Raw genomic sequence first — 288,358 nt, 5'->3', positions numbered from 1 at the left:
AAAAGAGGGGGTTCGCTCTGGCCTGCCCAGCACAGGTGGACCCTCATCCGTGGGAAACCGATCGGGAATTCAGAGCTGCCCAACAAGAAGATCCAGTGTTGCAGGATGCTTGGGGTCGGGCCCTCCCCGATGAAGACCCCTTACACGTAGGTCCCTACTTCTTCATACGGAATGGACTCTTGTATCGCAAAGGAGGAGCCCACGCCAATACTCAACTGGTTATCCCGGGGTTGTTCCGTGAGAAAGTTCTGTTTCTGGCGCACAGTCATCTGTTGGGGGGGCATTTCAGTGATGAAAAGACAGGAGAAGCGATCCTAGAGAAGTTCTACTGGCCCGGTGTGTACGCGCAGATTAAACGCTATTGTCGGGAATGCCCGGTGTGCCAGAAAACCAGCCGGTACCGACCACCGAGAGCTCCCCTACACCCCCTCCCTCTGATAGATATCCCCTTCACTAGGGTGGGGATGGACATTATAGGCCCCCTGTTACCCTCCAAAAGCGGCTGTAGGTATGCCTTAGTTGTAGTGGACTACGCCACCCGATTCCCTGAAGCAGTGCCTCTCCGTCAACCAACCACCCAGAACATAGCCAAAGCGCTTATTGCCTTATTCTCCAGGGTGGGGTTTCCCCGCGAGATTCTAACCGATCAAGGCACCCCCTTTGTCTCCTCCCTCATGCGCCAAGTCTGTTCCAAACTGGGGATCAAACAGATAAGAACATCAGCATACCACCCCCAGACGGACGGCTTGGTGGAACGCTACAACGCCACGCTAAAGACCACCTTGAAAAAACTTTTGGGTCTCGAGAGCAAAAGATGGGAGGAAATGTTACCTTTGGCCCTTTTTGCCATCCGGTGCAAGGCACAAAGTAGCACGGGCTATTCGCCCTACGAACTGCTCTATGGTCGCGCCCCCCGAACTCTTTTGGACATGGCTCGTGAGGCCTGGGAAGCCGAACCCGATCGGACCCGTCCTCTCCCCGAATACGTCAACAACCTGAAGACCCATTTAGGAGAGATCCGAGAGATTGTGAGACAGAATCTACTGGCCGCTCAAACGTCTCAAAAACAACAATACAACAAAGGAACCAAACTCCGGTCCTTTGTTCCCGGGGAGTTGGTCCTGTTGCTCCTTCCCTCCTCGGACCATAAGTTGCTAGGACAATGGCAGGGTCCATTCACCGTCACCAGACAAGTGACTCCCGTGACATACGAAGTCCAAATAGACGTCACCAGGGGGTCCACCCAGATATACCATGTCAACCTCCTAAAGAAGTGGGAGGGTCCTCGACCCGTCTTGACTGGTGTTAGCCCCCTCCCCTTTGAATGCTGCTTTGATACAGAGCTATCTGAGAGCAAGAAACGAGACCTCTGCCAGACCCTGTCCTCCGTGCAAACCGTGTTTTCCTCCCTCCCAGGACACACTACAGTAGTGGAGCATGCCATCCATACCGAACCGGGAAAAATAGTCAGGCAGCGTCCGTATCGCGTCCCAGAAGCTCGAAGAGCAGTCATACAAGAGGAAACCAATCAAATGTTAAAGATGGGCATCATTGAACCCTCCCGTAGCGACTGGAATTCTCCCATAGTCCTAGTACCAAAGCCCGATGGTTCTACCAGGTTTTGTATCGATTTTAGGGAGGTAAACAAAATCTCAGCCTTCGATTCCTACCCCCTACCTCGGGTAGACGAGATGGTAGAGCGCATCGGAAGGGCCCAGTATATAAGCACCCTCGACCTCTGCAAAGGATACTGGCAGATTCCCTTGAGAGCCGAGGATAAACACAAAACAGCATTTTCCACCCCAGAGGGACTGTTCCAGTTTAGAGTTATGCCCTTTGGCCTTCATGGAGCCCCAGCAACATTTCAACGGGCCATGAATCAGGTTCTACAGCCCCACTCCCACTACTCGGGTGCGTACCTAGACGACATAGTCATCTACAGTCACACCTGGGAGCAACATCTGTCTCATGTACGAGCAATCGTAAACTCCCTAGGTGCCTCTGGCTTCACCATAAATCCCTCCAAGACCACGTTAGCCGCCCAAAGCGTAAAGTACCTGGGATACCTGCTGGGGGAGGGACATATTCGGCCACAAGACAGCAAGGTCAGGACCATCCAGGACATTCCCTTTCCCCAAACTCGTAAAGATCTCCGAGCGTTCCTGGGTATGCTGGGATATTACAGGAGATTTATACCTAACTTCTCCCATACGGCAGCCCCCTTGACGGATCTCCTAAAGAAAGCAACGAAAACGGAGGAGATCCTCAAACAACCAACCCCCTTGTTGTTACAGGCCTTTCATCTCCTCAAACATTCCCTGACCTCAGAACCCGTGCTGATGAGTCCTGACTATTCCAAGCCCTTTATATTGCAGACCGATGCGTCAGATCAAGGGTTGGGGGCAGTGTTGTCTCAAAAGGACGAATCAGGGGCGGAAAAACCCGTTCTATACCTAAGCAGGAAGTTATTTCCCCGTGAGACCAATTATTCAGTGGTAGAAAAAGAAGCCCTCGCCATTAAGTGGGCAATCGAAAGCCTCCGGTATTACTTGGAGGGGCGGGAATTCATTCTATACACAGATCATGCCCCTCTTGAATGGATGGCGCGTAACCGGGGTAACAATGATAGAGTACTCAGGTGGTTCCTCTCTCTCCAACCTTTTCGCTTCCGAACCTTACATCGGAAAGGGCAAGAACAGGGTAACGCGGACTATCTCTCCCGGTACCCACCAAACCTAACCCCTACAAGAAACAATCCTAGGGAAAGGGGATGTGAAGGGGCAGAGCCTACCTCCAGGTCGCAGCGATCCCATACGAACGCCCATAGGGGCGACAACACTAACCTGCCGCCCAAACCGGCTACACCTCTCTCTGTCTCCCTGCAGGTACCGACAGCATCGCCGGCGCCCAGCGGACCGGAAACGACCTGGAATGACCCCGGAAGTGCAACGGCCACTAAAGGACCGGAAGTGACCCTGCATGACCCCGGAAGCCTTTCCTCAGCGACCTGAGGGGATCGTATAAAGACCAGCAACACAGAGGTGGATGGATCCCCAGCGGTGGACTCGTGGCAGGAGTTGGCGAGACGCGAAGGACCAGCGACGGAGGCTGTAGGAGAGCGGACGCGAGGAGAGAGCGAAGAAGAGGAAGAACTGTGGTGCGAGGATTGGTGGCATCCTCAGGAGGTGGCTGGAAAGCGGCCGTAACTCGGATGAGAGTTGCGGCGGGGCACGTGAGTAATCTGTTATCATTCTCCGTGTTTTCCCCACCTTGTGTAATTAGTGTAAATAGTGTAAATCTTGTACAGATATCACGCGCACCCGCACTGTGTAATATAGTCACCCCCGCACTGTATGATACCTACCACCCCCACCCCTCCCTTCACGACAACCACTCTATTCCGACACCTCCCTTTTCTTTCCCGTCTTACCCTACCCTGTCCTCCTCCCTCACCGTCTATTTCCGTCCCTACACTCCCGGTGCCGGTGACAGTCATCTAAGTTCCGTGTGCTTTGGAACTAACTGCCCTGTGTCTTTCTCACTTACCTCCGAGGGACACCCCAACGCCCGCCAGCAGGAAGGAGATCCCCAGCCCGGCGGAGGAAGACCTACCTGTGTTCCCCTCTTCGGACCCCCTCTCGAGGACCCGGAACAGGACCAGCAAGCAGTATACCCGGACACCGTGCCCAAGGCTTTGACTTCCTCTGTATCTAATAAAATCCTTGCTAACCATAGCACACTACATTCGGCCTCCACGCCTGTTATTCCGGCCCGCACACCCCCACACCCCACAGTGCTCCAATGTCCTCATGATACACATGCTAAATACGTATGTGAGGGCTTAAGATCTGATGTTACTTCTTGTGATGCCACTTCCTGTGTTATCACGCGCCGTGATGTCACGTGGCATGATGTCATGTGCTGTCATGCCACTTGCTTACTGATTAATTAGGTTAGTCCCCCCACTTCTGTTTTTAGGACTTGTGCCCTGCCCGTAAATGTACATTTACAGTGACAGGCCAGCATGCCTGAGCAGGGAGAGCTACATTGGTAAAACTAAATGATTGGCTAAGGCACAAGTCCTAAGCGAGAAAAGTGACGGTCCAGAAGTGAAAGCCTGAAACTCGTAGACGCTCTAACTCAAAAAAAGAGCAGCAAGAAAGGAGAATTGCTGGGGGTGGCTAAATAGTTAGACACAAAGGACAAAAGAAGCAACACTGGAAGGGCCCACGCAGCAAAGGGGGACGGGGTCGGGGTTGGGGGTTGTGCAAGCAGATCAGGAAATCCTCTAACTTTGAAGTCAGAGAAAGAAAATAAGGGTTGGCAAACAGCATCTGACATGTATCTTGCTCTGTGAATGCACAGCATATGTGACTAGATGATAAGATTTACATACCTGTTTACAAAAACAGAGCAAGCTGGTCAAAACAGGACCAATCCTGTGAATTGCTTTTCGAGAAAGAAGAAAGGAGTTCCTGAACAGATGTTAAAATGGTGACCTGTGTGTTTATATTGTACCTAGTCCCTGCTCTCAGGGATGGCTGAACACAGAAGAGGCATGACTAATGCATGCCATGGACAAATGGGGAGAAAGAATATGAGAGCGACAAGGGAGCCAGCAAATGGGAAGCCAATGGGCGGGCTGTATGTACTAAAGTATATGAGAAGTGTATACTAAAGTATGTACAAGAGGTCTCGAATGCTCCGAACTAAAAACAAAACAGCGACTAAAAAAATCTAAATTAATGTGGAGTTATGAGGCTACCCCTCGGTATCCAAAACACACCGCTGTCACAAGAAATATCCAGGGACGAAGACGTACGCATGATGGACACACAAAAACACGAAAATGGGGATTGTATTGAGGTTCTTTGATTTTTTACTTCGTTCCGTATTCAGCCGCCATTTTGTGCCCGTCGCCATTTTGTATTGCCTTCACTCAGGCAGCACGGCGAACTGAGTGTTTTTGCCGTTTCCAGCTACTACGTGTCTTTTCTGTTAAAAAGTAACCTCCTGCCCTTGTTTACGAAGCCGATGTCAGGGTCTGGCCGAGTTTACTAATCCATGTCTGGGCTGATTGATCCCTGTCTCGACTGACTGTTTGCCTTTCTCTATTTTTCCTTACTCTGTCTTATCCGACTGGCCTTCGCTATTCTTTTCTTGTATTCTCTTGTTACACAACTATCCTTTGAGGCACACAAATATGTCCTGCCACCTGCAAATTAAATTGCAAGCACTAGTACTGATTAACTGGTGGGAAGGATTGACACACAGGGTCTGAATGAAGGGCGTATTTGGGACACTTGATAGCTTGTTTTCCAACTTTTCCTATTGGCTAGCCTTGTATGTATTGGGAGTATTCGTCGTAAATATGTGTGCTATAAAAGATTGTGCGCCACGGAATAAAGGTGGCAGTCTCCTAAGAACCTACTTTGTACTTATAGGACAACTGTGCTTAGCTGCAGCTAATAAACCTGATTTTCTACGCCTAACAGAGTGTCTTGTGTCTCTGTCCGACAAGGCAGGTGAACTCGGAGATTTAAGGCGTGCCCTGCACCGCCAGGCCCATAAGGCCCGGTTCTTCAACTGGCGCCCAACGTGGGGTGGGATCAGCGGTAGCGATTCAGCCCGAGGGTCGTGAGGAGCCTCGCAAGAAAATTCTGGAGGATTCGCGAACCACGTCAAGCGACCCCTGTATGTCGAAGTGGACCGAAGGTCTTTTGCAGCGCGGCTACTCCTTTCCGACGGCTGCTGATGACTGCTGCCCTGACTTCCGCCTTGCCTTGGTCCCTTTGGTGATGACTAGTATTGCGAGACGTTAGACGGACCTCTGTTGGCATGAGAAAAACATCTAGTTAAGTATTCGTGGGTAGCGCCCACTTCTTTGTTTTTGTTTTTCTTTGGGTTTGTTATTCGACTATTGCAATAGCCGAAGCCAAGGGGTAAGTACGTTTGTGCTGTGTGATTTGCTCTAAACCCCTTGAAGTTTGTGAATAGACCAGTGATTTAAAAATGCCTGGTCTTAGCAAGTTTAGGAAGTTTTGCTGTTTTGGTTGTAATAGGGATTCCCGGCTGGAGGATTCTTGTCCAATTCCTCCGGTTGGAACTCCCACTTATGAGCTCTATTTGAAACATGGTGTTGGCCCCATTGTCTTTACCGACGTATTGATCCGATACACGAAGAAAGATGGTGTTCTGCAGTGGCCGCGAAATGGTAGCTTTGAGTCTGATATACTAGATAATCTGGAAGTAATTTTGTTCAAAAGAAAAGCCCGGCCAGCAATGTTTGATTCTTTCCGCCTCTGGCGTAAGGAAGCCAAACAGAGAGAAATTAAGCAGGCAAAAAGAAATAGGAAAGAGAAAGGTATGACGATTATACAGGCTGCCCAACAGTTTAAAGATAATGAGCTTGACCAGAGGATTGAAGTCTCTGACAGACAGCATTGTATGGCAATTGATAAATGTTACCCTGTGTTGCCTTCTTCCCCTCAGAGTAGGGATCTTGACGAAGATCCCTTAATGTCCCATTTGTTGAGATTGCCTCCGCCCTATGTACAATGTGCTAATGCACCCCTATTGTTACCACCTGTCCAGTCACCTGTTGTTCCACCATTTATCCCGGCTCTTCCACAATTGCCACCCCCGTCTCCTTTGCCACCGACTCCAGTTCCTCTGACTCCTATTCCTCAGTCTCCTTTACACCTGGTTCCTCTTGTAACCGTCACCCCTTCTAATGCTTTGCCTCCCGTTCTACTGTCTGATTCTCCCACAACTCGTAAACAATTGGTCAATACTGTTTCTGGCCTTTTCTCACCCCTCTTCGGGTCTTTTAACCTGACTCCTGCTCTTTCTCGAAGGCAAACCCGTAGTCAACTTCCAGGTCCCGACGAGCGAATTGTGTTGAAAAATCTTGCTCAAAAATGGATCATGAGTTGTCCACAGTATAGTGTGCAAGATATCATGAGCACCTTTCACCAGTGGGATGCGCCCAGACAGAGATATGTTTTTAATGTCATGTGTGACACTCTTGCCAAAGGATGGTAGAATTTGGGTTTGGGTTTGGCTCCCCAGGATTTGTTAGATGTACAGGTTAAATTTGATAAAGGACTTATGGTGGGTTCTGATGTTGAAAACGCCGTAAGGACACTTGTCACTTTCAGGTATTTATTTTCTTCTCAGACTTTTCTTGAACCTGACCCTGCAGTTAGACAGAAAATGAAACACTACCCCATGCGAGAAGTTCCTCCAATATGGAGAGATGCGGTTCCACAGGCAGGGAATATTCCAGGTGTCCCTGCTCATTTCCAGCGTATATGGGTACATGTCCCTTGGAAACGATCTGAAGTTTTGGCGCTTAAACAGTCTTTACCGGACCCTCATAAAAATCCTGCTGGGTATTATAAAGAGCTGTCCCAGACTGTTGATGCGTGCGTCATGAATTTGGCCGATATTGATATGTTGATGGGAAAGGTAGTCCCACAAGCATTATGGGCTCGGATCCGTAGGGAAGACCACAACCAAGCTTTGGGTGGTGACTGGGCTGCTATAGCTGCCGCGGATGCAGCACAAATAGGTGGTGCTAAACCCGCTGCTTTGATTACAGAATTGCCCGGTAGGATAATCACTTTGATGAAAACAATGGTGCCTGCCTTACGTGTCAATTGGGATAAGTTGGCTGCATGTAAACAGAAGAAAGATGAGAGTGTTTCCGATTTCTTTACCCGTTTCGAGGAAACGTTCATCGACCACAGTGGTCAAGATATGAGTACTGAGGGTGGACAGCGTTTATTCGTGGATAAATTTGTATTTAACTTACTTCCAGAATTGTCGCATAAATTGAAAGATTCTGAAAGTTTGTGGGCTGTTTCTTCATCTGCTCAGATATTAGCCACTACTCACTATTACGAGAATAGGAATAAGGAGGAAAAGGATAAACTTGAGAAAAAGACTAAAGAATTGAAAACGAAGGTTCTTTTGCAACAGGCTTATCCCCCTCGTTCTGCTCAGCGCCAATTTCAACAGCCTCCCCAGTTTCAGAGGTTATTACAGAAACCTGAACCTTTTGTTCCGCGACCTTTGCTCGGTCCTAATCAATGTGCCTATTGTAAAGAGGAAGGTCATTTTAAGAATAGCTGTCCGGTTTTATTGCAGCGTAATAATGGGTTTCCAGGGCCGCGAGGCCGTGGTGGTTTCCAGTCAGCACCCAGGGGTAGGGGGCGAGGTGCGTTGTCTCAAGGACAGTGTTCTTTTCCCCCTTCGAATTCTACGAATTATTTTGACCAGCAAAATATTCGGTCTGCACAATATTACAATGACGATTATTGCATTGAAGATGGGAATCAGGATTTTCACTCTAGCTAGGACAGCCATGGACAAAGCAAGGGAGTCGTATCAGTTCCAGTCAATCAGAGTGGGCCTTATGTTGAAGTTGTTGCATTGGGTGTTTCAGAGTCATTTCTTTTGGATACTGGTGCAATGAGAAGTTCTATTATTCACTCCAAACTCCCTGGGGCACCTTTGTCTGGCTTAACAAATGTTTCTGTAGGAATCTCTGGCGCCCCAGTTCGTAACCCGGTTTCTTGCCCTTTGCCTATCTCAATTGGTCCTTAGGATTTGGAGGCCCCGCTCATTTTAACGACTGGTTGCGGTGAGAATTTGCTGGGTTTGGACTTATTAAAGCGTCTTCATGCAACACTGTACTGTTCTCCCTCTGGTGTAAATCTTACTTTAGGTGAGAAATTGGTTTCTCCTATGTATTTGTCTAAGGACCAATTCCCACCTGAATTGCATTCCCTTCCTGTTACGCTTTGGGCTACAGGTCCGAATGATGTTGGTTTGCTTCAAATTCCACCTTACGTGGGTACTGTCAAGCCTAATGTTAAATTACCACGCATTCCTCAGTATAAAATTTCTAGTGTCGGAGAAAGAGCTCTGTTGGCCATCATTTATGATTTGGTTCAGAAGGGTGTGGTTGAAGAAACAAGAGGAAATGTTTGCAATAGTCCTGTTCTACCTGTTCTTAAATGAACTGATTCTTCTCAACCTCCTGTCTATCGATTTGTAATCGATCTTCGGGAGGTTAACAAGATTGTTGTGCCCCAGTTTCCTGTCGTCCCAGATATCAGTGCCTTGCTCGCAATGATACCTGCTTCGGCTGCCTGGTTTTCGGTTATTGATCTCAAGAACGCTTTCTTCAGTATTCCTATTGCTGAGGAGAGTAGAGATCTTTTTGGCTTCTCTCTTGGGGGTCGAAGTTTTTGATTTAAACGTGCACCCCAAGGCTATTGTGAGAGTCCCTCCATTTATAGTCAGGCTTTGAAATCTCAGCTTGATGCTTTCACTTTGCCCCCAGGTGCCACTCTTATTCAATATGTGGATGATTTGTTGATCACTGCTGATGCAGAGGATGTTTGTAAGGATGTGACTGTTTCGTTATTGCGTTATTTGTCTGATCTACATCACAAAGTGTCACCCTCTAAACTACAATATTGTCGCCAAGAGGTTACCTATTTAGGTCATCTCTTGTCGAAGGAGGGAAGGCGGTTGACCCCAGAACGTATTCAAACAATCGCACAAATGTCTGTACCATCCACACAAAGGGAGGTGCGTGCCTTTTTGGGTATTACCTCTTATTGTAGACAGTGGATTCCAAAGTTTTCTTTGTTGGCTAAACCTCTGCTGGCACTTACTTTGAAAGACACACCGCAACCTCTTCCCTGGACTGACGAATGTCAGAAGAGCTTCTCTGAACTACGTACTGCCTTGTGTTATGCCCCTGTGTTAGGTACTCCGGATTACAGTAAGCCTTTCACACTCTATGTCCATGAAGGAGAGGGTTGTGCGTTGTCAGTTTTAACACAACAATTTGGAGACAAACAGCGGCCATGTCCCTATTTTTCGGCTACATTGGATCCAGTAGCCAAGGCATTGCCTAGTTGTCTTAGAGCTACAGCAGCAGCAGCAATCTCCATTCATCAATCTGCTGGATTAATACTGGTTAACACCCTCGTTGTTATGGTACCACATGCAGTGGATACTCTTTTGAACAGAACGAAAACACAGCATCTTACGAGTGCTCGCTTGTCTGGGTATGAGCTGATGCTTTTGGCTAGTCATATACACATCAAGCGATGTAATACTTTGAAACCAGCGACATTGTTACCCATTTCAGAAGAGAAAGACACCCAAGAACAACATGATTGTTTTCTCCGTACAGAGGAGGTAACGAAAGGCAGAATAGATTTGAAAGACACACCACTCGTGGACCCGGATGGGATCCTATGGGTGGATGTGTCTTGTTTTAAGCTCCCTAATGGTGAAACGACTGCAGCCTATGCTGTTACCACTTTGCATACAGTTGTAGAGACAGCACGTATTAGGCAGATTTCAGCCCAAGAAGCTGAATTGACAGCTTTGACTAGAGCTTGTGTATTGGCTGAAGGGAAGAGAGTGAATGTGTTCACCGACAGCCAATATGCATTTGGATTGGCCCATAGTTTTGGCAGCCTTTGGTAAGAAAGAGTATTCTTTACTTCACATGGTACCAAAATACAGCATGGTCAGTTAGTAAATGATCTTTTAGAATCACTTGTTTTGCTGACCCAGATAGCAATTGTGAAGTGTAGTGCACATAAAAGGATCACTGATGATGTGGGTCGCGGGAATACTTTTGCAGACGAGGTAGCGAAGGAAACAGCGAGAGACGCTACAAGTCGTATGTATGTTGCAGGCTCTGCAAGATGGGTCAGGGAAGGAAGAATGTGTGAGGACACAATAGAAAGTGTAAGAATGATTCAAGAAGAGGCTACAGAGAAGGAATTGAGTAAGTGGAGAGAAAGTACAGGAATGTTGGACGCGTCAGGATGTTGGACAGAATTGTCAGAATATCAGCGTTGGCTGTTACCAGACGCCTATGTATAGCCTGTAGTTACTATGGCGCATGGTCCAGCCCACATCAGTGCGAAAGGGATATGCAAACTTCTGGCTCCAGTATGGCAGAATGAGGGAATCCCTAAATGTGCGGAAAATGTGGTGAAACATTGTATCGTTTGTTTGATGCATAATCCAGGAAAGGGAACCCGAACTCCGGCAGGTCATTTTGCTCCCCCTATGTATCCTTTTGAAGTATTACAAATTGATTACATTCATATGGAACGTTGCAAACACTTAACGTATGTTCTGGTGGTGGTGTGTGCCTTTTCCAGATGGCCTACCCCCTGAAGGATAATACTGCTTTGTCTACTACTAAAGTCCTCTTGAAGAAATTCTAACTAAGGTTTGGTTTGCCGCGAATTGTCTGGAGTGACAATGGAAGTGAATTTGTAGGCCAAATTATGCAGAAGGTGTGTGCAGGCCTTGGTATTAGGCAGAAATTCCATGCGGCAAACCACCCTCAATCAGCAGGCTTGGTAGAATGCTATAATGGCAATCTAAAGCTCAAATTGGCAAAGATTCAGGCCAGCACGGGTCTTGCTTGGCCTGATGCTTTACCTTTGGCACTCCTATCTACGAGAACAACTGTACACTCTCGTTTGGGACTCAGGCCATACGAGGTTGTTTTTGGGTGCCCAGCTAACGTTTGGGGAGTCCCACGACCTAAAAAGTACTCTGATATTCCGTATCCTATGTTGATTGACTACTTACATGACCTTACCATTAAATTGCGTGTTCTTCATCAGCAGGTTCAAAACGCTTTGCCAGAGGCCTCCGCAGACCCAGGTCACTCCATCCAACCCGGAGACTGGGTCTGTGTGAAAAATTTTCAGCGAAAGAAGAATCTGGAACCTCGCTGGGGACCTCCTCGACAAGTTCTTCTAGTGACACGTACAGCGGTGAAAGTCATTGGAAAGAAGAACTGGATCCATGGCGTGCACTGCAAAAGGGTACCCTTGCCTTTGCCGTTTGACCAATGGGTCCGCAAGGGTATAGGTGATAGTGAGGGTGAAAAGGTCCCTCGGTTGGTACCTTTGAGTAGTGCACGTCTGGATTGGACAAATTCTGAGAAAGAAGACGACGACGTGTTGCAAGAAGCTGTACCATCACATTTGCGATTAAACACAACGAACCCAGAGACTTTGTTTCGGGAGCAAATGGTACCTGACAAGACTCGGTACAACCTAAGACCTAGACTGGTTAAAAAGAACAATTGAACTTTTTCTTTTTCTTTGGTTACACTTTTAAGAAGACATTCTTTTTTACCATCCATCAAGTTGCAGGGTCACGGTAGGAGCCTTAGGCTGTGACCTGAGTAGTGACAGTAGGTCTGCAGGACTTGCAGTGTCATAGGACGGCTAATAACCACAACTAAGTGATCTAGGAAGATTACCGTGAGCAACGCCTTAGAGAATAGATATTGAATTTGAAAAGAATGATAAAAAGCAAAAAATGAATAGTAAATACAGGAAATTGTTGTCTAGTCCATGTGGCATAATCTTGTGCATTTTAATATGTTCAGGTATTTTATTGGCTTGTGTGGGTTGGGTTGTTCACACTATGCAGCAAGCACCTGTTCCTACTTCTGTTTCCTTGCCTTTGTCCACTACTGTTTTTCCGCACCAGTTTTATACACTCCCAGAACACGAACAAATTAGGAGAACAGAATACTTTAATAATTCATTTATCGAGCTGTTGCATCAGCATCAACTGGTAGTCAATACTACTTACTGTTGGGTTTGTGGACTCATGCCTCATAACACAGAGAAAGGGATGCCATATTTAGTCCTTCCGTTCTCTTATGAAGGTTCCGCTTGGGCTTATCTGGCTATATTTCCTAATGCATACCAGAATCAACTTCGACATCCTCTTGGTGGTCCATATGGTGGAAAAGCAGATTTTAGTCATAGCTCTGTAATAAAGGGAATAGTGGCTATGGCTAGAGATGCCGAAAGTGGTAAGATCCCCGTTGATGAGAAACGAGCGTATGATGGTTGGAACGTGACTTGTTACGTTGCTAGCCTCACAGATAAGACTAGACTAAGGAGATCACCACCAATTTGGACCATACCTCATCGAGGAAATTTGTGTTTACAGATAAATGATCAAAATACTAAAAACCAACAGGAAAAGAGTGTTTGTTCTCGAACATACATGTATTCATCTCAGATTTCCTCACCATTAGTACCATCTCAGGGCACATACTTTGTATGCCATGATAGAGCCTATACATGGCTCCCCACCAACTTTTCAGGAACATGTTATGTGGCTTTTCTTATCTCTCCGACATACACTGCTCCTTCAGGTCATCATAGAAATAGATATGGCAGAGGGGTTATTGAAACTAAAGACACAGCAGGTCAAGAGGGAGGGGTCTTCCTCAAAGGGTTCCTTCCCTTCTGGGGCCCAATGGCCAATAGCAGAAACATTAGACAGTTAGTTCGTGTTGTTGAGGCTACCACAGGGCTCGAGTCGGTGTACCAAGTGGGTGGACGGCGTCCCCCCACTTATTTTACCGGGGGGGGGGCTGTCCCCACTGCCAAACAGCTGGACTTCCCTTTTTGGCCTCTCTGGGACGAGATACTTGGCACCTTTCGTGACGTCACTTCCGGTCGTGACGTCACTTCCGGCGACAGCGTCCCCCCACTTTTTTTTTTACGACTTGTGCCCTGGGTTACCATAAACGTGACTTCTGGAGCCTTGAGTAATCTAACAGCCGAACTTCAGGTGGATCGCCTTATGACATTGCAGAACAGGATGGTTCTAGATATTGTTCTTGCAGATCGCGAAGGAGTCTGTAAATTGATCGGGTCTAGTTGCTGCATTTATATTCCTGATAATGCCCCTACAGTATACCAAGCCATCTCTAAATTGCACGTAATTTCCGAGTCGATTCACCAGGATGCAGGAGATTGGTCTGTGATGGGATGGTTTTGGGGACTACTGTCCACCTGGGGATGGAAGGTATTAACCTTCCTCGGAATGGTTTTGGCCATCATTTTTTCTTGTTGTCTTTGTGTACAGTGTCGCCCTGCCATCTGCGGCCTTTGTACCACTATGTGTGTCCCAAGACCTGTGTCACAGAGAACAGAGCACATTAAAATGATGGTGCAGCAACAGCTCGACGACCTCATGGCCATTGACATCGATTCAGACTAACTTGTGACATTTGCGTTTTGCCTGAGTAATGGCAAAAGGAGGGTCTGAGGTTCTTTGATTTTCGACTTTGTTCCGTATTCAGCCGCCATTTTGTGCCCTGTTGCCATTTTGTATTGCCTTCACTAAGGCAGCATGGCGAACGGAGTGTTTTTGGCGTTTCCAGCTGCTACGTGTCTTTTCTGTTCAAAAGTAACCTCCTGCCCTTGTTTACGAAGCCGATGTCAGGGTCTGGCCGAGTTTACTAATCCATGTCTGGGCTGATTGATCCCTGTCTCGACTGACTGTTTGCCTTTCTCTATTCTTTCCTTACTCTGTCTTATCCGACTGGCCTTCGCTATTCTTTTCTTGTATTCTCTTGTTACACAACTATACTTTGAGGCACACAAATATGTCCTACCACCTGCAAATTAAATTACAAGCACTAGTACTGATTAACTGGTGGGAAGGATTGACACACAGGGTCTGAAAGAAGCGCGTATTTGGGACACTTGATAGCTTGTTTTCCAACTTTTCCTATTGGCTAGCCTTGTATGTATTGGGAGTATACGTCGTAAATATGTGTGCTATAAAAGATTGTGCGCCACGGAATAAAGGTGGCAGTCTCCTAAGAACCTACTTTGTACTTCTAGGACAACTGTGCTTAGCCGCAGCAAATATACCTGATTTTCTATGCCTAACAGAGTGTCTCGTATCCCTGTCCGACAAGGCAGGTGAACTATGAGATTTACGGCGTGCCCTGCGCCGCCAGGCCCATAAGGCCCGGTTCTTCAGTATCTTGGAGGATTGCGGCGACTGAGTTACTGCCCGTGCATCGGCGACACCAGCCTGAGGCGAGCCGAGGTGAGAGGATCACAGCGCCAGGAGGCTAGGGAGATCACTGCGGCGGGCCGGGGTACCGGCCAAGCACCCACTGCAGGGTGAAGAGCGCCCCAACTCTAGGGTGACCAGATGTCCCGGATTTGCCCGGACAGTCCCGGTTGTTCACCAGCTGTCCCGGCAGATTTTGGCAATTTTGGCTCATGTCCTGGTTTTTGGAGGGGTTGACTGAAAACAGTAAGAGGCACTTTTTTGGGCGTTCTAAAGCTTTGTTAGTTAGCAGCTGTGATAATTAAGCAATTTAATTAATTGTATGATTTTGGTTGTAGAAATCACATTTTATTTACTTTCTTAATGCATCTTCGGAGAAGATTCTTCTGTGATCCTATGTTGAGGACAACGGTCATTCTGTGACATTCGGGGATGAAAAATTGTAGTCCCTTTTCTATTTTCCCCAAATGTCCCGTTTTTTAGGTTTCGCCTGGGGCCGGAGCTCCTAGCTCCGCCCAGGAGAAATCTTATGTTATAACAGAGTGGGCTTGGGATTACACCCTCTGTTCCATTGGCTAGCTCCATAAATGGAGGCTAGCCATTGGAACAGAGATCTGTCCGTCATGGCCGGACCAGATTCGTGGGCGTTCCCGAGATTTTTTCCCTCTCCACCCTTTTCTGATCGTCATCGCGGCGGTGGGCGTGTTTATTTTTTTTTTCTTTCTTCGGCATCCTTCCTCACACCAGCCGGACGGCTCTCCCTGTGAGGACGCAGACCTGCTCCCTACTCCGAGCCGACTCCCGGAGGTAAGTTTTTGTATTTTCCTACACGTACTTGTAAATGCTTGTGTCAACATGTCAACATTTCTCACGCTCACAGTCCAGCTTCTTTGGCTAGTGCCAAGTTGGGAAGGAGGGGGCGCGTGAAGGCGATGCAATGCATGGCCGCATATTACACGGGAAGACTTCTGCCTCGACTGTGTGCAAAATATAATTGCAGAATAAAAGCATTTCCGGTTCACTTTATTTCACGTGCACTTTGGCAGAGGAAGTGGCGGGGAATAAAAGCATTTCTGGTTCACTTTATTTCCCGTGCACTTTGGCAGAGGAAGTGGCGGGGGAGATTACCTCAGAAATATCAGATTTTCTTAATCCTACTGCACTCTGCCCCCGAGTTTTCTCTTAATGCGTGCCCAGTACGCATGACTTAAACGGCTTATTTAGCATTTTAGCCGTAAAAAGGGAGTTGTGTTTCTTGCTTTCCCTCTTGCATGCGTACACCTCTTGGTGTTTATAACATCACGCTGCCATTTTTATATGTTTTTCACATTACGTGTATGGTCTCAAGATGACGATCTAAACGCGCTGTGCATTCTTGAGAACTCGCAACAATCTGCTATGGCAGTTTGAGCTGAATGGCTCTCGCTTACACCAGTCAATAGATTCTCTCGCACGAGATGTAAATTATGTGATTTATACGGTATATTCAACCACATTACCCTAAACCACCCCAACGAAAACATGAATGGAAACAATATCAGTTTGAAGATGCTTGAGAGTTTGATGAATGTCTGTGTTGGCCCATTAGAAAAGTATCTGTGGGAATAAACCACGTTCCTGCCCTCACCCCTCCCCCCCTCGTTGCTTGTGTGCGTGAGCTCCTCCCCCCCTCGTTGCTTGTGTGCGTGAGTTCATCCCCCCCCCTGTTGCTTGTTTATTTGTGGCACCTCTGTGGTCAGTGTAGGGAATGATGATCTGTTATGTGAAATGTGTCAGATTTAAAGAATGTTGGGCTTAATGAACAAGGGCAGAGGTCTGTACGCTGTCAGTTTAGAGTCAATTCGTACTTATTCCAGGTGCATTGGTGTGGTGGGCTTATGGTGGAAGAATTGCTGTTGGGAGCCTTGAAAGCTAGTCTATTTCATAGATGATCTTTGTTAGATGTTTTGTTAAGTTGTATGTTAGTGGATGTTGTGTTTTGGCCAGTAGTACCGTTATGAGCTCCTGGCTACCTAACTATTTTGAGTATCCGAACTTTGTGGGATGTGCGTGATGGCGTCATGGATCAAATGTTGCATTCTGCCTTGTCCGATTCCCCTGGATTTTTGCAGAATTAACGTCATTGGAAAGGTTCACACTTAATTAATATTCAAAAATAGTTTGTGATGTTTCTGAGCTTTCTTGTTTCTTCTTCTTGGAAACCAGGAGTAGATGATTTTTATCTTGGATGTGTCATTGCCATTCTGAAAGTTGTTGCGTAGTTTCTGTAAGAATAACAGCTGTATGTCTAAGAAGTGGAACTGCGACTCGGACAGCTTCGAGGTCCTTTCCCCTGGCCATCCCATTTGTCACCTCATTCCCAGTTAAGTCATTTGTTATCCTTGACAGCAGGCATGGCTGTAATTTCCTTTTGTACAACAGGAAGAAATGTCTCATCTTGCAGGCTCTTGCGTGTGTGGGGGGGCTCTTGTGTGGTGTGTGTGGGGGGCTCTTGTGTGGTGTGTGTGGGGGGCTCTTGTGTGGTGTGTGTGGGGGGGGCTCTTGTGTGGGTGTGCGTGTGCAAATGCAATACGTCTTGCATTTGCGACAGAGTACGCTATTGGCATTGTAAATGACAATGCCATTTATTTATCTGTTTTCAAAACCAACACATAAATAAAAAGTTTGTCATTTACAATGCCAATAGCTCTAACTTTTCCGAAGGCGAAACCGTTGCATTGTAAATGCTTGTTTCCCTCTGAAGATCTGGTCACCCTCCCCAAGTCCCGCAGAGCAGGTCCCACTGGTGCCAGGGGCCACAGTGGCAATGAGCGCCTTTTGAAATAAAGAACAATTGCTCTCAGCCAGTATTGTCTTTTTCATCCCGGGGAGTGTAGGGGGCGCTTCCAAAAGTTTGGCAGAACCCATGACAAAACAAGCGTTGGCAAAACTAAATGGCTGGAGCCGCCGCCAGACCTACTGGCTTTGGCAGTGCTTGTTTTATCGGCGATCAAAGGCAAAAGCTAGCGTTATTTACGAGCCTAGGACGACAACAGTGTATCCACTGCATCGAGAGGAAACTACAGAACGGAAACTAATCTTGCAAACTTTCATGGGAGCTCGGCTCAGGGCCAATGAGGCGGGGAGCCAGTGTTTGTGTTGGGGGGAGGTCCAGCTTCAGAAGCAGCCAATGGGAGCCCGCGTCGCCAGCCAATCCGAGGCCGCGATGGCAACACCCCAGCTCCCTGCCCCGGGGGCCACCGATGGAAGAGCCTTCGACCCGGGGTTGAAGGGACACGAGGAGTCATGGCGCTGTGCGGTGTGTCCGGCTTCCAGCTGCTCTATGGCCAGGCCTGGGCGCCAGTCCGGGGGCTGCTGCTCGCGAGAGGGGCGCTGCACCGGCGCGTGCAGTCCAGGCGCGTGGCAGGTACACCGTCCAGGGCAGGGGGACCCGCGCACAGAGGTCACGTGGGCTGAGAGCACAAGGGCTCGAAACCCCCAAGCTTTATGAAAACCCCAAACACAAGTGCACTGAGCCACAGCTTGGACCTGTATGCGCAGGGCTATTATCGGTTTTATTAATGCCCGGTCCGAGCACAGGCCCTAATGACTCCAGCAGAGCGTGACAGTGCGCAGCGACTGCCCATTCCTGCGATTAAATAACTTTTTGACAATTTAGGAATACCGCCGGCGTCTTTCACATGTTCAGCATTAATTATTATTATTTTTGCAATATCCTATCGCGGTTTGTGAGGTCGCGGGCAATGTCTCGACCTGAAACACCCTTTCCTTCGAACAAATGCAAAACTGAAGCAAGCATTGGCAAAGCCAAAAGGTCGTCTTGTTGCGAGCTATTGGCTTGGTCAGTGTGTTTTAGTCATGTACAGCAGCAGCACGTGGGTGTAAGTAAAATCGTATTTATTTGTTTTAAAGGTGTGTTAGCTGGATTTGTAAAGCGCCTTACTGCCCGGAGGCGTCTAAGCACCCTTCACTTCCAGCTAAGAGTGTTGTGGGACCGCTAAGTTACCAGGACCTGAGCAACCAGGTCTTTGCAGCATTTCTAAAAGCAAGGAGACTGGGAGCTGTTTTTATGCAGGGAGGTAGTGTGTTCCATGCCAGTGGCGGCTGGTGACATTTGAAAGTGGCGGTCTGTAAAATTTGTTTGAGAGTCTACCGCGGCAAGCGAGCAAGCCTGAACCACCTACGGGGGATATTTTTTAAAGAGAGTTTGGAAACTGAGACATATTAAGGATTTAGGAACCACTTTGAATATATGGTCCAGTTTCAGCTGTTTCATGCCCTCTTTGATTAGCTCACTGACAGTGCACAGCCATTCCTCCAAAAATCTAAATGTGTTTACATCTATAATGTTCATGGCTAGTGATCCATGCTTTGGATGCTTCAAGCACAATGTATTGCCACCCCACCGTACTAGATAAAAGCTTGGTAGTACCGAGCAAAGTTATCTGACAGTGAGATACCATTTACAGCTATGATTCCGAAAATCAGGGCAGAGATCGTTAAGTGCCCTATAGGCACGACGTAGTGCCTTAAAGGTGTTTAATTGTAAGCCAATGAAGGTTTTTTACATCCTGCGACACTGAGCAGAATTTGGGAATCTTTAGCAAAAGTCTAGCTGCAGTCATTTGGAGGACCTGGAGTTTATAAATAATGTACTTATGAGTAGTTAAAAGCAGACTGTTACAGTACTGTATTATAGATCGAATTAAAGAGGTGACAAATGTCTTTTGCAATTTGTCAGGTATAAAAGGCATGATCTTTTTGATTATTCAGAGGGTGTTTAAAGTGGATGAAGTGAGCTTATTTACCAGATCTGTAAAAGTTAATTTTGTTGTCAATGTTCACTCCCAGATTGTGATCCTTGTCCTCTGGGGGAGTGATAGAACCCGTGACAGCTGGCCACGCTGATGGGACCCAAAAAGATGATTGGGTCCCAAAAAGTAGGACTTCTGTGTTTCCTGGTTTCAATTTAAGGGATTTAGAATCCATCCACTCAGACAGCCAGCATGCAATCATGAAATCTGAGCCCTGTGCCTGCCTCATTTTTTAGGTCTCTCCTGGCGAAAGCTTCGCATGTTCTGCTCTTGCCATGGAGAGCACCTTTTGTAATCGATTCTCCCCAATGCTTGCATGAGCACGTCTGCATGGACAAAGATGGCTGCTCTCGTCATCTGTCCAATGCAGACAGCATGCACGTGCCCGTACGGGCTGTGGACAGTCCGACACTATCTTGTTCTAAATGTGCCATTGTCATGGCAACTCTTCACGTATGATGTCCACATGCGCTTGCATAGCGGCTTGCTTTCGCGCGCACTGAGGGACAAAGATGGCATTGGGCTTTCCACACTCCTTCAGCGAAGCAGCTTCCTTTACGGCGGCGCTCTTCTGTCCTGGGCGCACTCTGATCTTCTTTGCGGGCGCCTTGTTGCTAAAAGAAAGTTGTGCACCGCTTCAATGTAGAACAAGCACTTCTTCACGCCGGTGTGTTAGCTGCAGCCAAGGCTTACAGGCTCACTGCATGAGGAAAACTATTGCCATTCCAACACACACAATTGCAAAGCTTTATAAGCAAGAACCTGAATGAAGCCATAGCCTGGATGGCAAGATGCTGTTTTGCACCTTTTTTTGTTTGACTGCGGTTTTCATCTACTTAAGTTTCTTTCAGTTTTCCGGGCAGTGCTTTCAGCGAACAAAGGCTTGAGGCAGGCAGGGGAGATCAAAAATATACCGTGTTATGTAAATGGGGGCACTGGCTTGCCCGTATCCAGTTCTTTGTTTTTGTTCAGCCGAAAAGTTTGGGGGGGGGGGGTGAATGAAGAGAGTGAGCCGGATTCTACTCCGGTCGTTGGTGCTTTTAAGTTCACTCTTTTGAATTTTCTCATATGGGTATCGAACCAGAAACGACGTTCTGTAAAATCATACAGAAGCTTTGAAATCGTCAAGTTAAATCCGGTACTTGTTTTTCTGAAGCATTCGTTTCTCGTGCCATGTTTTCTCGAATGCAAGTTTTAAATACACTGTTTTTGACAAACGTAAAAAAAGTAACGGATTAAGCCAAATCAAAACTCACGAAGTGGTTAGCGTGCCTTCAGAAAAAAAGACATTTCGACCCCAAACCTTCCTTGCTGGTTGTGTGGCGCCAGGCACTACATTTGACAGTCTAGAACGAAGCAGCGCAGAGTGAAATCAAAGTTTCAAACCAACTTCCCTTTTTACCGGCTTTGTTGACGTTCCAGCATGTATCCAATTTTCATCCCATCTGTTTAAATCAGTTGCCATCTTTAGACGTCGGTGAGGTATTCTAGTGAGTTTCATTGTTTATCATTGGCGTGCCTCTGTGGGCAGAGGAACATATACATTAACTTTGCACCTTCAATAACCCTAAAGAAGTTTGTTACACCAAACTACTCTTTAATATTCTAGCTAGACCATATGGTTTCAGATCTCGGTGGACGGACGCTCGGGTTCTTTCTTGGAGTACATGGCAGAATTGTTGGTACACAACAGTGAGTTGTCCGTTTTGTAACTCTGACTGGGCTAAAAAGGATAATGCAGATGTGCATAGTGATGGTGCAATTGTCCAGACATGTAAGAGAGTCTGTATTTGACCAGGCAGGGATAGATACAGTCCATGTACATCTTGCTATATCGGGACAGTTCAGGCTTCCACTGTGGACCCTGTCGCAGCCTGTTAGATTACAGATCCAACAACACAAAGCAGCCTTAATAAACCTTCAGTCCAGAAGTAGGACTTGGCTTTGTGCCAGTTCAGTGCAGATGTATGCACAACTTCTTTCAGATGCTTGACCCCGGGCTTTGTGCATGTCTGTTAAAGTACAGAGAAAGATGTGTTTACAGTGACATAAAAAGTAACATTAATTGGAGGAATGAGTCTGGCACCTGTGCACACGCTGGCGGTACCGATGGTGGGGTTTGAGAAGCTCAGCCTTGTATTGTTGAGGAAAGCCCTACTTGTGTATTTAAATGCCTGCTCCTCTTGGAGAGAACCCTGAAAGCTGGAAGTCACGTCCCCCCTTGGCCCAGATCTTATTTCTGGCAGGGGAAACCGATCATTGTAGGACCAAAGCGAAGTGTGCTTGATGTCATTGTGTTGTTTCTTTGTACTCTTCAGTGCGATCTCTTAATTCACCCTGGATGTTCATCTGGTGAGCTTGGGAGCCTAGCAATGGCTGCCTTGAAGATTTGTATGATAGGTGCATTCTACTGTGCGCTTTTGCATTACATCAGTTGTTGATGACGGTTGGCGTCAATTCTAAACTTTGTGAGGAATACTTTTACTGTGGTGGTTCTGTCTGTCAGCAAAGATGAAAGTTAATTCTTATGCCCCTTCATGCTGCTTAGCCCAAAAATATGTCAATTGTAGAGTCATTTCTTTCAATGCTCATGCAAGTACTGATGCATTTTTAGGAAATTTGAGAACTAAGGTCACAGATTGAGACTCGCACAATGATGTTTTACATACTTATTTTGGAGATGTTTAAGATGAATGAATTTGCATTTCTAAAGCGCATGGCTACCAGAAGGCCTCCCAGCGCTAGAATCAGAGTCATCACAGTACTACAGCCAGGCATCAGGGAAACTGAAAAGTTTTCAGGAGTTTTCGAAAAGACAGATAGATGTCTTCAGGATGGATATAGTTAGGTAGCTGGTTCCAACCTTTCGCCGCAGTATATGAGAACAGGCGTCCACCACTCCGCATGCAGGTTGCTACTGGTAGCAATCCAGGAAGGAATTTCCTAATGTTAATAGAGACTGTAGTCCAGACCTAGGTTGTTTGTTTGATATTGGGGTCTGTTAAATGTTCCCCTTCTCGGAGCAACTTAACATTTAGTTCATGTTATCTGGAATTTGAGGCCGATGTGCCTACAGGTGCTTATGCAACTGTTCGAGACTCTGACCATCCATGACTCCTTTATGGTGGATACAAGAATGCTGCCAGCTATGAATACTGGCCGGCCCCGCTGTGGGCATCACTTAACGCTGCGGCCAAACTAGTATCAGGAACTAAAAGAAATAACCACATCTCTCTGACCTTGAAAGGTCTGAACTGACTGACTTACGAGGCAAGAATACACCTAAAGATCGCTTGCATGACCCATAAAGCCCTGCATAGTAATACCCCAGTTACTTAGCTCTAAAGCGAGAGCGATCGGGAGGATGCAGACAACTGCGAAGTGAGTGTTCACTAATACTGAAACCACAATCCTTCCATAAAAAGAGAACTGGTTGCTGAGCATTCTCAGGGATTGCACTGAAAATTTGGAACTCCCTACCTCCCAGTGGTACGTGGTATCTCTTCCTTTACCTCCTTCAAAAAAGAAGTAAAAATGCTACTAAAGAACAAATTCACACCCTAAGCCTTTAATTCTATTGTGACCTCTAGTCACCTGTGCGATCCATATATTATTGCCTACATCTTTTGTATTGAAGGCTAATACTGAATGTATGTTTACTGCTTCAACCACCTAATATTTAATAACTGTGTATTGTGAAGCGTTCTGATTCCCTCGTGGATCATTCTTTGTTGACTACTAGTCACCTATGCTATCCATATACTACTATCTACCTCTTTTGTACTGAATGGCGAATACCGAATGTATGTTTAGTACCTTAACCATCTAAGGTTTAATAACTGTATATTGTAAAGTGCTCTGATACCCTCATGGGTCATGTTCGCGCTATATAAAACTTTATAAATAAATAGTGACATACAAACTCCTCAGAACTTTACCATTACTTCCTATTTACATGGTGTGTACCTCTTGGGGATTCATATATGGCTACCAAGGTGAAGAACATTGGAATTGTGTTGAACTTTAAACTTTGCCATAAACAGGAAGGTTTTCATATGACTTATCCTGTAATTTATCTCTGAGAGAAATTCCTCTTTATTCTACAAATCTTACCGTAACCTTGCTCGCTGTTCCCTTATACACAATCTTTGCACCCCCACCCCCCAATATATTTTGGACAACAAAAGGATGAAAAGATATGCACACTCCAAATCCAAGGTCTCTAGCAGAGCACTTCAAAGCTTCGGGGGTAGAACATTTGTAGTACAACACTTGTTTTTCGGCATGCTCACCACAGGATTGGAGGAAACAGCAAAAACACCTCCATTTTAGCAACATTTTTTGAACCTTCCAGTTTAATGAAGCTTTTGATGACGTTCTATGATGTTCTATCTTAGGCCCCTAATCTCTCTCTCTCTCTCTCTCTCTCTCTCTCTCTCTTTATGGTACTTAATAACTTATTGGGTGTACTAAAGTCCAGTTTAGTGTCCTGTGAAAGCAGCTTATGCATCATGTACACCAAATGAAAAATTTCCTAGCAACATTTTGATGTGACATGTATGCATCTTATTGTATTGTTTTAAATTGTTTCTTGGTGCCTGTCTTTACCTAATGCACATTATTTTTTTCTCTGACAGTACACGTTAAAGCCCCTAACAAGTGTCTTCTTTAGTGGCAGTTTAATATACAAAGTTGAGTAAATAAAGCAGTTTTGTGGGGCAGTTTTGCATACATTAATTTGAACCCTGACAGTCCAGTATTTTTTGCCACTCTCAAATTACCTGACTGATACATATTCAAATAGGTTCCCCTATCCACAGATTGCCCATACTCAAAGATCCATACTGACATATGCACCTTTAGAAATTCACCCACTTGACCAGAAATCCATCATAAACAGATGCAAAACGAGACCCAGATCAATTTGCCCCAAATAGCTGAATAAAACACTATCTCCTCTATCGCTCCTAGATCCCAAGTCTTATTTAATATTTGTCTAAGAAAAACCACACGCATGGTTAGGAGGAAGCAGATAAGTTGCTATTGAAAATGCAATAGGTCTCGCCTTTAAGTTAAAGCCATTTGCTTTGCTAATGGTATTGTATAGCAAAGCAAATGGCTTTAACTTAATGAAAGGCGAGACCAATTGCATTTTTAATGCTTGTTTCATATCATTAGGGCGAAGCCTACCAGATAGCGCAGCTGTCTGGTTTGCCAACAACACCATGGGGACATTCAGAAAGTTTTGCTAGGAATTAATTCTGCCCATTGCTTACCTTTTAGCTTTTTGGTTTGTAACTCACATTTACTTGCTTTCTGTTTGCCGACTTTATTAGGTCGAGCATGCACTCTTGCATGTGAGACTCTTGTGTCTAATAATGGACTTAGGACCTGCAATGTTGGCATCATTGTCTCTGTTCTTTGCTGCCTTCTCGTTGGTCAGCGCTGGCCATGCGTCATTTCCATTTTTCTTAGTGGTGTATGGAGCAAGTACAGATTCATAACTTTAATGATTTAAAATTTGTAAAGCGTGCAATTGCCAGAGGGCGACTTTTTTTTTTCTTTTTCCCCCCGAAGTTTTATATAGTGCCAACGTGACCAGATATCAGGTATCAGAGCACTTTACATGTGCACCAGTTGCGTTACATGAGGGCACATTTATTTTTGTTAGGCACAGGGAGATTAAGTGGTTTGCCCAGTTAACCGCATGTTGAGCATCATTGCTGAGACTTGAACCCGGTTCCTCAGATTTGAGGTCGACCGCCCTAGCAGTTAGGCCACATCCTCTTGGCGCTAGCGCAATCTAAATCTACCTGGTATCTACAATTGGTGTACTTTCACTGCTTGCACTGTGATTGAAGTACTATTCACTTTTTATTGTTTTTTTTTAATTTATTGAATCTGTGCCATGATGTTGCATTTTCCAATGTAGTCACAGAGCAAAGGCAGTGTGAAGAAAGTAACCAGGGTGCACAGCAACATGGCCCAGCCGTCCACCATAGCGTGTAGGCTCCCCTGTCCGTCAACTCTAAATGTTCGCTGCACCATTCCTACAGTGTGCAAGGCAAGAAGCTGGAGGTGTGTATATAGGAACCATGAAGAAAAGGGGGAGTGAAGAGGGACGATAAGCTGTGGACTTAGCCTCTCCCATATATTGCAAAAAAACATAAAGTCCACCCTTCTATGTGTAGGTGTGACAGTGGAAGGGGGAGAATCTAATGTAGTGAGTTAAAAAAAGACCTGGCTGCGTGAAAACTAAATTTAAATACCCCCTGTAGCTGGTATTAGTAAAAAAAAAACAAGCATTAGGAATGCATTAGGGCTCGGGTTTGTTTGAGTTTCATATAATGGCATTGTAAATGGTAATGTGTTTTAGCCATGTTTTTGGAGTGCACTGACAGCTGTTGATGATTGTGCCAATTGAAAGAGTGGCTGGTGCACTGTCAGCTGTTGGTGTGTGTGTGTTTGGTGAAAGTTGCACTGACATTGTTTGTTGTGTGCGTGGGTGTTTAGCGGCACTGATGCATGGTCGTGTTTGTTTTTGGTGAAAGCGTACATTGATGGTTGTTGGTGTTTGTGCCTGGTGAAAGCATTCATTGACGGCTGGGGGTGTGTTGTTGTGTGTGTTGTTTTCTGTGTAGTTTTCTGCACTCTGAAACTGCACTCTCAAACTGCACTCTCAATCTGCACTCTGCATCTGCACTCTGCATCTGCACTCTGCATCTGCACTCTGCATCTGCACTCTGCATCTGCACTCTGCATCTGCACTCTGCATCTGCACTCTGCATCTGCACTCTGCATCTGCACTCTCAATCTGCACTCTGCATCTGCACTCTGAATCTTGAAGACGTGGTTACAAGAGGGTGGTGCTTCTTTTCTGTTTGTCCCGAGAGTCCCTGCCTATATCTGTGCCTCGGGGTCCCTTTTTCTCTGGCATTGTTTGTTGAATCTTGTTCAGTAATGTGGCACACGGACCCAAACTAGCATACCAGTGCAAACGGGGAACTAACCCCTCGCTGGTAATCTGGGGCCCAGTCCTGCACTTTAGGCGTTTTATCTGTTACAAAAGATGTATTTGCAATAGTGCTAACATTTAACGCAGTGCTGTTGGGTCGTCTTTAAGCTCTGGTGTCGCCAGAAATCACTCTAACATTCCCTGTGCCAATTCCTTGACGGTCTATTATAATAGCGCGGTTATTCACGTCTGTCAATCTATAACGCTAAACTCTGATCCCCACCGTAGCAAAGGCAGCAAAATCATACGTGTGCGCCCCTTGCCCCCACCCACCCCTGCATAAGCTGCACTCCGCTCCGAGACATAACAGCAAATAATTGTTGTGTTCTGCTTACATATTTGGAAAAGGGCTTTCTGACAATAAGGTTCTCCAGTTAAGAGGGGTGAAAAGTCACACCTGCTATCATTAAATGTTGTGCTTTAAAAAGCATGTACACAAATGCGGGCCTACCAAAGGAATGCCGACGCGGTAATCAACACTGCGCAGCTGTTAGAACGAGGGCTTCATTATTCCGCCTAATGAGTAACGCTATCCCCCTGAAAACGGCTCCCAAAAATCCGTTCGTTATGCCCCTCGAAGCCCGCCGGCTCTTCCCAGGCTCCCTCCATCTGAGCCCAGCCCTCGCCTGCCTTCAGTGCGCGATTCTTTACTGCAAACAGTATTTACCTGCTGTGCCACTTCACTTTCAAGGAGCGGTTACAAGGAAAATACTCATCAATTCCCTCTTCGTGGGGCTGTAATTTCAGCATTGCCCCTTCCCTCGGCTCGAGTGCAAATATATTAGTCACACCAGCCCGCTCAACGGTGGGCGCTCAGGGACATTTCATGCCTACGGGTGCTAAAACATTCAGAACTTCAAAGTCTAAAGTTGGGGGCGATTTATTGGAACAGTGATGGTAAAACATTTACCTGCTTACACCCCCTGGACAGTAAGATTTATTCTGCTTTAATTTTATGGGAAACATTAAGACCAACGCTCGTGGCGGTGTGTTCTACGGACTACAGCGCCTCGTTTTTTGCCTCTTAAGCCTGACGTGAACGTAGTCACTGCCCAGCAAAACTAGAAACAGGGGGGAACAAGGCTTTATTGAAGTCTCAGGGTACTTTGCCAGGAGGCGGAGGGCTGCAAACAGCCTTATGCAGTGACTGGCCTTGAAGCTACAGGAAACTTCTCGCTTTTTCACTTTTTTTTTTAAAGGCTTTACACTTTGCTTTGATGCGGATGCTTTCTTACACTGTGGCATGGAGTCATCCTGCTCAGCTCTCGGCCTCGCGCGCGCCTCATTGCAGGCATATGTTTTCAATTATCTCCGCCGTGATGGCGAGATAATTGAAGATATATGGCCTTCTGCTCTTAAGACCATGCCTTTCACGTCTGCCCTACACGGAAAGAAAACACAGGAAAAGCACAAACGCCGCCATTCACAGCAGACTGGTGAACGCGCCCACAACATCTGCATTACATTATCGCGGCACCCTGACAGCTCCTAATTGAAATTAATGGACTGCTGTGCGCGTAACCGCACAGAAAATGCCAAAATGGCGAGCGAAAATTACATATAGCCTATCGTGTCAAGGCTACTAAAAAGACAGCACAGCGAAGACGAATCACTATGCAGATGCCATAAAAAAAGCTCGCGCACTAAGGAATGTTTCTTTCCCGAGCCCTAAAGAAACTTTTTTTTTTCTTTAACAATAGGAGCTCGGAGCTCCGCCCCACTTCGTGGTGACGTAGGCTGAGCCCTAAAAAGGGGGGGGGAAGAAGGAATGTACGCGATGATGAGCAGTTCCCTCCCTGGTCTACATGTTTCGAAGCCTTCCCCTAGGCGGCTTCTTCAGGACCAAAGCAGTTGATCTCTTCTGCCACTCTAGAGAGAACCTTTGTGGTCTGCCTGATCAATGTCAAGGTCTAATGTGCACATTATAAGCATACGTTCATACAGTACCTAATTTGGTACGTTCCTGAGAACAATCTTGAAGGATGCAGTGAAAGGTAATTAATATTGTGATATATACTCCGTAAAGAATAGTGAAAAGTAATTAATATTGCGATATATACTCCGTAAAGAAACCGCATCACCAAGCTTGTGGAAGGTCAAATAGTGACATATTTTCACTTTTGCATGACTACTCTTCGTAAGATTCACGTGGGTGCCGTGCTGCCTCTAACTCTGACAGTACAAGATGTTTAACAAAAAACACACACTCTAGATGAGTTATCATCTCAGGGAAATCGATTCCATATATGATGCTCTTGTGGGAAGATAATTGTTTGATATTGTAAGTCAGAGTGCATAAAACTATACCTCATAATTGGTAAATGCTCATTATCGAGGGGGATCGACTGTGCCGTACTTACATCATCAAAGCTGCTCTCTCACCAAGCAATGCCTACCTGTGGCTCCGATGAACAAGGTTTGTTTGCGGAGAGCCGGCTTAAGTATCCATCGTCTTCAGCCCTCGTGTGCAACTGAATATTGGACCGCTAAGTGCTCAAGATGGCCGCCAGTGGGTGGTAAGACTTGCTCCTAGTGCAGGCACTTCCCTGTGTAGTGCGCATGCGTGCCAGGAAACTAGAACGTATCCTGCTCAATTTGTCCGCCTCGTTGTGGCAATACTACTTGATTGAGTCATTGAAGCTGATGTGAGTTTGAGGTAGCGCTCAGAAGGTTCTGGCGAAAAAGGAGTGGGTAATTAATGATTGAGAAAAAATTAAAGAAAATTGCCAATGAACGTGGTATTGTGGAAAATGCGGTGGTCATCTGGATTGATGTCCCCTATCTCTTTCATTACTGCCTTCTCAAAAGCCAGAAACTCGACTGCAAACATGGTGATGGGGGGTGAAGGTGGATTTCACCCTAAGGCCTGTGTCATCTTCCTCTCTGGTATGTTCTTTTTCATTGAGGAAGGCTCTGAATTTCAATTTCCTCACAAACTCGTTGACTTCTTTGCACAGTTTAAATTTGTTTAGCTTGTCCGTAGCTCAATCCATTTTCCAGAATCTCTTTTGGTGCCTGGGCCAAGATGTAATCGGTAGGATTCACCACTAGGTGTTCTTTCTGCTGGTGGTCGGCTGGTTGCTCAGGGCACCTGTCATACTCCTGGTTGATACCCTATAGCGGTTCTTCTTCAATGGCCCAATGGACTTGACTCCTCCTCCGCTTGCGACCTCTCCTGGGGCCAGGGCGTGATCCTAAAAATGGTTCTGTGGATAATCTTGTATGTCTTGTTGGGGAATGTTCCAGTGATTGTTGGGTATCAGTGGACTGTGTGTCATTGGTGGGCCATAGGGTAAAGGGGGGTATGCAGGAGGTCCTTGATGGGGTCCCCATCCTAGTGTCCCTCGGGCATATATTCTCCTCCCCTGGTTCCTTCTCCCTAGTAACTGGATCCACTATGTCTGCTCGAGCCAGAGCTGTTGGGGCCGGTATCTGAAGTGTCCCCGTCTGTGTTCAAGTCTTGGTGGCTTGATGATGGGACATAATCATCTTGTGTGTAGGGGTATACTCTCTCCTGGCTGAACCTTCCAGTATCTTTCTTCAATTTACTGTATTTGCTTTGTTTTAAGTTGACTTCGAATTCATTCATGGTTTGGTTGAGTTCCTCAAGATGTTTTTTCAGAGTACTGACAGGTTGGTTACTTTTGAGGTGTAATTCAATAGTTTGTAACTCCATCTTCAACTCCTGGGCAATTTGGTGGCGGTTTTGATTATTAGGATAAGCCAATCCCGTGTACAGTGCCAGGATATCAAGGACCAATCCTTCTTAAATGCCTTGTCCTGCTGAAAAATGAATAGTTCGTTCTTCACTATTAAACCTTGGGGGCAGCATTTGCCCTTAAATGTTCAGTCATCATCAGACCGTGTAATGCAGTCTTAATTTGGGACCTCCTAAGTGCTGTCAATTCACCCTAATCGTTATTATCTGTGCTAAGTTCTGGGTTGTTTAGCCCTCAAAGGGGCCAATGGTGGCCAAAATCTTGTCCACCTCCTCGTTGGAGAACGTGAGGCCCATGATTTCTGCCATGATCGAGTGTATGTGCTGACCTCTTAGCCTAGAGATCTGATATAAACAATTATATGGGGAGCTCTACCCCTAGGGAATATGAGAAGACACCCACAGCTGTGCGCTGTCTAAATAGTAACCATAAACAAAAGAGGGAGTGAACAGGTATCGTAAGCTGTGGACTAAGCCTCCTCTATATATTGCAAAAGAAAAAATCAGAAAGTCCACCCTGCATACATGGAAAATACTGACCTTCCAGGGATTATATGTTGCTTTTTTATGGAACTATACTTCATAAACCTGTTAATGTTATTTAATTGTCTAAATAGTGGTCGACCCCTTAAGTAGGTGTCGCAAAGTGCCTGGGGTCTAGCAACGTAGATTAAGAAACACTGCTTTAGGGCATGACTCGCATTGAGACATGTAGTGAATCCTATGGAGATCATTTCACTGCTCATTTGAAGACCATATTTGGTGGGGCAGTTTTATGAGGATGTGAAGTGCTTGGCACACTCATGACCAATATTAAAAAAAAATGTAATGTGATACCAGTTATGCGCTTCTGTTTAAATCCCCGCATGCGCCAGTGCCCGCAGTATCACGCCTCAAGCATGACATTAGGACGCATGAGGAAGCTATTGTGTGGCATTTACTGGGCTTCATGGGCGCTTATTATTACTCTGTTTTAATAAATATACTGAGCTTTATGACATTTGCAAAGACAAAGTTTTTCTTTCTCTGTGTGAAAACGTATGTAGCAGCTTCCTCTCCCCCCACCTGCACAGTATCCTCTTTTAATCTCTATGGGGTCCATTAGTATGGCGGGTGGATTGCCACCGCCCGAATGGTGTTGGCGATCTACCCGCCATACAACACCGCCTGCATGCCAATTACCCCGCCATATCAGTATGGCAGGGGTACCGCGGCGTACTGGAATGCCGCTGACCGCTTTTCCGCATGGTAGATGAGTCGACCGGGCAGAAAATGGTTTAATAAGGGTCTGTGTCGGCTAGACACCGCCATCCATATTATCATGCAGGCAGAGAGCAGCATTTCCATGGCGGCATTGCCATTGCAGGCCCCCAAGAAGTTGTGGTAGTGCACATGGGGGGTACCTATGCTGCCTGCCACTTTGTGCATGCAAAAGCACAACATGCATTTTCTCCATTGCGGTGGGTGCTGCTGAAAGCACTGCCCGCCTCAATGTTGAAAATGCAGGATGCGCCCGCCATTGTGGCGGGTGCATCCTAATCTCCCCTGCGGGACCGCAGCACATATGGCAGGCGGTCCTGTTTTCCGTCAGGATGGCGGGCGGACAAAGTCCACCCGCCATCCTAATGGTGCCCTTAGTGTGGAAATGGTGACCTTTGATACATTTTTAGCAAGTTCAATGCACATTGGACTGTGTATTTCCACAACTCCTGATTGCCAGACAATTATGTGAGAATGACCAGGAGAGGCTCTTTGGCTCCACTTACTTGGCCTTTGGGAGCCAGGAGTGCACGTTTGATGGGGCTTAAGTTGTGTGCTTCCACAAAAGAAGTGCTTGCCCTCCACACAGCGGATATCATTTTGTTTATCTTACTGGCTGAGCTTGATCTTACAGGGGCATATTCATGGCATTGTAAAGCTATGTAAAGTGTCTTAGATAAGTAGATAATTTACCAAATTGTTCTCTGTCAGCAGCACAGATGGGAGGAGGGCAGTTGTTAACCTACATGAATTTTTAGGGCTGCTTGGCAAGGCAGCTGTCACCTGACTTTTTAATCTCCACCAATATTATTTTACAATTCTTTGCTGCCATACAAATACACACCCATTTTACTTGTAAAGCTCCACATTACCATACTACATTACTATAAAGCCAGACCTATTGGCATTGTAAAAGCTTGTGTATATATTTGCATTTTTTTAATGCAATGCTGGGATTCTGTTAGTTCAGCCAACTGTTTTTTTTCTGGGCGTGGCTGAGTTGTGCTTGAATTAATGTAAAGGTTCGCCTGCATTTAACGCTATTGAGTCTCAGATCTATTTGTGAGAGTATGTTCATATTGCAATACATTCAAAAATGCAGATTTTCATGCGAGTAAATGTACTTCAAGGCGCGAGGGAGATTGTTCCATGGAGTTATTTGTTGTCATTCATAAACACTGACTTCTTCCCAGCCTGTAAAGTGTTGAGGAATGTCAACTATGTCAACGTCTGAAGTAACAAGCATTTGCAATGCAATAGGTCTCGCATTAGGAAAGTTTGAGCTATTGGTCTTGTAAATGACATTTTTTTTTATTTATGTGTTGGTTTTGAAAATAGCTAAATTAATAGCTTTTTCATTTACAATGCCAATAGTTATAACTTTCGCAAATGTGACACCTATAGCAATTGTAATGCAACATGTTTTGTATTTACGTGACTTAGATGTATTGATATTACAAATGACAATGGCTTTTAATTTTTTAAAATAATTAATACTTAAACAAAAGTGATTTTAATTTATAATGGCAATAGCTTAAACTTTTGTAAATAACTTTTGTGAAGATTATGTTCAGTGTATTTTATTGTGACGACAAATCCAAGAACAGAAGTGAAATTAACATCTTTTTGTGACATTTGTAATAAAGCTTGAAACATTGAGAGAAAATATTTGAACCAGTTGTTGTTGAATGGTTGCGCAAATTGATGCTGTGGTGGTGCTGAGTGGAGCTGTGGTGATGCTGAGTGGTGCTGCTGAGTGATGTTGGGGTGCTGTTGAGGTGGTGCTGCGGTGGTGCTGTGGTGGTGCTGTGGTGGTGCTGAGTGGTGCTGTGGTGGTGCTGAGTGGTGCTGTGGTGGTGCTGAGTGGTGCTGTGGTGGTGCTGAGTGGTGCTGTGGTGGTGCTGAGTGGTGCTGAGTGGTAATGTGGTGGTGCTGCTGAGTGATGCTGTGGTGGTGGTGCTGCTGAGTGGTGCTGCTGAGTGGTGCTGCTGAGTGGTGCTGCGGTGGTGCCGAGTGGTGCTGATTGATAATGTGGTGGTGCTGAGGGGGTGAGAGGGTGAGTGAGGGTGTGTGGGGGGGTGTGAGGGTGAGGGTAAGGGTGTGTGAGGGTGAGGGTGTGTGAGGGTGAGGGTGTGTGAGGGTGAGGGTGAGGGTATGTGAGGGTGAGGGTATGTGAGGGTGAGGGTATGTGAGGGTGAGGGTATGTGAGGGTGAGGGTATGTGAGGGTGAGGGTATGTGAGGGTGAGGGTATGTGAGGGTGAGGGTATGTGAGGGTGAGGGTATGTGAGGGTGAGGGTATGTGAGGGTGAGGGTATGTGAGGGTGAGGGTATGTGAGGGTGAGGGTATGTGAGGGTGAGGGTATGTGAGGGTGAGGGTATGTGAGGGTGAGGGTATGTGAGGGTGAGGGTATGTGAGGGTGAGGGTATGTGAGGGTGAGGGTATGTGAGGGTATGTGAGGGTGAGGGTATGTGAGGGTATGTGAGGGTGAGGGTATGTGAGGGTATGTGAGGGTGAGGGTATGTGAGGGTATGTGAGGGTGAGGGTATGTGAGGGTATGTGAGGGTGAGGGTATGTGAGGGTGAGGGTATGTGAGGGTGAGGGTATGTGAGGGTGAGGGTATGTGAGGGTGAGGGTATGTGAGGGTGAGGGTATGTGAGGGTGAGGGTATGTGAGGGTGAGGGTATGTGAGGGTGAGGGTATGTGAGGGTGAGGGTGAGGTGGTGAGGGTGAGTGGGGGTGTGATGGTGAGGGTGAGTGGGGGTGTGATGGTGAGGGTGAGTGGGGGTGTGATGGTGAGGGTGAGTGGGGGTGTGATGGTGAGGGTGAGTGGGGGTGTGATGGTGAGGGTGAGTGGGGGTGTGATGGTGAGGGTGAGTGGGGGTGTGATGGTGAGGGTGAGTGGGGGTGTGATGGTGAGTGGGGGTGTGATGGTGAGGGTGAGTGAGTGTGTGTGAGGGTGAGTGGGGGTGTGTGAGGGTGAGAGGGTGCGAGAGGGTGAGAGAGGGTGCGAGAGGGTGCGAGAGGGTGCGAGAGGGTGAGTGAGTGTGTGTGAGGGTGAGTGAGTGTGTGTGAGGGTGAGTGAGTGTGTGTGAGGGTGAGTGAGTGTGTGTGAGGGTGAGAGAGGGTGAGTGAGTGTGTGTGAGGGTGAGTGAGTGTGTGTGAGGGTGAGTGAGTGTGTGTGAGGGTGAGTGAGTGTGTGTGAGTGTGTGTGAGGGTGAGAGAGGGTGCGAGAGGGTGCGTGAGTGTGTGTGAGGGTGAGAGAGGGTGCGAGAGGGTGCGTGAGTGTGTGTGAGGGTGAGAGAGGGTGCGAGAGGGTGCGTGAGTGTGTGTGAGGGTGAGAGAGGGTGCGTGAGTGTGTGTGAGGGTGAGAGAGGGTGCGTGAGTGTGTGTGAGGGTGAGAGAGGGTGAGTGAGTGTGTGTGAGGGTGAGAGAGGGTGCGAGAGGGTGCGTGAGTGTGTGTGAGGGTGAGAGAGGGTGCGTGAGTGTGTGTGAGGGTGAGAGAGGGTGCGTGAGTGTGTGTGAGGGTGAGAGAGGGTGAGTGAGTGTGTGTGAGGGTGAGAGAGGGTGAGTGAGTGTGTGTGAGGGTGAGAGAAGGTGAGTGAGTGGGTGTGTGAGGGTGTGTGAGGGTGTGTGAGGGTGTGATGGTGAGGGTGAGTGGGGGTGTGATGGTGAGGGTGAGTGAGTGAGGGTGCGTGAGTGTGTGTGAGGGTGAGAGGGTGCGTGAGGGTGCGAGAGGGTGAGAGAGGGTGCGAGAGGGTGAGTGAGTGTGTGTGAGGGTGAGAGAGGGTGAGTGAGTGTGTGTGAGGGTGAGAGAGGGTGCGAGAGGGTGCGTGAGTGTGTGTGAGGGTGAGAGAGGGTGCGTGAGTGTGTGTGAGGGTGAGAGAGGGTGAGTGAGTGTGTGTGAGGGTGAGAGAAGGTGAGTGAGTGTGGGTGTGTGAGGGTGCGAGAGGGTGCGTGAGTGTGTGTGAGGGTGAGAGAGGGTGCGTGAGTGGTGTGAGGGTGAGAGAGGGTGCGTGAGTGTGTGTGAGGGTGAGAGAGGGTGAGTGAGTGTGTGTGAGGGTGAGAGAGGGTGAGTGAGTGTGTGTGAGGGTGAGAGAAGGTGAGTGAGTGTGGGTGTGTGAGGGTGTGTGAGGGTGTGTGAGGGTGAGAGAGGGTGAGTGAGTGTGTGTGAGTGTGTGTGTGTGTGAGAGAGAGAGGGTGAGAGAGGGTAAGTGTGAGGGGGTGTGAGGGTCATAGAACAATCTCCACTGCAGCATTGTACATATCAATTAATAATAGTGCCTGCCAATGGTCATCCTACACCCATGATGAAGGAAATGGAGCATCCAGTATGTAGAAGAAAATCGAGCGGACACCAGAGAAAGAAAGTGACTGGCTCTCCTTGGAAAGAATGAACGCGGGAGACGAGGTGAGTATGTTACAATGTTAGAAGACATAAAACCACATCACTGGTTAGGCAGCTGATTCTAGTACAGAGTCTACCATGAATAGGATTATACATTTCGATTTCGGGTACCTGAAGATGCACCAGAGCTGCTGATAACCAGCCATGCCCTACAGGGGGAGCCAGCGAGTGGGAGGGAGGGCCTGTCCTTTTGGAATGTGTAGGTGCTAAGATCGGAGTTGAAGGGATACGATAGCGATGAAGGGGTAAAAAAAGGAGTTGGGAGGGTATAGAGAGAGTTAGCCGGTGCCAGGTTGTAGTTAGAACGAACAGGCAGCTGTTCCTATGCACAGGGCGTCTGGATGCTCATCTTCATAACCACAATGGAGTGAGTCAGCCAGTCCCACCACACCGGAGTAGTGTACAATATAATCATGATAAACTCTGTGTCACAAAATTAAGCACCCGGGTTCTCCTTGTAATGAGCTGCATTCATACTATAGTCAGGTGTTTATTTTAAATTTCTGTAATGAAGGAAAACACAAAACTAATAGTATTTAATTAACTAATCAGGGGGCCTGAAAGTGGCGCTGATTCTGAACAAAGAAATGCAAGCTCAAAGTGAAAGCTGCACCTTTAATAAATAAATAAAGGCACACTGCCATGAACTGTGTTAGTGGCGTTCACCTCTGCTACTCCTTTACATTAGAATTGAAAGCGGCTCCGTGGACTTACATTTTAAGTCAAAGTGTTGCCGTACAAACTCAGGAACTAAGAGGGAATGGTGCGTGGTGTTTCAAGCTGCTTGCTTAGTACTTACTCAAAACTACGGTCTGCAAAATAAACCAGCAGGCAAAGAACAACAAGGGAGGAAGGGTGACGAGACGCATGGGAAGCAGCAGCCTTTGATGTGCCGCCGGCCATGCAGTGAATAATTAGGGGAGGAGAAATGCCGGCCTGAGGCCGGTCTCAAAGCAACAGATGGCTGTGGGGTATGACAAAAGGAGAGAAAGCCTGTGAGCTTGTGAAGCTACAAGCACTACACGATACATAGCACTGCCCATGACTCAACACCAACCCCATTAGCTCTATGGTCTCTACACACCATCTTAATATTATGGCAAAATACTAGTTATGTTGCAGTGCCATTTTATAGCCTATTCCTAATCCATATCACTTCATAGGCATATCCCCAATCTGCTAGCACAAATCGTTCCCCTGTGGTTAAATACATTTCCAAAGTCTGAAAACCGTTTGCGAAGGGGAATTACATAAGCAAATTACTAATATGGGCAGAGAGTGTGTAGAGTTTAAAGATGAACTATAATATAGTATAGTTTGTTGAGTGAGGCGCACATGCTTGCTGCCTGTAGCTGGACCATAAAATACTGCTTTGTAGATGACCAGCTATCTTTCTGCTTAATTTGTATAAATGTGTTGAACAGTTTGCTTTATGGTTGTGTTAAAAAAGTATAATGCGATTAATGGATCGTGGTAAGTATTAATTATAAGAAGCTATTGGGCAGAAGATAGATGTTTGTGCTTTGGAGAAAAACCTTTTGTATTTATGAAGACAAAATAAATAAAAATATGTGGTGTATTTGGGCAGCAATAAACTAGATCGTAAGTCACAAAGAGAAAGCAAACTACAATAAACTCGATAGCAAGTTAAGCACAATAATCCCAAAACGTGGGGAAATCAAACACCATAAACACATTCGAAAGTTACAAAGGCAAACAATACCTTCACAGGTTACAAAACAAAAAGAAAACCAAACAATACCATTACAGCTGAGGCTACCGCAATGTGTTAAACAAGCAGCAATGACAAAACATAGTAAACAAACATGTAAAATCAGACGTCATCACGAAGGAAGGAGAACTACAAGTGCACGGGCACAGCATCAAATCGCCAGTTAGTTAAAGTCTGTTTAAAGCCCTATATATCTCGCTCCCGCTCAATGCGCATGCGCATTGAGATAGGTCGCTCGACCTAAAAAGCTATCCAGGGTAGGAACGAGCAAGGACCATGCCGACATTGGTGGGAGTACTGATGAATGGGTTTATCTATAGGAAAAAAAAATATTGCCAGATATATTCATCTGAAAGCCTTTTCGCATGCACAGTTGTAACATGCGTACAATTATGCATGTGGAAAATCATTTGTTTACACCGAATTCGAAAGAAGTTCGGGGAGTATTCTAGGAAGCTTTTGTGAATTTTGTAAATCTGCAGCAACGCAAGGATGAAGAACGTGTGTGTGTGTGTGTGTGTGTGGGGGTGTGTGTGTGTGTGTGTATGTATGTGTGTGTATATATATATATATATATATATATATGCGGTATATTCTCCTTCCTGGAAAAGAGAGCAGAGACCCAGGGGAAACGTTTGGAAGCTTTATTGCAGGTATAAGGCGGATGCATTTCTGGCTGTTGTAGTGCCGTCTTCAGCGCCTGAAGCTTCCACAGGATAATGTCACTCAGCTGTGGAATCCGCCTCTCTTAAGACCCGGAGTTGCGAGTCTGCACCTCCCCCAATTGCGATGGTAACAGCACACCTGTGCAGCATCCCGCGTGGTGGGAAAGACTACATGTCCCAGAGTCCCTTGTTGGTGGGTTGATGAGATTGGTGTGGTGGGGGTGGAAAAAAAACCGTGGGTTCCCTTGTGCTTGAGTGCGGATGGAAGCAGAGTGAGTCCATGAAACAAAACGAAAATGTGGTGTTTTGTTAGGCAGCTTGTATGTCCACAATGAAGCCTCCTCAGCTCCCCTATGACGCCTCAGCCACCAAATGCGGAAATCCATTAGACAGGGGCGACGAGGACAGTGCCTGAAGCCCAGAGCGAGGCTGGAATAACCCCGCAACTGCCGTTATTCTTTCTGCATCCAGGGGCGGGTGACGGACCATCCAAATATCTTTGGTTCGACGAGAAGCTGAGAACAGCAATGCCTGTGATGTCCTAACCCAAGGTGAGGCGGGGTACTCTGCGGTGGCGTCTCAGGCTGACGCTTGAAATGTGCGGTATATTCTCCTTCCTGGAAAAGAGAGCAGAGACCCAGGGGAAACGTTTGGAAGCTTTATTGCAGGTATAAGGCGGATGCATTTCTGGCTGTTGTAGTGCCGTCTTCAGCGCCTGAAGCTTCCACAGGATAATGTCACTCAGCTGTGGAATCCGCCTCTCTAAAGATATATATAGAGAGAGCGAGAAATATATGTGTATTTTTTTTGTTTTCATTGGCGAAGGTTAGAATGACTATGGGTTATACCTCCGATTGAGAAACAATAAATGATATTGAACATGCATGTTTTCGAACATCACTCCAAATCTTCATCTTTGGAAAAACTCCAGTACGATTTGGTATTCTTGACCTGTTTGCCTTTCAATAGACTACTAACACACGGAGCCAGAGGTGCTTATCTTTGTATGGTCAGTGCTTTCTATACGCACACACCTATGGGGCATGGCTTTTGGTGCACTCATGTTTCTGAAATTCATCTCAAAGGTATGACTTGTATCCTGAGGGAGATGTATGGCACTGATTCTGTCTCCACTTTTGTGCTTGATCCGCTAGGTACCTTCTTCAACTTAGAAAAGAGTTCAGGGGTCGCCTCCACAAAAGTAGATCTGAGGGTGCTCCCAAAGGTCTCACTCACGGATGAAGCCGTCCGAATATTCGTCTCTGGTCTGGCGCCCAATCAGATTGTGACTGTGAGGGCATCACTGGTGGACGAGAAGGGATTCCTGTACAGCTCAAGGGCGTTCTATCAGGGCGATGCTGCTGGAGAGGTGGACCTGGAGAAGGCAGCAGCCAGTGGAGGGGATTACCGCGGTGTGCTGCCCATGGGCCTCCTCTGGGCCTTGAGCTCCGAGAAGCCTTTCCACCGGCTCATGAAGCGAGATGTGATTGGAAGCCCCTTCCGGATCACTGTGGACGTTTTTGATTCTTTCCAGCTTAAACCATCACCTTCCATCAGGCCTTTGGCCAGCCAGACGATTGAGCGGTGGTACGTGGCACCTGGAGTGCGACGGATAGCGATCCGGGAAGGCAGGGTGCGCGGAGCCCTTTTTCTACCTCCAGGTAAGAGTTCTTCTGCAAGAGCTTTCATTCTTTTAGTAGGTGCTCTTCTTTGGTCCTCCCTGTTCACCCAGACTCGGGTAACATTTGAGATAGTTCAGGTAACTACTTTCAAAAGGGGAATCCCTTCTTCATTTCTGTCATTATCTCAATTAGTTTAATTTCTTTTATGTGTTTTTTGCAGCAAACTTCCCAGGCCCCTGGTCTTTTCGTGGACCTCTATGGGGGTCAGTATTGGGGCAGCTCCTACCAATCCAATAATGTGTTCTGAAGAGGCAACTAAAATACATTAATGAACCACTTTCAAGGTTTTGACTATATTCGTCCAGAATTGTCTATGTCTCATGAAAATTACCAACTCTCTATTTTGCCCTTGTTGGATTATCTTGTCCACGCTCACATTTGTGGACTAAGTCATTTCTTAGCACTGTGTGTTCACCGTAAACATTGTCTGCATGCTTTAAATAATGCATTTGCTGGTCTATATGACTATTACTTAAATGTATGCAATTGATAACTTTATGAAATTGCCTGTTTGTTTTGAGTGGGTCATGTCTCTTTAGTGTAACACATTTATTATGTTCACAATACACCTTTTTGGATATTGACTGAGTGCCACCTTTTTTGAGTGATACCTACTTTGGACACTGTTGCTCATACTGACTTGGCCGCACTTACATAGCGGGCACCCCCACCAGGCTGGGTCAGACTCTCCTGGCTGGACTGAACTGATTTCCCACAGAGGCTGGAAGCCCCTTAAAACCGCCTGCATCACTTATAATGCACTACAAATGCCCCACCCCCAACTATGGCCCCGGCCGGCTACTTAGCGCAGCATCTTGTCATCTCAGGAGACAAAACTATGAGGGGATAATCTCTAAAACTCAAAAGTCCCAAAATACAAGAGAAGACCTACCATGAAGTCATCGTTCTGCAGCATTGCCTTTAGGATTTGCAACCCCCTCCTGAGTAATCTGGGCCTGAATCCCTCCTTTACAGTACTCAAAAGTAGCCAAACAGACATCTACTAGCCGAAGCAGTTGGCCGCTGCCATAGTGATCTGGGTGTTCATTGAAAGCTTGTTATCTAACCCGATGCCCAGATTCCTAACAGCCGGCACTGGAGTAGGACCTCTTTAGGCGATTTCGTATATCCCTGTCTAAGGGTGGTAGGTGCTGTCTTTAGGGAAGGTTTTCAATCCAAGGATATAGGGTGGACTATGTTTCAAGGTACTAACTCCTCAGCCAAAAGTCATTTAAGAGAGACAGTATTCACCCAATACGCCAGACTCTTCATTATCATCTTCGTCAATTCCTCCTATTTCCCCTTTCCAGGTTAGTGGGCGTCAAACACCTTATTTTTTTCTCTAGGGACACATAAGAATCATTTGAATCTTCCTTATCAAGCTCATCCTGGTCCTTGTGGGTTAGACATAAAACTCATTTGGGTTCTTTGCAAAGGGCCTCCATTTATGCTAAAAAGGCCTCTTTCATCCTCTCAAATTCACTGGGTTGTGTATGCTGATTTGAATTGGTGTTTGTCTTTGTATAACATCATCTCCGTTGTGAGTTGGAGGTCGAACCACCATCTAAAATGGCACATTTTGCTGTTTCGTCTCCAAAGGAGGCCCAGCAGGGACTTGCGATAGGGCCTGAAAGTGCGAGTTGTTGAAGCTCCCCAATACTGCTTTTTCTACTGTTTCATGCACAGCAGAGTCAGTGCTTGGGCAAAATGTTCTCCTAGCATGAAGGTGACAACAGGCTGTTGATGCATCCCTGCATATCTGAATCAATCAGCGCAATATTCATTTTGTCCTAGCAGAATAGGAGAGGCCTAAGTGAAATCTTAATGGAGGCATACTGTAATAACAATGCTGAATGCGTGTGTGGGCGTAGAATTCGACTGGAAGTGTTCACCTTACCGTTTCTCCCTGCGGCAGTCCCAAAATAAAACTTTACACCCCTTTTGTTACGTCAAAACCTACCGCTAGACATCTTGAGGACATTCAGAAAGCTGACCTAGGAATGCATTCTGCCCGTTGCTTACCAGTGGGTTTGTGGTTTGTAAATGACATTTTTTGGCTTTCTATTTGCTGGATTTTTTTGCTTTAGGCTGTCTAACTTGAGTTCATCCCTCCTTTTGTCCAAACCTTGATTTCTGTATTCTTCCACAAAATCGCCTTCAGTAAATAGGCCTTTAAATCTCATCTTGTTACATTTGCTGTATGTTGGGATCTGCTTCTTTCTTGGATTGGTGGGATATGGAACGTTGTAATGAATTATTGTTCATGCAGTTCGAATGTATATGCTTGAACAGGGTTAGGCAATTTTTGTGAGCCTGGTTCCATGCCACTCCCTACTTAGATGCCCAAGAATAAAAATGAAACAATATCTGAAAGTACTCATTTTGTCAACTTTATATTGGGGACGAGGGACTAGCAGGTTCCCATGTGTGTTCTCGGCATCTTCGCTGGACGCTACTGCAGTGCCACACATTTTCGCTGACATTTGTTGTGCTGCGCAGCTGTCGGTGCGGGCGGAGTGTGAGCATCTGACGAAGAGAAGGCACCGTGGGCTTTGGCGCAAAAGAGGATTTTATTAGCGGGCCAAATTGGTACTTGATACAGCTTTTACGAAGCTGTACATCATGTGCCTGATTTACTGAGCGTCATTGCTGGTACCTCCCCGATTGGCTATGCGCTCCTGCCTGGTGAGTCATGCCTGACCTGATGGGAAGTACCCAATCATTATTCCTCAGCGTGTTACGAATTGGTGACACACACACCACTGGACTGTGTTTTTCTGTTGTTTTTTTAGGACAGCCTAGTGCAACGCGCATGCGCTGCTTGCGAGACTGTTAGTAAGGGGCTTCAGAAAGCTCACCAAGCTCACCACACGCTTGTGCTTTTGTTTTTGTTTTTCTCACAGGCCATGGGGCTTTGCGTGTGTCTTTATAAGAAAGACAAATGCAAAAACAACAATTGATGGACAGAATGCAGAACAATGTCATACAATCACCCCAGTACAGAGATCTGGGCCTAAATCCATCATTTTTTTTGCACTTCACACCACCCCAGGTCAGACATGGCTATATGCAAATCTGCCTTGACCCTGTGCCTCATGGGAACAGTCCAGCCTGAACTGCCAAGCCATGTCTTTCCTGGACCGGAATCAAGCATCCAAGGACCGGTTTCTGGCTATCAGCCTTCATCAGCCTGGATAGCTTGACTCCAGTGGTGTGGAGAGCATGGGACTCACGTCTGAGCATACCCATCCCACTCGGGGTGACAAATGCAAAAACAACAATTGATGGACAGAATGCAGAACAATGTCATACAATCACCCCAGTACAGAGATCTGGGCCTAAATCCATCGGTTTTTTTTGCACTTCACACCACCCCAGGTCAAACATGGCTATATGCAAATCAGCCTTGACCCTGTGCCTCATGGGAACAGTCTAGCCCGAACTGCCAAGCCATGTCTGAACTGGGGTGGCAGAGTGGGCTGAAGAACAGTGATGGATCAAACCCAGATCTTTTGACTGGGTGTGAGTGTTTGATTGGTTCAGATGCTCCGTCCATCACCACCCCCTTTTGTACCGCTTTTGGCCGCCATAAGTGTGGCAGGGTATGCTCAGACGTGAGTCCCTTGCTCACTTTGCCACTGGATTCAAGCAAGCCGGGCTGAAGACGGCTGGAATGCCAGGAACCGGTCCTCGAAAGCTTGTTTCCGGTCCAGGGAAGGCATGGCTTGGCAGTTCAGGCTGGACTGTTCCCATGAGCCACAGGGTCAGACTGATTTGCATATAGCCATGTCTGAACTGGGGTGGCAGAGTGGGCTAAAGAACGGTGATGGATCAAACCCAGATCTTTTGACTGGGTGTGAGTGTTTGATTGGTTCAGATGCTCCGTCCATCACCACCCCCTTTTGTACCGCTTTTGGCCGCCATAAGTGTGGCAGGGTATGCTCAGACGTGAGTCCCTTGCTCACTTTGCCACTGGATTCAAGCAAGCCGGGCTAAAGACGGCTGGAATGCCAGAAACCGGTCCTCGGAAGCTTGTTTCCGGTCCAGGGAAGGCATGGCTTGGCAGTTCAGGCTGGACTGTTCCCATGAGGCACAGGGTCAGACTGATTTGCATATAGCCATGTCTGAACTGGGGTGGCAGAGTGGGCTAAAGAACGGTGATGGATCAAACCCAGATCTTTTGACTGGGTGTGAGTGTTTGATTGGTTCAGATGCTCCGTCCATCACCACCCTCTTTTGTACCGCTTTATAAGAAAGACAGCACGCAATTGGGCAAAGGCGGGTGCATGTCCCGCCTTTGCTCTGCCCACAGCTTATTGCTTGCAGTTACCCGCAGGGGCGACACCTGTTTTGAATTATTGTGCCCAGACACGGGTGCGATAATTGAAAACCGATTTCTCGCTGTGCAGCGCGCGCACCACTCGCATGTTTGTTGTAGTAGTTGTTGCATCTCAGCTCATCCCGTTGTCTGTCTGTCTGGGTTCCTCTCTCTTCAGTGTGTCTCCTCCCTTTATATCAGTGTGCCCTTCTCTCTCCTCCGGCCCGCTTGTTCCCCAGCCCTCTCTCTTCACGTGACTCTCGCAAACCTTTCCTTGGTGCCTCAGCCGGTCTTTCGCGCTCCTGCTTAAGGGCCGGTCCGTTTTCCTATTCTCTGTAATTTTCCTTTCTCCGTCTGTGCACCGACCCCTGGCCCCGACTCTCTCTTGCCCACCTGTGTGCTCTGGATCTCATCTCCCCTTCAGGGACCCCTCGGTGCGCAGCTTCCGCTGCACACACACTCTGCCTTGTCTTACCTTTCACTCCCCGCCCCAACAACTACTATTATTGCCCCGCTCTCTCCGGTGTCTTCTGCCTTCTTCCCATCACACACATTATCTCTCTTTCTCTCCAAACTCCTGTCTCCCCTCATTTCCCCCGCCCCATTCCCCAACCACAGGTGCAGCTCATCTGTCTCGGCGGCTCGCGCTCTGCCCCGTGCCTAGGGCTCTGGCTATTGGCTCCCTCTTCACTTGGCCCATGCCGCCCGCCCTAATAGAGATGGGCTGTTGATGGTAGTTGGGTCCACAAAAAGGTGACCTGCCCTTGTCTTGAAGTCAGGTGTCCTGTGCCGGCCCGTCCTTGATCCCGGTGCTCTGGGCTGCTGGGTCCTGGATGCTGGTGCCCTAAGCTGCGAGGTCCTGGAGGAGGGAGAATGGGTTGGTGCAGAAGGCGGGTTCCTTCCTATGCTTGAGCTCTGCAGGAAGGCTTCCTGCACCGGTCCTGTCCTTCTGCTGAATAGTCTCCCTTTCTCTGTTGCAGCACTGGTGGGCTGCTCCCATCTTGCCTGAGCTCCACGGGTTGCTCTCCTCTGCCTCTGCCCGGTGCAGCCCCTTCCCCCCGATCGGTACTGGCAGGCTGCTCCAGTCCCCCAAATCATACATGCCAACATTTCAGAAGAGCAAAGAGGGAGATTTTTTTTAAAAAATCGGGAGAATGGGGCTTCAAATCGGGTTACTGGCGTGTATGGGCTTTGGAAGTGTGCTGCTGCAGGATTGGACATTTGAAACACAAATGTACGTTTTTTTTCTTACCTTTTACAAGCATGGAGCGCAATGGCAGGCTGAGAGGGTGATGCAAGTGTTGTCCCCCCCCCCCCCCCCGCCCCTGTGTGACACCCCAGCCGAAAACAGCTTCCTGTGCACACACACGCCCCCCCCCCCCTACTTCACAGGTCTTCAAAAGACTATTGCCTTGTTAATGACCCTTTGTTGTTTTTTCACCCCATCGAGAGCCCCTGCATGGCCACTTTGACTATTGCTGGAAAAATTAGCACTTCACACAAACGCCCTGTCAACAAACCCCGAGGAATCGGGTTTTTGCTTGCAGGAATCGGGAGGCGGGAGACTAGCCTTCAAATCGGTAGTCTCACGCCTGAATCGGGAGGGTTGGCATGTATGCCCCAAATCTGTACCCTATTTGGGATTTTTGTGTGTGTGTGTGTGTGTGTGTGTGTGTGTGTGTGTGTGTCATTACATAACTAATGTTATCTAAATCAATTGGTGTATATGAATGTATATGCACATATGAATTATGTATATTTTATGTATGAAGCATAAGCCTGTGTATGTTTGCCATTGCATAATTGATGTAATCTATTTCAACCAGTGTACGTGCACTGTAGATGTGTATACACACAAGCTGCACTTTCAGTGAGTGGTATATATACTGGGTCCCTGACCCCACAAAATCAGACACTACTGGACCTACAACTGAACCTCTGTTACAAAAACTGCTAAGCTGCTCCAGGGACTCAACTGGACTGCATTTCGAGGGACAGGATTCAGGAGCAGAGCAGGCCGCGTTCATCCTAGAGGGGAGGCCACGTCGGAACAGACTAACGCTTTAGTACTGTGGGCAGGCGGGGCCACTAGCAAATTATGGGAAAAAGTGATGGGAGAAATGCTTGAGTTAATCTCAGAGTGGTTCTCTTTGTGGTGCATTCTAGTCCATCTTTTGTGTTTTGCCCACCATGCCTCTGTAGTCTCTTTTGTGCTACATAGATAAACACTTATAAGGTCCCAAAAGTTAGACCTATTGGCTATGCCAATGCTTGTTTTTCATGTGACCCGCACACTGCCAAGCATTCTACATGCTATTCACCTGGTGACACGCACACCAGACTATCTCATTCAGTTACAGTACTGACATTACAAGTTTGATATACTATTGTAGGAGTAGGTCTGTGATATGTACTCCAGTTTGCATGGTTAAGTTTTAGAAAAAAATAATACTATTTAGAGTGTTTTGTAATATAAATCCACTTAAACCTCTGTTTTTTAGCAAATTAAAAAAAAATGGAAATAAATAAAATAAAATGAGCACCACTGTTGTTTATTCCTAGTATAACGATTGCTAGCGTTGACAGGGAGTTATGGAATGAGCGGTTTGAAGCATATATGGTTGCTATTGATGAAGATTTTTCTTATAAGAAGAAATATGCTCTTTTGCATCATTGTTTAGGGTCTGAAGGCAGAAAAATATGAAAACATTTACCACAGCAATGTATATCAGGCGAAGGCGATGTAGAGGATGATTATATGTCTGCGTTGAAACTGTCAGGCACAAGATATAAGCCACACAAAAACTTTATTTTAAAACAATATAAATTTCATAAGCGACCTCAACTTCCAGTAGCACCTACTGAAACTTATGTAGGGGCTTTGAGATTGTTAGCATCCAGGTGTGCTAAAATATGTTCATGTTGCAAAAAAAAGGGCACTTTTTACAAGTATACAGATCTGAAATGAAACCGAAAGTGTGAAAATCTGAAATAGGTTATATGTGGGAACATGACTAGGAGCACAAATTGACTAATTCAAGTGATGACCGTGTGGTGTTATATATTGATGTTATTCAAACTACATTTCAGGATCGGGTTGATGCAAGTGGATGTTAGCACGATTAAAATACCTTATTGTCAAATATTAATCGATAATATTGGGGTTAACTTGATGGCAGATAAATGGAAAAGGTTTGTTATGGTGGAACTTGTGAAATCTTCCATTAGGACTTTAGCATTTGATGGTAAACCCTTTTGAGGTATTGGGAGAATTAAGCCATTCGTTCTTTTAAAGGAAATTCCACTTCTGCCATTATGTGTCGCTAAGCATGGTTCCTCGTTGCTGGGATGGTTGAAACAGCTGAATTTCGGAATCATTCTGAACCCCATCTGCCGAGACCAAACATTTTTAAAGAAAGAATGTTAAGGCATGTGTGAAAATACCACAAGCTTATGAAATATTGTACCGTCAGAATTAGGTGCCATTAGGAAGTTCAATCCAATGCCGAACATAAACTATGAATGGTACATCTTCAATCAAGCCAGAGAGCTAGCTGGAGAAACGATGGATGAGTTTGCTGAAAGACTTGAGAACCTTATCAAGCATTGCAAGTTCAATAAATGTAATGATGAAGAAGCCATCCATCTCCGAGTCATCGATCATTGCCTTTCCGACTCGTTCAGACAACACATGCTGCGCAAGACAGTCTGGAGAAAGTGCTCATGGCTGTGAGTGCAGAAGAACGTGCCGATCAACAAGCTGCTGATATGGAAGCTGGATTAGCCCCAGAGTGTTTCAGCATTGAACATGAATGTGGATTATCCTGTCCGATCGAAGGTAAATGTCCTGCCATTGGAGACGCATGCAATGGCTGCGGGAAAGAAAAGCATTTTGTAACGGTTTGCAAAAAAAAGAGAAAGTAACTGCGTTGCATTGAGAAGACAAAATGGATGGCAGGAAGTTCCAGAAACCCTCTAGCCATGCCCGCAAGCTCAAGTGGCGACAGCAGTTGAGACAACAAATGGAAACTAAACTAGATCGATCGTCATCAAATCCATTTTCCAAAGGTTCTTCAATGTCCATGTCGAGCGACAGTGAAGAAGATGGCTATTGCAATGATAATGTCGACTGGTTGTCTCGTCTTGATCTGATCATCAACTCAAACTGGAGCGTACATTACCACCTTTTTGACCCATGTTGGTTTGTTCAGTTATAAAAGACTAAGGGCCTGATTTAGATCTCTACAGGCGGGTTACTCCGCCACACCGGTCACGGATATCCCACCTGCTGAAATATAACTCTCATTATAGCCCATGGGATTTATATTTTGGTGGTCAGGATCTCTGTTCACCATGATCTAAATCAGACCCTTAGTTTTGGGGTGTCATCCGCTTCAGAACTTTTTCATGATGTCATTCGCCATATAATAAAGCCTGTCACCCATACTTTTAACTATAGTGATGATATGCTGATATCTGGGGCCTCAAAAGGAAACATGACCAAGCCCTTGCACAAGTATGCTGCGTGCTGGCTGACGCTGTTCTCACTTTGAACACAGAAAAGTTTGGACTTCACAAAGCTCAAACTCTTCATGCACATTTTCTTTAAACGGGCATGACACCAGATCCGCCTAAAGTACAAGCCTTATCGTCCACTAATCCACCACAAGATGTAACCATGCTGCAATCCTTCCTTGCCATGGTCAGTAACTGTTCTAGGTATATTTGTGCTTTTACCACAGTCTGTGCCCCATTGAGGTACTTAAGGAAAAAGAACGCTGAGTTTCGATGGTCCCCCGAATGCAATAGGAGCTTTAAGAAAATCAAACATGCAATTAAGAATGCAACTTGTTAGACCAGACAACCTTCGGTGGTCTCCCCAGCCCTCTTCCCCCCCAAATTTTTGCTTGCCTCCCTCCCTCCCTCCATTTTTCTGTACTTGCTTTTGCTGGATTTAGGACTTTGCACACTTTACCACAGCTAGTCAATGATAAAGTGCATGTGCTCTTTCCCTAAAACCTAGTAGCATTGGCTCATACCGAATTGTCCTATTTAGTTTACTTAGGAGTCCCTAGTAAAGTGCACTTCAACAGATCGGGCCTGTAAATTAAATGCTATTATCAGGCCTACAGCACTGCTTGTGCCAGCCACCTAAGTAGCCCTCTTACCATGGCTCAGGCCATCCACTGCAGGGCTTTTGTGTGAAGTTTACTGCAAATTCACCTTGGCGTTTAAAATCCCTTCTCTAGCCTTAAACCCCCTTTTTATTACACATAAGTCACCTTTAAGGTAGGCCAATTGTAGTCCTAAGGGCAGGGTGCTGTGTAACTAAAATATAGGAAATTTACTTTCATGTTTTACATGTCCTGTTAGTGACAAACTGCTACATTTGTTTTTTTTTACTGCTGAGAGCCTAGTCCTGTCATAGGATAACATTGGAAATTCCCTAAAATACCTTTATGTTGTAATTCCTGATTAGAAAGGAGAAGGTGCATCATGGTTCATATCTTTGGAATGGTAATGATTAATCATCTTTACTGGCAAAGCTGGATTTAACATTACTATTTTAGAAATGCCACTGTAAGGTGGGCATTTATCTGCTCTAAATGCTCTGTGTGTCTTACAGCCCATCTCCAGTACACATCTGGGCTGGGTGATGGTTACACTTTGTGCGTTTCTTCCCGACCGCCACAAACACAGGAAGGCCAGGTGTGGCTGAGTATCCATCTACATACATCTTCCTTCTGATGACCCTTCCTGGGCAGGAAGAGAAGAAGGGGCTAACACACTTCAGTAGGTAGTGGCCCGACCCCACACAGAGGACTGATTTTGCCCCCTCACCCCCACAGATAGCCTAGCAGATAGGGCTGGGTTTAAAGAGCTAATGGTGATCGTCAGAGCCACCAAATTTCCCACACTTCAAAGGCACATTTGGGTATATATACTGGGTCTCTGACCCCACAAAATCAGACACTACTGGACCTACAACTGAAACTCTGTTACAAAAACTGCTATGCTGCTCCGGGGACTCAACTGGACTGCTGATCTAGAAGGCCTGCTTTTCTGTTTGTTGCCCTGCTGCTCTCTGACTCAGTTGAAGGTTTTCTGGACTCTGCCTTCTACCAAGCTATCCCCAAGGGCTTCTTGGCTTGCCTCCTGTTGCTTGAGACTCCAGGATATCCAAGTCGCTACACCTGCTCCTAGCATACTGGAAGTGGCCCTGATACTTGCAACACAGATTTTGATGCAATTCCTGTCTGTGTGTAGCAGGACCGGTGCATCAACGCAGTTGCAGGAGTAAAATCGGTGCATCAACTCAGAACCAGCACTTTCCTTCCATCGGACATCGTATTGCTGCAGCTTGGTGAGATCAACGCATCTCCTCGACTATGTGGCAGAATCCAGTGATTCATTCAAAGCCTCTCGACTCTGACACATCCCCTTCACTGCGTGGAGAAGATTGACCCATCCCGCTCCTGCGGGTCTCAACATTGACGCATCTCACTATTTGTAACCAGGAAAGGTACTTTGTTCACTGGGGCATGCGTGGGTCCTGTAGCCAGCTGGCGCTCCATCATGGTCGACACGCACTTTGACTTTGCCCTGGTCCAGCGTGACTTAAAGTAACTTTTTTAGCACAACTTACTTCTAAGTGTTTTACTGTATTCATTTATTTATTTAAATTTAAAATCTCAACTTCTATGCATTGGAATCTTGTTATTTTTGTCTTGTCTTATTTATAAAGAAATGCTTTATTTGAATAAACTGTTGTGGAGTCTTTTTGTTGTGTTTTCGCAGTGTTACTGTATGGGTTATTGCACACCTACTTTACACATTGCCTTCTAAGTTAAGCCTGCCTGTTCTGTACCAAGCAACCTGGGAGTGAGCACAGGCAAATTTAGGTTATGTTGTGATTTACCCTGACTAGGATTGTGGTCCCTACTCAAACAAGGTGCATACCTCTGCCAACTAGAGATGGGTTAAGTAACCTAAAACATTGTGATGTGTAAGAATAGCAGCAAGGTCTTGAGCATTAACAGTTTTTGACAAGAATGGTTTCTTGAACCGCTGCACTTGTGCTTAGGGAGCTCTTCTACCAGGTTGACGTAACATTTTCTCTGTGCTGTCCCAGCAAAGAAACTGCACCCGGAAGTGGCATGTCCAAGAACCCACCAGAGGAGAACACCAACTGGCAGCCTCTGTTAGATCATGTATCTGTGTAAATAGCAATTATCAATAGATGAAAATACATCGATCCCTTACCTTAGCTAAAGAAAATCATTAATTTCTAAGCTTTCGGCACTTGAATGTGTGTGAATGGGTCTATTGTGATTTTATCTTAAACGCTCATCCAGAAAATTTGCTTTAGGCTTTGCAGGCCCTGGACCGAAGACCTAACTTATGCATTTCCATAATACCTTATCCTGGAACTCTTGCTCGAACTCCCAAATCCTCTACCATTGTTCCCTGGTTCTAGTTAAATACCTTTGAAACTGCTACATAAGACCAAGCTGGTGGTATAAACCGTATATAAAAATGTCCACCAACCTTTTCGGTTTTCTAAATTCACTGCACACTGTATATTCTCTATATTCCTTTCATCTCCTGGGATGTCACAGTTTTGTTGTCTTTCCTGCCACAGGAGATGGACCATTTCCTGGAGTCATCGACATGTTTGGAGGCGTTGGAGGTCTCACGGAGTTCCGCAGCGGTCTTCTTGCCAGCCGGGGCTTTGCCACGCTCGCTTTGGCCTATTTTGCCTACGATGACCTGCCAGGTTCACTGACCGAGGTGGATCTTGAATACTTTGAAGAAGCTGCAGATCTCCTCTTGAAGCACCCCAAGGTATGTCCTCTCTGACTCCTCCTTGTCAAGCAAAGGGTAATACCGACTTTATGTCCACCATTTAGAAGTTCACTACCTCTACACCCTAATTCTGTTAAAGGATTTCCCTACATGAGGTTTACTCTCCAATTAACAATGCCTCAAACTTGTTTTTCTTCCTCGTCCCAGGCCTTTACTTATGAGGAGTTCCTTGGCAGGTACTTGCAAATAACTTAATGTATACATTTTGTAGGCTCTCCCTTACCCACAGCCTCCCTCCTCTCCGTTAGGACCCATAAAAGGAGACCATACTCCCAATTCCTCTAGGGTATACATACTCAGTCCTGCAGCCCAGCAGGAGGGAGGGCAGGAATAGGGCCTAGAATAAGGAAGAAGCACTCGGGGCAATGGGTTTACCAATAACACGGAGGCTGCAATGCTGCCTGCACATTCCTTCATCCAACTCAGATTTAGAGATATGCACTATGCCTCAAAATTTTACACCATGTGACTGTGGAAAATATATTACCGCATGAGGGCGATAATCCTAGATTCATGCGTTTTTGACAGGAAAAGTTGAAGTCTTCATAACGGAAACTCTCCAGCTCAAGGTAAGAGTTAAAAAGAATTAGCAAATGTAATCAGACAACGTTAGAGCCTTGTAAAGTAAACATTCCTCATAAAAGTCGGAGGGATGTGTTATTCAGCAATAAGGATTGTAACCACGAACCCTGTTCCATTCATCGCTCGCTCACACTCCTCAGAGCACCCTCTGAGTAGACACCTGTACATGTGCCAGACAGCAGAATATGAGGACTAAGTGTTGTTTTAATGATTTACAGAACAGTGTTACCCTTTTCCCCCAACTATCCGATTTCAGACTTGGAGAAATGTTGATGACTGTGAACATTCTGCAGCTGTAGCGCTACCCGGCGGCCATGTTCTGCTGTGAAGTAAAATAGGCATTCTTATCTCGCCACAGGCTTTGAACTGTGGGGCTGAACGCTAGACGTGATTACCGCAATGTCTCAGAGCCAGATGAACCAGTGTTTGCCGAAGAGTAAAGGCAGTGCTTGGCAGAATGACCACAATTGCCCTCGGTGAAAGGTAAACTAGCTACTGATGAGCTGTTGGATTGGCCATTAGGAGGCGCATTGACTCCTTCACACTGTCAAACAAGCATTTTCAATGCAATAGGACTCGTATTTATGCAAGACCTATTGCATTGGAAACGGGAGTGCAGGCGGGGGCAGGGGGTTGAGAACACACGAACAATGGGAGTGCGGGGGGGGGCAAGAAGGCACGGACAACTGGCGGGAGGAGAAGGAAAATAGTGCTCAGAATCTAACGAACACATACCGTGCAACAGTCTAAGTAAAGGGGCCAGTAGCCATGGGAGGATACAAATGACGAAATGGACGTCATAAGGAGGGACTAACAAACCTATAAACCAATGGGAAGGCAGCATTTAGGAAGGATAAGACACAAGCCAATGAAAAAGATGGGAGGGGGAGTAGGCGTGGTTTCTCTACCCTACTCAACTACCCCAGATCAACCCCAGAGCAACGCTTGCTCGCTGGCTCAGGGTTCGACCTAAAAAACTGCAAGAACCAGTCCACCCAGCCCTAGCCATGAGGTATTATTATTATTGGTATTATTTTTTGACATTTGTAGAGTGCACTGTAACCCTGTGGGCATCCTGGCGCTGAGAGATAGGTCGGAAGAGACAGTCAGCTGTGAGAGCAAGAGGAAGGCATACCAACAAGAATCTCTTACTATTGCACCTGGGGATTATACCCTAGGAAAGAGCCAGGTCTTGATTTTCTTGCAAAACAGCAGCAGTCCTTGTGTTTTCCTGATTTCGAGAGGGAGACTATTCCAAAGGGAGGCTGCTGCCATGCTAAAATCTCTTCCGCCCAGGGTCACTTTCTTTACCCTGGGTATTCTAACAAGGTTGGTGGAGGAGAAGCGGAGGGTCCGGGTGGGCTCGTACCACAGAAACTTGCCCTGGAGCGGCTTAGGACCCTGACCATGCAGTGCTCTGAACACGTTGCATAGGGACTTAAACAGGATCCTTTGAGGTACTGGGAGCCAGTGTAAATCTGCCAGTGCTTGTGTTGTTGAAGATCGGCAAGTTCGGGAGAGTGCTAACTTCGCTGCGGCCTCCTGGATACTCTGTAACCTGGCAATCCGATATCCCGGTGATTCCAGTAGCAGGGCATTGCAGTAGTCCAGGCGGCTAAGGATAATACTCCTGACTACCGTTGTTCTTGCCTGTACAGGTAGCAAAGGCAATAGCTTCCGTAGACCTCGTATTAGAGTGGAGCAACTTCCCACCAGTTTGTTAACGTGGGTCTCCAGGTTTAGATTTCCATTGAAGCTGACCCCCAGATTATGCACCATATTCACTGGTGTCAGTGTGCCATCTGATGTTAGAGGCCAGAAGTCTGCTGGCAGGCTTCCGGTGAAACCCCCCACCTTGCACTGTAGGATCTCCCTTTTCCCACTGTTAAACTGGAGCACGTTTTCCTTCAACCATTTTGCCATTTTGTGCATACAGGCATGGAAGCTATCTAGTGAGTCCGCCTGAGCACCCTCCAGGGATATCAAAAGCTGTGTATCGTTAGCGTAGTTAATCACGCTGATGTTATAAGCTTTAATGATTCCCAACAGGGGTTGCATACAAGCATTGAACAAAATGGGACTGATGGATGATCCCTGCGGAACCCCATGTGAGACTTTGACAAAATTCAGGTTGGTACGGAGGGAGTGCCACCGCCTGCCATCTGTGAGACAGATAGGATCGTAGCCAGTTAAGCGCCACCCCTTTCACCCCAAAGATCTCCAGCCTTGACAGCAGAATGTCATGGTTCACCGTATCGAAAGCAGCGGACAGGTCTAGCAAGATTAGAATTGCCGACTCACCCCTGTCCGCCCGCATTTGAAGGCTGTCATTACCATCACTAGAGCTGATTCTGTTCCATGACCCGGTCTAAAACCAAACTGTTCCTCCCCCAGTATGTTATTTGTGTCCAGGAAGAGGGACAGGCGTCCGCGATCTTAGTTCTTATGGCAACAGGGGTCAAGGGTGGGTTTTTTCAAGAGTGGTGTAATAACAGCCTGCTTCCATTTAGAAGGCACAGTGCCAGTGCTAAAGGATTGACCACATAGCTGTCGAAGAATGGAAAAGAATTCTGACCTGAATTCCTTCATAATCTTGTGGGGCAGATGATCCAATGGTGAACCAGAGGAGATTCCAAGGGCCACTTGAGTAAACTGCTTCTCCGAGGGAGTTGGAAAGTTGTCCAGGGAGACCCCGGGAGAGGCTGACTCGGCAGTTCCTTCTTCATTTTTACTTTTTGTCCCTATGTTCTGATGTGGCGGGGTGAGAGGTGGTGGATCTTCCATACTCTCCAATATTTTATTTAAATTGTCTTGGAAGAAGAGTGCCAGTCCATCACACAACTCCTAGGAGGGTTTAATGTTGCTGTTAGTGCATTCAGGGTGAGTCCTTTCTTTCACTATTCTAAAAATGTCCCTTGATTTGTTGGAGCTTTTTAGTATGATGGCTGCAAAATGTTCTGCTTTAGCAGTAGCTATTTCTTTTTTATATTTTATTATTGCAGTTTGTTCTATCTTTTTCCATGTATTCCCTCCTCCACTGTCTTTCAGCCATTTTGCACGAGAGCTTGAGGTTCCTCAAGCCCTCAGTGTACCATGGTGCAGACGGGCTGCCTCGTTTTCTAATGACTTTCAATGGTGCTATCTGTTCAAGTTTCTCAGTTAAGTATTCACAGAAGGTGCTGTAATTCTCTGTAACCTGCCTCTCCGAGTTAAATAAGGTTTCTGTATGAAACTGGGGCTCCCCTGCTTTTGCCTTTCTCACATGTGGTTTCCAGTCTCGGCTGGGAAAGGTCCTGACTTGTCTAGCTGCAGGCCTTATATTCTTCAAGGTGTGAACACTAAAAGTGATTAAATGATGATCCCTCCATCCCACCGGTAGGATTTTCCCCATGGCAATAAGATCTTCCTCTGCCAAGATCAGATCTAGGATATGGCCTTCTCTGTGTGTCGGTTCGGTCACCAATTGTTTCAGGCTCAAATTAGCGCAGGACTGCGTGATGTTATAGAAGGCTGCATCCAATCTTCCGTTGGTACCCAGATTAAAATCCCCCAGGATATAAGTCTGGTGTGTGTAAGTGCCATGTTGTTAATTACATCAATCAGTTCCTGCTGTTGCAGTGCTTTGATAACCCCCGGCGGTCTATAGCAGATCATGCCTGATAAGGAATGTCCTGACTCCTCTTTAATTGAGAACCCTAGAAACTCTGCACAGGATGTTTCATCTATGTCCAGCATAATGATGTTCAGCTCTTCCATAAAGATAATTCCTGTTCCACCCGCTGGGCTGAATCTTATATCCCACTGGGCAGGCTGGTTCCAGCTTTAGCTACATCCCGGCCACCGTCCATGTTTCTGTCAAACAGGACATCCAAGTTGTTAGACTCAATCAATAACTGTTTCTCGGTTGAATGCCTGGGAAAAGATCTGACATTTAGCAAGTCACAGCTTAGACCGTCCTTTCTCCATAAATCGGGTGCTGACTCAGATGTATTGTCAGGCAGGATGTGGTTTCGGAGATCTCCCCTGTGTGTCAGCCCTGTCGTGCTGTCTGGCGGCATATGATTCAACAGGCCATCTGATTACAGTGATTTACTATAGAGAGGGTTGATATGAGGCTAAGGGGACAGGCATTTTGAGCAAGGCCCTTCATCCACCATAGATTGAGTATTTGGTGGAACTCGAGGGCAGGTTGCGTTTCCCTTCAGTGGGTCAAGACTCATAAGGGTATCTCCAGAATAACTTATGACCAGTTTATCTGGGACAAACGGACCGGGGGGGTGGCCCTGAGCCCGGTCCGAGCGTGGACTGGCGCACGCGCCCACTGCGCGTCCGGCATGTCATCTTGCTTTAATGTGAAAGCCCCCGGAAGTGATGCTGGCAAAAGGGGAGGAGCTATGTCCCTCCTCCACTCAAACGGCCCACAAAGACCGCGGTGGACCGGTGACCTTCTAAGCCCTGGGATGGAGTGAAAAGTGCGTGCGTGCAAGTGATAGCAGGTATGATTTAAAAAGAGAATTCCTCAATAGGTATGTGCCCCCAGTTTAAAAACAGCAGCTTTCCTTTCTCAAAGCGCGAGCAGCTCTCTCGATGCGCCCAGAGCGTAGTCCAGTTTTTATTTAGATGCCCCCGGAAGTGAAGCTGGCAAAAGGGGAGGAGCTATGTCCCTCCACTCAAACTGCCCACAAAGACCACGGTGGACCGGGGACCTTCTAAGCCCTGGGATGGAGTAAAAAGTGCGTGTGTGCGTGCAAGTGATAGCAGGTACGATTTAAAAAGAGAATTTCTCAATAGGTATGAGCCCCCAGTTTAAAAACAGCAGCTTTCTTTTCTCAAAGCGCGAGCAGCTCTCTCAAGGGTGTCAGGTTTGGACTTATTGTCTCTTACTTACGGAACCTTAATAAAATGTTTGCTAAGGTTTGAGGTAATCTTTCATCAGAAGTGAGATGTACGCCCAATACAAGAGCCCAATGAATGTGAGTATTTAGTCTAAAGGATGGTAAGGGGACCGGCCATGTTAAGTGCTAAACAGTCTTAGTTGAAGATTGACTACCAAGTCTGTGGGCGTAGAATGTTACTGTCTATTACTCTTTGGAAGCCGTTAGCAATGCAAAGTGAGGTTTCTTATGCACCTACATGTTACAGATTGTAAGATCTATTATGCACCAGTGTAATCTGCTCAAAGACAGCCATTCTACTCTGTTTCATTCCTTACCCCTGGAGAGGAGAATCCAGGACATTTGGGCTTTGATCCGATATTTCATCTTCTGTCCTGGATCTCAGTGAGAACGACTCTCAGGCTGCTGGAGCTTCTGGCCTCCTGCATCCTGCTGGAGCTGAATGCCAGTGACCTATGCAGGTTGTGCAGTGGGACCTGAAATCCCAGTGCACACAGCATCAGGGGGATCTCTGTGACTATTTAAAGTTTTTACAGGAGATATAAAAAAGACAGTCCGCAGTGGTTGTTGGATCGCGACTGGGTCAGTGGCAGACCAGTCTCTCTTCCCCAACCAGGGCTTACAGTGGTGACCAATGCATTGCTTCTGGGTTCGGGTGGTCATATGGGATAAGTGGAGTTTGGAGTCACCTGGTCTCTGGTGGAGGACCGCTCCACATCAGTCTTGGAGTTGTGGTCCATTCGCTTGGCATTAAATGTCTTTCAGCCATCCATAATAGGGAGGCTGGTGCAAGTGCTCACGGACAGAACCACTGCCATATGGTTCTGTAACAAATAGAATGGTGTGATTCGGTGGATCCTGTGCCAGGAGGCACTATGTCTATCAAAGTTTCTGGTTCACAAGGGGATTTTCCTAGTGGCAGGCCAGACAAACTGAGCCACCAGCGCCTAGTGGATCATGAATTGCAACTACACCCAGAGGTGGCACAGGTTCACTTTCGCAAATGGGGAGAATCTTGGCTCAGTCTTTTTGCCACAGATGAGAATGCACAATGTCTGCATGTTTTCACATTAGAGTTCACAAGACTGTGTGAGAGATGCATTACTCCTAGAGTGGCGCTCAGGACTATTGTATGCCTTTCTGCCACCATCTCTCCTGCCCAGAGATTTGAAGAAGATTAGGATCGACTAGTCCCAAGGCATACCACCGGCATCAGTTTTGAGCGAAGAGAGTGTGGTATCCAGTACTCTTGGGCTTCAGCATTGGTCTGCTGATCAGGCTGCAGCTTCAGGAGGATTTTCTGTCGCAGCAGCCAGGCAGGGTCCTACAACCGTGCCCAACGCAATCTTCATTTTCATGCATGGAGATTGAGTGGAGGACTTAATTCAACCTTGCTCCCAAAGTCGATGATGTAATTCTGGCAGCCAAGCAAGAACTTGCTTTGGGCACAGTTAAGGGTTATTTGTTTGCTCTTTGAATTTTCTGCAGTTGCTGGACCCACCCTCTTTATTTAAATCACCTCTTGTGATGCATTTTTTTAAAAGCCTTACTGCATGTCTTTCTGTCGACTACCTTACATCATACCTCAGTTGTACCTGAACCTAGTTCCAACTTTCCCACTGTGTTCTCCCCTTGATCTGCTGCACAGCAGTCCATTGTGGCTCCTTACTGTCAAGAGAGTTTTCCATACCACTTAAACATTGGTGTGGCATGAGATTTAGCTACAACCCCTCTCTGTCAACCCAACATATGACAATTTTTCCAGACAACCTAGTGTTAAGGACCCGAGCAGCCTTTCTTTCTAAAGTGGGTAGTCCTTTTTATGTCAGACAAAACACCCTCCCAGCCTTCTTCATTCCACCTCACCCATCTAAGGAGGAGGAGAGACTTGATCAGCTGGATTCCAAAAGAGCTCTCAGGTTTTATAATGATCGTCAGGGAAGACTGTGTGGATGATCAGCTCTTTGTTGGATTTGCTAGAGCGAAAAGGGCAGAGCAGCACACAAGTATAATTTCTCACCTAATTGCTCTCTTCATTGACATCTGCTACTTACAGACGAAGAAGCAGCCCCAAGAAAGCTTATTAGTCCATTGCACCAAAACCATGGCTGCTATCTCTGCATTGGCATGTGGAATGCCTGTCGTGGACATTTGCTGGGCTGCTACGTGAGTGTTACTTTATAAGTTCAAAAAGCACTACTGTGCGTACAGCCAGTTCCAAATGGAAGGGCACTTTGCCTGCTTGATCCTGCATGACTTTTTGGTCTGAGCGAGTTCACAGACCTACCACTTGGGAGGTACTGCTTTAGTATCTTTTCAAAAAGTGAGGAATATGGGGCTAGAAGTATCCACCAGAAGACCAAATTACTTACCGTTTATAATCTTTCTTTTTTATATTCTTTCTAACTACACCGACCGTCCCAGCTCCCCATTCTATGAAATGGATTCTTTTGTTATGTTGTGTATTTTTATAGCGCACTATCACCCATGAGGGTATCCTGGAGCTTTGCAGTTGTGTGAAGCTTCCATCGAGGATACTTACTGGAAGAGCCAGATATTCAGATTTTTGCTGAATTCAAAAAGAGAATAGGAGTATCTAATGTGATGTGGGATGTTGTTTTCTGCTTTAGCAGTGATGTAAGAGAAGATACAATCTGCTGCTGTGCTTTTGTGTATACATGGGACGTGTTCTGGTGTATTTCCGCCTGGTCGAAGGTGTCTGGAGGGTTGCACATAACTGTTCAGGTAGACTGGACATTTGTTGTGTAGTGCTTTGTTTGTGTGAGTGAGAAGCTTGAACTGTGCATGCTTATGTATTGGGAGCCTGTGAAGATTCCTCAGGTGTGGTGTTCCTTGGGACCGGTGTACGAGATTGTGAACGAGTCTGGCTACTATTTTCTGGATGGTCTGTAGTTGTGTTGAGTTGGTTGGTGATCCCTGCTTAGAAGGTGGTTCTATAGTGCAGCTTGGTTGATGTTCTTCCTTGTGTTGTTTGGTATGTTGTACATATTTGTAGAGTGCTCTATCACCCAGTAGGCTATCCTGGTGCTGAGCAGGTGTACTTTTAGCCAAACCTATGGTCTCATAAGACTCCTTGAACAGCCAGGTCTTCAGCTCCTTGCAGAATTCAGGAAGTGAGTCGGAGGCTCTTATGTGTAGCTGCAGATTGTGTGAGGAGTTTAAATTGTGCATGTTTGTGTATGTGGAGCAGTGGAGCAAATTTAAGCATGGCGTGATGGGAGTGCAGCATGGGAGGTTAAGAGTGATGCTGGCTGCTGAGTTCTGAATGGTTTTGGCCTTCGGGTGAGTGTCTTGTTGACCACAACATAAAGGGTGTTCCTGTGGTCCAACTTGCTTGTGATGAGGGGGTAGGTGATGTTTTTCTAGGTCCCCATTGTGAGTCATTTGCAAATCTTCCTCAACATATTCGGGGTATGGAAGCATGAGGCGGTGATGGCGTTGGCTTGTGCCGTCATGTTGATTTTGATGACGATTCGAGGTTCTGGGCATGGGAGATTGAAGTGGGTGTCGCTTCTAGCTCTGTTGGCCACCAGGTTGAGTACCATGACAAGTGCTGTTCTCTACGATTAAGATTTTAGTCTTGTCAGTGTTCAGCTCCAGATGGTTGGTCCTCATCCAGTGGGCAATTTTGGCAGGCACAGTACTGGGTGTCTAGTCCATGACAGAAAGAATGAGCTGTGTCGTTGGCATTGAAAAGGACATTAATGTCTTTAGAGCGGATGATGCTGGCTACAGGGAGAAATCATATATCTATCTCGATATGTAAATCTATATATATCGTATGTCTCCGAGAACTCTAGGTAGTCCCCAAGTTGAGGTGGAGAGCAGCTTCTATATAGAGCACCCTACAACACCAGCAACACTCTGAATTTGCTCACCTCAAATGTCAGTTTTTCTAGCAAAGTTTTAACCGCATGCGTGCGGGCGGAATTCCGCCCGTACGCGGCGATTTGCGAAAGCGCATATTACGTGACGAGCTGGGCTCGTCATCAGCGTAGCAGGAGGCTACCTCATGACGAGCCCAGCTCGTCATCAGCGTGGAAGGGGTTAAAGCATAGGATTAGCACAGTGCCATCCATGCTGAGATAGAAAGGGACAACATATTTTGCCAATGCAATTAATCTTCTAGTAACAGGTGGTTCATTTTACCATGAACTTATCATTAAGATGAATTGTTGTTAACGAGTTGATAGGTGAGCCACAGGTAGGTTGTCTGCCAAGCACAGGCCACTTGATGGCTGATACATTATGAAGATATTCATACAGTGGCCAGACCTTTCATACTTGTGTTTCTGACGTTGAAATACACCGTAGGGCTTTCGTATCTGAGGTGTTCTTGCTGGTGGCAGCGGGGTTTTTGATCCTTTGTAGTTTTCTCAGTGAGTTTCCAGGAATCACTGGTAGGCGATATAAGAATGCAAGTGCAGCATACCACTGCAAGGAACAGAGCCACCTCGTACAAAAATAAGCGACTATGATGGTACTGGTGCTCTCTCTTGGCTGATATGCTTACTTGGGGTAGGAAATTCCGATTGATATTGAATATCACAATACAGAAGACAAGATTTGGTGCATTTGGCAGGCGTCGTGAGAGGATTATAGTAAGACTATATGAAATGTAGGACGGCAGGGTAGGCATGGCTCAATATCCAGATCTCAGTTTTGAGGTGCAGAAGCAAAGTTTGTTCTTGCCCATCTGTGACTTGACACAAGACTGTTGCTCCCACACTGAAGCTAATCTTCCCAGTTCCCACTTAAATTTATAGAAGGAACTTGTCATTGACATAGAATTCAAGGCAATGCTTGTAAGCAGCGTGTTTCAGTGGTTCCACATCATTTTGGAACATATTCAGTGACAGGAGAAACTTTTCGCATTTTGCATGAAATTTTGATTAAGCACTACAGCTCTTCCTCTCGGCTCGACTGATGGACGGGAACAGCGTTAATTCCTTATGGATTTTCGTGCTCCCCCCGCTGAACCAGTGTCTCCACTAAAGACTTACTAGGTAACCATTTAGATTTAACACTAAGAACCTATTTGGTCCTACATGAATATGACAGAGAAGTCTTCAACCTTAAAAGATTTATTTTAAGAACTTTGTGATACAGAAGCCATTTGGAATAGTCCAGATCGATTAATCAAAAAATCAGAGTGCAAAGCACAGTTAAAGTACTGAAATCAATCAAAGAACTTAATACGGTTGAGGTCCATGAATTTCAAGTTATAAAATGGGAAAGATCCAGCATGGGTTCGCCTCCAAGGGTCAGTAAGGAAAAGGTTCTCTCTATACTTGCAAAAAGAATACACATTTGTAGGGTTTTGAACAAAGGATTTAAATCAGAATTTAGAGCAAATTAATACATTTAGAAAATCCTTCAGAATTCTACAGCATGGAGCTTTTCACGAACACCAGAACAAATATTGTTACATCACGTGCGATTCTGCTAAGAAAGCTAGGTGCAACCTTGATTTAATGCACATTTCACTTGGAACAGCTTGTGGAGGTTGCTGTCCTTGCTCCTAGAACACATTTAAACTGTATTTAACTGAGACATTACAGTAAGAGCTAATCCTCATGGTGCATTGAAGCGCAAAAAACAAAATGGCGTCGGAGTCCTGGAGTCTCTGTGAATTGAAGTTCTATTTTTTGTTAGTGCAAAGCAGTGGATTTTAGAAAAACGTCTTTACAATTCATGAGACCGTAATGAGGAAAGTTGTACCTGCTGGGTGCAGCAGACTAGGCATAACCAAGACCACTTAATGGGTGTACCATTTGTACTTTATGCACACAGATTTAACTAGCTCCATAATTGAAGGAACTCAGAGAGGTCGAGCAGTGACAGACCCCTCCACTTTGGCTAGCTGACCCCTATTCATCACGCACCAGAATTATCATAGTGTTGCATTGCACTTACTTTACGCAAGATAACGCAAGGGCAACACCACACTAAAGTCACTTTTACCGAGCTACGTAAGGCTGCCTTGCGTGGTCTTGCAGTGCTTGGTGAACCTAGAGTAATGCAAGTCAATGCAAGTTGTGGCCTTGTGTTACTGTCCCTCAGGGAGACTTTCCATGGGTTGAGCACAGATTTTACCACATGTCCGCCCATGGATTTTTGGCGCGTTCTGAGATTTGTCCTTAGTGGTAGATCTGGTAAATGAGACTCCTTACCAGGGGGGACGTAACAAGGAGAAATATCTTTATTTGTCTGTTTTTTCCTCTTTCTACGTGTGCTACACTCTGCTGCACAAGCAGACAGAGGTAAAACCCTCTGAGGATTGTTTTTGTGCAGGAATGTACCCCTTCCTGTACAAAAACATTCCTGCCTGCAAAGCAGGCAACCATGCACCAGGGTGCCTGTGTTAGCGGAAGGCAGTACATTGTGCGCCAGTGCAAGGAAAGGACAGGAATGTGCCATATGATAAGTATGCTGCATTACTGCCCACTCCCTTTCACACAGCGCAGCAAGGTGTCTTGCTGCATTCTGTTGCATGAAAGTTTGAGGACTCTGGCCCCCAGTATGTTAGTTTCTGTCCTTCAGTGGACATGTAGGTTGGATTAGAAGAGACGGAGGAATAAGTGTTTCCTGTTGTGCACACTGCTATCGTGGACTAAGGTCTACACTGTCGTCCTGATACATCTGAATTCTGAGATAGAATGATAGTATGAAAATGCTAGAGGCTCAACTCTTGTGTCTTCGCGAATAGAATGATTGCACACTTGAGTTTCACTTGTACTTCCCTGGTGGAGCGAGAGGTGTGATAAGTAGGGCAGAGTTGGGATTCCCGGGTAACAGACCTTAGCATATCAGATATATGTTGAAGATGGAGTCTGTGCAGTTGAAAAAGGCAGAAAATTAATGATAAACCCTTCCCAAGTTTGTAAATGTATTCTTTCTGTAATGAATGCTGCACTGAATTGAATCACTTTTCATGCATCCCTGGAGAGAAAGAACAGCCGGGTGTTCCATTACCTGGTAAGTGCTGGGTAATTTGTATATGGAGGTTTTCAACAACGCCGAACAAGATCTGCTCTAGAGGTTTTCTTGCTTACCCTCTTCATAGTAGTTGGACTCGAAGATGGAAGAAAGGTAGGAAGGGGTCTCCAGTGATGGATGAAGGTATGGCCATGTTTGGGATTGAAGCACCCTATGATATCTGGTCAAGTTTTACAGCGATCCGAGTAAAATCAATTCTTTGAGTGGTCACATAACCACTTGCCTTTAAACCTAAGAATTAGAAATTAGTGGTTAGATTGTTAAACGCCAAAAGATCAATGTGTTTAGCCAGATGTTGAAATTGTCAAGAAGCCTGGGGTGAATTAGGGTTGCATATTGAGCCTCGGAAACAAATAGGTGTCCTACTAACGGTGGCACTGGATACTGTGATACTTTGGGATAGGAGATGCAGGAGTGCTGTGTGGTTCACCCTTCGGTAGATCTTACATATCATTGCTCCTCTCTCCACTCCTGTCACATGTATGATGCTTTTGGAGTTCATGTTAATAGTATATGTGCACCATGTTCTTCACTAGCCTTCTGAAAAAAACAGTTTCCATTAAATAGAAAATATTCTTATCTTCATTGCTCAGTACATTGTAAATTTTCAATAAACGCTACACAAATGGTTTGGCCGCTTAATATATATCAGACTGCATTAGTTTCTCGTTGAGTCTGAGCTTGATGCACGCTGGTGAATTACTTTAAGTCTGCAGTGCTTTGGAGGTACAAGGCTGACATCCTATACATGGTTATAAACTGTCTAGAGACAGATAAATATACAGTGTGTTCTACACAAGTGACCATCCACCCTCTATTCCTAAAGGGGATAACATTCCAGATCTTATTCAGTCTCGGCCTGTCCGCTTTGGCTTGAAATGTGTATTGCCATAATCTGGAAACAGTTTTGGGATAGTGCCTCGCACTTTGGGCAACAAAATAAAAAAACAATATCACAGTATGTTGCCATAAATATCCTCATTGCCGCTATGTGTTTGTTTTTTCTAGGTCTTGGGTCCCACTGTTGGCGTGGTGGCTGTTTGCAAAGGAGCGGAGATTGCCTTGGCAATGGCAACATTTCTAAAGCAGGTGGCGGCTACAGTCTGCATTAACGGTACTAACAGCATCAATGGCATGACACTACACTACCGGGACCTCTGCATCAATGGATCCCCGTATAAGCCAGAATTTATCCGCACCACCAATTATGGTGCAATGGAAATATATGATGTGTTTGTGGATCCCCGTGCACCAGAGCATCAGAACTGTCTCCTCCCTGTGGAAAGAGCTTTGGGTTCCCTAATGTTTGTCGTGGGTGGTGATGATAGGAACTACAACAGCAAACTCTATGCGGATGAGGTGCTCGCGCGGCTCAAGAGGAACGGGAAGACGAATGGTCGCCTCCTCTTCTACCCGGGCGCTGGCCACCTAATAGAGCCCCCGGGCTCGCCTCTCTGCCGCATTGCAATTGCCCCCATTTTCCCACTGCCGCTTCTGTGGGGAGGAGAGTTGACAGCCCACTGCAAAGCACAGGAACATTCCTGGAGGGAAATTCAAAATTTTCTTCTGAGCCACCTAAAAGGCCCAGTGGTCAGCCAACTTTAATCTTATGACCAAATTTAAAAATGTAAAAACACTCTTTGTGAGCTGGTCGTAAGAACTTATGGTACAAACAATGTTGTAAAACCTAGTGGTTTTAAAGCAGCCAACATTTATTTTGACCCTTTGCACAAGTGTCAAATCAATATTGTTTTTTCTAACTTTAAAATGTTGAGATTTTAAACGCTGGTCAATATTTTATTTTCATATCGGGTATTTCATGCATGCCTCCCTTGACTTTTTAGTGGAAGGTAATGAATGAATGAATGAATATGAATTCCAAATACCTATCTCCATATTGTAACAGACTGACAAAGATGTATTTTCTTTTCTCCGTTCAATCACATAAAGCTATTAATGGACCTAAGAAAAAAAAAATAATATTGTAATAATCAAATATTTGTGTATTTTTTTTTATTTCCATTCCTTAATTTATCTCTATAATCTATTTATCATATGATCTGGGTCTATCCTGTACACATCCTGTAGGTATTTTGCCTCCTATTGGTGGAACTAGAATGTGTTTCCCTTGCCAATTCGTGCGGATTGCAATTGGCTTCTTTCGCTCTCTGCAGTGTCTTATAGCAGGGGTCAGGCCTCTCGTTTTCTCTAAAATTCTTTTTATTTGCTTCCTTTTTTTCTCTTAGAACTCCTTTTGGTTCAGAAAGCTTGTTTCACAGAGCTTAGGGGTTCAAGCCTTGCATCAGGAACAGCCTTCCAGTGCCTGCCTCTGCTTTTTGTGCTTGAAGAAGTATCTGAGATACTCCTGGGCGAAGTACTACGCTACACTCACGCAGTTTACGCTACTTCGCACTATGCGAATTGTACGTAACACAGTGCAAACAAGCATAGCGTAGCGGTAATTTTTTGCTTGCTCGAATGTCCTCAACGAGAAGTTGGCGACTGCGAGCGAGCAAAATGACATCCCCGTGAAACTTTTTCCTTGTTCGCGATCAGCACCATCATGTTGCCAATCGCGAGCGTGGAAAATAAACCTCCCGGTGAGATTCTCAACGCGGGGAGGTCAGGTTTCTCATTGCAAGTGGTCGACTATGCTCTCGATCACTCGCGATGAGAAACTACCAGTCTGCGTTGAGAAAACCGCACTGTGCAAGATGCGGTTTGCACTGATTGCACAGTGCGGAAAAGCATCCGGCACTGTGCAATCAGTGCGAACAGCAATTTGCACAGTGCACTACTACGCCCACTCTTGTTTGCTGGCTTGTGTGGCTGTAGATAGACATGCTCTGCATACTCCTGGTATGTAGTGTTGGGTCCGGAGTTGTGCAAATTGTTTTTCTTCAAAGAAGTCTTTAACCCCTTGCGCGCTGCGATAATTCTCCGACTGTGCTGGAGAATTAATGAGCGGGTGGGGTTTGGACGGCCCCTGGCCGTCCTCCACACACTCCCACTGTGACGTATTACGGCCGGGGGCTGTCCCAGGAATTGAAGGGGATAAAGTCACAAGACTGAGTGACTTCGCCTCATGGTGATACTGACCATGAGCATCTACTCCTTTGTTAGATTGTTTTCTCGCCACCATTAGATTTGGACATGATTGCCTCTGCTCCATGTTTTGATTGTGCATTTCACTTCTGGGCTGCTCTCAAATTTCATTGCTTCGGGATCCAACCTATCGCTCTTTGGGGCGCTTGTCTAGGGCAAATGTCTTCAAACTTTTGTAGGTTGAGCCCCCCCCACCTGAATTTTTTTTTAAATGTGCTCCCACTCAGTATTGAAATACACTCAAAATAGTCAGGAGCCTCACACCTAGATGCAAATGAAGCAGTGGGGAAACAAAGGATAGCACTTCAAACATTCTTATGAAAGGCAGCTTTTCACTTTTTAGGAGATATGCATGCACTGTAAGAATGTCTGATGTGTTGGTCTTTCCCAGTATTTACACAAAGCAAATTGCATTTATATAGAGTTTACTACACCTGAGGAGGGAGGTGTTGAAATAATTTAAGTACCAGTATTTTTTCCTGTATCGCCCTACTCATCCCAATGCAGGTTGTCATAGTGCTTTACATATACATGCGCATATTACATGTACAATGTGTTAGATAAAACTGGGGGATTGGATTGCAAGGTGTAGAAGTCACATATCATCTTCCATTGTCCACTGTGCTATCATCCTTGCAATGCACTCAAATGTACACATGATAGACTTGCTAAACATATATGTGAGGGTTTTAGATCTGATGTCACTTCTTGTGATGCACTTCCTGTAAAGTCGTGGCTTGTGATGCCACTTTCTATAATGCCAATTCCTGTGATACCATGTGTAATGTTGTGTGCTGTGATGTCACTTGCATACTGCCTAACTTGGTTAGTCCCCCCACTTCTTTTGTTAGGACTTGTATCCTGAGCAGGTGTGTTCAATCTGTTATTTGGATACGAATGCACTCCTGTGTTGCTCGGATTCTACAAGTTTCCTTTTTCCGCTTTACTTGAGGTTTCCCATACTGATAGGTCACAGTTCCTCTCCTAACCGAATAATCGTGTCAGCTGGGTGTTGTGGGGGGGTTGTCAAACGTTGGTGGCTGAACAGGCATTACATCAGTTTGCAAGCTCACTGTATGACACTTTTTAATATCAGACCACAACAGGCTTCGATCATGAATGCAGAGTCCAGTATTCTCACTGTCACCGACCTCAATCTGTTAGACAAGTATTTTCTAAGGCATGCAACTCATCCACTAAAATTCAAACTCTGCGAGACATAAGTTCTTGTTGCCCGCTGGCTGTAGCTTTTGAGCCTTCCATGTCTCTGGCACAGTCAATTGAAACACTTTCAAAGTTCCACCATGCCATTTCCAAAACTTCTTATAGAATGCACACCCTTCAGATTTTGCCACATTGCTGTGCAAAATACCCCCACACAGATCCGCACCTTGTGTGCAGCTTTTGTCTTTCACCAGACCACCGTGAGTCCAACTGCGACACATGTAATTCCTTATGGCCGAAGAAGACCCTAAAGGATAAAAGGACGCATCAAATGGAAATGTCTTGGGGCCACAGGGATGACACTCTCAACGTTTTCGGGGAGGAGGCTGCTTCAGAGGAAGAGCAAGAGGAATTTTCCCCTGATCAAAGCTCCAGCTCTGACGTGGAGATCAACATAGAGATGCGGTCCCTTCCACCTGGGCAGCACTAAGTACCATGACCACTATGCCATTACCCAAGCAGGTATCCAAACATCATCATTCTGACGGTCGCCAAACCGCCACTGCCTTCGTGCCGTGGTTGAATCGGCAAAAATATTTTGGACGTCCCATCCTCTTGCCCGGCACTGGTAACTGATACCTAGGCCAAGCCTTCATGATCTACCTCTTCGTACTGAAACCAACCTTAAGACCAACAAGCATTTGCAATGCAATAGGTCTCGCATTTGGAAAGTGTGAGCTATTGGTATTGTAAATGACACATTTTTTTAATATGTGTTGGCTTTCAAAATATATAAATTAATAGCATCGTTATTCACAAAGCAATAGCTTACACTTTCCTAATGCGAGTCCTATTGGCTCGCCATTAGCAAGCAAGGACAGTGCTGTTGTGGTGCTGAGTGATGATGTGGTGGTGTCCCTGAGTGGTGGAGGTGGAGTGGTGAGGGTTGTGAGGGTGAGGGTGTGATGGTGAGTGAGAGGGTGTGTGAGGGTGAGTGATGGTGTGAGGGGTGAGGGTGTGTGAGGGTGAGTGAGGGGGTGAGAGGGTTTGAGGGTGTTTGAGGGTGTGTGAGGGTGAGGAGGTGTGAGGGTACGAAGTAAATAGTGGCAGGGCAGACATCATAAGAGAGAGAAACACAAATGTTAAGATAACAGTGCTCGAAGGGGTTGTGAGAAGGTGCATGCTGAAGTCAGACAATGAATCTACATACATATTCTGACGTACTTTATTAAGCAATTTAAACAATACCTACTCTATCATATGGAAGGAGGCGGACCGCTGGAATCAACCAATGAAAATGTACCATTATGACATCAATCTTTCACATTTCTTAAGTAGTTTAATGCCCTGCTCATAAAACCGACCTTCGTCCTCAAAGCTAACTGATGTACATGGGAAAATACACACTCCTAGTGAACAGTGAAAGTACAGACTTTGGGCCAGATTTCCACAGCTTTTTTGTTTTAAACCCAGAAGTAGGGACCACTTTTTCCCGGAAATCCTAAACAAAGTCGCACTTAGTGTAAAAAAAACTTAAATAATCGGGACCATTAGTTAAGCTCCAACCTGTAAAGTAAGATGTCAGGCTCCAGATAAATGTAGCAGTTGTGTATTATTTCATAAAGGCATTGACGCCCCATGCTCTTTTGATAGACGTGTGTACTGCTATTTGCAGCAAGAGGACACGTGATTGGTCCATGTTTGAAGTGGTACAAAATTAGAACGCACCCAGTTCCCGCCTCATTTTTAAGTGCACCGAGATTCTTTCGTGCTAAAGTAACAGTGCCCTCCCGTTTGAAGCCTAGGGAGATGCCACGACAAATGCGCCGTTGTGTGCTTTCTATCCAGCCCTTGTGTGGGGGATGGTGGGCAGAGGATTGCGTGCTCGCGCTCAGCTGTGGAATTCTTTTCAGACAGACAAGGAATGCGCAATCAGCAAGTGCTGTCCAAACAACCGAGTGCACCAATAACCCCACCACGAGAAATCTCCCAGCAACCAAAGCCAAGGGATAAACCTTTTATGCTCATCTGTGGTTTGCCTGTGAAAGTAAATGTTGGAGATGGTGCTCTTCTGCTCCTGGACTGGACTAAAATGCGCTAAGTGACCAGCTGATGTGAACAGACAAAATCCTCAAATCGCTTGAAATATTAGTCTCTATTTGGTTAACAGCTACCCTAGGTTGCAGCATCTTATTTCAAGAGTCGTAGTACATCAAATATGTTTGGAAATTAGAGTAATTATTGCACTTGCATTATATAGCCTTAAAATGCAAAAGATCATTTACAAATTCACCCCGTACTTTCATATTGAGAAAGAAAAACTTAACCCTAGCAACAGACGTCATTCAGATCTTTCTTGTGGCGATTTCAGATGATTACAGCACACAAATCATAGTTTTGGCCTGCAGGTGGCGATAGGCGACCACGTCCAGAAATTAGTTTCACATCACAGGAGGGGGATAAAAGTTTGCGGCATTTAAAAAACATATTGTATGGCAAGAATGACAAAATTATGGGACAAGAAAATACAAATTATGGAGCATATTGCCACATATACAGTGACAATGTTCTTTTTTATTTTAACACCAAAGCAATCGGCAAATAAAACCAGCATTGCTTAAGAGCGGCGGTCCATTACTCTCAGCGAGTGTGCTCAGACGGAGTGACAGGCGCTGGAAGGACGGAAGCAATGACGGGCAAAGGTTCGAGCAAGGAGGAAACAGCTGGCCAACAAGCTCTCTGCATTGCTGGGGGAGGGGAGGGGTGGCTGGGGGGGGAGAAGGGGTGGGCGGGGGAGCAGCAGCCTTTGATGTGCGAGCGAGTGGGAGGGAACGACCATATGGGGTGTGATTGAGAAGTGAGGCCAAGCGCGCGCTGGGGAAGCGTCGCGCTTGAGTACCTCACATGCATTGGGGAGAATCCTCGCTTGTTCAAGAGTTTGTTTCGCCTACTATAGATCTCGACATCTGCAATGCGCAAGCGCATTGGCAGAGGTCGAGACCTAAAAATGACCTCCTGGTTCAAGCCAACCACATCTGCTTCCGTTCCTTTCAAAAAACATGAGTCTATACCAAAATCCTCAGTACCGGAAAATTCTAATCCAAAACCCTCAAAGTCTTTATTGGTTTCCATGTCTTCATTGGAGTCCATTCTTGAGAAAATTTACAATTTGACAACGGAAAATACAGTTTCAAGAAAGTACAGGGCAGATACTTTCTGCTCCACCACCAAAGAGGAGGTTCTCCTTCCAGGGGTAATTGGATACCCCTCTCCCACAGAAGAAAAGGATGAAGGGCAAGGCCACCTTGTCCTACTATTACACCACCTCCTCCGTACATTACACCACCCCGTCCCTCCCCTCCAACATCTATCTCCACCACCTGATCTACTTGATGCATCACTTCACCAGGTACAGATGATGGGGGTGGGGTAGGAGATACTAGGGCCATTAGGAATCCTGACCCATTGGATCTGTATGAAACTATCTTCCGTACACCCAACGATCCAGATTTATATCCTGCTCGTTCATTTCCTTCAAAAGATGCCTCTTCTTACCAACAAGTAATTGCTAGGGCAGCTGCTTTTTACAATGTTGAGCTCCACAAAGACTCTCTAGAACAGGATTTTGAGTTTGACACACTCTCTTCCACACACACCTTCACTGCGCCTTCCTCACTTGCTCACCTATGTGCAGTCCCCTTTCCGCCACAGCTTGTGTTTCATGAGTGGGGTGACCCGCACCAACAACGCACCAGAAGCTCCCAGCATATGGTCAGCGCTCCAGATGCTGCAGCCTTCTTTCTCCGCCCACTTCCACCCTGTCAAAAGGGAGTGTTTCGAGCAGACACGCAGCAGACATGTGCAGCAGTGCACCAAAGGCAAGCCCGTCTGCGCCTGGCCAACGCTGAACACCAGACACTCTGGCCATTTCTCCCCCTGATTGTCCGTTCCTTTCTGCCTTCCCACTCACTTCACAAAACTGCTTTTCACCCATGGCTATAATAAAGTATACTTGCCAAGAGTACCTCACACTTAATAGAGCAAACCATTTCAAAAAATCTATAACTCTCCCTCCATTGGCCTGGTCCATTACTGGTCAAACAGACAACCTCACCATGGCCAACTCCTCACTAAATTCTGCCCCATCGACCCTCCAAATGATATTCCAACAGACCCACCCAACCATCGAACTAGAATTTATTGTATTGCGCGTTCCATCCTTAAACTCGCCCTCGAAATCTAGACCTTGTTAGACTTTGAGAAACTTGACATCTTCTTTGACACAGAAATGTGGCTCCATGAGTCCTTGCTCCCTGATATCGCGATAGCTTTCCCCTCTGACTACCAATGTACCAATGAATGAGACTAGATAGGAACAACAAGAGAGAAGGTGGCCTAGCAATAGCCTTCAGCGCCAATTCCAAACTTCGCATAATCGACACCTTCCTCTCGGACAGGAGAGAACTCTGCATTTTTAAAATGGATTGTCTAACCAAGGGTTCTTAGAGGCGTTCCTTACTTTACCGCCCTCTGGACAATAAAGACGACTTTTCCAGTCATTTGATTGATACCATTGCACCTCATGTCCTGGCTGCTGATAACTTTCTTTTATTGGGAGATTTCAACCATCATGCTGAGCTTCTATCCAATATCCATAACAACACTCATCTCGAGCCTAAACACCTTGGGTCTCAAACAGTTGGTTGTCGGCCCCACCCATTTAGCAGGCCACACACTTGATCTTTTATTCACCAACTCGTCCCATATAAAGGTTGAGTCCCCCAATACCTGTCCTTTGGTCAGACCATAATATACTAAAATGTTCCTTACAGCTATTTTCAACTTCAAGCGCTCACCTGACGAACCAACGCTGAGCAGGCCAGGGAATAAAGTCAATCTAGCCACTTTTTCTCCCCATTTTACCACTCCCCCAACCTGAAACAGACATCCCTAACTCAACTGCAGTTGAGTCCTTTGAGGCAGCAATCAGTCAGGCCTTAGATAGAATTGCTCCCCTAAAAAATGTTAAACTTTACCGAAATTATCACTGTGGTTCACCGTTGACTTAAAATCAGACAAGCTAGCCGCCAGGAAGGCAGAACGCAAGTGAAGGTACTCAAAAAGTGCAGACGACAGACAGGACTATAAATCCACCCACAGACGCTATCTTGACCATATAGCCACGGCCCAAAAAACCTACTTAGATTACAGAATAAATCAGGCCTTCAATTCACACAAAGAATTGTATAAAATACTAAAAGACTTCACCAGCCAATCTCATGCCAGCCAGCACAGCCTATATCGCAAGAATGGGTGGATACCTTGTCCTTTTTTTTTTTATTTTTTTTTTTTATGGACAATATTAACCATATTTACAGATTTTTCCCTCACAAGGCTGACAAACCACAACACCACGGGCCTGCCAGTAATCACCCCATATTTCTACCTGCCTCAATGAATTCATTGAATTCACCCAAGAGGATGTTAGAACTGCTTTCCGTAAGGTCAAATCCGGCTCCCCTGCTGACCCAGTTTCCCCTCACATTCTGTTTAAAGTTGGGCCAGCCCTTCTTCCTGGTCTTACCCAGCTCCTCAACCTATCCCTACTACACTCAACTATTCCAACAAGGTGGAAAGCGGCCATGGTTAGACCTATACTAAAGAAGCCCACCCTAGACCCAATGCAGCCTAACAACGGTCTGCCCATCTCCCTTCTCCCTTTTTTTCTGAAAGGTCCTATAGTCACTAATCGACAAACAATTAACTACCTATCTGGAGAGTAATAGTCTGCTGAACCCCTCTCAATCCGGGTTCCGGGGCTCACATAGCACCGAAACCGCCTTGCTGGAAATAGTAGATAACATTAGACTCTCTCGACGCCAAACAATCAGCCATCCTGGTCCTTCTCGACCTATTGGCTGCCTTCAACACCATCTCCCACAGCACTCTTTTGAATCGCCTGTGGGAGATGGGTTTTGGGGGCTCCGCATTGAACTGGCTTAGGAGCTACTTGACAGATCGAACCTCGAAAGTTCACTTGGGCACCTTTGTCTCTAGCAGCCATCCCATAGACAAGGGTGTCCTCCAGGGCTCTATTTTGAGCCCTACGCTCTTCAACCTGTATGTGGCACCCCTAGCCAGCGTTATTAAATCACACGGCTTTGACACAGTATTGTACGCTGGCAATACTCAGCTGTTAATCACGCTAGGACCAGACCTCACTGACACTAAACTTCAATTCAGGCAGTGTATGAACAATATACACTGTTGGATGCAAACTAATCACTTGCAGCTCAACGCTAGTAAAACCGAAATCATCCTCTTCGGCAAAGCACAAACCTTGTGGTCAAGTAATTGGTGGCCTCCCAATCTCGCCACCTGTCCCTCACCCAAGTCGGCAGTTCACAACCTAGGAGTGCTGATTGACAATCATCTTACTATGTCCGATCATGTCAATCATTTGGCCAGCATCTGTTACGTACTAATGCGCTGGCACCGTAAGATCTTTAAATGGGTCCCACTGTCATCTTGAATGCTGCTGGTGTAAGGATTAATCATTACCCTGCTGGATTATGGCAATGTCCTCATGACTTCGATCAACGAATAGCAACTAACAAAACCTCAGGTCCTTCAAAACACGGCCGCCAGACTGGTATTAAATCTATCATCCCGATCTCCTTCGATACACAATCTGAGAGCTTTCCACTGGCTCCCTATCAGAAAACATATTATATTCAAGATTAACTGTCTGGTCCACAAAACCCTCTGTGGACACGGCCCTCCCTATTTTGCTAATAAACTGAAAAGGTACAATCCCTCCAGAACTCTCCGATCTGCTAATAAGCATCTTATTCCATCCATGATCCGATCCCCCAGGAACGGCGGCAGATCTTTCTCTTACCTTGGCCCCACCCTATGAACGCACTCCCTCTGCATCTTCGTTTTGAGACCAACCACAGAAAGTTCTGCAAGGCTCTCAAGACCTGGCTATTTTGAGTCTTCTTTTTTCTCAGTGAGCCCTCCTCTCTTTTTCCAATCACCGTTTCCTGTGACAGGCTAGCGCTTTGAGACCTTCGGGTGAAATATGCGCTCCACAAAATCCCATAACAAAGAAACCCAGTGTTTACCCATGCTTACCGGCCTGAGGCATGCTGAGGATATTTTTAAAGAGCCAGTCCATGCCAAACTATCACTCCATGGGTGGACCCACCTGTTATCAAGGGTCAAATTCTACCTGACTGTAGTTTCGACTACACGACTTAAGAGAGCAAACAGCCAGGTTACTGGGGATACTCTGCCTCCTGAAAAGTAAAGTAAGAGTATGGATGCAGCAGGGTTAAAGAGTTGGTGTATTGCCAATTCCCAAGCTCTCCTGGCACACTATGACGGAGCCCATTGGGATGGGATGGAGGAACGTTTACAATAACTCCCTGAGGAACACTGTAAAAGGGGACAACAAATTGTCACAGAAGGTCAGGCCATCACCACTAACTCCATTCGATGTGCACTATATGCAGTGGATACAGCTGCTAGGGGTGTCAACACCAGCATGCAACTGGGACGAAATGCTTGGCTTTAAACCAGAGGTCCAGCAGGCATGACTAAATATGCCTTTTGACATAGAACCCCTCTTTGGCCAGCAAGCAGGCAAAACCCTTGATAAAAATGAACAAGCATTTTCAATGCAAAGGTCTCGCATTTGCGAGCGTTTAAGCTATTGGCATTGAAAATGACAATGCCTTGTTGTTTTTAATGCCAAGGGTTCAAACTCTAGCAAATGCGAGATCCCTATAATGTTGGCCACGCCCCTTTTATTAGACGCTGCTAGCATATTCAGGTTACTGTGAGCAGCGCCTAAACAAAGGGATGTGGCCACCATTATAGTTAAAGCAAGCACACATGATGCTTTCATCTAGTTTTAAAATAAAAAATGAAATTTCAAAAGCTTTGTAGCTCGGCCGCTAAAGTTAAAGCCAACCGCGCTGGTAATTAAATAGGCGCATCTGCTAAAGTGAATGCAGACTGCGCTGTATATTAAATAAGCACGCCTGCTATAAGCAGACCGTGCTGTAGTTTGAATAATAAAAATATATTGCTATTTAAAACAAAGTGGGCAGGTGCATTGATGTTGTGGTTGGAATAGGGGAAGAGTATTAAAGAAAATTGTGCACACTGTGTAACAACCAAAGTAAAAGGGCCAGTACTCGTGGAAGGTTACAAGTGACGACAAGGCGGTCCTAAGGACGGACTAACAAGCCTATGTACAAATCAGAAAACAGCATTTACGAAGGGCAATGACATAAGCCCATGACAAATGTGGGCGGGGCTTCAAGAGCATACTCCAATAAAGCATGCCTCGCAGAGCGGGCAGCGCGTTAGCGCTGCCCTTAGACTCAACCTAAAAAGGAGAATATATGATGTTACTTAGCATACCGTTACTCCGCAGGTATTTACTTGGAAGTTTTTACTTCGCAAATACCATTACTATGCATGAATTTAGTGCGCATGCTTTCACATTGTAAATATATACAAATACATTAAAAATGCTTTTACTTCGCAGTTAATTATTATGCACATCATTACGTGTTCTAAATTAATCGTAATAGTAACCTATCCCCTGAACCCTAAAAATACCCCCTACACCCCCAAACCATATCTCACCCTGACCCCCAAAAATATCCCAGCACCCAAAAAACCTAAACGCACCCTGAACCCCAAAAATACCCCAGCACCCCAAAACCTTAAACACACCCTGAACCCGAAATATACCCCCTACACCCCAAAACCCACCCTGACCCCTAGAAATACCCCTGTACCCCAAAACCTAAATGCACCCTGAACAAAAATACAGCAGCACCCCAAAACCTTAAACACACCCTGAACCCTCAAAATACCCCATGCACCCCAAAACCCTGACCCCTAAAAATACCCCAGTATCCCAAAACCTAAACGCAGCCCGAACCCTAAAATTAACCCTACACCCCAAAACTCTAACTGATTCTGAACCCCAAAAATACCCCAGCACCCCAAAACCTTAAATGCACCCTGAACCCTAAAAATACCGCCTACACCCCAAAACCCTAACTCGCCCGACCCCCTAAAAAAACCCTAGGACCCCAAAACCTAAATGCACCCTGAACCCTAAAATTATCCCCTACAGCCCAAAACCTAACCCACCCTGACCCCTAAATTTACCCCGGCTCCCCAAAACCTAAACGCAACTTAATTTGCACAGTAACTCCATTATGCGTAGTAAGTGCATGCTAAGTAATGGAACATGCGTAGTAAATGCATGCTAAGTAATGGCATCTGCGAACTAAAATATGCATAGTAATGGTAATATGAAGTAATGACCGCGTATTAAGGGTAGAACACCTAAAAAGGATACTGACACAGCTAAGGCTATGGGAGCATTACAGGTGACAACTCCTAGAGGGTCCTGTCATCGCACAGTCTGCAGGGGATAATTCTAAAACCACAGAGGCCTCCACCTCCCAACAAAAGCAAGGCCTGTCTGCCTACAGTAGGACCTTATTTAGGTGTTCCCTCAGAGGTGGAAACAATTCAGGGAAGGGGCAGGGGTGTCTTCACCTGCAGAGCAACACCCTCCTAATCCTTCTCCCGACCCCTCCACTCAGGGGCAGACTACAATCTCTCCAGCCAGTCTGGGATTCCATCACCGCAGACCAATCGGTACTAGCCATTATCCAACATTGCTATTGCCTGGAGCTCATTACCACAATATCCAATATCCCACCTTGCACTCGCAGGCTATCACAAGATAATCTAACACTTCTCAAACAGGAGGTCAAAGCCTTTCTTCTCAAAGGGGCTATGCAACCTGTCCTTCTTCAACATCAGGGATCATGTGTATACTCTCTATACTTTCTCATTCCCAAAAAGGACGGGTCACGAAGGCCAATCTTAGATCTCCAACCCCTCATCCAATCAAAACATTTACATATGGTTACTCTAGAGTATGTTATTCCCCTTCCACAACAAGGCGACTTTGTGACGTAGCTCGGCCCAAAGGATGGCTATTTCTGTATACTAATACACCCTGAACACTGCAGGCAACGATTACTAATTCAAAGTCCTATTATTTGGGATGACTACAGCACCTTGAGCCTTCACAAAATGTTTGCCAGTAGTTGCAGCACATCTACAAAGACAAAACAATAATGTATTCCCATACCTGTGCGATTGGTTCATCAAAGCACCCACCCACCTACAGTGTCAACAGTATACTCCTTTAACGCCGGAGCTACTTCACAGACTAGGGTTCACAATAAATGTCCCCAAGTCTCAATTCCTACCTCTCAATATTCAACCTTATTAAGGAGCATTTCTCAACACACAGTTAGGACTAGCTTACCCCAATCCTGCAAGTTCGGGAAACTCTATCACAGTTCCAACCAAACAAAACACTCACAGTTTGGACAGTCATGCATCTGTTAGGAATGATGGCCTCCTGCATTGCCACAGTTCCGCGCAAGGCTGCACATGCAACCCCTGCAGCAATGTCTAGCTTGCCAGTGGTCTCAATCACAAGGTCACCTAGAAGATCGAGTGTTGATAGAATGCTACACTCGCAGGTCTCCGCAATGGCCGTCCCTGCAACCTACTACTGAGGCGGCCTTTTTGGAGCCCTGTTCCTCAACTCACTCTCACCACAGATGCATTGGAGACGGATTGGGCTACCCATCTACAAGTCCTCACAGTACAAGGTCTGTGGGATGCCAAACATCAATTCCTACACATCAACTACCTGGCGCTTCAGGTGATATTCCTAGCTCTAAAAGCTTTCCTTCCTCACCTATCTCATAAGATTGTCCTAGCCTCGACGGGCAATATGGCAGCCATGTGTTATCTACAGACATAGGGGAGGTGGGGGGACACAGGGGAGGTGGGGGGTGGGCGGGAGAGACTCAGTCTTTTTAACTGTTTCAAGCTATATGCAACTGGGCTCTTCACCACATTCATATCTTAGCAGAATATCTGCCAGGAGCAGGCAACGATTTTGCAGACGTTCATCATTCCCTACGTTCAAAAGTGGGGCTTTCCTCAGACCTTTTTGCAACAGCGAAAAACGCAGAATGCCCAAATTTCATCTCTAGATACCCACACCCACTATCCAAGGGCAACGCCCTACGGATGAAGTGGTCCGGGATGTTTGCCTATGTTTTTCCACCTCTCCCTCTCAATCCGTTTCTGATCAGAGAGTCTGGCAGACCTCTCTCATCATGATTCTGGTAGGCCCCACTTGGCCACCCTGCCCTGGTACACAACTCTATTACTGCTCTCAGTAGTCCCACATGAGAAGCTCCCCAACAGGCCGAACCGTCTCACTCGCAATCAAGGACAGATCAAACACCAAAACTCTGAATTTAGCAATTTGGCTCCTGAGGTCATACAGTTTGGCTATCTTAATTTGCCACAAAAAAACGCGTAAACTTACAACTAGAGCTTGGTATGTTGCCAAATGGTAAGGTACAAATCCCTTGATACCCATTTATGCTACCCTCTAACTTCTTGCAGCACCATAATGCTATCCTTCCCTGAACCCTAAACATCCCTTACTACTCATCCGAGCCCTAAAAAAAACCTTATTACTATCCATCGCTAAACCTAAACTTCCAAGCCCTTACAGCTCCTATCCCGAAGTACTTCAACCCATACTATTTATGCATTCTAAATGTATTGCTTTATAACTTAACTTGTAGTAGACATAAATCCGTTGGTATACACTTCCAAAAATACATATTGCTAACATAAACACTTTACATGGCAACACACACATTAATACCTGTACAAGCTTAGCTTTAATAAAATGATAACTTTATAATGTCAATGATGAAAATAAATTAGATTACAAATTAAAATGTCAAAATGGCGCTTACAAAAGAAGCTAGTTGTGGAATACAAGCTTTTTTTCCTAGTAAGGTTACACAAAGGAGGGTGAGATATGTATGCTCCAATGGTAATAACACTAGTCTAGGCCCATTATTGCGCATCCAGTCTAAGGAAACTTCCAGAGTAACTAGAGCAACGCCAGATCCAGTCGCTCAAGCAGGGGACCAGTACGATCCTGATTTTTACTCAAGGGTCACAACATCGTTTAATGCCACTCCTATAGATCTTAATGTGATAAATACGCCAAAAGCCACCAAGCCATTTGAATCACTGAGTGGGACTATCAAGGTGACCTCCGGGTATATTGACACACGAGACACCTCTTTTTGTGATTTTGATGAACCTTCTATATACAAAACATATATAATGTTTTCAGTGTAGATAGTTCCCTTCCTTATGGTCCTGAAGAATCGCGAGTTAATTGAGACAAACGCGAGAAACATGTTGACCGTCAATCAATCAATCAATCACTGCATTTATATAGCGCGCTACTCACCCGGGAGGGTCTCAAGGCGCTGGGGGAAGGGGTGTGTTACTGCTCGAACAGCCAGGTCTTGAGTTGCTTCCTGAAGGAGAGATGGTCTTGGGTGCGTCGAAGGTGAGTGGGGAGAGAGTTCCAAGTCTTGGCTGCCAGGTAGGAGAAGGATCTTCCTCCGGCGGTGGTTCTGCGGATGCAAGGTACGGTGGCGAGTGCGTGGCTGGTAGATCGTAGCTGGCGCGTGGGCGTGTAGAAGGTCATTCGGTCGTTGAGGTACTTGGGTCCCAGGTCGTGTAGGGCCTTGTGTGCGTGGGTGAGGAGTCTGAACGTGATTCTCTTGCTGACGGGGAGCCAGTGCAGTTCTCTCAGGTGTCCGGTGATGTGGCTGTGTCGGGGGATGTCCAGGATGAGTCGTGCGGAGGCGTTCTGGATTCGTTGGAGTCTTCTCTGGAGTTTGGCTGTGGTTCCGGCGTAGAGGGCGTTCCCGTAGTCCAGTCGGCTGGTGACGAGTGCCTGGGTGACGGTCTTCCTGGTTTCAGTGGGGATCCATCTGAAGATCTTACGGAGCATGCGCAGGGTGTTGAAGCACGACGAGGAGACGGCGTTGACTTGTCTGGTCATGGAGAGGGAGGAGTCCAGGATGAAGCCCAGGTTGCGTGCGTGGTATGTAGGTTTGGGGGCGGTGCCCAGGGCCGGGGGCCACCAGGAGTCGTCCCAGGCGGAGGGTGATGATCCCAGGATGAGGACTTCCGTCTTGTCTGAGTTCAGTTTGAGACGGCTGTTTCTCATCCAGTCGGCGACGTCATTCATCCCTTTGTGTAGGTTGGTTCTGGCGGTGGTGGGATCGTTGGTGAGGGAGAGGATCATCTGGGTGTCGTCGGCGTAGGAGATGATGTTGAGGTTGTGTTGGCGTGCGATGGCTGCGAGGGGGCTCATGTAGACGTTGAAGAGGGTCGGGCTGGGAGAAGATCCTTGTGGTACGCCGCAGATGACTTCGGTGGCCTCGGATCTGAATGGAGGGAGGCGGACTCTCTGGGTTCTTCCGGTGAGGAACGAGATGATCCATTCCAGTGCTTTCTCTCGGATTCCGATGTTGCTGAGGCGCTTCACTAGGGTTCGGTGGCAGACGGTGTTGAACGCTGCGGAGAGGTCCAGGAGGATGAGGGCTGCTGTTTCCCCGTTGTCGATCAGGGCTCTGATGTCGTCAGTGGCTGCGATCAGGGCGGTCTCGGTGCTGTGGTTGGCCCGAAAGCCGGACTGCGAGTGGTCGAGGGATCCGTTCGTCTCGAGGAAGGAGGCAAGCTGTATGTTGACGGTCTTCTCGATGACTTTGGCCGGGAAAGGAAGGGTCGAGATGGGACGGTAGTTCTTGAGGTCGGTGGGGTCCGCTGTTGGTTTCTTCAGGAGGGCGGTCAGCTCGGCGTGCTTCCAGCTCTCCGGGAAGGTGGCGGTGTGGAAGGAGGCGTTGATGGTGTCTCGGAGATGGGGTGCGATGGTGGCGGCGGCTTTGTTGAAGACGTGGTGTGGGCAGGGGTCGGTTGGTGATCCGGAGTGGATGGAGTTCATCGTGCGGGTGGTGTCTTCGGTGCTGATCGGGGTCCAGTTGCAGAGGGTGGTGGTGGCGGGCGTTGGTTCGGTGGTAGGGTGCGTGGTCTGTGGGTCGAAGCTGTTGTGTATGTCGGCGATCTTGCGGTGGAAGAACGAAGCGAGGGAGTCGCAGAGGTCTTGCGTGGGAGTGATGTCGCTGGTTCCGGCACTGGGGTTGGAGAACTCTTTGACGATGCTGAAGAGTTCTTTGCTGTCGTGGGCGTTGTTGTCCAGTTGTTCTTTGAGTGCCGTCTTCTTGGTGGTGCGGATCAGTTGATGGTGTTTGCGGGCGGCGTGCTTGAGGGCAGTCCAGTTGTCTGTGGTGCGGTTGAGCCGCCAGGCTTTCTCGAGGTTGTGGCAGTTCTTCTTGGATTCCTTGAGTTCGTCGGTGAACCAGGGGGTTTTCTTGCTGCCGGGTCCGCTGGGAGGTTTCTTGAGTGGTGCGAGGTCATCGGCGCAGGCGGTCAGCCACTTGTTGAGGTTGCTGGCTGCTACGTTGGGGTCCGTTGTGCTGGTGGGAGTGTTCTGGTTGAGGGAGGTGGTGAGTTGCTCGGCGGTGATCTTGTTCCAGCTGCGGCGGGGGACCCGTTGCGGATGGAGGTGGGTCGTAGTTCTACTGAAGCTGAAGTGGACGCAGCTGTGGTCTGTCCAGTGGAGTCCGGTGGCGTGGCTGAAGGAGACGTGCTTGTTGGATGTGAAGACCGGGTCCAGCGTGTGTCCGGCGTAGTGGGTGGGGGTGTCCACCAGTTGCTTGAGTCCGAGGTTGGCGAGGTTGTCCAGCAGGGCGGTGGTGTTTCTGTTGTTGTTGTTCTCCAGGTGGAAGTTGAGGTCCCCTAGGAGGATGTAGTCGGCGGAGGGAAGGGCGTGCGGGCTGATGAAGTCTGCGATGTCTTCGCTGAACTGCGTGCGTGGTCCCGGTGGTCTGTAGATGAGGGTGCCTCGGAGGGTGGTTTTGGGGTCGGTGTGTATCTGGAAGTGCAGGTGCTCGGCGGCGGGGAAGGTTTTGTCGGAGTTAGTCGAGATGTGGATGGTGTTCTTGTGTACGATGGCGATGCCTCCTCCGGTCTGGTTGACGCGGTCCTTCCGGGTGATCTTGTAGCCGTCCGGGAGGGCTGTGGCGATGTCGGGCGCTGAGGAGGCGTTCATCCAGGTTTCGGTGAGGAAGGCGACGTCCGGTGCAGTTGTGTCGAGCAGGTCCCAGAGTTCCACGGCGTGCCTGTGGACGGATCGGGTGTTCAGCAGGATGCACTTCAAGTGGTTGCTGTTAGTGTTGGAGTCTACGGGGGCGGTGCAGGTCCGGTGGCAGGTAAAGCGGCAGGCTTTGCAGGCGAAGGATCCGTTGGTACGTCTCGTGGTGGCTCGGTAGCAGGCAGGGTTCCGGCCGGTATTGAGTGCGTTGAGAGTGGCGGCGTCGTAGGTCTGTCGTGGAGTCTTGCCTCGGTGGTGGGGACCAGGGGGTCTGGCGCTGGGCGCGGTCCAGGCGCGGACGGGCGCCGACGGGCTTACCTTTGGCGTACCTTCGGCACTCATTCGGTGCTCCCGCTGCGCGGTCGCTCTGGGGACGTCATAAGAAGGGAGCCGGGAGGAAGGGTCCGCTGGGAGGCGGGAGCGTGGGAGCCTATCGGCTGGCGGGGGGGCGGGGCCGCGGCAAGCAGCGGCAGGAAAAAACGAGTGCGGGCTGGCGGGCGGCCCTGCGGCGGCTGGGGCGCTTGTGGGAGAGGCAATCGGCGCAGGCAGCAGGAGGCAGGTAAGGCTCAGGAGCAGGAGGCACGAGGAGCGTGGGGGCGACCAGGCCGATGAGGGCGCAGTGGTCACCGTTATTATTATCTTTCACTAACTGACACATAAATAGGAGACATTATACTCCAATGAGTGCCGGTTATACTGCTTTTTATTAGGTCAGGAGACCCCCAGAATAAACTCAATTTCAGGTACTCCCAGCCCCATTTTAAACTCACTTCCACGTCTTCACTCATCTGGCCCCATACCCTTACTTCAAGATACGCTGTTGAATTAAAGATCTCCGATAAAGTGCCCCTCTTAGAGGTGAGCCCGTTGGGTATTGCACCGCCGACCCAATGAGGAGCAGCCCATATGATGAAGCATGACACCTGCAAGGGTGTGTGAGGGCATTATATCCAACAAATGGATTCCGAACTGTAGATCTCAGTGAGACCCATTAGAAAGGTAGCCCCACAGAAAGCTCCTGGCATCGATAAGATCCCAAGGGATCTCTTTTTTTTAAAATCGGAAACAGAGATGTGGGCACCATATTTCACTGTGGTATTTAATGCCATTTTTAAAGGGTGCTATTTGTGGGTTACGGCCTAGATTCTCCCCATTGATAAGAAGGGCTTCCCCTACGACCCAGTCAACTATAGACCAATTAGTTTAATTGATATGGCAGAAAAACGTTTTAGCAGGGTTACACTGAGCAGACTCCAGCACTGGTTTGAAGAGAATGGTATTCTTTGCCCTCTTCAAGCCGTATTTTGACCCAGCACGTCTACTGTGGATCAGGTCTTTGGACTGCAGATGGTTTACTAGAAGTCCTTTAACTTTGAGAAGGGAAGGTTGTATGCAGACTTTGTCAATCTAAGATCTGCATTTGATATTGATCCAAGTTCACTGCCGTGGAAACGCCTCTCAGAACTGGGCATCCCGACATACTTGTGCAATATAATTGAGAGACTACATCAGAACAACTATGAGCAAATTAGATGTGGCTTGTTGAGTGAAGTCACCGATCCTATCGCAGTGAAGCATGTCGTAAGGCAGAGTTGTGTATTGCCCCCCCCCCACCCTTTTTACTTCGTTTTTAAATGATTTGGTAGTTTTTTAAATAGTTGTGAAAATGATGCCCAACGTCTAGCTGGCATGAGGGTTCCGGCCCCAATGTTTGCAGACGATAATCTTTTGCTGTCAAAGACTCCCATGTGGCTTCAGAAAATACTCAATGGTTCTTAGTAGATTTTGCGGGATGAGGGGATTGGAAACTAATATTAACAAATCAAAATGTATGGTTTTTAATCCGTGTTCCTCTTCGTGCCCCAAACCTACTCTAGATGGGCCCCATTTAGAACAGGTCCGCCTCTTTGAGTATCTACGGATTAATCTAAATGAGAAACTAATTGTTGTAAAAAAGAAGATTAAAACTTGAGCAGCAAAGCGGGAGTTTGCTGAAGTTGTATGAAGGGTTGTTTTGTAGATTTGTAGCACCTGTAGCCCATCTATATTCGTATCCATAATTGGCGGTTGCACTCTAAAGTGCAGAGCTACGGGGCCATAAAGCCATCGAACCCCTGAAAATGGTAGAAATTAGGTTTATTCTGCAAATCTTATGACTACTGGTCAGTACTCCTTTAGTACCACTGAGTCTTGGTTTGAGACTCAGGCCAATTACTCCATCCATTAGATTTCTTGAGACGTATTTGGGCTACTCCCAAATTCTTGCCCTGTGAAAATGGGCTGGTGGAAATTCTTAGATATCCAAACTATGCCAACCTACCTTGGATTATATGTGTGAAAGACTTCCTAATGGGAATGGTCTGGATAATCTCTGCATTGATCCTACAGGCTGTTGCACTCATATCACTGTGAAGGATATACAAAAAAATAATTCCACATCTATACGTATAATCGCCTTTTATCGTGGACACAAGGCACTTTAACTACCTTGTTTTTAATGATAACATTATTATTTTGAACATTTTCTTGATTATATTGAATCTAATCTAGCATAAAAACTATACATCCAGTTTTGACATGGAAACCTTAGTTGTCCTATGTCAAAATGGTCAAGTCATTTGAATAATGTAGAGAAGGAGAGTAGCATGTGTGGCTATAAGAAGGAGGACATACCACACCTGTTTTTTTTTTTTGCCCATTGTACAAAGAACTGTACGCAAAATGGCTGATCCCAATTTGCCAAAAGCTGGGTGTTAGTAGGTATAAGGAAGCATTGAGGATCCTCTAAGCTGACACAACTTTTTAATCTGGTTTTTGCAGTATCCAGATATTTGTTCCATGCTTGGCTAATAAGAAACAGAAAACTGGTAACTTTTAATTAATTGGCCACTTTATTATTCTTACACTTTTTAATAAATGTCATAATCTTGAATACTTATTGCACTCTATGCGATTTTGTAATGGCCACTTGTGTATTCATTCTTGAACCTTAAAGTAGTGGTGTTTTATTACCTTTTAACATGTGCTGCTGTTTTTAATGTTTGCTTTTTATTCTAATTTTATTGTGTATCTCTTTTATGGTATATTACTGAAATGAAGAGTATTCGAACGAAAATGTAAATGTGTAAGTGAGACCTTGGGAGTAAAATGCATAGATTTGGGGAATAGTTGTAATGTTTCCTGGGGAGGTTTGAGGCATCCGCGTCTCTAGTTGCGCAACGCTGATTGTGGCTAAAGTAGTGGCTTTGTGGGTGGCGTGTGCCTGACATTTGTTTAGATCTTTCCTTTGAATCCGGTGCATGCCTTGACTGTACACATTGAAGTAGGCACAGGTTAGTAAAGACTTCAAAATCTGCATGTTGCTTTACATTCTCATCTCTCAAGAAAGGTGGTTACAGTACAACTCAGTCCCATGTCTTGATAACATTTCACAATGTGCTCCACGACTGTCTCTTAAACATTTGAGGGACCTCAGTGCCCTGACCCCCAAATGTGTATGTTGCATTGACTTATACCCAATTGTCAAAGGTTAATTTACTTATAAGTTCCTAGTATATAGTACCAAGAGCACCCAGGGTCTGTATGTTAGAGGGTCACTCCAGGGATTTCAGCACTAGTTGTGCCACCCTGAGTGTGACAGAGTAAAACCTGTCTCTAGCCCGCCATTGCAGACTGAAAGATCAGTTTTAAACTGCTAACTTGACTTTGCCATTTAGACCAATGACAAAATACACTCCTCCCTTTTTAATATACATATGTATACACATATATATTTACTGAAAAAAACAAAAGTTACAGGCATGTTATAGTTAGGATCAGATTTCACTTTTATAAAACCAGTGACATTCAGCAGTTATAGTTAGCTGAGCTAACAAAATCATACGCCCCTGCAATGCAATGCTTTTGACCTCACATATTATATCACTCATGACATGGCCAGTGACATCACTGATGACCTTATCCACAGAACCAGTCACACACCCCATACAACTTCTCATACACACACTCACATACCCATTTGCTGACTCTACTCACTCATCCATAGAGCTGCTCACGCAACCACTCACTCAGCCATACGGCAACTCACTCACCCATACAGTTGCTAACACAGCCATTTACTAGCCCATACAGCCAGTCACACATCCATTCAATCTCCCACACACCTCTTTCATACCTATTCACACATCGATGCAATCACTAAGAGTCTGAGTTGATGCATAGGTCTGTGAGTGGGTGGGTGAATGAGTTTGTGAGTGGGTTCATGAGGTGTGTGAGTGTCTCAGTGAGTTTGCGAGTGGGTGTATGACTGAGTGGGTCTGTGAGTGAATGTGTCAGTGCCTGACTGGGTCAGACAATGAGTGCTTGAGTGTCTGACTGGGTATGTGAGTGGGTGCATGTGTCTAGGACTGTGACTGGACGTGAGTCTCAGAGTGGAGGCATGAGTCTCTGAATGTGTATGTCAGTAGGTGTGTGAGTCTCTGAGTGGGTCTTTCAGAGGGTGTGTGAGTGGATGTGTGTGTATCTGAGTGGGTGTGCTAATGGGTCAATGAGTCTCTGAGGGTGTCAGAGCTGTGAGTGGGTGCAAGGGTGTCTGATTAGGTCTGCGATTGCATGGATGAGTCTCTGAGTGGGTCTACAAGCTGGTGCATGCCTGAGGGGGTCTGTGAGTGAAGGCATGAGTTTGTGAGTGGGTCTGGAAATGGGTGCATGAGTGAGTGGGTATGTGAGTGGGTGCATGAATCTGTGTGGGTCTGTGAGTGGGTGCATGAGTGTGAGCAGATCTGTGAGTTGGTGCATGAGTGTGTGCGTGAGTGGGTGCGTGTATGGGTACTTGAGTGCCTGAGCGGGTCTGTGAGTAGATACGTCAGTGGGTGGGTGCATGGGGATGTGATTAAATGAACATATCTCAGAGTATGTCTGAGTGAATGCATTAGTGTCTGAAAGAGTCTGTGAATGTATTTGTTTTCTTTGCAATATTCGTGAATTTGAGGTGATGTTACAAGAGAGCGGGGGGAGTGTGCTGTCACTGCGAATATCACACATGAAAAAAAAACAGTTTCTCTACATATAATACACATATAGGGTCCCCCAAAGATCCCTATATTGCAGCCAAGGGGTCAGATCACATCCAACCTGACCCCTTATGCCACTTTCTCCCATTTCATTTGAGTCCCAGGGACAGTTCCCGATTGAACTAAAACGTCAGCTGCAACTTTTTCCTCAAGTTGCGGCCAAAAAAATCCTTGCTTTCCTGTTGGCATGCGTATTCACGATTTATTGCAATATTGTCAAGAATTCTCCACGGCAACAGATATCCAATTTGGATTTCCTTTAATTTCTCAACAAGTACTAAACAGAGTTAAACCAAATAACTGAAAGCAGGGCTAGCACTTGCCAGTATGGTGGCAAAAATGGAACATAGCGCGACTCTGGGGGAGTGACCTGTCACCAACGGTGGAAGAATGGGAAAGGGACTTGGACTGGTGCCAAAGGGCAGAGAAAGTTATTTACAATAGCAGGGGGTGTCCCAAAAAATGGGAGAAGATATGGTTGGCATGGAGACGATACAGGGGGGAGTGGTTGAGTACCCCCGATGGTACACCACTGGGATGAGTTAGACCCTATAGGACCTCATCCTCTGACCGACACGCTCAGTGGGCACTTACTGCACCCTACTGTTCGAGGGACTGCCTGTTCACTGTTGCCAGAGGGAATGGCCACGAAGTGAGGGGGGAAGGACGTGGCGTGGAGGGGGGGGGGAATTGGGCGGAGAGGGTAGGGGAACCTAAGCATAGAACGTTGAATTTCGTACGGGGTGCACCGTGGGGCTAGGCCTACATGGATCTCGCCAACAGATTTATACATGTATATGTTAGTCACTGTACCAAAGCACTTTCACTGCTATCTGATGTGCATTTTAATGGAGCTGTTATGTTCAATAAAAAGATAAAAAAATAAATAACTGAAAGCGTTATCTGCATAACCAAATCTACCTTTCTGCCAAATTCAGTGTAATTCCATCCAGCGGTTCAGGTTGTAGTTGTGTTCAAAGCCCCTATGGGAATTAACATGGAAAAACAAAAAAAAAAAATTAAATGCATTTTTCCCCCACCTCCCCTCCCCCTTTTCCTCAGTCTCCACTTGATGGATTACCGCAAAACTTTTCATGCATTACAAGACCTAACTTTACACATTTTGTTTTAAACATTTAGCGAACATTCGTCAAATGGCGCCACAGATATAGGCAAGTCAAAAACGCTTTTCCTATGGCTACATGGCCCCAAATAACCACCTACTTGTGACCGCCAATAGGATATATGTATGTCACTTCTAAGGTAGGCCTATCACCTCCTGTGATTCTGGGCAAATCACTTAATCTCCCCGTGCCTAAAAAAATGAAAGTGTGTCCTCATGTAACGTAACTGGTGCTATGTAAAGCGCTCTGATACCTGATTCGGTTCGGGTCTAGTTCGCGCTATATAAAACTCTGCAAAAAAAAAAAAGGCAGGGTGCTGTATATTAAAAAGGCAGGATATGTACTAACAATAAAAAAACTAATTGTCTTTGCTGTCGAATGGCTTGTAGCCACATTGTTGAGTAAAGGGTTACAAGCTGATAACTCAGCTGTACTAACTCCTGAATGGGACTACCAAAGTTGTTACTTCATGGTATTAAAAGAATCGTTACCATGAACCTGACTTGATGCTCATGCAAAATGTAATGTAACTTTTCAGTAAAAGCAACTTTTTGAAAGTTACCACTCTGATACCCACGATTTACAATTACCATTTTCAGGTGCTGGACACAAGACTGCCTTCTACCTTCCTAAGAAGTGTGAGGGACTAACAGGAACAATAGAGGCCTGCCATTGGTAGAGGTGTTCCTCTCCGGAAAGAAGCCACACAGAGTGTGAGCCCAAAAGACGAGCTTGAAAGGGGAATCTGTCTTTAAAGGGCACATTTTGGACATACAGGAGAGAGGAGCTGCTCTTTTGTCCTGGTAGACTGGTTTGCTTTGAGGACAGAGGGGGGAAAACCAGTGGCCAACCCGTTTTTCTAGTGGGTCTGTAGCCGTGCGGTATCCATATCTTTAGGTGGCCTACCAAGCTCCACACATCAAGAGAAGGGTTCTGCCGTCTTGGGAGTGGACAGACTGGTGCACCCTGGGATAACTAGGTGCCACACACTGCAGGAAGTTGTCATCCGGCGGGAGGGGTCCTGTTAGCCCAGTGACTAGTAATTGCTGCATCCCGAGCACTTTAAATATGGCACCCCTAGCTCCCAGAGCTCACATCACATTTGTGCTGGAAAGATAATCGAAGAAGGACTTACCTGTTGTTCCCTGGACCTTGCAGGAGAGGCTGTACTGCGTCTGCTGATACTTGAGCTAGCAAAGTGAGGATTCTGCCTGTGATGCTTGGTTCATGGAAGAGTCTCTCCGGAACCCCAGACAGAATAAGTGAATGCAAGAGCCAATTGGCTGACTTCCTGTTACCAACTACATGGCCACATCTGAAGAAGCCGGTCGGATTAGTCAGCAGAAACAATCACTTGATTGCCACTGACTGTCGACATACACCTTGGAAGACCGAGACCTGATGCGCAAAAGTTTCACTTGAGACTACTGGGCCCAAGAGAGTCCAACCAGGACTTTGAGGGAAATAGACCCTTGTGGCATAAGTCACTGCACCAAGATGGTGGACCGAGGATTAGCCCCAAAGACCCCATCAAATGCACAGCATCCTCAGCCTGTTACAATATCCTGGATCCCTTGCATCAGGACCACTCCATTGATGTCTATAGAGAAGCACCCATAGAGCTTAGAACTGGACTTGAGACTACTTTGGTGACAAGGTAACTGTCTACAATTCCTTACTGGCCCCTCACCTAAAGTGGGTCTGAGTACCCAAACACAAATTAGCAAACATTTTACAAAGTATTGCCAAGACTTGTTGATATTTCTGTGAAAAGCAATGGCAATTTGCAGAGATTCAATAATAGGGATTAAGGCAAATGTGAATGTGACTTAGAGTAGGCTGTACTTGGAGAGCAGAGGCATGAAAGAACAATAATTGGTATAGAAAATAGGTATTGCTTTTGGGACCTTATAAGTATTTAGATATGCAGCACAATATCATTGGTGCAACAACATCAACTGTTGCATGGCTAAACACTTATAAGGTCCCGAAGGCGAGACCTATTGGCTAGGCCTCTAGTTCAAAAATCATTTAATGTAGGCCCACTGATATATCTAGGATGATGTAGATGATACCTCGGATAATCACCAAAAGCTTTATTTTTACGTATTCAATGCTGCTGCTTACTATTTCTTCGTTCACAATTACTTTCGTCCCCCATTCAACCCCAATTCAGTCTCTGGCTGTGAGAGTCTGGTTTATTTTAGCTCATCACTAACGTTTTGGTGGTCAGCTATATTTTATTTATTTAAAACAAATAGAGAAACTTTAAATATTGTGAAAGAGTCCCTTGTTCATAGAACATGTTTACTAGCATCAGAAGGGAAGCTGGAAAACTTCCCCAGGCCCCACATGTGCTATAGGCTGTGGGCGCCACTGGCACGTGTCATTATAATCGCAGCCTTCTTTATGAAACATTCCATGCCCATGTCGCCAACCCACGCTTGCAGCTGATTGGTTGTGGGCACACGTGTGCATAAGCCTCCTCTCCCTCGCTTTACACCTCACTCATCCATGCCCTCCGCCTCTGGTGAGGAAGAGAGAGGGGAGGAATGAGCCTTAAAGGCACAGAGGAAAGGTTCTAGTAAGAGGGGTGACTTGAAGGGAGAGACAAAACGTGTAGAGACAGGTAGAGGGTCTGTAGGTGGAGAGAAAGAGGGTAGTCGAAAACAGTAAGTAAGAGAGCTGCGAAAAGGAGAGGAGGTAGAGAGAGAAAGGGTAAAGAGACAGATGTGTTGAAGTGCGTTGTATTGGAGAACAGGAGAGTGGGTGGGAAGGGGTGGGGAGAAGCGGGTAGCTTAGAGGCGATGTATAGTGAAAGTCAAAAGGAGAGATCATTAGAGGTAGAAAGGAAACTCCTCGGAATAGAAAGGATGAGAGGGAGAGGTAGAGTTAAAAAGAGGCCCAATACAGAGGCATGGCTGTACTATACACAGGGAGGAAAGAGGTGGTGAGGTACATAGAGGATAGAAAAAAGAAGAGGCACACAAATATTTCATGGGGAAAAAAAAGAGATTTTTTTTAGTAAAATTGTGACGTTCATCCACGAACAGCTGCACGGTTAGAAACTGGAGAAAAAACGTAGCCAACGGTTGTGCGATGCTATTAACCGCTGCAGGAAAGAAGTGGAAAAAAACACATTGTGCTTTTTTAATGGTTGGGTATTGGAAGATAAACCGTCGGAATAAAGGACGCCTTTCCCGCGCGCTCGCCAAAGAGAGTGCAGCCTCGGGAGGCGGTTCCCACCTAAATTAATTTGCCACTGGAAAAATACATTGTGTTATTTTCTCGGTGTCAATGTGATATTCAAAGTGGATCATGTATATCCGGCTAAATCGCTCTGCTTTTTTCCCCGGACTACGCAGGAGTTAGTCAACTGCCCCATAAATATTTGCCTAGTCTCCTGGAAGGGGAAAGAGAGCCGTTCACGTGTTCTGGTGCGGTTTTATTGCCTTACAAGCTGTTTACCTTTGTGAGGGAGGCTGTTGTGGGGGCAAAGGCGTGAGGACTGCGGCTGATGTGCAGATCTGGCCGATGCACTTTGAAATGTCGAATGCTAAAGAGGGCAGGGGGAGGGGGAGGGGCATTGAAGGAAGGCGCGCGTGCTTGGCCGAGCGAGAGGAAAGCCATATGGTGCCTGTGAAAGTGCTCGCCCTGCAGATGGCGCCTCGGGTGCTGAAAGCTTGCGGCTGCACTCGCGCATGTAACCGCAAGCTTGAGGCCAGTAAAAGCCTCTGGTGGCACTTTTAAATGCTACTTACTAAATGTCTCGAAGAGACTGCGCATGCGCTGTCTCAGGCGAAACCTAAAAAGGAATCCCAACGATTTTAAGTAACGGTCACTTTTCATGCGGGGTTTTTAAGAATAATATTGCGGCTTTCTGAGGTAGCATGCAAATTAAATAACATTATTTGCATGTGTTACAATATCACTGTGTGTTATGAGTGTAGGATCAGGTATCTGGCTTTCCTTGTGCCTTCCTGCGATAGTTTTCAGGCACACAAAAGGAAAGCCCCTGTCTAGAGACTTCCACACTTGGAAAACAGAAAATGCAATCCCAGCACTCAACCCTTACCATCGGCCAACCTGCAGTGCTCCTGTAGAGGAAGTAAGGCTCTCAATGATTTCTAAGGGGAGCCTTGGTATCCATTGTTCTCACTTTAGTTTCTGGTTTTCACCCTGAAGCCACAGGAATGCAGTCAGTGCACTTCCAGTGTCTGGGTAGGTCTGTCCCCACCCCCCTCTTGTGTTCTCATGCTGCAAGTTTCTTTTAACTTTGTGTCGGTGAAAGGTCAGACTTCTTACATTTTCAAGTGGGTGCTGCTGGTACAATATAGAGAAGCAATAACTACAGCTACGATTAGAGTACAGCCTTCAGAGACTAAAGAAAACTAAACAGCAGGTAGAAAATTGACAGATGCCCACAAGAATCATTTTGTCCAAACATAAGCATTCTGAAACACTCAAATGACAAGTGTGTGCAAACTGAAATGAGAAAGGCAAACCCAGCAGCTGAGGACACTCTGAGCAACACTGCAACTCATTACAATAGGACAGTTCATTAAAGCTCGTTTCCAAAGGGGTGGCCACAGTACATTTGAACATGACTGCATGAGCATCAAATCTATACCCCAAGTCTAGCTTGCACCTGGAGGTGAATTTGTTTGCTATGTACCACATCTGTCGCCCACAAGCATCCTGCAGATTTGTGGTTGTGGTGCAAATGTTGCAATGATCTTGTGAATCTACACAGATTCAGGCGGTGGTTCCAAAGGCAGCAGCAGCGGGAGAGCGGGAGTAGCAGGGCAGGAAGTGGAGTGCACTGCCCGTGCTAAACTAAGCTCAATGCAGAGCCTGTGAGTAAATTGTGGTGTTCACTAGAACAAATACTGGCCAGAGTACATTCCCTGCAGGTACAATCAATGCGTACATCTTCAGCATTTTACTCTCCTACTCTTAGAATGTATGAGGAAACCTTTCTTTATATGGTGAGATTGTGCGACCTCACCGTGTAATAATACAACAATACTGTTTCAGGTTTATTTGTGAAACCCTAGCTCTCTCCTGAGTAGCAGGGGCTCGGAGCAGTCAGGGTTTATCAAAGTAACAAGTGTAATGCATTAATAAGTACCAAAGCTGTTGAATAAGAGGAAACCGCAACACAATAAAAATCAGTCACCAATTAATAACAAGCGTTTGCAATGCAATTGGTCTCATATTTATGCAAGATTAAGCTATTGGCATTGTAAATGACAATTCCTTTTATTTATGTGAGAAAAAGCAAAACAAAAATAAAAGGAGTAATTTACAATGCCAATAGCTCAAACTCGCATAAATTTGAGGCCTATTGCATTGCAAATGCTTGTTCTTTCAGTCTTGAAATGTACTGTGTCCTCATTCTTTTTTTAAATATATTTTTATTATCAGCACAAAGAGTAAACATGACAAAAATATCCCTAATGAATCAATCATGACATAAAATATACAGATAAATACATACAGAATGGCAGACCATAATTTCAGCTAAAAGAATATAAACAAACAATACCATACCATTTAAGAGATCCAAATTTAAATAAAGTTACCCCATATTTTCTCAAATTTATGTAAAGACCTAATACCTCTGATCCGAGCCAAGGCCGCCTCCATGCCATGAATTTCATTAACCAAAGACCACCATTGTGTGATAGGAGGTGGTTGTGGGGAGATCCAGGCTCGTGCTATAATAAGTTTGGCGCAAGATAGTAATATAGTAATTAAAGCCTGCTGAGGAAAGGTAGCCTCATGTACATCTAAAAGTACAGTTAGAGCAGAAAGTAACGGGGGTTCCACTAATTTCATATTCAGCACCTTATCCAAAGCAAGCCAAAACTTTCTTAACGATGGACATGAAAATAACATATGTTCTATGTTGGCACCTACGGTATCACATTTAGGACAGTTAGTACGATCATGATATTTAAAACATTTGAAGACCACTTGAGAATCACTTCGGGAGTATGATAAAACAAACACGAAGTTTTAAATTGTTGCAATCTAAGACTCGCTGATTGGACTACATTATTAATTTTTGAAAGAGAATGAGAAATGTGTTCTGAGTATATAGTCAGCCCCAGTTTGGAACTCCATTTCTCTGCTAATTTAGAACAATCTTGCTTTATATAAGAAATCAAGCAGCTATATCCTGTACTTATTGATGATTTCATATTAGAAGAGTAAAAACACTCCCATATGTCAGAATCGGAAATCTTCATAACTTTCATCAGACAGATCAGATAATCGTTTATTTGAATATATTTAAACCTCATGACCTCCGTTAAATGATATAAATTTTTAAGTGCCCAAATTCTAGAAAGCCATCACCACCATAAAGATCAGCTGGGTCCTCATTTTATTGCACTGTTTGTGACACTAGGGACCCAATGTCTGGGACATCCAGGAATTTGCGGCACAACTGGGACCATACATTAGCTCGTATTTTGTTGAATTGGGACACCATCATATTCTGTTTCAGTCAACGTAATTTTGTTATTGACGTTTTTTTGTATGTCTTCTGCTTCTTCTCCGATGAGGGAGATGAGCAGAAGTGTGTTTTTCCAAGGCAGCTATCCATTTGCCAGCGCCCTCTGTTAGTGGCGGGAGTTGTTTTTTCAAATTGTCTTTGTCCATTTGTGGCCATGGGACATAGAGAGGAGGGTCATGTGCGTTTTTGAACAGCAGTGGCATCTGGTGTGTCACTCTGGTGTTTGCTACTGTGGGTCGTGTGTGGTCAAATTTGTGTGCGTACTTCTGTCAGACTTTCAAACTTGCCCTCATGTAACCGTAGTTCCGGTCTTCATCTCCCTCCCTGTGTAGAATGCAGTTTTCTGCTGTTGCCATATTTTGTGGGTCGAAGGACCCAACTTGTGGCCAGGGGATCATTTGTGGTGCAAGACTTTCTGTCCAACCTGCCAAATTATCAGTTAAGGGATTGACATAGAAGTCAGAATCCTCCCCGAGTGTAACTATTTCATTGGGCGTTAAGTTGTTGCGGTGTTAGGCAGTATGCGTACTGAGCATTATGTTATACTTCTTTTTCTGCCTAGAGGAACGCATTAGGGCTGTGCCTGAGACACCGTAGAACATTTGGTCAGGTCACCCATGCGTTCCCAGCACCTCGAGTCGTTTTTTCTTGGTCCTTCTCTTTCGTTTTTCTTTTTGTTCCTCTGTGTCTGGGTGCTCTCTTTGTGGTGTTGTATGCATGAAGGTAAGTGTGGGTCTATGTGGCGGTTCAAACGTTTATGGAGGTGCCTGTTGTGTTTGGGCTGGGATGTTGTCATGACCAGCTCTTGTGACTGTCAGGGCATATCCAGACAGTGGCCTCATTATTTTGTTGTATTGCGACACCCTGTCTTTCTCCAGGAGTGTGTGTCTGCAGTGTTTGTTGTGGTGTCTGTTCTCACATCATTTGGTTGTGTTACGATACCTACTGCCCATGGGAGTAGAGGAAGGTGTTGCTGTTCGCCAGTGAAGGAAACGCTAGAGCCGGAGTGTGTGCTGTGAGACATTGTATGCGATATGCTGGAGGCGTCATTGCGCTCTTCATCCTCCTCTTGCGGTTGTGCTAGTGTATTTTGCCCTGGTGTGAGCTTCAGTATGAATTGTGCATCTATTGGACCTGGTATCCCTTACACCACAGCTTCTTCCGCTGGACTGTTGGCACTGAGACAGTGCAGCCCCGGGAATTGGTCCATTGTGTCAGTGTTTATTGGAGTGGCATCTGGTATTTGAGAGAAGCCGACGGCTGGCATGTCATTGAAAGTTGGGGTCAAGTCTAGGGACCTGATGAGCAGGTCTAAAATAATATGATACGCGTGAGATGCAGGAACTGAGTCAGAGTGGCACCATTTATTTAAACGATTTAAACAATAAAAATCAAAAACACATCATTAATCAGAAATAATTTTAAGTAGTCTAGCAAGTAACGAGTGTCAGAGACACATTTTAGATGAAGAGTAAAAACATGCAATCTAGTAAGTTTTAAAATCATGGCAATGCATAGGAAAAAGAGAGATTGAATTTCAAAGCACCATGAAGCATCACAACCTCAGTCAAAATGATATATAAGACGGTTGTTAGACCTGGCATACTTGGTGTGGTTCCCCCTATATTTTTGCCGCTACCTCCTATATTTTTTATGCTGTGCTGGATTTCTTTTTTTACTGGTTTAGATGCTTTGGGCACTTTGTCACTGCTGTTCAGTGTCAAAGTGCAAGTGCTTCCTGTGTAAATTGTTATTGTGATTGGTTATCCATGATTGGCATATTTGTGTCACCAAGAAATCCCTAGTAAAGGGCACTGAGTGTGCACTGAGCGTGCACTGTGCACTGAGTGTGCCAGGGCTGGTGATAACAAATGCTTCTAGTGGGCCTGCAGCACGGATTGTGCCACCCACATGAGCCAGCCGGAAAATGGTGTCTCAGGCCTGCCACCGCAGTGCCTGTGTGCAGTCTGTGAACTGAATTGGAAAAAAGGGCTTAGCACTGGGCAGGAGTGCTACTCATTTATATGTGTTACAACTATATCATAGGTATATGAACAAAAACTATATTACACACAAAATGTGCAAAAATATATCTTTTTTATTATTATTTATTTTACTATTTCTCTCATTTGTTTTTTTGGTTATTATCAAAAAGTCTAAGTTGAAATATACAAATAAACAACAACAAAATCACAATGAAAATAATTTGAGAAAATGTCATTAATATATCTGTTTTTCTGATGAGGTATGACCACACAAAGACAATCCAAAAGAAAAAGAATAAGTATTGACAAAAACAATAATATGTTGGTAAGTCCTGGAATTTAACCAATGGAACTGAATGTTAATATCCACTATTATATGGGAAACACTGGTTGAAAAACACGATTGTCACCAACGCGTTTCGGTGTTTAACCTTCCTCAGGGTGAATCTACCAGTGGCATACTAAAACAAAAAAAAAGAAATTACATAAACATATATCTATGATACAGATGCAGAGCACACTAAACACATGAAACTAACAAAAAATTGCTAAACCCACCCATCCCACATTGATCAGGTTTCCAAAGACAGAAAAACTCACAATCTGGCCATCTAATCACACTAGAGTAAAGTAAAGAGAAAGAACAGCTTTACCAAATCCCAATTTTAAGCAAACAGATTCAAAGATCAAACATGCATGCGTTAGAAACATCTCTCTAATAGAAAAAGTCATCATATGGACATATCTATAATTTCAGCTATGATCTTATAATTCCTAAAGGTATATTTGTAGTCAAAATTAACTAATTGCTATAATCTACTCATTGATTGTAATGTCATATTGTTATTACGAGTTTGCGATATATTGTGTCAAAAACCCTGAACTAAAGGGCTAGTTTGGCAAATTCTATAACATATTACTTACCGATAATTAGAAAAAAAACACCTGTATTATTGTATACGTCAGTAGTCTATTCAAATATTCAACTGCGGAATGATCATCTGTAAAAGAACTTTCAGGCATCTAGAAAATGATAAAAAGCAAAACCCTATGAACAAGGTGACCCTCTACTATTTCATTACGATTTAAAAACTACTATCAAACGTATTGCTAGATTAGCCCTATTTCTGTGTAAGTTCTTACCTAAGTATTTCATGGACTGGAGTTGGCGCAAACAAATCTTCTTGGTAATGTTATCATTTTCTATATTTTTTCTCTTATGTCCAAACTCCAAGATTTAGTATCTATGGTGATAATATAAATACATAGAGCAATGTTATTAGCTGGTGAAATAATACTTCGATACCAAGAAGCAACCATGGACATCATTCCATATATTTACCTACATGATTTAGCATCAAGTGCTAGAAATGTAGAATAGCGTTGTCACTTTTTATGATGAAAACCTTCAAGCTTGAAAGAAAGAAGACTCCCTAATTAAAAAAAAAATACAAAAACAAAACTTTCGCTAATAACATAACTATAAAGAAGAGGTTAAGTCCGCGGTCTGCAGAGTCAATTGCACAAGGAGTAACAAAAGGCTCTTACCTCCTATCTGTATCCTTCATAACGCTGACTGATGGTCAGCGTAATATCTTCATCAAATGCCTGTGCGATGGGTACTTTAAAAATATGGCTAATATTCAAAGAACGGACAGGATAAACCCTGTAGAGTTGGGAAAAGAAAAAAAGATAGAGAAACCGGCAGAGTGTAAGCGGCATCTATTATAAAATTCCATGTTATGTGCGCAAAGCGCATCAAACTAAAGAAAGGAGAAACATGTGCGTCTACATATATCTTGCACAGTTTATATATTGGTTGATGTTGGCCAAAGAAGGGGGTTTAAATGAGCCAGAAGTGCTCAATGAACCAAATACAAAAACGTGTGACCGCAATCTCGCAAAAAATGAATTCCTATGAAATGAGAAATATTACAAGATAGCAAAATAGCTACCACAAAATATTCAAGCTCCTTACTAGTTTGCTGCATGCTTTCAAATAGAACAAGCCAACAAGTGAAATGAAACGACATGCAATGGACTAGAGGGTACCTGTTCAATATATAGTTAACGGCTAAGAGACCTGTAAACAACGCTTCAAAAGTATGTATCTACCATTTCTGCTGTATGTTTTCACTAAATACCAACAAAGCGACATGCTTACTACTGCAAAGGGCCTATATGATATTTTATATGCTCGAAAAAGAACTTAATGCAGCACTCACAAGGGGTATATAACTCACCGAAACTCGAGAAAGGAGAAGGCTGCCCCATCCCACAAACACGTAGTCATGGCATCCTAAACGGTCCTCGGGAAATGCGAACGGGAAATACTACGCGTCGTGCGCCCACGTAGCGTGATGACATCATATCTGTGCGTCCGGATTTGCCTCTACGCTCACTCAGAAAGCCATATTTGTAGTTAATACCGCATAGGTGAACTACAAAAGCTACAGTATGTACGTGACAGACAGAATACTAGCAGAAAAAGTTTGCTACCCCTTTATGACAATGCTGCTGATTGAAAACTAAATACAAACAACTATTATTGTTCACCATTATAGAAAAATGTGGTGCTGTGGACTCTGTCGAGCCAAAACCCGATGACATTCTATATTTCAAAAGATGGAAACTAGGAAAAATCTATCTATCCAATATCAAAGCACCGTGCCATCCTGAACATTATATAGATATGTATATATGTTTATGGGCTGATATATAGATATGTATATATGTTTAATGCAGTCAAGTATAGGGGCTGATACAAACATTCCATGGAAGAAATTGCATGGCAGATAGTAAAAAAGCTAGAGAGTATACAGATTCGAATGATAATCAAAATCCTCTCGGACAAAACTCCATAAATAGCAGTAAATAAAAACTAGCATGAATATTCCAAAACAAAAAAGCAAGGTGTATTATAAAAGGCTAACTGGTACTGAACAAGAATATGTGGATAAGCCTGAAATTAATACCCTGAGGGCAAGCTTGCCCAAATGGTAATGGCAAGAATGATTTAAGAAAGTTAGATAGCCAAAAAACATGTAGTTCTCGTATATTAACTGTAAAAGACATGTGTCTAGAGTTAGACTAGCTTATGACACAACTTCCTGAATAGTGGTAAGTGAAGACTAGTATGGATACTCCAAAGTAAGAATACAAGGTATGTTGTGAACTGCCATGTCCTCCTGGTCAGTGTCCCCACTGACCAAGCCTAACCCTTCCCTTTCTGTACACATTGGTCACCCCTATGGAAGGCCCAAGGTACCCCCTTGGGCAGGGTGCAGTGTATGTGAAAGGTAGAGTATGTACTAGTGCAGGTGACATGCTCGGGTAGTGAATTACAGCCATTTTCGTTTTTTCACTGTTGTAAGGCTATCTTGCCCCATAGGCTATCATAGGGAATGCTGGCTACAGCGGCTACCAGCATATCTTCCCATAGGAGCAAGATAGGACATAAAAGTCTAGTATCCCTGAACTCAGAATTTAATAACACATCTTTTAGGAAAGGTTGTTTTTAAATCCTGTGTTTAAGAACAGCACTTTTAGAAAGTTGCTGTTCTCTTGTCTGCCCTTTCTGTGTGCCTTGGCCTGTTTGTGAATTGACTGTCTGGTTTGAGAGTGACAGAGGCTGGTAGCCCCCAGGAGGCTGGCTGAGTCAGCCCTAGACTGAATGACTGCATCTGCATCTGCATCTTGTGTGGTAGGAGGGGAGGGGATAGCACCTGGGCCTGAATAGGGTTGTGCCTGCCTCCCACAATGCTGGCTCCACCTCCTGCTGGGCGGCTGACGACCCTGCTCCTCTCCCTGAAAGGAAAGGAGAGGCGGAAAACAAAATGCTCAAGGAACACCCAGAACTGGTTCAGACCAGGCTCAAAGCCCTCCTGCACAAAGGGAACAAAGACTTTTAGGGGTATAAGTACAGTACAGACTAAAGAAAATTAGATCATCCTGGAATCAAGAAGGAACCTCTGCCAAGGAGAAAGCTGAAACTGAAGAAGGAAGATTGTCCTGCTGTTGCTCTGCTGGACTGACCTGATGCTGCTTTGCTGCCAAGGGGAAGGACTTTGCTTTGTGCTGTGTCCCCTTGCTCGAAGGAATCTCCAAGGGCCTGAGAAGAGCTGGCTCCCTGTTACGAAGTCCCAGGAACAAAAGGACTTCACCCCCAGCTTCCCTGAAGTTTGCTGAGAGAGTTCTGTTCTTCCTATAGTGCTTGGGCCAGTTGTGGTGCCTCTGGAAGTTTTACCTGTGTTGTGAAGCTGGAAACCAAGCTTTTAAGGAACTTTCTGCAAGTTTTATCGCATCCCCGGCACAGCGAGAAAATTCCCGCCGCTACGAAGACCGAGATCGTCGCAGCGCCTGTCGTCGCTGCCTGAAGACGTCGCATCCTTCTTTTGCAGGAAGATTTCCATCGCTGCGAACATCGTCGCAGAGCCTGTCGCCGCTGGGTGAGATCACCGCTTCACGTCGCTGCGAGAATCGTTGAAGAGCCATCGCATCCAGGAACTGCGAGTGAAAGATCGCTGCTGAGCCGCACATCGTCTCCCCGGAGATCGTCGCAGTCCTTCAAGATCGTCGCATCGTGCCTTTGCGAGTATTTTCCTGCGGAACCTCCGCACCGGAATCCATACAAGGTATCGCCTCCCTCCCCATGTAGACTAGATTTGTCGCAATACGCCCGCTACGTCCAGCGGGGTTGTTGCATCGCCTCCCCAAGGTCTCAGGAGTGACGCATCGCTTGTTTTCCACCGCACCAGCTTCTGTTTTGGAACTTTGTCGCATTTAAAGGTACTGTTGGCTAAACGTGATGCAACTGTGAACTTTTCACGCAACTGCATTATTTTATCGCAACTTTAAGGACTCTTTTGCAACCATAATCTTGAACTGTGTATGTTGGATTTTTGTCGTTTTGGTCTTGTGTAGTTTAGATTAAATACCTTTATTTTTCTAAACTGTTGTGGAGTCAGTTTGTGGTGTTTTCACTGTGTTACTGTGAGTGTTGGTACAATTACTTTACACATTGCCTTTGATAAGCCTTGACTGCTCGTGCCAAGCTACCAAGGGGGTGAGCAGGGGTTATCTAAGAGTGTTTACTCCTTACCCTGACTCTAAGCAAGGGTCCCTATTTGGACAGTGGTACCTACCTCTGCCAACTAGAGACCCCCAGTTCTAACAACGGTTAACCGGGATCACACACGCATCGTGACCCAAGAGTTCACTGTGCGAGGTGGTGGCCGAATGGACTGGGGGTAGCTCTTTTATATTATTTTAATGAGGAACTGCTGACTGCAAGTCCTGATTCTGACCAATGTTTTACTGTGGATCATAACATACATTTTAACATTTATTGATAACAATTTGCGCCATTTCTCGGAAACCTTTAAGAAAGCAGAAGTTTTACAAAAAGTTATAGGTCTTTTGTAAGGCCATGTCGCTGTCTTAGTTTTTAAAGCTTAGCAGAAAAACATCAGATGTGAAGCAATGAAATGTTCTAGCTAGCCCCCACCTGATTCTTCCCCCATTGTGTTCTTCTAACGGATGCTTCCTGTTAATGCTACAACCTTGTGATGTATGGTAAAAATGTGCACATCAAGGATATTGGCAGGCAGTAGGGGCTAGGTGACTTTATTTACTAAGAAGACGGAGCTGAAATTCATGACCTTTGCAGGAAGAATATCTGTAATTTTATTAGGGAGGCATGAGGCCTTCTGTCTTCAGTGAGTGTTTTGAGACTGTATTGGCAATTTAGCAAACTCCTGCATGTTGGATGTCAGGGCCATTTAAGACTCCCATGCTTCAGATGTGGGATAGAAATAGCTAAGGCATTATGTGGTATGGCTGGACCCTGCTTCTGTCCTCTTCAGTACCCCTACTGGCTGCCATTCACCGAGTGGTCACACACGCCCACTCAGACAGACCCAACATCTCCAAATGAGCCTATGTGTGGTTGAGGCATATGGGTGGTTAAGGCAATCGTTGTTCCGCTTGTGTTGTAAAGGCACGCGTTGTTTAGTCTGCGTTGTTAATGCCGTTTCCCGCTTTGGATCTAGATGTCACTCGGTTCGGCTTGCAATACGACCACACTTACCAAAGAGCTCTGAAGTTCTCTGCACGCAGTTACTTACTTTACTCCGTTCCGTCGTAAGTCCGAGTACACTAACCCTGCCCCTCCCCGCCCCGTGGCACTCCCTCTGCGAGCCGCCACTGTCTGTAAGATACTTACTTTTAGAAGTTGGCGCCTGCCTCGGTGTACTCAGAGATGCATTTGTTGACCGTATCCTACTTAACCTTACAGTGCCTCTCCATTTTCCGTTTACCGCGCAGTAGTTGTGTTCACGTTTAGATGCCAACCTTAACTAAGTTTCTCCTTAACCCTTAGGTGTGACTGTGCTTAACTCGCGGTACAACACCATTTACTTTGAAATGTATATACGTTTGCATTGGGGCTGTACAAGTATAAGCATGAAATATCCCCGCCTGTTTTGTCATGTCAATTGCTCCACCTAACCCCCAGTACAGCATCAAAGCACCAAACTGGTGGGCACTCATGCCACCTTCGACACAGACCTGGAAGAATCTAGTAAGCATAAAACATCTGACCCTCGCATACCACGAGGCCTGGGCTGCTCTCCCGTGCACACTCTGGGGTGGATTTAAATCAGTTCAAGAGCTGGTCGGTTTGTTTTATCACCAAATCACATTCTTGTTTAATGCACAGGGAGGTTAAGGGATATGCCAAGGATCACGGGAAGTTGAGTCTACACTGAGATTCAAACCTACTTCCTCAGTTGGAACGTTCACAGGCTTGCCTGTAATCACATCTCCCTGCTCCATCCCTGAGCCAAAGCCCTTGGCACTCTTTTACAGTCAACAACATATGTTATTTTATGTCTCCTTTGAAGCCAAAACAAATACCTGGTAAGGTCAATGAGCCACTTTTTTTTACAGAACTCCTGCCAGCTACAAACAATACCACTTACAATAATTACAACAGCACTAATAACAGTCCAAAATACTGCACTGCTATGTCCACACTAAATAATTGTAAAAGAAGGGTGTTGTCTTTGTTTAAAAATAAAGTTACACAGATAGAGGAAATTGTTACGCCAGTAGCTCTTGAATAGGCAAAACCTATTGGCTTCCCAAATGCTTGTTAAACTTGTTAACATTGTCAGGGCATTGGTAGCAACTCATTATTACCAGTTTAACACCCAAATAATGCAATAAGGAGCAGAAAGGTGATCAGTCAACCTGTGCAAAGGGTCTTCCAACTCATCAGTGGCAGATGATGGATTATGTGGCAAATGCGGCAAAATTGCAGCGGCCACTCAATTGCATAATTCTAGTGGTCTTTACTTTAGGTAAGGCTACGGCATCAGGCAGAACAAAGAAGCTCCATTCATATTTCTTTATCAGTTTTACGGCCACAGATGAGGAGTAAAAAGGCCAGGAATCAAAAGTAGAGCCGCAGCTTCTTGCCTAAGGTTCAACATAATTAGAAACCTACAATTTCCAAGACTGCTGTACCGATGCGCTACAGAGGAACAACAAGCATTTGCAATGCATTTGATCTCGTCTTTGGGACCTTATATGTATTTAGCTATGCAGCACATAAGCCTGGATGCTGAAACCTCTACTGTTTTTTAACATGCAGGGAAAGTAAGCACCAACCTGCGGAAAATGCAAGGTATGGGAACACATGGAGAGAAATACTGCCTTTCAGCAGGAAATGGTATAGTCCAAACCTCTGTTTTTAATAAAGAATCAGGGCCTTCGGTGGTCATATCACTGAAAATACAAGATGTGAAAAAATTATTATTGTCTACGGGTGCTCATGGAAGACAGTTTCTAAGGACTGGAATCTAGAGAATGCTAAAGTGATTCTGGTATTTTACTGACCTCTGCTGGTCGTGTTCTATCAAGACTGTTAAATAGAGGCAGTTGAACAGAAATAAAGTCCCGAAGCGGAAGCAGACCAGTCTAAGGGCTGATCTCCAGAGCCCACAAAGTACATACAAGAGGTCTCGAATGCTCGACCTAAAAAACGAGTAGAAATAAAAACACTTCTCACCTCGCTAGGCCACCCCAGGGTGGCGTGCATTCTGACGCATTTCCAGATTTCCGATTGCTTGTAAATCTGGAAATGCATCAGTGGACATGTCACCCCCTAACATGAAAGTGTTGCGTAAAAAAGCGGCAATATTCACAAGCCCAGGTAAAGTCACGCAGGGTGGCTGTATCTGTGCTTGTAAATATCACTCAGCAGGTTGCGCTGCTGGTGCATCACGCAAAGTTATGCACCGGCGGCGCAAGGGGCTTGTAATTCTGCCCAAATATATTTAAGAGGAGATCATTTTGTACCCAAAGCACAAATATTCTGGACTTTCTCATCTGGCTTGATACTTTTAAGCACGCCAGCCTTCGGGCAGACCCAAAAATTGGGAAAAGTTGTTTATTTTTAAAGACTGTTCTGTTTTCTTACAACTGCTATTCGAGAACTAAAACAAGCAACCAGCATTACCTTTGGACAAAATAGGCTGCATCCATAGCGTGCCACCACTAGGTGACGCCAAATTTTAGGACAAGGCCTGAACAGCTACCTCTTTACTAGGAATAGGGAGTGCTCCAACGGCACGCTGTTATTTTTGCTGCAGTGGCAGTGACACAATGCAATTTTCCCTGATGTGCTCAAAATTGTACTCCTTTGCTCAAAAACAGAGCTACGTTTTCTGTTTTCAACATCATAAAACCTTTGATTTATGTTTATATCTGTGAAACACAACAGAGCGTGCTGAAAACTCCTCTTAGCACTCTGTGGGGAGGTTTATAAAGTAGCCCTCCAAGTTCACAGACTTCAGGGGTCTCAGACCAATCAACCATATTTCAAACGAGGTAGGGTATTCAATTATGAGTTCTTATATCCGTCTTTGATGATGGCATTAGAATGGAAAAGGCGTATACTGGGAGAAACCCCATTGTCACATCACTAGATAAATAGCCAGTTGGAGGGCCCTGTCTTAGGTCTTTAGCTGTTGATACATAGGTACCTGTGGTTGGTGTTCTTATCTGAGTTTAACCTCAGGTTTGACTCACAGTTTATTTTAGTTGATAGTATTCATTGTTCAAGCACAAGAGATGAGTCTAGAGTTTCTGGGTGTTTCCTTTGAGTCTTGCTGCATGATAGGGCAGCCAAAGTGTAGTACTCTGAAACAAAGGAAGTTTATGCCTCCGGCAGGCTGTTAAACTTGGACATATATTAGGAGGCCTCCGGCATGCTGTTTCACTTGGACATATATCCTGTGGCTAGGCCGTACAGTGCTGTATGGACTATGTGTAGTCTTAGAGTCAGTCTTCCTTTATTCATTAGAAAACAGAGATCTTCAGAGGACATTTTCAGGATTATAGACACTTGGAGACTTGAATACTGTCTCCTTTTTAGAGTCTGGTGTAGGTGTGGTGGCAGCAGAACTGACAAGAGATCACCAATCCTGGAAGCACCAATGTAATTTTAATGTGGTAGGTGCAAAAGGAGGTATAGCATTTAGACAACAGGGTCCGTTTTTAGGTCTCGCCTAGCGATGCAGCGCTATGCGCTGATCGCAAAGCGAGACTTATTGTTGCTGTGTAGGCTGCGAAGTGGGACAGTAGATGTGCACGAGCTTAAAAACCCAGTGCAGATAATGGGTGGAACGCGCGCTAGAGCAGACACGGCCGGTGAACGTGCAAGTCTCTTTTCTCTCGCTCTGCCTCGAGGTGTGCTTTGCGCTCCGCCATGCTTTCGGTTTCGTGTTCTGCTCCTAAGACACATGGTTCATTACGCAGCAAGGTCGGGAAGGCGGGAGAGCTGAGTACTTGCAGTGTTTTCTTATTTTATTTTCCTGCCTTTCTGTAGTTATTCCACTTTGTGCGATATATTATTTTTGCTTTCTCTCCTGACATGTGCGCATAGTGTTTGTACATTATACGCTCAGAAGTTAGATGGCAAAAGCTTCTATCTGGTCATACATCTTATAAGCACGTGTCGTTTATTCGCATTACGTACCACTTTTAGCATTTACTTTGTGGCAATCATTACATACATGTTGTACTGCTTATTTGTACGCCTCTTCTTTTGGATGCATGTAGGACAATGTGGCGTTTAAACCCGTGAATTGTAACATTGTAGTACAGGTATGTATGAGTGTAAAAACCTGGGTCGGGTCGGGGACAATCGATATTTGCCCGGCGGTATGGCCTCTGTGACCCTCTAGTTAATTAATCAATGAAGAGGCAGGCGCTGGAGACTGGAAGGCAGGAAACAAGGTTTTTATTCTCTCCGGAGGAGAACACAACGAAACGGACAGAAGGTATCGTTCTGAGGTGCTCTAACTTACGTTTGAGGCCTGGCCCCTTATATACAGTGTTTGTGGTTTTTATTATAGTTTACATACATGTGACAAAGCTTTGATATACGGAAAGACATTCCCGGAATCCCCCTTTGGGGCCCGTTCCCACACACATTTACAGTTGAAATCCCCACCCTAGTCATAACAGGTGATGAGTATCACGCAGCTGGATATTCCGCTGATTCACGGAATGTGGGGGGTTTGATCGGGTCTCATGGAGTGGGGGCTTTGATCAACCCGGGGATCCTTTGATGGGGGACGCTTTCTATTGTACGGGGAGGGGCAAGGAATGGTATCGGCAGAGCGGGGTGTCGGCCTGGGAACGGGGAAGACAAAACGGGCACACGGGGAAAAGGGGGTTTGCATCTAAGGGCCGGAGATCATGAAAGGGAAGCAGGGAGGTGTCGCGCTGGGAACAGGATGGGGGCCTGGGGCAGAGCAGCGCCGAAGAGGGGTTTATGACTCAAGGCAGGTGCAAGCAGGGGGGTGGTCAGCGTGCAGGCTTAGTGAAGGCGAAGGGCTATGTCAGGGGCCAGCGGTATGCAAAAGGGTTCGTTCTGATCGGGGCATCTTAAAAAAATGGCGGGCGCGCACGACAAAAGTGTGGCATCAGGGGAAGAGGCAAGATGGCGCAGATAATGTTCACCAGAACGTACTAATTTTCAACAGTCCTCCCTTTAACATATTCAAGACATCTTGCTGGTTCATTTTCTACTCGGTCATGAGAAAGAAAACGGTAGGAACCCCAGATGAAAAGAGTTGTACATTTTAACGTTTCTAGTTTTTAGGAGGTGGGCCTATTTGATAAACTTTGATCAATTTGTTTAGCAGGAAAGTCATAGGAATGCAATACAAAAATGAGCAGCAAGTATAGTTCATACTGGCAGGTTATTACATATATATCAGGTTCGGATTGGAGCATGATCAATACAATGGCGGCTGGGAGAGAAATGAGGTCTAGCAGAAACGGCGATTGGGGATGTCAAATGTTCATTCTTTGTTGCCTTTCGTTGGCGCTGTTGAGCACCGGCGGTGGAGCTACGAGTCCAGCTCTGTTCTAAGTTCTGCGTTGCAGGGCACGACCCTTTCCTCGCGTTTCTGGTCGGAAAGGTCCTTTTCGCCCTGTGTCCTTTGAGGTGATTGTCAGAAAGTTCAAATGGAAGAAGAGCGTACAAAACAGTCCATAGGGTAGGTCAGAGGAAAAGGGGGATGGAGCAAGGCCAAAGTAGGAACAAACTAGGGGAACGAGAGACTTCAAATAGGCGGGCGTGTGACCGAATTCAGAGAGCGGGGACTTGTCGACAGACACTGGACATCGAGCAGGGGCATCAGGTCGACCCTTTCTTCTCATGTTGTCGAAAACAGTGCCTCGTCCTGCAGCTCTTTTCTGTCGTGGTCTCGCCTTGGCTAATGTCGCAGGTGTTCCATAGTCTGCAGTCAGGCCTCGTGCTCCCACATCCGGTCCTTCTCTCCTCCAACGGTAGTACCCTTAAACAAGTTTGAAAAGACAGTCTTTAGTGAATTTGCAGATGAAGATAATCAAAAAGTCTATTTCTCTCCCAGCTCCAGGCAAAGAATGAAAAATGCCCGTTATGTTAGTGTTTACAACTGGCATATGAATGACCGGTGACGGGTTTGTTGGATTTACTATGACTTTCCTTTACAATTAGTTACTACACAGGTATTTTGCTGAGAGACGAACATGGCTGAACATTTCCTTTCTATTGATGCATCCTGCTTTTCAACTACTACGGGTTTCATTTTGATGATTTCTTTACCTTGGACTAGTCTGTTAACCTTGTAAAACATCATTCTGGGTCCTACGTAACCTTTTATAGCCTGATTACTTAATTAGGAAGGACAGGGGTTTTATGGGAAACAACCAGGGACATAGGAAACTTGTGGTAAGGGCACAAATCGACCCATCTCTCACAACCGGAAATGGGGGGGTAGTTTCATAATTCCAGTTTTGGGCGGCTGATACAGGGGAGGTAACAGGGGTGATCATTCTTTCGGTTTGGGTATTGCGACGATTCGGGGAGGGGAGGGTCGCGTATTCTGAGGTCCTTGTTTTATACTATAGGAGCCGTTGACATGTAGTTCCCTTATTTTCGGGTCAGATTAGGGAACTTCTGTCGTCTTACCTGTCCTTTCCCTTACGGCCCAACCTTGGTTCATTGACTTCTAGCGGAAAAGGAGAGGTAACGACGCGGCCTCAGGGTGATTGTATTAAAGACAAGTTTTTGTGCAAATACTGACGGTATTTGAAGCCAATTAGGTGGTGTGCTAGGGGTGGCAGTCTGCCAATTTCGGGGCTAATCACTCGGAAGAGTGGGAGTGCAAAAATAGAGGGAGAGAGAGAGAGAGAGAGAGAGAGAGAGAGAGAGAGAGAGAGAGAGAGAGAGAGAGAGAGAGAGAGAGAGAGAGAGAGAGAGAGAGAGAGAGAGAGAGAGAGAGGAGAGAGAGAGAGAGAGAGAGAGAGAGAGAGAGAGAGAGAGAGAGAGAGAGAGAGAGAGAGAGAGAGAGAGAGAGAGAGAGAGAGAGAGAGAGAGAGAGAGAGAGAGAGAGAGTGCAACGGCAGACTAAATAGTACACGTGCAACAGAGAGGGTGGCAGTGTATTCAAGAAAGGCTATTTAGTGCATTACACAGTAAAAGGCATTCACGGGTCTGCGTTAGAATCTTGTAATCATGCAGTTTGAGCATTAGACAGGGTAGAGGGGACGTGCTTTGAGAAAAAAGGGAAAGAAGAAAGGAGGTACCATTTTGTCGCACTTCTCGCATTCTCGGTCCTTCGACCAGTTGGGTCAACGCCTCAGTCACACACACACATTCCCTCATAGTTTCGCATCATACGTGACATGGGTTCATTCGTCCGGTCTGGTTTAAGGGTGATCACTTTTTATCAGGTTGTGCTAATTTCTTTCGGGTTTGTTCGATACGTGAGTAGTTTGCAGGCGTGCTTAGACACCACCTTGCGGCGCCAGTCCGCTTCGTGTATTAGACATGGCGAGGCTTCAGATCTTCGCCACACCTCGGCTGTAATCTCTGATGTAACCTGCAGAGGGAGGGAAAAAGGGGGGTGGGGGAGACAGCATTCGCGCGCATTCAAATACATGGATTCATAAGTCCTTTACTTACCTCTTACTCGTCTTTCCTCCTTGGGGCAGGGTCCCCGGGGATATGGTTTCTGGAGTCGAGGGGGGGTAGTGTGTCCATATAGGTCGTGTGCGGGGAAACGTAAAAAGGAAACCAGAGGTGCCTAGTGCGAGGTATCTAGTCAAAGGATGTATCTCACTATCGGGGTCCTTAAACCTCTTTCAACGCTGTGGCGTTCTAAGGTTCTTCGGTTCTTGGGTCCCTGATACTTTGGAACGTGGTACTTTATAACATTTATATTATTTCATTTCACCCTCCTTTTACATTCCCTCATTTACACCGTTCGTTTTACCCATCCTTGGAAGCCAAGGTCTTCCTCTACGCGAGAGTTCATGGGTCAGTCGCGTACTTTGAAGGCGGAGTGTCGTGTTGTCGATCCGATCCGTCCTCCGGGGCTGGGCAACCATCTTCTTTTAACCTTAAAGAGAGAGCAGAGTAGGGTGCACAGAAAAGAACTTTCCCACCGATCCCACATTTTTAAAATAAAGCATGCAATACCCGTCCATAGTTTCAAAAACTTTATTTTGTAAAATTATTTCAGCATGTGGATTATGAGGGTGCGGTCGTATTTGGCCGGTCGTGGTAACGGCTAAAGTGCTTACAGTGGGGGGGTGTCGCTTGCAGCAAAAAAACATCGGAAAGTTTTACTCATTTCATTTGTAAGAAACTAAAACGTCTATTAATTGGCTGGGGGTTCGGGGGCATTTATTTTCATAATTTAGAAGCATAATCACAATAGTTGTAATCAGATTTCCTATATGCATACCGTACGTGTGCGTCGTAAATGAGGTTTACATCAATTATAAAAATATAATACATTGTACATTTGTAATCAACATTTGTAACGGGGATCCTTTCATACTGTTCGTCGAGTGAGTTCTCCTTGTCTTTTCTAGCCAAGTGTACAAAGGATCATATAAAATCTCAGAACATCAAGTTTATATTAGTGCGAAGGAACACCACGAGGTGTTTGTAAGTTCCGATTGATACCAGCGCCATTTTGGGCGGGGCCGGCTCAGTCCGGAAGCAGCATCAGGGGAAATGTTTCCCATTACTGGCAGTTTGGACCAGAGTCCTTTTCGGCAGTTCTAGAATTCATGCTAACAGAAGGAGTGGCAATGTCATGTTTGTTTCGTTGGCGATCAAGGCAGCCGTCCCTTACCGGAAACCTGCAAAGGCCGAAGGTTCCGTCGGGGACCTTTGTAGGATCTTCAAGGCTGCGGAGATGCTGTCGGAGATGGGGGTTCGTGCTCCAGGGGGCAAATGTCCGAGTTATATGGCTGGTCAAAGTTACTCTAGTGGCCGGGGCCCGTCTTCCAGCGGACCCAGACGCCATTTTGAGGCCCTACCGGGGCCACTCTCGTCGAGTTTGCAAGAGTGGAAGAGACCCTTCGGAGTGAAAGGAAGAGGTCCCTGTTTTGTGAAAGCGGGACGTTCGGCTGGGGTGCAGCTGTGATGCCCCCACCTGGGGGGCGAGGGAGACTGGTTCGCATCGTCTCCTTCTCCCGGTGCACTCCATGCCGCTCCTTTTCATCGCCCCGCATGAAGGTTTCTCCACATCCGGTGTTCCCCAAGTCCTGTGCTCGGTGCTGTGGGAGTATGGCCACCATTGCACGTTCGGTGCTGCGCAAGTACTGGGGTGCCACCATGGTGTGTTCGGTGCTGTGGAAGTATGGGCACCATCGCCTGACTGGGGGGTGTTCGGCGTCGGGCCGGGGGCTGGGAAACCTCCTACCGGTGGAGGTGGGAGAGGCTCGTCCGCGTCGCCTCTCCCTCCCAGCCCAACTTGGACAAATTGTTGTGGAGGTACGTGCAGGACATCCCGCCGTCCAGAGCTGCTGCGGCTGTTACGGAAGGGAAAAGGAAAAAAGGTGCCTCGTTCTCCTCTGGACATGTGGCGGGACTACCTACAACAGCCCGGGCTGCTGGCTCCTGCCTCTCCTCCGGCTCCCCCATACGTTAAGATTTCCTGACCAAGAGTTGGCGGCCGGGCCCGCCTTATATGGGTTGCCGTTGGTTGGGCGTAGCCGTAACCCTGCCCAACTTTGGAAGGTTCCAGAATGGGGGGGGGGGGCGAATGTTCTGTTTGACTTTCATTTTTCTACAGTTTTACCGTTATTATTCCTTGTTTGTTGTGCTAAATTAAAAGTTCAAGTTCATTAATGGTCTACGGATTTTGTTTTACCATTTCTTTCTTTCAAGGTTGCTTTTATGCTAAGTTTCTGCTAACAGAGGTTGAGTAACACGGAAACACGTGTAGAGGGATGACGCAGATTTGTACATTACATACACACAAACTCAGACGGGGGACAGTACAAGTACGACATACAAAGACCCAAGACGAATATAAAACAGTTATTGGTCATAATTATCTCTTTCCGTCTGTGAATTTGAAACGAGGCTGGGTTCCTGTCTTGACATTGCCCGACCTAGGAGAACTTGAGCATGCCGCTGAGATTTTCCTGGCGAAATCTGTGCCATCGGGCATAATCAAACGTGGTGGTTCTGTCTGGTCTGTCTATGTAAGTCGGGTTCTTCTTTGTCTCGCGCTTTTTCCCGTACTGCCGGTCTGTCGTTCCTGTCGGCCCTTTGCCTTTACTCACGCTCAGTAGAGTCGGGCATTGGGCTTTCCAGTGTCCGACATACCTACAGAAAGCGCATTGGTCTGGCCCTAAGTCTAGTCGTCTTTTGCACAGTGTCGGGGGATAAGTTGTGGGTAGCGGTGTCCTGGGGTTGTCCTGTCGGTATATTTCTCTACTTGGTTTGTCCTCGTCTTTTCTCTGTCGTTTCGTAGCTTCTCTGCGCCACATACCGAGACTGTCGAGCATAATTGGCGTTGTCTTATTATTTCGAAGGGCTATTTCTAACGTTTCTATTTTATCAAGGTCAAAGGATCCTGTCAGTGGCCACTGTTTGTCTTGACTCTCTTCGGTATACCTGTGCCACAATTTATTATAGGCTATGGTGACTAATCCATAGTTTATGAACATGTCCTTATTAGGGGTGCCTTCTAGTGGAGCTATATGGTCCACCTCTAATACGCGGTCCGGGCTAAACAGGCTATTTATCAGTGGGGAGAAGACAGACATGACGGCTCGTAACGAGGGACTAAAAAGTCAGCACTGCCTATCTTATCACTAGGTGCAAAGACCGTACAGAATATTTCTATTCGACGTTGTTTGCAGGCAGTGAATACCTCATGGATCAAAAAAAAATGATAATAACCAAACGACCAATAAATAACAATGGGGAGAATGAGTAGGTCCGCAAAGATCTGCGTTACCTACCCTTTTCACTATCTGCAAAAAGGGTGGTCTCTTCCCTGTTTGCAGACAGGGAATCTCCAGGAAACAATAGTTTTGCGAACAACAGTTCAGTTTCAAGTAATTATTGCGTGGGGGAGAAAAAATAAGCACGGTTGCTGCCCTACCTATCCTCCACTGCTTGCAAAGAGAGAGAGCCCGTTGTTTCTCCGTTTGCAGACAGTGAATCTCCAAACAAATAAAAAAGAGCAATACTAGTATTTTTAAACAAACAAGCAATCAAGCAATTTTTCGCAACTTGTCGTGGTAACACGACCTTACCCGGACCGTATGGACAGTTTCTTGTCTTCCGAATCCAGCGCCCGATCGTCCTCTTTTTCTCGTATTTCTCACGGCACTCCTGATGGTTCCCAGTCAGGACCGTAGATCACTCGAGAGAGGTCTGTTCGGAACTAGTGAAGTTCGGATGATCGGCTGCCAGACGAGGGTCTATTGGGCAAGAGCTCTCCCGATCGTTGCAGTCGTTCACTCTGTCGTCGGGACCTCTCCCACTGGATCCACGAGTCGCTGATGGGCCCCACGCTTGGGACGCCAATTGTAAAAACCTGGGTCGGGTCGGGGACAATCGATATTTGCCCGGCGGTATGGCCTCTGTGACCCTCTAGTTAATTAATCAATGAAGAGGCAGGCGCTGGAGACTGGAAGGCAGGAAACAAGGTTTTTATTCTCTCCGGAGGAGAACACAACGAAACGGACAGAAGGTATCGTTCTGAGGTGCTCTAACTTACGTTTGAGGCCTGGCCCCTTATATACAGTGTTTGTGGTTTTTATTATAGTTTACATACATGTGACAAAGCTTTGATATACGGAAAGACATTCCCGGAATCCCCCTTTGGGGCCCGTTCCCACACACATTTACAGTTGAAATCCCCACCCTAGTCATAACAGGTGATGAGTATCACGCAGCTGGATATTCCGCTGATTCACGGAATGTGGGGGGTTTGATCGGGTCTCATGGAGTGGGGGCTTTGATCAACCCGGGGATCCTTTGATGGGGGACGCTTTCTATTGTACGGGGAGGGGCAAGGAATGGTATCGGCAGAGCGGGGTGTCGGCCTGGGAACGGGGAAGACAAAACGGGCACACGGGGAAAAGGGGGTTTGCATCTAAGGGCCGGAGATCATGAAAGGGAAGCAGGGAGGTGTCGCGCTGGGAACAGGATGGGGGCCTGGGGCAGAGCAGCGCCGAAGAGGGGTTTATGACTCAAGGCAGGTGCAAGCAGGGGGGTGGTCAGCGTGCAGGCTTAGTGAAGGCGAAGGGCTATGTCAGGGGCCAGCGGTATGCAAAAGGGTTCGTTCTGATCGGGGCATCTTAAAAAAATGGCGGGCGCGCACGACAAAAGTGTGGCATCAGGGGAAGAGGCAAGATGGCGCAGATAATGTTCACCAGAACGTACTAATTTTCAACATGAGCCTTTGGTACAGCTTTTATCGTTTACTCTGTGAACGGGCAATATTTAAACTGTACATGTTTATGAATAAATGTGCGTTAGGTATATTCCTAATCTAGCTTTTTTAGTGTGTTTGCGGCCTTCTGCTTTAACTCTTTTAAAATACAGCTAGGCAGACAATGTGGCGCATATAATTAAAGCCATATTAGTCATTTGTTTCCTTCCTGCTAGCACCTTAACAGTTCAGTTGCTCTGGCGCCTCGCCCCAGTCCACTTTGTTCCTTCCCTTGTAACACCTCGTGCACGATAATTGAGTTAGGCTGGCGCCCATTGCTACAAAAGAAGTGCTTGTATGGAAGGCCTTCTCCTGTGCATTGGTAATAGTGTTTTGTATTTACAGTTGCCTTTAACCCTTATGCTTAATATTGTGTTACGAGCGTTTTGTGCTAAATTACTAGCACAGTGTGCATGTGGTTTAAAAACACGTGCGTAATGTGCATTTTGTTTGCAGTTATTAGTGCAATCTCAACAATAAAAATAAAAGCTGTGTTACTAGCACGGCATGCATGTAGTTACGTTGTTCCTGAGTAATTGGTTTCACTTTCCTAGCGCCTTACAAACAGCACTTAAGTTGCTATAGCTCCTCGACATATTTCTAATTTTTGCCTGTTTTAGTAACGCCTCACGCACAATCATTAAATTACCCTGACGTCCATTGCTACACACAAAATGCTCCTATGGCACGGTTATGCTTTGCGCAGTTAATGGCATCATGTATATGGATTTGCCTTTCACTTTCTTCCTTTATACGTTGTTACGAGCATTTTTATGTACAACTGTTAGTGCAGTTTTAGCTAGCAGTACGATGCATTTACATTAAAAGCATCATCACATATACGTTCTACTGCTTATTTGTATGCCTGTTTCTGAGTAATTTGTTTTCCTTTCCTAGCGCCTCACAAACAGCGCTTAAGTTGCCATAGTGTTGAAAAGTACAAACTGGGGGGCACTACCAACCAGAATATAAGATCCTTAATTATTGCCCGGCGATGTCGCCTCTTGAACCCACAAAGAAGTTAAACTATTGAAGAGGCAGGCGCTGGAGACTGGAAGGCAGGAAACAAGGTTTTTATTTTCGCTCCGGAGGAGAACACAACGAAAACGGACAGAAGGTATCGTTCTGAGGTGCTCTAACTGCATCCCGGAGGCCTGGCCTCTTATACACGAGTTATCTCTTTATTACATGTAACACATTCTCGTTGATACTTTGATGTACGGAAAGACATCCTCAGAATCCCCCCTTCCCAGCCCGTTCCCATGCAAGGCTACAGTGGAAGTCCCCGCCCCGTTCACAACAGGTGATGATCATTGCGCAGCTGGGTATTCCGCCGATTCACGGAGTGTGCGGGTTTCGATCGGATCTCGTGGGATGGGGGGGGGGGGGCTTTGATCATCTCGGGGGTCCTTTGAGGAGGGAAGCTTCCTATTGTATGGGGAGGGGCAAGAGATTGGTATCGGCAGAGCTAGGTGTCGGCCTGGGAACGGGGAAGACAGACGGGCACACGGGGAAAAGGGGTTTGCATCAAAAGGGCCGGAGGTCATGACGGGGAAGCAGGGAGATGTCGCGCTGGGAACAGGATGAGGGCCTGGGGCAGAGCAGCGCCGAAGAGGGGTTTATGACTCAAGGCAGGTGCAGGCAGGGGGGGGGGGGGTTGCCAGCGAAGTTAGGAGAGAGAGAGAGAGACGCGCTGGCTCTCGGCGAGAGCAGGGAAGCCATGGTGTCCAAAATGGCGGCTGTTTTACGCGCACAAAAGGTTTAAGGAGAGCAAGAGGGCGCCGATAATGTTGACGGTTTTCAGCCTAACTTTTAACAGTCCTCCCTTTTCAACATATCTAGCCAACTTGCTTACTCAATGTCAATTTTCATCAAATTCCTAACTTCGGTATCATATAATGCCCTCATATGTTCGCTTCTAATGTCCACAGTTTTGGAAAAAATACAACTCGCACATAAAGAACACATAGGTGGCAAACATTGAATTCCTAAGCATAGGCCACATATTACAACTACGGGAATCAGGATAATGGTGAGCAGTCTCCAGCCCCAGCTTTTGACGGTGTCCCAGAACCAACCACCAAGCGACCATTCTTCTTGCTCTTGGTGGACTTCCGAAGAGAGTCTGTGAAGATGTTCGATGGCTTTGTACACTGAGGGTGAGTTGTCCGGTATGTATGTACAACAGCTGGCCCCAATAATGCGGCATGCTCCTCCACGGTCCGCCAGAACTACATCTAGAACGAGGCGGTTCTGAAGAGCCACCAAACGGACCGCTTGGAGCTCGGCAGTGTTGTTGGCAAAGATGCCCGCTGTGATGTTCATGGTTGTCTCGACTGCCTGAGTCAAATGTCGGATGGCACGGCTGTTTGCCATCGGGCCCCAGAGGGGGACGAGTCCTTTCATAGCATCGAGGAACTGTGCTCCTGTTGAGTCGGCTTGCTCAACGTCTTTTGCTCGTTTTTGCCTGTGGTGATTCGCTGGGGCCACATAAGTTGGAGGAAGGACGAAGGAAATGTAGCAAGTGCCCCCCCAGCCTTTGGGGAGCCAGGTGTAGGCCTTCGTGCCACAGATGAAATACATGTTCGGGGATGACACAAAGGAAGGTGGATCCGTGGAGTCCAAAGTTCTGGTAAAGCGGCAAGCGCTGTGACCCACCAGCTGTGTCCCAAGTCCTTCTACACACATGTGGCCTGTGACGTTGATGACCGTCAGGGCTACAGTCAGAGTGGCAGCCGTTCGTTTCCGCAGATAGGAGAAGGTGGGTCTGGTTGGATTGTTGAACACCTGCATTTCGATTCGTTCTTTGGCCGGAATGTCCATTTGGATTGAGTCGCTGGGGGTCAGCGGGCAGAAGTGTGTCTTTGTCTTGTTTCGCCCGGCCCCATGAGAAGAATGTGCTGCAGCTCTGCTGGAGGTGGCATTTTCCGTATAGCTCTCTTGCAGGAGGATCAGCCAGGCAAGGCAGGAGCCGTGGACGGAGAAGGGGGAAGGGATGAATGGTATTGAATGTCCAGTGGCATGGGGTAGCAACCCACAGATCCAGCAGTTGGTGGCGTTGGTGGCAAGATTGTGCTGGTGAAGTAGCTGCACGAAAGAGTTGTTCCAAAACTCCTTTCGCCTCTCTCTTAGTTGAGGAGAGAGCGAAATTAGATAATGTTCCTTCATGGTGGTAGGCTGAGCAGTGGTTAGGAATGTTTCGTGAGCAGGTGCGTGTTCTTCCATAATCCAGAGCGTAGTCATGAGGAGAAAACAGAGGAGGATTACGATGAAGAGTGCAATTGTCTTTGAGCTATGGAGTCTGTCTGTTCTCGGATTTCTGTAGTGGGTATTTCCTGTTGTCTCAGCCGGCTTCTTGTTTGGCGCTTCCATCATCTTCTTATCTGGCGCTTCCATCATCTTCGTCTTCAAGGTGCTCGGTAGTGGGCAGGACCACAGACTCAGTTTTAGCTTCTCTCCAGGTAACCCTTGGTAGTTTGGGTCACCGTTCTGAGATTCTTTAACCTAGTCCGTGGCCTACTTAGCCGAAGCTCCCTCCTTTCGACGCAGGAAATACCCTTCTCGAGATGGCACAGTGGGGTCAGGATGTTTTGAAAGTTCAAGTGTCTCTGTATCAGGGTAGCAGTTCAACGATGGTCGGTCCTGGTTCAGGAGCTCTTCTTGGGTGTTGACGGTGTCTGTCGTGGCCAGGGCTGGAGAGACCTTTTTGCAGTGATGAGCGTGCAGCCAGTGTTTCTTCCCCTCCACTCGAAGTGCGGTCCGAGTGGTGATCAGCACTTGCCAGGGGCCCGTCCACCGGGGTTCCAAACTCTTTGATCGCTGAAAGTTTCGGATCAGCACGAAGTCCCCCGGCTGGATGGCGTGACCCGGACCCCTGGAAGCATCGGGGATGGCCTGCCGCACCTGCTGATGAAGGACAGACAAAGTTTCAGTCAATTTGTACAGATAGTCAGACATTAGGACATCCGGAACGTCATGAATGGACGTTGGTTTCGGGGCAGACCAGACGCTCATGGGTCGACCGAAGACAACTTCATAAGGGGTTAAGTGATGTCGGGTGGGGGTAGAGCGCATCGATAGCAATGCCAATGGGAGGGCGTCTGGCCATTTCAGGCCCGTCGTAGCCACTATTTTGGCCAGTTTAAGCTTTAGTGTGGCGTTGTGTCGTTCGACCAGCCCAGCAGATTGAGGGTGGAAGACTGCGTGGAATTTCTGTTTGATACCCAGCCCATTTAGGATGAGCTGGATAACGTTGGCTACAAAGTGGGGGCCATTATCACTCCATAAAACACGACAGAGGCCATAACGGGGGAAAAACTCTTTTAACAGGACCTTTGCAGTGGCCATAGCGGTGTTGTCACGGGTCGGATATGCTTCCACCCATTTGCTAAATGCGCACACCACGACAAGTACATATTTCAGGCCTTGGCATCTGTCTAGCTGGATGTAGTCCATCTGCAGGACTTCAAATGGGTGGTTTGGGACCCCAAATCCCCCCCGGGGTACTACAGTTCCCTTCCCGGGGTTGTGTTGCAGGCATATTAAGCATTGCTGGACCAGGCGTTTGGCGGAATCTGGGATCTTGTCATTGTGCCAAACCCTGGAGACAAGTTCGATCATGGGGGCTGATCCTATGTGGGCTGGGGAGTGTGCCATGGATAATATGGGAATCAAGTATGAATCAGGTAGCAACCATCTGTTCGTGTCTTTTGTCCGCCAGCAGCCTTCATCGTCTTTCAATCCCACCCGTGCCCATTCAGTCAATTCGTGTTGTGTGCTAGCCGTTTGTATGTCTCTAATTGTGTCCTTGGCGTCAGTCCAGTTTTCTGCTTGTGACCTGGTCACGTACATACGTGTTGTCGTTCTATTTTCAGCTGTCGTTCGGGCGGTGATGTCGGCTAGTGCATTTCCCTGTCCAATAATGTCTGTCACCTTCTTGTGTGCCTGGCATTTGATAACGGCAAGTTTGTTGGGGAGGAGGACAGCTTCGATTAAGGCGGAGACTAAATCCCCGTGCAGAATGGGTGTGCCGTGTGAGGTCAAGTATCCTCTCTCCCTCCAGAGGAGCCCAAAATGGTGAACCACCCCGAAGGCATACTGGCTGTCGGTGTAAATGTTCGCCGTGGTTCCTGTTGCCAGGATGCAGGCTCTCGTCAAAGCAATCAGTTCCGCTGCCTGGGCAGATCGCTGGGTGATGCGGGCTGTTTCTACTACAGTTCGAGCCGTGGTGACTGCATAGGCAGCGGAAGTGGTACCATCGGAGAGTTTGATGCAAGAACCGTCCACCCACAACTCCCCGTCGGGGTCAGGGAAAGTTGTGTCTCTGAGATCGACCCTACTCCTGGTCTGTTCGTCCGTAAGAGTCACGCAGTCATGTACGGGGTGCACATTGGGGTCGTTCTCTGGCAAGGGTAACAGAGTTGCTGGGTTCAGTGTGGTGCATCTTTTCAGGGTGATATGGGGGGCAAGCAAGGTTAGTTCGTATCCAGTCAGTCGTGCACTCGTCAGATGTTGCGTCTTGGTTTGGTTCAGGAGGGTGTCGACTGCATGGGGTACCAGTACCGTGAGGGAATTCGAGAGTACAATCCCCTCACTCTGTCGGATAGAGACTGCAGCAGCAGCTACAGCTCGAAGGCAGGCAGGCAAGGCTCTGGCGACAGGGTCAAGAGTGGCAGAGAAGTAAGCGCACGGTCGTTGCTTAGGACCGATGGCCTGGGTCAGGACAGATAAAGCGCACCCCTCCCTTTCGTGAGTGTAAAGGGAGAAGGGCTTTCTGTAATCAGGGGTACCCAGGACAGGGGCTGAGCAAAGGGCATCTCGTAGTTCTGTGAAGGAGGTTTGACACTCAGGAGTCCAAGGGAGTGGGAAAGGGACGTCTTTGTTTAGGAGAGAGAGCAGTGGTTTTACAACGAGGCTGAAGTTTGGCAACCATTGTCGGCAGAAGGAGGTGAGGCCTAATAGGGAGCGAACCTGTTTCTGGGTTTTAGGGACAGGGGTGTCTAGAATGGTCTGGATTCGATCAGGGGTGAGTTTCCTTCCATCTTTGGACAGAAGGTGGCCTAGGTAAGTGACCTGGGGTAGGCAGAATTGCAACTTCTTCTTGGAGACCTTGTGGCCATTTTCCGCAAGGAAGTGCAAGAGTTGAATGGTGGCGGTAACCGCTAGAGGGGTGGTGTCGGCTGCCAAAAGGATGTCATCGACATATTGTACCAACACCACCCCGTCGGGTAACCGGACTTGGTCTAGTTGCCTTTTGAGGGCCTGGCTGTAGATGCTAGGGCTCTCCGTGTAGCCTTGAGGGGCTCGGCAAAACCTATATGAGCGGGATTTTAGGGTAAAGCCGAAGAGATATCGGCTGTCTGGGTGGATGGGGATGGAGAAGAAAGCGTTCTTGAGGTCGATGACGGAAAAGGTGGTGGCAGTGGGTGGAATCAAGGTCAGGATGGTGGTGATGTCTGAGACCACAGGGTACTGGGGTACCACCACTTTGTTGATCTCTCGGAGGTCGATGATGAAACGGTATGCTTTCTCATCTCCCTCTCCCTGCTTCTTGATAATGGGCAAGATAGGGCTGTTGCAAACGTTGCTAACCACTTCCTCTACCACTCCTGCGTCTATCAGTGACTGGATAATCATTACCAATGCCTTCTCGCCCTCTGGCGATATCCGATATTGTGGGAGTTTTGGGAGTGTTGCGTCTGGTCGGACAGTAATGTGCACTGGGTCAATTAACATACGCCCTACGTCCGAATCCGCTTTGGCCCACAGATACGGAGGCAGGGTGTCAAGCAGGGACGCGTCGACGTCGGTGATGGAAAACATGTGTCGGGGGGAACAATGTTTAAGCAGAACGGGGTTGTCGTAAAGAAACACTCGAACTCCATCTTGAGAACACCTAATCGTCGCTCGGAAGTGTTTCAGTAAGTCAAGTCCCATAATGGCGTCAGGGCTATTGGAGGAGAGCAAGAACGTGGTGTCGGTGGTGTTGTTTTCTACGTCAAAGAGAATCGGGGCAGACAAAGGGTTGGTGGAGGGCGTTCCATCGAAACCTGTCGATGTTATGAGTGAGCCAGACAAGGGTGCCCTTGGAATCAGTCGTTTAGATAACGCACTACGTGTTGCGCCAGTGTCTACCAGAAATGGAGACTTGGTACCCAGGACCTTAGCAGTGACATAAGGGCCCTGCTGGTCAACATAGAGCTCGACTGGATCCCTCCCTCGCCCTTGGCTGTCCTATGCAAAGGTGTGAGTGTCGTCATAGTCAGATTGTTGATATTGGTTCTGTCTGGGTCGATCGAACGTATTCGGTCTGCTTGATCTGTCATTAGTCGCGTCATTTGGGGGCCCTCGTTGTGTTCCCTTAGGTCTCGGTCCGTTTGCTACATCCCTGGGGTCTCTGTTCCTGATCATTTCCAGGAGAACTGGGCACTGGGATTTCCAATGGCCAGTCCCTTTGCAGAAAGCGCACTGGTCATCTCTAAGGTCTGTGCGTCCACTGTAGGGAGTCAGAGTGTTGTCCTGGGGAAATGCAGTCTTAGGGACGTTTGTCTGGTAGTTTCCCCGGTATTGGTCTCGTCCTATAGTCACCCCTTGCAGTTTGGCAATCATCACCCTCTCTTTTAAGTCTTTCTTCTTTTTCTCTGTCGCCCTATCGTTTTCATTTTTCTGATGCTCATAATATTGGGCCATTTGAAGAATCGCTGTAGGTTTGGAGGCTGCCCAACTACTCTCGCTGGCCTGTAGTTTCTGGGAGATGTCCAATGATAGGCCCTTAACATAATTCTGGACAAACAGATGGTGTCCGGTTGCAGTGGTCATGTCCTGGCCGCTGTAATCGGAGAACACCGTTTCAAACCGGGAGAAGTATTCCGATACATCCTCCTGGGGTTTTTGGCGACAGGCTGTTACTATCGACCAGTCCACTTTCTTTTCTGGGATCAGGGTTTTTAATTTCTCTACAATTTTATCTGGGAGGTCTAGAATGGATTTCAATGGCTTTTGTCCTGGTCCCCGTTGTTTGTCCAAGTCATCGAGTTGTGGCCAGGTATGTCCGAACAGCTCAAGGTGGTCGACTTTCCGGATTTGCTTCCACACATCGGCTGGTAGACATAACCCGAAGAACAAGTCGATGTCAGCCAGGGTCATGATAGTTGAACCCAGGGCTGTACCCAATTCAGTATGGAAGGCAGTGGGGTTTTTACGTAGGTCGGGTAGAGATTTCCGGAATGTCAGTATCTCTTGCCGGTCCCATGGCTGGTAGACCCAGTTGTATACTACCCTTCCCTTCGCATCTTGGTTGTTTGCATCATCGTGAGTCCCTGTACCCCGAGGAGGAACCCAGTAAGGGGCAGCCTCACGTATCGGCATCATGGTGTTAGATTGCTCGGTTGGTGGTTCGGTCACTACGGGGGCCGCGGATTTAGCTCCCGGCTTTCGTTCAGTGAGGTGGCGGAAAACCTCAAGCGTACGCGTAAGGAGGTCCGACACATCACACTCGCCTTCATCCCGATATCGACCTTCCGTACAGAGTCCTTAGGCTCTCGGGACCTTTGTCTCGATATCGGTCCTCGTATGCATTCAAGACATGATAACACAGTCGTACGGTAAAATGTCGTCTGTGACTCCCTGTATACGAGCTGAACATATCTGTGATGTACTCTTCATCATCCTTCCTTTCTACCAGTGTCCTCGCTATTTTGTCGATCCCCGCTCGCTCATCTTTGTCTAGCCTGTTTGTTCTTGCAAGGCCAGCCCCTCGAGTCTCATGCTCGTCTAACGTTGTCGTTGATGCGGGTTTTAATACAAGGGGTTCGGCTGGCACAGAGGCCATTGGGGCCGACGCTGCGGCGGTACCTTCGTTTGTACCTGGGGGTGGCGCGTGCTGCGCCAAGGGCCGAGAAGGGGCGTATGGAGGGGGCATGTAGATGATAGGAGGACCTAACAGCAGGTCCTCATTGGCTTGTCGTTTCGAGGGTAAATCAGGGTAGAGCATGGAGGGGGTTCTAACCGGACACTGGCTTGGCGTTTCCCTTTCTAGTTTCTGTTTAGCTTTCTCTCTTTCCTCTATCTCCCTTTTTAGTTTCTGAGCAGCTAGGTGGGCTGCTTTTTGCAGCTCTTTTTCCAACCTACTCTCAGTTTTCTTTTTACGCTGTTCAGTTTCTTTTCGCCACATGCCGAAGCTATCAAGCATAGTGGGTGTTGTCTTGTTTTTACCTAGGGCAGTTTCTAGCATTTTTATTTTATCATCATCGAAGGATCCTGTCAGGGGCCATTGACTTTCTTGACCCTGTTTTGTATATTTATGCCATAGTTTACTATAGGCAATAGCGGTCAATCCATGCTTCATGAACATGTCCTTATTAGGGGTGCCTTCCAGTGGGGCTGGATGGTCCATCTCTAATAAGCGGTCCGGGCTAAACAGGCTACCAATCAGTGGGGAGAAGACAGACATGACGGCTCGTAACGAGGGACTAAAAAGTCAGCACTGCCTATCTTATCACTAGGTGCAAAGACTAGACAGAATATTTCTATTCTACGTTGTTTGCAGGCAGTGAATACCTCATGGATCACAATAACCAAAGACCAACAAATAACAATGGGGAGAATGAGTAGGTCCGCAAAGATCTGCGTTACCTACCTTTTTCACTATCTGCAAAAAGGGTGGTCTCTTCCCTGTTTGCAGACAGGGAATCTCCAGGAAACAATAATTTTGCGAACAACAGTTCAGTTTCAAGCAATTATAGGGTGAGGGAGAAAAAAATAAGCACGGCTGCTACCCTACCTATCCTCCACTGCTTGCAAAGAGAGAGACCTTTGTTTCTCCGTTTGCAGACAGTGAATCCCTCATGGATCAAGATAACAAAAGACCGACAAATAGCAATGGGGAGAGTAAGTAGGTCCGCAAAGATTTGCGTTACCTACCTTTTTCACTATCTGCAAAAAGGGTGGTCTCTTCCCTGTTTGCAGACAGGGAATCTCCAGGAAACAATAGTTTGTGAACAACAGCTCAGTTTCAGGTGACTATTGAGTGGGGGAGAAAAATAAGCACGGTTGTCTGCCCTACCTATCCTCCACTGCTTGCAAAGAGAGAGCCTGTTGTTTCTCCGTTTGCAGACAGTGAATCTCCAAATAAACAAAAAAAGAGCAAAACTAGTATTTAACAATCAAGCAATTTTTTCGCAATTTGTCGTGGTAACACGACCTTACCCGGACCGCATGGACAGTTTCCTGACTTCCGAATCCAGCGCCCGATCGTCCTCTCTTCTTCGTTATCCTCGCGGCACTCCTGATGGTTCCCAGTCAGGACCGTAGATCACTCGAGAGAGGTCTGTTCGGAACCAGTGAAGTTCGGATGATCGGCTGTCAGACGAGGGTCTATCGGACAGACGCGTTCCCGATCGTTGCAGTCGTTCACTTTGTCGTCAGGACCTCTCCCACTGGATCCATGGGTCGCTGATGGGCCCCACGTTGGGCGCCAATTGTTGAAAAGTACAAACTGGGGGGCACTACCAACCAGAATATAAGATCCTTAATTATTGCCCGGCGATGTCGCCTCTTGAACCCACAAAGAAGTTAAACTATTGAAGAGGCAGGCGCTGGAGACTGGAAGGCAGGAAACAAGGTTTTTATTTTCGCTCCGGAGGAGAACACAACGAAAACGGACAGAAGGTATCGTTCTGAGGTGCTCTAACTGCATCCCGGAGGCCTGGCCTCTTATACACGAGTTTATCTCTTTATTACATGTAACACATTCTCGTTGATACTTTGATGTACGGAAAGACATCCTCAGAATCCCCCCTTCCCAGCCCGTTCCCATGCAAGGCTACAGTGGAAGTCCCCGCCCCGTTCACAACAGGTGATGATCATTGCGCAGCTGGGTATTCCGCCGATTCACGGAGTGTGCGGGTTTCGATCGGATCTCGTGGGATGGGGGGGGGGGGGGCTTTGATCATCTCGGGGGTCCTTTGAGGAGGGAAGCTTCCTATTGTATGGGGAGGGGCAAGAGATTGGTATCGGCAGAGCTAGGTGTCGGCCTGGGAACGGGGAAGACAGACGGGCACACGGGGAAAAGGGGTTTGCATCAAAAGGGCCGGAGGTCATGACGGGGAAGCAGGGAGATGTCGCGCTGGGAACAGGATGAGGGCCTGGGGCAGAGCAGCGCCGAAGAGGGGTTTATGACTCAAGGCAGGTGCAGGCAGGGGGGGGGGGGTTGCCAGCGAAGTTAGGAGAGAGAGAGAGAGACGCGCTGGCTCTCGGCGAGAGCAGGGAAGCCATGGTGTCCAAAATGGCGGCTGTTTTACGCGCACAAAAGGTTTAAGGAGAGCAAGAGGGCGCCGATAATGTTGACGGTTTTCAGCCTAACTTTTAACAATAGCCCCTGGACAGCTTTCTAATTTTTTCATGTTTTAGTAACACCTTACGCACATTGGCTAGCCTAGCCTAACGCTCACTGCTTTTACCATTTAATCTAAAAAAACTGGCAATTTTTAAACTGTACATGCTTATAAATAAAAGTGTGTTAGGTATATTCCTAAGCTAGCTTTCCTGGCGTGTTTGCGGCCTTTTGCTTTAGCTCTTTAAATATACAGCGAGGCAGACAATGTGGCGTGTACAACTAGAGCCATATTAGTCATTTGTTTCCCTACTGCTAGCACCTCAACAGTAACAGTTCAGTTGCTCTGGCGCCTCGCCACAGGTCCACTTTGTTCCTCCCCTTGTACCTCGTGCACGATAATTGAGTTAGGCTGGCGCCCATTGCTACAAAAGAAGTGCTTGTATGGAAGGCCTTCTCCTGTGCATTGGTAATAGTGTTTTAAATTTAAAGTTGCTTTTAACCCTTTTGCTTAATGTTTTACGAGCATTTTATGCTAAATTACTAGCGCAGCATGCATGTGGTTCAAAAAGACATGCGTAATGTGCATGCAGTTTGTTTGCAGTTATTAGTGCAATTTCAACAATAAAAATAAATGCCGTATTAGTAGCATGGTATGCATGTGGTTATGTTGATATGAGAATTTTTGGTACAATTGCAACTACAGTTTTAGCTAGCACTACGATGCATTCAGATTAAAACATCATAACATATACTTTGTATTGTGTATGTGTACGCCTGTTCCTGAGTGATTTGTTTCACTTTCCTAGCGCCTCACAAACAGCACTTAAGTTGCCATGGCTCCTCGACACATTTCTGATTTTTGCCTGCTTTAGGAACACCTCACGCAGAATCATTAAGTTAACCTGACGTCCAATAAGAAACATTTTTCTTATGGCAGGGCTTATGTTTTGCACAGTTAATAACATCATGTATATGGATTTGCCTTTCACTTTCTTGCTTTATACGTTGTTATGGGCATTTTATTTAGAATTGTTAGTGCAGTTGTAGGTAGCGGTACGATGCATTTAAATTACAAACATCGCCACATATACGTTGTGCTGCCTATTTGTACGCCTGTTCCTCAGTGATTTGTTTTCTTTTCCTAGCACCTCACAAACAGTGCTTACATTGCCATGGCCCCTCGACACCTTACTAATTTTTGCATGTTTCAGTAACACCTCACGCACAATGATTAAGTAAGCCCAACGCGCATTATTACACATGAAATGCTCTTATGGCAGGCCTTATGCTTAGTTAATGACATTATGTATATGGAGTTGCCTTTTACTTTCTTGCTTTATACGTTGTTACGAACATTTTATGTAGGAATGTTAGCACCACGATGCATTTATATTAAAAACATCATGCCAAATACGTTGTACTGCTTATTTGTACGCCTGTCCTTGCAATAACAGACTAACTATATAGAGCACTAGGATGCATGTACTCTTAAAAACACATGTACATAATATGCGTGCACTTGGTATGCCGTTATTAGTACAGTTTCTATGGACTTTTCCTGCCACTGTGTAGTTAGTTAACATGCCGTAATATACATGGGACGTATACATTAGGCGTAATCCTTAATAGCTATTTATTATCGCTTTATTTTAGGGTGAGTAATTTGCTGTACTAGTGCACCTTAAAACATTAACATGTGTGCAAGCGTTTTGTATTTTATATGGTGACAACTTAAATAGCAAATGCTTGTATATAGGCATACATCTAAAAGCATGTGTCGTTTCATATGCGCATTATTACCGTTTGCTGCCATGTTTGCAGTCTTCCGCTTTAGCTGGTTTAAAGTACATCTAAACAGACAATGTTTTGTTTAAACCCGTGGATTGTGACATTGTAGTACAGGTTGTGTACGAGCCTGTAGTGCTGCTTTCAGCATTTATTCTGTGAAGGGCAATTTTTAAACTGTAAATGTGTATGAATAAAAGTGCGTTAGGTATATTCGTAAGCTAGCTTTTCTAGCGTGTTTGCCACCTTCTGCTTTTGCTCTTTCAAAATACAGCCAGGCAGACAATGTGGCGGTTATAACTACAGTCATATTCGTCATTTGTTTCCTTCCTGCTAGCACCTCAACAGTAATAGTTCAATTGCTCTGGCGCCTCGCCACAGGTCCACTTTGTTCCTTCCCTTGTAAACCCTTCTGCACGATAATTGAGTTAGGCTGGCGCCCATTGCTACAAAAGAATAGTCACATCATGGCAACAGGACCCCCCACCCCACAACATAAGCATGCATCCCGCAAATAACACACTAGACACCAGTGTTAGTTTGGGAAAAGCTGCTGCAGGTTTATTACATACAACGTTATGTAATCATAGTGGGTTATCTTACGGGCGATCCAAGGGCAGGCCGCATTCTCGCCACCTGCCCGCCTGATGAGCCAGGCAGCACCGTGGCGAACCACCTATGTGCTGCCCCTTATGGTAATGATTATACTCCGCCTCTTGCGGGGCGGAGCGTAGCTAGGCAAGCCCCCGGTTGCACAGGCCCACAACCGCCCGAAGGACTACTGGGGCGCCGACACGGGTTCCCCGAACCTCCCCTGAGGCCCCAGGTCTTAGGCTCTGGCACCCCTATGTGCCAGCTGAGGTATAGTGCTGCACCTCTCTGCTTCCGGATCGCCCTGTAACTCCACCACAGCCCGGCCGGCGGCAACCGTCGCCTTCCGGGCCCCCCACTACCTAGCTTCCTTCCTACCTGCAACCTTTCAACTGGAGTGTTTCCTGCAGGTCTAGGAGAAAAAGGGGTCCATTCCCACGGGTTAGAGGTGAACACTGTCCACCTCATGGTAGCCTTAGATCTTTCCCTGAATCATTTCAAGCTGGACAACTCCCAGTCCCCTCTGCTCTGCTCTGTGACTTTGCGCATGGCACTGTAGACTCTCCTTCTAGACCTCACCACCGCTTCCCAGGATCTAGCACCCTGCCACACCCTGCGTGGCACAACCTCCGACCACCATACCTCACAATGCCCCAGGCGTTTACAGACCTCCCCCAGATCGTCTTCCATCTTATGTAGTAACACAGTCCTCCCTGGAATATTGAGGTCGTTGCCCCCCAGGTGGAAGACCAGATGGTGGGGGGAGGGGCTCCTACCGGGCTACAGGGGCAGCCTATTAAGGCTATGGGGCAAAGAGAATATAAACTAACCCCGCACAATCCCTATACTTGCTGGCAAGGCGCTCGGGACATCCAAGGCTGGGCTTAGGGTGGCCTAAGGCCGGCTGTCCCCATACCTGTGTGGGATTGCCTGTGCCCCACCTGACAGAGTCCTGCTGGGTCTGCAACTGGAGGAGCCCCCCCTACTTCTTCCCTTACCCCGTAATCTGATATAGCACTAGCCGGGGTATGCCATCGCCTATAGACAGTCACCACCCTAGGCGACACCATGCCCTCCTAAAGTTCTGCTGGTCTGCCGGGAGTAATCAGTACCTAGAGGACCCGAGGGGAACCCTAAGTGTAATTACCTGCACTTTATCGACTGCTTGGAATGTCAAGTGTCTATAATATTATGTGTCCCAGAGCGGTTAACCCAGGGCTTCCCCCAATCCGGAGGACCATCGCACACTCTCTGGCTGACAACCTCCCCAACCTGGATGGCTCCCAGCCAAGGCATAGGACGTAAGGAAGTGCCTGATGTGCAAGCTCTGTGGTGCTTGCACATCACCCTCAGGGGGCGCGCTGCCCAGTGGACCTGCCAGGCCCTGACCTGTGACCAGCGCTCAAACCCAAACCCCTTATGGGTTTCCCGCACCACCAGCCCGTGGACTTGTATCCTAGGGTAGACTTCAGGCACTAAACCCTTCTTTTGACCTGCTTGGGCTAGCGACCCACTCCGGGAGCCTGTCAACCGGCAAAACTGCCAACTTACAGACCTGATGTTCGCTGAGGCTCCCATGGTAAGTTTGCTTAACTGGAGCGCAGGTAACCTGCCAGCAATATAATCAGTGTAATCTTAACTAGGGCTGCAAGTTGTGCTCAGGTAGGTCTCCCTGTCAGCGCTCCATCCCTTCCCTATCTCTCCTAGCCAGGCGACCAACACTCACCTGTGAGTGGCACCCTCGCGCCCCAACTGCCTGGAGTGCCTATTCGTGTATGGCCCCCGACCTTACATTTACCAATGACGGTATACTGGGATGCTGGAGAGACCTGGCTGGCGCTACCGCCGGGTACCCATTGCCCCATCACATGTACGTATTTGCCTCATCAGTAACTGGCTGCAAGGTGTGATTACCTTGCCAGCCACCAACGATGCGAAATGAACGGGAAGCGTGCTGACACCCATGCCCCGCAACTGGTGCTGATGCTGATATACATAGTACCGGGAAAGTAGCTGCAGTACCTCACATTATGGGCAATTGCAGAACTATTACTAAAGGCCCTTGCTAACCAACTCCCAGAATGCAATGGCCAGGAGGGCTGGGAAAATACAGCCTGTGGCTGATTGTTAGCTAAGCACACAGGGGGAGGTCCTGTGGAGGGAAGAAGGGGCACCGTTGGAATCCCGTCCTGTCCGACCGGGTGTGGCCCTTGGGAGGAAACCGCAACAGTTTGGGATGTGAGCCGCACACAGCGCTACCTTACCTGGACCGGCCTACAACCTGCCGTATATTTGGATCCGCTGTCACCCTAGGGGTGAGCTGGCTTTGACCGGGTCGCGGCAAGCTCGAGCATGCACCCAACCCCTGGACTTCACAGGACACCCGTGTGTACGAGCTAACCACGTAGGCAAGAGGAAGATGGCCCTTGTATTGTTTTACTTCCCTTTGCTCCCGGGGGGCGGAACTGCCTGACCCGGTTGAGGATGTGTGTGCTGCATGTAGTGCCAGCATACTGGTGGAGTGTCCCAGGTCCTGCACTGCTGCATTCAAACAGGATCTAATTCCCTGACTGCAAAAGCAGGTAGTATGATCACCAACCATGGAGACCCAACATGAGCGCACCAACCGTGGCTGCTGGGAGCCAGGCCACCCCCTACACTGACCGGACGTGCTCATGCCCAAAGCGGGCAACCCCAGCGACCTACCGCATATGGCACAATTCCCTTGCCAGGTTACCTCAAACGTTGCCAACTTACTACAGGGGCCCGTGCTAGTTCTAGTGATCGCCTAGTAGGTGCTGGCTTCCATGTGAAAGGCGATGCCGGCAGGCTCCAATTACCGCAGCGATAACTCTGAGCACGGCTCTACTCTAACTGATGTCCCTTGAATCGGATGTCGATCATACCAACCTGGCTGAGAGCTGCTCGTTGCTTCTGGTGCATAGGTGCACTCTGCCCCCTAAATACAGATTTGTTCGTGCCCGAGACCTCCCCGTGCACCGGGAGCGCAAGGCATCCTTGGCTGACGTTCGCTCCTTTACAATGGCACCCCCACAAGGGCCCCGCTGGTAACCAAGCGGCCTAAAACCATCGCCCAGTGTAGTGGTTGCACCAGGGCTGCAAACCGCTCCAGGGCATTCCCCCCCTATAGGATGGCGTTCGGTTTGGGCCGCGATGTGCACATGTGCCTGTCCGGGTTCACCATTCATGTTAGGTGAAGGGCGCACACACTAACTTACTGCTTGCTCACTCCCTGTGTAGCTGGCAGAGCCTTTGAGCTTGTCTCCGGAGCAGAGTCAGCTTAAAGTGCCACTGCCCCTTATGTTGGCAAGCAATGTCCACCACTGTATAGACTCCCTGGGCTGTTTAACTTCTCATTCGCCTTCTCCATTCAAGCTTACTTCGTTCCACTGTCCATCATGCCCTGTGATAACAGACCTCGTCATGTCTCCAGGGTTATCGTGACTTGCTGGTCCATCGGGCCACCTTCCTACGTATAAGTTAGCCACCCAGTGGGGACTGGTAGGGCTGTCCTTGACATAACCGATTCAGCATCAACTAATGTAGCCGAGGCCCTACTACCCCGGGTGCATGGCCAAACTACTGTAGTACTGTGTTGGAGGTGACGTGGGAGGCGTACTTTCGATGACCGAACCTCGTGATGCCTCACCCTGTACTACGACGATTATCCAGGGTAGAGGTCCGCGCTGGGTATGTGGGCGGAAACCATTGCTGTTGGCAAGTGGTACCTGGAAACCACCAGAGGCAGTAGTAATGATACTGAACCTGGGCGAAGGAGTTCCAATCGGCAATTGCCTATAAACTCTGCCTAGGTATGAAAAATCTTCCTAGGCCACTCCTAACGTTCCCAACCGGGGTGGGCCAGGTCTGAGTATATCAATGGTCACATTGGGTCCTCCTATACTTGTTTCTAAACCTTGGACTGCGGACTGGTACGACAAAAGGATGGGTCCCGGGTATCTGTAGATACCGATCCTCATGGCCCCAGATTACCACCTCAGGTCAAGCTAGCGCTATATAAAACTTTAATAAATGTACAACTTTAAATAACGTGGCAAGGGCACGCCCCTAGCACAAACATGGCCTTGTTTCTGAGTATGCATGTCCCCACCCTCACCGCTTTATTAATCATTAACCACCACATAATAAAACAGGCGGTGGGGGGGGGGGGGGAGGCAAGCTCCATCACGCGGCATTCGTCCCCCCCTACCGTGGAGGGGGTGGGGGGGGGGCACTCAACCAGCAGGTCCGTACCAGAGAACATGTGAGAGCATGGGATTGGACTCATAGGCACCGATCTGTCATGAAACACTGCTTGTGCAGGTGACGCTGCCTGTCCCCCTGCCCGACACCCGGGCTGCAGTAGGCCTGGTCGCGGGTCAAAACCCCCTATAGTTGCCCTAAGCTGGCGCCACACCCCCTTAAGGGGCAGAGGCCTGCTGTGCCCAATATTACCTCGCTGCGTGGGGGCGAGAGGGAAGCGACATAGTCCCCTAGCAGGGCCGCGGGATGGGGCAAGACCCCGGTATAACTGTAGAGCTGGGGGTTCGAACCTGGGACCTCCTACCGGTGGAGCACACGCTCTCCCCTGAGCTACCTCCCCAGATAGTGCCTAACCTGTACCAAACTAGTGGCACAGTGTTAGGCCATGCCACCGAAGGGTGATTTCACCTGTGATATCAGATGGCCGGGCAGCGAGCTCATCACCTAGCTCCTCGTGTCTGAGGCTCCCCCCTGGGGGCATGGGACCTGCCGAAAGCCGAGATCCCAATGCGGTGAGGGTGCGGGTAGGGGAGCTAGCCCCATCCGGTTTTGCCGCGGTGTAGGGCCGTCCATTCACCATGCCCCCTGTATTGCCGCCAAAAGTGCTACCCGTCGGGCCTAAGCGCTGTCCTGTTGCCTCGCAGGATAAGGTTGGTGTAGTAGATACCCTCTCGACAAACGCTACCCTACCAGCCTAAAGCGCATTTATTTATTTTTTAGTATACCTCTACTTGTGTTTGTCCGCTTCTGTAACTTGCACACGTCACTTTTATTTCCCTGTAATGCACCGTTCGCCACTTCTCGTATTTTGTTTGCTCCCCGTTGCCACTATTGCCTCATGTCACGTGACGTACGCTTTGTAATTTGTTCACTTGTAATTTCCTTCTCCGGTGTCATTACTGTTCTTATTGTGGAATGCTCTGATGCTTCCGTTACTCGCGCCCTGGTCTGCGGGGTTGGCGAGGCAGGGCACAGCCCCGGTGGGCCACGGGGGCTTCTCCCGCCTAAACGCTGTCATTGTTTCCGGCTGTAGCCGTCCGCGCGTTCCACAGAAGCCCACAGATAGGCCATCGGACCCCATGTCCACTCACGGCTCCAAACACCTTTGCCGCACATTACACGGGTGAAAACCCATATCTACCCCGGACGCAGTGCAAGGTGCCTGTCCCCTGCTTTAGAACCTGTGGGTGCTACAAAAACATAGAAGATTAATATGTTACGCCGGCACTAGACGTGCCCGAAAGGGGGGCATCGGGATGCCAGCCGAAACAATTACGTAAACACCCAGAGGCACGGGACTGATGGGAGACGGCATGACTGAGTAAAAGACATAAATCGGCTCTTCTGAAAACCTTTTCTTGTAGGGGAGGGAGAAAAGTACAAACGTTACTCGATCGGGCGGGATTGCTGACCGCGGTCATATCGTCGGCCATCCAAAGCTGCTGGAGTGTAAGATGTCCTCAGGGACTTACACCGACACTCTGTGCAACATTAGTCACGCCCCCTGTCCCCACTCCCGAGTCACGCCTGGAGGCCGTGCCATACCCGGCTGCACCGCAGCCCGCACATAGCCTGGCCAGGGAGGCTCTGGGACAATAAAGTGGTGCAGGGGTACTGAACCCCCGCAGGGCACGACCACGTTATCCTGATGCCACCTTCATCGTTCGCTGCCCACTTCCCCACGAAACGGAGCCTGCGTGACCAAGGGTAAGGGAACAATACCCTGAACGTGGACAATGGATTCACGGCTCTCTAACAGCTTTCATCCAAAATGTACGATTGGCACAGACTCCTCTTAAGCGCGGGGAACCACAATGCCACACACACGCTTCTGGGCTCCTCTGGTGCGCTACCCTGGTGGAGCATATTCAAATTGTGCTTGGTGTGAGTGCCCCGCGTGGCTACACGCACGCCCTCACCCACTCCGCCCCCAGTTGCATCTGCGCCTGGAGGGAGGGGGAGATAAAGACACCAACTGCGCCGCACTTGTCCGTCATGCCCCGATGAGCTGCTCGACCATGGAAAAGTCACCGTGACTCTGCCCGTGTGCTCCGCCGCTGCAGGACGCAAAAGGCATTGTCCCCTCAATGCCGCCCACGCCTTCTAACCCCGCGTAACCCACCGCGCTTGGTAGTGTACGTCTAGTGGTCAGCCTCCGGCCCCAACTGTGTCACTGCCCCCCCTCCCCCCCCAGGCCGCGACACATGCCCCAGACATGGGTTGGGTATCCACACAACGGGAGCCTCGCCCCCACCGTGCAAGCCCCCCAGGCATTGGCCTTTGGTTGACGTATACAAGATGGAGGAGGGGAAGCGCGATGTCCTGGGGCATCCCCGGCGGAGGAAGGGGCGGGAATACCCTGTGGGTCCCAGTGACCCCAAGGCCCCGCCCCCCCTTTCTCGACGCGACCGCATGAGGCCCGCCGCGCGTTAAAGCGCTCGACTCCACCAATGGCAGTTCTGCCATGACCCCTGCACAGCCTGGGTATAAAATGGCAGGGGGGATGGGTGTCCGAGGACTCACCTCATTATGCGACGGCGCTAAGCTGCCCAGCCTACTGTGATGGACCCCTGCCCCTTCGGCGGAGTGGGGGAGGAAAGGCCCGCAGCCGCCTCCTCACCGGAGGTGTCCCCGCTTGCATCACCGGAAGGCCAGCAAACGCCTCACTCGCCGAAGCTCTTGCCGCAGGCATCGTCGGACCCCTGCCCCCCCAGCAGCCCGCAACTAAGCTGGCCGCCCGCCCTGCTCAACCTCCCGAGTGGAGGGAGTAGGCAGAGGGGGTGGGGAAGGAAGGGCCTGATGGGCCTAACTCACCGACAAAATGTGTGTCCCCGCTGGCGAGGTCACCACGACGCGTCCGGTGCGGCAAAGAGGCAGAGAAGATGGCGAGGAGGACTTAAGTACTCCTTGCCTTGCCTGCCACACCGGACGTGACCACGCCCTGCCTGCCACACCGGACGTGACCACACAGCCTCCCTCCCACGCTCCCTTCGGGATTCCTCCTCCCCGGGGGAGGAGTGGGAGCCAGAGGGGGTCGGGGGAAAGCCCTCTGTGACTAGGGTGCAGCCCTCCTGAGTGGCCACCGGGTGGCCTCGGGCAGCCACAGTGCTTGTATGGAAGGCCTTCTCCTGTGCATTGGTAATGGCATTTTGTATTTAAAGTTGCCTTTAACCCTTTTGCTTAATATGTTGTTACGAGCATTTTGTGCACAATTACTAGCACAGCATGCATGTGGTTACGCTGTTACGAGCATTTTATGTCACAGCATGCATGTGGTTACGCTGTTACGAGCATTTTATGTCGCAGCATGCATGTGCTTACGTTATTACTAGCACAGCATGCATGTGGTTACACTGTTACGAGCATTTTATGTCACAGCATGTTCAAGTTCATGCATTTGTAAAGCGCACTACTCACCCAGAGGGTCTCAAGGCGCTGAAGGGGGGGGGGTTTACTTTTTATCGAATAGCCATGTTTTCAGTTCTTTTCTGAAGGAGATGTGATTCGGAGTACGGCGGAGGTGGGTGGGGAGTGAGTTCCAGGTCTTGGCAGCCAGGAAGGAGAAGGATCTGCCACCCATGGTGGTCTTTCGGATGCGCGGGACTGCGGCGAGGGCTTGATTGGATGATCTTAGTTGGCGGGTGGGATGGTAGAAGGACAGTCGGGTGTTGAGGCATTCGGGTCCTAGATTATAAAGGGCCTTGTGTGCGTGGGTAAGAAGGCGGAAAGTAATTCTTTTGTTGACGGGAAGCCAGTGGAGGTTTTTTAAGTGACCGGTGATGTGCTCTTGGCGCGGGATGTCTAATATGAGTCTCGCTGATGCGTTTTGGATGCGCTGGAGTTTTTTCTGCAATTTTGTTGTAATTCCGGCGTAGAGTGTGTTGCCATAGTCCAGTCGACTCGTGACCAGTGCATGGGTGACAGTCTTTCTTGTTTCGAAGGGGATCCAGCGGAAATTTTTTTTGAGAATGCGAAGGACGTTGAAGCAGGAGGACGATACGGCGTTGACTTGTCTGGACATAGAGAGGGAGGAGTCTAGAATGAAGCCAAGGTTACGTGCATGGTCTGTGGGTGTGGGCGCGGATCCCAAGGCTGAGGGCCACCAGGAGTCGTCCCAAGCGGAGGGGGAGGATCCTAGGATGAGCACCTCCGTTTTGTCTGAGTTGAGTTTTAAGCGGCTCTGTTTCATCCATTCGGCTACTTCTTTCATACCTTCATGGAGGTTGTTTTTGGCGGTGTTGGGGTCTTTGGTGAGGGAAAGGATTAGCTGGGTGTCGTCGGCGTAGGAGATGATGTTGAGGTTGTGTTGGCGTGCGATGGAGGCGAGGGGACTCATGTAGACGTTGAAGAGAGTGGGACTGAGTGAGGAGCCTTGAGGTACGCCGCAGATGACTTCGGTAGGCTCTGAGTAGAATGGGGAGAGTCGGACTCTCTGGGTTCTCCCGGTTAGGAACGAGATGATCCAGTCCAAGGCCTTTCCTTGTATGCCGATGTTGTTGAGGCGTTGTATGAGGGTGTTGTGACAGACAGTGTCGAAGGCGGCGGAGAGGTCGAGTAGAATTAGGGCCACTGTTTCACCGTTGTCCAAGAGTGCTCGGATGTCGTCGGTCGCTGCAATGAGGGCGGTTTCGGTGCTGTGTTTGGCTCGAAAGCCGTTCTGTGAGGGATCCAGGGAGTTGTTGGATTCGAGGAAGGCTGCTAGTTGGCTATTGACGGCTTTCTCGATGACTTTGGCCGGGAAAGGGAGGAGGGATGGGTCGGTAGTTTTTCAGATCTGAGGGGTCTGCTGTTGGTTTTTTCAGAAGGGCGCTGAGTTCGGCGTGTTTCCATATTTCTGGAAAGGTGGCGGAGTCGAAGGAGCAGTTGATGACATCGCGGAGTTGGGGAGCGATGATGGAGTCAGCTTTGTTGAAGATGTAGCATGCATGTGGTTATGCTGTTACAAGCATTTTATGTCGCAGCATGCATGTGGTTATGCTGTTACAAGCATTTTATGTCGCAGCATGCATGTGGTTATGCTGTTACGAGCATTTTATGTCGCAGCATGTATGTATGTATGTATGTATGAAACTTATATAGCGCAGGACTTACCCTGGGGCATCTCCGCGCTTGCTTAGGGAACCCGTCCTGGTATTCCCCTGTGAGAAACCCCGGCAGGGTATCCACAAGGTGAAAGCCAGGCATCCCGCCGCGAGGGGCCGATGTGGAGATTAAGCAAGCTATTGCCCAGAGTCGCAGAGTGTGACCCCGTGAGTCGAGTAGGCACCGGAGCGAGAATTGTCGAGACCGTGGAATTTATGAGCCCGAGACCCGCCGAGGCGGGGAATCGAACCCTGGTCCACGGTCGATCTCAGATTCCGGGTCTGCCGCCTCTAACCACTGAGCCACACTTCTCCACCAGCATGCATGTGCTTACGTTATTACTAGCACAGCATGCATGTGGTTACGCTGTTACGAGCATTTTATGTAGAATTCCTAGTACAGTTTTAGCTAGCAGTACGATGCATTTTGATTAAAAACATCATAACATATACTTTTTGCTGCATATTTGTACGATTGTTCCTGAGTAATTTGTTTCACTTTCCTAGCGCCTCACAAACAGCACTTAAGTTGCCATGGCTCCTCAACACATTTGTTATTGTTTGCCTATTTTAGCAGCGGCTCTCACACAATGATTGAGTTAGCCTGACGCCCATTGCTACACAGAAAATGCTCCTATGGCAGGCCTTATGCTTTGCGCAGTTAATGGCATCATGTATATGGAGTTGCCTTTCACTTTCTTGCTTTATACGTTGTGACGAGCATTTTATGTACAATTGTTACTACAGTTTTTAGTAGCAGTACGATGCATTCGTTTCTATGTCCTTTTACTGCCTCTCTGTAGTTAGTCAACATGCCGTAATATACATGTGGGGTATTAATTAGCCATACTGCTTAATGTGTATTTATTAACACGTTATTTTACGGTGAGTAATTTGCTGTACTAATGCACCTTAAACCATTAACATGTGTGCATAGTGTTTTATATATTATAAGGTGGTAACATAAATAGTAAAAGCCTCTATATGGCCTTACATCTAATAAGCCTTTGTCATTTGATATGCGCATTATTACCTTTTGCTGCCGTGTTTGCACTCTTCCACTTTAGCGATTTTAAAGTACGTCAAAACACACAATGTGGCCTTTAAACCCGTGAATTGTGACATTGTACTACAGGTTATGTACAAGCCTTTAATCTTTTACTCTCTAAACAAGCATTTTTTAAACTGTACATGTTCCATGGATAAAAGTGCGTTAGGTATATTCCTAATCTAGCTTTCCTGTCGTGTTTGCGGCCTTCTGCTTTAGCTTTTTCAAATACAGCAAGGCAAACAACTTACAATTTGTATATAAATATAAAAATACTTTAACACTTCATCTCTGTAGCATACCACGTAAATACGCGTAATATTATATAAGCAAACAAACAAAAATAAACTATCATATATTACTGCTGCAATTTCTTTTCCTCGTGCAATTGGTTGTATTTATTAATATCAGGATTCTATAAATACAAGTGTACGTTCAAATAAAATATATTTACATACACGCGCTTTACTAGCATCTTTAATTCTTAAAGCAAACTTTTTTAACTTACTACCTATACGTTTAAGTTGACCACGTTTTTAGCCCTGGGCCATTTTCACACAGAGCCATGCATTTCCCCTGTCGCTTGTGTTTTATTACTTTATTGCACCTAAAGATCGCTATCTTTGCTCTCAGACTTCTATTTAACAGACACGCCGTAAGCATCAAAACAAACCTTTACAGCGAAGCTATCTAACGCAGCATCCAAATCTTATACCCGTGTTTATGAGTTCTTATGAGCAAGTAAGTTTTAAAAAATGCTTTTCCGTATACTTAATTTGATTGCATTTACCTAATTTCCCATTACTCGAATATATTGCTAATCTTAACTGATTTATTTCAACCTTATTACACATGACGCAAACTTTTTTGCAATGTTATTTGCTTCATGTTAATGCTATTGCATTTTTATACAAACGCTTGCCTTTTAAAAAACTACTATTATATACTTGTTTGCTTTATTTTCTCATACAGATATTTGTTTACAAATACTAATGCTTTTGTTTACTCCCTGTGTATGTAGCTTGCAAATCTGTGACCCGTGCCTATATTCCATTACGAGCATTTCGAGCAATTGCTCTAAAAAGGTACCAGAAAAAGGCAGAACTGCTTACAGTATGTTGTATACTTCTTGAGTACATAAATATTTAATCGCTTTATTTGCTGCTTTTAAAAATTGTAATACTAATTAGTTTTTTCTATCGTAATCTAAATTTGACTGCCATGTTTATATTTCAGCTAGGCCCCATTTTGCAGTTATAAAGTTGTTTGCCTCTTAAATCTTAAACTGCAAAGTGATCTGCCATTGCTTAGATAAAACTATATACACGTGCAGTTTTTTGCTTTTTTAAGTTGCTAATATAGTAGTTACACAAATTACCGCATACCTTATATAACAGTGCACTTCTTTCTGAGCGCTCTTCACGTTTCCATTTCAGTATAAAGTAAAGTCAAGAAGCCCAAAAAACTGCGCATTTTCAATGTATTTATTCATTATTCGTACCCCGTTAACATGCCACATGCGTATCCTTTTTAAAACCTGTTTATTAAAAGGCAATACATTGCTTTTATTACAAAATACGCTATATACAAGTACCTACGTTTTTAGCTTCTTCAAAATTGCTACTACCAGTTAAGCAAATTAACACATATTTACACGTGTAACTGCTGAAATTGCAATACAAATCATATCCGTGCCTCTAATACCACTTTTACAGACAATTTGCACATAACATATAGATACTCTTTTTAAGGCTATGCACACTTTAGATATAATTGTATAATGTGACACTATATGGTGCTTCGCACGTTCCACTTTAAAAGTTAATTATACCATGACAACATGCTTTTAAGCACTAAGGGCCATATGTAGGTAAAACATGAATACCGATTCTTACAGATTCGGTATTAAGGAATCGGAAAATGCGATGTAGATAAAAAAATCTGTAAATTTTACTGATTCTTTAAAAATCAGTAAAAAATACCGATTCGGAACGAATCGGTAAAAAAAAAAAATACCGAAACACCAATACCGATTCGGAATTACCGAATTCAGTACCGATTCGGTAATTCAAAAAATCGTAAATTGATGAATCAGCCAATCCTGTGTCACCAAATCACCTCCCAAACAGGAAGTGGCCACACCCAGGCAGCTGCACAGAACCTGGAGCTTACTGTGAGGCAGGCAGGTGAGCTGAGGAGCCAGGAGCAACAGAGCCTCACAGCTACAACCAAAAAAAAAACTGTTTGGAAATGGCAAGCCAGGACAGAGAGAAGGAGGGAAGTGAAAGGAAAAGAAAGCTGAAGTTCAGCGAGAAGGAGCTGGAGGTACTGATCCAGGATGTGAGTCAGGACCATGACAGGCTTTTTGGTAAGCAGTCCCACAATGTGCCCGAGTCTCAAAAGAGACAGATCTGGATTGGGATACAGGACAAAATTAATGCCATTGGTGTGACCCAGCGTACCATTGAGGACATCAAGAAGAGGTGGTACGACCTCAGGAAGACGGCAAAGACAAGGATGGCAGAGTGGCAGAGGCAGGCTGCCAAAACCGGCAGAGGAAAGAACAGAGCACAAGCACCAACACCACTGGAACTGATGGTAGAGTCCACCCCCCAGCCAGAGAGTGTGAGTAGCATGGGAGACGCAGACAGCTCTGCCAGAGCAGCAAGGAAACAAGGTAAGATGCATGCCGTGCTACCCCCTCCCCAACCCTAATCCCCATAGTGGCATAGGGGCTCCCACTCCACTCCATGTCTTACTCATTACTTGCTATGCATTGTGGTAGATGTAGTTCGAGGGAACTGATGTATAGGACAGTCAGGCTAGCAAACAATAGCATGTGAAAGTAATTGGCAATCTCAGGACAGTCACTGTGATCTGTAGGCATGATGTTTAACGCAATTCAAATGCAGACAGATCAGTGAGTATATCTACATTGTGTCATTACAGGCGAGACATCTCGCAGTGCTGCAGAGGGGAGCAGAGCAAAGACAGCCAGGCAACACGAGGAAGAGAGTATGCCTGCAGGGACCACAAGCTCTGCACAACCACCACCAACAACTACTCCATCACAGGCATTACCACAGTGGCAGGGAACGCCGCCATCCCCTCATACCCAGTCCACACTGCGACAATCATCAACACCACCACCACCACAGTCAGGCAGGAGGCATGCCGTGGCCACCCTCCAGCAGATGGAGGAGTCGGAGGAGGAGGGCACAGGGGGCCAACAGTCTCCAGTCCATGAGGAGGGCGACAGAGAGAGGGCTGGTACTCCATCTGAGGGCGCCCACAGTTCATCCAGACGCCGCAGGGCAAGGCCGGCCAGTCCTGAAGCATCCGAACAGGGTGAAAGTGTGTTTGCTGGACTGGAAGGCAACATGCTCAAGGTCCAGCGCCTGCAATGGAGAGAGATGCGATCACTGCATAGGGAGGTGGCCCACATTAACAAACACATGCACAGGATGGAAAAGGGCATCAGTGCAATGGGAGACAACATGTGTGAGGGAATGCAGAGAGTTGCAACCTCTGTGGACAACCTCTGCAGCCAGTTGGAGCAGGACCGTCTTGGCAGGCGCAGGGAGAGGCAGAGACTCCAGGCCTATACCAAACCAATGAACCGGCTGGCCACTGCAACCTCCCTAATGTGTCGAAGGTTCATCCCCATGCAGGAGGAGATGGCACATTGTAGCAGGGATGTGGCCAGGGGCATGGTACCAATGACCTCTGCATTAGAACTGCTGCCGAATGCGAAGGCGGCCACAATGGAAGGGGGGGGGAGACAGTGAGGAGGCTATCAGCCATGATAGCATTACGCCCTCTCCCACCGAGGGCAGGAGGCGCAGCGAACACCACATCGCTACGCAAGAACAGTCTGACACTACATACAGTGTTGGCAGGGAACGTGCACATGCAGCGCATGGATGCAGGAAACAGGTACTACTGCCAATTGGCAAACATGAGATGGGTGATGTAACCCATGTCTAAATGGACACTGCTTACAATACTGGTGGTGTGCTTATTAAACACCATTACAAAAAACTGTTACTGGCTCTGTCTCGATACTCACTCAGAAATAGTTTGACGTTATCTCTGCCCGTCTCTGTCTCCCATCATGTTCAACTGCAACACCAGCTGCGCAGGGCTCTGGCTCGGGGTTGTCCTCGTCCTCAGAGTCAGTTAGTTCCACTTCTGTTCCTTTTTTTGTGGCCAGATTGTGTAGCATTGCACATGTAGCAATTATTTTGCAACATTTGATGGGGCTGTACTGACGTGCACCTCCACTTTTGTGTAGGCAACGGAATCTGCTTTTAAACAGTCCAAAGGTGCGCTCCACCACGTTGCGTGTGCTCTTATGTGCCACATTGTATCTCCTCTCCCTTGGGGTGGATGGGTTGAGATATGGTGTGAGTAGGTAAGGCCGGAGGGCATATGCGCTGTCACCTAAATGCAAAAGAAAGTGCCATTAATTTGTGTCACCAATAGCTTGAGCAAAGGTATACATCAGGGTGTGTCACATTGATTTACCTAGTAGGTATCCTTCTCCAAAGTCACCAGCGGCCAGACGTGTATGGATGCCACTGTTCCGGAATATGTACGAGTCGTGGGTACTCCCTGGGAATTTGGCCACGATGTCAGTTATGATGAACTTGGCATCACATATCAACTGCAAATTAATGGAGTGGGTGGATTTGTGGTTGCGGTAAATGTATTCAGTTGCTGCAGGTGGGCAGATTGGTATATGGGTCCCATCGACGCAGCCAATGACGTGTGGGAACTGCGCCAGTTGGTAGAAATCCAGCTTGGTCTTCTGCAGCTCCGCCTGTGTACTGGGGAAGGTTATGTAATGATCCATTCTGTCCCTCATGGCATCCAGGAAGGTGTTGAACAAACGGGTTAGACAGCTCTGACACACCACCTACTGTGGCTATCACACCCTGTAACTTCCTGATGCCAGGAGGTGCAGGCAACAGAGTACCTGGACATGGGTGGGTATTGCGTGTGCCCTTGGTGTCTGATGCTCAAGATATGGTTTGAGGTCCCATATTAGGTCAAGGATGGTGTGTGGGTGCAGCTTGTACCTTTCATGGATTTCTGGTTCAGTCAATTGAAACAATGTGATGCGCAGTCTGTACACCCGCTCTTCCCGTCTCCAGATCATCACTCCTGCTGCTCTCAAGCGTAGCCGCCTTGCTATGAGGTAGAGACCCGCCATTGTGTTCACACTGTTGCATTTTGGGGCTGTTTTTATGCACTGCACCTGATTACCACCTGCTCAGGATCAGTGGTAAATACCGTATCGTTAATACCGAATTTGATCAAAATCGGTAATACCGATTTTTGCTACATCGCATTTTGGGATTGTAAGGGATCAGCTGCTGGTGTGGTGGGAGGGAGCGAGTCTGACACGTTAAACAGAGATTTTAAAGACGGTTTTATTTTCAGATATGCTTTTCGCCGTCTACTAGTCTGTCGAATTCGAGCAAATTCGTCGGGCTCCGTCCTGACTCCTTTCGGGAAGGGTGAAAGTTCCAGGGGGCGTCTATCACGCAGTGGTCGAGCGTTCTCCAGACCGGAAATGTTCTGAGGTCGTCGGGCTCCAAGACCTCAACTCCAGGCGTGCGTGGAAAGAAAGGAGATAACAAGGAGTCAGTCGGACGTCCCTCGTAGTTAGGAAGGGACCAGGGAGTGAGGGACACCAAGTGAAGGAGTGTGTCTTTAGCATACCTTATCGTGCCTTTTGTGCTCGTGAGGGAAAGGGTACAGGAGGCTACGCTATGCTAGAAACACTCTCACTCCTTTACAGCACATTACGAGTTACCCAGCCCGCCACTTTGCCCCGTACCTTTGCAAGCCACACTCCTCCCTCGGGAGCGTGGTGGGGCGAGTCACCGGGTCGTTGGCCTCCTTGCTTGTAGTCCACAGCTGGGCTCGTCAGGGGTTCTTCTCCGCAGTCCTCCAGTTCCGCTCTCAGTCTCCAGATACGTCCGTCTTCTCCTCCTCGGGAAACACTGTCCGCCGATGTCCGGGTTCCACCCTCTTTTGAGGATGTGACGTTGCAGGCGGGTGGAGTCTCGTCTCCCACGACGGCACAGTTAAAGGAGCCGTGTTCCAATTCCCCATCGGCTCCCCATGTCACTTCCGAGTCTGCGCGCATCCATTCGTCTGGCCAGGGAGATATCGGCTGTTTGGTGGAAACAGAAAGGTGAACAGCTGACATCCAGTCTTTACACCCTGCGATATCGAGTTCTCCGTTGGGGCTGTCATGGTTCAGTCCCGCCCCGTCACAGGGATTTTTACTGATTCGTTATTTACAGATTCGGTATTCATTGATTCGGTGTTCACCGATCGATAAATAAGGAATCGGTAATTATTTACCGATTCGTTATTACCGATGCCATTCGGTAATACGTACATCTCACAGGGCTAAATACCGGTCGGTAAAGCCGAAATTTACAGAATTTCGGCTTTACTGACCAGTATTTGGCCACCTACATATGGCCCAGAGACTGTAAAAACGCACCTCTTTCGTAGCGCTCGTCACGTTGCCATTTTACTACTTATATATACCATTTACATAGACTGTAAAAAAGCACCTCTTTCATAGCGCTCGCCACGTTGCCATTTTACTACTTATATATACCATTTCCACATGCTGTTGAGCACAGACATTGTGAATGCGCACTTTTGTATAGCTCCGCACATTGCCATTTCGTAAAATAAATGTCAACGTGCAGCTCTTTTCTAACGTTATGCACGTTGCTATTTAATTAGTTAAATATGTCATTGCCGTACGCTTTTAAGGAGAAACAATGTAAACGCGCACTTTTCCCTACAGCTCCACAAGTTGTCATTTAACAAGTTAAATATACTGTACCCCATGCTTTTCAACACATAGACGGTAAACACAAAGTGAAACATGACAACTACCAAGCTTACCAAACTCATTGCAGTCCATAGCTAAGCCACAACCTTTAGGGCACATGGTCTGTGAACCTGCACGTCTCTCCTTTGTGCTCTGCCACACAGTCTGCCTCGCGCTCCACCATGTTTCCGCTTTTGCCACACAGTCTGCCTCGCGCTCCACTATGTTTCCGCTTTTGCAAGCTCCTCCTCTAAAACTAACCCAATGCCCACAGTATGCATCAGTAACAGCACGCCCTCGCTTCTACACTAAACTAAACTGCATCACATGACAAGCTCTTAAATGTCGGTAGGCGGCATAACAATTTAGCTTTTGAACGTCCGTTCCTCCACATTAAAAATATAAATATGCACAGCAGCTTTAAAAGTGATTATTTGTTAAAGAACCATTTTAGCAACTAAGGAGCAGCATGATGCTTGACGTTCGCCCATTAGCATGTTCAAAATAATACGTAAATAGGCGAGAATACAACACAAAAAACGCTTCTGTTAATTAGTTCACATTTAACAAGTAAAATATAAGACATTACCACATGCTTTCAAGCACATACACTGGGAACATGCATCTCTTTCGTAGCACTCATATTGCCCTTTAGCAAGTTAAATATATTCATTCCACAACGTTTTAGGAAACAAATAGTTACGTACATCGCTTTCCAGTTGTATTATTCTCATTGGTGCGGTTCCATTGCTGCTGGTACCATTAATGCTAGGTCCTATTGCTGCAAGATCCTGTTTGTGCAGTTCTATTGCTGCTGTTCCCATTAGTCGGTACCCATTGCCTCTGTTCCTATTAATACTACAAACCCAATGGTGCTACTCCAACTAATGCTGTTCCTATTCATGTTATTCTCATTGGTGCTGCTTCCATTAGTACTGCATTCAATTGCTACTATTCCCATTTGTGCTGTTCCCATTAGTATGCTTGTACATAGTATACTACATTGGTTCCCACATGCTCCCAAGCATAGAGTTACTAGCAAGTTCCTCGATATGGGCCTTATTATAGCCAAAAGAGAAATCACGAGACTCTGGAAGGCGAGAATAGGCCCTACACACAAGAGATGGGTGAACGAATTCTTGAAGTGGGCGGCAGCTGAAAGCACACTACGATACCAGATGGCACGTCGGAAACTGAGTGACAGAGCAATGGCTGCGGCAACAGCTTGGGAAACATTAGTGCAGGCGCTGCGAGATAGCACATTGCAAGACACTGATGAGCAACACGATTCAGTTGAGATTAACCCTCAAGACGTACCAGGCACATAACACACCTAGATCACTAACAATTCCTGATGTCACCGATGGACACACACTGTACAGCTCCAAGCATGTGTGGGGGAAGTTCGGGGGGGGAGGGGCGGTTGGGGATACTTTAATAGAAAACAGAAGAGAACTGGGGAATAAAACCAAATGCAGATATGTGAACTACCTGCGAAATTGATGCAAATTTATCTTGACACATTGCTTATGACACCTTCTGATTTAATGCCGCCCGACCTCAGGGTTGTGGGCACCAAGGCTGTGTATGGAACCAAATAATGACAGATTCGAGCGAAGGTCAAGGTTGTAATATAAGTGTAAGTATACTGTATGAATCATAACCCTGCAATAAAAACTATTTTACAAACAAAAAAAAATTGTATGCTTGTACATAACACTTTTTTATTAGTACTAAGTCCCATTGGTGCTATTGTTCTGAATGCTATTCTTATTGCTGCTATTCTTATTAATGCTACTCCCATTAATGCTGCTTCTATTGCTTCAGCTACCATATTGGTGCTAAATTGTATTGCTGCTGTTCCCAATAATGCTAGTCCTATAATTGCTACTAGCCATTATTACTGCTGTTTCCATTGGTACTGTTCTCAATGGTGCTTAGTCCCATTGGTGTTGTGTGTAAATAATGCTGTTCCCATTCATACCACTCCCATTGGTGCTCCTCCCATTAGTGCTCTTCCTATTAATGCTGTTCTCCTTAATACTACAGCCAATTAGTACTATTCTCATTAATACCACTCTTATCATGCTAGGTACCATAAATGCTGTTCCCATTAATACTGCTCCCATTGGTACTCAGTACTATTGCTATTGTAATGGTGCTTAGTCCCATTGGTGTTGTATGTATATAATGCTGTTCCCATTCATACCACTCCCATTGGTGCTCCTCCCATTAGTGCTCTTCCTATTAATGCTGTTCTCCTTAATACTACAGCCAATTAGTACTACTCTCATTAAAACCACTCTTATTATGCTAGGTACCATTAATGATGTTCCCATTAATACTGCTCCCATTGGTACTCAGTACTATTGCTATTGTTGTATTGGGGCTTACTGTTATTCGTGCTACCTCCCATTGGTTCTAATATCATTGAGGCTGTTAAGTATCATTAAAACTGTCCTCATTAATGCTATTCCCATTGGTGCTGTTCCTATTGACAATTTTTCCATTTGCACTGTTCCCATTAGTGCTGTTCCCATTGGTGCAAAGTCTCATTAATGTTGTTCCCATTGTTGCTGCTACTATTACTACTGGATCCCATTCATGTTATTCCCATTGCTGCTGTTCTTTTAGTGGTGATTGTCAGTTGCACTGTTCTCATTTATGCTTTTCCCACTAGTCCTGGACTTATTAGTGCTGCTCCCGTTAATGCGGTTGCCATTGGCAATGTTCCTATTAGTGCTGTTCCCATTGCAACTGTTTCCATTGGCATTGTTTAAGTTTGTACTGAGTCTATTGATACTGTTCACCTTAGTGATGTTTCAATTAATGCTGGTCCTATAAGTACTGCTGAGTAATATTACTGCTGTTATCAATAATGCTGTTCTGCTTGCTGCTAAGTCCCATTAATGCTGCATTTTATTAATGCTATTCCCATTGGTGCTGTTACCATTGATCCTGATCCTATTAGTGCTGCTCCCATTAATACTGCTGCCATTAATACTAGGTCCTCGATGTTGTTCCCATTAATACTGTTCTTATTACTGCTGTTTGTCAATAGTACTGTTCCTATTTATGCTTTTCCCATTGGTCTTAGACCCATTGGTATTGCTTCCATTAATACTATTTTCATTGGCAATGTTCTAATTGATGCTGTTCCTATTGCAGCTGTCTATTAGCACTGTTTTCATTTGTACTAAGTCCATTAGTGCTGTTCACTTTTGTGATGTTTCCATTGATACTAATTCTATTAATACTGCTAAGTATCATTAGTTCTGTTTCCATTATTGCTGTTCCCCTTAATGCTCAGTCCCATTAATGCTGTATTTTATTAATGCTGTTCCCACCGAAGTACAACCAACAAGTAATCCCACTCCCGTGGCAAACTTGGGGACCTGGGAGGGGCGTACACTAAACTTAGTCTCAGTCTACATACCGCCATGTCTTCAGGCCCCGGCATTCAGAGATTGTGGCGACCTTCTTCTCGCCCTACTGGAGGGTAGTCTAGGGATCGGGGGCGATTTTAACTCAATTGTTTCTGATTCTTTAGATCGGTGGCCCCCGAGAGACTTGCTACCTGCCCGTACACAAATTCACAATTTTCTGGAAGCGATGGGTCTAGTGGACACGTGGAGGGCGCTCCATCCAATGAAAGAACAGTATACATTCTACTCAGGGGCCCACCACAGCATGTCTAGGATATACTATATTGTAACACCAGCGGATCAGTTGGAAAGTATTAGAGAGATGAACCACGTCACCAGTGGTATATCAGATCACTCGACCATTCCGTGGACTCAGCTCAGGCACTGTGAGAGGCATACAAGGTCGTTATTTGAGGTGCAGCTATTGCTCACATTAAAAAAGAAAACCAGGCAGAATTAGTGCGTTTAGAAACAGATATACTGAAACTGGAAGGAAACCTCAGAGACGTGAACTCAGGTGAGATGCAGCACGCTTTAAAGTTAAAAACAAAAGAGTACACTGCCTTGGCCACTGACACGGCCAAGACACAATACAGGGCAACGCTCCGCAGAATTTATGAAGTTGGGGATAAGGCTGGGAAACTACTGGCCTGGTTAGACCGTAGGGAGCAAGCAAATAGAGTGGTGGTGGAACTTGTGGTAGAGTCCGGCAAGAGACTCACCGAGCCGCAGAAGATTGCAGATGAATATGGTCACTATTATCGTGTCATCTATACGTCCCAGACGCCACATACAGAAACAGAGGCACAATCCCTTTTGAGAGACATTTCGTTACCTATGCTCTCTCACGAAAAACGATCGGACCTGGAACTAGAATTGGCCAGCACAGAGGTAGAGAAGGTCATACAAGACTTGCATGTGGGCAAAGCGACGGGCCCAAATGGCTTGCCCATTTAATTATATAAACTTGCCCCGAGTAAAGTCACAACTTATCTGACTAAAATGTTTCATGAGAGTAAAGAAGCAGGCTTGCTCCCCATTGATCAGAGGTTGGCAACGATAGTGGTCATCCATAAGAACGGGACACCCAAGAACCTCTGTTCCTCGTATAGGCCAATATCACTGCTCAATGCAGAAGCCAAGATATTGGCGAAAATACTAGCTACTCGCTTAATATGTGTAATCACAGAATTAGTGCACCCTGATCAATTTGGCTTCATGTCAGCTAGTAACAACCCTCTTAATCTTCAGAGGCTACAGGGTGTGCTAGACCGAGCCAAGATGATCAGCGAGGATGCGGTGGTGGTGTCCCTCGATGTGGCCATGGCGTAGGATACGATCGAATGTTCCTATATGTTCTCAGTGTTAAAGAAGCTGGGATTTGGCCAGGGCTTCTTGTGGTGAGTCCGCCTCCTCTATACGGAACCGCTTGTCCAAATAGTAGTCAATAATAGAAAGTCTCACGTTTTCAAACTCAGCAGGGGTACCAGGCAGGGCTGCCCTCCTCCTCATTGCTCTTCGCCTTGACGCTCAAACCACTGGCGAAAACTCACCGCTAGAAGACAGGGTCTTTGAAGGAAATCTCCTGGAGAAAGCCATATTGTTAATATATAAAAAAGTAATTAATAATATGATGGACCCTCTACTCCGACTTAGAGCCAAGTGGGACTATGATGTTCCTGGTTTGGAGGATGAGGAGTGGCTTGAGGCCCTGGCCTCTCCCAGAGAGACTGCCATCTCCTCTAGGCTTAGACTCGTACAATTGAAGATACTCAACAGAATATACCAAGTGGGAACAACGTTGGTAAGGATGGGGTAAGGCACTGCGGCCGGATGCCCGAGGGGATTCGGGCAGGAGGGCACTTTTATTCACATACTCTGGGAGTGTACAGTCATTTAGAGATACTAGTCCTCAGTGACGGTGTGTATGGAGGGAATAATGGGCAAGAAGATCGACTGTAACATAAAATGATGTCTCCTGAATATTTGGGGCCCATCAGATTTAAACACTAAAGAGAGAAAATGGGTGACAAATGGAATGATGGTTACTAAAAGAAATATAGCAAGAAAGTGGAGGGCGCAATAACCACCAACAGTGAATGAGCGTGGATTGGTGCATGGTGATAGAGAGGACTGTATACGAATCCAAGGGGTGTCCCACTAAATGGACGCATATTTTGGAAAAATGGAATGACTATTGGGGAGGACTTTGTGACCCCCCCCCCTGCAACCAAGACAGGATACTGATCCAGATAGCCTTGCCATAAGGGGATCCAATGTAAACTGTGTGTAATTAACCTATGATCTGTTGTTAACATTTCACCAGTACAAAACTTCAGATATACATGTCTGGAAGATGTCTAGTATGTTTAACCTTATCCTCAATAAAAAAGTTATAATAATTTTAAAAAAAAGGAATCCCACTCCAGCAAGTCGAAAGCCTAAATGGCATAGAGAAATACTGTCACTGCATCAATATCCAGATTTGTGTCCTGCAAGAGTGCATACACTGTGCGCAGATGCTGTAATGTGAAACCCGACTGGTCTGGTCTAACCAAAAATGTCATTAGGTGGCTAAGGCGATTGGCCAGAACTGATAAGGGAAGGGTCGGTAAGATTCGCAATTATCTGTAGGTTTATTTGGCTTGAGAAGGGTGATTATCATTGCTTCTCTCATGGAGGGTGGGAGTAAACCAGAGTTCTTTGCTTCTCGATAGACAGATTGAAGGATCTGTATTCATTTTCTAATGTACGTATCATAAAAATCTGCGGATAGACCATCAAGTTTTGTCAGATTGTAACTGCATAATAGCCTCTCTGATTTTATCATCTTCTATATCAGCTGACAGAAATTCCCTCTGCACGTCAATTAACCAGCCCAGCACATCTCCCCTAGATAGACATCTATTTCTACCATTTCTGTCCTGAAAAACATGTATAGGCTGCTGTAGAAGGTGGAGAAACCCGTTGTATATCAGATGTGTCCCTAAATAATGATCCATCTTTTTCCCTGATCTCAAGTACATCATCAGTGAAACGGTGTTTACACATCATTGTCACTAGCGTATGTCCCAGATGCTCCCCTTCACCATACGCCCGCTCATATTTTCCACGGTACAATAAGTCCAGTTCAGCTGTCTTCTGCAAATCAGTCAAGGGGATCCTCCTAGACACCTCACGGTCTTCAGAAGTGCCCAGACGACCCTCAAAGATTTAATGTCTCTCATTAGCCATCTCAAACGCTCTCTGATAGAGCGAAAGACACCCCCACATTTGGCCAGGCATATACTATGAACAGTGACTTTAAAGCACTCCCAGATTGTACCCACTTACGGGACCGAGTCTTTGTTTCTGTCAAAAAAGTCAACAATCTCCTGTCTGTTACTCACAGAAAAGAATATCCAGTAGTAACGTGGGATGTCTCCATGAGGATATGAGGCAGCTGGGGGACACAGCACAAGCAGGACCAGGGAATGGTCCGAATAAGCGCGCGTCAAATGTGTTACACTGTGCATAGGAAGAATTTGTAGAGAATTGCCTGTGGGAGGCCCAACCGGTGCCAAAAGTGGTGTGCGCGAATTCCACTAAGTGGGATTCCTGCAAGAGGGCAATCTGGATGTTATGCCCAACCAGATATGCTAATATGTGTCAATGCTTTGTGGGTTACCCATTTCTCTAACATTCAACCCAATTATATCTAATGTGTGTGGTGCTATTCTGAACCAGATCGATGTCGATCTTCCCAAGGTAAGTATCTAGGCGCAGGTGCATTAATCCAAATACAGAAACACGAGTACAGCAGGGTCAACAATCATGGCATTATAGGTAGATGAGCCCCAAAAATCAAGTAAAACATTTCCCAGCCCTCCTCCTCCCACATTGGTGGCCCAATCCCACCAGGGATATCTCGCCCTCCCAATCAATCAAACCTAGCTGAGAAAACGCAGTACCAACCATTGTACCAATATGTTGGACATTTTGCAAAAGCGGCAATATGTACTAACAATGGTTAGAAAGAGAGAGAACAGAAGGAAAGTAGAGGAGAAGAAATGTGAGGGGCGAAGTGAAAGAAAAGTGGGTTGAAAGTGCATCACAGTAAAGTGGGGAGTAGCCCTACAAGGACATTGGGGTAGATTAGATCCCTTAAGTACCCCATCACTGACAGATCGGAGATTGAGAAATGAAGCATGCGTGTGTACGTAATCAAAGTTCCGGAATCAAAGTTATTGGCTAAGTGCCGTCATCAAGCAGTGGATTGGTGATGTTTTCAGAATATGGAATCACTGAGCGAAGCAAATGACATGTATCAAGTTGAAATTTTGACAGCCAGGCTCTGCCATCCTCTGCGGGGCATATCTAACCGGGTTTCCGACAGTGCCGAAAAGGGCCTGGATGGTGTAGATGTGCATCTTATTGGGGATGTGCGTGCAGAGTTTAGCATTGCGTGCAGAATATTGGCAAGTTTAAACTTCTGCTTGATTGGTATAAATTTCCTTTGAGCTTCCTGACCTGCTACGGTGAAGTCCGGGTATATGGTCAACACATTGCCATCGACCTGTAAAGAGCATTTTTCCCTTGCCAGGTGAAGGGCCCTATCTCTATCGCAATAGTTTATTATTTTGGCAATGATCGGTCTTGAAGGGGCGTCCGGTGGCGGGCAGGTCATTAATGCGCGGTCAGCATATTCAACTATTAGCAACTTGGAGAAAGTATCTGTCACAAAGAGTATGGTGAGCAAGCGCTCAACAAAGTTCTCCATTCTTCCTGGGTTGGTGGACTCAAGAATCCTAATTTTCCGCAAATTGTTTCTACAAGGCCTTGCCTCTAAATCTTAACTTTTGGTGGAGATTATTTTAAGAACTTTCTCCATGTTGAGCAGCTGCTCGCTGTGAGTTGAGACAGTGTCCTCGACCTCGGAGATTCTCTGTTCAGTTTCAGTTATGTGGCCATTTTGTTTTTCCAACTTCTGTGTGATAGAGACCATCTAGTGCTCATTGTGTCCATTTTGGTTTCAATCGATGTGAGACTTTGTTGCATGGTGATGAGCAATGCCGTCATGGAACTTCCATGCCCACTTTGTTCATGCTGCGACCGGGGGCACAAGTGGATCTGCGGGCATCAAACTGCAATTTAGTTTGCTGCCCATCCGTTACCCCTATGTTCATAGCGGGCGGTGAGCGAAATAGGGCAGACTATGATGTGGCCACCAACAGACTGACAGGGCTAGTACCAACAGGGGGGACTCAGTTTGTCCTGCTGTATCCAGGGGCCCCCAGGACCACAAATGCATGGGATAGTTGGATATATGTTTCCGTGGCCATGCAGTCCTGCCTCACCTCCACATAGCAGCTAGGAGGGCACGAGCAGACTTGTGAAAGAATCTCAGATGGTACAATTGTGAGTTTGAAATGAGCTCCCATCTCCAGTGAAGGCACAAATCACCTGCAAAGTAGTTTGTCACTCCAGCGATGCAAGCATGTCTCCAGCAAGTTGCTGTGACCCCATGTATTCACAAGAACTCGCCAGATTACCAAATGCCAGGGCTAGTACACGTCTCCCTAAGGTACAGTGAGGGATCTCAGATAGCCCAAGATTTATCAAGGGCTCCCCAACCATTGAATGCGGTGTATTCACTCATCGGCTCACACATCGCACTTCACCCAACGACCGGTCTCCACAGCTGCACCTTGTAGCTGATATCCTGTCCATTCACCTTCACAGTCATGGGGTAGGTAACCGCCACAGCCCGCTGGCATATACCTGTGCATAATGCAGAGGGGTAGTGTCAGTCATTGGCAATTAAGTGGTGCTCAAGGCTTCTGAATTTCAGACTCGCTGGTCGCTGTGCACGGGCCGTTCAGCAGCAGGCGTCATATTATGCAGGCTGGGTCTTGCCGAACGCTCCCATTTGGCTGGTGTCTCATGCAAAGCGTTTTCCCACCAAAGAAAGGGAACCAGTAGGTATAACCCGTATTTCCTTAGCAGCTGTGCCCTGCGCAGCTCACCGCAGCCTTCAGTTTTCGAATCCGTATCGGGCGCCACGGCAGCCGCCATTACTGCCACTTGGCATAGGAGGAAGTATGTAGGGCCATGGCATTGCTATGGCATGTAACCCATGCAGTTTCACACAGAATCGGCATTGATTGACTCTCTGCAGTGTCTAGAAGCCAGCCAGCACATGTTTATGGCATAATGGGGTCATTTAGGGCACGATAGATAACCTGGACGGCAGGAGTCTCACGTCAGTGCAGCCATAGTGCTCGCTGGCTCTCTAGCTGCCTCCTTTGGAGATAATTGGTCATACTGCTGTATGCAAAGGGTATCTGCTAATGATAGGAATTGGCTTGTGAATTCCAAATACCTGTACAGGAAATACCATACCCTGCTTAGTATGCCAATGCGTAGCCTTACAATGGATACAAGATGCCAGTTATGTTCGGCATCAGGGGCGGGATTTTATCACCTGGCGTAGGAGTGCTCAGCAGTGAATCGATACTGTGGTGAGATTTTTGAAAAACGTAGTATTATAACTGGTGACTGTTTGACCCGACGCCACTGTTGGGCTATGTTCAGGATATTTCTAAAACATATGACATTAATGGCCTTAGCGCTGCTGATGGCTAAAAGAGGGATAGCGATATTGTGGGCAGAGGCAGACTGCCTGGAAGTGAGAACTGGGAGAAGGATTTAGTTTGGGTTTAACAAACAGTCAGAGACCTATAATACGTTACTTCCACATCCAAGGGCAGCAATAACTGGGATCCTCTGAGACCATATCTGTTACCATGAAAGGGAAGTTCAAGGGCTGCTAGCAAATCATTGTTGATAATCAACCCAGTGATGAGGTGCAATACATTGTCTTGAGCATAGCCTCATTAAGTACAATAAGACTCTTGATATGTTGCTTGTCAGCAGACTCTTTATTCCTGACCACTGTGTTAATGATTTCATTTATGTTTGTGCACTTGACTGAACATGACTGATGCAATGTTGTTTTTGACTTACTGCTGTAATACTACAACAGTTATGATACAATTTGGAGAAAACAAAATAAACACCTCGAACAATAAAACAGCCACTGGAAAATGTATCAAGAATTTTTAAAGGAACAATGAATTACAGCTTTTCACTTAGCGCAGTAAATCATGGTTAACTGCAGCGACACACAGTTTAGGGTTAGCCATAACAAGTAACTTGAAAACGGCTATAAAGGCATTCATCTGGGGACCAACTCTGACAGGGCCAGTGCGGTCCAGTTCAACAGTTACCTCGAAGTTCAACCAGTTTTCAGTCTAGTTCCAAGTCCAAGGAGAGACTCGCCATAGTGTCAATACAGTGGTCCTGATGCAAGGAAAGCAAGATGCTGAAATGTTCAAGGATGTTGAGCTGGTGTCGGTGCTCTTAGTGTGGCCACCCCTTGGTCCACGAACACAGTGGGTGACGTATTTCCTGAGAAGCCCAGATGAAGTCCAGCACAAAAACAGTTGCTACCAGCGATTCCCTTTAACTTGCAGTAACTTCTGTGCTGGACGATCATACTGCACTTTGATAACTCTCCTGGGTCCAGCAGACTGTGGTGCAAGTTTTGAGGGGGGGTCACTTGTCCTCAAGTGGTGTACCACAGACACATTCCTATCTTTGCTAGCCTGTGATTTGGCAGAAGCAGTCCAGCCTTTGGTGCAGGCTATCTTTGCTTGGTTTAGTGAACAGAAGGTCAGTCCTTGTTCGGTCCTCTTTTTCTCTAGTACAGATGTCTGAGGTCTAGTTTCTAAGGGTGCCACTTTCTACCCGATTCAAGTATAAAGGAATGTGACGACTAACTAGGCATTGGGCTACCAGATCTCCGCTTGCCAAAAAAGGATTTCAAACACAGTTTGGCATTTAGCTAACCCAGAATGCACTATTCTGCCTAAACTCAACATGGAAGGACCCTTCTCTTGGTGTGTGGAGCTCCCTAGCACATATCAGAGGAGTGCCTAACTTGGGATTACACACGCTTTGAAAACAACTGTTTGACCACAACTTACTCTGAGATTCCAGCCAGTATGCAAAAACAAAAGAGCAACCCCTCATGTGTGTGACTTCAAAGTTGTCTTCCCATTTGAAGCTCGCCTTTTGGTTGCACACCCAATCTAGCCATCCTGTCAGGTGGAGGTCACACCTCTACCATTGGCAGATCATTTCTTCCTCTTCCTGAGAATCGTTCACAATGCTCTACAGGAGGCGGGAAGTCTGTCTCGAGAACAGCAACTTGTGTACAACTGTAAACAGCTACTGGAAACTTTGGAAAACAAAGCGGTAACTTTCTAAAGTTGCCATTTGTGCAAACGGTAAATTGCATTTGTCTTGAGTGGGTTTAATGCAGTGATTTGTTTGATACCTTGAAGTTCATATTTGGTAATCCCATTTGCAAGTTAGAACTGCTGAGCTGTCAGTTTGTAACTAACTGTATACTCGCCAATGGGGCTTCATGCCTTTCCACAGTACAAACCACAATGCAGGTTTTTTACTGTCAGGACATTTAAAGTTAAGACAATAATGCATCCTGCCATTGGGGCTCAGTAGGCCTACAATAGGGGTGACTTATAAATATTACAATGCAAGGTTTGGACGTTGCCATTGGTTTAATGACAAAGTAATGTTAGCAGTTACAAAACTGCTCTGGCAGTAGGCAATGTCGAGCTGGGAGTCATGCTTTGCTCTGTCTCACTCGTGGTGGCACAATAAGTGCTACTGTCCACGAGGAACACTTAACTTACAGACTCTGGGTACACCTGGTACCATATACTAGGGACTTATAAGTAAATTAACTTAAACCAATTGTGGGTGGGCTAATTAAACATGCACCTTTTGAAGGGCAAGAGCATTGGCATTGAGACCTGTTTGATAGGACTAAGTGCACCTTCAGATTCGGGAAAACAGTATTGCTTAAACTAAAACGCTGGCTTTGCTCTACAAGGTTTCTCTCCCACAGATGCCCGAACCTTGTTCAGTGCACCAACGCTTGAATGTGCCTCACTCAACCCCACTCAATACATAGTTGATGTGATGTCCGTGCTTTCTGGATTGCTAACTGTCCCTAAGAAAGTGTTCATGGACGCAGTGGTAATTCAAACCCAATTTCATGCTTCATAATTTAACACACAAATTCTGTACTAAGAAATGAATTAATTATTGAGTTTATGAAGCGAGACAGCTTCTCCAAAAAAGGAGCATCCCGGAGCTGAGTTCTAGCAAGACGCAAGGAAGGAGACGCCTCAGAATATAAGAATCAGGCCTAAATGAAGTCCCTCTAAAAAGGTGCGTCTTCAAAAGTGTAAAGCATTATGTTGTCATAAAGGGCTAATCTGCCTTATAACTTCGACCTATATAGGATGTTATGCTTGGGAGACTTTAATGATCTGGACAATCAAGGGCAAGAGTTTAATAATTTAATTTGAACACAATACAGCAGTAAGCAACATGTAGACTTTGACAAGTGTTTACACTTTACATGGTCACAACAGATCACACACCATGTTGGAACTTGACCAAGACCATCGAGTAAAGTTATTGAAAAATTGGTTTCCTTATAATGTAAGTCGTTCTATTACAAGAAACCAGAGTATTAAGAGACTGTAAAAGATTTTTCAGCTGGAAAAGAGATCCAATGGATATGGAGAGGTAACAGGAACCTAAAAGGTAATACGGTTCTGGTTGGAGTATTGTCATTGTCAATTTTAAAACAGGCTGAATCCAGACACTGCAAAGTTAGGTATAGCCGAAGTAGATTTGTTACTTCATCCAGCTGAGATTTTATCTTCTCAGAAGTCAGAAATGGTATGTTTAAAATGTTGATAAGGGATGGATGGATGAAGTTCAAATACTTATCTCCTTGACTTTAGAGAGACAATCTAAATTATATGTCCTGTTGTTTATTTATTTTCCTAACGAGGGGTCTCTTTATTAAATCAAGATACCTTCTCTCTATTTTTTGGAACTCATCCCCAATACTTAGTGTGTGTATGTGAGAACGCCTTTCTCAAATAATTTCTAAAACCGGAGTCCATATTGTAACTAAAACATACAAACATTTTTATTAATATTTGAATTTGATATACACATTAAAGAATCTAAACAATCAAACCACACTATTTACAGTAAAATCATATTCAACCCTTATGGTGATCTTGCACATAAAATTCTAGTTTATTCTTTTTTATGTTCCTAATATCCCTTGTATAAAACACAACTGCCCTCTACTTAGAAGCAGCTCCGTTAGAAACCTTAGCTATGAATGGGATTTCAGAAATTATAAGTGTCGGTGTTCCTTATCCCCTCTATTTCCATTGACGCAATGGTCTTCAGGTCAGAATTATTTCTTATTCAGTTGATAACAATATTCCTTATTTATTTCATCAAGCGTAGCCTCTACAAACACTTTGGGACTGATTATGATCTTGGTGGACAGGATTACATGACGGATTTGCCACCCGCCAAATTAAAATTCCCGTATATCCTGTGGAACTTGCAATTTGGTGGATAGATTATCCTTCATGTTTGTGACGGAATATCTCATCTGCCAAGATCATAATCGGGCCTTTACATATTATATCAGAATACAGCATTTCGAAATAATCCCAAACTTAATATGCAGTATATACATATTCACAAAATATTGGCATTTTCGATTGTTTCCCCGGTAAAGATATTTTCAAAGTTATCAAAATCACATTATTCAATATAGCAGAGTTTACAACAACCCTAATAAATATTTTACTCAATATGGACACTACGCAGCAGAACTATCATAATATACACATACATTCTAAAAACTTCTAAAATTAACACTGGTTATAGAATGGTTTTTCACATTAGCAAGTCCTATTAACAACTATATAATGTGAACCCAGTGTCGCTAGAGAAGGCACAAGTCAATGAGTTTCCATTTACCAACCCCAGTAACACAACTGAACTACACAACAACCATTAACATAGCCTTTTTCTATTATGGTCAAAGATAAAAATCTATTTAAATTAGACGGAAAAACAATACAACTTTGGCAGTCAACTGATCCATATGCGCGGATACCTCTTCTTTGAATAGGAAGTTCAAGGAGGCAATTGTTTATACCACAGCTCCAATGCCAAATGTTTGGTTGTGAAGACTGTGGTTCATTTGGAAGAGACCGAGAGAGAGAGAGACAGAGACACTTCATGGACCAGAGAGGTGCTTTGATAGCACCAACTCCATACATAAAATGAAATAAAACTAGCATCATGAAAATACACAAATATTCATGCGAACTCTTGCAGTTCTGATATTTTCAGTGAGTTTACGTATTCATTTGGAGGGCTTTACAGTCACACATGGAGAGATGATGCTTTGCTAATAATAAAAAAACTGTCTGACTAACACAGAGTGCTTCACCCTTGGAGGCTGCTTGATACCACTCCCCAAGAAAGGATGCAAGCTACAACAAAGTGTGAAGGGGCAGGAGAAAATGACTCCTGCGTAAAGCCAACACATTGCTGATTACCTCAGCAAAGAAGAGAATAATAACAATTCAGCAGCCGCTTTCCAGTAAATCAGTGCTGCAGTGAAAGGTGACAGCTGCTGTGGTTCCAGCCTCTTTGTTGGCCCACATTCATCAGTATGTACCTACAGCCTTTTCCTGCATGGAGTTTCCACTCAATCAAAACTGGTGATAAGAAAATTGAATAAAATATGTTAAATGTACATGATGCAAGCATTAGACCAGTCCTTAGGCTAATGTTCACATTTGATGGCTTAAAAGGCAAGAAGTGTAGAAACTTGTGCATAAGGGAGGACAACCACAATGATGCTGGCAGTGTGCAGCCATGAGTGAGATCAGGTATCAGAGGTGGAAGGGGGTTACAGTGTGCAACGGCTAGTTGCGAGAGAGTTGTAATACCAAAAGTTTGTAATCTGGGCCATACACCACCTGTTAGAAAGTCACATCTTAAGGGTTTTAGATGTAGGTTAGGGAAGAGTTTTAAAGCTTAAGATTCAGAATCCAGCTTTGTAAGTGTACATCTGCTGCCTTTAGGATGTGCTTGTTGGTACCTCTGTTGGGTTGGTTTAGAATCACACACTGCACCCAAGCAGTGGGAGATCAGTGCTGCTGTTGGTTTTAGAAGTTGGGAAATGTAGACCACCAGCCGAGAAAGATGTATGACTCTTGTTTCCATGATCTGGCCATTCACCCAACTTTTGTGAGAGAGAATAGTACTGGAGTAGTGTTCTAGGAGCTCTGCTGCACTCACCTTAGTCTCTTGGGAATGGAGCAAAACTGGTGGATTTTAAAACAGCCGTGAAGGAATATGAACAGCGTTACTTTGAGGAGCTGTTCCCGCAGTTTCCCCACTAGGACATAAGTAGGGTTGGTGGCTTAAGGAGTGGACTTTGCTGTGGGAAAGAATAGTGATGCAGTTGTTTCTGGAGACCAGCCCTGCTCCTGAAGGCAGTCAGTGGTTTGGGGGTTCAAACATGCTCAATGATGGCGGACATTATTGGTTTTGGTGGCTAGATGATGCTCTTTGCTAGATGTTGGTTTCTCTTGGACACAGAGGTTGTCCACCTCTGCATAGGCTTGTTCGATCAGTGCCCTGACATCCCTTGTCACCGGCAAGCTCCTAGATGAGCACAGCTCCTGCAGGAGGACCTCCTGGTTTGTGACCTTTAGCATTTCCTCCTGGGAAGAGAATGGACCAGTCACTGTATTAAAAAGATACCTCCTTGGTCATGAAATGAAAAAACACAGCAGTGGACACTGCAGCCTACAATAGATAAAACAATGCAGCTCAAGTCCAGATGATACAATCAGGAAGGATTTGTGAGGCGAAGAAGAATAAGGGAAAGGAGAGTATTGACAAATTAGATAACAATACAGAGGGTAGTAAAGGGAGTCTTGAGCAGCACTAAAACAGTGAAGGTTGAGAGAGAGGCCAGAGTAGAAATGGTTAGTTGAATTAGGACAGGGAAGTTTATAGGTGGGACCAGGTAAAGACGAACCCAACAGATTACAGAGATGGAAGATCTAGAAAGACCAGGAAAAGAAGGAAGAGACCCAAAGGTGGCAGAAGCTAATATAAGGGAACTAACAGACCAGGTGAGGGAAGGTTAGAAGGGTAGGAACCAGTAAACATAAAGGAATCGGGACAGAGTAACATGAGAGGATACATAAAGTGAGAGCAGAGATACAATGCACTGGTGGAAGGAAAAGAGAGGTATGCAAGTTGGTAAGTAAATATACACTGTAGTAGGGTCAAGGAAAACCAGGAGAGGAAGGTTCAGACAGGCTGGGGAGGAAGGATCAAGGTAAACTAGAAAAAGAGTAGACATGAAAGGAGGGAATAGAGAGACTTGAAGGAAGAGGGACAATATAAAATAAAGACACGGAAATGATGTATAAACGCCCCATTCACCCTAACATAGGCCGTGGAGTTGATCCCGCCAACATTTACCTTTGCAGACCTCCACGACAGGAACTCACAACCTCCAGGCAGCCTAATTCACGATTGTCTTTAAATTTGAGAAGGGTGATGCGTGAACACATTTCTGAACACAACGGGTCCATTCTATACTAAGAACCATCTACAACTAGATGTACATAGAGCTACAACATTGTTTTACTGCTTTCTCAAGGCCTCTTTGGCTGATTAACCTAAGATTCAGACTACCCCCCGCCTACCACAGTGAAATGTGCAGTCTAGAGCATGCTTATGCCACAGTCATCAATGGTTAACTATGTAAAACTCGTGGCTATCCATAGGTTGTTCACATATATCAATTTCAGCGCTGCCTCTGATGGCGTGGGAGCATGTTCTCTTATGCTAACTTGCTACAGTATCCATTGTCCCCCCCAACCAGCTTTTAAAGCTTACTCCCAAAGTCCCCACTCTCTCTCTTGGTCCACCCCATGTGTGTACTAGTCTGTCTGATGCTTTGGTACATTAGCTATCTCCATAGTTACCCTGGTTAAGTTTCCATAAAGTTAAGTTTGGGGAGAGGAGTTGGCCTAACGGCTAGGGCGGTTGACCTCGAATCTGGGGAACGGGGTTCGAGTCTTGGCAAGGACGCACAACATCCTGTGATTCTGGGCAAATCACTTAATTTCCCCGTGCTTGACAAAAAAGAATGTGTCGTCATGTAACGCAACTGGTGCTCGTGTAAAGCGCTCCAATACCTTCGGGTCAAGTTAGCGCTATATAAAACTCTGTAATAATCAGTTTCCATAAGCTTCCCCACATATTGCTCTTTCTTGATCTTCAAACATTTCCAAGGTCTCCACCGATCCTCCTCTCTACATATTCTCTACGAGCCCCTGACTCTTTCCACAGATCACACTTGCATATTTACAAGCCCTTCACTCGCTCCCTCCCAAAGGAAAAGTCTGCCCAATGTTGCTAAGAACGTTCACGGCTCACAGAGCAGACTCCAGCTCACCTGCAGCAGGGGGGCATCATAGCTTGCCTTGGGGAGCTCCATAGAGAGAATGTTCTCAGCATTGTCCAGTGCCTGTGGAGATCAATGACAGTACATTATTTAAAGGCACCAGACCAGTTTATCATTCTTTGAGGGTAGCCATTCTTTCAGTGTGTGATGAATGACATCAAATTTCCACCCGCTGCAAATTAAAAATATGCTATGACCCTTGCAAAACAGGACCAAAAGCCACAAATAACTTCTAGTTCAGAAGCAAATAAAGATGGAAAGTTCAAAACCTAGATTTATTGAAAAGCACTACTTTTTATAATTCTTTTGTAAAATCTGACCCTAAAGGACTTTGACACTAACCTCTAGACACTGTGATACAAAAAAATATGGGTAATGAAAACATCATGACATCTCAAACCATTGGCTCTTTCCAGTAGGCATTTACCCGCAAAGAGACACTGACAAGATTCACTAAATCGCCAATGCAGTATGTAGATATAACAGACCAAAGATTGCTCTCTGGACAAAGACCGAATTTGGGATAACTAGTTCTCGACTACATCAGATCTGTGAGAATTACAAGAATGCTGCAGATCTGTTGTATTTCACCCAGAGAGTGTGGCTGTTGAAAGCAGCCGAAATGTTTAGGTGAAACACTGGGGAAAATGAGGAATTACTAGTTCCCCATGTCAATTCTCATTTCTTGGTGGGACCTCATGGTCAGCATTTAATATCTGTTAAGCTGCGTGTAACCCAGATGGGACACTAGTGGCACAAGTACCCAACTGGACAGTACACATTAGACCAGATACTAAAGAAGATGAGACCACGTATGTGCCACAACAAGAGTGCGCCTGAGAATGTGGCATTGAAAGAGGCACCGGAAGACAGTGTGGCACTGACCAAGCAGTTGACGCGCTGAGACCAGAAGCAGAAGATGAGCCGGTAATGGTGGACGCCTCGGCTGATGAGGATCTTGAATACGAGGCACCTCAAAAGGAAACCCAGATTAAAAACAAGCAAAGTGATGAAGATGTCTTTGTGACACCGATGAGCTGAATTCCACCAATGCAGAGGCCCCTGCGCTCATAGTCAGATACCATAACATTGACGTACAAGACAGTGGAGTATTACTCAATTTCCAGCAGATAGTTCATGTATGGGCACATAGAATAGGACATAGAGACCTGCACATCCACGCCTAGAATGTCCCTGTGACGGGGAGAGACAGAACGTATAAATCCAAAGCTGTGAGAAGGAAGGGTATCTTCATGTAATCTCCTTCAATGGAATCTCCATTTAAAACATAAGCGCACACACAAATACTTTGTTAGAAATGACCATCTTTTGCGAGATACTTCCTATATTTTTACCTTCTGTAGCTGAACCCATTTTTGCTGGCTATAGGACTCTTTACTCCAGCCATCCTCCACCTTTTAAACATGATAACATTGGCATATCCCTGATTAGCCAATTTAATGTACTTGTAAGCCCCTATCAATATCAAATGTTCCAGCCAAGCAGGAAACAAATGTGTCCCAGGGTGGGTGCCCAGGACAAAGCAAGTGAGCCGGCCCTGAGGGATGGGGTCCCTGTAGCCAATGATGGTTCAAGGAAGGGGAGCCACCCATTAATCGGCTTGCGCTGCCCCAGCCTCCCCTTTTTATTTACTAATTAGCCCCGGGGGATGGGATCCCAGAGCCAATTGAGGCTCGGGGCGGGGAGCCTCAATTGCTTGCTCATGAGCTTGTTGACTGCACAGAAATTCGGAAATGACTGAACCTAAAGTGTTTTCCTTGTTCATTAAAGTAATCGGCCGGCGCAGTCCCGCCTCCCCTTTTTATTTACTAACCAACCCCGGGTGATGGGGGTACCTGGGACCTTCATTGGTTCGTGAAGAGGCCTCCCCCCTTAATTAAAGTGGGGCATGGGGTCCCCTAGGCCTTTGAAGGATCGGAGAGGGGGGTCTCATCCCCTTTATTGGACATTTTGGCCTGGGGGTCCTCCCTCAGGGCCTATAATGGTACGGTGGGGGTGGGCGCATGCCCCCTCCCCTTATGGAATGTGGCCCCAGGGGAATGGGAGTCTCACCACTTCAACACTCAGTATGACAGTGACATAAAGCAACAAACCCTGACACATTTTATCCGCAGGAACAGAGATGAGAGCTGACTGGCTTAGCACACTAAAATTGACAAAAGCTATAGGAATACCTGTTTCCCCACTACTAAATCTGCAGCACTTCTAGGTATCTCTATAATTTTCATAAATCCTCATAAGAGGTTTATACTATACACAATGTTTCTTTTGCAGTACCACTAAGATACCATATTTGTCTGATACTTAGCCACACTAAACAGTAGGTTCTGCAATATTCAAAGGCTACACTTCATTCTTGTAAACAATTCCACAAATTTCTGCACAGAAGCAGTGGATTCTGTGAACTTTGATGTTGAATGATGTCTTAATGTTGAAGAGTCCCTCAACGTCGAATGCCACCTCCTTTTTTTTTTAATTTTGTCTTTTTTGTTTTGTTGCTAAAAGTAAGACATATGTTACAAAAATAATATAGACGTTTCAACAATATATAAATGTAGTTTTTTTTACTTATACGGTAGTCCAGTAAAAGAGGCAACAATTAAATCAGGTGTTGGAGAAAACAATCCTAGTCACAATTTAGAGAGCAACGTTTCTCGCCCCACCCCAAACATTTTTTTTAACGAAGATTCTGAAATATGACCATAACAGAGCATAATATAAAATGACAGTGCCTCGTCACCCCCATTGAGGACTGGTCCAAATCCGGCTGAATTTAAGCCAAGGGTGAGTTCCATCTCATATGTCTGTCTGAGTAAAGCCCAGAGCTCATTAACACTAGGACTGGCTTTATCAATCCAGACTCTAGCTACACAGAGCTGGGCACATGCTATAATAATAGCCGCCAACAAGTTAACATAGCTAGCCACCTCACTTTTAATCCCAAGAAATATTTATTTCTCTGTAAATTGAAAGTTTGGGCCAAGGAGTGAACTAAGAATACTGGAGACCCCACTCGAAAACCTATTCAGCCTTGGACAGTCAACAAACATATGCCTGAGGTCTGCTGCATACACTTGACACATTTCAGACAGAATGACTTTTCAGAAGATTGAGAGGCCCACTTAGATATAATCTGTGGTGTATAATACAGCATGTATAATACCCGGTGTTGCTGCAACTTTAGATTAACCGATGTTACGCCTATATTTCCTCTTCCGTTATTTCAACTCTGACGGCCAGACTGAATTTAGCCACGATCTGTAAACTATCGTCACTGCACTAGCCAGAAATTGCCTTTTTGATGCTAAAAGTATTCTCAACATTGAGCCAGACTTCGACGTTGAACGGGTTGGACCAGTACCCCTTCTAGACTTTGAACTGCTCAATGCCAACCAGGAACGGTGCCGGCCCTTTATTTTCCTGTTGCCTCTTGGATCTCCCTCTGTGGCAGTCTTCACAAATGGGTGAGGAACACTGGTAGAGGAAATGACTTCTCCTCGTGCCTGGGACCTTCCTGTGCTGCCAGTGAGGGATCCCATATGCTTTGAACATTCTTCCTGTCAATGAAGTGAAATCTTATTATGCTTATGGAAGGTTCACCTGCAAAACGGCCTGCAGAGCTACTATTTGTGAAGTGAGAATGAGGTCAGAGAATGTACAAGCCATGATCATCTGTGCCAGCCATTCTCCTGCTACAAGCAGAGACCTTCACAAAAAGGAATGGCATTGTGTCACAAAGGAAGCATAATTCCTGTCTGGAAAAGTCTGAAAAATACTCTATACCTTAAAGGACGTTGTTTGAAGTCAATTTAAATTATGTCTGGAGGTTTTCCAAGAGAAGATATTCAAAATAGGTAGAGCTCAGTGCTCCAGAATTCTGTCACAAAGAGCAGGAGAAAAAAAACTGAGGAAATATCTACCAACAGCCAAGAAGAGATGTTGAAGGGCTGGGAGCCCGCAAAGGCGCGGTGTCGCTTTTCAGATCAGCATTATCACAGCCCAGTGGCTACAATGTCCTCTTTTTTTCCCTTCACTTACTTCAAAAAAGCTTTCCAAAGGAGGCTTGTTAAATGTTACCCACTGTTTTAGCTACGTTGCTGTTTTAAATGTATTTTAAAGCAAATTACCTGGCCAAGATAGCCAACATTACAGGCTGTTTAAATTATTTTTATGTCACTCATTAAACATTCCTGGCCAATATGTGGGATGGGTATGCCCAGACGTAGGTCCCTTGCTCACTATCCCACTGGATTCAAGCTAGCCTGGCTAAAGAAGGGTGACATACCCTGAAACCGGTCCCAGGATGCTTGTTTCTGGTACAGGGAGGATCTAGCCTGGCAGTTCGGTCTGGACTGTTCTCGTGGGGCACAGGGTCAAGACTGATTTGCATATGGCTGGGTCCAAACTGGGGTGGTGTAGTGGGCAAAAGAACAATGGATTTAACCCAGATCTCTTGACTGGGGGTGAGTGTATGATTCATTCAGAATTTCGCCCATCATTTGTTTGCGTAGCACAATATTGAAGAAAGGAAGAGATGTAGGACTGAAATGTATACTTTGGAAAAAGTGCTCCAGATCCAGCATTTGGGTGGAACGATCCAGTGCTAAGATGACGATGGAAACCCCTCGAAGGAGAAACTGAATATTGCACTATGCCGAAGTGCGCAGTACATGGCCACAGACGCCAGTAAGGACATTTAAAGTGCTGCGCAAGAGTCATCTCAGCATTGTTCTATCCTAAGTCATCAGAGAAAGAGAATGAAAGAAACACCATTAGAACATTAGAATGTTGGGAGCTCCATTGAAGACAATGGAGTGCTCCATGCTTTTACGGGCCGGTAAAGGCCCGCAGAGCAACATTCCAATGTTTCACAAAGGCTTCTCGAGCTTCGAGAGGCCTTTGTATTATTTGTTAGAACATTCTGCCCTCTAGTGGCAGAATGTTCTAATAGCCTTATAGACCTTCGTAGCAAGGCTATACCGGCTATTAATGTCCTGCTCCCTTATTAAAGTCCCTCGTCTTCGGCTCGGGCCTTTAACACGGGAGCGGGCCTTTAATAGCCAGTAATTAGCCCTCTACGGCAGGCTATAAGGCTATATTACTGATCCGGGAACATGGGACGTTCCCTAGGGAGATGATGAGAGAAATTGTAACTGGCCAGCTGCGCTGTGCCCCACCTACAGAGCTATGAACATGTACAGTTTAAATATTTATGTTTCCAAAAGAGTTAAGTTGTACCTGGAGAGTCCTGGTCTTCGACACCTATATTCACTCTGGAGAGGGTTCTAAATACACCTTTCACAGTACGGCACTGAGGTGGCTTTGTACATGTTTTTCTTTATTGAACTGACCACACAAAGGAGGGTTTCCAAGTCTTGGACCCTTAATGGTGATATTGCTGTAAGATCTGCCCCTCAGGGAGCATATGGTACAGTGTACCTCTGGGACAATCACGTCTACACTTAGATGGTGAGGGTCTTCGAGGATGATTTGATATTAAACAGGCGTACCAACTCTGAAACCTTATTTCATTCACATTGTTTTATCATAATTTGCAAGATTGATGGAATTTACAATTTTGTAGAAACCAATTCACATTCTAATCTATTTTTTGTGTGAAATTGCTGTTTGAATTTTATTTTAATGTGCATATGGTGTTAATCTAGCACATTGATTCTCTCTATTGATTTTTCTACGTTTGCTTATATCCATTTTCTTTTTATCCCACAGGGTGAGGGTCTGTATGTGTTTTTCTGTCTGCATGTACCACCAGTGACAGAAGCTGTGATAAGACGTGGCCTGGTAACTAGCACATATCACAGTGCGGTGTGTTCTGTACCCTGCATCCTTCACGTAAAGAGAGAAAACGACCTGGAGACTATGTGTTAGCGCACTCAGTAATGTCTGACATGGCAGGTTAGGGTAGCAGTGATCTGAGCTGGTGTTGGTTGCTACCTGAATGCTGTGAGATTGACCCTGCTTTGTTAAGATCTAGCAGACAGATAAGGTGCATGAAATACAGGATACATGGAGTGAGACAAGAGAGTGGCAATGGAAGAGTCCATTATCAAGTCCAATTACTCTGCACTATCTCTAATGAAAGAAGGAGATCTGTTTCATTAGCCCTGGAATTCAAATATTAAATATGTTTTTAATAATATAGATGTCGAGCATTGACCTCAAACACCTCAAACTCCTGCTTTTCAGTTTCAGTTTATAAACTTTATTTCGATTTAAAAATAAATCACAAAAGTCATCCCGAAACATACATAAAAGCTAGGTTAGAATATACACCAATTCCATAGAACCACACACATGATTATACCAAGGACATTATAAAACATGTTAAGACAATAAATAGTATAAAAGGGGTCTAAAACACTCAATGTATAAAAGCCTGATATTATAAGGGGCATCAGTTCTAAACAGAAAAATTCCTAAAAACAATTTGAGTATGCACAAATCAGGGTGATAGTTTTAATCAATTCCTCCCTTCTTTCCAACGGATCACCCAAACCCAGCCCAGAAACTTAGCTATAGAAATCACAGAGGGACCATCTACTGCTGTTTTAAGTATTCTAAATGCCTCGTTGTGTAGCCTTGTACCCAGTCGCAAGAAAATCGGTTTCAACCAACATTGCCTTGGAAGTCTATAGGCTGGACAAGCAAAAAATATGTGGGCCACAGAGTCTGGTCTCTCTGGACAAAACGGACATCTAGTGTTAGACACATCAAAATTGGACCATTTTGAAGTGAAGACCTTCGTCACTAGGGTCCCCACTCGAAATTGGTGGAATAATAATTTTGTATCACGTGTGGATGTGATTATGTCCCAGTATAATACTAATAGTCGTTCATATTTGGTTTCAAGAAAGGTACTAGACAGGGAGGAAGTACCAACTGCCGAAAACCTCTTGGTGTAAATCAGGTGCCAATAAGCCGCCTTTAGTTCACGTTTGCTGGGAAAAGTACTTCCAGCCGGACATGTCCACAGCTGGCTTAGGCCCATCTCAAAAAAGATGTTTTTAACACACCTAAACCACGCTAGCTTGTTGTTTACATCCATCTCCCTAACTTCCAATACAGCCTGCTTTTCATCAAGACACAGGAGACGGCCAGCCTTGGTGGACATCATTCAATGGCCTTGGTGGACATCATTCAATGGCAGCCGTACCCTGGCAGGGAGGGTCACTTACCTCCCCAGAGTCCTCTTCTTCGTCATCTTGTTGACTTTTCAGTATACGGATCTTCTCCTGCAGAGTCTCAATCTCTTCGCCCATTCGTTTCAGATCCTGCACGGACTCGTCAACTTTATCCTTCCATGATGAAAAGAGACAAAAGTGATGCAAACAGCACGACTCCAGAGTAAGCATCCCTGCCTTGTTCCATGGTATGAGGTGTTGGGTCAATAGACAGCACATTGCTGTTCAGAATACACTGTCCCTCTCTTTAATTACTGGGAGATGAAACCCCTGTCTAGGTACAGATTATAAAGAAAAAAATGCTTGCACTATGAATCCATGTGAAATTATTTTTCAAAAGGTAGCATGAAATGGAGTACAAGTATGGAGCAGTCTGATGTTCTCTAATCAGGCTTTTATAGCACAATAGAACAGGAGCTGCTCTGCACATCGGCACTACCCCCAAACGCATTTGAAGGCCAAAACGCACACTTGAACAGTGATGTGTTGCCAATATTTTTTTTGGCAAATGGGGTCATAGACTGATAAATGGGCAGGCATTTGTATTATGATACAACCAGAAACAGGCAGCACATCTGAACCCAGGAGTCCACCAATACCCATGAGTCGCTTGGCAGTGGGTGGAGATGCACACAAGTAAGGTGGGTGTAGTGGAATAGTGGGTGCATTGGCCTGAAAACAGGTATTGGGTCCGGTTATTCACCCACCTGCCCAGGAACAAGCTGCTCGGGCAGGAATATAAACCACACATAAACCCATGCAGAGATACAGTCTGGTCATTGCTCCCTCCCTGCTTCTTGCAATCAAACAAAGGCATGAGTGAAGAAAGATTATCTACTACAACATAGAAAGAAAAAGTTGTTGCTGCCATTACAGGACACTGTGTCCTGAAAAACAAAATGTAAGGCACATAAGGGTACAGGCGCACACCAAGTGCAATGCTAATATTTCTCATCCTTAATGAAACAGATGTGTTAGACCGGAGAGCCTTAGGGTGGTCGTCCCCACAACTTTTTACCTTCCTCCTATGCTTTTCTGACCTAATGTTTGCTGGTATTAGAACTCTTAGCACTTTACCACTGCTAACCAGTGCTAAAGTGCTTGATCTATCTCTCATGGTTTCACACACTAGAGGACTGAACTCTGACTAATTTGTTTTGTATAAAAATATGTTTTAGTTGTATTTTACTTCTAGAACCAAGCAAGGCCTGGCACAGCTAAGTGTAATAGTATGTTGTAAGAATACTGCAGTTGGATACAGTTGAAATGCAGTTGAAGGCTTTTGGCTTGGTTACAGGGAAGTCAAATGTTCATAAAAAGTTGAAATTAGTATACAGTTACTTTGTAATTACTTTGCGAGTGGTTTGTTTGATTACCTTTCAGATTACTTTTCTTATTCAGTATGGTATTCCTGGATACCACACTGGGACATTTCTTGGATAAAGTAAAGTAATGCTAGTTGTTATCAAAGCATACTTGTATAACTTTTCATTGAATTTCCAACTCCAAACTTAAACTTTTTCCCCAGAAAAGCAGTCAATGCAATCCTAGGTGAAGAAATGAAGTTATTGGTTTACAGGGAAGTACTTGGTTTTTGGAGTTGGGCTTCTGGGATTGGAACCAGGGTTCCCCCAGGGTCAAGGATGCACTCTAAGAGCACCCTCAGCGGCACTAGGGCAGCCTGGTGGCTGATTGCTGGAGTCCAATTTTATTCAATGGGGGATAGGAGGTCTCTCCGGTTGGTGGCTGCTCACGACCAGGCACAAGGTTGTGGGAGCAAAGCTGCTGGACTTAGGCTTAGGGCAAAGGGGGATCCGATTGAGCACACAAGGTTCACCCACAGCGGCGCAGGTGCTGTTTTGGCATCAGGTGCCCTGTTGTTTTCAATAGGGATTCCAGTTTCAACGAACACTGCAGCCTCGGGCGCGAAGATCTTCTGGTCGCAGTCAGAGGGTCCTCCAGAAAGGGTCTGCAGGCGTCATCAGTAGACTTCAGGTAGGTCAGGGATCACCAGATCCCAGATCAGGATCGCAGGGGAGACCTCCTCGGGTGGAGAATCACAGAAATGGCCGAAGTCAGAGTCTGTTGGTGAACAAATCCAGTGCTAACAGGAGGCAAAGTCTTTTCAGTGAAGGCAGGACAGGACCTCTGAGTTCTGGGGGGCTGTTGGCTGCAGGACAAGCCAGAATTCTGCTAGAGCAGGTCAAGGTCGGGACAGACCGGTAGGGTTGGGGCCAAGTCAGTTGGTGTCCTTCTCGTCTTCCTTCAGCACGGCTCTTTGGTGCTCCTTCTTCTTCTCTCTTCTTGTCTGAGGAGGCAAGGTACGAGGTTGCCCCTAAATACTAGATTTAGGGGTGTTTCAGGTAGGTACAGGTTGGGACCAATGGGTCCCTTCCTTGGGGTGGGAACATCCCCTATTATGCCACCCTCCAGTGGGAGCGGGGCATAAGTCTCACTCTGGATGGCTGGGTCCCCCCATCTTCAAGATGGCAGGGACAGAGTTGTGCTTCACCTCCCCTCCCCCAACTGAGGGGAGGAGTTGGCAAAGGGGGGCACACCTCTCCTCCTGTCTGGTTTTACCACAGATTCTCCCATCCAAAGTGGGGGTCAGAACTGGTGGGGGCCAGTTGCTGGGAGCAGCAAATGGAGGTGTCAGCTCACAAAAGCGGCAAGCCTTTGAAGCTTCCCCTTCATGGACCATGCCCATCCTGGGGGAGGAGGCTTGGCAACACTGCCCAGGATGTGCTTTGTTTCCAGACCCTATGAGTGGGAGGCTCTCGACCCAGAGGTCCAGAAATAATGTCTGGGGCGGCAGCGTACAAGCAGCCAGTCAGCCAGGACACTAGAGTTAGGTCATTTTTCAGGGGGCATCTCGAAGATTCCCTCCGAGTACATTTTTCATTACATCCCATACTGGCATCAGTGTGGGTTTAATGGGCTGAGAAGTTTGATTCCAAACTTCCCAGATTTCAGTAAAGTCATTATGGTGCTGTGGAGTTTGTAATGATAAACTCCCAGACCATATACTCTTTATGGCTTTACTGCACTTACAATGTCTAAGAATAGCAGAATACTTTTGGGGTTCCACTGGACTCTGTGCATACAATACCTTACTGGGGTATAGTATATACAAAAGCAGCTTCCTACACCCCCATGTAAGTTTTCTCTTCCTAGGGGGTCGGCTCCCCCCAGGGGACACCTCCTGGGTTTAACAAATTCTCTTGTTGTGGCCTTGGGGCCTGGAGCACTTGCCCACAGTAAATGCAGTGTGAAAGTGTGCGGGCCCTTCCTAACACGTTAGGAAGTGGTGCTTACCTGGTGGCTTTAAACATGTCTCAAACCTGCCATTGCAGGTCTGTGTGTGCGCAACTGCACTTGTGCTCAGGCTGGCCTTTGTAAATCACTAGCCATCATGAGAGGACCTTTCTTTTTCTACAAGAGCACCCCTAGGTTACGTCTTAAGGGGTGAAGCGAGTGGTAGGTGAAAGGCTGGGCAGGTACACGTGTGTTCCCTGCCAAGGTAGTGAAGAATACCCATGTATGTTTTCACTACCTATGAGGTTTGCTCTTCCCATAGGTTAACATAGGGAATGGGTGAAATGACTTCAAGCTGCAATAGTGGTTTGTAGTGGAGCAGCCTCATAAAGTTTCCTGTCATTGGGTTCACAATGACAACCCCTTTCTAGTGTTAAGGGTGGTTTGGTCATTAATAGCTTAAAAATGCGGATTCTAGAAAGTGGGCATTTCTCTGCTTTATAACTTTTATGTGCCTTTTAGCTGGACTCCAGTCCACACTGGAGGCCCACATCTGGCACTCCCCAGCGACAGCTGTAAAACATTGGGCCTGCAACTGGAACGACTGATCTTTGACATTTGCGGGCTTGGGTGGATAGATTGGAGGAAGAGGTATTGACACCTGGGCCCTGGAGCCAGATCATGGACCCACTAAAGATTAAAGATCTGCATTCCACTGCCGCATGGCAGACAGGACTGAAATTTAGGGGAGACATCTGCGGTTCAAAGGGAAACCCTCTGAACCTCCACCAACTTCAAAGTCACACAGCAGTAGAACTACGGGTGCCATACTTCTACCAGTATCAACAGGCACCAGACGTTGTGCCTTATTTCCAGGGAGGTACGGAAATTGCATCTCTTTGTGTGCGGCCGGAACGGTCTGGTGCGACCCGTATGAATGTGCACCGGACGGCGTGCCCGGATTGCCTAGGTGAGAGTATGATGGACATGTATCCGACGAGGTGCTTACTTCTCCTGAGAGGCTCCCCTGCTTCATTCCCCATCATCAACTGTTGCCTGTTTGGCCCCCAGTGCGGCAAACCAACTGCCCTGACTTCACCCGGTCCCCGATGACATCATGTTGCCAGAAGAAGACTAGAGTTGACACTATTTTTACCACCGCGGACTTGGCCTGCGGTGCTGCTAAAAAGTGGTATAACTCTTTGTCTGTAAATATTTCTGATATTGTTGTAAAAAAAAATGTAAATCCAGTATTTGTAAAGCGCACAGCTACCCGTAGGCATCCCGGTGCTGGGGGCCGTGGGGTCTGCCCAGAGTAACATGGTGCTGGGCAGACCCCTGCCGCCGGAGATCGAACCGTGATCCCCAGCGTCCGGCGTCAGTCGCCCTGGCCACTGCGCCACACCTCTTCCCTCGTGACCTCGTCCCTTGTGACTCGGCTGCACCCTCTAACTCTGTGTTATTGAATTGTGAGAATTGCTGGGGTGGGCTTGGGGTTGAAAACTTGTTGCACTGCAGAAGGGTGCTGGAGGAGGTGTGGGGGTAGAATAGGATCTTTCTCAAGAGAGCATATTACTGATGTCATTCCAACACGGTTGGGCCTAGTATTGCTAGCAATTTTTCCAAGTGTGATTTATGACCCGAAATACAAGATGTTCATGTTGTGTTCATTACTGTGTGTGTTGAATACAAACATTATTTACATACATCCTGTGTGAAGTCTCTTCTGTAATGCTCAGTGTATTTATAGTGAGTGAGTGAGTGCAGTACCAATGCTTTACACATTGCCTCTGTGATAAGCCTGACTGCTCAGTGCCAAGCTACCCATGGTGAGCGCAATTATACAGTGTGTAAACACCTGCCCCTAATGGGAGTGATAGGTTCTGCCTGGGGCCTCCCCTTAGCCAACCAGGAAGTGCCAGTTGCAACACGCACACTCTGCGCCGCTCTTCATGGAGAGCCCACTCCCTCCGGACGCCAGAGTCCAATTAGGGGAGTGAACCACAACTTCCCAGAGGTTGAGCTCAATTTTATTTCACATCAAAAAACCCTAGAAAAGGTAAAAGTGACTTTATAGATAGGGGCTATGTTCCCAGTAAGGTGCGCGCCCGCGCACCTCCTTCAGCCCGAGCATGCAGTGTTCTATGTGATGCGCCCACAAAGCAGATCGACCGAGAGCGGTCGCGTCGCCAGGAGTGGCTGGTAAGTTTCCTTTTAATGGTAGCCTGTGCACGCCTTCAGCAACAAGAAGCTCCTGCACTTGCTGTGTTTGTTTTCTTAATGGAGCACGGCTGGGGGCGGATTGTGGGCCATTGTTGGAAAATAATTCTGTTAACTGCAGTCCATGACAGTGCTACAATTAACAGGAATACTTTCGCAAAGGCCCACAAACAGCCCGCAGCCGCACTCTATTAAGAAATGAAATGCAGCAAGTTTACAAACACAGTGTGTGTTTTACCCGTCGTGCTTTTGAACTTGATGCATGTCTTATGGAGCGCGGCTGCTGGCTATTTGTGGGCCTTTGTGAAAGTATTCCTCTTAATCGCAGCACTGTCATGCGCTGCAGTTAACAGAAATATTTACACAAAGGCCCACAATCAGCCCCCAGCCGTGCTCCATTAAGAAAAAAACATGCATCAAGTTCAAAAGCACAACGTGTAAAACACACATCGTGCATTTTTTCTAGGTGTACATATAAATAAATAAGTGGCCATACATCAGAGATCCACAAGACCCACATTGTTTGTAGCTCCTTAAAATCCCAAGAATGAGGGACATCTGTATTTGGCTCATTCATATATTTTGGTTCTGGGAGGTACAAGTTATGGTTTTAAAATTATTTAAATTAGAAAATGATACTTGAAACAGTTTTGTCCTGGGCTATCAGGAAACATCTTTGATGTACAAAACAGAGAATGTCTTGATGTTTTATAGATCATTGAATGTTCTTTAGTGTTAGTGTCCCTTGAATCACCACACTGGTGGCATTTTGTGCATGGAATCACCATGCTGGTAATGATTTGCATATATGCTCACACAGGTGATGTCTTGCACATGGGGTTTCCCCAGTGGTTTGTTGAGCCTTAGATCATCTTAATGATTTTTTTTATATATGAGATCATTACAGTCCAAAATGTATTTGCAAGTGCCCAGCACTATTGTGATATTTTGTGCAAATGATTTTCAGTTTTTGCCTGGCATTATCATATGTGGCAGCAGTGCTTAATTTGAGCCGGAGCTTTCCGTTGCTGAGCACCGGCACAAATTTGATTTCCCTTGCTCGGCACCGGCACCTAATTTTCAACACCACATTTAGGGCAGTCTGCCACAAGGTGGCGCTGCTCATGTAATTTAGAGATGAGCAGTATAACAGTTGTTTAGGATAACAATATACATTAAAAAACTTACTAATACCTGCCTCCCCAGCCATTCCTTTAGCTTTGGGGACCAGGAATAATCGGACCGGTTGCATTCACAAACAAGAGAGATGGTTAGTAGTTATTTTGGCAGCCATGACAGGGGCGATGGGTGGTGCAGCCTGCTGTGGCCTCTTGGTCAGAGCGCTGGCACTTAATATTTTACAAATTAAGCACTGGGTGGCAGTATTCTGTACATGGGCAAATCATAATGCTCATATGTTGTGCTTGAAATTTTTACGATGGTGATATTTTGCATCTGGGTTTATTCCTGCATGCTATCAACCCAGTTGGGATGTTTTGTGTCTAGGAATATTGCGTCAGTAATGTTGTGTGTAATTGGTAATCCCAGTAGTGACATGTAGTGTATGCGGCTGTTTAATATTGATGTGTATGTCGGATCTTCCTGTGGTGGTGGTTTGTACCTGGGAGCATTACATTGTTGTTTTGTGCATATGAGTGATAGAGCAAGATTTCGCATCGCGACTTGCTCGATTCATGAACCTCGAAACCGTTGTAACCTCATAACGAATTGTATGTTTTACTAATATCTTTTATTTCCAATATATATGTATGATAGAGAAGCTTGCCTATGTGTTTTACTAATACGATTAATCCGTGTTTTTAAAATGGCCGCTGCTTGACTTTCCTCTTCTGCGCATGCGTCAGTCACACTCACGTGACTTCGTGTAGAGATAGTTTTGGAGGGAAAGGGTGCGCATGCGTAATAGCAATAACGTGTTGACGCTTTGTGCTGCTGCTCCTGTGATGTTATTCGTTGCACTTATTCACTAATGCATAGTATATTTTTATAATGATGAAACTAAAGTACGAACTTATAACATGTAATACATTCATTTATTTCTATGTATTAATTTGTTTTCGCTTACTTTTCATGTATCCTCGACACTGAGGGGTAACGGGGCTGGGGAGTCCATCTTGGAGGGTATTTCTGCGCAGAATCACTCGATGGTGCGGTGACATTGAAACCAAGCCAAAGAAGGTTGATGCCAGCGCCAGCATGGGAACGTGCACCTTCACCCAGCCAAGGCATCATGATTGTATTCTATATTGTAACAAATGTATAAGTTTCCATTGTATTCTCTGCGACTTCTCGTGGGAACCCCAATCTTGCTAGGCGGCACCCTAGGATGCTAAGTAGGGCTTGTAATAGTCTGTTCTGATTGGTGTGTTAACCAAATCCTACCTTAGGACCAATCGAAATTGGGGATTCTGACACTTTGCAACATTTGGGGGGTGGTACCCTGTCCCAAAACAGTATATCTACCCTGGGTTCACCTAGGGAAAATTGTCCGACTTGTCTGAATAGCTGACCTGTCACTGACCCAACGCACTCAATAGGTGACTTGATACAGAGGTGCTGCGGAGCTCTCTGTCCGAAATCTGACCATAGACTCTGAAGGTTTTACTGAACCTTAAGTGCTGGCGGAGCACTTTTTCTGGGAATTCGCTGACCCAATCGGGGTCCTGACTGATAGCTGCAGAGAGGGTGGAGCGCAGGCGTTGCTTCCGAACTGCGGGTGCTGGTCGTATCCTGGTGGTCCTGTCCTGATCCGAATCTGGGTTTCCTGTCCTGTCCTGGGGTGTCCATTCTGCACCTGCTGTCCCACTGAGGGTTATCCTTCCTTGAGGGTTTTCCTGTCCTTAACTGACCCGTGGCCAGGGTTGGTTTTCACACCAGTCTAGGTAAATATTGCTCTGAAATTCTTAAAACTGCACCTTTCTATTTTTCTGTCTTTGCTTCAATAAAGACATACCTTTGCACGTGATAATTCTCCATGCTTTCTCCTGCAACCATTGCATTTCATAAAGTCATTTGCATTTGATTTCATAGCGTGTTCCTATGTTACCCTACCTTTTAGAAATCATTTTCTGTATTGCAGTTTGCAACTTCCTGATATGGTCTTGGTTCTCTCGAAAACTGACTAAGTAACTCAGATTTATAGCGTGTTCACCTTGCCCCTTATCTTAGTTTTCCTCTCACTTAGCGGGTTCCCTGTCGCACTAGTATTCTTTTGATCAAGCTGTATGACTGCCCTTTACTTGAATTTAAGATAAACTTTTCAAAACTTCCAGTTGTCCGTGGTCATTTCATAAAATAAAGTATAAAAGTTGGGTTTGTATTTTGCTGCCTTTCCTTTTACAGCTAGCTCCCTGACCCATCGTGGTCATAGGTACCCATAACGGTGGATGGTAAGTTGGGTACACTGAAAATAAATCGAAAAGGAACTCACAATTATTGGTAGTAGATTGTGTGGTCATCTGATCAATGTATATGATAAAGTAAAGTATATGGGCCCGAAGCCAGAAGTGGCGAAATTATTGGTCGGGTGACCCGCGATCTCTAGCAGTAATTTTCTGGTAGCATCGAGGATGGTTAGGGAATAGTTAAAGGATAGGTAGGACTAGTTAGTCTAGCTAAGTCGGATGCTGCTATAAGAGTAGGCGCTTCAAGGGAAATTGATCACTCACTTGAAAATCGTTTACTTTGAAAAATTATGAAATGTTTTAAAATTGTTATTCTTCTTATTATACTGTTATATGTATTAATCCATTCGTACGTAAAACGTTTTGCATGTTGTTAGGAATCCCCGGGGAATTGAATAGCGAGTGGTGAATAGAATCCATTCGCTTTGAGGTCACCTGTTTTAAGGAAAGTTGGTGCAGGTTAGGTAGAACTGGAAGCACTAATTAGGGTTTTTCTGAATATATGATTGAATAAATGTTAGTAACGAGGTTCATTGGCAAAATTCCCATTGTGGCGTAACCTAGTCAGGGTCACATCGGAAGAGTAGCAGGTTCATCGGAGCTCGAGTGAAAGCAAAGGGGTTCGCTAGGGAAACCTTAGTCTCAGATATATCCCGGAGAAGTGGATGAGTCTAGGGAAGTAACAGGTTCTCCAATGCTAGTGTGAAGGGTAGGCAGAAGAGATCTACTCGTAGTGAGTGAAAAGTAAATGGAAGTAGTTTACTTGCAGCGAAACAAATTCTTTCCTGTCTAGACACTTGAGCACGGTGGCGAATGTGTATTCGTTGTAAAATAACCAAGCACTAAGCACTTTAGAAAGAAAGAAAGTTTCCGTTACCTTGTGAAGGAGGGAGTCAGTCGCGAAGCTGCTCTGACGTCACTCCGTGCCGCGCTGGGATTGGTAGACGCAGCGGGCTGCTAGCGTAGCTGGAATTGTAAAGGAGGGGCGAGCGCCGGAGCGTGGGAACTGTCTCACGAAAGGGCCGCGCACCCATTGGTCGAGATTATTTGAACTCGTGCATTTCATTGGTCGCACGAAAATAAAAGACGCACTCGGATTGGAAGTGATTTTGTAAACAAAATCACTCGTAAAATCGTATGTGGCATTCGTATAGACCGCATACCAGACCTGATCCACGTTATATGGGATTTGAGAACGATCAGTGGAAAGGAGTTAAAAACGACATTATGTACGGAACTAAGAGAAAAGTATCTCTTGTAAATAAGGTGAAGAATTATTTCAAAAAGGACAAGCCGATTAAAACTAGAGAAGGTGTTGTCATACCGCAACCCAACACTCCCGCATCTTTCATGATGTTCGATAAAGGGTACAACACATGTGTATGGTTGGAGAATTGGGTGAAATACACGAAAGATGACGGAGTATTGGCTTTTCCGTTAGATGGAACATTTAACAGCAGAATTCTATTTAATTTGAGAACCCGAATGAATGATTTACATCCCAGACCTAGATTAACGCAGTATGAAGCACTAGAGGAATGGGAAATCGAGGCTTTCGAAAGGGATAAGCCACGGATGGACAAAGGGTTAACTAAATTTTATCCAAAATTGAAACAGGAAGCACGAGCTAAAAAGATGAAACAGTGGAGGCAGAATATGATAGTGGAGGGATTGTTTCCCATGATGCCAGCAGATGATCCTTCTGGGGGACAGAAACGGTTGGAAAAATCTAAACATTGGGTACCCATCGGAGAGTCAGATGATGAATTGTTAGATGACCTATGTACAAGAAGTCCGCCTCCTTATAATGAGGGACATCGACCTTCCAGTGCAGGAGATATTTCCCGAAGACTTCCTCCTCAGGAAGAAGTTAGGTCCGCAAGTGTAGGAGGGGGTTACCACATTCCTCCCTATACCGAGAGTCTAGGACCAGTGGATACCAGAAACATTTACCCCAGGATGTCAGCTAGTGGGGAGACAAGATATTCCCGTGAAGGAGATTTTTGTTCTCGACCTCCCTATGGAGGCGAGATGAGACCCTCAAGTTCAGGAATGCCGTTATTACAGTCACAGTATGAGGAAGAAAGAAGATCCCTAGGTACAGGAAGTTTATTCCCAAGACCAAATTATGGTGAAGGACCTAGTGAGACTCATCCCACTGCCCCAAGTTATGCTCCCACACTAACCCCGCAGGTGTTACATGACAAATCTATAGAGAGATTACTGGAAGAAAAGGAGCGGGAGGTTCTAGCAAAACAGAGCTGAGATCATTCAGAAAATGACCCAGTTAAATACCAGTCCTGAAGCATTGACAATCCCAGTAACAATCGGACCCGTGGTTTCATTGTACGGGGATCGGCATGAAAGTCCAAAACCTCCAGTCATTACTCCCGTAATAGCACAACCCAGACCAGAACCCTTAATTGTAGATGAACAGACGAGTGAATGTGAATCTGAAGTCTCACTGATGGATCTGCCCATTAGAAATACAGGGAAAAGAATGCAGAAAAGACATAATCCTTTCAATGCGAGGGAGATTCAAATGGAATCGACTTCGGGTACTAGAAGTGTCACCTTGGTCACACCTGAGAAAATTGAAAGATGGAGTCAAGAATTAGAGAAACAAACGTCGCAAACGAAATCTTTAGACCTCTACAAACTAAGAGTAGAAATAGAAGAATTAATGGCAGGAAACGTAGGATTAGATAGATTAAATACCTACTCTGAAGAAGAACTGTTGTTTATGTGCAAAAGTCTTACCCGCAATGTCCGAGTACTTCATGAAAAATTGACAGATACTGCTGCTAGTATGGGAATAGACATTTCAAAATCAAAACCCTTGCAGAAACCCTACCGAGCAGAATTTTCAGACAAAGATTTGGAAAACCTGAATGTGTCAGGGAAAAAGGCACAGGTCAAGGAACTATTGACAGTATTGCAGAAATGGGGAGACGTGGAAAAATGGAAAGTCAGATGGGCTAGGAAGAAAGATGAGGCCAGGTCTAGGCAGGTAACTCCCGAATTCGCTCTAAGAGAAGCTGAGAAACCAGAACAGTTATGCCCTATGCATGAAGTACCAGGGGGAAAATATGTACATGTCCCATGGTCTCGACAGGATATTGTGTCCTTCACAAATGACTTCCCAAAATTACGCGAAAAACCAGTCGATTGGTACCGGCAGGTAGAAAGATTCGTAAAAGTGCAGAAATGCCTATGGAAAGACCTGGATGGGTTCTTCGACATAGTGGTCCCTGTAGATCTGTGGACTGAGTGTAAAATAGCCATTGCCTGGCCTAGTGAGGAATACCCGAGAGATGACAAAACAGGGGAACCATCAAAGGAAGTGATGAGGAAGTATGAACAGGTAATTCAACATTTGAAAATAAAAGTACCTGCAAAGGAAACTGATTGGACCAAAATAGATAGAACCACGCAGGAAAGGGACGAGACAGTGCACTCGTTTTATGAAAGGCTGTTGCAGGTGTTCAAAACATACAGTGGTATAGATAACATCGAGATGAAGGACATGACCCACTTCATTTACAGGTTTGTAAACGGTTTAAGACCCGAAATTTGTCAGTGGATAAAGGATAATAAAATCTGTTGGCATACCAAAAAGATAGATGAGGTCCTACGGTACGCAAAGTACTGTGAGGACGAAATGGCAGAAAAGAAAAAGGCCCTGAAGAAGAAAGTGATGTGGGCTCAAGTAAAGCTCGCAGAACAACAGGAAAAGCAGCTGAGTAAATTAAATAAAGTGGCTCAGAACCAAGGTCCTGGGGGAGGGAATGGAGGAAAGCCCCGACCTAAAATGAGTAGGGAGGAAGCCAAAAAGAAATTTCCCTGCCATCAGTGCGGAGAAATTGGACATTGGCGAGACGAGTGTCCGTATTTACAAGTTGATAATGCCCAAACACCTGATTTAATTCCACAGACGCAGAATGAAAAGCAAAGAAAGACCCAGCAACAGGTAAAAACGATTCAAGTGCCTTGAGCGCCAAAGCCTATATTTAAAGGGAAGTCACCACAGGGTGATGATGTAGAAGTCTGGGGAGGCAATGAGGATAGAAATACAGCAACTTCGCAGTATTTGTTGAGCGACACCTTTTTCTGTGATGACCAATACTGACGGGGCCTGAGAGGGGAGGACGAGGAGTGCGTACTTGGCGCCTCTTTGCCGGTAGACCAGTCAGGGCCATACATTGAAGGAAAGGTTGATGGAAATGATGTCACCTTTCTACTGGACACTGGTGCTACCCGTTCTACTGTGAGAATAGTGGACGTTCCAAACCTACCCCTCTCGGGAGAAGCAATCCAAGTAGTAGGAGTATCTAATCAATTGATTAGTACACCTGTTACCGAACCCATGGAGATCTCAATTGGAAACTTTAAACAAATGCACAGATTTGTTGTCTGTGATACCAGTCCGGTAAATTTGCTGGGACGTGATTTGCTGTGCAAAATGAATTGTACCATCTTTTGCACACCAAAGGGCGTCGAAATTCAAACCCCAGATGAAGATGGTATCTACAAGCTAATGTTAATTAGACCTGACTCAGAAATAAAACGAATGACTATACAGGACTTACCTGAAGAACTCCAGCAGACAGTGAAGTCAGAAGTGTGGGACTTTACTGGAAAGGATGTAGGGTTAATGAAAAACGTAGATCCCATACAGATAACAATGAAAGAAAATGCAGTTTACCCTAACACTAAGCCTTACAAAATGAGTGCCGAAGTGAGAGCAGGTGTTGCCATTGAAGTACAAAAATTGCTAGAAGCAAACATCATACAGGAAGTAATGAGTAGCCCGTGTAATTCACCCATTATGGGCATCAAAAAGCCCAATGGCAAGTACAGAGTAGTGCAGGACCTGAGAAAGGTAAACAAGATAGTGGTCCCTTGCTGCCCTATTGTCCCGAATCCAGCAGTGATTCTGTATCAGATCCCCTGGGATGCTGAATGGTTCACTGTGATAGACCTATGTCATGCTTTCTTTTCGATCCCATTGCATCCAGATAGCAAATTTCTTTTCTCATTTGCTTTCAACAGTAACGTGTATGTCTGGAACAGGGTCCCCCGGGGGTACACAGAAAGCCCCTCTATCTTTAATCAGATCTTGAAAAAATGCCTTGAAACTTTAGTCTTACCTGGAAAATCTGTTTTGGTACAGTACATATACGACCTATTGGTGGCGTCTAAAAGCCATAGGGATTGCGTGGTTGACACCATTGCCCTACTGAATCACCTGAGTGAAAAGGGACATAAAGTGGCCCCTGAAAAATTACAGTTCTGTTCGAAATCGGTGAAATATCTGGGACACCAGATAGAAAAAGGTATCAGAAAAGTCACCTCAGAGAGAGTCAGAATAATTCAGAATATGCAGTTACCCCGTACTCAGAAAGAAATCAGAATGTTCCTCGGAGTTGTAGGTTATTGCAGGCAATGGATTGTGGGATTTGCAGTCCTTGCAAAGCCTTTGATACAAATGACAAAGAAAGGAGCAAAGGACCCAGTTGAATGGAATGACGAGAGCCTAACAGCTTTCACACAGTTGCGAAATTGCCTGTGTACAGCCCCTGCTCTGACTACTCCAAGGAGTTTGGCTTATTCTGTGACACTCGTGACAATTGTGCATTGTCAGTCCTGACTCAGGAGCATGGGTTGACCAGAAGGCCTGTGGCATATTTTTCTGCCACTTTGGATCCAGTGGCTGCTGGACTACCTGGATGTCTAAAAGCAGTAGCTGCAACTTGCACCAGTTTAGAACAAAGTGAGTCTATCATTATGGGACATCCTGTAACTGTATATGTTCCACATGCAGTTGTGATCCTATTGACTCGTACAAAAACTCAGTATCTCACCCCTAGTCGGCTGGATAAATATGAGAGGATTCTCATGGGTGCTGCAAATATCGTTATTACCCAATGTAACATTTTAAACCCTGCCACTCTACTCCCTGACTCAATGGTAATGGAAGATAAGGGAGATAATGAGCATGACTGCATTAACCTGACAGAGTTCAGTACCAAACCTCGCCCAGACATTAAAGAAACTCCTTTGCCTGTGCATGATGTGGAATGGTTCGTGGATGGTTCCTGCCTAAGACATGAACTAGGAGGCCTAAGTGCTGCTTACGCTGTGGTCACGTTAGACAAAATTGAAGAAGCATCTTATCTATTTGGAGTAAAGTCTGCACAAATAGCCGAATTGATCGCCCTGATAAGAGCTTGCAAATTGGGAAAAGATAAAAAAGTAACAGTGTATACTGATAGTCAGTACTGTTACGGGGTTGTGCATGACTTTGGCCAATTATGGCTACAAAGAGAATTCCTGACTTCCTCAGGTACCCCCATTCGGAATGGAAAAGTTGTCCAAGACCTTTTAGAGGCAATCCAATTACCAAAAGAATTGGCAGTGGTCAAATGTGTTGCTCATAAGAAGGGCCTTGACCCTGTGTCATTGGGAAATGATTTCGCTGATCGAGTGGCAAAACAATGTGCTATGGATCGAATGAGAATAAATCCCAATCGGGGTGGGGTTGGAAACAGCTGCCAACTTAGAATGTTTGAAGAGGTGCCTACTTGGGATGAAGTGAGAGAATGGCAGCATGTGACGCCCTGGGAAGAGAAAGAGAAATGGAAAGAACAAGGTTGTAAACCGAGACGTGAGGATGGTGTCATGGTAGGCCCAAATGGTATGCCTGTGTTACCAAGACACCTGCTTGCCCCAATGGCTCGATTGATACATGAGGGATCACACATTGGGAGGGACGCCATGGTTCTGGTATTTCAACAGACTTGGTACAACAAGAAATTCAGGAAGGTAGCAGAGTCCCTTTGCCAGAGGTGCTTGACATGTCAGCAGTTCAACGCTGGCAAGAAAACAGAAGTTGAACTGATGAAAATTGGGAGATCAGGGGGTCCCTTTGTGAGAATACAAATTGATTTCATTACCATGCCACGATGTGAGGGAAAAAGATATGTCCTTGTCATTGTCTGCTTATTTTCAAAATGGGTGGAAGCTTACCCTGCCACACAGAATGACGCCATAACAGTAGCTAAGCTCCTACTAAAAGAGTTGATACCTAGATTCGGGGTTCCAGTCTTTATTGACTCAGATAGAGGTACTCATTTTCAGAATGAAATTTTGGCCCAGCTTTGTACAGCATTTGGCATCACACAAAAGCTGCACTGTGCATATCATCCAGAGGCTTCTGGAGTGGTAGAACAAATAAATGGCACTATAAAAAATAGATTGGCAAAAATATGTGATTCTACCGGCTTGAACTGGATAAAAGCCTTGCCTCTTGTTCTGATGGGACTCGGAAGCATTCCAGATCGAAGAACAGGCCTGAGCCCCCATGAAATATTGATGGGAAGAGTGATGAGACAAGCATGGGTACCAGGATACAAACTGTTAAGCATTTCTGATGATTTGGTACTTGAATACTGCAAGCAACTGGGTGACCAAGTGCGTTCTATCTCTCGCCAGATTGGGGCAGACGCCGTCGCCAACCCAACAACTCCAGTTCACAAATTGGTTCCTGGTGACTGGGTTAAGATAAAGAAGCATACTCGTTCAAGTTGCCTTGCGCCAAGGTGGGGGAAAAAAGCGCCAAGTAATCCTGGTAACGACAACAGCAGTGAAGTGTGCAGGCGTTCCCAAGTGGATCCATGCCAGCCATACCCAGAAGGTAATACCAGACGAGGAGCCTGGAGCTGAAGGTCGTCCCGCTGAGGGGTCTACAGACGTTGGTCCTGAAGTAGCTGATATCAGACGGCCGAGCACCAGTCCCGTTGAGGGTCCTTTAGGCGTTGGTCCAGAGGCAGCCGATGACGTATGGCCAAGCACCAGTACTGCCGAGGAGCCCACAGACGTTGGTCCGAAAGTAGCTGATGACGAGCTGCAGAGGATTTGGCCAGAAGATTGGATACCCATAGTCGATCTTACTGGAGATCCACTGAGAACAATGGAGCGAATAAGGGAAGACAGAGAGTGGAATAGAGAGGACAAGCAAGGCACAGGCGAAGACCCTCAGATCATTGAGATTCACATCAAAACTGAGGACGAAGAAGAAGGTCAGACAGGGACAGAACAAGTGATCGATACTCCTCCACAGACTCCTGATATCGAAAAGGGACAGACTAGACATAGTGTAATAGTTCGAGCAGAAGAAAATCAAGGGATCGAAGTGCTCGAGCAGGATCAGGCAGAACTAGAAGAACGTGTTCAGGACACGGAAACAGAGACATTCGAAAGCAAAAATCAAAACTCACCTGAACAAGGCCAGCTTAGCAACCAGGCAGAAGAAATAGATACAAGACCTGGGACTAGTCAGACAGAAAGGGAGAAGACAGAAATTGAAGTGCCACAAACAAGTGAAAATAAAAGAACATTAGAGGAAAGCCAAATAACAGTGCCAGCTAAAAGACTCAAGAAAAAGAAGCACATTGAGCCAAGGTATATTAAAAGACTAAGATTAAGAATAAAAACAGTCCAAGAGAAACTTGCAGACATAAGAAAAAGTCCCAGAATTGCAGAAATACCTGAAGATAACTCCAAGAGAAGGAGTGAAAGAATAAAAAGACAAAACGAGAAATACAAGGATCCAGAGTGGACCTACTTAATCTTGGAAAACTTTGAGGATCTTGATATTACTGACGAAAGCGACGGAGAACGGATTACTGATTACTCCGCAGAGGAAGAGGAAGAACCTCCGTGAAATTGCTCAGCAATAAAATTACCTGTGAAGAGCTGCAAAGAGGGGTTAAAATTTCCTTCTGAGCCAAAATGTCTGATACAAACGTGAGTGGTAGACCTAGTCGCAGTTGTTGCAAAACATGCTGCAAAGTGTGTATATGTAGTATAGTTATAGTTATAGTAATATTAATTTGGATAGGATTAACAGTTTTCATTCCCTTTATGGTTAGCAAAAATACTAATATTGACCCTACTCAGATTACCGACACTGAAGAACTGACAACACGAAGTGTAGAAAGACGTGAGAAAGCACTCAGACAGACAAAACGTGACTTAGAAGCATCAGATGAGGAAGGACTACATTACCACGGAGTTAGAAACAAGACACACTTAAATGTTTTCTCAAATTTGTTAGTGCATTACGTAGAAACTATGGAAATAGAAGATTGTTATGTCTGCATGAAGCTGCCTACTTCTGTGGCTGAAGGCGTGACATATCATCATCTACCTCTGACCTATGGAATTTCCTGTAGTATTTTAGCAAGCTTATTTTACAAAAGAGGACCGTTACAGTACTAGTACTCTAACAATGACGTGATCTTTTCTGAACTTCCCATTCGTGGAAATCTGAATCCTGTACATACCAAAAGTGACGTAATACGATATATGGGAGACTATTTTCTGACTATAGGCAATATAGACATAGCTGAAGCACACAGAGATAACTTGACCTGTACATTACATGAACAAGAAAAGATATTTTTAAACATGGCAGAGAAAAGAAGGGAGAGTTTCCAAAGAAAGGCTAATGACAAAAGGCAGAAAACACCTAAATGGGCTGAAAACATGGAAAGCACCTCAAATGGCGGGGCAGGGCCTGCTTTGTTGCTGGATTTCGAAAAGAAAGGGAAACTCTGTCTTCATCGCGAGAAGACTAGTTATTATAATAACATTTTCATTGGTTCCAGTCAATGTGAACATAATTACAAGGTAATTGGAGGTTGGGGATTCAAAAATGGGTCAGAGCCTGTGTTCCCTGGAATTTATTATATATGTGGAGACAAGGCTTATTTCAAATTGCCGGATCACTGGTATGGAAGCTGCTATTTTGGCATTGTTTTCCCGAGAATATACCATGTGAATGAAATTGCTGGAAGCAGTGAAAACACTAATGGCTTAGTGCGTAGCAAAAGAGAAAGCGTAGGTGAAATAATGGGTAGTATTTTTAGTGCACTGATACCTGGAGTGGGAGTGGTTCTGAACACTCACAGAATTTGCAAATTGTCCACAATAGTGGATGTGCTGTCTACTGACACAGCTCATGGATTTCTGCTGGTCAATACTGAAATGGTTGCGATCAGATCAATGGTTTTGCAAAACAGACTTGCTCTTGACACCTTATTAGCAAAAGAGGGCGGAGTCTGCCGGATGTTGAAAGCGCAACATTGTTGCACTTACATTCCGGACAAAAGCGTACAGCTCAAAAGATATGTGAAAAACATTACTAATTTGGAAAAGGAGCTCAAACCACTCGAGGTTGACAGTGCCTGGAAGAGACTGGTTGATGGTCTCTCCAATGTAGGTCATTGGTTTGCTAGTTTAGGTAAAAGCTTATTGTTAAAGGTACTGATGCCAATTGGAGTGATAGGTCTTATCCTGTTTCTCATATTCGTCTGTTGCAAATGTCGCAAACACCGAAAGAAATATCAAGTGAATGCGAGAGGAGTGACACGAAGTGCGGATGAACTTGAATTGGAAGAAATGAATAATCAGATTTATAAAAAGGTGAAAAATTCTCACCCTACCAAAACTGAGAAAGAGAAGCTGAATCGCTTGTTGGAAGAGATAGAAAGTACAAGGTGTGAAAGAAAGTTGGCATCTGGTTCCAATTTTTGTGATGATAGTAAATATCATCAAAGAGGGGATTGATAGAGCAAGATTTCGCATCGCGACTTGCTCGATTCATGAACCTCGAAACCGTTGTAACCTCGTAACGAATTGTATGTTTTACTAATATCTTTTATTTCCAATATATATGTATGATAGAGAAGCTTGCCTATGTGTTTTACTAATACGATTAATCCGTGTTTTTAAAATGGCCGCTGCTTGACTTTCCTCTTCTGCGCATGCGTCAGTCACACTCACGTGACTTCGTGTAGAGATAGTTTTGGAGGGAAAGGGTGCGCATGCGTAATAGCAATAACGTGCTGACGCTTTGTGCTGCTGCTCCTGTGATGTTATTCGTTGCACTTATTCACTAATGCATAGTATATTTTTATAATGATGAAACTAAAGTACAAACTTATAACATGTAATACATTCATTTATTTCGATGTATTAATTTGTTTTCGCTTACTTTTCATGTATCCTCGACACTGAGGGGTAACGGGGCTGGGGAGTCCATCTTGGAGGGTATTTCTGCGCAGAATCACTCGATGGTGCGGTGACATTGAAACCAAGCCAAAGAAGGTTGATGCCAGCGCCAGCATGGGAACGTGCACCTTCACCCAGCCAAGGCATCATGATTGTATTCTATATTGTAACAAATGTATAAGTTTCCATTGTATTCTCTGCGACTTCTCGTGGGAACCCCAATCTTGCTAGGCGGCACCCTAGGATGCTAAGTAGGGCTTGTAATAGTCTGTTCTGATTGGTGTGTTAACCAAATCCTACCTTAGGACCAATCGAAATTGGGGATTCTGACACTTTGCAACATTTGGGGGGTGGTACCCTGTCCCAAAACAGTATATCTACCCTGGGTTCACCTAGGGAAAATTGTCCGACTTGTCTGAATAGCTGACCTGTCACTGACCCAACGCACTCAATAGGTGACTTGATACAGAGGTGCTGCGGAGCTCTCTGTCCGAAATCTGACCATAGACTCTGAAGGTTTTACTGAACCTTAAGTGCTGGCAGAGCACTTTTTCTGGGAATTCGCTGACCCAATCGGGGTCCTGACTGATAGCTGCAGAGAGGGTGGAGCGCAGGCGTTGCTTCCGAACTGCGGGTGCTGGTCGTATCCTGGTGGTCCTGTCCTGATCCGAATCTGGGTTTCCTGTCCTGTCCTGGGGTGTCCATTCTGCACCTGCTGTCCCACTGAGGGTTATCCTTCCTTGAGGGTTTTCCTGTCCTTAACTGACCCGTGGCCAGGGTTGGTTTTCACACCAGTCTAGGTAAATATTGCTCTGAAATTCTTAAAACTGCAACTTTCTATTTTTCTGTCTTTGCTTCAATAAAGACATACCTTTGCACGTGATAATTCTCCATGCTTTCTCCTGCAACCATTGCATTTCATAAAGTCATTTGCATTTGATTTCATAGCGTGTTCCTATGTTACCCTACCTTTTAGAAATCATTTTCTGTATTGCAGTTTGCAACTTCCTGATATGGTCTTGGTTCTCTCGAAAACTGACTAAGTAACTCAGATTTATAGCGTGTTCACCTTGCCCCTTATCTTAGTTTTCCTCTCACTTAGCGGGTTCCCTGTCGCACTAGTATTCTTTTGATAAAGCTGTATGACTGCCCTTTACTTGAATTTAAGATAAACTTTTCAAAACTTCCAGTTGTCCGTGGTCATTTCATAAAATAAAGTATAAAAGTTGGGTTTGTATTTTGCTGCCTTTCCTTTTACAGCTAGCTCCCTGACCCATCGTTGTCATAGGTACCCATAACGGTGGATGGTAAGTTGGGTACACTGAAAATAAATCGAAAATGAACTCACAATTATTGGTAGTAGATTGTGTGGTCATCTGATCAATGTATATGATAAAGTAAAGTATATGGGCCCGAAGCGGCGAAATTATTGGTCGGGTGACCCGCGATCTCTAGCATGAGCGTTGTCAAAGTGCCGATATTGTGTCTTGGAACATTACATTAAAGATATGTTTGCTCTTTATTTTTTGGGCCCGAGATTGCTACACAAAAGTGGTACCTTGTGCCTGATGTAACCACCACTGTGATGTATGCCTGGGGGCTCTATATAGTTAGGGTGAATATTTTGAGTATTGCCACAACAGTTCCCAGACCTTAAACTGAGGAATAAGCCTACACCATCGCTGAACCAAATCCGAACATCAACTCTACCCCTCACTTAAAGCAAATACTGCCCCTTAACTAATGCACACCTTACAATATTCCTTACGCTAACCTTTAGTCTGGTACTTACTACTTTCAGTGATGAAACATTCTCAGAAATGGTAATCTCAGTCCGGATAGAATCATCTATATAATTAATGGTACATCAATGTAATGGATTCTGAGAAGTCAACGTTATCATTTAAAAATGGAACTCAAAGTGCTACTAATGAACAAGTTCTTGCTCTAAGTCTCATGTACTTTAATAGCCTACCACATTAGCCCTCCTCTGCTGTACCATGTAAAGTATTTGACTTCTATGATCATGTATATTTTGTGCGTGGCTTGGTCCCTATGGTGGCTTCTTGCCTCATTTTGGGACCACCCACATCCTGTTTCGCTCTTGATTTTGTTGTTGGTTTGCTATTTATTCTTTCCTTACCACTTGTAAAGCGCTCTGATACTCTCTTGGGTCAGGCTCGTGCTATATAAAACCTTAAAAATAAAACAAATGCCCTATCTAAAACAAAGTGGGTGAAGTGAGAATGCCAAAAATTCTCAATGGAGAGGCGCTCCCCAAGACCAAGACCACTGGCAAACAGCACCAAGACCATTGCAATGTAGCACTAGAATAGCTGAAATAGCAGCCACAGGTGGAACAGCTTTAAAGCACATGGGTTTCTGTGTCTGACCCAGGTGAGGAGACATCTTATCTGTTATAATGATGCTTGTATTAAGAAAAGATTTATGAAACTGAAGTAGCTGGACCACCAAGAAAAGTTCATTCTGTGCTCAATCATAAAGCACATTTATGTGAAAGGAACATCCTTTAATGAAGAGTTTAACCTGAATTCTTTTTGTAAAACAGTCAGTTTTTTAAATTTTTCTAAGCTTTTAGTTTTGAGCTTGTTCGTTCTCGAGTATTCGACGTGACGTGGTCTCAAAGTTCTGCAGGATCACACACCTGGTGCTGTGCCAGGCTGCTTGACAGGACCCCCTCCAGCTGCCTGCCAAGCAGATGGGCGATGAAGGGGAATTTCTGAAGGAAATGAAATTTCACACATAAGAGGGCACCAGGCGAGCATGTGCTTCAGAGTCTGCAAGAAGGTCACACCAGTTTAATACAAAGAGCGCTGCCATGAATCTTAGGGGTAGTGGGGTAAGCAGTTGTTTTAGAGCGCCTCTGACTGATAACAAGTAGAGATATCACATGCATAGCTGCCAAGTGACCAAATCTAACACCATCATCTATTCCTAGCTTTTGACCTGCCTGTGCATTGCATTCTGGGACTTTGATTCCCTTCCTGGGAAACGAGAAACTGAATGTCCCGGAATAAAGATTGCTGATGCTGACATTTTCTGTCAGGTGGGAAATCACTAATAACTATTCCAAAAGGTAGAAGTACAGAAACTCGCACTACAAACATTGAAGTTCATTAAAAGGAAAACGTAATTATTTGTAAAGCGCCAGTCAAAAGACGTCGACTGCGTAATGCAACAAGACACAGTGATCATGCACCTTGGAGCATTGACATTAACAGCTCCCCAGTATAACACCCCCCTTCCTCGGAGAAGTTCAAAGCGTAATAAAAGCAAGCGCACAGCTGTTTCTTTATTAGCGCTTACCTCTCTTGAAGTTCCAGCTTAGTGAGGGAGACCGAGGACGCCAACAACACAGAGGCCAGAGCCAGACTGGCAGCATTGTGAGTGCATCGACTTCCGGCTCCTCAACTGCTCCCAGCCTCAATCCCTGCCCGCAGTCGCCATTTCAGATCCTGTCTCCATCCTTTCTTCTCTTCCTCACCCAGCTCCTCTGCTCTCCTCAAAGTCCCAGGTGGTGTGTAGTGCATGCACTCAGGGTAGGAAAGAAGCAGAAGGTGGCTCACGTTGACTTCGTGCCAACGTGCTCCTAACCAATCCTGGAGCGGATCTCCGCATGAGAGAAGCCCCAAGAAGGGTTTGAGCAGGCTAACCTAGTGCTCCTTTTGAGCCTAGATCGCTGTGCCTGCAATACCGGGCCGGCTAACACCAGCTGTGCGTTGTAAAGTGTGATGTCTAGCTGGCCAATCTGACATGCACACTGGTCAGACAGCTTAAAAAATCACCCCGCTCCTGCTGCTGCCATCAGTTCTGTCCTGCCCTGAAACTCCGCCACTCGCCACTAGAACAGTGCTCGCGTGCATGACGGCCTCTTATAATCATAAGGTAGCAACAATGGTATGGTCTGAAGCGTGGGGGAGAGTCACCGCAGGTGGGGCGACATTCCCCCGCCCTTTATAAGGAACCGCCCCATGGCATCATAATAGATACAGTGCCCTGGGGGACTATCTGGCGCGTGTGGCCTTTTTCTTCACGCAGCGCCATATCATTTTAGGCCAAGCACCTGTTTGTTTTTAGGCCGACCATGGACAGCGCATGCGAGGCATGCTGTATTGAGGTATGGAATTTAAGCTCCGCCCATTTCCCGCCCAACTTTTCAATTGGCTCCTGTTACTGTACTTTCGAAATTGTTGCTTTTCATTCATGAATAGGCTTAGTAGTCCCTCCTTAGTACCACCCTGTCTGCATTTGTATCCTCCCATAACGACTGGACTTTTTACTTGTGTTGTTACACTGTCTGCTATCTGTGAGCACTGTTTTCTTTAACACCTTGGCTGCTAGGGGGTTTTCCCGCTGGGCGCTGAATCCTCCGTTTTCCCATTGTTCATGACAAGGTCAACTCGTCATAAGCACAGGGCAGGTAAAACCCATGACGAGTTGACCTTGTCATTAGCACTGAAGGGGTTAATGATCTTCCCTATTTCACCCACGACGTCGCAGCTTGCCGCCACCTTTTATATCATGTCATTTACTCATGTATTTTTTTCTTTTTCAGTTCGGTCCGTTTTAATTATAGCGGCTGCACTTATTTAAATAAATTAAGGCGCAGTCCGCTTTCACTTTAGCAGCTGTGCTTATTTATTTATTTAATTTACAAAGCAGGCCGCTTTCACTTTAGCGGCCGCACTTATTTATTTATTCAATTCACAGCGCGACCACTTTCACTTCAGTGGTTGCGCTGCAATAGCTTTCTTTCTTTTTTTTTTATTACACTTTGGGTAATATCGCCCCATAGGTATTTTCACTTTAATGCTGGCCGCGCCCCTTTCTTTAGACGCTGCATCCACACATGCAGTCTGGTTCCAGCCACACATAGCCTTGGCTGCAGCACACAAAGACCTTACAGTGACGCACAGAGAGGAACAAAATTAGAGGGAACATTGGTTAGGGGTGGTAATAATTTGTTAGTTTATGTTATAAAAACCCTAGAAAGGCACTGAAAAGAACAATGGTTAAAGTGGCATTATAGTTATGTCTGGTAATAATCTTACTTTCCGTAAAAAAAAAAAAAACGAAAAAGTTAAAGTGCGGTTATAGTTAGATAAAAATGTCAGCTCACTAAACTATAACTGGTAAATTTCAGTGTTTAACATGATATATTTTAACTAACTATAACTTGCACCCCGTCATGCAGTGCTTATGACCACACACAAGTCTAAAAAACAACTGTGCACACACTAATTCCTGATGGAGATGGCCAAGTTGAATTGCTTCAGTTTAGAGCAGTCTGAGTATGTCCAGTAGGAACTAAAACATTATGGGTAGGGTGTAAAAGTGAGACACAAAAAGAAGAAGAGGTGCCCAAGTGCTAATGCCCATAGATGGCACCGATACCCCAGAACCTGAAGTACAGAGTAAAAAATGATGCTGCAGCAGTAACATTCACACATAAGCTAAGTAGACCGCTACTGGTAAAATGGTAAAGCATCTTTTGTGGTATGAGCAGTCAAGCAGCACTAACCTACAGGGGTCAATATTGTACTGAAATCTATCCAGGTGAGAAGCCTTTGATGTGAGAGATAAAGATGAATGTGTGTTAATGTCAATGGTACTGATATACAGTCTCATCTTACGTTGATGTAGCAGATCATAGCCAATTAGATCGCTTGGAAAAAACACTGGAATTCAATCGCTTTCACATTGAAGAGGCGATCCTGGATTCAACTATGGTCCTAGGGTACTACACAGAACTGCCACTTCATAACAAGGGGAAATACCACCATTTGTGTTGTCAGCGGCATGATCGCAAATGTATTAAATAGCCGCAGATTGCAAAGTAGAATACGCAAACATCGATACTGCTGTTATACGTCTACCCCTGTGATATTCTCTCTGAAACCAGTCTCCCATTCTCCATTAGTACACATACCATGACGTTAATTAACTACTGAAAGAAAGTGAGTTTCTGCTGCAGTACCCCCCCACTTTTTGCATGATGCACTTTTCCTTGGTGTGCCCTGGGGCCCTGCCAATCAGATACCCAAGGGTCTGTGTTCCTTCCCTAAAAACTGTGCTAATGCCTAAACCCAATAGGCATCTCTGGCCACCTGTCAGCACCTGGTAAATGGTACCCTAGGTACCGAGGGCATTGTGACCAGAGAAGACCCCTAAGGGCTGCAGCACTTATTGTGCCACCCTTAAGGGCACTGTACTCTGACACACACACACACTGCCTTTGCAGGCTGAGTGTCCTGGTGCAGAACTAAACAAAGAGTCGACATGGCACACATCCCTGTGTAATAGAGATAATTGCTTTTAGGGCAAATGCACAGCTCTGTTTCCTATGGTGTTAGTCGAATGATAAATTGTTATTTGGTGGTGCTCCAAAGGTGGCGTCGAGAGTCCCACGACGTCAGAGGATACAATGAATAAGACGTGGTGCTAGTGAGTCACTAGTTTCATCCCTTTAGGCACACATACTTGTCTCTTTGCTAGAAGAAGACTTCCACACTAGTTTGGTGAATTAATTCATTCTCATGTTTATTACTGGTTCATATGTTCATTCCTCATATTGTCACATAGTTACTTATTTCTTGTAAATATGTTTAACCTCAGGCAATGACTGGTTAACGAATCCAATGCATTTCGGGCATTATTTGATGCCCTTCATCAGGGAACAGACAAAACCTTTCATTGTATATGATTCGGTTTCGCTTGTGGCTTGGTGAAAATCTTAAGATTAAAGGGTGGTGGTTCGTAGCGATTTCCAATCTGCTTGCTAAAGGGATGAAACTAGTGACTCACTAGCACCACGTCTTATTCAACACATCCCTGTGTGCCATGCCCACAGCCCACTGCCCTGGCATACCTCAGTCACCCCTCCAGCTGGGTGCACTGTGCCAGTGGTGTGGGCACAGGTGCATGAGCCCTGTGCCCCTACAATAGCCAGGGCCATTCCTGGGCACTGTAAGTGCAGTGATGCCATTAAGAGTATATGGTGCTGGGAGGTTGTCATTACGAACTCCACAGCACCATAATGGCTACACTGTAGACTGACAAGTTTGGTATCAAACACCTCAGCACATTAAACCCACACTGATGCCAGTGTGGGATTTAATGTAAAATGCACTACAGAGGGCATCTTAGAGATGCCCCCTGAAACCTAACCTATAATCCACGTCTTGTCTGAGAAGCTACCTAGGCTGCCACACAGCAGACATGTTGCTGGACCCCTGGGTGGAGAGCCCCCGCTCTCCCGGGCCTGCAACAAAGCACATTCCTGGGACGAGGTGCCAAGCCTCCTCCCCCAGGATGGGCAGGGGAAGCTTCAAAGGCATTCTGCCTTTGTGAGCTTCTCCAGACCACTTGCTGTACTCAGCAAATGTCCCCCACCAGTTCTGACCCCACTCTGGCGGAAAGACTGGCGGGAAACCCTACGTCAGGAAGGGGGGTGTGCCAGCCAGTGCCAACCCAACCCCTCAGGTGGGAGAGGCGAGGTGAAGCACGACCCCGGGCTCCGGCCATCTTGAAGATGGGGAGCCCTGCCCAATCACAGCTAGGCTCCTGACCCCCTTCCACAGGGGAGGAGCAGGCTAGGGGGTGTACCCACCCCAGGACAGGGACCCATTGGTCACTGTCCTTGCCCTACCTGTTACGCCCCTAAATTTAGTACTTAGGGGAACCCTGAACCTTTCTTCCTTAGATCCAGATTCCGAAACAAGAAAGAAGAACAAGAAGACCTGCCGTGCAGCTGCTAAAAAGAGGAAGACACCAACTGGTTTGGCCCCAGCCCTACTGGCCTGTCGACCCTCAAACCTGCTCCTGCTAAACCCCGGCATCTCCAGTGGTCAGCAACCTCAAAAGCCCCAGAGGACCTGACTGCCTTGTGACTCTGACTACCTGGGTCGCCCACGAGCAGTGGTACTCCTCAGAGCAAGTAACAAGCCCTGGCATCAGCCCGGAACCACGAACCCTGCACACTCTGCACCCGCCAAGCCTGACCTGTGCAATCAAGACCCTGAGGACGTCCCCCCGGTGATTCTGACCTGGAATCCAGTGCCCAAGCACCCTGCTCGACAACCCCGACGACGCCTGCAGCCTCGGGACAAGGAACCCCTCCAACCGCGACCAGCAGGGGTAAGATTTCCTGACCTCAAAAGACACCCCTGCACCGGGCGCCCCACGGCCCCCTCTGCCCAACTCCTGGGTGCCTACCTATCCTCCAGGATCCCAACTTACCCCTCGAAGTGTTGGTTGCTCCAGAAGATCCTCCGTCCCAGAGCCTGCAGCCTTTGTTCCCTTTTCAAGATCGTCATTGAATAACATTGAGCGCCCGACGGCTCAAAAGCACCCTGCACCCAGCCGCCGAGTGCCCCTGGCAGTGCAGCCTGTACCCTATCCTACTTCCCCATTTGCCCTGAGCAAGTGACCAGGAGCCCAGCTCCCACAGCTGCGTGGCCTGCTAGTCAGCAGCCACCAAACGAAGGCCCCCTGCCTCACATTGGATAACATTGGGCCTAACTACCTCTGCACCCGGCTGCCCCTGTACCGCTGAGGGTGTACCAACAGTACCTACCTGACCCTGGGGGACCCCTGAGTCTATGCCCAGATCCTTAACTCTGCCAGTCGAGTACTTACCTAAAAGCCGATAACTCACTGTTCTTCCATAGGCTAACATGGACTGCTTTTCACTTGAAAGTTCTTCTAAGTGTGGAGTTTTGAAACTCTAAAATATTAATCTGAAATCAGCCGAGTAACGAATTCCGAAGTACTCACCTGTGATCAGGAGAGAAGCCAGTACTGTACCTTTTAGCCCAGTGCTGAACCGCAAATGTAATCATAACTGTGTTTACTAGTAACCTACATTTCCTTCCATAGGAAACCTTTGACTGTTTTTCTGTGAAATGTCTTCTAAGTGTCGATTTTTGAAAAATACAAATATTCTTTAAAAATCGTACCAACTTCCAAAATGTAATTACTTACCTGTGTTAGGTAGAGGTCCCAGTACTGAACTTAGGAGTCCAGTACTGGATTACAAAAGTAACGTGAACCTACTTTACCTGCAAGTTGAATTTTCTTCTATAGGAAACCATTGACTGTTTTTCTGTGAAATTTCTTCTAAGTGTGGAGTTTTGAAACTTTAAAATATTCACCAAAAATCAACCAAGTACCGAATTCCGAATTACTCACCTGTAATCAGGAGAAAAGTCAGTACTGTACCTTTTAGCCCAGTACTGAACCACAAAAGTAATTATAACTGTCCTTACCAGTAGCTTGAAATTCCTTCCATTGGATAACATTGCTTGGTTTTCACTGAAAAGTTTCAGTGTCAACTTTGAAAATACATTTAGATTCTTTAAAAATCACTGCTATAACCAAAACGATGTTACTAAACTGTTTACAGCATAGGTCCCAGGACTGAATCCAGGATCCAGTCCTTGGGTATGAAAAGTAATCCATAAAGTGATCAACTGCATTTATCTAGCAAAACCCATTGAGCTCAATGTTAAATTGTGTTTGAACTTGCGTTGCCCATTGCAACAAACTGTAACTATGGTATTCAAAGAGACCATTGCCCATTTGAAAAGTACTTAACTAAAGTAATCCATTCTGAGAAAGTGTATTTTGTTACCTTGTTGGTTCTAAAATAAAATAACTATATCTTTTGATTTAAAACAATTGGCCTAGAGTTCAGTTCTTGAGTGTGTGAAACCTTTTGCTGACTGAGTGTGTACAACAAATGCTTTGGACGACCCTCTGGTATTGCCTTACTGCTCGACCAAGCTACCACTTTGGAGAGTAGGTTACATCTAACTTTAATCTCTGCCATACCTCTGGGGACTGTGGACTCTGTGCACACTGTATCTTACTTTGGTCCAGTATATACAGAGCCACTTTCTTACAACTACCATTGGTACCACATCTAGCTTGGCATGCGATATAGAAATATACTCAAGAAATAGGTGGATTTTCTAAGGATTTTCAACCGGTCAAGAACAGCACAGAGGACACACGAGCATCACTTTTTTTTACTTGAATGTTCATATCACACTGTGGCAAAAAGGTGGTTATCTGGGAATAATTTGGTTCCTACTTCTCCTTCAAAATTTGGATCAACGAGAGACCTTTCCAATCAATTGATGCCAACTAGACCTGAGGAATGTGTCGTCTCCTCTGTGCTATAGTTATTCTTTTATATAAGTTTACATTTTTCTCATGGCATTCAAGGGTTACTACGGTACCTCAAGTAGCGCCCTCTTTTCCATTTTGCTCACCTGCAGTGTTTCCAGGGTCACTTGGCTGTGTTCCATTTGTTCGGTCTCCTGCGCCACTTTACCAGCTATGTTCTTGTACAGCTTTGGTAGAGCAGGAGGAACTTTCAGGTCCTGGCAGTGAGCAAGAAGCCTAGCATTGAAAGACGTACAAGCATAGTTAGCGCCAATATCAATGAGCTACTTACGCGGGAGTGGGCTGTGCACGGCGGACCTGATTCTATAGAAGAACTGAACACAAAGTAGTCCAGCACAGAGAAAGGATTAATTGTATGGTCATAATTCAGGGTCAGAAACAAAATGAACACTGATGCATGGTATGCTGGGGAAAACAAAACAATTCCCTGCTTAGCAACAGTGAATGGATTGACAGAGCAAGACCAACTGCTGCTCCATCCAGCAAAGATAAATCAACATTTTGGTGCTTAGCAAACGTAACTAAACCAATAGCCTCATCGGCCTGGAGTACTACTTCTTCACCCTCTTGTAAAAAAAACCATGATATTGCGCATGTGCACCCTCTTCATTTTTCCACGGTCTATCCTCCAGGCAGGTGGCTTGTGGTTAAAGTTTCTCACATTAGTCATGAAGGCAATCCATGAGCCCTCTCCTCACTGCCATGCTACCTCAAATAGCATCTACATACCCGCCTGTGCACTGCACTCAGCTAACCACCACCTGTGGCCACCACCTTAAGGCTCGCTAGTCAGCATCCTGTCACAGAGCCGTTTCTTTTCTCAGACCCTCTGCACTGGAACACCTTTCTCCTAGATCCTGGTGCAAAGCACTCAAGACTTCCCAGATCCTCTAATAGGATTCAACACGAGGGATGGTGGTTTCAGTACTGACTCACTCTACTAAGAGAGGCTCTCTCAAGAGCGATGAACCACTTAGTGATATTGTCACCCTCAGCATATTTAGGTACTATTTCTTTGGGGATTTTGGAGTTTGCAGAATCTGCCTCCCTATTTATTATTTTGCTGCCACCAGAGATGGGTCCTAGGCCCATCTCAGCCCTTTCTTTTTCTATGGCTAGGAGTTTAGCTTCTAGAGCTATCCTCTTGGCCATTTTCTAAAAATCTGCATCTTCAGTGCCGGTTTCATCTGGGATACTACTGAGTCATTTCCACCAGAGGTGTTGCTATCTGAGGGGGTAGTGACAGAGTCGAACTCCTCCCCATCTATTTCTTCCTCCTCTTCTACTTCTTCTCAAATGGAGGGAGTTCTGTTTGCCAGGGCCTGGTCATTCCCTACCAGCAACTGCTGGAGATGGGCTTTGTTGGGTTTAAGACCCCCATGGTAATGTTCCATGCTTTGCACAATGCTTTAAGTTGGGAAGCTTTAAGATGCGCATAGGGACCCAGGCTGACTTCCTGGCTCATCTCTGCAATTTCAGTCATGGTGTTTAAAGTCTTCTCTGCAGGGTCGTCTTCTTGCTTCTTAGGTCATCACAGATCTGAAGGCCAGGTCGGGGGGAGCCACATAAATACTAAAATTAGGAGGCATTTTAGGGGAGTAACAGGTAGGGTCAATGGGCACCTCACCTAGGTTGACTTCGCCCTCATGGAGAAGAGGCAATAGACCTAATCCTGATTGGAGGGGTCCCCCAATCCTCAAGATGGCGGGACTGAAAAGTGTGCTTCAACTCGCCTACCCCCATCTTAGGGGTGGGGTTGGAAGAAGGGGGCAAGCCTACCTTTTTTCATTTTCCTGACGGTTTTCCCACTGAAAGTGGGGGGTGTAAACCAGGGGCTGGCATCTGTTGCTAGCAGCAAAGCCTGGGGGTCGTATTATAAAGGCCGCAGGACTTTCAAGCTGCCCTCTTCGAGCACTGGCCCATCCTGGGGGAGGAGGCAGGACACCTCTGTCCACGCTGTGCATGGTTTCTGGTCCCATGAGAGCAGAGGCTCTCTACCAGGGGTCCAGAAACCTGTCTGGTGGTGGCTGACGGCCTACAGCCGGTCACAGCCACACCAGGGTTGTCAGGAGTTCAGGGGGCACCTCTGAGGTGCTCTCTGGGTACATGGTGCAATGAATCCCACACTGGCATCATTGACATGTGTAGTTTGGTACCAAACACTCCTGTGTTCAGCGAGGCCATCATGCTGCTGTGAAACTCGAGTTGTCGAGCTCCAAGCCCATGTGCTCTCTGTGGCTTCGCTGGCACTTATAATATTAGTAAATGGGGCCCAATATTGTCGGGGGCATATCTGCTCATGCCGATATGCCTTCACCTGTAGTATAGTGAACCCTGCCATTGGGCTGTGAGACCTGCTAGAGGGGTGACTATGCTGTCAGGCAGTGCTAGCTGGCACGCACCCAGACAGGATACCATGTTGACGCAGCAAGGGCAGGGGCATAGTCCAAGTGAGGGGGGTCCCAGGGGACCCTCTTCAGGTCCTATGCCCTAGGTATGCAGAGTACCATGTACTAGGGACTTACAGGGGGCAGAAGTACCAACTGAGAGTTTGTTTAAGGGAATGAGCACTGGCACTGGGCATCTGGTTGGCAGGGGCCCTGGGCACCCCATCAAAATCAGGCAATAAATCGGGGGCTAACCATGCAAATGAGGCACTTCCTCACAACAAGTTCATGCTAGTTACAAAGAAGTAGTCTTAAAATGACAGACTTCCAGATAGAACACATAATTGATTAGCAATGTCTGAGGTACCAGGGCCTTTGTTTCTTCTTCAGTAAGTCCACATGTTCCCACAAGTGAAGGAGGAGTAGAGCTGTTCATCAAAGCACCGGAATGGTGGTTTGGAGTGAAATGTTTATTGGGCCAGATTTGAATATAACTCGACCCAAGCTTTGCTGTCACTGGACAGTTCCATGGAGCAGCGGGGAGGCGAGATCGAGAAGAGGCAGTGTCATTGGCGTATGTGTGACTATAGCCACCCTTCCCACCCATTTTAAGGCTCATGGGGTAATATCTCCTTAGAGAACAAATTACAAAGTCATATACCTTTAGGGTATTGTGTACTGAGCATGGTTATTTGGCATGCTCACCACGTAGTAGAAACTACATGTATATACACTACTTATTTTAGATACTTTCTTTAGATACCTTTTTGACATTGCTCTGTATTATACAGTGAGTGTAGAAGGGATCCTTTTGGTCCTGAAGAAGAAGCCCGGGGAGGGCTTCGAAACATGTTGACAGACATAGGAGGGACTGCTCATGGAGGCAATATACCTCCAACCTATTCCCCACTTTTAACAATACCAACTCAAAGGAATATTAAAGTTTTTTAGTCCATAGAGCCAGGTATTTTTTAATTTACCCCTTCACTCACTCCTGTCCCTTCTACTCACATTCCTACAGGACACATAGTCTTGGTTTTTCAAAAACAGTGCTCCTGCATAGTTCGTAGCACACCCCGTCCCGCAGCAGGCGGGAAGAATCCTATGATGAAGCATGACACCAAGGGTCCTTTTGGTGTGTAAGTGGTATTTAAATAAAACCCTGTGCTTTCCACCACTGTAGGAAACACATGTAATCTGTGAGGACATGGTAGTACATCAACCTGAGGGTGGATCTTTATGTTTCGTATACAGTTCTACATCTAGACACTAAATGAGCTGATGAATAGCTCAGATTTTTCAACTCATTACTTAGTGCTTCAGATGAGATGATCAGTGGAATGAGCACAACAGAGTTTTAGAGCTTCTTGGAAGACCCAAAGCTCTTCCTTAGCTGACTCTGTGGCTGTCGGGATCCCAGCCTTGCAGCAGTCTTGATTACTCTCACAAATCTGCCTACTAGCAGCTCTAAAAATTGGTAAAGCATTGAATGACTACCTAAAAGCATTCTCGCTGAGCTCTGCCACCTCTATAATGGTCCCTTCCCAAGTGAAAAGTATTGACTTGAACATTAAAGTTTTGAAATTAAAATATCGAAAAGAAGACTGCTAACCTCTGTGACTCAGGCAGATTCCACAGTTAGCTTTGTAGCAACTTTATATGCCCCTTCCAGAATAGAAAGGAAGTTTGCAGATAATCATGCCACCAGTTCTAAGCTTTTTCATCTCAAACCTCTTACATGCACCCATTGCACCTCCCTCATTCCTGACTTCAGCCTAGATCTAACAATTAGTTACATAACAGCCAACCACTGTTGCTTCTGTTTGTGCCATTATAACTTTCACAGGAAGTGGTTCACATAGACCTAAGGAAGATACCACATTTCCATTCCTGGAGAAGAAAAGCTTCCAAACTTTCAACAGCACTGTTGAGCTACAGCTCTCTATCCATTGCACACTTCTGAGTGACAATGCACTACCTGCAGGTGAGGTCCCCGCCCAATGGAGCCTGTACTTTTGCATTATATATATTTTTTACATCTATTTCCTGAAAGGTTAAAATTGTGTACACTGACATAATCCAGCCTCAAACACATTTGGCACTTAAAATGTAGGAATACCTTAAGAAGTGAATTATTTAGGGTTATCAAAAGAAAAAAGCCTAGGCCAATTTTTTAACCAGGGGACTCAAAGACAATATTGAATTAAAATAGCACTTCTCTTCTCCACAGTAGCCTTGGAAACAAGAATATGCCCACAGGAGACGTGCTCACAGAGTACTTGCTCAAGCGATTGGGTCCAAGCCACTGGTTCCACTCTAAAAATCAAGTTAATAACTTGGCATTTAATGCAGTGCACATTAACACCGATATGCCATGTTAAGGCCAAGTAAATAGCAAGTGATATTATAACCCATGTTAAGGCTAGCAGAGATCAGCTATGTTGTGTTTTGCAGAAGTTTTACAAAGAGAGGCACATCAAATGGTCCACCTCTTGCAGACACATGATGAACACTTGTGTGAATTTGCATTGATATTCACTTTGCTTTACAAGGATTCATCACAAAAATAAAACAACAACACAAAGTGGAAACTGCTTAAAGTGATGAGGAGAGGAGTTGGCTTAACGGCTAGGGCGGTCGACCTCAAATCTGGGGAACCGGGTTCGAGTCTCAGCAAGGACGTGCAACATCCTGTGATTCTGGGCAAATCACTGTATATCCACATGCCTAACAAAAATGAATGTGTCCTAATATAACGCAACTGGTGCTATGTAAAGTGCTCCTATAACCGATAGCTTCGGGTCAAGTCCCCACAATAGAAAAATCCGTTAAAAAAAAAATTACGAGGATTTGAATAGTGGTAAAGTGAGAATTACTAATAAAGAACTAATTTTATCCATGCTTAGGCTATGTCGTTCAGCTCATTTTAACTGAGGTGCAGATCAAGTTGTCCTTTGTAGTCATCAGACCTAAATCTTCTTGCCAATCCTTGGTTGCCCAAGGGTAACTTGATGTCTAAGCTCCTTTAACTTAGAATACTTATCACACATAGTTTTCACACGTATGTTGCTTGAGTCACACCATGGTTCGCTTAAATCACTGAATCTTCATTTGTCATGAGACCTCAACCAGCAAGGGTTTCAAGCTTGTAAGGTTTATTTTCCCACTTTTGGAAAAAGTTTCAGTATTTGAGTCCATGACGTTTTTCTCATTTACAGTATTCCTATGCGGAACAGACCGCATGAGAGGAAGCAAGATTTCATGCGCATTCACCCAGAGAACAGTCTCTATTAGGTGGTTTAACTAAGAGGGCAACTCAATGGGTTTATGTTATGTTATGTTACGAGAGGTTTTAATAAGCGCTCAGCTACTCAGGCAGAGTGTCCCGGCGCTATCAGACCACGCAGGCACAAAACAAGCGGACTCGATGAAATTATTGGCCAAACAGCCAGGTTTTGAGATTTTTCCTGAAAGCAAGAAGGCTGTCTGTCTTCGGCAAAGACAAAGGCAGTGCATTCCAGAGTTGGGGCGCCAGACGTCTGAAAGAGCGACCCCCGATGCGGGAACGCCTAATTGTCGGTACTGTGGCCAACGCTAACGATGCAGAACGTAGTGATCTAGAAGAGAGATGGAAGCCTATTCTTTTCCTAAGGTAGCGAGCACCAGTACCGTGGAGGGCCTTGAATGCCATGGTTAAAGTTTTAAAGGAAATACGCTTACGCACAGGTAGCCAATGGAGAGATTTAAGAAGCGCTGCAGTGTTGGATCTCCGGCCGACGCCGAAAATTGCACGTGCAGCGAAGTCTTGCACCGTTTGCAGACGTGAAAGAAGATATTCGGGCAGGCCCAGATATAGCACGTTAGCGTAATCCAGCCGAGAACCTATCAGGGCCTGAACCGTGGTCCTCCTGTGGGCAAGGGACAGAAGTGGAAGAAATTTCCTCAGCATTTTTAAGAGACCGAAACACTGTCCCACTAGACCCAAAATCTGTGGTTTAAAAGTAAGACCATGGTCCATCTTTACTCCTAAATTCTTTTAGGGAAAGATATAACAAAATCCTGGCTGCAAAAAGTAGTTGCAAATAGTGCATCAACCTTTTTATAACTTATTCTGTGAACCCACCTATGTACTAACATCCCTTTCCAAAACAAGGAATCGCAGCAGGTCACAGAATGACTTACCGAATAAAAACTAGTCTATGTGCAATTTGTGATCCTTTACGATTGGCTGCAAGGGTCACCTACCACCATCCTGGAGACTTCTCTCAAAATTGGAAAGATGTATTTAAAGGCGACCAATTTTCTCAAAGGCAATGGGTCTGCTTTTACAAAACGAAAAAAAACCAAAAAATCAACTTGTGAGGGTTGGCAGTGGATCCCAGGAGCACAGCCTACTCCCCATGAGGTGGCAACCCCCATTTTCAAAGAAGAAGAGGTGCAAAGAGGACCCCATTCCCCTTGTGGCTCAGCTATCATCCTAACTTGAGAGTCGGTCACTTCGGTCCGTCTCCTGTTGGAAACCATTGATACATATGATACTGAATCGCACTTTGGAAGGGACTCCCATAAACATGCCCCTTCTAAAAAGCAATTTGGCACTTATTTCTAAACCCATTTTAGAAGTTGGTAAAACTAGATGGGCTTAGTGCATACAAAATAACTTTTTAGCGGATGCAAACCCTCTGATTTAGAGAATCACAGCGTTTGCCACGGCTAAAAAGGTTAAAATGCCCAACCCATAGTCAAGTGTGGATCGCAATGTGGTTACTACTTAGGTCAGTAAAAAAATAAAGAAATCAGCTGAGGCAAATATGGGGCCACAAATATCAATATATCGATCAAATATAATGCCAGAGGTAAGGTAGGTGACATTGCACACCGCCTCTGTTGGAATTACATTTTTCACAATTTTTTGTCCCAATATTAACGGTTACCTTTATGCTCCCAGGGACTAGGAAACAGACAAGGAGAACAGATAAACATGCCTCTAGGAGCGTAGCTGAGTTTCTTTCTCTGCTGCTGCATCACTGAGACCACAAGTTGCAGCTGAAATGCCAGTGGTACTAATGGCAAATCATGGGTGACAGCTGCAACCCCTTGATACACCTGATTGCAGTCTAAATGTGTGGTACACATGAAGCCAAAAATTTTGGGATACTCCCAATCAGCTTCAATTTGCTGATATAGCACTTGCGGATGTTAGCGATGGCACAGTACTTGCAAAAAGGAGAATAGCACTGGAATAGGCAGCTCCACGACAGCCTGAGCATGACCGATAGAACCAGGACTCACAAAGGAGGGCTCTGGCGGATGAACATCAAATAAAAGCGATGAGGGGGGATTAGAAGACCACTGAGAACTTGGCTAAATGGGCTGGGATGTTGAATAAATTGTTGCACCCTCCGAATGACAGGCCACCTTGATTAGTGAGTACAAGTCACAGATTTTTAGGAATGGCTAGTTTTGCTGCATTGCTGCAGCAGGTTGAAGGGGCCTGCATGCGCATTTTTTACCCTTAGTCGCTGTGATGTGGACGGGTCTACCCAACACTAATATAATATAAGTCACTACTGTACAGGGCAAAGAAAGCCTGGCTCGTTTATTATTTATTTATTTTAATGTTTTATAGAGCACAAACTTGACCCGTGAGGGTATCAGAGCGCTTTACAGGTTCATAGAGTAATACAGAAAGGACAGTTATCACATGGGAAAAGAAACAATACATCAGAGGGTTATACCGAATCAAGGGTCAAATGGTAGGCAGGGAGTCAATAGGGGGAAGTGCAAAGGAGGGAGGGGGCGAAAGCTGTTCATAGGAACAATTTACATAATAGAAGGTCATACATTAGGGAGGATGTTGCAGGGGTGCTTTACGTTAAGGGACTGAAAAGAAAAGAATAATAAACTACTGTGTACTATACAGAATAAAAGGATCATATATATCACAGTGTACTATACGGAATAAAGGATCATACAATAGACAGGATATCACCAGGGTACTAAGTCTCATGAGAACTGTTGTTGTCGTGGTTCAAAAAGGTATAACAATTTTATTTTTAAAATGCTGATATAGTCTAAGCAGGTTCCTTCAACCTGATATTTAAATTTCGAACACAATTAAGCTATCACTGTTTATAACAATTTGTGCAATCATTCTAACTGTTTCACTAATCCAGGTTGCATTTTGGTGGTCTGTAGAGTAGATCCCAAAAAAGTAGCTGAATGTAGAAGGATCACAGAATTGGTGGCCACTTCCCCAAAAAGAATATGATTGTTTCTGTGACACAAATACATTGTATTTACAAACCAATCATCAACATCACACACAGCTTTGTAAGCAGGAGTGAAATACTCCTTTCAAATAGCAAGGAACAAAGACAGATTAGGCAACTCAAATACATGAATGGCACCTGCTATAGTCACTCGTACTGAAACAAAACGCTGTTTCATAGTGCTCACAAAGGCATCGTGGCCACAGCGAAGGGGGCTCACTTTCAATTCACTGCCACTGAAGAAGCGGATTGAGATGGAAAACATTTTGGAATAGATATTGAAGGCAAAAAAACGCAATAAGCACAGTTAAAAACCAAACTAGTTTACTCCCTTGCAATCTCTTCTGCACTGTCCCTCTAAGGACATACTCCTCTAAAGCAATTTGTGTGCCCAGAGATGATCAGTCTTTACTCACTTTCCCTCCAGGATCCTAAGGTGCTTCTGCACAGATTCCTTCTCTGGAATCTTCTTGCTTAAAAGTGACCTGGATAAGAAAGAAGCACAGGACATTTCACTATGCGATAAGAAGCACAGGACATTTCACTATGTGATAAGAAGCACAGGACATTTCACTATGCAATAAGAAGTGCAGGACATTTCACTATGCGATATGAAGCGCAGGACATTTCACTGCGATCGATAAGAAGCACAGGACATTTCACTGCGATAAGAAGCACAGGACATTTCACTATGCGATAAGATGCACAGGACATTTCACTATACTTCACTATGCGATAAGAAGCGCAGGACATTTCACTATGCGATATGAATCGCAGGACATTTCACTATACGTCACTATGCGATAGGAAGCGCAGGACATTTCACTATGCGATATGAAGCGCAGGACATTTCACTGTGCGATAAGAAGCACAGGACATTTCACTATGCGAGAAGTAGCGCAGGACATTTCACTATGCGATAAGAAGCACAGGACATTTCACTATGTAATCAAGATTGAGAAATGGAGAAACATCCTTCTCTACTTTCTGCTCAACGTGCAGCTACCCAGAGCAGCAGCAAAGTGAAACAAGAAATGTCTGAAGGGGCTCCTCCACTGCCCTTCTCTGTGTGTTATCACAATGTATGGATTTCAATAGATCTGCCAACTCACTAAAGCGGTCTCTGCCAGACCTGGCAAAGGGGTAGACCGAGGACCAGTCCTTGAAAGGACCCTTTTTGGGGGTTACCCCAAACTTTTTCCCTTCCTCCCCTTTTTGCAGAACTCGTTCTGTTGACTTTAGGACTCTGAGCACTTTACCACTGCTGCCCAGTGCTAAAGTGCAGGTGCTTCTTCCCTAAACATGATATAATTGGTTTACACCGGTTTGGCCTATTTAAGTTACTTGTCAGTCCCTTGTAAAGTGGTCTACCATATACTCAGGGGTTGTAACTTAAATGCTACTTGTGGGCCTGCAGCACTGATTGTGGCACCTCTGAAAATTTAGGCTCCCTCACAGAATGAGTACCCCCACCTTCAAGGTACGGCAAGTAGCAGGGCCCACAAAGACCGCCGTAGACAGATGGCGCACACTTGTGAGCAGCTAAACGTGTCTGAATAGACTGGTCTAGAGAGACCTTGTTCTTCCCTTCATTTTTAGCTAACTGTGCAAACGCTTATCTCCCGATCCCCAATAGGGATCCTTTGTCAGATACCCTGGTCTATTGTGACTGCACCTAGCCCGCTAGACGCAGGTCCTCTGCTAGCACTGTCTTACCGTTTACCTTTGAGCCTCACATATCTTGCACAGTGTACCTTATATTCTTTTTGTTTTTAACTGATTTTCCAAAATGATAAGTATATACTGGGGCCTAAACTCTGTAATACCCTAACTTTGGAACTATGCTTACCAATGCATAAGCTAAACTTCCGCAAATCTTTAGAGACCTGGCTTTTCAGTGACCAATCTTCCCTACCAGCTAATGATTTGTGGTGTCTGTTGCAGCGTTTGGAGGCCTCCGTGTAGCCTTGCGCTATATACAAACTCCTGACTTTATAAAAACTCCAGACTCTATGTGTGTCATTTTGGCCTGAATGCTGGACTGGGACAAAGTCACAAGTTACAAGTTCAGACCAACTGCGAAAAAGCGCGGGTTGGCAACAGGGACACACTTGGGACCGCTGAACAGAGAAACGTAAACCTGGTAGCAAAAAGATGCGGAGCCCCACGTTTAGGATGCATCGCGTAGGAAGGTGATGCGAGGTCTGGGTGAAGAGATGCGTCACACAACGACGGTTCCGAGGAGCTGGGGGAGCAAGATGTTACAGGGAGAAGCAACGCGCAGTGAAGGCCTTGCTAGGTTTTTAAGAGGAGATGCGTCGAGCAGCAGCAGTTCCAAGGACCTGCGGGCTGATGCAAATTCCTTGAGTGGAGATGCGTCACGCAGCAGCGGTTCTGATGGGCTGCATTAGTTCTTGTGAGAGATGTGCCACACAAAGGAGGAAATGTGTCGGTTCTTGTAGGAGATGTACTAAGCAGCAGAGGAGATGTGTTGGTTCTGAAGTGATGCGTCTGATGGAGCGAGGTGGCGAACGCAAAATGTTGTGTACCCCTCGCAAAGTTAATGTCCCATAACATTAATATGTACTGATTGCATGTCTTGCGAAATTAACCAACCATAGAGTAAAGTGCACACATTATTTTTATTGTTACACATGGGGAAAACTAACTTTGCTTACATGTTGCAATAAACCCAGCTAATCTGTATTGTTATCGAGTTGTGGATTAATGTGCAGCTTAATTGTAAACAAAAGCAATTTAATGTGCTTATTCTACACATTTCTGTGTGGTGGAGAAGTCGAAAATGTAAGTATAAAATGCATTTATGTGGCTTATCTGCTAGGTAACAACTAATTGGGAAACATTAGTAAGGTGGGAGGTAAACAGAACGGGTTTAAATTCAATAATTAACATACATCTGTGTTTTTTTTACGATAGTTCCAAAAGTGGCCTCTGAGGCCTATGCAAAGATGGCTGCATGGGGTAAACTGTGAACAAGAGCTGAACTACGCAGGCGCGCCAAAAACCTGCAAGTCAGAGTGAACTGTTTGTGCTCAAGGAGGTTCAAGGCTGATGTGGCCCGGAACCTAGGATGTGTGCCAAACCTGGACGACTGAACGTTGAGATCATGAGAATTGTGCTTGATGTTGCCACTCAAGGAAATGGCTAGGCCAAAGACTGTCCTAAACAAAGACCCTTTATTTCTTACTGAACCATCAAGAAAATGATGTCGTAAGGGTGAGATGATGCTCACCCACCCCGAAATTGTCCAATGAAATTTTGAATAAGAGATGTTAGATACTTTTTAGATAGATTAAGTTAAGAAATTAGGGTAGAAAAACCCCTGGATTTGACTAGAAGGGGTCGCTTTTTCAATTTCCATCGGAGATGCTGCCCGATTGCTGACCGATTCCTGGATGTAAGAACTTTAACGTTTTTCTTACTTGTATGCTTTGCAGGATAGAAGGATAAGTGAGGGTGTTAGTTAGGGATGTTAGGAGAGAATGAATTTGGAACGATCTGTTCTTTGCTAAACTTTAACTGTTTTCTAAAATAAAGCGATTTTTCTTGAGCTCTAAATAAAATGATCATTTTGAAATAAAGTTTAAGATTTTACTGAATAAAGATTTACTAATGCATAAATGTCAGACATGATAAAGTTTTGCTTTGAATAAAAATTAGATAAATGAAGAAGTAAAAGCTGGTCTTCGATTCTTCCTACGCCTAATTTTCATTCTAGTAGATCCATTGCCACTATGGGGGTGTGTCTGAATATTTAAAGTCTGAATAAAACCATGGTAAAATGTTTAAATCTGCAGGTGTAAAAAATAAATAGTTAAATAGGTCTAGACGCTCCACCAAATGTTACAGCGTTTCTCCAGTGCGATTCACCAGAGCCTTGTAGCCAGGTGTAAGTGATCAGGGTAAATGCGCAGTGTTATGGGCCCCACTGATGCATGAGTTGTGTGTTTTAAGGTTTTGGGGTAATGGTGAGTGTAGATTAGAAATGATTTCTGGAACCGCGCTGTAACACGTCAGTTCTTGTCGGAGATGCGCCATGCAAAAGAGATGTGTTGGTTCTGCTGGAACCACAGATTATTTGGCAGAGCACCTTTCTTCGTGAGAAGAGGTCGCTCCCCAAGCTCCCTGGCCGGACACCACAGAGCTTGGCTCTGACTGCTTGCTCGAACAAGATTGCTGCCTGGGTATCGTAGTTGTGACTGCTTGGCAGTATTAACAGTGCAGATTGGTTATTTTGCGCTCGCATTGCTGGATTTAAAAAAACAAATATCATTGCCTGATTGCATCGTAGCTCTGACTGCTTGCCTGTATTAAAATTGATGCTTGGTTATTTCTGCGCTCGCATTGCTGGACTGAATTATAACTAGTATTGCCTGATTGTGCTGGTACCACCGCCCATAGCGCCATCCATCTGTCTGCCCCAATCTCGTCCTGTATCAGGTTTGTTTATCGCTGCCATTTTGTTTGTTTTGCCTCGTAGCGAGCATCCCCAGCCCGCACCCGCCTCCCAGCTGCTCCTCCTTCCCACGGACTGCTTAAGCTTGCCCCGTTGTATTCAGCGCTGTGACCTCTCTATCTTCGTGAGAAGAGGTCGCTCCCCAAGCTCCCTGGCCGGAAACAGCAGAGCTTGGCTCGGACTGCTTGCTCGAACAAGATTGCTGCCTGGGTATCGTAGTTGTGACTGCTTGGCAGTATTAACAGTGCAGATTGGTTATTTTGCGCTCGCATTGCTGGATTTAAAAAAACAAATATCATTGCCTGATTGCATCGTAGCTCTGACTGCTTGCCTGTATTAAAATTGATGCTTGGTTATTTTTGCGCTCGCATTGCTGGACTGAATTATAACTAGTATTGCCATTTTGTTTGTTTTGCCTCGTAGCGAGGATCCCCAGCCCGCACCCGCCTCCCAGCTGCTCCTCCCTCGCCCCTCGCCCCTCCACTATCCACATATGACAGATGCCCTCACACGCAGCGGTCGCGCCCCATGTGCGCCGAAGGCGCGCCAAAGGTAAGCCCGTCTACGCCCGTCCGCGCCTGGACCGCGTCCAGCGCCAGAACCCCTGGTCCCCGCAAAATCCAATCCACCCGTATTACATACGACGCCACAACCCTCTCAGCACTTAACCCTGGCCGACTTCCAAACTGCTATCAAGCCGCCCCAGGACACACCCATGGTCCCTTCACCTGCCTCTCCTGCAAATTCGACTGCATCAGGACCCACACCAAATCCACAAACTCCAAACAGAACTCCATCACTAACCACCTAAAGTGCATCCTGATCAACACCCGCTCAGTCCACAAACACTCCATCGAACTCTGGAACCTACTCAACACTACATCGCCGGACGTCGCCTTCCTCACAGAAACATGGATGAACGCCTCATCAGCGCCCGACATCGCCATAGCCATCCCAGATGCCTACAAGATCATCCGAAAGGATCGCACCAACCAAACAGGAGGAGGCATCGCTATCGTCCATAAGAACACCATCCGCATCACGACCAGTTCCGACGACAACCTCGCTTCCGCCGAACACCTTCACTTCCAGATTCACACCGACCACAAAACCACACTCAGAGGCACCCTCATCTACAGACCCCCAGGCCCCCGCACGCAATTCAGCGAAGACATTGCTGACTTCATCAGCCCACATGCCCTCCCCTCCGAAAACTACATTTTTCTCGGAGACCTCAACTTCCACCTGGAAAAGAAAAACGACAACAACACCACCACCCTTCTGGACAACCTGGCCAATCTCGGACTCAAACAACTTGTTGATACCCCCACCCACCTTGCCGGACACACGCTCGACCCTATCTTCACCTCCAGCAAACACATCTCCTTCGATCACACCACAGCTCTCCATTGGACAGACCATAGCTGCGTTCACTTCAGCTACAAAAAAACAACGACCCACAACCCCCCACAACCTATTCCTCGAAGAAACTGGAACAAAATCACCACCGACCAACTCTTCACATCGCTTAACCAAAACCCTCCCGCCATATCATCGGACCCAAACCATGCTGCCACCAATCTCACACAATGGATCACCCACAGCGCTGACGAATTAGCATCTTTGAAAAACCACCAGACTAAACAAGGTAACAAAAAAGCCACCTGGTTCAACGATGACCTGAAGAAATCCAAGAAGTTATGTCGTACCCTCGAGAAAACCTGGAGAAAAGACCCAACCACTGACAACCTGACCACCTTCAAGGACGCCACCCGCAAACACCACCAATTAATCCGATCCACCAAGAAATCTGCATTCAAGGATCGACTCGACAACAACGCCCACAACAGTAAGGAATTATTCAACATCGTCAAAGAATTTACCAACCCTTCCGCTGACACCAACGACATCACTCCCTCTCAAGACCTCTGCGACTCTATATCCTCTTTCTTCCACAACAAAATCGTCGACATACAGAACAGCTTTGAAAACCATTCCGAAGAACAGTCCACTCCACCCACCCCCGAACCAAAACAGCACTCTCACGACCTCTGCGCCTGGAACCCAATCACTACTGAAGACACCATCCGCCTGATGAACTCCATCCACTCAGGATCACCAACCGACCCATGTCCCCACCACATCTTCAACAAAGCAGACTCCATCATCGCACCCCATCTCCGCGATGTCATCAACTGTTCCTTCAACTCCGCTACCTTCCCAGAAAGCTGGAAACATGCCGAACTCAGCGCACTTCTGAAGAAACCCACAGCAGACCCCTCAGAACTCAAGAACTACCGCCCCCATCTCACTACTCCCATTCCCTGCCAAAGTTATTGAGAAAGCCGTCAATAGTCAGCTCGCCGCCTTCCTTGAATCCAACAATTCCCTCGACCCCTCACAGTCCGGTTTCCGAGCCAAACACAGCACCGAAACCGCCCTCATCGCAGCTACAGACGACATCAGAACGCTACTGGACAACGGAGAAACAGTCGCCCTCATCCTACTCGACCTCTCTGCCGCCTTCGACACAGTCTGTCATAGCACCCTCATACAACGCCTCAACAAATTCGGAATACAAGGAAAAGCTTTGGACTGGATCATCTCATTCCTCGCCGGGAGAACCCAGAGAGTCCGCCTCCCCCCATTCAAATCAGAGTCCACCGAAGTCATCTGCGGCGTACCACAAGGATCATCACTCAGTCCCACCCTCTTCAACGTTTACATGAGCCCCCTCGCTTCCATCGCACGACAACACAACCTCAACATCATCTCCTACGCAGACGACACCCAGCTGATCCTCTCCCTTACCAAAGACCCAAACACCGCCAAAACCAATCTACACGAAGGAATGAAAGAAGTAGCCGAATGGATGAAGAACAGCCGTTTAAAACTAAACTCAGACAAAACGGAGGTCCTCATCTTAGGATCATCCCCCTCATCCTGGGACAACTCATGGTGGCCACCGGCCCTGGGCGCAGCACCCATACCTACAGATCACGCACGTAACCTAGGATTCATCCTGGACTCCTCCCTCTCGATGGCCAGACAAGTCAACGCCGTCTCATCTTCATGCTTCAACATCCTACGCATGCTCAAAAAAATCTTCAGTTGGATCCCTGCCGAAACAAGAAAGACAGTCACCCACGCACTAGTCACTAGCCGACTGGATTATGGAAATACCCTGTACGCCGGAACCACTGCCAAACTACAGAAAAAACTCCAACGCATCCAAAACGCCTCAGCCAGACTCATACTGGACATCCCCCGTCAAGCTCACATTTCTGGTCACCTGAAAGACCTCCACTGGCTCCCCATCAACAAGAGAATAACGTTCCGTCTCCTCACCCACACACACAAGGCCCTATACGACCTAGGACCCGAATGCCTCAACACAAGACTGTCCTTCTACACACCCACCCGCCAACTACGATCATCCAATCAAGCCCTCGCCGCAATCCTGCGCATCCACAGGTCCACCATGAGAGGAAGATCCTTCTCCTACTTAGCGGCCAAAACCTGGAATTCTCTCCCCACTCACCTCCACTTACACAGAACCACCTCTCCTTCAGAAAGCAGCTAAAAACCTGGGTTTTCGATAAGTAATTCACCCTCCCTCAAGCGCCTTGAGACCCTCTGGGTGAGTAGTGCGCTATATAAATTCTTGAACTTGAACTTGAACTAGGCCCAGTTCCCAGGGTCCAGGACTCGGGTGGCACCCCTTGGGCAGGCAGGACTCACAGGTGGCATATTCCTGGTGCTGAGTTCAAGTTTGTTTTGTCCCTGAGGGTTCATATCAGGAGGCCAGGGAACTTGCCCTTGGAGTCACTCTGGAATTCTTGGTTCAGTGATGCAGGTCCAGCCCTTCTCACCCAGGCAAGAGGGTAGTAGGCAGCAGATCTGTACAATAGGGCAGCAATCCTTCAGAGCACCAATCCAGAAAGGCAGCAGTCCAGCAAGGTAGTAGTCCTGCAGGACACCAGTCCAGCAGAGTGGCAGTCCTTTCAGCAGCACAGCAGTCCTTTTTCCTGCCACCGTATCCACAGGTTTAGAAGTGTGCTGAAGAGTTGGTGTCTGATGTCCAATATTTATAGTTGATGCCAGCTTTAAGTGGGAGACGTTTCTAGAAAAGTTCCTTTGAAGTGCTCCGGCATCCTACTTTCCCTGCTCTGGCTCCAGCCTAAACTACAGGCGGTATGCAGCCCTTTGAGTGAAGGCAGGACACAGCCTATTCAGTTGCAAGAGGGGCTGTGTCCAGCCCTATCCCCTCCCCCTCCCTGCTAGTTGATAGTCTATTCTGTCTGTTGATTGCCCATCCAGGCACACCTAGTTCCTTTTGTGCCGCAGGTCCACTAGTAGCATTTAATGTACACTTTGGCACTGGTTAGCAGTGATACAGTGCACAGAATCCTAAGGGCAAAAAAACGAATTGCAAAATAAAATGGAGGAAAAAGACAAAACGTTTGGGAAATGCCACCCTAGGAGGAACATGTCTAACACTCCTCTTGACTACAAAGCTAGCTAGTTCTTGTTCACACTACTTTACAGCTCGAGCAGGAATGGGTAGGAGCAGAGTGCAGAGGAGAGCTTGGTTGGAGCACCATGTTCTGGAGTATACTCTACCCAGGTCATAAAGCGGACTCACACAATACGCTACCAGAGATTTTTCCAAATATTAATAATGCATCCCTCCCAACACTACTAAGTATGAGCACTGGACATACACAAAAATGTGATGGGGTGTTCTTACGCACCACCAGTTGTCATGCTACATCATAGGACAACCCACGTTCTCCAAAACTCCGGTATGATGGAGAGCAGGCCTTTACCTGGAATCAGGGAGGCACTTTTAACTAAGATGAACCCGTGATTAAAGTGTATTAAACAAACCAATGTGGCATCCTAAAAACTATTTATTTGCTAGACATGACACTTGGTATTTAAATCAAATGTGGGGACAAGGGGATTTAGCATCCCAGCCCCACTATTAGCGTCAACATGTTTCTGCCTTCTGTCTCAACGGAGTCCGTAACATTATTCAGGAAGGGCATACTAGATCCTAGTGAGGCAACCTTGCATTCAGAATTGCCTCTAAGAAAGAGTGACCTATGTCTACCGCTTAATTAGTCTACCTATTAAAAACCGGTGAATAAACAAAGATACTCTTAAGATTCCATACTCTGTAATAGGGGATACATTAAAATGCATGTACTAGTGCAAGCAAGCAAAATTCGCAGGCTTCGTGGTTTGTGGCACTTCACATGTGAGATAAAAAATCTTCCTTTCTCAGTTGTGAGACCAGCTCATAATCTTACCCCAATGTTTGGTTTCCTGCGCCCCATGAAGGAAGGGCACAGGGACCCAAGTAGTCACACTCTGAAGCATAATAAATGGAAGGAGGTTCAGAAATAATGCATATAGCATGTGCATCCATTCATAATCACACATATCCAGGGAAATTGTATCCCTCTACTCTTTCAAACTCTTAGTTCATCAAGGTGCATCCCTTGCGATTAGTCCAAATGCTCCTTCCTCCAGCTGTGTGTTGGGTGGGGCAAAGGGTGCGCTTTTAAGCTAGCGTTGTTTCGCGGGTACAGGAAGATTACCTGCAACTGCAGAAGGAGGGGCCATGTGTTCTAGAGCCGGGGTGTCCTTCATTGCAAGTTTGACTAGTTATTTCTGCAACATCTACCCCCGGTCGCCTCCGTATTGTAGTCTTGGATGTCGGGGTTGGAGATGACGGCTGACATCCGGAAATGTGCAGAATGTTGAGTAGCACAGCACAAGATCAAAAGTACAAAATGTAGTGCTGCAAGCAAGCTTTTTCTTATTCTCTGGGCGTGTGTGTATATCATATAAACATTGTTGACTTCATATACATTAGAATAACAAGACGCTGGATGGTGCGGTTATTTTATTTAATCAATATGGGGGCATATTAACCCACTGATTTGTAGATGACAAAGGGTAGAATTTGTTATCTGCTAGGTAGCTGGTAAGGTTGCAAACCTCAAGTAGAACTATATTCATTTACACAGATCTGTATTATTAATTTACCCAATATTACCCTTATTACAGATGGCATATTGAACCTACATCTACTAGGGATATTTTGTAGTTTGTATTTTATAAACATACAGATATTAATCAAATCTTAAGTGAGTTGTAACCATGGGATCTCATCATTCAAGCCCTTTTCCCATCTTCTCAGGCGGTATACCCATCTTTGCTCAAGGATCAGAAGTTTATTCTGAGTAGGCGGATAGCACATAAAAGAACACATATAACAGTTGTGCTTTTTTCTCCTATTTGTTATTTTGTTGATCTCTGCTTTCCCTCACTGTCCAGAGGAATTTTAATGACTGTCTTGTTACATGCTATTAAACAGCACACAAGCATCAGATACCTTTGTTAGAGTTTGTTTTCCAACAAACTTTTCTCTGGTTGATAATAATGATTAGGTGATTAAGGCCGGCCAGGCTGGATACTTACAGCACCGTTCCACTGATCAGAATTTTCAAGTAATCCTGGCTGTCTTTTGACATAACCTTCCACTTAGCGGTCTTTGCCGGAGGCAGCGGTAGGGTCTTTCCATCTTTGTCACGAGCAGGTCCTAAGAGAGAAATGAAGAGAAGGACACATCAGGGGGACAGAGAACATAGTTCTAGCATCAGGTGAATTTATAGGTTTGAGCGGGAAGGAATTTATTACTCTGTAGTTGGTCTTTTAGGGAATTAAAGAGGGTGGCCTAAACAATTAATATCAGCATGTCCAGGCCACTCTTACTGACAGCACTGGCAGTAGCAGTGGGTGTTGCAAGCTGGAGTGCCTGTCTAAGAGTTACCTTCCAAAAACAGAATGCTGATTGTGGCCTAACGGCTAGGGTTTAAAGTTCTCAGTCGAAAGAGCAGAGGTTCAAATTCTGCGGCTTTCATGATCATGAGTGTGCTTAAAGGTCTGTTCCATTGCAAGAAATGCTGTGAAGCTTTGGTCAATAAATAGATGATTGTTTTCAAACTTTACCAATATGCCTAAAATTGTGTTTGCTAAAGGGAGAGTTGTGGGAAATTAGGTCACATCAAATGTTTTATTGATAAGGAAATATTCTAATTGGTAATCTGTCTGGAAATATTGCTTTAAAATATAAAACCCAAGCCCAAAACAAAACCACTTCTTTCTCGGTCGTTGGATTTGATACTGAATGTTTCCATCAGTGAAAGTAGAAGGCTGGTTGTGGACTTACCGGTACAGTGCTAATATAAAGGTCAAGAGGTCAAACCCTCCTGTCTTCACAGTCATGGGTCTGCTTAAAGGTTTATAGCACTACAAATCATTTTAAGGTTCGTCCATTAAAAGGATAATGGTTTTTATGGATCTGTAGACCATTGTATTTGGTAACAGGAAAATAGTGGGATTAGATAAAAGCTTTCTTTTTTGTTTGATAAGCAAATACTTTAATTGGCTCTCTGTCTGGAAATATCTGTTTTTAATATATAACCAAAAATACTCTCTCGCTTCGACCTGGCCTGTTGCTTTGCTGTGTATCAATGGGGTTTACTTTCATCTCTCACCCTCTCTGTTGTGTTGGTGCGCCTTGGTGATCTGTGTTGCGTTTATTTCCTCCCCTGGTAAGTTCAGCCTTGTGTAGAGCACAAATACAGGGATAAACTGATGGCAAATTATACACCCTATGCCCAGGGCCACTGAAACTGTGCGATTCTGCCCTCAACGGTGGATTGTATACCTTACGTGCTACAGAAATCATCCTCAGTTGATGATGTGAACAAAAAATGTTTCAAGCTCAAACACATCAAAAGTGATAGTCCCTTATGTACTCCAATGGAATGAGTGCCTGCACAGCGACAAACTTTTTGTAAGGTTGACGGGTCACCTTTTAGTTGCAGAGTGCTAAATCCAGGCGCTAAAGTGGCACTAGTCACGTGGCCATAGGGACATTGTTGTTTTTCACTAAGTTAGCATGAGCACGTTGCAGTTTGTCTGTTGTTTTGCAGACGTTACTATGTGCCTTTATTTTCCCAATATTTTCAATGACTGCTTTCACATAAGGACTCATCGCTGGGTACGTTCTCTGCATGTTCCTGGGATTTTGACTGAACATTATGTGCAAGGTCGAACAATGCCCTTTGTTATTTTCTTATCGCCAGACCTTAGCCCTTAGATAAAACATACAGATGCAGCTGTTGTTTGGACAGCGTACTTGGGTTTTTAGTGGGGTATACAAATAGGTGACACACACTTGGAAGGGGACCTTTCCAGGGAGAAGAGCAAGACAGCACCTATAATTAGATCTCCCACCTATAGACTAAGGTATGAGGTCTGCTGACAAAGCCCAGAGATCTTCTGTTATATAATAATATTTCTTCCTAGCAAGGGGAGGGAGGTTAGACAATATAGTCCTTTCGCCATTGTCTTTTTATAGTGACATCTCCCTTCATGATGTATGGACTAGATGCTATGCTGACTGTATTTGTACTACGCATTTTTCTGATTGTTGTGGCATGTATACTGCATGTTGGGTCCTGTTTGTTAAAATAAACATTTTAAGCTGTTTTGTGTCTCTGTCAGATCTTATTGTGGACAAGTGGAAGAGAGTGAACGAAAGGGTAGGTCTTGTTACCGCGATTCCTGAGAGATCTGGGAGTGTTCTGTTCTGGGGGGCCAATCGTTTATTTCTCTGTGAGTGCGTAGGTGGGCAAGTGAGGCATTATAGCAAGTCGGTCCTGGGTTCGTGGGTACTAAGGTGGTAGGAAGACTCCGTCCCTATACACCAAAGTCCTATATTACTGCACATAGTTCTGTATTTGTGCAGAATCCCTGCAACACACTTATGAAGCAAGACCTTTTACACACCATAGTAATCCTCGTTAAAATAACAAATAATGACTACTGCCACCGAATATGCTGTACTACGCAGCACAATTTTCCTTTTCTAGCCACATAAGTTAGTCCACTCTGCAACATTATTAGGCTATCCAATGCTGCATAATTCCAGTGGTCCTTCCTATGCCCTAGCATCAAAGACATATGGGGAAATGTTGTGACCATTTGTAAGGCAGCTGATGACATTGGCCCTGTCGGTGTATGTTCTTGTCTTCTACAACCCATAAGCAACTCTGCAAAGCTGCCGATTCTGTTTGCCTTACAGGTCAGCTTGAGCTCTAGTACCGATTCAATGAATGCAGTTTAATAGTCCTGCTTTGCGAGATGTCACAGGAAACAATCTATCCTGTGTGCAGAAATAAAAAACTGCTTTTCAAAGTTGTCTTGTGAAGTTCCCAATGTAAAAGCATCAATGCCATGTATACTTTGCGCGCGTATCAGCAATGCACCTACTAAGAGGATTGTGTTCTGCTTCCTATAAACTAACTCCACATTCAGCGACAGAAAGCTGCTTATAGCACTATCATTCAACAGAACTGAGAACCGGCTGTCAATGCTGCATTGGGCGGGTTTGCTAATTCTTTTAAGGCGTGCTTAAATAACTCCAGCTAGATGGTAATGTCTGATCCTTACAACTATACATTATTGTAAAACCAAAGAATATAAAACTATCTTGACTTGCGTTGGCGTTTTATTTCAGAATTGCATGACTTCAGATGTGCGCATAAAATTAACATTTTGTTATGAAAAAGGATAATTTGTCTTCAATTTTTACAGCTACTGCCCAGAATTTGCCTCTTTGCCAAATGGCTATGCTAGGTCATGTCAAGACCCTCCTCCAGGAGGCTTACTGGCTTTGGAGAAAGGACTTCCCAAATTATATTAGCTTGTATTGCCAGTGGCTTATTCGCCATCATCTTTTTTTCTTTTTGGTTTTTTTCTTCTCAATATTACTTACTTGCCTCCTTTTCTTTTTGCTCCCACATCTGCACTGTCTCCTCACTATGGAGTGTCGCCTTGCCTTGCCAGCGTCTCTACTCTGCATCGACCACCCGCCGCTTGTGCTTGGCAAAGATGGTCCAGAGGTCTCATCGCTAATGCCATGAGGCGGTGGCACGCTCATGAGAGACGACAAGGAACATAATGCTAGCCAACTATGGAACTGAACTTGTGCTCATATTTATCATGCCATCCGTGATAGGTGCCTGGATGCACGTGACGTGTGGATGGTCCCAGGTGGCACAGGTGTGCTATTTCAACACCTGCAGCATAGCGGGGGGAAATTGTGCCTAATGGCTATGTATATTTGTGAGTTATGGGAGTCTCAGGGGTCCCTCGCCACATTCTGCTGGGGAGGTGAGGGGATATCATTTTACGTAATGACACTGAAGGGCTATGCTGCAGTCATCTGGTGGAAAAACACTTCCCGATGACAAAGCTGTCTAAAAGTTAACTTAATGAAATCTCAAATTTGATAGTTGACAAACTCTTGACAATCTGTCAACAAAAAAACACAGCAGCAAATCCTGGGTCCCCAGTGAACATTAAATGGAAAAAAAATACAAACATCCTGCAGGTCCTGAACTGTTGACGAAGAGGAGAGGAGGAACCAGAAGAGGGAACCAAGGAAGAAAAACAGAAAGAATAATAAAAAGAGGTGAAGGGTTGTCAGGAAAAATAGAAAAATGATAGCAACACTAAAAAACTAGCCACATGACTTACAGTGTTGCCGGAAGCATTTTCAGAGTGGGGTGCGCCCGTCAATTTTGCATCACCCAAGTAGTAGGAATTGTGAAAAGTCAGAGCGTCATTCAAAGAACAACAGTAGCAAATGAGCCACATTCATTCAGCAGAGAGAGGGAGGGGCGTGGTAGGTAGCCGGTAGTGCCTTGTGGCGCATACGGTCATCAATATATTAATAGAGCACTGTGCGGTATCTTTCTGTCATTTACAGACAGCCTATCTTTCATGGTATTAGCTACCAAATGTACAGAGGCATGCAGAACCTGATGGGTTGGCTTCATTTGCAAAATCACGGCCGCCTATGGCAGCAGTGAAATGGTTAATACAAAATGTGCTTAAATCGAAGTCCAGCCGAAGTCAGCAAGCGCCACATTGGTCAATGGCTCTGCACCATCTTGTCTAGAAAGGTCAGAGGGCGTCTCAGGAAAAATAGCCAACAAAGCTTTTTCAAATGCTCCAGCTAGACCAAACCAAGTGCCTACCCATTGAAAGGTCACGTGAGACAAAGGCGCTAGCTGGAATTAATCCAGAGGATAGAGACATCTGCTTTATTTCCTCTTTTCCAACTGGGTGAAGCGGAGGGCGCTTCTGCACTTTCTTGGACTTTTTGAGTGCATGTGTTCTAGAAACTGCTCTGAGCTCAGGTTCAAGAGCGATTCTAGGTGTCTAGGAAAATCAGGAACTCCCTCAAAGGCCATAACTAATTCAGCTTTTGGGGTGTATCTGCACACTGACTGCATGAGGTAGCATTCTGAAGTTACCCAGGCACCACAAATAGTTGGACTGAGTTTCTGTTACTGCCAACTGAGTCTCAATGGCTCCAAATCCTGGATCTCTGCAGAGATGCAAAGGGTACCGCAGACTATGATCAAAGCCTGGCTCACAGGCTCAAAGAAGCTCTTAGACCTTAAGATGCCTTCGACAGCCCAGTTAGAAAGAACATACAAGACATCCCTTGCCGGATCTTCTTTCTCCATTTATTGAGGAAACACATAAATGTTTATAAGCAGGTTTGGGGTTTAAATAAGAAATTTGGAGCCAGAAATGGCCCTTATCAACCACTGCCCATTTAATAGCGATTTTGCCCCAATCTCGTCCTGTTTCACTTTTGGCTTGCTGCCATTTTGTTGTTTATTGTTGTGCCTCCCAGCCCGGCTCTCCACCCCGCTCCCGCCTCCCAGCTGCTCCTCCCTCCCACTGAAACTTAAGGCTCTACCCGATCTCTGAAACGCTGTGACCGTCCTGACTTCTCAGAAGCGGTCGCTCCTCACGCTGCTCCCTGCTCATTCATTCTTTGGTATCGTAGCGCTTTCTGCCAGAATGCTCATTGCCTTTGATTTCATTTGCGCACTGCTGACTGCTATTTACTGTGCCTGATTATATCGTTTTTGTAGCACTTTATTGCAAGACTGCTTTTAAATAATTATTGAACTGTGCACTGCTCGCTTTGCCTGCCTTAATTAATTGTGCCTGATTGTGCCGGTGCCACTGCCATATATTTTTTTTTTCTTTTTTTGGTTATAAACTTTTATTCATTGTCAGTACACACACACACACTGTTTTGCCTACAACCCTGGGGCCGGCAGCAATGTAGGGTAACCAAAATACATTGTACAACAAAATTGTAGGCCGTAAAACCAGTACCCCGGCATCCCAAGGTAAGGTGGCGCAGGAGCTATCTGATATTCCTTTGTGGATTTCCCGTGTGCGCTGTCTCCCCCCACCCTGTCCCCTCTAGTCTCGGGAAGTGTATTTACGTTGTGTGCTATGCGTCAGAGTTGTTTGTGAGTGTGCCTGTCGGTCAACGAAACGCTGTACCAGAACTATCCTAACAACAATCCCGTCCAACCCCATCCCACCCCCCCTGTCTGCCCATGTGCCTGCTACCACCACTAACCTATTGCTACGATGCCTCTGCACCCTCTCCCAGGACACACCCTATCTGCCCCCCCCCACTCAGTTGACATCCTAGCACTTCATGCCTCCCCGTAGCGCGAGGCGCCCAACGTGTGTGTTCCCAATTGTCTAGTGTCCCACCATTTCCTTCCAAGACCCAGGGGTCCCGCCTCCTACCCCACTAAGATCTCCATACACTATGTCTCTAGTCCTCTGGACCCTCCTCTCCTGCACAACACTGCTCTGTCTCCTCCTGATCCGGAATCGCGGCTTCCTTATTGGCAACGTAGGTGAGATACAGGTACCAAAATTTTTTTGGTCTACTAACAGGGGGTAGCAGTTCGCTGTATAGTTGTGACTGGGTGCAGCCGTACAGCATGTCCCTAGCCCATCTGCCTTTTGTCGGGACAGGGCCCCGCATCCAACACTGTGCCACCGCTCGTCGAGCCATAATTAGTCCCATGTCCGCCAGGCGACGTATCGCTGGGGGGAGAATCCTGGAATGACCCAACAACGCCAATGCCGGATCTACTGGGAGCTCAGTCTCGAGTATTTGGCCCAGTTCCAGAAACACGTCGGCCCAGAAGTTGTTAATGCCTGGGCAAGACCATGCTAGATGCAGGAAGTCCGCCACCGGTGCATGACAGCGTTCGCATTCCGACGATTGTCGAAGACCGTATCTGTACAGGCGTTCCGGAGTGTAATATACTCTTTGCAAAAATTTAAAATGTATGAGTCTATGTCTAGCATTAAGCGACACTCTTTTAGTATTGCAGCAGCAGTATTTCCACATTGAATCACTGATCTCTACCTGCAGGTCCCGCTGCCATGCCAATCGAGCTTTCGATAGTGGCTGCTCCCCGCGTAGCTGCCCTGACTTGTAGAGCCGCGAAATCAGATTACTTGAGGACTGGGTTTTAATAACGTATGTTAGCTCCGGCAGTTCAGGAGGCTCAATCATAGTTGAACCTAGCAGTGCTTGCAGCGCTGCCCGGACTCTATGGAAGTGGAAACGGTGCAGCAGTGTTGTCGAGCTCTGGGGCGGTGTAAGTAATTCCCAGGAAATCACCCTCCCATCCTTGAATAAGTCACCCAGTGTAGATACTCCTAGTTGTTGTAGTGCTCGTGTGACTCCCTTTTCCCTTAGTGGCGCAAGCCAAACTGCCCAGTCTATCGGTACAAGCGGGGAGTACAGTACAGTGTGAGCCTGTCTTTTGGCCAGGGAGTGCCAGGCGTGGTACCCATCCTGCGCGTGGCCTGCTCGAACACAGTAGCCGGAGGAGGGAGGGGGTGAGTGAATAGAGTCTCCAGGATCACATGTGGGATATTACGATCCCCGTGTATCCAGGTATGTAAATGTGCCGCTTGGGCAACCCTGTAGCAACTTTCCAAGTCCGGAGCTCCTAGACCTCCTTGTTCATATGGAAGAGTTAAGACCTGCCACTGTACCCTCGGTTGTTTTCCCCCCCATGCCAACCACGTGAGGGTCTGAGTCATTGTCTTGAAGAAGGCCTTCGAGAAGACCACCGGGATATTGTTAAAAAGAAACAAGAACCTCGGGAGAACTATCATTTTCATCAGCGCGATACGGCCCGCCAGGGACAGCGGTAATTTGCACCATCTATCTACATCTTCAGTCAATCTAGTATATGCGACTCCATAATTTTCTCTGACTAAAATATCCGGATCAGGGTGCAGGTGGATACCTAAGTATCGTACCGGGTCGCCTGACCACTGTAGTGGGTAGTCCATCACAAACTCCTCAGTTACTGGGGTCAGCGGGAACGCCACCGATTTGTTCCAGTTCACTTTCAGTCCAGACAGTGCTCCGAACTGCACCACTTCCCTGAGTACGGAGGAGAGGTTAAGTTCCGGGTCCCTGACGTACAAAAGCGTGTCGTCCGCGTACGTGGAAATGCATATCTTATATGTTAGGAAACTAATACCCTCATGGCTATGGTATTCTCTAAGGGCACACGCCAGCGGCTCCGCCACCAGTGCGTAAAGTAGTGGTGAGAGAGGGCAGCCCTGTCTAGTGCCTCTACAAATGGGAAACTTTTCGGTGACTCTGTTGCCTAAACGTAGCCTGGCCGATGGTTTATAGTACAACGCCCCTATCATTTGTAAAAATGGTTCGCCCAATCCCAGTTTTCTAAGCACTCTCGACATGAAGGGCCATTCCACAGAGTCGAACGCCTTCTCCATGTCTAGAAATACTGCTAACGCCTTATTCTCCGGCTTCACATGCTGCATAGTCCCCAGTACCGTGCGTATGTTGTACGTGAGGTTCCTAGAGGGAATAAAACCGGCCTGTTCTGGGGCTACGAGTTCCGGGGCAAGTAGTGCAAGACGTGTCGCCAGCACCTTGGCATACAGTTTCGTGTCGACGTTGATCAGTGATAGGGGTCTGTACGACCCACATTCAGTAGGAGGCTTCCCTGGCTTAAGGAGAGTGACAATGAGCGCCTCCCGCATGGACGGAGGCATGCTGCCTTCCAAGCATATGTCGTCGAACAATGTTGAGAGGAAGGGCAGCAATTGATCCTTAAAGGCCTTGTAGAAGCCTACAGTTAGCCCGTCTGCTCCTGGAGCGCTACTAGATCTCATGCTATCTAGAGCCTCCACTATTTCTTCCCTCTGAATGGGCATCATGAGGAATTCCCTTTGCGCGTTTGACAGTTGCGGCATTTTAATATAGCTTAAATAATCGTCGATCGCTCCCTCCATGCCCGACGACTTAGATTCGTAGAGATTGGAATAATACTGCCTGAATTCTCCAATTATCTGCTCCTCATCCGGGAGGACATCCCCAGCACTCGACCGTAATTCACCCACTATAAGTGGACGTCTCTCGCTTCGGACTAATTTAGCCAGAAGGGAGCCAGGCCTCTCGCCCTCACCATAGGTGCGGGCCGTGGCGTATTTACCCATGTGTTGGACCTCCCTGTCAGCCTCCGAGTTATATTCTGCCACCAATCTTTTAATCTGTTCAATAGGTTCCCCCCCGGGATCCGCCCGTAATTTCTTCTCAAGCTCCGAAAGCTGTTTTTCCAGGTAGTGAAGCCTCTGTCTAATGGATTTTAGGACACTGGAGTGTTTTGCCATGGCGACCCCGCGTATATATACCTTAAACGTCTCTCACAGTGTTTGGAAGCTCTCCACTGAGCCCACATTAACTTCGAAAAAATTGTCAATGTCATTTGCAAGTTCCCCCCTGAAGACTTCGTCTAAGAGCGAGTATGGGGGGAAGCGCCATGTAAAGGGCGGGATCCTGTGTGCCGGTGTCTCCAGAATCAGGAGGAGAGGGGAATGATCTGACAGCGTTCGTGGTAGTATCTGGCAGTCCCTTACACTACTGGAGAGCCGCTGTGATGCAAGCCAATAATCTATTCTGGTGTGTAGAGCATGATATGCAGAGTAGTGAGTGTATTCCCCCCCTGGCGTGGTGCCTACTGCGCCACACATCCACCATTTCCAAGCGTACCAACTCAGAATGAAGCACCGTGGCCGCCGCCGACGGGCTCCTAGAGGGACCAGCGGACCTATCCAGATTCGGGTCGAGCACTAAATTGAAGTCCCCACCCCAAAGCATACTGGAGTAGTCGTGTGTACTGCATTTCTGGGCTAAGTTTGAATAAAAGTCTGGGGAATCGTAGTTAGGCCCGTACACATTCACAACCACAAAGTCTAGCCCCCTGCCCGAGCATCTACAAATAACGTATCTTCCCTCATCGTCAGTCTCTAGTGATGTCAGTGTGAGCTCGGAACCAGGGTTAACCCACGTGAGTGTCCCCCGTGAGTGTGGGGTGAAGCCCGCTGCGACACTACAGCCCGCTAAACCCTTGTGTGTCAGCATTTTACTGTTTAGTGGTAGATGAGTTTCTTGCAAGAGAGCGAGGTCAATGTGATGTCTGCGTAAATAACTAAGGACCTTGCGCAATTTTCTGAAGTCGTTTAGGCCTCTCACATTCCAGGTTAGCACTCTTAGGTGGGGTGGCGCCGAGTCCCTCAGCGATGTGTAGGCGTCAGCCGCAGCCCTGTCTGTCATTGTGTAGTATTAGATCATCATGCCAGAATCGCAGGTGCCCAGAAGTGGTGCATTCGAGCAGGTTGTGTGGTGTGGCCTTAACAGCAACGCACATAGCAGCACCCCTACAAGGGGTCAATTGTAACACATCCGCAGACAAACAATATAACAACTGGCAATCAACTATTGACCCCAACAAACCACCCACCACCCACAGCAGACCCACCCCAATTCGGCCATGCAGGTCCCCATCCCCCCCGCCCCTCCCCCAGCCCCAATCCAATCTCCCCCTGTGCATAATGCTCGTGGGCAAAGATAGCAAGCCAACTCTGTTTCTGAAGTAACTTCCCAACTCTGGTGCCCAGCCCCCCACCCCCCGTCTCGCACCACCAGCTATGCGATAATGCACCGACCTTCACATTAGTATCGTATTCTCTCCAGTTCCCCTAACTGGCCCCCTCCACCCCCGTCATCCTGTAGGTGATTCCCACTCTCCACCCCTCAGCAACTCCCCGGAGAGATATGGTGTCTACCCATGACTGAGATCAATGTCTACAACAGTCTATGTCTATATCAGAACCCCAGCCCATCTTATCTGTTACACCGCAGCCGTGAGAATCAGCTCCAGGTCCATGTCATTCCCGCTCTCCGGACAGCAGAGCGGACAGCTTAAGTTCAGCGGGCACCAAACACCCCGCCTTCAAATCAGTCCTGGTCATCTAGCTGTTGTCGAGCTGACTCCTCCTGGCCTTCAGCCTGCTCTTCCGGCTTATCTCTGGACCATGGCTTTCTGCAGTTCCGACGGATCCGTAAAGATATGCGAGCGGCCTTGCCTGTTTACACGCAGTTTGGCTGGGTATAACATCGCGTAATCGAGGCCCATATCCCTGAGGCGCTTCTTGTGTGGAGCAAAATGCTTACGCGCCTCCTGCACCCGTGCCGTGAAGTCTGGGAATATGGAAATTCCCTCGTAGCGCAAGTCACCCTTGGTCCGCGCCAACCTGAGCGCCGTATCTCTGTCTCTGTAATTTAGTAACTTCGCTATAATCGGACGAGGAGGTAACCCTGGATTGGGCTGAGGGCCAAGAGTGCGATGAACGCGTTCCACCACAAACATTGCCGAGAACACATCGTCGCCCAGCTGCTTGGTTAGCAGGCGCTCAACGAATAACTCCATTTTCCCTGTTTGCGTGGTCTCCGGCAGGCCAACAATGCGGAGGTTGCAGCGACGGGACCGCGCCTCCAAATCTTCCATCTTATCTTGCAGTGTTCTGATAAGCGTCTCCGCCCTGCGCCTTGCCGTGTCCAGGTCCGTTTGAGCCTCCTCCACCTCCGTGATTCGCCGTTCGGCCATATCATGTCGTTCCGCGTGTTTGTCGAGACGCTCCGCCATGCGATCCATTCTGTAGGACATGGCGTCCATCTTGGTCCCCAGGGCTGCTATGTTTGTCTGAATATTTTGCTCCATGGACCTTAGCATTGATTTTATGTCAGAGTTGTCCTCCTGCGAGTCCCTAGCAGTCATCTCTTCTTCTCGCTGTGGCAGAGGGTTCTGTACCGGCAGCCTCCTTTGCGAGAAAGGGAGCTTGCTCTGAGTCCTGTCCCCCTTCCCCATGTTCTGTATCTTCCTGCAGGGACTGTATTTCTCTGCTGGCAGACCCCTGATTCCAGGTATGTAGCGAACGTCCACTCAGTCGACCACTCGCCAGTGGATCTTCCCAGCTGCACTACTCCAGCAGTCCGGGGGCCAGGAGGACTCCACCGAACACCCCCGCGGTTCTGCCGTAGCGAGGAAGGATTTCGTCAGTCCCAACCAGGACTCAGGGCGTTCCAAGGAGAATTACACTGTTGGCTCTGCGCCGTCCCGTTTACGTGAGCCGACCTCTTAGTGGCGCCCCCAATGAACGTGAGAGGCCTGTGGGGTAGTCTTGCTGGGCTATGCAGGCGCCATCGCCACCCAAGCCACCCTATCTCCTGACGTGACTCTCTGTACAGGATGCCCCCCTGATGGAACGCGCAGAGAGGGGGGAATGGGCAACCCCGGTTCCGGCAGCACCGTCGTCCAGCCGCCCGTCTCGGGTCACACCTTGTGCAATGTTAAGTCCGCTGCCCTGGTGGCCCCAGAGTGACAGCGTCGCCGTTCTCCCACCTCACCCACCGGACCGGCTCTCCGCAGGGCCGGCTTCCACTCAGCGAGGATCGGCTGGTGCCTCCTGCTGCTCGTTGCGTCCTCCGCTGCCTCTTTACGGAACCTCAAGCTCCCGGAGCCGGAGGTCCGTCCACCGGGAGCGGGCTCGCCGGCCGCCGCCGCACGTCCCTTTACGTAACACGGGGCCGGTGGTACTGGAGGGCGCGGTCTTCAGGCCTTCCCGGCACTCCGGAGCGCCAGCCCACTCCAGCCGGTGTGAGCAGCGGAATCACCCCCCGGGCGGATCCGCTGGATCCCTGTCTGTGTCGCCAGGCTCGCGGGCGTCAGGGGAGTCGAAATCGGAAAGGTCGGTGCAGGATCTTACAGGATATTTCTGCGGTGCCGACGGAGCTATGGGACTATGCGGCCATTCGCATCGGCTGCTAGCTCCGCCCAATCGCCACTGCCCATTTAATAGCGATTTTGCCCCAATCTCGTCCTGTTTCACTTTTGGCTTGCTGCCATTTTGTTGTTTATTGCTGTGCCTCCCAGCCCGGCTCTCCACCCCGCTCCCGCCTCCCAGCTGCTCCTCCCTCGCTCCGCCTCCTCCACTTTCCACTTATTACTGATACACCTACGCGCAGCGGTCGCGCACCATGCGCGCCGAAGGCGCGCCAAAGGTAAGCCCGTCTACGCCCGTCCGCGCCCAGTGCCAGACCCCCTGGCCCCCGCAAATTCCACTCCACCCGCATAACGTACGACGCCGCAACCCTCTCAGCACTTAACCCCGGCCGACTCCCAAACTGCTACCAAGCCGCCCCAGGATACACCCATGGATCCTTCACCTGCCACGCCTCAAGTTTGACTGCATCAGGACCCACACCAAATCCACAGTCTCCAAACAGAGCTCCGACACTAACCACCTGAAGTGCATCCTGCTCAACACCCGCTCGGTCCACAGACACGCCATTGAACTTTGGAACCTACTAGACACCACATCGCCGGACGTCGCCTTTCTCACAGAAACCTGGATGAACGCCTCATCAACACCCGACATCGTCATTGCCATCCCGGACGGCTACAAGATCATCCGAAAGGACCGCATCAACCAAACAGGAGGAGGCATCGCCATCGTCCATAAAAACACCATCCGCATTACGTCCAATTCCGACGACAACCTCACAACCGCCGAACACCTTCACTTCCAGATTCACCCCGACCCTAAAACCACACTAAGAGGCACCCTCATCTATAGACCACCAGGACCCCGCACACAATTCAGCGAAGACATCACTGACTTCATCAGCCCTCACGCCCTCCCCTCCGAGGACTACATTCTACTGGGAGACCTCAACTTCCACCTGGAAAAGAACAACGACAGCAACACCACCACCCTTCTGGACAACCTCGCCAATCTCTGACTCAAACAACTTGTTGACACCCCCACCCACTATGCCGGCCACATGCTTGACCCAATCTTCACCTCCAGCAAGCACATCTCCTTTGATCACACCACAGCTCTCCATTGGACGGACCACAGCTGCGTTCACTTCAACTACAAAAAGACCATGACCCACAACTACCCACAACCAATTCCCCGGAGAAACTGGAACAAAATTACCACCGACCAGCTCTTCACATCGCTTCACCAAAACCCTCCCGCAAAATCATCGGACCCAAACCAAGCAGCCTCCAACCTCACACAATGGATCACCCATAGTGCTGACGAATTAGCACCCTTGAAAAACCATCAAATCAAACAAGGCAGCAAAAAAGCCCCCTGGTTTAATGATAACCTTAAGAAATCCAAGAAGATCTGTCGCACCCTCGAGAAAGCCTGGCGAAAAAAAACCAACCTCTGACAACCTGGCCACCTTCAAGGACGCCACCCGCAAACACCACCAACTGATCCGATCCACCAAGAAATCAGCATTCAAGGATCGACTCGACAACAACACCCACAACAGCAAGGAACTATTCAACATCGTCAAAGAGTTTACCAACCCCACCGCCGGCACCAACGACATCACTCCCTCCCAAGACCTCTGCGACTCTCTAGCCTCGTTCTTCCACAACAAAATCGCTGACATACATAACAGCTTTGGAGACCAGTCCACCCCACCCACCTCCGAACTAAAACCCCTCTCCAACAACCTTTGCGCCTGGAACCCAATCACCACCGAAGACACCATCCGCCTGATGAACACCATCCACTCAGGATCACCAACCGACCCATGTCCCCACTACATTTTCAACAAAGCAGACTCCATTATTGCACCCCATCTCCGGGACGTCATCAACTGCTCCCTCAACTCCGCTACCTTCCCGGAAAGCTGGAAACATGCCGAACTCAGCGCCCTCTTGAAGAAACCCACAGCAGACTCCACTGAACTTAAGAACTACCGCCCCATTTCGCTCCTCCCATTCCCTGCCAAAGTCATTGAGAAAGCCGTCAACAGTCAACTCGCCGCCTTCCTCGAATCCAACAAATCTCTCGACCCTTCACAGTTCAGCTTCCGAGCCAAACAGCACCGAGACTGCCCTCATCGCAGCAACAGACGACATTCGAACTTTACTGGACAACGGAGAAACAGCTGCCCTCATCCTACTTGACCTCTCCGCAGCCTTCGACACAGTCTGTCATAGCACCCTTATACAACGCCTCAGCAACTTCGGAATACAAGGAAAAGCATTGAACTGGATCATCTCGTTCCTCGCCGGAAGAACCCAGAGAGTCCGCTTCCCCCCTTTTAGATCAGAAGCCACCGAAGTCATCTGCGGCGTACCACAAGGATCTTCACTCAGCCCCACCCTCTTCAACGTATACATGAGTCCCCTCGCATCCATCGCGCGCCAACACAACCTCAACATTATCTCCTACGCAGATGACACCCAGCTGATCCTCTCCCTCACCAAAGACCCAAACACCGCCAAAACCAACCTACACGAAGGGATGAAAGAAGTAGCCGAGTGGATGAAGAACAGCCGTTTAAAACTGAACTCGGACAAAACGGAAGTCCTCATCTTAGGGTCATCCCCCTCCGCCTGGGACGACTCATGGTGGCCACCGGCCCTAGGAACCGCACCCATACCAACGGACCACGCACGTAACCTGGGCTTCATCCTGGACTCTTCCCTCTCGATGACCAGACAAGTCAACGCCGTCTCATCATCATGCTTCAACATCCTACGTATGCTCAAAAAAATCTTCAGTTGAATCCCCACCGAAACAAGAAAGACGGTCACCCATGCACTGGTTACAAGCCGTCTGGACTACGGAAACACCCTTTACGCCGGAACCACAGCCAAACTACAGAAAAAACTCCAACGCATCCAAAACGCCTCAGCCAGACTCATCCTAGACATCCCCTGCCAAGCTCACATTTCCGGTCACCTGAAAGACCTCCACTGGCTCCCCGTCAACAAGAGAATAACGTTTCGCCTCCTCACCCACGCACACAAAGCCCTCTACGACCTAGGACCCGAATACCTCAACACGCGCCTGTCCTTTTACACCCCCACCCGCCAACTACGATCGTCCAATCAAGCCCTCGCCGCAATCCCACGCATCCAAAGATCCACCATGGGGGGAAGATCCTTCTCCTAATTAGCGGCCAAGACCTGGAATTCTCTCCCCACCCACCTCCGCCTTACACAGAACCACCTCTCCTTCAGAAAACAACTTAAAACCTGGATATTCGATAAGTAAAGTTCCCCCCCTCCCTCAAGCGCCTTGAGACCCTCCGGGTGAGTAGTGCGCTATACAAATTTAAACTTGACTTGACTTGAAGGCATGGGAATAAAACAAAGCACAGCTTTGGGCACTGCAAGTGGTGAGGGGAGAGGAGTTCTACTTTACGCAGACAGTGGATCTGGCGGCCAAGATGATTAACTTGCATCGGAGAACACATGCCAGCCTTGGCTTCCAGAGCAGTACAAGTTGCCAGCGGACTCTTTGGTTGGTGGGTGAACTCTTTGTGGATTATGAGATCCCAGACCCACCATGATGTCTGTGGCGACAAATGTGAACTGCATGATGGCGGTGTTCTCTTTACAGAAAATGGAGGTCTAAAGCAAGAACCTAATCCTTCCTGCCCGTCAAAAGGGCATGGGCTGGTAATAGACTAGTATTCAGAGAGCGCAATTATCCAAAGTTTTTTTTGCCGTTGTAGGTAAAACAAACCACCCAACCTGAGAGAAAGAGGGAGGATGGAAAAAGGAGACAAAGCTATGCTGAAGAAGCTAAAAAGCCACAGGAAGTATTAATTAAAAAGCCAGGTTTTCAATCTTCCACAGAACCTCATCATGTTGAGCTCAATCAATCAATCAATCAAGGCATTTGTACAGTGCACTACTCACCCGTGAGGGTCTCAAGGCGCTGAGGGGCAGGGGCGGGGGTAGCTATTGGCCGATAAGCCAGGTCTTGAGCCATCTCCTGAAGGTCAGCAGGTCCTGGGTCTGCCGCAGATGGATGGGGAGGGTGTTCCATGTCTTTGCGGCAACGTGGGAGAAGGATCTGCCGCCGGTGGTCGATCGGCGAATGCGTGGGACGAGGGCGAGGTCAGTGGAGTGGAGCTGGCGGTTCGGGTGTAGAAGCACAGTCGTTTGTTGAGGTATGCTCAGACACAGATGGAAAGGTAGCTCAGTCCACGTCATGTAGCTTGCCACAGAGGTTGCTGTTCTGTCTTTGGGAGCATGCAGTCATGAAAACGTGGCACAATCAAACATACACTGGGAACTGTGGCGATTGAATTTTGCATGGGTGGGAACACAAGCAATCCCCCACTGGTTCAGTCTACTTTGGCATCATCAGCAGGTGGGATCACAAGAAACCACACACTGGTTTTGGCCTACTGAAATTTACTACTATGAAGTCCAGAATGGAATGATAGACTACTCAGTGAATGATAATTATGGACTTAAATATCCCCCTCTTAGGGTAAAGTCAGCCCTTTTAGAGAATGAAGAATGGGGCTGACATGTTCTCTCCCGCTGCATCAGTTTGCACTAGCTGCAATCAAATAACATATTTCTCTGAAAGACCAACATAAATGGAACTATGGTAGTGTAATCAGGGTTGTACAACTGCCCTAAGTACTGCAACTTGGAGACTGGACAGGGGGAATGGAAGTATTATTTTAAGAATGTGGATATAGTCAAAGTAGTTTGGTAACTCTGGTTACCTAGATCTTCAAGCACAAAGTGGCAACAACGAAGATGCCAATGTTGCGAACTAAAAGGGAAGCTGAGGAGGAAGGCCCATTACTATGGGTCATGAGCCACGGTTCCAGCTGGATCCGGCTTCTCTGCTAATCAGAAGGATCGTCTGCAGGACTGAGCTGTAACCAGGCCAATATCCTGTCGGAAATTAGTCCAGTATGCCAGCCCTTTCCACATGTTACTGAAGCAGGCTGAAGACTGTTTTCTCAAGCAAGTTTCCCAAGTATGGAAACTGGGAAATGAGGCAAAATATATATAGATCCTCAGGGGAGAAGTTTTTTTCCAGCAGATGAATGACATATGCTAATTCCTGAACTATTGAGACCAGCCCACTATTCAAGGAGTTATTGTACAAGGTACAGAGATGGGTCGTCATGCGTGGACCTATATATTATACTATCTGTGGAGCCTTATGGACAGCTGGCGTTAGGAATGGCGACCAAAGCGTTTCGCGGATGAGCTCAAAGAACTCCATCTTATTCAAGATGTCCACCTCCGACATCATCACTGCAATTGCGTATGGTCAAGGAACAGATTCCTGCCAAATCTAAGAGTGGAAATGATGGATTTTATCACTGAAGGAGATCCACAGATTGTCACAAAGCTCAGCTGGGTGAGTGGATAACAAGGGGATCACCTCTGCTTATTGTAATTCATCGATTATCCAGTAAAGTGCAGTCCTGATTTTATTGGAAACTGAAGCAGTGTCAGCTAATTTGATCTGTTCCTTGTGGACGGACAACCACATACTGTCCCGTTTTTCCAGCTTTCTTTACTAATATTTGTTTTAATTTTTGTAAAAGAATTAAGTAACCATTTTCTCAGTTACAACCACTTCATGCGCAGGTCATACCAAGCATTGTTTATGTTTACAGCACTAGTTGTTAGCCTCCTCCCACCCATGGAAATCATGCATGCAGCTCAGTCATTTCCATAAACCGTGGATTTACCCGGCTTCCGTGACCCGCCAATGCACTTCTTGGCAGCTTATTACCCTTCATCTCATCCACGTTCAATTACTACCACTCACTACCCTCCGATCCGTGTGTCTGCAACTCTAGCTGACCACCCTGATCCCCTGCCTCCTGTGTGGCAGCCTAAGTGTCTGGACCTTCAAATCACTCTGAGACATCCATAAATGAATCTTGTCCACTAGGGTCCACTCAATAGTATCTTGAATCCAGAGTCACAGTCCGGGAGTCCTAGGTCCGAAGTAGCCTATGGCAATGCGCCTCTTAGCCAGAAGCAGACCAAGGTGCAAACATTTTAACTGGATTTTTCCTCTTTCGGCCTTTCAATAATATCCAGCAGAGAGTGCCTTTGGGTGATATCTAGTGTGATCTTAGTCAATGCGCTCAACCGTGTCACCACTGCCGTCCACTAATTTAAGATCCCACTGCAAGTCCACACAAAATGCAAAAGGGAGACCTCCCACATCTGAGTCAGGGACCTTTGATGGATACAATTCAAGTGAAGCAATTTAAATCTAGTGCTGCACAATACCCCTTTTATAAGTGCGCACGTCGCCCACTTCCTGTCCGTAAGCGGTTCACCTACGTCGTCATCCCAATCCAATCTAGCTTCAAGGCCATCCTCACTTTATCCATTTTGAACATCTTTTGCAAACAACAAGGACAAACAGTACTTTATTTGATTAAAAAAACAAAACATAAAAGTGTTGCATTAAAACATACAATAACTTGCAACATCTTATACAATAGCAACACCAAATGTCAACGGGAGCTCACAGTAACAGAACCTGTAAAGTCTCAATGGGGGGAGGAGCTTCTGGGATACCAGTCCAGATTTCCATGGCTGTCCCCGCAATCCTGATGTATTGCAAAAACCTGACCGGCTCCCACCGAGAATAATGTGTCGTGGGCATCCTGAAATGGTATGAACCTTTCTTGTCTGTATAAATCTCCCAAAGGCCTACATACCCTCACCCCCCACATTATGATGCACATATCCGCATGGATACGCCTAATCCATAGATCCAAGTCCTTGCAAAGGGATGAGACTTTGGGACTCTAACACTAATCCTCTCCCAAACTTGGGGTCTCACCAAATAGGGGTAATCCTCTGCAACCCTGTTTTTCAAGTTTAAGGATAGGTTTTTGCAAAGGATGCTCACTGTGGTGGACCTGCAGCTTGAGCTTAGCTGGATCATAGAAAAACAGCTATAAAGTTTCCATTTAAGTGCTGGCATTATAATAAGTTTGCATAGAGGCGGGCCAGATCAATGCTCTGCCCAGGTCACTAATGAAAGTATCAAGCGGGCATCAGTGACTTTGTTTGTTGGGGCACTATTTGTGCTACCACAGCAAACCCCCACAGAGGTCAGTGTCACTATTCTTTGGCAGGAGGGGTGGAAACTGGGGTAACAACTTTACAGTAATTTCTAATTCTCTCCTCTCTGTATGGCCTGCTGGTTGGCATCCTGTCCTTTTGTCCCCACTCCTCTAGAGCTTTTCTCTTTTTCTGTTCTAACAGAGGGTCAAACTCATCTGGTTGATGAGGTGTCCCTCTGCATGCTCTCCCCAAGGTTACTACGGTTAGGCCCAAATGGGCATCTTTTCTGTCCGATGCCCGGTGGAGCTACCTGATAACTAAAGAGGCGATGGGCTGTGGACTTCCCCCTTGGCCGTCACTTACCCAGCAGGACGTTGGGCAGATTTTCCTTCGTCGCTCCGTCATATTATCCCTCCTACTCATTTACCCTACCCCATTACCCCTCTACGCTCCATTTATTTAGTACTCTATGTTCTTTAAATGTTTTCCTGTTGAGACCTACCTATTTGGCCGATGCCCAGTGGAGCTACCTGATATCTATAGAGGAGATGGGTTTTGGACTTCCCCCTCGACCGTCACCTATCCAGCCGGACTTTGGGCAGAATTTCCTTCGTCTCTCCGTCACATCTACCCCCCTACCCCTTTACTCTTATCCCCTTTACACTTCACTTATCTCATCTTCTATGCTCTTGTAATGTTTTTCTAGCAACTGATGTAACTTGTAACTGATGTAATTTTGTGGAACCTCATGTAAAGCGCTCTGATATCTCTGGGTCTAGCCAGCGCTATATAAAACTCAGCAAATAAAAAAAAATTCAAAAAAAACTTTTGCCAAAATGGAAACTGTCCCCATTGCCAAGATGCCTCTGGAATAGATGACGATAATGAGAATAAAACGTACCTTTGCGAGCTGCGGGACTCTGCTTCCTCTTCTTCTTTGCGGATGGTTGCGCAACCTGCAAAAGGATGTTCACAAACCTGCGTCAGATTTGCTGATATGGGGCAGTTCAATGGGTTACAAAATATGATACAAAACAGAGAAAATAACCGGTTGAGGTTAGAATGCATTTGTTAGAACCAGAGGGAAAGGCAATACAGAGGCCACACTAGCAAAAAGGCTTAAGAAAACTCTTTTCTTTCAAGTCCCTCACACACATTATACTTCTTGCCTGCAGAAGTCAATCTGTTAAGCTGGTCCTGAAAGTCTTCATCTATGAACTTGGATTAGAGCACCTTCTTCCCAAAGCAGGATGCTGGGTATCGGACAAAAAAGATTTTCTCTTTGTGAATTGAATGAGCTAAGGCTACCTCCCAACATGGTTTTGTGTAGAGACACTTCTGACCTCTCTGCGTTCACGTAGACACAGTAGAAAGCCCATAGTTCAAGAAACTCATGTTCAGCTCTGCTAAATCCGACATCTACCGGAGGGCAGAGTGGAGGCCAGGGTGATCAGGAGAGACAAACTGGGGAATATATGAACATCTGTTTTTTATGGTGCATTCACCTGGGGATGAATGTGCTCTTCATAAATATACATTTCGCGGGTCCTCTTTCCAATCCTCCTTATTGACGGCCATCTAGAGGGAACTACGAGACGCTCGGCGGCGCCATCTTTGTTGCCGCGCTAGTGTCGGACAGGCAGGTATTTAGGGCGGCCATGCTGACGTGCAGCGCTCGCGCGCAGCGTGAGCACGCCGGAGTCACGCCAGAGTCCAGCCCGTCTGCGCCCGTCCGCGCACGAACGGGCGCAGGGGCTGGGACACCTGGCAAACGCCTGATTTATACATCGGCAGACCTATATGTACGACACACTGAAGGGGCAGCACTAGACCCAGGTATTGTGGACATACTATCGGATCTGGGCATCTTAAGATCAACAATCAGTAAGCCCGGCTTAAGGCCACTTCTCTTAAAATTGGCCAGCCTAAACACCAGGTCACTGAAATGTCATACTCTGGAGATATTCTCCTTACTTCAGGATGGGGAAATTGATGTTTTAACATTAACGGAGACTTGGCTGGGAGATAATTCACTGCCAGATATCATAGCCGCCGTCCCGACCGAATACGATTTTCTATGGCATAATAGAGCAGATAATGCCAGAGGGGGGGGGGGGTGGCAATTGTTTTCAAAAAATCCTTGATGGTAACACAAATTCTGGCAGAATCGATAGACCTTGCTGATATGATAGCGGCAAGACTTACATTTGACAATTTATGTCTGGTAATTCTTGCAGTCTATCGTCCACCCAAATCCACCCCAAATTTTAATGAACTGTACCTGTCCACTATATCAGACATTCGATCACGTTACAAAAATATCGTAGTAACGGGAGATTTTAATTTACATTGGGACAGGTTAATAAAAGAACCTGCGGCATGTCATTTAGAGCAGACCATGTCATCCTTAGGTTTTAGACAGCTAGTCGACACGCCCACACACATAAAAGGACATATCCTAGACCTTATTTGGACTCTGGATCCTAAGGTATCTCCCCCGAGGGTTGTGCCTTGCATTTGGTCGGATCATCATTTACTGTATTGTGATATTCCTATAAATGCTAGACCGATGCAATTGCCCCCTAAAGTGAAGAAAGTTCGGCAATGGAAAAAAATTGAACAAAGCACTTTGAGAATGACTCTTTCAGAAATCATTCAACCGTTAGACCCCAATAGCAATGTGGACCAAGAATACAAGGCTTTAACTTCTAGTCTGACCAAAGCTTTTGATCAAATCGCACCTGAGAAATCGCAAAGAGTCAGGGGGGTGGGAAAGGGAGCACCATGGTTCACTCAAGCCTTAAGGGAGCATAAGAAGAAGCTCCGTAACGCCGAAAGAAATTGGAGAAAGCAAAAAGATGAAATAGCGCGAGAACAATACAGAAATCTATTTCGTCTGTATAAAAAGCTTATCCTGGCAACTAAGGCTGCCTATTTCGAGACTCGGATCAGCCAAGCTGAGAATGTCCAGAAGGAGACATTCAAAATTTTAATGGAATTAAGTAAAAGACCCCAAGAAACGGAAATAACAATCTCCTGTAATGCGTTTCAAAGCTACTTCTTGGAAAAAGTAGATACCATCTTACAGGACATCAGAAAGGATGCTGGGCCAGGCCTTGTCGATGAATTGGCTGATCATCCTCTGAAGGATGTTGCCATTTCACATTTTCCCCAACTAGACTCTATGACCCTGGAGCAAATAATTAGAACTAAATCTGGGTCCCCAGCCGACCCATGCCCCCCTGGTGTATTTCATCTAGCACGTTCCATCTTAGAGGAGCATATCCTCTCACTGCTAAACAAATCACTACTTATAGGGCAGCTACCTGATGGATTTAAAGAAGCTCGGGTAAAACCTCTAATAAAGAAACCTGGAGCGGATCCTAAGTCCCTGAAAAACTATAGACCGATCTCTCAGCTCCCATTCCTGGCCAAAGTCCTGGAGCAACATGTGCTAAAATCTTTGGCTATGTTTTTGGAATCTCACCATCTTCTCCATGAGCTCCAGGCGGGTTTCCGAGCACACCACAGTACCGAATTGGTGATGCTCTCGGTGCTGGATGAGCTGAGAGAGATGGCTGACAGTAAGAAACCGAGCGCCCTGATACTTTTAGACCTGTCAGCGGCGTTCGGTACTGTCAGCCATACACTGCTTCTGGACAGGTTGTCCAGTTTTGGAATTCAGGGGCCAGCATTCTGCTGGCTGAAATCTTTCTTGACTGGGAGAATACAGAGGATTCAGTTGGGGGAGGAGATTTCAGAGGTTGGAAACCTAACATGTGGGGTGCCCCAGGGCTCTGCCTTATCCCCCCTCCTGTTTAATCTGTACCTTCAGCCTTTAATCAGCTCCTTGGCAAAGATGGGTTGCCGTGTATTTAATTATGCCGACGACACCCAACTGCTGCTGAGTATAGATAATACAACACAAGCTCAAACCCAGGCACAGAATATACTCAGATTTGTTGTCGGATGGATGTCCTCAAACCTTCTGAGAATAAACCCTGAGAAGACAGAAGTCTTAGTGGTTGCACCGACCTGCTCTCCATGGAGCGACTTGTACTGGCCCCAGGAGCTGGGCCCTACCCCCAAACCAGCAGACAAAGTGAAAAGCTTGGGCATTAAAATAGATCGCGAGCTATCAATGGCAAGCCAGATTGCCACCATAGCTGGTGCCTGCACAGGGCTGATTAGACAATTACGTAAGTTAGCCCCCCTTTTGTCCACATCCATGCTACGTACGGTCGTATCTGCGACCATTATATCCAGGCTAGACTACGGCAATGCCCTGTATCTGGGCCTTCCAAAAATATTAATTAATAGACTGCAGGTGACTCTGAACGATGCGGCTCGGCTCATTTTTAGGCTACCAAGACGCTCACATGCCTCACCATTGTTACAGAGCCTCCACTGGCTGCCCATAAGGCAGCGGTCTGAATTTAAGAGTCTTTGTATTGCCCATAAAGCGATTTACGGACAAGCTCCGTCATATATAAAAAAACGTCTAGAGCTGTATAAACCAGAACGGTGCCTTAGGTCTTCCAATTCTCAATTGCTCGTCTGTCCTCGTTATAGACTTGCTACAAAAGGTGGAAGATCTTTCTCAGTCTTGACCCCCAAGATTTGGAACAAACTACCTGAGTCCCTTCGCATAGAAGGAAATATCCTTCGGTTTAGGAAGTCCCTGAAAACTATCTTATTCAGAGAGGCTTTGAGTTCAGTTTAAGCCCGCCCCTCTCTAGTCTCCCTGCTGAGTATGTTGTTGTGTTTTTTTTGGTCAAAAGCGCCTTGAGACCTGCCGGTGAGTTGGCGCTATAGAAACCGGAAATACAAATACAAATACAAATACATGGTATGTTACTGGGGAAAAGCCAAACAACAAGAGCAGATGTAGCCTTGCGGCTAGAGTGGTCGACCTCGAAGTTGGGGAACTGGGTTTGAGTCTCGGCAATGACGCTGAACATCCTGTGCTTCTGGACAAATCACTTAATCTACCCGTGCCTAACAAAAATGAACGTGTCCTTGTGTAATGCAACTGGAGCTCAGGTAAAGCGCTCCGATATCAGATGTCTCGGGTCTAGTTTGCGCTATATAAAACTCTACAGACAAAAAAAACAACTCTCAGAATACTCTGAAAACAGCTTCCCACCAAGACAGTGTTTTGCAATGAATGCTCTTCGTACCCTGAGAGAGGAGGGAGCGCAGGCGAGTTGGAGTAATCTGGTCTCAGAGAAATCTACTGGCTACCACTGCCTGCCCAGATCACCTTCAAGCCCTGCTGCATCATCTATAAGCGAGTCATTCTGCGGTAAATAAGCTAACCAAGACCTGAAGGATCCCACAAGAAGGCCAGTAGCCACATCGCTGTATTGGAATCCACAAACTGCAGGAAGGAAACACAATGTCATGGATCCTGGCCACGTACTCTCAAAATGTAGTAGATCCCAGTTGAAAAAGGCGGGCAACATCCCTCCTTCAGGAAAAAGCTCCAGACCCTCTTCCTCGTCGCAACAGAACCACACAGTTAGGGAACACACACCAGAATTCCGTCCGTAAATCCTGAAGGAAAAGGATCTTACCAGTCCAGCCCTCTCCTTCCTATTCCCCTACACTTTCTATTTCCAACCATTCACAACACAACACTATATCCTCGCCTCAGCTCTCTTCTGCTGTTACTCTACCTTCCTCTACCACCCTTGCTGCTTGTACTCCATTCCACTGTACAGTGCATTGTTGCTTTGAAGATAGCCTTGATCTAATTAAGTCCACACACAAAATATTTGAGAATCATATATTAGCTGTTTCCCACTAAAAGAAAACATTCCAGTATGCAGCCTGCTTCTAGACTTCTGAAGCTGCTAATCTCTACCACTGAAAAATAGATTATGTCCTGTTCCTGAACCGCTTCTGATTAGTCAGGTGTTTCAAAAGGTACAGACAGAAATCACAGCTGACCGGGGAATGGACAGGTCACACAAAACCACCATACCAGATGGAAAGGCATGTAGTCATGTTTTTGCACTGCTTTGTCTTAAGTCTGATGTTTGTCTGGCTACAGTTGTGCTGAGAGCTACCAGCGTTGGTGCGCTCGTCAGCCAGGTCAGCAGTGGTGCAGGTCGTGATTACTTCAGAGAAAGTATATCTCGTTTTGAAGTTAGTGCAGGGTGGCAAACAAAAAAGCCTTTGCGTAGTTCACACAGTTTTGCTACACGGAACTTCGCAAAGTTACAAATAAACTCATCGAAGTTCCACAAGTGGCAGAGTGTTGTGCGAACTGCTGTTTGTGCTGGTCTTTCTGCAGCTCGGGTAGAAATTCTACCCAAACTGCAGCTCGCGAACTTACTGTTCGTGAGTACAAGCGGGGAAAAACTCTGCTGCACTACGCGAAGCGGGGTTTTCTTGCACTCGCGGAGTGCATAAACCTCCATGAACGGAGTGGAGTTCAATGCCCAGGTCTACAAACAAAGCACTGGAACTCCATCAAGGAGGGTGTGATGTGGTCGATATCGTTCTATCTCAATGTTGTTGGTGTCAATGTTCAGTAATACAACCCGTTGCAGCTTTCTCAATATTCTTGCCCATAAAGGATAAATAAGCGATGGCCCAGTAGATGGCAAGGGCATCAGGGTCTACAAGACCCTTCAGGAGTGGAAGGATCAGGACTGTCTTGAGATCTTCTGTATGTAAACGCTCTCCATAAAAACACAAGTACTACCAGATACAAAGATCCAAAGCTGGGTCTGGTGGCTATGTGGAATAATGCATCCACTGTAGGGGCTTGTGTTTAACCTCATGGTCACAGGTTCAATTCCCGCGGGTCCATTCAGCCTTTCATCCTTAGATCGATAAAATGAGTACTACTGAGTGAAGAACAATAAACATCTATTATCCAGCGGCAAGATGCACACGGGTAAATCTGAGCTTTACAAATACACGTTATGTCATGAAGTGCGCTAGAAATATAACTGGACAGGACGTAAAGAATCAGAGAGCCATATTCGACTTTCAGATCTTCGTTCTCCAAGTCAAAAAGATCAGGCATCAACATGCAACTTTCGCCAATTTGGAGAATGACCCCATTCCTCCAAACCAACAATCGGCACTGTCGACAAGAGAGCTGATAATGCGGCCCTCTACCTATTGTATTTTAACTTATTAGACACACAAAAAACAACAATTTTAAAAGTAACATTTTGTCACGTAATCAGACGAACATAGAACCAATAAAAAATACTTATTCCTAACATTCTAAATGAGATCTAAAATACTGGTCCATGAAATCAAAATTAATTTTTCAGTTCAATGTTCAGAAGTTCCTAGTGTTAAAAATCCCATGCATTCGACACTGGATGGCAGCAAATCACTGCAAAAAGCCTTAATTAGGCAATGTATGTATGAATTCATGTATTAGTTTTAGATCTCACTAGAGACAGCTTGAGATAATGAAGCAAGAGCTTGTCATCAATATATCAAAAAGAAGTACATAGAAGAATAGAGAAAGAGTGAGTTTTGGGTCAGCCCACTTCTGCAATTGGCTTTAATGGATTTTTGATGGTTTGCAAATGTTTGCATGGGCTGTCCTTCAACCATTTTTAGGATGGTTACATTTTCCCATTTGTGTTAAGATAGGTTTTGGTGCAGAAATCAATTGGCCATTTGTTAAACTGCAGATGCAACACGACACAAGCCTTGAAACAGAGTTGTAGCTTGTGTTCCTTGGTGTATTTAGTCTGTTGGTATAAAGCCATTTTGCTTGTTGTTATATAACTTTACTACTTGCCGCAGAAGCCTCTCAAGATAAAGCCACAGCGCCATTCGCTATATTCCTTTGCGCATCCGTTGGTTTAGTTTTATGTCATGATAACATGTTGGATTTACAGTGTTTTTGTTCACCAAATAAGGGTGTGTGGACCCATGGGCTTACTTAAAAAGCAACTAAATTATTGGTATTTTGCTAAAAGTAACGACTATACAAACTTTTGCTCTGTATGTCTTAGGTTCACCACTCACAACATCCTCTTCTGTCTTGAATTGTATAATTCTCTTGGTTAATAGTAAGGCTTAGAAACCCCTCATCTATAAACAAACAAGTATGCGTTGTTAATAAGAGTATATTTCTGTGCTTCTTGTTAATAAAGCTATGATGTGTAATGAAGAAATCTACAAAATACTTCAATGGGGCAAACCTTTAAATACCAGACAGAATGTTATGTCCTCTAATAACTTACCTAACCAACTATATTTACCTACCATATGCAAAACACAATATCAATCTGCCATACATACTATAACTGATAACTAACCTTTCATATCTATTTACCTACATTAACGGCCAAATCTATCTACAATATCTTTCCACTGTACTTACATGCCCACCATAAGTACCAACTTACAATAATAAGCTACCATACCTTCTGTACCTCCTATATCTACCTACCATGCTTAACCTTTCATAGCTACCTACTTACCTGCCATACCTAACATTTCTGCCAAGAGTACCGACAAACAATGGCCACCTACCATATGTAACCTACTTTGCCTAACCTAACATACCTACCTCAGCTATGCTACCCTTCCTTCCACACCTGCCGACTAAAAATAACCTATCACACCTAACCTACTAACTATACCTACCCTAATATACCCACCTACAAACCATACCTACCATTGCTAACCTAGCATAGCTACAATACCTTACTTACAACTTTTCTACCTGCTATAACTACCATACAGTGTACACCTAACCTTCCAAAACCTAACATACTATTCCAAAGATCCCATACTTACCTCCAATACCTAGCCTAGCTTTCATTCCTAAACTCCCTATCATGACTAAACTTCCATTGCTATAATACTTAACACACCATAGCTAACCTGCCTACATGTCTGCAGTGCGTAAACCTTGCTCCCGCCCTGGGGTGGCAGTTTAGTGTAATCAGGTAAGTTATGCCTATTCGATCTCAAGTAAGGGCTTAGGTTACCGCAGCCTGCTACAGAAAGCAGATGAATGTAACTTAAAGGACCTCAAAGAGCCTAAAAACAGTGGAAGCCTTTTATTGGCTTGTTTTGTTTCTGTACGGCAAACCTAGCCAGAGAGCAGCAAGGGGCATACATTGCAGAGGTAGTTTGGAGATGTTACAAGAACATGTTCATTAAATGGGAACTTCTTACAATTACACAGTTATATTACATTTCAAACATGTATGATTTTAGGCACATGGATATTATGAGAGCTCCAAAGAATCACACTTAGCCAGAGCTGAGACTCAAACCAAGTACTCCAGGCCCCAGAGGGGTAACTCATTCACTAAACCATGTCTCCTCTGTTCAACAAAACTATTTCAGTACTTTACAGTTTTGAAATAAGGACACCAGCTTCCAACAGAAGTCGGAAATCTTACAAGGAGTTTACTTGTTTTTAAAACATTTTTTTCTCCAATTATATATATATATATAATAACACTGCAGTAATGAGAGGTACAATCACAGTAAACAGTGGGTAAAGCACAGAACAGAACTCCACATTACAATAGGCAATTGCATACAATATTTGAGGGGAGCTGGACAGGCAGACGTCACAATTAAACAAACACATGCCCCGCTCGTGGACTGGACAAGCTGTAATCTACTGGTGAGAGCCGTCAGAACAGTCTTTGTGGTGTGGCAGACAGCGCAAATTTGGCAAACGACATGCCGTCCGGGGACTAGCTCCCTTCACTAAGATCACTGGTAGCTGCCCAGCCTCGACCGTCCCCGCCAGCTGTCTCCGGGGTCCAGCCAGCGTGCTGCAGATGCGTGTTGTTGCAATACAGTTCTAGCCGGGCACCTCCAGGCCACCCTCTTTGTATTGTCTGGTCAGCGTGGTCAGGGTCCAGACCGGGGAAACAAGGAGCGAGCCCAACTGCCTGAACACCCTGGCTAGCAGGGATAATTCTGAAGGACATATAAGCAGCGCAGAAGGAGCACCATCTTGGAGATGGACAGTCAGCCCATCAATGACAGCAGTAGTGTGTTCCAAAAAGCAACCGAGGCTCTCAACTAATCCATCTTGAGGCGCAGCTGTTGCAGAGCAGTGTGTGCAACCATGATCCCCAGGTAGCCAAATTGTGCCAACTCCCAGCGCAGAACAATGCCCGGCATTTTAAGCCCATGCTGCTTCTTCTGGTTTCCTTCTTTTCATATCCAAGACAATATCCCAACACCACACAACAAAACTCTCACACAGTTGCCCTACACAAGATGCCATCAGATGGACATGTCCTTAGGAAACAGTGATACTGGCTGCTGCTGTAGGGGCAGCGGTGTGTATGGGTTGGACTGTGGGTGGCATGTCTGCAGGATAGGAAAGAAACAGTAGGGAGCAACCTCGTTGCACAATCTGGAGCACCCATTGATTTGAGGTGATTCTCCTCCACCCGGGGAGGTGAAAGGTGATCCGCCATCCAACTGGAAGATCGTGGGTTGCCAAGACCAAATTAAAAGGGTTTTGCAGCAGCTGCGGAAGGGGGGTCCAGAACTTGGGTAGAACACTGGCTCTGGGAATCTGAACGGTGCCTGACCGCATCCCCTAAAGATTGAGAGGTCTGCTGTTGCTGAGTTGAAGACTGTCTTTGTCTCTCCAAAACCTCGAAACGGGTGCTGTTTTTTGGGGAGCTGTCGAGATCACGGAGATAAGCCCAGAGAGTGGGTAGTGGCCCGACTCTCCTTAACCTTTCAAGTGCAGAGTCCGCTTTGCTCTGAACAGCCTCAGGCATAAAAAGGCATGTCCATAAGTGAGTGTTGGACATTGGTAGAGAAGCCCATGGAGCGCTTCCAGGAATGGTCCTTTTGTACCACGATTGTGCCGACCTCCCTACCCAGGCTGGTGATAGTATCCATGCCCGACTTGATTCAGAATTTTGCAGCATCCTGACCACCCGAGACCAAACTTTACAAAAATTCAAGTACTTCCTCAAGAACCGCCGGCAGGACATGCACCACTTTACCCCAGAATGCAGGACAGTATCTGCCCAGGAGGCATGATGTGGTAACCAACCTGGGGACAAGATTGGTCAATGAGAATATCTTCTTTGCAAATACGTAATTTTTCTTTACTCCCTATCAGGTGGGGGCTGTTCTATCAGAGATTAATGAGGAGAGCCTAGACCAACCCGTAGCCTTCATCAGTAGGAAGTACTTTCACAGGAACAGTGGTGGAGTGCAATTGAGCATGAGGCATTTGCTGTGGTCTGGGCACAGAAGAAGTTGAGAAGGCATTTTGGTTTGTACAGTTCGTAGAAGCCTGTACAACAAGGTTCTCAGGGGTAGGATGTTGCAATCACAAAATCAGACTCTCCAGTAGCAGGCCTGTGTCGCCTTGTCTCTTAAGCAGAGTTGTCTAAACCTCCTGAGTAGACAGGACAAAATCAAGTGTCTGCCGTCCTCCTGATGACTGTCTCAAAAGATGCGGTCTCTTTAGTGGCTTTAGCAGGATTAGGAGAAGCTAGGCCAATGTCTGGAGAGGTATCAAGAACACTGGCATCTTGATACAAAAAATATCACCATCTGCACATGGCTGATACGTTTCATCAAATATGAACTCCTCTCTAGAATAGTCTGGTTCTGATTCACAGGCTGCCAAAACATGCTTCGACCACTCCTCTTTTCTGTGAGCTTCACTAGCTAAGAGTGGAGAAAGCTCTGGTGGGAAAAAGACTATAAATCACTTTTTGATATTTCCCACCAAGACTGATAAAACTCGTAAACAATGGTTGTTCCCCCTGTTCAGGTTTCTAGATCGACGCTGGATGCCACAGTACTCCCTGTTTCGGAACAGATGACCGAATTATTTTCAGCTCTGGGTCTTCCTATTTAATTCAGTTGGCAATTACAGCAACAACCTTGTGAGGTGCATGTGCAGTTCAGAAGGAAGTATTTCCCATGTTCCTATTGGTTAAGGACAAGTGTGTTTCTGAACTTCCTATTGGTCAAAGGTTATTTAGCCCCAATCTACAAGGAATAGCATAGGACGCTAACTGACAGATAAAGGCTGCAATACAATGGAGGAAGCTTAGTGACAGAGAGGTTGAGTGGCTGAGTCAGTTGAACCAAAGAAACGAGGGTGTCCATAGGTCAACAATTCTTGTTGTAAAACACATAAAGGGGGCTTATATAGAATGGAAGACCTTTATTGATTGAGGCTTTGCCTGCATTCAGGTATCTCATCGGATACCAGAGTATTTGGGTGTCTTGTTGGGCACAAGTTAGAAGGAGGATTTTTGTTTTAAAGTCAGGTTATAGTAACTAAGTAGTGTATACATCAGAAAGCTTTATGAAACTCTTCCTGTACGGTAACCCTTAAGGCTATGGGAACATGTATTTAATAGCACTGCTGTTACATTTATAAGGAGATATTTAGTAAGTGTATCCTTATTCCCACTTTGTTCTGTAGCTTTTAAGATTGTAGCAGTATAATGCACTTACGGTAATTAGTGAAGAACATGCAGAATATAGCCCTTCCCCTGTGAACCAAGTTTAAAGGGGATCAAGTAGAAAAAAATATTTTCAATTAAGAAAGAGAACCATAAGGAAAGTACTCACACAGCAAGAGGACAGGTACACAGTGTTGCGAAACCCAAGAATGAGAGTTCCTTGAAGAAAAAGTTAACGGGAAAAATGCTTCAAGTTTGGAGTGGCTGGTCACATGGCTAATGACAAAAACTGTCCTGCGTTAGGGGTAGTGTGTAAGTCATTTGGAGTTAAAGGCAATTACGCAAAATTTTGTAGGCATAAAAATAGGAGTAAGAAAGCAAAAAGGTTGACCGATAATGGTGACCCTGATGAATATGGGTATGATGATCTGCAAGTGGGAGGAATGGTGGCCCAGAAGATATGGTACACATAAGTGGTTATGAAGTGAAGAGGTTGTTTGACTCAGGGGAAAAAATTACTTTGATCCCCGAAGAATTTTACATTGAGAATCTTGCTAGTAGAGTCTAGTTATATGGACATTAGGCCATTGGCGTATGGTAGTCAACCAATTAAGTTGGTAGGTATTTTGAGGGAGAACTTGAATACAAAGGAAGGATAACAGCAGGGGAAATATATATGTCCTGTAGAAGAGACAGTATAATCAGTTGGCAAAAACAAGCAGATCTAGAAATAATCTTGGATCCCCTCCAATTTTGTTAAAGAAGAAAAGAAATCAGAACTTGCAGATGAGACATGTGGGGGGAGCCCAGATAACTTGTGCACAGTGAGGGTAGGACAAGAAAATGACAAGGGACAATCAAGTAGCTGTTGATAAAAAGAATTCCCTGAAGTGTTTTGTGATTGGTTGGGATGTATCACACAGTAAACGCATGAGATTAGGTGATGGGTGTTCCGCTTACTATGAGACAACCCATGAAGGATGAGCTGAATAGATTGAAAAAACAGAAGGGATAATTAAAGAAGATATGTTATGTTAAATTATTTATTTAAGCGCACATACACCAATTGGTTTCTTGGCACTAGTATAGGAGTAGCTGAGCTCTGGTAGGTCTATTTATATGCCTGAACAAAGAGCCATGTTTTGAGCAGTCTCCTGAATACAGGTAGGTCTATGCAGGATCTGATTTCATAGGGGCGGACATTCCAGAAGTGGGGCGCCAGCACTGTGAACCTGCTGCCATCTAGTCTCTTCCGTTTATAGGGGGGGATGACCAGTAAGCTCATGTGGGCAGATCTCAGATTGCGCATGGGTACATGTCTCATAATGAGGTTGGAGACAAATTTTGGGACCCACATCCTGTAGAGATTTAAAGATAAGGCACCCAATATTAAAAGCATAGCGTTGTGGTATTGGGAGCCAGTGTAGCTGCCGCATAAGAGGGGTGGCATGTTGCCATCTTGGTTGATGGAAGATCACTCTGGCACCCTGGTTCTGCACCAGCTGCAGTTTCCTGACTAGATACGCTGGTAACCAGAGGTACAGGGAATTTGCGTAGTCTATATGGCTAGGACAACCTGCACCACTGCTTCTTTAGTAAGGAATCTACTGATTTTCCTAATCCCCCACAACAGGAAGAATCCGGTTGAGACCACTTTCCAATCTAGGACTTCATTGACAAGTCATTGTTGCGTGTGACCCCGAGGCTCTTCGTAGAAGGGGATGGAACTGGAGGAGAGCCCAGCTCTGTAGGTCAAAAGTGTGAGCTCCAGGGATTTTGAATGCCGCCAGTGAAAAGCAGTTCAGTTTTGTCTGGATTTAGCTTTAAATGGTTGCTATTCATCCAGTTACTGACGTACAGCAAGTTAGCCTGAAAGTCAGGGATGGACTCGGGTGTGTTATTGATAGTGAATAGATGTTGTAGGTCAACTGCATAGTTAAATGTGTTGACCTTACGCTCCCTAAGGATCGGATCAAAGGGAGCAGATATAGATTAAACAAGTGCTGGGATAGTATCGATCCATGTGGCACTCCACAGTTGGACTTAACCTCAGGAGCAATAAAGTGAGACAGATAAACAGATTGAGACTGAACTTCCAGAAAGGATATGACCCAGTCGAGGGCTGGACCCTGGAGTCCTGCGTCTCTGACCCAGTCTACCAAAATTGCATGGTCGACCGTGTTGAATGCCGCGGAAAGATCTAGCAGCATCAGGGCCTATGGGGTGCCCCGGTCAGCTTCCTTTCTTAATTCATCCAATACCAATAGAATGACCATCTCCGAAAAGTGAAATGGATGAAATCCTGCTTGGTGGGGGTCAAGGAACTGAGACTGTTCAATGAATGAGGATAAGCATTTCGCTACATGGGATTCCAATATCTTAGTGAGTCAGGGAAGCAGAGATATGGGACGGTAGTTGAGTAGGGCCCTGTTTTTTCCAGAAGGGTATCTTGGCAGCTTTTTTAAAGGCTCTAGGAACATGGCCCTGCTTCAGTGATTCATTCAGAAGACAGAGGGCGGGTGCAGGGTTTACAGTAAACACTTCCTTAAGAATGTGTTGTGAACCAGATTTAACCCTGCCCAGGAGTTCCAGTAAGTCTTCACTGCTGGAAGTGGAAGTGTCAGAGTGGGTGGCTCCAGTGGTGTTAGCACAAACGTATTCGGGTAAGCAGAGGCTTTGCATGGACCTGTGGGGGTTGAAAAGGGAAGTAGTGGTAGACAGATTCCCTTCACCCAATATCATGGACATGCTTACACAACTTAATGGGGCCAAAATATTCTCCACCTTAGATCTTCAGGCAGCATACCAGATTGAGCTAGCAGAACAATCTAAAGATTTAACGGCTTTCACTACACTCTTTGGGGTGTTTAGAATTACTAGGATGCCCTAGTTTGATTTCAGCAGCTTCTGATTTTCAACCGGCAATGGAGAGCCTGCTGGAAGGGCTGGTGGGTGTGAAAATGTATCAAGTCGATGTGTTTGTCTATAGTAGCACCCAGGAAGAACTTGATCAACGTATAAGGATGATACTCAAAACATTTAAGCATAGAGGTCTCGAACTGAAAGAGAGGCAATGTAGACTTGGATGTAAAGTAATAATTTTGGGACATAAACCAATCAGAGGAGGTGTTTATCCCAACAAGGATTTAGTAGGCACCATCAGAAATGTAGCCATTCCTAGGAAAAAGGAAGATTTGGTCAAGTTTTTGGGGCTGGCAGAGTATTACCACAAATGTATATCCCATTTTGCAGCAAGCGCTTATAATATGAGGTAGGTATTGAATAAAGGGGTGAGATATGAGTGGTCAACAAGGTGTGATAAAGAACTGAAGGATCTCAAGGAGGCATTGTCGAGTGCCTTGTCCTGAGGTAGTTTCAATATGCAGGAAAGGTCAGTACTGATAACAGACACCATGACTAAGGGTCTAGAAGCGGTGTAAAAGCAGGGTGAAGGGAGTGAGGATCTTACCATGATGTTTGTGTCCAGGAGTTTGAAGGGATCTGAGAATCGCTATCAAGCGATTGAAAGAGAGGCCTTATGCATATTTTGGGCCATTAATAAATGTGTTATGGGTAACAGAGTTCCTGATTAGAACAGATCATAAACCCTTCCAAGAACTTTTTGAGAAGAAAGGATTGGATGTGGTATCTAGCCAGATCTGCAAATGGGTTATTCTCTGCATGATTTTAATTGTGCGGTGGAGTATATCCCAGGGGTTGAAAAGAGTAGCTGACTGTCTATTGAAGTTGTTACAGGCAGAATAATGTCTGAGGATTTGGAAGATCAACAGAAGGAAATAAATGGTATGGTGAGTGAGAATGAATGGAAAGAACATATGGCAAGGGATGAGGAGTTAGTATGTGTGAGCAAACTCATTAAAGAAGGACAGACTGAATGTAAAAAGTTAGACCCATCATACAAGGGAGACTGGGAAGTGAGAAATGATTTGTCAGTTCACAATGGTTTGGTGTGTAGAGGGTCAAAACCGATTCCTGCTGTGGTGCTGAAGAGTAAGGTGATGGAATTAGCACACTAAGGGTACCTGGGTATTAGCAAAATGAAGGAAAGGATGAGGTTACATTTTTGGTGGCCAGGCTTAGATACCCAGGTGGAGCGAGCGATCAGACAATGTTTGGACTGTAAGAATAGTGATAAAGGGTTCAAAACAAGGATGCAGCCCATAACAATACACGAGCTACCGGAGAAGCCTTGGGAACAGGTGGCATTAGATATTCTGTGACCAACAACGGTGGACATTTTTTTTTTAGTATTAATGGACCTATACTCAAGGGGGCCTGAGATTAGGATCACCCCGGAAGTAGAGGTAAAACTTGCTAAAATTTCTCTTCGAAATTATTGCTAGGGAAGGCATCCTAGACTCCATGTTGACAGACAACAGTGTACAGTTAGTCTCTCATGAGAAGGAGGAGTTTCTTGCACATAGAGGTATACGGCAGAAGAAATGCGCACTATATACCCACACATCCAATAGGGTGGTAGAGAGCTTCAATAGGGTACTCAAATAAGCCATACAGATAGCCAAACGAGGCTAAATACTGGAGGGAGGAAATTCAAACCAGGGTAGAAATTCGGTAAAGCGAACAATAGCCGATGTAGGAGCTTGGGTCGGAGTGAAACTACCCACACAGGGTTGGTAAAAAGTATGGGAATCCCACAAAAAGTGGTGAAATTATTTAAGAATGCAGTTAATCTCAGTGATAATCTGGTTTGGAATTTTACAAGGGGTGGTTGTGGTACAAAGGAAATCAAAGAGAAAAGGAAGATGAAGAGAATTCATAAAGAATTTACAACTCTTTAGGTGGAAGGGAACCACAAAGCAACAACAAACCACAAAGCAGCAGCAGCAGAAGAGTGAGCCCGCCATGACATCCGAAAGATTATGAGATGTAGGATAATCACATGTTGTTTTCTGTGTAGCTATTGAAACTGTGACAATATATTTGTGGGGGTAATTCAAGCTTAGTAAATATATATTTTCAGTGTGCTATTGAACCATTTCAGAATAACCTCTTCCCCACTATCTCCTTCATCTGATGCAATTGAACTGTTTTAGAGTAAACTCTTTCCTACCTTCCTTTTCATTTTTACTTTTAGCAATTGAACTGTGTTCTGCCAAGATCAAAGCTCAAAGAGATTGGTTTAGTTCTGAATTGTAAAGGGGTAAGATGCGTAGTATCTGGGATACCAAATGGAATGTGGCGCGTAAGGGTTGGGTTAGTCAGATGGAAACTGGAAAGTGATGGAACAGCTGAGCAGCCAGGTGGATGAGGAGTTTAATTACTCAGAACCTAAATCAAAAGATTAGAAACACATCTGTGTTTCGGGGTCACTTTTCCACAATTACGCCACCGTAACCCCACTTTAGCTTCTGGCCAGCACATCACACATGTCCCTTTGCCTCCACTTTGTACCTGTTGCTCATCACCTGCTTCAGCTCTTGGGCGTTTGCTGCCACTCTTGCTTTTTCCACCTCTTGGCCTTTCCGGTGCGTTTACGTCATTGCTGGATGGAATCGGACCTTTCACCGTCTCAAGTGTAAGAAAAGAAATTATGGGTAAAAACAATTGAGCAGCTGAAGCGAAGGCAACACAAAAACATGCTAAGGCATGAAATAACAAAGATGCTACATGTACCAACAAATAAAGTAACAACTGTGTAGTTTACATCAAAACAATAAACAACCTGCCTATGCAACTGCTCCAAAGGCATTCCACCTGGTTAAGAGCCATGATAAATGTTAATTGAGGGAGTGTCCAAATAATTCTAGACTTGACTCAGTGTTTTACCATTAAGGTAATTTAATATATTACATTTTTGGGACCCAAGTCTCTGGATGAAGCAGACTCACTCACTTCACAGACTTGTCTTAACTCAGTGCTCATGCCTGGGCACTCACAGGGTGGAGGGGAAATTCAACTGCTCCCCAGAGTTTTTCCAGCATAATCATTCAACGCATGTCGAAATGACGTTTACTGGAATGTGCTTTCACACATTCACAAATTGCTATTATTTTATTTAAATTACCTGTAAAGAAGTCAGAGACTGCTGTTTTGCTCGCACAACCCATGCATAGGTTGTGCCGCCCTCCCCATTGACCACGGACCTCTGTGCTCCACCACCAGTTATTGATAACATGCCGCTCGAGGCTGCCTTATCGTGACCTGGACTGCTGGACTGCTGGGTTTGTCTTTTCCCTTCGCCTGGAAGCTGAGGTGGGCTGTGTGGACGGCGGCGGCAGGAAGAGTGGGACTGCGAGTCCCAGGAGCGGCAGCGGCTTGCTTGTTTGGCCGCACCTGTGAGACTCTTCCCTCCTTGACCCCGCCCCCCTCCCGGGAGCTTTAATACCTACGCCTCGCGGCCCCCGCTTCGCGGGAGCTGCTCGAGGCTGCCTTATCGTGACCTGGACTGCTGGACTGCTGGGTTTGTCTTTTCCCTTCGCCTGGAAGCTGAGGTGGGCTGTGTGGACGGCGGCGGCAGGAAGAGTGGGACTGCGAGTCCCAGGAGCGGCAGCGGCTTGCTTGTTTGGCCGCACCTGTGAGACTCTTCCCTCCTTGACCCCGCCCCCCTCCTGGGTACTCCGAAGGAACATTGGCCATAAGAACAAGGCAGCCCAACGCGTCACGCGGGACGCGCGCGGGCTAGCGCCGGGCTAAGCCCGGGCAAAGGGCGGGCCGTTAGAGGTCGCTAGAGACCGGACCGGGCCATACCTCTTACGCCCTCATCCCGAGGCCATTTTACGCAGACTCATCACTATGGCGAGCAGAGAAACCAGAAGTAAGTCTGCCACTGTGGTTTCTGGAACTATGGACAAATTTTTACGTAAGGCCAACCTAGTGACCACAAAGGGTATCACTTTGGTAGACAAAACTAATGAGGAGGGTGTGGAAAACTCGTGTCTAACATAGCCTGGCCCTTCAATGTCTACCAGCACACCGCTCTTGCCTGATGCTACCCACCTTTCCCTACTGGACAGCATAGACCAAACAATAGAGTCTGTACTCCAACAGTTGAGGACACCGGCATCTCTGCCAAGAGAAAGAGACACATCACGCATTATTAGCGATGTGGACCCCTCTCCTGCTGCAGAGTCAATATTTCCAGGGGAACAGGGCGTGGTTGACATCTCGCCGGAGAACACGGTCCTAATAGAGGATCGTGTAATGAAAAGGAAAAGACTGAGATATCCCAAAGGTGCTAAAAGGGCCAAGACTGATTCTGTTCCACTGACTATTGGCGAACAATTGGGCACACAAGACACTCTAGGTTTGGGGAGGGAGAGGGCATTGCTATGTGATCCCTCTTCTGTATCCACTGCGGCATTTTCTCAGCCATTTATTTTTGGTGGGGCTAGCCCCAATGCCACAGATCCCATTATTGCTTCACTCACTGCTGCTTTTAGTGCTCTGATGGGTCCTATTTTTATAAAGTTGGACTCAATAGAGTCGAGATTAGCTGCAATTGAGAGTTTCAGTGTGGGTAGTCTAGGCCGGTCTGTGACAGGAGCAAGTACAGAAGGGCTATCCACAGGGGGAGCTGGGAATCTACATCCCCCCCCAGTCACCACGATTCAGGTTCCCCAATCTTCCACAACTTCTCATGGGGAAATCAGCACTCACAGTACAACTTTGGTGCCGCAAACTGCACCAGTACCATTGCCCAGGCTATTGCCTCCGGTTCCCCCACCTAGGAGGTCGAAACAACCACTTCTTGCTAATCCATCTACACAGGGGATTCCACCAAACACGCCAACTAGTAGCTCTTCCCACCGGCCTAGTCCCAAAATACAGCGTAGGGCAGTGAACTTGCCCCCTGAGGCAGCGGGCTACACCGTTATACTGATGGGGGTACCTGAACTGGCTAGTGGGGTAGCAGAGTCTTTCGAATCCCTACGAAATAAGGTAATCAGCTGGCTTAATATACAAAGGCCCCTTCCATCCAGCCTAAAAGGAGAAGTCCTTATGGTCAGAAGGGTTACGTGGGTTGGCTATACCACCAAGAAAAGTGTGGGGGACTGTGTAATTGTTAGTTTTAAGAATCCCCAGGTTGATTCTTACATCTGTAACTGGTTTGGTAACACCGCCAATACATCAATCGAACTCGTCCCTCTCTCATATTTTTATCCTAACACCAGTAAGTCATCTATGAGAAGGGACGAAGGATGGACAAAGGTGGGCTTTGCAGTGGATGGGTCTAGATACAGGCCTAGGTATAACACCCATTTTGCCAACACAAACTATGTACATCCCAACAGGTTTAATTGCCTTGATGAAGTAGATTGACTTCGAGGGGGTCCTCCCTCACAATCTTACCAAGTCAATGACAATGAACCTGTGGGGCAGGAGACGGGAACTGAAGGGTCTGACTTTTCGAATAGACATTCGGAACTACACCAGGGCGGTGGTTTGAAATCCCCCAGCCTTAGGGTCACTGCAGATAGTGTATCCCTGAATCCATTTGAAGCACTTTGCGCCCCTAATGTAACATCTCTTGTTAAATCCACCCCGGGAATGCAAGACCGGCCCCCCGCATTTCCACCAACGGGCACTACTCCTAAAATAACTGAAGGGTGTACTCCCAAATTGCCCACCGAAATTCTAAAAGTTCTCTCCTGGAATGTGGCAGGTATTGCAAACAAAATACTCACAGCAGACTGGGAACTTTTAATTAGTACCAGTGATATTTGTCTATTCCAGGAGACATGGGCCAGGGAACCAGTGAGTAGTGCGGGCTTTGCTGTTTTTGAGACTCAGGCTAAATGGAGTGGAAAGGGGAGACCCTCGGGGGGCTTGGCGATTTGGGTAGCGAGTCACACTGGTTGTACTGCGGAGAGCGTTCCAACGTTCTCTGAAGACATCCAGTGTGTACTTCTTGTGTGGCCTAATGCAGCAAAACTGGCAATTATAAATGTATACTCCCGTCCAGTTAGCGCAACCAAGGAATCGCCTACCTTAGAAGATCTTGCGTCCTTTCTGGACTCACTGCCCAACGACCATAAAATCGTGTTGGGCGGAGATTTCAATTGCCACTTCGAACCCCTGGAAGGCCTAAGGGAGGATGCCCTTACCACCGAAGATGATTTCTGGGGTGTTCCACCATGTTCATCCCCTCACCCCAAATCTTGGTCCCCACTTGTTGTGCAAATTATGTCCTTAACCCTAAACTATGCATTGAGGGCTTGCAACGGCCGTACTCCGTCAGACTGTCCCTCTTCGTGCACCTTCAATAGGCAGGGTCAAGAATCCAGGTTGGACTATATTTTTGTCGACATTGGCTCATGGTCCAGGGTCCAGGATTTTAGGGTATCCCCTAGAACTGATAGCGATCATAACGCTCTTTTATTAGACCTGAAACACCCAGCACCTTCTGCTGACTCGCTATCTACCAATCATAGGGATGACCCGGGAAATCTGGCCCTTAGTTCCAATAGGCGCAGGGTAAAATGGGGGAAAATAGTCAGTACTGAAGAAAACATAAGGAAAATATTTGATATTGCACTCCCGAAGTTTGTGGAATTAGATGAATTAATTAATCAGTCTGGGTCCACAGACTTTAACTCCAAACTGGGAAAGATACATGCAAATTTAGTGGGTTCCCTAGCAGAGGTTTTCCATCCTGTGGCAGCCCCACGGCGTAAAAAGACACGCACCTCAGTTTGGTACAACTCATCTTGTCGAAAAGACAAGGAAGAATTAATTGTTAATATCAAGGCAGGGTCAGATAAGGGTACGATCGCCAAACTCAGACGGGATCATAGGGATGCCATTGTGTTGGCTAAAAGGGAGTGGGATTGGAATCACTGGCAGGATCTCTCCTCTGCATTAGCAACCAGGGACTCAAAAGATTCTGGTCTTTGGTGAATATTGGCACCGGAGAGGTCAAAGCTGCCGTGGAGCCAAATATTGCACCATCTGTTTGGGAGGCCCACTTCGGCAAACTCTACCAGGACACCGTATTGCCTGCCTGTGAAGTGGCTCCCGATGATACAATCATCCCTGTACCTGGGTTGGAATTTACCCTTGGTGAGGTAGTGGGTGCAGTAGAGAGATAGGCAATGGGGAAGGCCCCGGGTTTGGATAGGTTGCCCGGTGACCTTTTCAGACAATATCCTGAAATTTGGGGCCCCTACCTCCTCATTCTATTTAATGCAATCTTGGGGGGTATGGAAATCCCCTGTACTTGGCTGGGAGCAGAGATCGTGCCAATTTACAAAAGGGGCTCTCCTCTGCTCCCAGCCAACTACAGGCCGATCAGTCTCATAGACGTTCCCCAAAAACTCTTCTCTCGTCTCATCCTGGACCAGCTCCTTGATTGGATGGAGGCCAATGAAATTCTTAGTCCCCTCCAGGCTGGCTTCAGAAAAAACACGTCCACCATGGACCAGATCTTCCGCCTCATCCTCCTATACTGGAAAACGGTGAGGATCGAGGGCGGGAGACTGTACATGGTGTTCGTGGATCTGCGGTCAGCCTTTGACTTGGTCCCACGGAAAAAACTATGGGAGGTCCTAAAGGAGCTCGGCGTACCAACTGAGCTGCTGCATGTCATAATCAGGCTGCACGATGGCAACTATGCGCAGGTTAGGTGTGGGAGGGATGGAGCGCTTTCCTCAAGGTTTCCTGTTCTCAGGGGGGTAAGGCAGGGTTGCGTCCTGGCGCCCACCCTGTTCTGCCTCTTCGTGAACAGTGTTATATCTCACCTTGATGAAGTAAAAGATAATGACGCCCCTTCTCTGGCAGGCAGGAGGGTGCCAGCTATCATGTTTGCTGATGACACCCTCCTGCTTTCCAAAAGCCCAATGGGGATCCAGAGGATTCTGGATGGATTTGGTCTTTTCTGTAGACAACATGGTCTAGAGATCAATACAGAGAAGACCAAATTCATGATTTTTAATCCCTCACCAAAGAGAAGACCAAATCCCACTCTGGGTACAGCTAGCTTAGAAAGGGTCACTACCTTTCAATATCTGGGGGTGACTCTGCACGAGAATTTATCTTGGGATCCCCAGATAGTGAAATCTCGGCTAAAGCTGACCCAACTATCTGGTGCAATCCTGAAGGTTGCAAATACTTCGACCTACAAACCTATAAGTCCGGCACTGGAGCTGTACAAAACGCAAGCCAAGGCGGCTGCAATGTACGGCAGCGAGCTTTGGGGGTACAGAGCAGGCCTGGATCTCGCCAGTGTAGAAAACATCTTTCTCAGACGCCTATTGGCTCTCCCCCGTGGCACACCCCTGATTCCCCTGAGATTGGACGTGGGTTTACCCTCTATCGCTGCTGAGCTGGAGTCTAAGCCAGTACGATTCTGGCACAGGCTTTGGTCCACCAGCGAGCTTGAACATTACAGGAGTGATCTCACCCACGTATTGGCCCTGAATCAACGAGATAGAATTCCCTGGCTGGCCTTTGTTAAGAAGGAACTGTACCGTTTAAATCTGTCCGAACTCTGGGAAGCCCCAGCAGTAGGCTGTCCAAGCCTATCCCGGAAACGACTTGTACAAATTTATAAGGAAAAAAGCCTCGATCTACTTTTGACCTCGACCAATAACGGCACCCTAACTGAACGTTTCCTGCAATCCAAAAATTCTTATGAGTTTGAGGATTTTATGGATATTATTTACCCTATCCTGGCCAGGAAGCTGTTTATACAGTGGAGGCTTGGCACTTTACCGATCAAAACTTTTACCTCCAAATGGCTTCAGAGGGAAGATAAATCCTGTCCAGGTTGTAACTCTCACGATGAGGAAGAAACCCATCTTTTTTTCTTTTGTCCTGCATATTATAGACCAAGGAAATACTGGTTGGTCCCTCTTTGCAGGAATTTGGGTTTCAGGAGCTATATAGATGCCTACAGAGTTTTAAGAACCAGTACTCTGCCTCATGTAGTTTTTGCTGTGGCGAAATTCATTATGGCTATGTGGCTCATCAGGAAAAAATTGTTAAATGGACATAACCCTAATCAATGAACTTGTCGTTTTATTCATGGACTGTGCTTTTATCAATTTATGTCTATTTTATTCCTGATCAAGAAATGTTCACTTTTTCCCTCATCGTTCCTGGAATGATGCGTTACTCATTTAATGTACATGTGTTTTTATATTTGTAATTCTTTTTCTAATTGTTGTTATATGTATACATTATGTATCTTTTATGGTCTTTTAGACCGAAATAAAGAATTTTTGGATTGGATAACATAAGATTTCAAGACGTTAACAAGGAATTTAAGCCAATGTAAAAATAAATCTTACAACGTAAAAAAAATATTAGCACACAATGATATTGCATTAATGGCGCTGTCTGGACAGATGTTCTGTCATGCACAGCTGCTGGAGAGTAAGCCTGGTCTGTTCAACTTTGCTTGTGGCAATGATCACATAGTTCATTTTGTGGTCACAGATGCATACAACTGGCCTGACAATGCAAGAGTCAAAATGAGGGACTAGCCTTGTCCTAATATGGTATAAAGAAATAAGAGAAATATTTTTTTGCAAAAGTCACAATGTACTCATTTGAGTTTACGTCTGATCCATGATTGTTTTAGAACTGTTGGGAAGTTGAGTTTGAGTGAGGTGTTGTCACACTAAGGTACGATTTGTAAAAGGACAGATGTTCTATCTTTTACAAAAAGTAAAGTATTTCCAGAACTACATCGTCTGCGGTCCACCACTGTATATGAGCTGTAAGGTGAAAATCCAAGGCTTTCTAAAACAAATACATATATACAAGTCTAGGAAACTCCTGCTTCTCACAAGCTCTAGGCCTCTCACCCTGGTAGCAGCAGGTTTTGGTGGCTTGCCTTCGGGTTCGGAGGGCTTCGCTTTCCCATCTCCTTTCTTGGCTTTCGCTATCTTGGTCCATTTAGCGACAGAACTTTTAACTCGAGGTCCCATTACTGACACACTAGAGGACAGGAAAAAAAAGTGTGAGCAGAGGAAATTATGAAACATGTGGTCAAGGCAATTAGGTGACAAATGACTGCCTTCCCCCCCAAAGATTCCAACACCAGAAACAAGATCTAAGACAGAGCAGGTTGTGATGTCACACCTCGGACTAGGTACGATATACAGACTAATAGTGATAGCACCACCTTGGACTGTGATATGCAAACTACTAGTGATGTAGTGATGTCACCTCACACATCCAGTGGCCTCTGTCTATTGGCTGGGGGGTCAGGGGTGTCACCTCACAGCACCTTTGGAACCCAATGGCTGCTCGAAACAAAGACAAACAATAACAATTGGTGGTCTTTTTTGAAAGAGCCGATGGATGAAATAGTAAAACTCAAGAAGGTTTCAGAAAGGATGTTTTCTGGTTTCAAGTTGCCCTGTCAACAAGTTACTGTATATGGCCTGTTGTTATAAACTGCAATCATCTCTTGTGAACTTTGCTTACTATTTATTTATTTATTTATAAAAGTGTGTGTTCGTGGATATCCATCAAAGTTTAAAGTTAAAACGTTACAATACTAGAGTTTTCCTCCAATATATTGTATGACAGAGTTGCAGTTATGGCTCAGTCTTGACTTTCAGTATAAAAGTAATTTTTAGAGAATTATGTATTTAATTCCCTTTGACTTTGTACTAAATGTTACCACAATATATTTGCCCAGACAGAACGCTGTGTTAAATGGTCATAGATTGGGCTCTGTATAAAGTCTGTACATTGCGTTGTCATTGGCAAAGTTCCACAAGAAAGACTGCAGGCGTGCCCTGCTTGCGGCACATACTGGGCACGAAGGCACTCTGTGCCATGCCAACGTTGAATACGCAAACTGTGCCTCTTCTTTAAAATGGTATCGTTTTGGCCTGGTTTAAAATGAAAACATGACTGTAGGGTAATGCTTATGTTTTTATGGTATAGTATCTAATCAATGATGTAATCGCTGTAGCTATGAGAGTTCATGAGCATGGCATGGGGGCTATGATTATAAACTAATCATATCTTGGAATTTTTTGGGGGGGGTTGTATCAAAAGCGTAATTTATCTTCAACTTGATTTTTTCTGTGAAATTGGAAACGTTTTTCTAATAAAATTGGTTAATAAATGAGCTCATTGCTGAACCAAAGCTTCCATTAATGCATGTTTGTCAATGAACTGCTATTTCTTTTTCTTTAGTGTGTCACGCAGAATCTCTCCAACGTCTAACTGTGATGAAAACAGGTGATCGTATCATTCAACTCAATGATAGTTAATGTCCTCACCTAGGAGGACAAGGGTTTGCAGACTCCACACAGATCTCGGGGGTGGACAATCAATTTTCTGAATCATTTTTCTGCTGATTGGTTCATGCATGGACTTAGTGACATGAGTTCAGCACATCAGCAGTAAATGTCCGGTGGCAGATGCACAGATCAAGCTATCACCAGTATCAATCAATCAATCAATCAGGGGTTTGTAAAGGGCGCTACTCACCCGTGAGGGTCTCAAGGCGCTGAGTATCGCAAATGAATATTGACAACTATCGACAAAGTTAATTGCACAGAACCGGACTGTGGACCAACTCTTCACCAGGCACCCAAAACGCAGAAAGATATTTGCCAATAAATCAGTACAGTAATTTTTTTTTGTTTTTTGTGTGCAAACAATTAACAATGCTCACTGCCCAAGAGCACCACCCTGACCCAGGGTAAACTAGTATCGTAAAACTTGCATTAAAGTTGCACCACCTCAGTGTATAATTACATCAATATGCATAAATATCAAAAGTAGATCCAAATAATGCAATTCCTTCTTTCAGGGTGTGTGTTCTTCTCTATATTTTAAACAGTCACAGCCAACGCGTTTCGTTCTGGAACCAGAACTTCTTCAGGGCATCCAATATCATAAACTGTCAGTAAGATCATGGAATCGAATTCATTCCTTTTCATGGGTATACACTAAATCACGTAGCGAGAACAATTCCAATATCTTGCGGCGAATTATGACACGGAATCCAAAATACACTCTGAGGTTTAAAGTCCACCTCTTTAGTGTCTAGAGAAATATGTTTTCACCAACCACTCTCGTGCCCAGCCGTAATGTGGCTCTTACGATATATCTTCATAGCGATATGGGCACTGGTTCTATTCAAACACGACCGCCAAGTGTGCATTCTCAACGAACTATCGACCACGTGTTTTGTCCCCAAAGAGAACATCAAGACCCTGTATGTTGGACAGGAGAAGAGTAAGGTCACCTCAGCAAATCTGAGGCATCTTGTTAGTATCTATATGCAACACACTCCGTGGAATCCTTCTGCTGTCTACAATCCGTGGGAGTGTGTTTGACTCTGGCGAGGGGTCCATCGGGGCCAATGACTGGATCGTCTCTCTCCGGTGATGTTGTGTCCAGATTACATTAAAATAGAATTCGCTTATTCCTGCATACTGCATGGAGAATTTATACTAAGACTATACTGGCAAGAGCGGACTTTTGAGCAACATGCTTCTGGAAGTGGATCAGACACTATCACAGCAGTGTGCCCAAAGGGACTCACAATCGAGGTAGGACTAGAGCCACCTTGAGAAACCTGGAAAGAATTCCAGTTTATCATGAACAGTTTGAGATAGATCTGACTCCCTGGGCTCTGCAAATACTTGTGTATGGCAGGTCCTAGAGAATGGAGCAAAGAAGGGAGAACAATCACACCTCCCTGCAATAAACTCTTATGGTCCAATTAGTGAACCATACCTCCCTGCAACCATACCTCCCTGCAATAAACTCTTATGGTCCAATTAGAGAACCATACCTCCCTGCAACCATACCTCCCTGCAATAAACTCTCATGGTCCAATTAGTGAACCATACCTCCCTGCAACCATACCTCCCTGCAATAAACTCTTATGGTCCAATTAGAGAACCATACCTCCCTGCAACCATACCTCCCTGCAATAAACTCTTACGTTCCAATTAGTGAACCATACCTCCCTGCAATAAACTCTTATGGTCAGATTAGTGAACCATACCTCCCTGCAATAAACTCTTATGGTCCAACAAGTGAACCATACGTCCCTGCAAACATACCTCCCTGCAATAAACTCTTATGGTCCAATTAGTGAACCATACCTCCCTGCAATAAACTCTTATGGTCCAATTAGTGAACCATACCTCCCTGCAACCATACCTCCCTGCAATAAACTCTTTTGGTCCAATTAGTGAACCATACCTCCCTGCAATAAACTCTTATGGTCCGATTAGTGAACCATACCTATCTGTAATAAACTCTTATGGTCCGATTAGTTAACCATACCTCCCTGCAACCATACCTCCCTGCGATAAACTCTTATGGTCCAATTAGTGAACCATACCTCCCTGCAATAAACTCTTATGGTCCAACAAGTGAACCATACGTCCCTGCAAACATACCTCCCTGCAATAAACTCTTATGGTCCAATTAGTGAACCATACCTCCCTGCAATAAACTCTTATGGTCCAATTAGTGAACCATACCTCCCTGCAACCATACCTCCCTGCGATAAACTCTTATGGTCCAATTAGTAAAACATACCTCCCTGCAAAAAACTCTTATGGTCGAACAAGTGAACCATACCTCCCTGCAACCATACATCACTGCAATAAACTCTTATGGTCCAATTAGTGAACCATACCTCCCTGCAACCATACCTCCATGCAATAAACACTTATGGTCCGATTAGTGAACCATACCTCCCTGCAATAAACTCTTATGGTCCAATAAGTGAACCATACCTCCCTGCAACCATACCTCTCTGCAATAAAATCTTATGGTCCAATTAGTGAACCATACCTCCCTGCAACCATACTTCCCTGCAATAAACTCTTATGGTCCAATTAGTGAACCATACCTCCCTGCAATCATACCTCCCTGCAATAAACTCTTATGGTCCAATTAGTGAACCATGCCCCCCTGCAACCATACTTCCCTGCAATAAACTCCTACGGTCCAATTAGTGAACCATACCTCCCTGCAATATACTCTTATGGTCCAATTAGTAAACCATACACCCCTGCAACCATACTTCCCTGCAATAAACTCCTACGGTCCAATTAGTGAACCATACCTCCCTGCAATATACTCTTATGGTCCAATTAGTAAACCATACACCCCTGCAACCATACTTCCCTGCAATAAACTCCTACGGTCCAATTAGTGAACCATACCTCCCTGCAATATACTCTTATGGTCCAATTAGTGAACCATACCTCCCTGCAATAAACTCTTATGGTCCTATTAGTGAACCATACCTCCCTGCAATAAACTCTCATGGTCCAATTAGTGAACCATACCTCCCTGCAATATACTCTTATGGTCCAATTAGTAAACCATACACCCCTGCAACCATACTTCCCTGCAATAAACTCCTACGGTCCAATTAGTGAACCATACCTCCCTGCAATATACTCTTATGGTCCAATTAGTAAACCATACACCCCTGCAACCATACTTCCCTGCAATAAACTCCTACGGTCCAATTAGTGAACCATACCTCCCTGCAATATACTCTTATGGTCCAATTAGTGAACCATACCTCCCTGCAATAAACTCTTATGGTCCTATTAGTGAACCATACCTCCCTGCAACCATACATCCCTGTAATAAACTCTTATGGTCCAATTAGTGAACCATACCTCCCTGCAATAAACTCTTACGGTCCAATTAGTGAACCATACCTCCCTGCAACCATACCTCCCTGCAATAAACTCGTATGGTCCAATTAGTGAGCCATACCTCCCTGCAATAAACTCTCATGGTCCGATTAGTGAACCAAACCTCCCTGCAACCATACCTTCCTGCAATAAACTCCTATGCTCCGATTAGTGAACCATATCTCCCTGCAACCATACCTCCCTGCAATAAACTCCTACGGTCCAATTAGTGAACCATACCTCCCTGCAATAAACTCTCATGGTCCGATTATTGAACCATACCTCCCTGCAACCATACCTGCCTGCAATAAACTCTTATGGTCCGATTAGTGAACCATACCACCCTGCAATAAACTCTTATGGTCCAATTAGTGAACCATACCTGCCTGCCACCATACCTCCCTGTAATAAACTCTTATGGTCCAATTAGTGAACCATACCTCCCTGCAATAAACTCTTACGGTCCAATTAGTGAACCATACCTACCTACAACCATACCTCCCTGTAATAAACTCTTATGATCCAATTAGTAAACCATACCTCCCTGTAATAAACTCTTAGGGTCCAATTAGTGAACCATACCTCCCTGCAACCATACCTCCCTGCAATAAACTCTTATGGTCCAATTAGTGAACCATACCTCCCTGCAATAAACTCTTACGGTCCAATTAGTGAACCATACCTCCCTGCAACCATACCTCCCTGCAATAAAGTCTTATGGTCCAATTAGTGAACCATACCTTCCTGCAATAAACTCTTACGGTCCAATTAGTGAACCATACCTCCCTGCAACCATACCTTCCTGCAATAAACGCCTATGCTCCGATTAGTGAACCATATCTCCCTGCAACCATACCTCCCTGCAATAAACTCCTACGGTCCAATTAGTGAACCATACCTCCCTGCAATAAACTCTCATGGTCCGATTAGTGAACCATACCTCCCTGCAACCATACCTGCCTGCAATAAACTCTTATGGTCCGATTAGTGAACCATACCTCCCTGCAATAAACTCTTATGGTCCAATTAGTGAACCATACCTGCCTGCAACCATACCTCCCTGTAATAAACTCTTATGGTCCAATTAGTGAACCATACCTCCCTGCAATAAACTCTTACGGTCCAATTAGTGAACCATACCTACCTACAACCATACCTCCCTGCAATAAACTCTTATGATCCAATTAGTAAACCATACCTCCCTGTAATAAACTCTTAGGGTCCAATTAGTGAACCATACCTCCCTGCAACCATACCTCCCTGCAATAAACTCTTATGGTCCAATTAGTGAACCATACCTCCCTGCAATAAACTCTTACGGTCCAATTAGTGAACCATACCTCCCTGCAACCATACCTCCCTGCACTAAACTCTTATGGTCCAATTAGTGAACCATACCTCCATGCAATAAACTCTTATGGTCCAATTAGTGAACCATACCTCCCTGCAACCATACCTCCCTGCAATAAACTCTTATGGTCCAATTAGTGAACCATACCTCCCTGCAACCATACCTCCCTGCAATAAACTCTTACGGTCCAATTAGTGAACCATACCTCCCTGCAACCATACCTCCCTGCAATAAACTCTTATGGTCCAATTAGTGAACCATACCTCCCTGGAACCATACCTCCCTGCAATAAACTCTTATGGTCCAATTAGTGAACCATGCCTCCCTGCAACCATACATTCCTGCAATAAACTTTTATGCGCTGATTAGTGAACCACACTCCCCTGCAACCATACCTCCCTGCAATAAACTCTTATGGTCCGATTAGTGAATTACCTTTAACAAAAATTAACTACTGCATTATTAATAGATATTTCTCTAGAGTACAATCTGTCATCAGAATGGCATCACAGCAGCGTATTTCACTAGCCTGGTATACGATTTTACAAATGTTTCAATTGCAGACCAGAGCAGGAATTGGTTTTATAGAGATGCATGGTGTAAGAAACTGGATTATTTGGGGTAGGTGACTGCCCACCTCAAGGAACAAGCACACCTCTGGTCAAGGTAAACCATCAAAGTGTCTAAATGAACCTGAGCTTAACCCATGGTAGCACAAAGCAGACAGGCCTAACTTTGTGCATTGCCCTAAGTGTTTATGCAGCATCAAAACAGTAAAAAAAGTCACCCAGCAATAAAAATCCCACATTGAATTAAGAAAATAAGAGTAAAATGTAATGAACAAAATAACACCGTAACAACAAAATTCCAATCAGTAGAACGGCTATATGAAGTGTTAAATGTTTAGGTAAAAAATAGCAGTCAAAAAGCACTAGGCACTAATCAATGGTCACGCTGACCAGGACATCGGTGGGATTTGAGGATGGCTATGACAGAGCATGGGTCAGACATACCAACCATGTTTGTCAAAGATTTTAACTTCTGAATTAGTCTTATAAGTTCCAGTCAACCACACAAGTACACTTCTAAGACCCCTGGGACCTAGGGGCAGGGTATTTAGAGACTCCCACGGTATCAGACTGAGGCAAACAGCAATGTCCACTAGTTAGCTGGGCACTTTAGGGAAATGGCCTCTTGCAGCCTCTGATGTCCCTGTAGTCACACATTAGATCAGCCAACTGACCCCAGGAGTTCACTTCTTTGTCCTAGGTACAAGGGGAGCAGATCCAGTCCTCTCGAGTCACAGACAACAGGACAGTCCTCTTCTGTTCTTTCGCAGGTTGAGAAGGGTTCTTAAAAAGGTGCTACATTTATGCCTCGCACCAGATGGTGGGTCAGGGTGACCCCTGGGCACTCCCTAACAAACGGGGCAAACGTTCCTGGGGACAACCCTACCCACCACTTTTTCAGTAGTTCATGTTTGCCTTACTGTAAACAAACACATAATTCCATGTGTCCGGGCATTTTCAAGATGGCAAAAGTCTTTGGCCACACAAAACTTGAGCTAATAGTCTGGAGGTGTGAGTGAGGAGAGTACTATGGTGATCCTAGTGTCCACCTACATCTATTACTAACATCCAGTTTGAAGAAGGACCTACACCCACAACTAATCCAGAGGCATAGGTATGGCAGGACTAAAGCAGCACCTGTCAGCAACCAGAGGAGAAACACCAGACTTGTCTTGGCATCCTGTTACATGTGACCCAACAGACAAGCAGGATTTGTCAGGGAGGTGTCACAGGATGCCCAGAGCCTTAACTATGGATATTTTGTTGAGCACAGAGGAGTTATCTCTGCGCATTCAGAACAGCCTATTGTTTGCTACTGCGAAGCATTTTAAACCTCATTCAGACCTATTCAAGGAGGGGCGAAGGCTGGTAGAAGCTGGAGAGCTAAAGCAAATTAGCCTTCAGGAAATCCATGAATGGAAATGGTGACTTTTAAAAAGTTACTTATCCTTACTGACTATTACAAATCAAACTTCACCACTGAATTGGACTTACAATGACTATTAACAATAGTTGTTTCATTCTTTTTCTAGCTGGTCCCATTCCAAACATACAAGATTAGCTTTTTTGACCTGTGCATCGGTTTTCTATATAGGACTGCTATGCCTGCCAGAGTGAACATTTTTATTGGGCTTGTCCCTGTAGATACAGGGTAATATTCATTTTCTACATGTCTCACTTTTAAATATCATGCACTCTACCTAGTGGACGACAAGGCTTTTTTGGGGTGACTTACTAATATCTAAAAGGGAGGTTTTTACCTGTCAAAAAGAGCTATTTTACTAGGTCACACTGCAGATTTTACACTACAGTTGCCAGGCTACACAGGGTAGGTCTGTGGCAATGTTTGCACTGCCACTGTAGGGGATGGCACAACAGATGACAATTAAATTCTTGGGTGCGCTCTCTCCATCATGTACAAGGGTCTTAAAGGCCAGTTGAATGAGCCAATCTGGAAGGAGGCAATTTAAACATTTTAAAGGAGAAGCACAGGTACTTTACTACTGGTTAGAAGGGTTAAAGTGCATGAAGCTCTACAGCCACCAGAAGTAGGGTCCAGAAAAAGGCAAAAGCGGGGTGATCAAGCAGAAAATGCATAGTCAGTAGGGTGAGTATGTCAATTTATATGAATTTTTAGTTTTTGGTGGATGAAATCAGGGAACCCCACCAAACTGCTTTTTTTCCCTTAGTTGAAGCAGGTGCCTGTTGCCTGTAAACGTGTGTTTGTACCAAGAAGCTATGGGTAGAAAGTGCTGCTTTTTGCCTACAGCCAGCTATTTCCATATTGAAGAGTTATGCCTTTATATGTGCTGTTGTAAGGTTTTGTGTGGTATGTCATAGGCCCTTATTATGGGCGGCCCGGATAACTGAGATACGTGCAGCCCATATCTCAATTAGAAATATTGTGATGAATACTGCCAGATCAAATTTACTGATATTAATGGAGAAAATAGCTTGAACCTAACGAAATGCGGGGATTTTTGTGCCATAAACACCAAATCCAAACGTTATTCCTCAAAAAGAAAATTGGGTGGTGTAGGACTTGGCCCTTTTGGCAGGGTCATCCCTGAACTTTTTGCCTTCATCCTGTATTTTGTCTGACCTGTTTTTGTTGGTTTTATGACTCTGGGCACTTTACCACTACTGATCCGTGCTAAAGAGCATATGCTCTCCCAATGGTAAATTGATGTATGGATTAGTGACTCTATGATTGGCTGTTTTGGTTTACTTGTCAGACCCTAGTACAGTGCACTGAGTGTGTCCAGGGCTTGTAAACCAAATGCTGCTTGTGGGCTTGCAGCACTGGCTGTGCCACCCACAGAAGCAGCCTTGTAAAATGTGTCTAAGGTCTGCCATTGCAGAGCCTGTGTGCAGTCTGGTACTGCCATGCTGACTAGGCAAGGGCACCCACTTGCCAGTCCCTAAACCATCCCTTTTCTTCATATCAGACACCTCTATGGTAGGTCCAAGGGCAGGGTGCATTGTAAGTATAAGGTAGGACATGCCCTGATTTGTGTGGCATGTACTAATAGTGAATTACAGCCATTTTCGTTTTTCACTATTGCAAGTCTACCTGTACAGATTAGTGACTCTATGATTGGCTGGTTTGGTTTACTTGTCAGACCCTACCTAGTACAGTGCACTGAGTGTGCCCAGGGCTTGTAACCAAATGCTGCTGGTGGGCTTGCAGCACTGGTTGTGCCACCCACAGCGTGGATTTTTGTGCCATAAACACCAAATCCAAACGTTATTCCTCAAAAAGAAAATTGGGTGGTATTTATCACACCTGATAAATCTCAAATCTGCGGCGTTAGATTTTATCAAAAGAAATAAATATCACACCAATTAGAGGGCAGCTAATAAGGAGAGCCGTAGTAGGTAACACTGTTTTGAGTGTGTTGAAACAAACAAAAATTGCATATCTACCCCTTCAGTTATAAGTATAGTTGACGTAAATGCCTTACATACAAATTTAGGGCCCCTTACCACATGACCTAAGCATCATTCAGTGAGCCATTCTTAACTGTTTTGCTAAACAAAAGTACTGTCTCCACTTGACTATTTAAATAGGACAATTCAGGAACAATCACAAAGGGATGTGAGGTCTAGTACATTGCAGTACACCAGCAAGGTGTTCATATAAATAACAAGTCAGTAATTTCAAAATAAGTAGGCAACAACTATAAGTGGATCCTTACAGACTAGATTGTGGTGTGAAATGGGGCAAATTCTTATGTTTATAGACAAGTGTGTTTGCTAGAGATTACATAATTTCCACACTACGCACTAGGAAAACACCAAAGGCCCCCCTCGAAGAGCTTTCTCACACACAAGAATATGCACCTCCCTTACACTAAAAGCAAACAAGTCTACTCAGGGAATTCACTCATTCTAGCTCCAAGTCCACCCTCCCAAATACTCTCAGACACTCTTTAACAGCCATTGCAGAGAAACACACCATTGACACAGTTTCAGATCCTTGTTTCTCATCAGGAATCCTTAGTCTCACTCTGACCTCTGTCCTCCTCAAACCTCTACATCTCTCTTCAGACCCCAATGCTTCCTCATCATTTGTCTGGCTCCCCTAAGGTGCTCAGAAGCACCTTTCTTCATACCCTCATATCCCCCTGGCCCTACAAAGATGCCCCATGCTCATCAGACCCCTGTCTTTCTGCAGGTCCCTGCGTTCCTTCTTCAGAGGCCCTTGGACCTCCTGAGAAACTTGATCCTTCTCTACAGCTATCTCTCTCTTCAGACGTTTCTCTGAATGTTTCTGTTCAAATCACCCTGACCCCTATGTCTACAGACGGCAAAATGCATGCTCAAGTCTTCCCAGAGCGCACAAGTTCCGTAGGGCCATGGGATACTCGCTGAGCCTTTCCAGGTTTTTTGAATTGCACTCTAATTTGTAGATATCATTTTATAAATGTTACTACAAGTCCCACAGTGCAAAGCAAACGCCTGTGATGGATGAGGCATCAATGGTGCTGGGAAAGAGACCCCAACCTCCTGCAGATCCCTATGCCTCCTTTCGTAACCATAAGCGGCCCAGTCTAGTTTCCCAGGTCCCTGTGTGATGTGCTGCTTCAGTCCAGCATTCTTTCCTATGAAGTCTAGAACTTGTAGCCCGGTTTATTCCATCAAACAACAGGACTGCAAGTCCCAGAATCATAAAAAAACCTGTACTGGATAAGCACATCACGCATGAACCTGGAAATGTTGGCAGCTCTACATATGTCCATATTCAGCCCCCACTGTCATAGCTGCCAAGGTTTCAGATTTTTTATGTAGACAATTTCATAATTTCTGATTAATTATGACTGATATTCAATGACTATGAGTGACACTTTCTCGCAAGCAAAATCAAGCAGTGAAGATGAGGGGGAACATATATACATGTATCAAAAATAACGCCCATCTGAGCGACACAAAACTCTAAGAAGATCATAAAATTGCTGCAGAAATAGAAGGGCACTAACCTAATAAAAAGCAGTACTCAGAGCTAATCCTCATAAAATACAGTTTTGCTAATACGATTGGTTTTGTGAAAGCTGCCCCTATACAAAACACTGATCTTGCTGCTGCACTCCATTATTCACCAGAATTATCTCGACATTTTCACCCAACTACTGCCACTATTCACAAGTGCTTTGGGAGTGTATTACCAGGTTAGCGATTTAAAGCCTTGCTTTGTCTTGATTTGCGTGGTCTTTGGCAGGACGGGCATGGGCTGCAACAGCTGGCTGCAGGTCAAGGGTATACAGCAAAACACACAAGATGATGGATGGAATGTTGCACAATGGCAAAACATTCACCCCCAGTCACAGTTCTGGGTTTAATCCATCGTTATTTTGCTCACCAAGCCACCCCAGTTCAGACATGGCCATATGCAAATCAGCCTTGACCCTCTGCCTCATGGGAACAGTCCAGATCGAACTGCCAAGCCATGTCTTCCCTGGACCGGAATCAAGCATCCTAGGACCGGTTTCTGGCTTTCAGACATCTTCAGCCAGGATAGCTTGACTCCAGTGGCGTCGTGAGAACGGGACCCACGTCTGGGCATACCCTTCCCACTTAGGATGAACAGCAAAACACACAAGATGATGGACGGAATGTTGCACAATGGCAAAACATTCACCCCCACTCACAGATCTGGGTTTAATCCATCGTTATTTTGCTCACCAAGCTACCCCAGTTCAGACATGGCCATATGCAAATCAGTCTTGACCCTGTGCCTCATGGGAACAGTCCAGGTCAAGGGTATGCCTGAGGGGAAGGACAGTTAGAAGCTGCCTCTCTCCTCTGTGTCTCATTCTGGCTGACTGGACTGAAGTTTTGGAGTTTTTATTAATGTGTGGACAACTTAAGAGCATTATTACAAGTGATGAAGCTGTAGATGGCATTGAGATGAGGAAAGGCAAAAACGTGCCTTTGTCACTATGTCTCAAAATGCCTGCTGTGGACTGCCTGCTGTGGGAGCAAGCAGTTTTGAATTAGGAAATTTTAGACACAGAATCAAACAGCTAATTGACACACAGCCTCTGTAGGTCATGTTGCTGGGCTGCAGGAACAATTAATTCATGGGCAGGCAGAAAATGGAAACCTCCTGCCTTAGCCTGCACCGACCGGACATTGTTCCAACCTCCTCTTCAACCATGCATGGAAATCAGTGATTGGGACAGTCTGCCCAGGCAGCCTCTGACCATGGACCCGACCGACCAGACCATGGCAGCAGGCAGCATGGATCTCTCAGGCTAATTAATTGTCATTACACTGACAGTTTGAGTGACCTGAGCCAAGCCTGTAGCCGCACCAGCCTGGTGAGCAGTGGGCTACAGCCTCAAGCAGGGCTTTAAGTGGGCCGGGTCTCACCAGAGTTGGGCAACGGCAGCTTTTTAAAGGAAGCCTCGAAACGGGTCTCTATCCGGCTGTTTTATGCCCAGGCACATGCGTCCGGTTTTTTCCGGACAGCAGTGAGTGCATGAACATTGATGTGCGGGTGCTCACGCTGCACACTTCTCACTAGTGGAGAAGTTACGGCATGACGTCAGGCCAGGTGAGCCTTGTAGGGGAAGAGAAATCCTTTAAAGAGAGTCATTTTCTCTCTGGTTTTCCCTTCTCTTTTTGAAACTCAGGAGCAGCAACATTGTTGAGGGGTGGAAGCTTTTTCAATATTATATACAAGCCATAGTTGCTGCTTATTTATCTAATGTAACTAACAACCATTGACAAAGCCAATAGTCCTGACGAACAGCAAAATACATGGCAGGCGGAACACTATGCTAAGCACCGATTTTTAGCTTACGCGTTTTTAAGCCATGCCCTTAATTACATTGGCCACGCCTCTTTGAGAGATCCACCCCAGGTCTTTCGTCCCACTTAAAGCCCTGGCCTCAGGTTGTAAGTTAAATATTATCAAAATGAAAGTCTTGATTCACACAGACCTGAGCCACGGCCACGATGAGTTTTGTAGCATGGACCAGAGAGGCAGTCTAATCCCAGTTTTGTATAATGAAGAATGCTGTTGCGCTCTCATGATGAGGAACGCAACAATATGACTCCGAGGTGGGCGCTCAGAGAGACAGTTTTGGCAAATATACACATGCTAAACTGTTTCTGCTGCATCTGGCCCAGGCTGACTCTCACCAGCAGTTGTGATAATGAATGCAGCAGCCAACACAGGCCGGTGCGGCCCACACTTCCGGCCTGGCACTCACTAATACTTACTTTGCACAGTGAGTATGTACAGAAGCTGTTTGCTCTGTAGTGCTTGAGCTGCACTTTCTTCCCCGCTTGTCTCGGTCTGCTGTGGGTCAGCGCCGGTGGAGCCAAGGAGGCACTATAATGAGTGACTTTGCATTTCAGTGCTGTGATGCAGACCACCACACTGAAATGCATAAGTCAGACCCTCCAGGATTTCGTTATTTGCCGCAAAATCTGCACTTTTCCAAAAATGCTGCGATTTTTACAAAAGTGCCCGCGAAATTGAAGGGTAGTGGCTGCCGGCCCAGGCTGGAGGACGGGCGATTATGTCCAATTTGGGTAAGACAACAAAACTGTTGCGACTTTAGCAACACGTTCGATGTGTAACATGTAGTTAGCTTTCTACTCATTTATTGTGACTCACTTTTTTGACGGCTTTTCACCAAAATGTAACATGGAGTGACCTCGAATTAACTGCCACCGCCTGGGTCACAATTTAATAGGTTTCCTTTCTCCAGGTTAACGAAGCGTGGCACAGGCGTAAGCAGTGCGCCGCGCAACCAACGCATCTCAGAACCAGCACCTCAAACGAGGAACAGAGGACTAAGTTTTAAGGACACAAACAACCCATTAAAATGTAGTGATGGCACTGAAGCATTTCCTGTAACTAATCTGTAAAGACAACCAAACTATGATGGAATGACACCTAAAAAAAGACAGGAATGTATTCAAACAATAAACAGAACGGCTACACAAGACAACAGCAAAGGTGTGTGCAGAACACATTGCGGATTTTACCGAGCAATGTTCGGTTTCTTTTAACTTAGTGAGGAATTAACATTGTTGACAATCCACGTGTGAACCTCGAGGAGCTAAGACTAGTTAGGGCTTACTCGGTTACATCATGCAGTGGGCTAGTACAGCCAAGAAAGTGAGCCACACTTAAGCATCTAACGCCGGTGATCTCGCTCTTCCCCGCACAATTACTTAAAAAAAACATCTAAATTGGATAGGAAAGTTAGTTGAGCACACACATCACGCCACACGGATTTTTCAAGACCGTGTCAGTTTTCAGAAGCGCTTGCGTTCCTTGATAAAGGCAATAATGATAAACTTTATTTTTCAGAAATAGTTTTGGAGCGGCTAGCAGCAATAGCCTAACTGTAAAGAAAAAATAGCTCATAGTGCTGTAAATGCTCAGGCTAGATCGTTTAACACACAGTATGCCCAAAAGAACCAGGATATTTAATATGTGAGGAAAGTACCCAATTCATTTATTTAAGTTATCCATGTCACTGTTTTTAGGTCTCGCGACCTATCGATGCGCGCATGCGCATCGAGCGGAGCGAGAATTCATGTCGGCAAAATCCTCTTCAAACTAAGGGCTTTCAGCCCGGCGTTTTCTTGCAGTTCACGTGAACATGCACGAGCATTCACGGCCAGGGCTTCTCCTCCCCTAGCAGCACTCCTCCCACACCAGCAACTCCCCCCTCCCACACCAGCACCTCCCCTCTCTCTCCCCGCAAACACAGCCTTGCCGTAGCAGCACTCCTCCCACACCAGCACCTCCCCCCTCCCACACCAGCACCTCCCCTCTCTCTCCCCGCAAACACAGCCTTTCCTTTCATTTCTCCTCCCCCTCCCCAGCCCGTAGCAGTTCCCGTAGCAGCACTCCTCCCACACCAGAATTTTCTATTTTTCTTTCGATTTGGTACGGGAACTAATTGTTCATTGCCCGGGTAAAGCATATTGCTTCTGTTTTTAATCCAGCTCTCATCATAATTGGTTCTCCAGGGCTTGCAGAAGTTCGTGGGAGTGAACCGTGCCGTTTTGTGAGAGCTGTGTGCGGTATAACTCCCCACCGCAGACCCCATTATGGGGCACCCGGCCCTTGCCTGGAGAGGCGAGCCTCGAGTTTCTTGGCATGGTTTCATCTCTTCCCCGTGCTTTGGAACAGACGTTACTCACAAACTGCCCACATTTGTAAACCAGCATTGCTCAACCTCAGCAAACTATGCAGTGTCCTTCACCCCTCCCTCGCTGCTCGCTTGTCTCGTATTGCACACGCGCCATGTTTGGTAACAGAGTCTCTGCCTCCCGCGCTCTTTACCCCTCCTCTCTATCCCTCTCTCTGTCCCACCCTGCCGCTCATTTTTTTTTCGCTCCCCTCCTCTCCTGTCGGACCATGCCTCCCTCCTCTCCTACCGCCCCCGCAGCCTCTCGTCCTTTTCTCCCCACTCCTCCACTCTTGTTTTCCTAAACCCTCCCTGTTCAGCTTTCTTCTCTTTCTCCCCCGTCTCCGCTTCCCTCCTTCCTCCGCGCAGCTTCTCTTCGCACCCCTGTCTTTTTCACCCACTCTCTTTGACTTTCCTTCGACAATTCGCGCTCCCCGCCCGCCTTTCTGCTCTCGTTTTCCGCCCATAGCCTCTCCCCCCTCTCTATCTTCTGCCTCCTTATGTCTGGTAGTTTCACGTGCTCTCTTCTTTCCCCCTGTTTTTCAGATGCACTTAAAGGGAACAACACTGCGGTGTGAGGCGCTGGATGTAGAAACAAGCATTGGCATAGCCAATAGGTCTCGCTTGTGGGACCTTATAAGTATTTAGTAACAAGGATATTGTGCTGCAAAACAAAATACTTATAAGGTCCCACAAGCGAGACCTATTGGCTATGCCAATGCTTGTTTTTTTTAATCTGTTTTACCTTCCATGCTGGCGACTAGCGCCTTACGTCGTTTTTTATGCGTGTGCAACATAGACAATAATTTAATAAAGGTACTTGCCTGGTTGTAGTTATTTTAACACTTGATGAAACGCATGTAGAACTGTACATTTACGTACGTTTTAATTGTGGGATTCACTTTTTAACTCACATAAAAATAAATTATATTTAGCTTGAACAGTAACTTGGTCAGCTAGATGCGCAGTGCTGATCCCGAGAGCCAGCATCACGCATGAGTACCGCTGTCAATAGTCATTGTCTTACTTCCCTATACAGACCCTCCAGGATTTCGCGATTTTAGGCTGAAAATGAATGATTATGAGTAAAATAAAATGCCACAAAAATGACGCTAAATTGACATATTTGTGCCGCTAAATTGACATATTTGTGCCGCTAAATTTGCTATCCATGCAGCTATATCCTGGGGGGTCTGGTAAGTCTAAATCCTGATGCGTGGTACTTGGCAGGGCTGCACTGTTCTTCCTCAGAACCCCTTCCTCTGAAGACCCTTATCCCTGTCCTCAAACACGACTTTCCTCCTCAGGTCCCTGGTAAACCCTGCAATTCAGGTTACCAGATAAAATCCATGTTACCAGGTGCATGGTCTTACAGTCGAGAGCTTTCCTTAATAATATAATGCATTGTGGGAGTTGTAGTCTTTGTTCGTTTCAAGTAGACTAACACACCTTAAACACTGATCTGTACAAGGAAACCTGACCTGACGTCCCGGGTGGCATGGAGTCGACTGGTACCCTTCCCAGGGAGCCCCCAACCTTGTCCAGCCCCCTTTTCTATGTCTCCAGGGCTGTCACTGGCACCAAGCCATAAGGGGCCCTTTACAACCAGGCCTGCTGGCTGCAACCCTGGACTGACTTAAGGTCCACTTCACCCCTGGCATTGCCCACCAGAACCCCTTTCTTAGCATTGCTCTCTCTCACCCAGGTCCAGCCGTCCTCCGGGTGACATCTCAGGCCCCCAGAACCCCTCAGCAGAGAGCGAGCGGCCCCCAGGGGTACAGGGGGCGACGGGGGCCCCCGGGGCACCGATGCCAACCCCGGGTGCAACCATCAAACTCTCCCGCCAAGAAAGTGAAACTTACAGCAGCTCCTGCCGCGCGTAGCTCCACTGCACCCGGGCACCAGCGCAAGACCCACCGCCTGTGAAGACAAGCCCGAAAGAAGCCGCGCCCACATAAAGACGTCGAACGGCCACACAAGACCTTCACACGCAGCCTGGTTCGAACACAATAGGCTACAAAAGTGACTGCCACCCTCGTCTGTGTTGCATGATTTTGCCCTGACGCTACTTACAGGGGGAACTTTGTAATGGTAGCTAGATTAAATTACATTTTTCACTTCGATCCCACCCCGCAACCCCTTTCATCGACCCTAAATTTGCCACCTTTCTAGGAGAAAAATACCGGCCATTCGGTGTTCTTTTGAGAGTCTGCAAAGATCCATGACACTAAATAGGAATTTAATCAAAATCGTATGTATTCACTTGTAACATGACTTTTCTATTTTTGTTTACTTTAACAAAACAACACAGCCCTATACACATTTAAAAGTGCTTTCTATTTATATTTGTTGCTTGAAGTATGTACAAATGAAGACTTCAAATATTGGGGTGGTTTTGCTTAATTTTTTCCTAGCCTTGACATTAAAATACTTGTGGTGCCGGTAGAAAATAGGTCAGATGGCAACCCTAATTAACTTCTACCTTTAGCCTATTCCAGAAATCCCACAGATTTGTAAAAATAAATTTAAGCCAGGAATGAAAAATGGTGTCCCTGGTGACATGGAGTCACCCAGTAACCATACAAAGACACAATATCGATGCATATCAAGAGACCCGGTTCAGGTGACAGCATACATGCCAATCCCCTGCTGCCCCACCCCAGGCGGGCAACTAGAGCTAAATTTCGGGGGGGGGGGGCTGAAAAATATTTTGGAGGGGGCTAATTCTTCCAACCATAGGCAGAGTTGCTGTAAGAAGGGGTGAATACACAACACAAGCCTCATTTACAAGTAAATGGTATTTTAAAGACCTGTTAAGTACTCGGGTGCGGCTGCAATTAGATGCTCGCCAGCCCGCGAAGCTGTCTCCGCCCTGGCTGATACACGCAACGGGGAGGAGGGCTGAAGCCGCGTGAGCCCAATGGGTGTTGTGCGCCTGCCCCACCCCCACCCCGATTCAAACAGGCGACTACCGATTTCAAGGCTAGTCTCCCCCTCACAATTCCTGCACGCAAAAGCCAGATTCTTCAGTGGGCTTCAGCCAACAGGGTCTGGTCTTGTGTGACTAGGAGTATGCACTACCAATAACCTGCTCCTGCAGGTCAGTGCACAACATTTTTGTCTAGCTCTCTCTGCTTGCCATAGCGCCTTCTCTATGCTCCTGACAGGTAAGGAAAAAATATACATTCTTATCAAATCAAATAGTACTTATAAAGAGCGACTTATCACTCCTAAGGGTATCCAGGTGCCGGCCTGCGGATATTAGTCGAAGAGCCAGGTCTTGAGACCCTTCGTGAATTTTGTCAGCGACGGTGATGTGCAGAGGTATTTGTATGGCTGATATTTGATCCTGCAGCAGCACCCTTGCAAGCCCCATACATACCATTAGACTGGATGCAAGCCTCAACAGAAGGCAACGGGAGACATGTATTCTCCTGATTATTTTCTAAAATGTTGGCATGTATGTAGGAGACTCCTGATTTCTAAAGCCAAAACACAGCTTTAATTTGGCTTCCTACAGACTGAAATTGCCCTCATTTCAATACAAGTCAGTAGGGAGAATAAATCCCTGAATTATGTTTTTTTTTTTTAAATCCCTCTTGCTGCTTTCCCAACATTGGCATGCATGAACATACAACACATTCGAGAATTAAAAAAAATTAATGTGATTTTATTAGAGCTTTTTCCCACTTAAAAAAATTGCTTTCACTTTAGAGCAAGTCGATGGGGAAAATAAAGTTCCTGAATTTATTTTTCAAACTCTCGTTCTTTCATGCTTCTAATTTTTGGCATGTATGAATACATGCCCACATTTTAGAAAAGGAAAGTGGGAGATTAAAAAATATAATTGGGAGAATTTATTTCCTGGATTGACTTCTATTGAAGCAGAGGCAATTTCAGGTGGTAGTCAGCCAAAATAAACCCATTTTTGGCTACAGAAATCAGGTTTGTCCTGCCTGAGTCGGATCTATTGGCATGTATGTTTATTTAATGTCTATATAACACAATACCTCACTGCTTACTTAAAAACAAATATCAGGACATGGCATAAAAGATAAATGGCTTCTCTAATTTTTTTCAGGTATGTGTAGCACAAATTCGACATGCAGCAATTGGAATGCTGTACATGAGCACCAGTTACATCAAACAGGGACACATTAATATTTAGGTCTAACCCGCGACAGCACATGACCTGCATGTGCCTTTGATCCAGCGCTCTTACCAAAATTTTTGCATAAATGACTCTACCTACTACCACTAAACGTTCCATACAATACCAGGCCCATATCAACAACAGAGCGACT

The 288,358-nt window shown here is 46.1% G+C and overlaps 2 protein-coding genes and 1 long non-coding RNA gene across 6 annotated transcripts; 1 reads left to right on the top strand and 2 right to left on the bottom strand.

The window, feature by feature from the left end:
- Positions 1 to 18,111: 18,111 nt before the first annotated feature.
- Positions 18,112 to 66,868, top strand: LOC144804214 (bile acid-CoA:amino acid N-acyltransferase-like). The gene is made up of 4 exons (XM_078671901.1): positions 18,112 to 18,304; positions 39,664 to 40,170; positions 52,152 to 52,354; positions 65,881 to 66,868. The coding sequence occupies exons 1-4, from the start codon at positions 18,184 to 18,186 to the stop codon at positions 66,475 to 66,477; spliced, it is 1,428 nt and encodes a 475-aa protein (XP_078528027.1). The 5' UTR covers positions 18,112 to 18,183; the 3' UTR covers positions 66,478 to 66,868.
- Positions 66,869 to 99,163: 32,295 nt separating this feature from the next.
- Positions 99,164 to 100,446, bottom strand: LOC144807904 (uncharacterized). The gene is made up of 4 exons (XR_013606514.1): positions 100,358 to 100,446; positions 100,155 to 100,255; positions 99,936 to 100,034; positions 99,164 to 99,472 (listed from the first exon to the last, which is right to left on the bottom strand). It is a non-coding gene; the product is annotated as an uncharacterized LOC144807904 (long non-coding RNA).
- Positions 100,447 to 161,786: 61,340 nt separating this feature from the next.
- On the bottom strand, positions 161,787 to 285,981 carry CENPQ (centromere protein Q). Of its 4 annotated transcripts, XM_078671893.1 has the most exons (11): positions 285,917 to 285,981; positions 268,439 to 268,584; positions 268,141 to 268,273; positions 260,786 to 260,902; positions 243,847 to 243,901; positions 223,231 to 223,351; positions 212,678 to 212,746; positions 203,689 to 203,818; positions 173,412 to 173,531; positions 166,186 to 166,257; positions 161,787 to 164,431 (listed from the first exon to the last, which is right to left on the bottom strand). In XM_078671893.1, the coding sequence occupies exons 3-11, from the start codon at positions 268,261 to 268,263 to the stop codon at positions 164,231 to 164,233; spliced, it is 1,008 nt and encodes a 335-aa protein (XP_078528019.1). In that variant the 5' UTR covers positions 268,264 to 268,273; positions 268,439 to 268,584; positions 285,917 to 285,981; the 3' UTR covers positions 161,787 to 164,230. The 4 variants fall into 4 exon arrangements, with proteins under 4 accessions (XP_078528019.1, XP_078528018.1, XP_078528020.1 ...); XM_078671892.1 differs by lacking the exon at positions 268,439 to 268,584 and having other exon boundaries at positions 285,917 to 285,978; XM_078671894.1 differs by lacking the exon at positions 268,439 to 268,584 and having other exon boundaries at positions 285,756 to 285,919.
- Positions 285,982 to 288,358: the final 2,377 nt, after the last annotated feature.

This window comes from Lissotriton helveticus, chromosome 1_2 (assembly GCF_964261635.1).
Source record: "Lissotriton helveticus chromosome 1_2, aLisHel1.1, whole genome shotgun sequence".
In the NCBI taxonomy this organism is placed as follows: Eukaryota; Metazoa; Chordata; class Amphibia; order Caudata; family Salamandridae; genus Lissotriton; species Lissotriton helveticus.
Note: the sequence above shows the minus strand (reverse complement) of the source record. Positions and strands in the feature narration are given on the sequence as shown.

What these genes read in the sequence shown, in the direction of transcription:
- LOC144804214 (XM_078671901.1), top strand. Translation starts at nt 18,184, where the DNA reads ATGGCGCTGTGCGGTGTGTCCGGCTTCCAGCTGCTCTATGGCCAGGCC. An exon ending in GCAGTCCAGGCGCGTGGCAG is followed by an intron (nt 18,305 to 39,663) that starts GTACACCGTCCA and finishes TTGATCCGCTAG; the next exon opens with GTACCTTCTTCAACTTAGAA. An exon ending in TCCTCTTGAAGCACCCCAAG is followed by an intron (nt 52,355 to 65,880) that starts GTATGTCCTCTC and finishes TGTTTTTTCTAG; the next exon opens with GTCTTGGGTCCCACTGTTGG.
- CENPQ (XM_078671891.1), bottom strand. Translation starts at nt 268,263, where the DNA reads ATGGGACCTCGAGTTAAAAGTTCTGTCGCTAAATGGACCAAGATAGCG. An exon ending in GAGTCCCGCAGCTCGCAAAG is followed by an intron (nt 223,352 to 243,846) that starts GTACGTTTTATT and finishes TTTCTCTCTTAG; the next exon opens with GACCTGCTCGTGACAAAGAT. An exon ending in ATGATGCCCCCCTGCTGCAG is followed by an intron (nt 164,432 to 166,185) that starts GTGAGCTGGAGT and finishes TTCTCTTCCCAG; the next exon opens with GAGGAAATGCTAAAGGTCAC.